Genomic DNA, 287,577 nt, shown 5'->3' with positions numbered 1-287,577 from the left:
CTGGGTTCAGGTAGCCAGCTCAAGGTTGACTCAGCCTTCCATCCTTCCTAGTTTGGTAAAATGAGTACCCAGCTTGCTGGGGGTAAAGTTTAGATGACGGGTAGGCAATAGCAAACCACCCTGTAGAAAGTCTGCCAAGAATATATCATGATGTGACGTCACCCAATGGGTCAGTAATGACTTGGTGCTTACACAGGGGACTACCTTTACCTTTATTTATCTATGCAATTAAAACAGCACCCATGTGCCAAAGGTTTGGATTTAGGAAGGGGGAGTTTGGTTTTAAGCATATAAGTTCTGTGGATGGAATGTAGAAGTTATTCCATTCCACTGTCACTGACGTAGTATTCTGCCATTTCATTGCATTCAAATGTATTAACATGTGATCTGACTGATCATATATTTATCACTTTAATTCCAAGCATTTGAGCATAATAAGTGGAAGCACCAGTTTGCTGCCTCTAAGGGGCTGAATTTGTGCATTAGGGTAGGCTTTCCTAGTCACAGCAGTAGACCTTGAAGCAATATTTGAAGCAAAATACTGCAAGAGTGTTTATGTTTTAAACATGTTTGTACTTTAATAATGGAAAAAAGGTGTATGTGTGGGGGGAGTACTTGTGAATTTCCTGCATTGTGCAGGGGGTTGGACTAGATCATCCTGGAGGAACCCTCCAATTCTGTGACTTTGTGATTCTATAATATATTTAATTGTGTTTGTATCCATAATGTTTATACCTCTGCTACCTGGCAAGGTCTCATTTATGTCAGATCTGGCCCTCATAACAAATGAATTCGACATCTCTGGGTTACAGCATTAGGTCTTCAACTGTAGGTCAGGACACAACAGTGAGTTGCGTTGCTTTACAAGTAGGTCTCAAGGCCATGGAAAAGGAGAAGAAACAAGATAAACTGGGAGAGGAGGCTCAGTGGTAGATTTGGGTTTGCCTCAGCATAATGTATGAATTCTGAAATAAAGCCTAGTTGATCAGGAATGGAATCGGATGATATATATCAAGAACAAAAATTAAATTTTATGCTACTTCAGTGATATGAGATTCCATCCTTTCGTGTTGGGAAAGGGGAACATAGTGTGTCCTTACTTCCTGAAAACTTAAGTTTAAAATTAAGTCACAGTTCAAAAAGTTTGAGAATGATTAGGTTATAGATTTTTTCTTGTGTGTCATTATTTGGTATTTGCTCTGAGTTTGGTGGTGTTAGAGTGCTGGACTAGAATCAAGGAGACCCAAATTCAGATCCCCACTCTGCGATGGAAGCTTGCTGGGTGACCTTGGGCCAGTCACATACTCAACCCGAGGTATCTCACAGGGTTGTTGTGAGGTTAAAATGGAGAACAACGTAAGCTGTTTTGAGTCCCCATTAGAGAGAAAGGCTGGTATAAACAGTGTAAATAATAAAATAATAATTTATTATAAAAATAGAGCAGTGGTCAAGAATCTGTCCTACATCCTGTGGAGTCTGTTTTTATTAACTTCTATCATGCCCTAGTAAGCTTTGTTTTCCTCATGTTTGCTATTAAAACTATGGTGCCATTTGTGCGGTTACTTTGTTTTGGAGAACGTTAATTGTATGAAGCATGACACATTTTGAGTGTTCATTAGGCTAGCTTTTTTGGGTTTTTTGCCTGCTCCTTACATTCAGTTAATGCTTAGGAAATTTTGGGGCAAATCTTGGTATATGGATAGATCCACAAATATCCTGGTATATGGATAAATGAAGCATATGCAAGTTTATAAATTCACTCTAACAGGTTTGGAGCCATGCATATATTAAGCATTAATCTGTAGGTTTTTAGAACAAAATTTATTTCTTGTATACAGACAGAATATGTGTACATTATAATGTCTGCAGGGAGCTTTAGTGTACTGACAAATGTGGAAATCTAATGGTGTTTATCTATAGCAAGAGAAATGACATAGTTCATCCAGGTAGTCTGGGACTGTGGGGCTTTCCCTTTTAAAACAGGAATGTTTGTAGTACAAGGTCTTTGGTGGAAGAGCAGGAAAAGTTTGCAATTTGCACTTCCATGATGAGCATTGGAAAAGATATAATAATCCCAGCAAAATTACATGACTTTCAGAAAAGGAGCTGTACTCACTGGAGTAAATTACAGATTATATTTGTAGAAGGAACTCCTTTACATATTAGGCCACACACCCCTGATGTAGCCAATCTTATTGGAGCTTAAAGGGCTCTTAGTACAGGGCCTACTGTAAGCTCCAGGAGGATTGGCTACATCGGGGTGTGGCCTAATATACAAAGGAGTTCCTGCTACAAAAACCCTGAATTACATAAGTTCACCATGGAGAGTAGCAAACATATTGCAACTGACAGTTTCCAGTAGTAACTCCATCTAAAAGTGCCATAGGATCCTAGTTCTAAACCATGAGGTGGGATGGGGGGCTCCTGCCCTTTAGCAGGTGTTATGTTCCCAAGCTGAAATGATGCCAGCTGGGAAATTTAGTTTTTGTGGGAATACATTTGCTAGTGTTTAAGGAACCAGTTATTTTTGTCATTGTATTTTGTTTCTGCTGTTACAAACTAAATAACATGACTATCCATTTGGAACTGTGATAGACCTCTTCATTTTATTCACAGTCATCATTATATTTATTCCGTAACTTATATATATATGGGTTGCTATTTTGTTTCATTTTTCTTTCTTTAAGGATACTGTATTTTAAACAAAGTACTTTGTCTGGAAGTATTCTTTTCAATTTGAAATGTTTTATATATAGTAAATACTATGTAGATTTTTTTTCTTTGTCATTTTTAAAAAATTCTGTTTGTAGAAAGGTTTTGAGAAAGCTAGAGAAAGTTACTCTTGTATGCATTAACTTAAATTGCTGTTCTAAAGCTTTACAACAGCTTCAGTTTGGGTTTACTATATTCCCTTGGTGTTCTGCTTTGTGAAATATTTAAATGCATTGTAGTATTTTCTAAATGATTTTATTTGCATCTTTATCTGAATATATTTGCATCTTTATCTGAGTATATTGTAGAGTTAATTTTTAGAACAGAAATAGGTAATTATCTCACTTTGCACACTTCTACTGTATTTAATGTGTGATAAAACAAATGTTTGTATTGGTTTTGGTTAAAGCATTTTATATATGTATTCCTCTTTCTTTGTAAAATTTTTAAACTTTTAATGGAAGAAATGCAGTTTTATAAAATGCCTTTTGCTATGCTTTGTCTAAGGTTATTCTCTTTATCAAAACACAAATGGAGAGGGATCAAAAGATAGGTGTGTTTTTTAAGTTAGTGATTCAACAAGGCACTTAGAATGTTTTAATTTGTCCAAGAACAAACTTGTACACTTCATAATACCTTCCATTAGAATAATATTTTTGTTTGTTTTATTGCAATTAAAACTTAAATACTTTTATACCTTCCTTTTCCTCAGCCAGAATCTACTGTACTGAAAGGCCTTTAATAGTGCAGTCCTAAAAAAGTTTCACACTTTTAAATCTGTTGATTTCAATGGACTTAGAAGAGTGTATACTTAGGAAAGCAATCTAAGACATCATGCCACATTATAAAAAATTGCCAACCTGTGACACAGATGCTCCGGCAGTTTCTGCTGAAGGCGGAGGGGGGGCGGGCAACAGCTGCTAGGTCTGGCTCTTTCTTTGTCACATTGTAAATTGTGGAGACACCCTTTTGCACCATCCGGTATAAGCACCATTTCAGCACAGTGAGTTAAAGAGGAAATTTCAATGAACACTGTGCATGTGTTTATGAAAGTTAAGGCTGATAAAAGTGTTTTGGTTCAGCATTAGAACTGTTTCGTTAAGGCTTTTAGAGAGCCCCGTGGCGCAGAGTGGTAAAGCTGCAGTACTGCAGTCGGAGTTCACGACCTGAGTTCAATCCCAGCAGAAGCTGGTTCAGGTAGCCGGCTCCAGGTTGACTCAGCCTTCTATCCTTCCGAGGTTGGTCAAATGAGTACCCAACTTGCTGGGGTGAAAGTGTAGATGACTGGGGAAGGCAATGGCAAACCACCCCGTAAAAAGTCTGCCATGAAAACATTGTGAAAGCAACATCACCCAAGAGTCAAAAACGACTGGTGCTTGCACAGGGGACTACCTTTACCATTATTAAGGCTTTTACCAGTGATGTTAACTAATGTCCTCTTAAGACATCTTATTATCTTAGGATGAAATGGAGGAAACCTTTTCAGTTAACATTTCAGTTCCATGCCTTATTTTAGACTCCATCCCAAATAAAAATATTCCTGCAGAATTTTTTTTTTAATTTAAAAAAAATAGTAACAAACTCAGCAATTTATAATCTGCATTTATCAATTTTTAGTGATCTCTGGGATTATTTGTTTCAAGAAAAGAAGACTGCAGATTTATACCATGCCCTTCTCTCTGAATCAGAGACTCAGAGCGGCTTACGATCTCCTATATCTTCTCTCCCCACAACAGACACCCTGTGAGTTGGGTGGGGCTGAGAGGGCTCTCACAGCAGCTGCCCTTTCAAGGACAACTCCTGCGATAGCTATGGCTAACCCAATGCCATTCCAGCAGCTGCAAGTGGAGGAGTGGGGAATCAAACCCAGTTCTCCCAGATAACAGTCTGCACACGTAACCACTACACCAAACATTTAATGCATGTATGTAGTATTATCATTTAATACATGTATGTAGGGCTCAACAAAGATTTATTTGCCTTAAGATCTGCCTCACAATTCTGTCATTCAGAAAGCTTGAAAAGTAGCCCAGCCAATTTAATATGTTCCAGCTCCTCAAGGATGTGATTGTATGTTACAAAAAATACATAGTTCTTAATGCCTCATCTGTCAACACCCATTCTATTGGATCTCTTGATTAATACTGAAAAAAGCGTATGCTGTTATTGGCTTTGGGATTCCTTGTACCTCCCACAAGTGAGGCCAGCATGGTATAGTGGTTAAGAGTGTCAGATTGGAATCTGGGAGATCCTTAGTATATCTCAACAGTAAGGAAGCTTTGGAGTTCTTTAGGACTCTTCGGCAGGTTGAACATTCATTGCAACCCTGCCTTTTGTTGTAGTGAACATTCAGTCTGCTGAAGAGTTCTAGTACTCCAAAGTTTGCTCACTGTTGTGATGTTATTAGTCCAAACAGAAACATTTTCAAAACCAAAGTTCAAGTTGTAATTTTTATCAACAGACATTGCTCCCTGGGATTTCTGTATATTTGAATTGTGCATATATTAATTTGCAAGGTGACTTTTTTTGCTGGATAAGTGTTTTGAAAATATTTGCAGTAAGTCACTGCAAGTGAGGACAGGTTTGGAAGTGATAGAGTGAAATAAAATTTGGAAGGGGGAGGAGCCATTTCTTTACTTTGAAAAGAAACGTACTTCACTTTCTGTTTTATTGTTTCTGACTCACACAATCAATCGCTATAAACCAACAAAGAGAGTCAAAGTTAAGTCCAATAAACATTCACTAACTTTGGGGAAGTCATTCTTGATTAAGGAGAATTATAGAACTTTCATTTAAGTGGGAAAGAAGGCAGTTAGATCAACAAAGAGTAGCATAACTTGCCTATAGAAATGTATTTTATTTTGTCTATTAATCTTAACTCATTTAATTTCTCATTTATGTAACTGTCCTTTATAGGAAGTATTTTTTACCAGTCAGTAAATGCCCAGGTATTTCTAAAAAGGGTCCCTCCAACTTTTCTTGAAATTGGGTCCCTTTTCACCATCTCAGGATACATACTCAGCTACAAAGCGTATTGACACACTGGAGAAGCTATCCAAGTACACATGCACACACAAAGACTTTCTAAAGTGAAAAAGAGTTCTTCTCCAATTAGTGTCATGAGAGCTGAGTATGCATCTTGCTCTGAGAACACTTGAGGGTCCAAGGTGGAAAAAAAGCCAAAAAAAGTGGGAGGAAGGAAGGTTGACCTTTTGAAACCCCAGTTAATAGGATTTTCAAGAGGGAGGCTTGGACTCGTTTAGCTGTGTGAACACTAGCTTGCATAGCTGAAACTCAGGCCAAATCCTGTTCTGACCAATGGAAATCCATTAGCTCTCATTGTGTGCAGGCTATTCCCCAGTGTAGGTGTTTGCTATGAGATGACAGGTCCCAGGTTTGCAAATACACTAGAACAGCATCTTCCTCATAGGGTCCTTTGTCAAGCAGAGCTATGGATGCTGGACAAAGGGTCGTATGAGGAAGTTGTTCCAGTATCTTTGCTAGCGCAAAGTGGAGGGTCGAGGCCGTTCCTCACCATCAGACAAATTGCTGTGTTTTAACCAGTCATAAGATGGCTGTGTAAGAAACAGAGCTAGTAGACCTTACTGGTAAGAAAGTGTCCACTAGGCCACATCAACCTTTGCAATGCACCCCTAGGCAGTGACAGCCAGTGGAGACACCTGCAATGTGCCTCCATCCAGTGAGTGGCAGCAGTCGGGCTGCATGTATCACATGAGAAGAAGCAGCTAGCTGTTATCGCTAAGCCAATGGCAGCATTTCAGAGGTGGGTGCCAGCCAGGAACCTTCCCGGTTGGGTCTGTGCTTTTTACCACATCTCCCTTTGGAATGCTGTGGTCAGCTGATGGGCCCTCACCTGTCCCCCAGCTGGCCTGATGTGGGAGCCTCAACTGAAGTGGCTGCCACAAAATTTCCTGAATTGGGAGCTCCCCTCCACTCTGTGAGATGAGAAGAGACTGCACTGATTTGACTTGACTAATCCCCCAGCTGCTGATTGTGCTGCTGATCCGATTGTGACAGGGCTGTGCAAGCAGTGCTTGGAAGAAAACAGATTGTGAGGGGAGAAAAACAGTGAAGGAGATTCAGTGCAGCTAGGGAAAGAGTCCCTGTGGACTGGCACTTCCTCTTCTGTAATCACTTAGCGCTAGGTTTGCCCTTGAGTCACAGAAAGGACCACTTTATCACCTAGAAAGGCCGGGTGTGTTTCTGATAGTTTCCCTGCTGCATACAACCTGCTGAGTACAGCGCCCAGAGAAAAACACAGCCTGACACAACTACCATCATCCCACTCCCTTTGTACTTTCTTTCGAAGCTTCCAAAGTGAGAACTTTTTAGAGCCTTAAGACATACAGTTTTCCTCCCACTCCATATTTGTGCAAGAATCCAAATAATCCAGATCCAGTCACAAATTTTAACCTGTCATGGTAAGCACAAAAGAAGCATGAGGGTACCATTGCCCACAAACCCTATTCCCTTGGTCTGCTCTGAGGCCAGGGAGGATGAAGACTTTACCCCAGAGATGAAGAGAAAGGAGGTCATAATAGAGCCTTTTAAAACTGTCCGAAGCTACAGGAAGTATCCAAAAACTGATCAAGAACTCAAGAGCTCCAGGCTACCTGGAACCAATGTTCCCTCTAAGCCATGAAGTCTTGGGAGCAAAAATTCTACTTTGTGAGCTACTGTCATTAAAGTTGTGAGCTACTGCATAAATTAGTTTGTTCAGGGGCTATTTTTCCTGAGCTAAAATAAAATTAGTTTGTTCAGGGGCTATTTTTCCTGAGCTAAAATAAAACTATGTGAACCGGAGGCCAAAAATCTGTGAGCTAGCTCACACTAGCTCAGCTTAGAGGTACTGCCTGGAACTATATACTTTGTTTAACCAGTTTCAAGTCCAGGGGCACCTTTAAGACTAACATAAGTTTATTCAAGGTAGGAGCTTTTGTGTGCACACACTTCTTCAGTCACATAGAAATGGAAGCTATATATCTGTGGAGGTAGATGCCTCTACATAGGTGAACAATAGCAAATAAGCATGCAACTTAATGAAGATGTTTTGACATCTCTCTCTCTCTCTCGGCTTGGCTTCGCGAACGAAGATTTAAGAAGGGTGCAATAGTCCACGTTTGCTGCAGGCTCGCTGGTGGCTGACAAGACCAATGTGGGACAGGCAGGTCCGGCCACAGCGGCTGCAGGGAAAAGTCTGATTTAGGGTTGGTCCTGTAGCAGTGCGATTCTTCCTCAATCTCCTTTTGTCCTCAAGACCAGCTATGCGTGCGTTCTCAAAGGAAGAGACAGCCTGGTGGATGGTGTGCCTCCATGCTTTGCGATCTGAGGCTAGGTCAGACCACTGGTGATGGTTGATGTGACAGGTGCTAAGGGATTTCTTCAAGGAGTCCTTGTACCTCTTCTTTGGTGCCCCTCTATTTCGATGGCCGGTGGAGAGTTCGCCATACAGGGCAATCTTGGGAAGGCGGTGGTTTTCCATCCTAGAAATATGCCCTGCCCAGCGCAGCTGCGTCTTCAACAGCAGTGCCTCGATGCTGGTAACCTCTGCCCGCTTGAGGACTTCAGTGTTGGTCACAAAGTCACTCCAGTGGATGTTGAGGATGGTGCGAAGGCAGCGCTGATGAAAGCGCTCAAGGAGTCGCAGGTGATGACGGTATAAAACCCACGATTCGGAGCCATAGATGAGGGTTGTCATCACAACCGCTTTGTAAACATTGATCTTTGTGCCTTTTTTCAGATGCTTGTTGCTCCACACTCTTTTGTGCAGTCGGCCAAATGCACGGTTTGCCTTTGCCAGCCTGTTGTCAATCTCCTTGTCAATCTTGGCATCTGAGGAGATGATGCACCCCAGGTAGCTGAACTGCTGGACTGTCTTCAGAACTGATTCACCCACAGTGATGCAGGGAGGGTGATAATCTTCCTGGGGTGCAGGCTGGTGGAGAACTTCTGTCTTCTTCAGACTAACTTCTAGGCCGAATAGCTTGGCAGCCTCTGCAAAGCAGGACGTCATATGCTGCAGAGCTGATACCGAGTGGGAGACGAGTGCAGCATCATCAGCAAACAGTAGCTCTCGGATGAGTTTTTCCATTGTCTTGGAGTGTGCCTTTAGTCGCCTCAGGTTGAACAGGCTGCCATCGGTGCGATAGCGGATGTAGACACCATCGTCATCATCTAGATCTACTGCGGCTCTTTGAAGCATCATGCTAAAGAAGATCGTAAAGAGAGTTGGCGCGAGAACGCAGCCTTGCTTTACACCTGTGCCTATTGGGAAGGGCTCCGAGAGGTCGTTGCAGTGTCTGACTTGGCCTCGCTGGTCTTCGTGTAGCTGGATGATCATGCTGAGGAACCTTGGGGGACATCCTAAACGTTCCAAGATTTGCCAAAGGCCTTTCCTGCTAACGGTATCGAAAGCTTTGGTAAGGTCGACAAAAGTCACATACAGAGCCTTGTTCTGTTCCCTGCATTTCTCTTGGAGCTGCCTGAGAACAAATACCATGTCGGTGGTGCTCCTGTTAGCTCTGAAGCCGCACTGGCTCTCTGGGAGGAGTTCTTCTGCAATGGTGGGCACCAGTCTGTTCAGGAGTATTCTGGCAAGGATTTTGCCTGCGATGGAGAGCAGGGTTATCCCCCGGTAGTTGGAGCAGTCTGACTTTTCCCCTTTGTTCTTGTATAGGGTGATGATGATTGCATCGCGAAAGTCCTGTGGTAATTTGCCTTGTTCCCAGCAGGTGACAAGTACTTTGTGAAGTGAGCTATGTAGTACTGTGCCCCCATGCTTCCAGATCTCTGGTGGAATTCCATCAACTCCTGCTGCCTTGCCACTTTTCAGTTGCTTGATGGCTTTAACAGTCTCTTCTAGGGTGGGGATCTCATCCAACTCTGTTTTCACTGGTTGAAGTGGGGTGAGGTGGATTGCTGAATCTTGAACTACGCGGTTGGCACTGAAGAGAACCTGAAAATACTCCGACCACCGGTTCAATATGGATGCCTTGTCTGTGAGGAGCACTTGGCCGTCTGCACTATGCAAGGGACTCTGAGCCTGATATGATGGACCATATACTGCCTTCAGGGCTTCGTAGAACCCTCTTAAATCACCAGTGTCTGCACACAGCTGGGTTCTCTCTGCAAGCTTGGTCCACCACTCGTTCTGAATGTCTCGAAGCTTGCGCTGGAGGTTGCTACATGCAGCGCGAAAGGTTGCTTTTTTCCCAGGACAGGAGGGCTGAGCAAGATGTGCTTGGTAGGCAGATCTCTTTTTTGCCAGTAATTCTTGGATCACCACACCCCCAGATGTTTTGACATATACAAAGGCTAAATAACAATAACAAGCAGCACAAGCAGCAGGTTGTTTCAACCTGTGAACATCAAGAGGAATGTAAATAAACAACTTCCTCTCTTGGGGATCCATGTCATTATCTGGATACTCAGATAGGTGATTGGCAGTTGGTTGCCCTGAGCCTTCTAGTTAATGCCAGAAGTCAGGTTTGAAGCAGGGACTGCGACCTCAGTCTCTTAGTTAACTTAGCAAATATTAATTGTAGTTTTGGCACGCACCACTGATCCAGCTGGAACACCACCACAGTGGGCACAACTGCCTGTATTCCCTTCACAGGCAACCGCCATCACAAACACAGAACAGCATCATCTCCTTCCCCAAATACGCTAGACCAGGGGTGGCCAAACTGTGGCTCAGGAGCCACATGTGGCTCTTCCACACATATTGTGTGGCTCTCGGAAGCCCTACTGCCCTATCAGCTGCCTTGGAAAAGGCATTTGTCTCTTTAAATAACTTCTCCAAGCAAGTCAGCTAGCAGCTTGGAGAACACATTTAAAGTTCCTTTCCTTTCCTTTCCTTTCCTTTCCTTTCCTTTCCTTTCCTTTCCTTTCCTTTCCTTTCCTTTCCTTTCCTTTCCTTCCTTCCTTCCTTCCTTCCTTCCTTCCTTCCTTCCTTCCTTCCTTCCTTCCTTCCTTCCTTCCTTCCTCTGACGTTCATGTCTTGTGGCTCTCAAACGTCTGACATTTATTCCATATGGCTCTTCTGTTAAGCAAGTTTGGCCACCCCTGCGCTAGACAGACTAGAGAGCTGCCCTCCAGTCTGCCCACCCAGAGTTTGGGGTGAGTAGTGCCAGTATGCCACTCGTCCCGAACGTCAGAGCCGCAGCTGGGACGCCTCGGAGGGTTTTGTCCCGCCTCGTCGAGGGAGCCTGGCGGCGCCAGGGTCGCATGCGCAGAGACGTCTTGGCTCCTCGCCGGCAGGCAGTTGGAACCAAGCAGCCCGGCGGCAGCTCTCATGGGGCCGCCTCAGAGCGGGGACGAGGGAGCTGCCCATCCCGCCGCCAATGCCGGGCAAGGCGTATGCAGCGAGGCGAGCCAGGAGCTTTACGCCGGCGAAGAAGATGCCAGGCTGCCCTTCCAGTGCCAGGCGGCACACGACGTGGAAGTGGCGGAGGCTGCCCAGCCGGGCTCCCGCTCGTGGTGCTGCTGCTGCTCCCGCTGTCTCGATGGCAGGGTCCCCAGGAGATGCGGGATGCCCGGTGGGTGAGGAAAGAATGCCGGCAGGCAAGCGCGGGCTGCCCCTTTGGGGTGACAGTGCTTGTCAGGCAGGCTAGCGAACCGGCACTATTCTCTCCTGCCTCGCTCTGTTCTTTCTTTCCCGGAAGGGCACCTTCCTTGGCCTCAGGCTGGGCTCTCCAGGTCATGCAAAGGGCAAGATGAGCGCCCGCCTGCAGGGGGAGCCCGCGAGGTCCAGCTCTCCTCAGTGCCCCCCTGCTGGGCTCTGTCGGGAAACCTTCGAGTGTCGTTCAATGTCCCTTTACCATTTCTCTTTCTCTTCCTGCCTCTCCTGTGCTGAACATACACACATTCTTTATTTGTCTTAAGTTTACAACTTTAAAAAGCACAGGAATGCTCATGTCCGATTAGTCTGCCCCGATTAACCTCCCGTCACTCTCTGCTGCATAAACACAGATTAGAGACCTTTCACCTCTGCGACCTGATGATTGTTTAACATGGCGCATTACTCCTTAATAAATACATAAGTGGCTTTTCAACAGTGGGTCAGGATACAAAAGTGGTTTGTGGCCAGGAGGGAAAGCAGAAGCAGCCTGAGCGAAGTTATTTAGGTACCAACACTGGTTTCTCTCACTCTTTCCCACTGTCTTTTTAAAATGCCCCACTTTTCCCCTGCACTTGAACTTCCTCTGTGTTTCTGTATGTGTTTATGTGAATGGCTCTGCTTTCCATGACAGCCATTTTGTGATTGCACTCACCACTTTGAGTAAAAATTCCAAGGTACCCAGAGGCCCAGAAAGGTTGGGGACCCTCCAGACTAAGGTCTGAGAGACCCAGGTGTTAATCCCCAGCCTGTCATGGAATCTTGCAGTGTGATCTTGGGCCAGTCACACTCTCAGCCTTACCTATTGCAGGGTTGTTAAGGTAAAATGAAGGAGAGGAGAACAATGTAATTTGCTTAGGGTTCCCACTGGGGATAAAGGCCAGAATATAAATGAAGTAAATAAACAATAAACTACTTCAAAAGGAGTGAGAATTGTTGGCTTCTTCCAGAAGGTGGATTAAAAGTGGATTTCTTCCCTTTTCAATTCATGTTTGAGAGTGAATCAGGGATTTGAATCTGGTATGTGCGACACGAGTGTTGTGAAGTAGTAATGAATACATAATTGAACAAAATTGGAGTCCAGTGGCACACCTTTAAGACCAACAAAAGTGCCACTGGACTCAAACTTTGTTCCATTGCTTCAGACCAACACAGCTACCCACATAAATCTAAATACATAACTGCACCATTTATATTGTGGATTTCATGATCTAAAATGATATCAAATGTCTGGTTAGCAAAAATCTTTTGTTCCAGAATAGAACTCTTGGCTTCTCTTTAGATCTATAAATCCGTCCACTTTTTCTAAGGAATGAAGGACATCCTACATGATTCTCCTCATATATTGCCCCTGCAACAGGCCTGTGAGGTAGATGTCAGCCCCAAAATTAGCTGTATAGCTGGCCGTCCTAGGTGTCATCCCATACTCTGTTATGCAATCCTAGTTGTAATCTAATCACACTTGGGAGGGGGGAGCTAATACTCCTTAGTTATATGGTAGTCTGTTATATATGAAATGGCCTTATGAATGTTATCTAATTATTATGTCCTTGGACTTTCATGAGAGTTACACAAACTTAACTTTTTGTTTGCTACCTAGCCTTATGCTGCTAGCAGCAGCGGTGCTTTTAGCAGAAGATATTGTAGTATGTAAACTTAAGATCACAGAGAAATCTCCTTCTGTTACTAGGTTACAGTTGTCTTCTTTAAGGAGTCAGACTAAACTGATAATACTGGTTTGGAAAGCTGATGTCCTGGATATTGCTGACTTTAGATGAGTTTGGATGTTATTAGTGAAGAGTTTGGGGCTAGCTTGCTGATAGAAAAAACAGGTTGGCAAGAGTGTTTTCTTTAACTTTATCGAAAAATTGTCTTCCCTCCTAAGCTGGCTGCATAAATGCATGCTTTTATAACCTCTACACTAGAGGTTATGTAACACACTCCGTGGCAATCCCCTTGGGCATAGCTGAGAAGTTTAATTTAGTACAAAACAATGCAGCCCTTCTGCTGACTTGGACCAGCTCTTGCATTCACACTACATCAATACTAATGTGGCTTACTTGGTTAGCAGTTTGCTTCTGGGCTCAGTTTAAAATGCTGTTGCTCTCTTTTAAAAACCTTCATGGCCAGGGACCCACTTACCTGAAGGGCCACCTCTAACCATGTACCAATTTTCTTAAGTCTAGCAGTTACTCCTTGTAAAGTCTTCACCGCAGGTTTCATTAACTTTTGCTAAGAACACAAGAACGTTCTTCAGTCTGTAGATCAGAGCAGGTTTGGATTTGTTCTATCAGCCAGAGTCCATGTTACATCTTGTTATTTTCCATTTAAAATTAAAAATTCCAATTAGTATGGGTATTGTATAATGTGAATAGAACGACATCGTAACAAGAGACCAAAATCACTATCAGTCTATAACGGGTAGATATGGAGCTCTGATAAAAGCTATACTACAAGTTAGGAGGAGGAATGATTGTTTACTTCCAAGAAACCTTGGATTAAAAATGTTATATGCAAAAAAAAGTTATATGCATACACCCTTCAAGCTTTGAGATTTAACACCTTTTAAATGTGATCAGCTCCCTGGAGAAAATGGCTGCTCTGAAGGGTGGACTCTATGACATTGTACCATGCTGAGGCCCTTCCCATCCCCAAACCCCGCCCTCTCCCAGCTCCAGCCCCAAGGTTTCCAGGTATTTCCAACACAGATCTGGCAACCCTACTAAAACCTCGGGTAATCCATTAACTTCAGCACATTTTTTTGTTGTGGAAAAAACTGATATTTCCTTTCAGCTGTTAATGTATTGATTATGCCCTGAGACAGTACAGTAGAAAAGCAATGCGATGAAGATAGTCTTCAGATATTGCACTGGGACTCTGTGATGGCCTAGCGCTACTGTTTCAAAAATAGCCTGGGTGACAGTACCCAGAATATCCAGTAAATATTTATTATCTAGTAATAAAGAGATTTAAACAGGCAATAATACAGGAAATGCAATCACCTAAAATTAGATTGTAAAAAATACTTAATATAATTTAACTGTATTTGCTGCTGGCCTTATGGATTACATGTATCTTTTAACATCTTTTCAACCAATCAGAAATTGCTATTACTACTTTTAAGCAGCAATCCAAGTATAGTTTTTGTTTCTTTTTCTGCTCAAGGTTAAGTGTTCAAGATATGCATATATATGTTTTATAGTCAAGAAATTAACAGTTTAACTACAGTTGCTAAGTGGAAATTGTAATCGTTTTGTTACAGGAATAAACTCCAAAACTCCCTGTCCAGGACTTGGCCTGTTCTATACAGTGTTGTCTGCCTTCTTCTTCTCAGTGATTTCTTTATTTCTAAAGATGATTGAAGATGTGCATTCAGTAGAAGTCAGTGCCTTTAGATGTGTTTTCCAAATGGCATTTGTTCTTCCAGGTATAATATACTACAAGTGAGTATTGTGCCTTCTCTATGGGGAAAGGGTAAGAAAAAAGACTATAGTGCAATTAGGTTATGTCAGGTAAATAGCCCAGACATGTTAAAGCAATTTGTTTGTTTGTTTAGATTTCTAGCCCAAATTTCCTTACACAACAGGGCTCACGGTGGGTTACAACAATAAATATATGCAACAAATCTAATAGAACAGTTAAAACATAATTACACAATATTTAAAGCTATACAAAACATCAAATGATGCTACTCACAAAATGGTGATCAAGTACAAGTTAACAAGTGCTTCCAAGAAAAACTATCTGTATGTGTGCCCAAAGATGAAACCAGATACTGGGCAAGTGGGCAAAAAGCCACAAACAATAGCACAAAATAAAATGGTGCAAAGCAGGGTGGGGGAGGCTGATGCTGTTGGACCTCTGCTGCCTTAGCAATAGGCCTGAATGAAAACATTTGGCCATTGTCTGTGACATATGCCTTTTGCAGCAGAAATAGTACCATGTCAAACAAGCTGGTATTGGAGAAGGGTATCACTGTTGGAACTTGAGAGCATTTTTGTGCAATTAAGACATTCCCAGATCCCTACAAAGCATGATGGGCCATGCTGCAGTGGTAGAGCATATGCTTGGCATGCAAAAGGTCCCAGGTTCAATCCCCTGCATCTCCAGTTAAAAGGACCAGGTTATAGGTGATCTGAATTTCTGGTCTCCAAGACCCTGGAGAGCCACCGCCAGCCTTTAAACAAAACTGGCCTTGATGAACCAAGGTTATGATTTCCAGATATTTTAAGTTTTGGGGGTTTTATATTTGATTTTGCACACAAAACATGCTTTTTATCATAAATACAACTATTTGGATGCCAGTTCCATTAAAATCGGGAATTTGAAGAAAGTGCATTTAGAACAGGGGAGTAAAAGAGTAGATTGTAAACCATACTCAACATCAGCTGAAACAACATCAAAGCAGTTCTCACTCAAAGGAGGAGGGGCGTTCTTGATTGATGAATGATTCCTCCCATGGGAACAAATGGTAGGGACAAAGCACAGCTTCCGTTCATCTCCATTGGAAGGCATTCTCCTTCTCCTCCAGCAGGTGTTTTTTTTTTGTGCCTCAGCAAGGAGTGCAGGGATAATTGAGGAGCTCTGCTTCACAGTGACCCTAAGCCAGCTTTTACCACAGCTTTCTTCCTCTTGGTACAAACCTGCTTGTTGAATGTGAGGGCAATCTGGCTGCAACATCTGTAGCCACATTGATTGCCAGGGTTGATTCGGCTGATCTGGCTAGCTAAACAGGTATTTCCTACCTGCCTCACTGGTCCATGTGCATTCCTCCCAAAGCTGTGCACTCGGTGGAAGAGGACGACCATCCAAGATAGGAGTGTACCATTCTTCAGTCAAGGGTATAAAGAAGTAAACTGAAACCTGCTTGTCTTTCTCATTTTCCTCACAGTTTTGAGTTAAAGAAAAAAAATCCAATTTGGAGCATTTGTACCATAGCTAAGACTATTGGATGTACTAGAACAAATTTTGAATCCAGTTTTGAACAAATTTTGATTCATGTGGAGTGTCTGGCTTTGGGGAAGTGAGGACCTCAGCAGGGGGTATAATAACCTCATATGGGCCCTTCAATCCACATTCAGACTGGTTTTCCCCCAGTTGCTTACAGTTCAGATAGCAGTCCTGGATGGGTTACATGTCTGATCTAAGGGAAAGTCGGGAAAGTTTGCTCCACCAACTCCTTCTATATGTTTTTTTGCTGGTTCCAATCCAGTGATTCCTTAAACAAGACTGTGCTCCAGCCTAACTCAAAGTTTCTCACTTTTCTCCAAAGTGCTAATTTGTACAGCAGATCACAGCTAACCTACTGCCACACCTTCCTCCCAATAAAGGGAGCTGTCTTGTCAAAATGTCCCTTTTAAAGAGCCAGTTTGGTGTAATGGTTAAGTGCGCGGACTCTTATCTGGGAGGACTGGGTTTGATTCCCCACATCTCCACATGCACTTGCTGATGTGATCTTGAGTCAGCCACAAGTTCTCTCAAGGCTGTTTTGCTCAAGAACAGTTCTTGAAAGAGCTTTCTCAGCCCCACCTACCTCACAGGATGTCTATTGTGGGGAGGGGAAGAGAAAGGATATTAGCCGCTCTGAGACTCCTTTGGATAGTGAAGGGTGGGATATAAATCCAATCTCTTCTTCTCCTCTTTATTTCAAGAGTGATCAAATGAACAAGTTACTCAACCATGGCCATATGTTCAACCATGATCAAGTTAATCAACCATTGTCTTCCCAGTATTTTATCTCCACAAGAATATATTATAAATGAATACATGGAATTCTTCTATTTCCCTGCAGAGAAAAAAAACTAATATCCTTATCTAATAGCCAACATACCCTTGTGTATAAAAAATCTTCATAATGGAGCCAACCATGGCTGCAATTTAGGGCTCGTAGAAAAAAATTAATTGGTTAAAAATGGTGAGTAAAAAGGCTTCAAAATGGTATGAGTGATATCTGAGCACTGGGGGTGAGGGTGGGGAAACTGGAATTTGCATGGCATATTTTGTTGCTGTAGCAACTCAAAATAGGACCTAGCATGGTCACCACAACTAGAAAAAGGAGGTGCAGGAGAAGGGAGGTGGAGCAGAAGTGAAAGGGAATCAGAGGCTTATGCGGGGTACTTCCCTTCTGTGAGTACTTCCAGACCCCCTGTCCTGTAAAATATATATATATATATATATATATATATATATATATATATATATATATATATATATATGTGTGTGTGTGTGTGTGTGTGTGTGTATATATATATATATATATATATATATTATTTCAGCGTTAATCCCCCCCCCAAAAAAAACCCTTTAAGGAATGTAGTAAAGGCTTATGCGAAGTACTTCCCTTCTCCTGTGAGTACTTCCAGACCGCACCCCCCCCCCCGCCCTGTAATATATATAATTTATCCACCCAAAAATATATATGTAATATCCCCAAAAAAAACTTTAGGGAATGTAGTAAAGCGACTAGATGGGGGAAGTTGGTTGACAATCCTTAGATGAATGGTAAGTGGAAAAGGCTTAGCTTCCCTAGGTTTCCTTGCCTTTTTGTTTTTTCTTTTTTGCAGCCAGCAAATAGTGAGTGGGCTCCATATGTAGCAAGGCTTTCCCAAAAGCCAAATAAGCAAGAGAACTTGGGAATGGTATCTAGGAGGCAAGCAGCAGACTGACCGTAGCCCGTAGATACATAACATAGACTAACCAGCAGACTGACCGTAGCCCGTAGATACATAACATAGACTAACCAGGGTTTGTGCAACAGCCTTTGATTTAAACAAGCCATAGTTTATCATGCCATCTAAATGCAGACACTGTCTCTGTCATTTTAGGACAGGATTTCTGGGACCAAAAGGCAAACGAGTCTTTCTTTTCTTCCGAGGATTAATTGGCTCTGGTGCAATGATTCTTCTCTACTATGCTTTCCAAGTAATGCCTCTTGCTGATGCCACGGTCATTACTTTCAGCAGCCCAGTATTCACATCGCTACTGGCCTGGATATTTCTGAAGGAGAAATACAGTCCTTGGGATCTTCTTTTCACCCTGTTCACAATCACTGGAGTGGTGCTGATTGCAAGGCCACCCTTCTTGTTTGGGTCCAACATTGCAGGTGTTGAAGGAAGCTATGCAGACCATCTCAAAGGGGCAATAGCAGCTTTGTCTAGTGCTATGTGCACTGCTTCAGCTTTTGTGATCCTAAGAAAGGTGGGCCTTTCTGTGCACTATTTTTTGTCCATCTGGTATTATGCAGTAATTGGATTAATAGTCTCCGTAATAGCGCTTTTTGTAATGGATGTATGGACTTTACCTCATTGTGGTAAAGACAGAGTTCTCATAATATTAATCGGTGTGTTTGGGTTGGGTGGTCAGATATTTCTTATAAAAGCGTTGCAAATAGAGAAAGCAGGTCCAGTTGCTATAATGAAAACTATGGATGTTGTATTTGCTTTTATCTTTCAAATTCTTTTCCTCAATCACTTACCCACGTGGTGGACAGTAGGGGGAGCCCTTTGTGTAGTAGCTAGTAGCTCTGGCGCTGTAATTCGGAAATGGAGGCAAAGTTCAAAAGAAGCTAAACAAACTGAAATCTAACCAGTTTGGTATTATTCCACTGCACAAACACAACCAAATATTATGAAAATACTGCTTATTTTAAATAATTTGTGTATTTATATTTTTCAAAGAACCAGTGCTATGTTCCCTGTAAATAGAATAGTGCATTGTCTTTCTGGTTTTATACATAGATTGGACCCAGAGAACCATGCAGAGCAGATACCACACACAGTCATATGACAAACTGGATCTAAAATCCAGGGAGGATCAAAAAGATCTTGTGAGTAGTGTATGGGGATCTGTTGTTCAAGTAAAAAAGTATTTTAAAAAAATTTTAGATAATGAGCCTACCTAAAGTTATACTGAAAAGGGGAAAGGAGGACAGGAAACTAGCGAGCCTTTTGACTCTCTGTTGTAATTAAAATTTGACACTTAAACTGTCCTGCCAAAAAAAAAAATCTGTGAATTGTAAAATAGTCTCATCATTGGAGAGATCCGCAAGTCCCACTTAACTCAGTGGAAGTGGGTGGAAAAAAAAAACATTAGTGACTTAAGTGTCATTTTTTACTGCTATGATTTGAAGAGGTCCTTGAACAGTAAATTATTTTGGTATTGATGCAGGACCAATCTGTGCACATAGTGCTCCTGTGCCTGCTATGACAGGTGTTGTTCCATACCTCCCCTGCCAATCAGAGAATGCTCCACTGGCATGTGTAGGGCTGAGTCCTAGCCTGTCCATGTTTTAATCAGTGTTCCCACTTCTATAAAGTAAGTATAATCTTGGTAGCCAGGACACAAGGTGACAGTGTCATGGCAGTTGGCCTTAAAATAAATTATATTGCTATAGAACAAAATAAATGTTTGTAATTTAAAGAGGCACTTTGTATTGTAGAATCATATGTACTTAATAAAGCCAATGGTAACTTTAATAATTTTAAAATACCCAGATTTTTACCTGTTCTTTTCCAGAAATTAATTCATGTTCTCCCCCTCCTTTTCCCCCTTTATTCTTATTTTTAAATAGAACTTTAAAGAATGTATATTTTTAATTTTTTAAAGTTATGTTTGCTAGTTATACTAATGGCATTATTCCATTTCATATTTGTATAAAACAAATTTCACAAAGTATTTGTAGGGACACAAGGTAAAACAATTGGACTTTGTTGGATAAATTGTACTTGAGTAGAGACAGCAAAAGCTTGATACTTGTCAACTCCTACAGTTAACATCAAGGAAAACAGTGGCCTCACACAATACACCCTTTGGGTTGGTAGAGGCCATTATATGCTATCTTGAGTGCTTTGCTGCTCAGTGCCACTTCATGTATCACAGCTCCCTCCAACAAAATGCTGGGGAGTTTTGCCACATTCTTGCAATGCATTTCAGTTGGAATATTTGTAGAGAGCTTCCAACTCTTTTCTAAGACAGTTTTGGGTAAATGTCATTATTAGTCTTGTTCCTTTGAGAGCTTCACAGCGACCTCCTTCATTCAGAGAGCTTGCTAATCACTCAGTGCAAAACAGCACAGAAAATGCTGAAAACAGGGTTGTGCTTACCTGTAACTGTTGTTCATCGAGTGTTCTTCTATGGAGCCACACATCCCTCCCTCCTGCCCTACTGTGAAATCTCTGGAACCTAAGTTTCTTGGGGTCTCCAGCAACAGCATGGAGAGAACTGAAGGAGTGAACAATCGCCTTGCCACTGTCAAGAGATCTATTAGTCAATATTTCGTTTTCTGTCGCATACTTTAGGGAGAATATTTAGGAGAGCTGTCCTTGGATCAGGATACCTTGCAACCTAATATTTTATTTATCACTTTAATAGTACTGCTCCAGAATTTTCTGTGGGCATAATCACCAAATATGTAGGATAGTACCTGTATTTTATTTATACATAGCCAACACTTATTGGAAACTTCTGGCAGCATTTTAGCTATTCCGTCAGACATCAGGTACCATTCTCTTGACATTTTGTGCTCTGGGAACACATTATGTCCTCATCAAGCTGGGCTTTTCTCCCTTTTGATTAATTTTGTGAAGTAATGTTTTTGGCATATCTGGGGAATTCCCCAAGTACGTAGCAACTCCAACCTGGCTCATGGGTGTGATAGTTCTGCTGCTCTCATTATCATAATGGGGAGCAGCACTTTACTTTTAAATACAGCATCTATTTATTTATTGTATTTCAGAGTTACACACAGGAAGTATACAATAATATAAAATATATAGCCAAGTTGATACAATGGGTATGCCAAGTGATTGGGCAATCCTCTTAAATACTAATATCTAAATTTTCAGTCCACTCAGTTGCAGCTGGGGAGAGTTCAAAGAGCTCCATCACATCTTCCTTAAAAGCACAACGCTCACATTCCTGTGACAAATGGCAAACAGTTTGGTGGGTTGCACCACAATTGCATTTGGGTCCTGCAGGGCTTTTTTCTAGACAAAGAGGTGCTGGAACTCTCACAAGGGAAATGGAGAAATGAATTATTTATTTATTCAGAGACTTCCCTAGTGTGCACAAAAATATGACTGTAAATTAACTAAAAGAAAATAACTGAAATAGAGCCTACTAAAGTCTAAACTTGATAAGAAATGAAGTGCTGAGAGCACTTAAGTGACTGAAAGGGAAGCGGGAGCCTGCTGGAGGTGGATGTTAGGGAGAGATTTCTCAGGTTTTTGTTCCTATGTCTGTGATTCCTTGCAGATCTCCATCTGTCACTGTATTTAAGAGGCCCTTTGGATTTGACTTGCCACTTAAAGTATGGGAGACAGCTGTAAGCCGCCCTGAGCCCGCTTCGGTGGGGTAGGGCGGGATATAAATCAAATCAAATAAATAAACAAACAAACAAACAAACAAACAGGCTTTGGCAGTTGTGCAGTCCTGTTGTTTAAATGGGGCAATGGGTAATGCAGTGGAATGGAGTTCCAGAACAGATTAATGGAAACAAAATTATCAAGTAATGTTTAAAAGTTCATGAGGGGCACCTGCGTGTTTCCATCTGAGTGGTCTGTTTTTGCTGCTGTTTTTGCTGCCCTCATTGTCTACATAGGCTGGGTTAATTTATTATGAATTATAGTGATACTTAGCATTTGTATTGCACTTTCAGTCTTCAAAGCATTTCCACATACATTATCACAAATTCTTCCTACAGTTCTGCCAGTTATGTCACTCATGTTTTCTTCACACTGCACCTGAAGGAGGCAGACAAAGAGTGCTTTTACCTAGAACCACATAGTAAGTTTTGAACATATTGACTGATTTTTTTTTAAGCACTGCACAACGCTATAGAACTGCCTTAACAATTCTTCACAATACCTTTGGCTCCTTTAACTGTCATGCGGTAGCATGCGGTAGCACAGTAGCTGGAATTATTTTGATAGGGCTGCACTTTGAGGTTTAAAATCTGGTAGATAGGTTACTGGAAATTGTATTTATTATAATAAAGTTTAAGAAACAGTTATATGAATGTACAGAGAACATTTTATAACTGCCTCTCATAAGAAAACAAATGAAAACACAGAGTGCTTGTTGCTGCATTTTTTTAATTGCTCTCCCAAATAGGGATGCCAGCCTCTAAGTGGCAACTGGGTATCTCCAGGAATTACAACTGGATCAGTTCCCCTGGAGAAAATGGGATACTTAGGAGGGTAGGTTTTTATGGTATTGTACTTCTCTGAGGTTCCTGTCCTCCGCAGAGTTCATCCCCATGTCTCCAGGGGATTTCACAACCCCACTTAGATCTCACAACCCTGCCCCACCGATGGATCTGGCAACCCTACTTCCAAAATATCACCATGGAAAGAAATTGATGTGCATTAGATTTAGGGCGGAGGGGGGAAATAATTATTTCGCAGAGTATGATTTGCCTTACAGGATTCGCTGGAACAGAATATATTTGAATACATTCATAAGGGACAATTTCCTCAGTGACCTGTTGCTGAGGGAATCCGACTTGTCCTTAGAGTGGTCACTTTGGAGAACTCGATGCTGAACTGCATGGATCATTGCTCCAATCGATTCAGCGCAGCTTCATCGCCTTTCCCAAACACGCTGGGCGGAGGGGCGCAAAGACCGCCACGCTGCCCGGGACATGGGCACACCACCTCCCCTCGTGGGAACCGCCCAGAGACGCCTCGCAGGGTTTTCTCTCGACTCGCCCAGAGAACTGGGTGGCGCCAGAGCCGGAGCGCCGCATGCGCAGAGAAGTCTCCGGCTTCTTGCCGGCAGTTGGAAGGCAACAGCCCGGCGGCAGCTCTCATGCGGCCGCCTCAGAGCGGGGACGAGGGAGCTGCCCATCCCGCCGCCAATGCCGAGCAAGGCGTATGCAGCGAGGCGAGCCAGGAGCTTTACTCCAGCGGAGAAGATGCCAGGCTGCCCTTCCAGTGCCAGGCGGCACACGACGTGGAAGTGGCGGAGGCTGCCCAGCCGGGCTCCCGCTCGTGGTGCTGCTGCTGCTCCTGCTGTCTCGATGGCAGGGTCCCCAGGAGATGCGGGATGCCCGGTGGGTGAGAAGGGCAAACGCGGGCTGCTCCCCACAGCTGTCAGTGCCCGTCCAGCGGGCTGGCCAATTGGGCTCTTTCCAGCCTCGCTCTCTTCCTTGGCTTCGGGCTGGGCGCTCCGGGTCATGCAAGGTGCAGGATGAGGGCCCGCCTGCAGGGGGAGCCCGCGAGGTCTGGTTCTCCTCAGCGCCTGCCTGCCTGCCTGCCGGGCTCTATCAGGAAACGCTCCACTCAGTTTCTCTTTCCACCCAGCAGTGTTTGTTCCTTTTATAGGATCCTTTCTATATTTCTAGAAGCCTTCATTTGCCCTAACTTTACACGTGTAAAAAGCTCATAGGAGACAACGCTCACACTTGCCGATTGACCCCCGAATCACTTATCTGCTCTGACTGCTGCATGAGACCCGATTCCCATCTCCACTCCGCACATGACTGTATCGGGAAGCCAAAAACTACCTCTTCGCTGCTTTTTAACCTCTCTGACCTCCTCAAGCTCGCTTCGCGCGTGTTACTTCCTCCGTAAAGGGCTTTCGTCCAACAGAAGGTGGGTTAGATAAAGATTGGATTTTTTTCCCCACCCTTTAGAGTCATGCTGGTGGTGGGCGAAATGCGGGAGTCAGGGTCTCTCTATGCTGACCACGCAAGGCTTGCATGCTCTTTCCTTAACAACTCAATCTGCTTTTGTCTGTCTGTCTTCCAAGGAGTTCAACGTGGCATACACAGTTCTCTCTCCAGTTTGACAGAGAACAGCCCTGCAGAGTAGGTCAGGTATGCATGTGTGTGTGGCCAGGACACCTAGTGAGCTTCATAGCTGTGTTGGAATTTGAAAAAAGGTAAAGCACCCTGTGCAAGCACCCAGTTGTTACCAACTCAAAGGGTGATGTCACATCACATTTTCTTCCCCAGTCATCTACACTTTCCCCCCAGCAAGCTGAGTACCAGGTCATACTGACCTTGGAAGAATGAAAGGCTGAGTCAACCTTGAGCAGGCTAACTGAACCCAGCATCCGCTGGGATCAAACTCAGGTTGTGAGCAGAGCTTGGACTGCAGTACTGCAGCATCACCACTCTGTGCCAACAGAATTGAAAACTGGAAAAGGGGTCTCCTAAGTCGTAGTCAGACACTAACCATTGCACTCGTTCCAGGGCTTTTTTTCTAGGGGAAAATGGAACAAAATTCTCAAAAAATGTTTAAAAGTTCATGAGGAGCACCTTTGTGTTTCTCCATTTCTCTCTTGAGCACTCCGGCACCTCTTTTCCCAGAATAAAAGCCTTGACTATCTCACTGAGGTAGAAAGCAATAGCAAATGGCTTTATGAAAATTATCTAATCATTGATATACTTAAGGGAGCAGCCAAAAAAATACACAAAAGTATTTTTTTTGGGGGGGGGGTTGCCTTTATTTGATAGATAAGCCTTCTTGAGCCAAGAGGAAAACTGGGAGTACAAAAATTTAAATAAGGTAAGACAGTGATGGAGCTGTCAGGAGGCAGTGGGGATGTACGTCAAGTGAGGCCTGGAAGTACAAAAAAACACTGCTCAGGGAATTAGGGGGTTTTTTGGTGGGGGGAGTAGCAAAGATGATGAAGAATTGACTGGTTCAGAGATGAAGAGTTCAGGTCATAGGGAAATGAACAACAAAAAAATTAAATTATGACCTGGTACAAAGCTAACCTTTAAAAAAAATAGGGTTCTCCCCTCATGGTGGGATAGTTTATTATTTCTAACAAAGCACGTTTGTTCATTAATCAAGCCCCTCAGTGTGCCAGAAGAGAGGCAACTCTTTTGAAAAGGAGAGTATCCTGCTTTTTGCTTTCAGGTCTTGGAACTGAGAATACATGCAAGTCTGTCTAAATTTTGCGACATTGCATTCACAACTCAAATGGTACGAAGACATTGATTCCCAGCTTTCTGATTGTGATTCCAAATTACCTGACAGAATTGCCATACCAAACTTCTGCTTTGTTCCACAAAACCCCCACAAAATCTCAGTTTAGTTAGGAATTGTGGTTCTTGTCTTTTTTAGTTAGGAAAAAATAGTGAGCTGACCCCACTTCCGAATGTCTTCAGAAGACTTTTCCCTTCTCTGGGCTGCTGATTTCCTGAGGCAGAGACTTACCTGATCGTGGGCTGAGAGTTCTGAGAAGTCTGCTTGTGCTATATGACATTACCTCACACATCTGTATTTTGGATCCATGTTTTTTTCTGGTGGTTGGGAATCTTTGTCCTCATGTCTGGAGAGATTGGTTCTTTTTATGTGGAAAGAAGAAGTCATTTATAATTCAGGATACATTCCTTGAGTTACAATGCAATCCTGCTGGGCAGATGCATCTGTCATTCTCTTCCTCCAGTGGATAAAGCCTTTTCTGTTTTGTTTGGCATCCCCTTCTTTCCTCTTTATGTATTTTAATCATGTTTTTTAAAGTTGGTTTTAAGGTTTTTAAAAAATTGTTCACCATTTTAACAGCCGTGAGTTGGGTGAAAGGTAGCATAAAATGTTTTAAATAAATTTTAAAATGCAAGTTCCTCTGGTCCAAGCCCATTTATTATGGCTTAGATTCAAGTAACTGCATAGGATTGCACTATTAGTTGGCTCATTGTAAATTAATAAAGGATTCCGCTATACAGTTCATTAGTGTAAAAGAAATCATGTTTGATGGGTTTCAGGTATGCCTTCATTTATTGAAGGTAGATGACATAACTAATAGTGAGCATTTAATTACACTATTCCATTAATAGTGAGCATTTAGTTTATAAAAAAAGAGCCTTGTGGCGCAGAGTGGTAAAGCTGCAGTACTGCAGTCCTATACTCTGTTCATGACCTGAGTTCAATCCCGACGGAAGCTGGGTTCAGGTAGCCAGCTCCAGGTTGACTCAGCCTTCCATCCTTCCAAGGTCAGTAAAATGAGTACCCAGCTTGCTGGGGGGAAAGTGTAGATGACTGGGAAAGGCAATGGCAAACCATCCCATAAAAAAGTTTGCTGTGAAAATGTCATGATGCGACGTCACCCCTGAGTCAGAAACAACTGGTGCTTGCACAGGGGACTACCTTTACCTTTTTTAGTTTATAAAACCTGAGATTTTCCTGATCTGAGGTCCGCTTCACTAACAGCTTTTTCTGACATGGGTGCTAGCACTTGGAAATACAAAATACATTACAGTGACTGGATGAGGCTGTCATTCTCTGTGTTCCTCAGCAAGCCAGTACTTATGTGAGATTTCTCATGTATATACATAGAACAAGAACAATATAGTGGCTTGGATCCTGTCTAAAAGTTCCATGGACAGAAGTGAGGTACAGTTTTTGTTGCTCCCCCTCCAGTACGCCCCCAACTCCTCCCTCCAGTTATTCATGGAGGTCCCATGTGCCATTTGGGGGGCATGCTGGGCTGCAGCAGGAGGGGGAGATAGAGAATTCACACTCCATGGATGGAAATCCTTCCATCTGCAGAAACTTTAGGTAGGATCCAAGCTTTAACTGTGGCAGAATTTTGGAAAGATGTGAAATTCAGGTCTCTGTTGGGAAAGGCAATGGCAAACCATCCCGTAAAAAGTCTGCCAAGAAAACATTGTAACGTGATGTCACCCCATGAGTCAGTAACGACTCGGTGCTTGCACCTTTACCTTTTTAAACAGCTATATGTATTACATATGCCTTATTAAGCAGAACTTTGACTCTCTCCCATTAGCCCTAGTGGCCTAGATGTGAAATTGTGTTTCCAGTATGTGAGTGCCCTGTGTCCTAGCCATTAGTTTACATTCTAGGAGACACCATGTACCCTCCCCAAGACACAATAGTATACCTTACGATAAGCCTGGCCAGGACCTCCTGACCATGATAGATAACTGGGGGGACTGGTGATGCTGTTAAGGGGGTGGAGGTCTGTTTTGTATGTCTTTTTTATTGTTGTATCTTTTGACATCTACCCATGTAGCTGGTAGAGTGAAAAAGGTATAAATATTGCTGATCTTTGATAGTTCGGGGCTGCCGGGTGACTGCTCCCTTAGAGCCTCAGACAACAGCCAAAGAGATCTCTTTTATCCTTGTGCACATTTTGAATTTTTTTTCCCTTTGTGTTATAACAGTATTCTGGCTTTTATTTAGTCATAATAAATGGAGTCTTTTTGGAATAGCTTGTCTCTCTCCTTTTGTCCAGTGGGGTCTTGGCTTCCTGCTGGTCCCTGCACCCCTATGGTTATTTCTGCAACAATAATATTTGTATTTTATTTCACAGGGGCATTAATATATCAATTGGAGGGGGGGAGCGTGAAGCAGTCCCAGATTGTTTTGAGTTGAAGATCCAAGGAAATTTCTGCAGAATGATGGCGCTATCAGCAGCTCTTTCACTATCTGTTCTGTAGTCACTTCAGAACAATATAAAAACTGAAATATTGGGACACTCAAAAGAGACTGAGATTGGAGGGTGGGAAGCTTGCTATCTAAACAAAATTCTGAAGTACCAGAAACTAGCATAGCTTAGTGGAAAGAGTGTTGGATTTGCATGAAGAAGGTCCAGGTTAGAATCACTTGTCATCTGTTAAGGTAATAGTTGGTCAGTTATTTCTCAACTTAGTTTATTTACAGAATCGTGACACAATGGCAAGAGATGATGCCATAGAAGCCACATTCACCAGTTTCTCAGTCCAGAAGCTCCAGAGTGTAAAATGTTCCCTGCAAGAGGGAGATTCCCTGTTCATTTCATTATTGAAGACCATTACAAGCAAATATGTTGTGCAGATCCCTAGATTCACATATCACAGGGAATTGAGCTCATTATTTTCTGTTGTTAGATAAATGACCAAAATATCTCTTGGGCCCTTGCAATGAAATCAGGGGATTCTTCAAATGAGTCTCTGTTCCGTGGACGTAAGGGTGATACTCATACACACCAGTCTGTTTGAGACACCTAGCTATACCTTGTACTTCTGCAATTTTTATAATTAGCCCAGATAGCCTGGTTACCCACACTGCTTTGTCAAAAATTGCTCTTCGTACAGTTAGCTTACTACACTTTTCCAAGTGGTAAAAGGTTCCAGGGGCTAGCACTTGGGTTAGTTCCTTTGGAAAGAGAGAGTACAATAAACTTATGGTATCTTGTACAATTTGTTTTACTTACAAATATACAAAGCACAGATGTAGGCACAAAGATACCCCTACAGGGCAGCAGATCTACCACTCCCATCAGACCCCCAGAGAGAGATCTGACAGCTTCTAAATGCTTCAGTATACTCCAACAACAGTTGACTCCTTTCTCTGCCATGTCCTAAATCTGACCCAAAGCCTCTCAGCTTTTTTCCTTTAGCCTCCCATACTCCAAATGCTGTGCTTTTCTTTTGCTCAAAATATCTTTTCAGTCTCCCTAATAAAGGGCAGAGTTCTTCCTTTTAAGTCTCTCTGACCCTTATCCGATCTTCCTTATGGAATACTGCTAACTGGGCACCAAATGGTAAGGGTGTCGTGGAAGAAAGTTCTTTGGTTCTTCTCATGCCAACATGTGCGTTCATTCCTGCCCCTAGCAACTGACAGGCTTAAGGTTATGTAGGAAATCTTGATCTATAGTCTTACGTCTGTCTAAGAAAGTAGTTTTGGCTTAACCTTTGAGCATTTCAGAATGCAAATTAAACATTAAACAGCAATTAATGTATAATGTGTTTCAAAACTGGGGCATGCATGTAAGTGCATGTAAGGAAAAATACAACACAAGTATTGTTCATTCTAACTGGAATTTACAATCATTCTGTTACAGGAACTGGAAAAAGTACCTGTCCTGGGCTTGGCCTGTTCTATGCACTGTTGTCTGCTTTCCTCCTCTCAGTGGTTTCTTTATTTCTGAAGATAATTGAAGATGTGCATTCAGTGGAAGCCAGTGCTTTTAGATGTATTTTTCAAATAATATTTGTTCTTCCCGGTTTAATATACCACAAGTAAGTATTATCCCTTCTATGTGAGGAAAGGAAACGATAATTACAGTGCAGTGCATTTCAGCTGGAATAGGTCAAAATCACAATGGTTTAACAATTTCATATAACATGGTTGATCCAGGAAAAGTGTAAAGGTTGGGAAATGAGCAACAGATTCACAAAATCTTGAAACTGAATATTAAACTATCACAAAATGTAAGGCTATATTATGTAAGACAACCAGTTCCTAAACTGTAATCAGTAAAATGTTTATTTACGAAAAGCTAACATTGGCATTTTATGGCTGTATTCTTTTCTGGCATGCCATGTATGCTGCCAGTTTACTCAATAAATGAAAATTTTATATATGTATATACACACACACACACATACACTGTATATAAAGGTTGGGAAATGGCAGCCACCATATTCAGTATCCAACTGGGACAAACATAGTTCAGTTCATGCAGGATAACCAGGCAAGATGAGAGAGATGACTCCTTCCCACACTCAAGGGCTTCACCACCGTTGAAAACTTTTACCCCGCCCCTCCTGTTGGGGCACATTGACCAGAAGTAAGCCTTGCTGGGAGGACAAACAGCTCCAGAATATTTCATTGGGAAAATATGCAGCTTCAGATAGAAGGTTCAGGTGCCCCTACCCACCTAAGTTGACGAAGCCCAGATTGGTCCATACTGTTGTCACCTTCTCCACATTGTGTCTTGAAATGCTTCTACTACAGAGGCCTGAAGAATACGTTGTTACATGCTTAACATATGACAAGATAACACTAGCTGGCGGGTCCCGTAGGAAACCTCGGTAGTAAATGAGGTTGCTGACTGATGGGACGTTCGTCTGTATACCAGTTTGGTGTAGCGGTTAAGAGCGTGGACTCTAATCTGGGAGAACTCCACGTGCAGCTGCTGGTGTGACCTTGGATCTCTCTCAGAGCTGTTCTATCAAGAGCAGTTCTCAAAAGGGCTCTCTAAGCTTCACCTACCTCACAGAGTATCTGTTGTAGGAAGGGGAAGGGAAAAGAGATTGTAAATTGCTCTGATACTCCAAGTGAAGGGTGGGGTATAAATCCAATCTCCTCTTCTACCAATACCTTTCAACTGAAATACTTTCTCTTTCATTATTTTAGGACAGGATTTCTGGGACCAAAAGACAAAAGAGTTTTTCTTTTCTTTCGAGGATTCCTTGGCTCTTGTGGAATGATTCTTCTCTATTATGCTTTCCAAGTGATGCCCCTTGCTGATGCTACAGTTATTACTTTCAGCAGTCCAGCTTTTACAACCATATTTGCCTGGATATTTCTAAAAGAGAAATGCAATATTTGGGATCTTTTTTTCATACTACTCACAATCACTGGAGTTGTGCTTGTTGCAAGGCCGACTTTTTTGTTTGGATCCACAGTAATTGTAGGAAACCACGTGGATCATCTTAAAGGGACAATAGTTGCTCTTATAAGTGCAATATGTGCTTCTTCAGCTTTTGTTATATTAAGAAAGGTGGGGAAATCAGTACACTACTTTTTAACCATTTGGTATTATGCAACAATTGGATTAATAATATGCATAATAACCCTTTTTGTGCTAGATGCATGGAGTTTACCTTATTGTGGCAGAGATAGGTTTCTCTTAATATTAATTGGACTGTTTGGGTTGGGTGGTCAAGTATTTATCACAAAAGCTTTACAGATAGAGAAAGCAGGACCTGTTGCTGTAATGAAAACAATGTCTGTTGTGTTTGCTTTTATTTTTCAGATTATCTTCCTCAATGATTTGCCCACTTGGTGGTCATTTGGGGGTGCTCTTTGTGTAGTTGCTAGCAGCTTTGGGACTGTTATTTGGAAATGGAAACAAAGCAAAAAACCACAAACATAAAGAATGAAATCTGACCAGGTGGCTATTGTGCCATTGCTGGAATAGAACAGATATATTATTTATTTTAAATTATTTATCTTTGTCATCAAAGTCTCTTTCAATAACAACAATCTATCAGCAGAATGTCTGGTTCTTCCTATATACATCAGCTTGGATCCAAAGAACTATGAAACTCTTTATATGCAACCAAGGAAGCTTTGAACTTTCTATTTCTTAATTTTTATTCCTTTGATAATAGTCCCCCTGTCAAGTATAGATTTTTCCCAATAATCAGTCTTTTGTTGTTGAATCAAAAGTTGCTTTATTTAAGAAACTCAGAAGCTTTACCAAGGACATATGCCTTGGAAGTAATGACATACACAGAGTTACACAGTTGCTATATAGGATAACTTCAAAGGGTATCGTACAGATGCAGCTTGAGTCACGGGTTCAAAGGTTACTACATACTATCTCTTTTATTACTAAGGAATTTAGGTTATTAAAAACATCTCCCTTTCTCACACTTCTTTCAGCTCAGAAAAGACTGTCTGTGTGAACCTGGGGGAGAGGCAGCATGAAAGTGGTAACAGCGAGGCTGTAGCATAAACATCCTTGGGCCAGATGGATTTATTACTTGCCCAAAGGTTGTAAAGGAAGGGGGAGTAGCAAACTATGGTTGACCTGTTCCCAGTCGAAGGAACCATTATGTTACAGAAATATGCATGCTTGACATACTGCCCCCCCCCCCAAGTCCCTCTCCGGGATTTTGTAGGGTGTTTAGCATAGAATTGTTTAATCAGCTCTGACGCTCTTACATTTGAGCTAACTACCCATTCGTTGTAGGCTACAGAAAAATGTTTCCATCTAATCAGAAAATACAATACACCCTGTTTCAGTTTAGCATCTAATATCTCTTTTACTTCATGGTGATTCTGTTCCCCCACCGGAATAGGCTCTGGAGCTTAGGGTTGGGGGTGCCAAGACGTGACTCCAGGATCCCTCAGAAGTAAACTGCAATGAAAGATGGGATGTATCTTACTAAACAGTTTAGGTAATTCGAGTTCTACAGTCACTTTATGGATTACACGTTTAATACAAACCGGTCCCAAGAATGTGTAATCCAGTTTTTTAGAAGGTTGCGGTAGAGGCAAGTTTTTGGTGGACAGGAACACTGTATCTCCCACCTTAAAATCCCAAGTGGGCGAATGATGCTTATCGTAATGTTTTTTGTAAGTCTCGTTGGCTAATTCCAAATTTTCCTGGATATTAGTCCAAGCCTTTCCCAACTTTCCCAGCTCAAAAGTTGAGGGTACTTCTGGCATCACTACCCCTGGTAGCTGTGGGAAGGGTTTTCCTTCATACCCATTCACTACCAAGAAGGGGGACGATTTGGTGGAGCTATGTATGCTGTTATTGTATCCATAGTTGGCAAATGGGAGTAGATCTACCCAATTTGACTGCTGATAGTTTACAAAGCACCTCAAGTATTGCTCCAATAGGGCGTTCACTCTCTCCGTTTGTCTGTCAGTCTGAGGGTGATACGCAGAACTTAGTCCCTGCTCAATGCCAGTCAATTTGCAAAACTCTCGCCAGAAGTTGGCAACAAACTGTACACTTCTGTCACTAATTAACTTGTCCGGGAACGAGTGTAGTTTCACCATGTAGAAAGAACAACTGAGCCAGTTTTTTAGCCATGGGTATTTGCGAGTAAGGAATGAAGTGGGCTTGCTTTGAGAATGTGTCCACTACTACAAGAATTATGGTCTTTCCTTGCAAAGGGGGAAGCTCGACAATATGGCTACATCCTTTTAATAGGTCATATTGTAGCTGCTTCCTTGTCCAGTGCTGTGCAAAATGTTTTTAATGCTTGCTTATTTAGCTGTATAATTAGAGCATCAACTTGTTGGATGTGGCAGAGTTAATAATAATAATAATAAGTTTTTATTTATACCCCGCCCTCCCCGCCGAAGCAGGCTCAGGGCGGCTTACAAGGCATGATATAAAATATCATGGTATAACAATAAAACAAAGTAATACAATCAATAAACAGAGCAATATAAATTATACAATGTATAAGTTAACATTAAAATCAGAGTTTGGATTTATGTTCAATCAGATTAGTCTTAAAGTTTGTAAGTGCTATGAACAGAGTACACCAAAATGTCTCCATTCTAATAATCAATTCTACATTGATAAAATAATGTTGCCATCATTGCATTCAAATATGCCAGCGTACACTATTGGAGCTAGTGTATTTTATTACTTTAAATCCAAGCATTGGGAATAATTGATGAAGAATCAGTTTATTGCCTTACATTTCATTGGTAGTTCCAGAATTCTTTAGGCTACAGCAGCTAAAGTAGGGAATGGTTTAAATTAGTGACTGGAGCTTTGATTTGCAAGAGCTTACCCATGCACAGTAATACTGAGTATAATTTTGCATCTGTCAATCCACAGTTCTGAGTGGGAAGGTCTGATTCCTGTGTAGATGTCATGCAGGTATTCATCGTGGATGTACATATAATGCAATATAAGAATATCTCCACATATTTGGTCACAAAATATACATGAGGATTAGGCTTCAGATAGATCAGAGATTTTGGCAGTTGAGATTGCTCTGTGTGCATTGATTGTGCATGCATTTATTACTGTTCATTGTTTTACTCAAAATGACACCATATCTCCCTATAGTCCAATTAGCTATACCACGGAGATGGCAGTATAGCTCAGTTGGCATTTTTATCCTGTTGCCTGTTCAATGTGAACCTTTCCTAGGTTGTGTGTGGGAGCTTCTCTGTTGTAGTGATTGGAGATGATATACCCAAATGGAAATCTTCCTGCTATCCTTGGGCCAGCCATGCTCAGCCTAACCTACCTTTTAGGGTGGTTGTGAAGATAAAGTGAGGAATGGTGATGTGGCACTCTGAGCTCCTTGGAGGAATGAGTATAAAAATGTACAAGATAGCATAACCTTCATTAAGTGCTCACCCGTATGTTGCAGGATTTCTTCTTGTTTGGTGTCTTTATTGCCAATTTATTTTTAAAATGGATCACTACTCGTCTGAACTGTCTCTCCGGAAGCCTATTGTTCATTAACTTTTCTCCCCACCCAAGTTTTCCACAAAGACTAGGATGGTACTCTTGTGTTTAATTTAGGTGTCCCTGATTTCATATGAAGTGACAGTGTCAGAATAGAAAAAATAGATGAATGTTGCTTGCTTTGTTTGCGGCATGGCATATGGATAAATAACTATTCAGAAAATCTAGGCCGAGTAGGCTAACACAGAGAAACATGGAGTTGCCATGAGCACTATGATCATGAGCACACGTGCAACTGAACACGAGCCAGTAGGTGTTAATTTTTAATATGTTTTTTGTATATAGATCAAAACACTTGTATGCTGTCATGATTGATGGGGCTCTGTTTTGTCAATGCCAGCACTCATAGTTTGCAGTAAGCCACACATATACATGTAATTTCCCCCTAATTCATAGCTGATAGGGACCAAACATTCTAATTGTTGATGGCTATGTGACCTTTTTCCTGATGATACTCATATGACGCTAAGGTTGTTCATGTGTTCCTCCTGATGGAACAATGCACTGCCTACCCATGAGTTTGAATCCAGGTGCAAAGAGGCGTCGCTGTCAGAATTAGTGCCTCCATGCCCTTGATTGTTGCAGTGGTTCTTTTGTATGCTATGACACTCAAAAATAATGTGGTAATGTATGTGTACCACCACCATGCGGAGGTACCAGTTTATCATCATGGTCTCTGTACTGCATCGAAATTGTACACATATAGGCTGCTCTGGAGGGTTTCAAAGCTCATCAGAAGGCAGCAATCTCTCCTCCCTCACTGGTTTTGTGACCCATAAGTCACATGAGGAAGGAGAGGTATGTCTCTTTCTTTCAGTTCTCCTTGCCTGTTTGAGAATAGGAAAGTTCAGAATTCACTCTTTTAAAAAGAAAATAATGGAGAAAGGAAAAACCTCTCTCTTTTTGTTATGATTCAAAACATAGGGGGTTGTAAAAAAATGTCTGGCTCTGCTTTGGGTGCTCCATTGACCCTACTGCAGACACAACTTGATTTCCCTTCAGTTAGAGCTTGCATGCTTGTTTATTGTCAATATTATCTTCCATAAACTTTAAAATAGTTCTGCAAGCATCGCTTTCATACTATCCCAACAACCATCTTAACCTGTTGTTATATCTGAAAACTTGTTGCTCGATGCCTTTATTGCTGTGGAGTCCAAAAATTAGAAAACCTTCCTCACTACCTGGAGCCTAATTCTAAATTTCTTGCAGTAATCTTAGCCAGGCTTGACCAGATTCAATGGTAGAGAAAACTATTTTTCTTCTAGCTGATGTAGACCCACATGCCACCCACATGGTCTAGTTCGCATTGGTTGCTATGAAAATCTAAGCCAAAGCCATGCTCAAAGGCTAATTCTTTGCAGCTTGGGTTTGGGGTCAGAATATCCTCATTTTGCTCTGTTTTTATGTTGTTTTTATTGCATTTTCCTTTTTTGTTGTTAGAAGTTGCATTCTGTGTATTAAGTTTGTAATGCCTTTGTTTGTATGCAATAAAAAATTTATATGCAGAGGGAAAATGGCTGAAACTGACCATTCCCTCTGCCTTGGTAAGGGCCATGGTGTTGGTAAGTGCCTGCTGTGCAAACAATTTACACCCAAGGAGAAGAATGCTGCCGTTTGTGAAAGGACTTAGCAGCTAGCAGAGCTGGATTCCTGAATAAGCTTAACGGCCATGGGATGAAAGTTCAGCTCTTTCTATAGATTAAAAATTGGTGAAGTGACAGGAAGCAGAGAGTAAATGGACAGCTCTCTCAGTGGAGAAAAGTAAGCAGAGGGGTCTCACAAGGATCACAGTTGGGGTTGATGCTATTTAATTTGTTCATAAATGATCTGGAACTGGGGATGAGCAGTGTAGTGGTCAAGTTTGCAGATGATGTTTAAAATTCTAAAAGAAGAGAACCCAACCATTTCAGCAATAGTCCAAAACAAAACCGAGGATCTCGGTCGTCTTGGAGATCCACTGGAATCTGCATTGCATTTGCATTTATTTAGATCCAGCTACCCCCCGCCCTTGCAACTCATAGTATGTTATTCTCTCCTCATCCATTTTCTCTCAACAATGTGAGGCAGCCCAGGATGAGCATTTGCGATGGGCTTAAGGTCACCAAGCAAACTTCTACAGCAGAAGTGGGGATTCAAGGATGGGTCTCCCAGGCTCCTAGTTGAACACTGTATCCTCTATGCCATGTCAGCTCTCCTGGGAGAACCCCAGGCCCCAGCTGAAGGTTTGCAGTCCTAGTGGGCTATGGGGCAGGGATGAAGAGTTAACTGAGAACTTACCTTTACCTGCCACATCTCTGAAGATATTGGGAGGGGCTATACAGACCATCTAGTCCAACTGCCTGCTGAATACATAGCATTGAGCATCCCAGCAGCTGATTTCAGACTGCCAGTGAGGAGGAAGCTCACCACCTCCCTCGGTAGCTGGTTCCACTGTTGAACAACACTTACTGTAAAAAAGTTTTTCCTAATATCCAGTCAGTACCTTCCCATCCTTAATTTTAAACCCATCGTTGTGAGTCCTGTCCTCTGCTGCCAACCTGCTACAGTCTGAAAGCAATTGATTTAAAGTAGCTTACATGCAAATAGATCAGTGCTTAGACCTACAGGTTGAGCTAGACTAGGCAGCCAAACTGAAAAGTGCTGTGAAAGCAGAAGAAAGATGTTGACAGGTGATGGTGTCGGAGGGAAAGGTATATGTTAACTGAAAATGAGGTTCAAACAGACCAGATTTGTTTTACCCAGTAGATGTCACTGTCAGACAAGTATTCAGCAGCTTTGATCACAGGAGTTCCTGCTGGCATTCCACATCCTATGAGCTGTAATCCCAAATGTGTGGGTTTGGTTGTATTTACTAAATGATGAGACAAATGCGTTCTCATTATTGCTTACATATTCTGGAGCTCTGAAAACTCTGTCAGGATGGGCCCTGGCTCAAGTGATGCGAGTAGAGATTATTTTAGACTGTTTTTAGATTGTTTTAGATTATGTAAAAAGTTAACAGTAAATTGTAATTTTATTGAATTGTGTAACTGTTTTATTGCTCAATGGCTTTGCCATACCTGTAAGCCGCCCTGAGCCTGCCTTGGCGGGGAGGGCGAGGTATAAATAAAATTTTATTATTATTATTAGTAGTAGTATTGCTTGATAAAGGTGTAAATGGACACAAGATTCCTCTCCCAAAACTAAAGGAGAACAAATAAATGTTATGGATCATTCTGTTGCTGTTTTCTTTTAAAGGAGATCAGATAAATTCTGCAAATACAGACCTGTCAGTGAATTTGAGCAATGATGGCTGAAGGGAACCTGCTGAATGCCAATCCCTGGGGACAACCACAGGGAACAGCAATTGCCTCCTTGCCTTGCCTGTGACAGTTCCAGTCACACATGATTGGCCACCGTGGGAAGCAGGATGCTGGATGACTTGGTCTGATGCGGGGGAGGGGTTCTTATGTTCTTGCGATTAAAATTATTTTTAAATGCTTTAAATCAGGTGCATGATATCTAACTAATTCTTTGTTTTGTTGTCACAAATTAAATGACAAGAGCAACCTAAATCTTCCAAGGTAAAACAGTACAAAACCATTTCACCCATAAGCATGTTCTAATCTACAAGATAATACACCTCCTGCTTTCTAACCACAAAGGTAGTTGTTTCACTTGTGTACCAACATGTCAGTAATTCTAGAATTATATCAGGAGGGGCGGGGAAGCTTAGGTACTGTTACTTAGCTTTATAATCTTGAGAATTAATACTGTGTGTGTGTGTTTCTGTTAAGTGCCACTAAGTCATAACCAAAACGTGGTGTCACAAGCAGGGGACCAAGGAGGGCCTCTACAGGCTGCCACCGTTCTGGTTTGGGTCTGTCTGGGAGGCCCCAGAGCACCCCCACCCAACCCCTCTGTCTTCCTTTTCAGCAAATACCTTCCTCCATGTCCAAAGAGGACCCAGGCAGTATAACAATAAATAATTTATTGTAGGTGCTCAAGGACAAACAAGGGGTTTTAATTATCAGTCAACAGTGAAAAAGGGAAAAACAGTAAAGAATCAGAGGGACAAGGGATTTTGCAAAATGTAGGCCTGGTTGCTACTCTAATACAGGCTTCCCTTGAGCCTGTAGGCCACACTAGGCCTAGGATCATGACAGATGGTTTTGCCATTGCCTGCATAGTGACCCATTCAAATATTAAATAGGCCCAACCTTGCTTAGCTTTTGAGATCTGATTAAATTGGGCTAGCCTGGGTCATATATTTCTCTTAAAAGAGGAATCTTGAAATGGAGAATTGGGTTTACATTCAGTCTGATTCACAACATATTCCTGTGGGCAATGCAATTATTTTCAGCATCTTTTAAATAATTAATTCCACTGAACAATAACATCAAAAAACTGCTAGGCACCAAGTATAATACCAGCCATTTGATTGGAAATTTCTTTTAACTGGAAAATAAATCGAGTAATTTTCATGATGGAGGGAACACAGTTTCATAAGTCCTTGTAGTTTAGTTAACTTTCAAGGCCACATTCTTCTTCGTTGTGTGCTGGAGTAATGATTTTTATTAACTCTTATTCAGTTTGAAGAAATGTAGTTATTCTTTTTGGAATTAGGTCCAGCCTGAACCACAAGAAAATTAGTTACCAAATTCAACTCAAAGATGCCTGTTCTTCTGCAGGTGCAGAATGCCATGAACAAGGCTTTCCTATCTCCTGAAACAGGACTAATCAGATGTGGAATCCCAAGATCAATTTTTGTGAAATGAAAAGTTAGTAAATTTGGGGGGGCACCCAAGTGCAGATAAATGGCAAGTTTCATAACTTGCCTTCCCCCCTCTTCCTGTACTCAGGGGACAGATTTCAGCTTAGTGAACAATATGCTGCAGAAGGGCTTTCCTGTTGACAAAGCAAATAACGCCCAATGTACCTAGCATCTTATTTGCCCACCCAGTCGAAATAAGACACAGACACAAAATATTGGGTTTAAACCGGGCCGCTTTATTGAACTCAATTAACTTGTGAACTCGGCAGGGATAAGACCTAACCAGACAAGCCCCTGGGGTCACCCACGGACCCCGCCTTGTCAAAGGGCGAGCAACCCTGCCCCCAGCACAAACCCGCCGTATTCGGGTTGTAACTGAGCGGCCAGGCCTCCAGCCTTTCTCCACCTGGGCTAGCATCGATCCCCCATGGAAAGATCCGCCCCAGGTGAGGCTCCCCGTGATCTGCATTCCCCGCACTGAGCCGTCTAGCCCATCTGCGATTCATACAGACCACACGCACCAAAGGTGCTAGGCCATAGGTGCTCCCCTGAAACACTGTGGCCAACCCATCCCCGGCCAGCGACCAACTACAATCCCCCCAACAACCTAACACTATAAGGCAGTACAAGGTAGGCGAAAAACAACTCCACATGAGCCAATTCTGTGGAGCTGAAAAAATTCCTACCTGGCCCCCAACAAGGCGACCGGTTGAAACCTGTACTGTCAAGGGAGGGTGGGCGGGCAGAGAGCCAAAGAAGACAGCCGCACCGAGTGGGGCGGGGCCAGGGCTTATATATCCCTGTCGCCACGCCCACTTACAATCCCCGGATGGGCTGATTCTGACATAGCCTGTTCTCCTTCTTCCGGGCGGGCAAATGCGGCCCCCAGCCTGAACGCCGGCGATGCGGCTTGGCTGGGAAGGGCCGAGCCTTGCCCACCCAGTCGAAATAAGACACAGACACAAAATATTGGGTTTAAACCGGGCCGCTTTATTGAACTCAATTAACTTGTGAACTCGGCAGGGATAAGACCTAACCAGACAAGCCCCTGGGGTCACCCACGGACCCCGCCTTGTCAAAGGGCGAGCAACCCTGCCCCCAGCACAAACCCGCCGTATTCGGGTTGTAACTGAGCGGCCAGGCCTCCAGCCTTTCTCCACCTGGGCTAGCATCGATCCCCCATGGAAAGATCCGCCCCAGGTGAGGCTCCCCGTGATCTGCATTCCCCGCACTGAGCCGTCTAGCCCATCTGCGGTTCATACAGACCACACGCACCAAAGGTGCTAGGCCATAGGTGCTCCCCTGAAACACTGTGGCCAACCCATCCCCGGCCACCGCCAATGCCAAGCCTCTGCTTAGGCATTAGCGCCCCAACGGGCGGCCCAGAGCCGACCGCACACCCTGCCGAATCTCGTCCAAAAAGGCCCGGTTACCCAACTCTGACAAATGGACCCCATCCGACCGATACAGGTCAGCATCATCGACCCGTATGGCCGGATGAGGAAGGAAAATTCCCAAGCCCTCTTCCATGGCTTTTTGTATTGCCCTATTCGCCTTGCGCCTAGCGCGCTCAATCCCACCAGGAGAAAGGGCATACCTCCACACCCTGCGTGGCAGCATTGCTGACCACACCAAGGTCACCCCAGGCCATCTCCGTTTAATTTCACGGAGATCTGCCAACGCCTGCTGCGAGAGCGCCTTCCCTCGCAGCAACCCCAGGTCGTTACCACCTAAGTGCACAACCAGTATGTGTGGAGGCGGACCAGCCCTTTCCCTGAACAATAAGGGCATAAGACCAGGCCACCGAAGGCCTCGCCTCCCAAGCCATTCCACGACCGCTCATGCACTGAGGCCCAACTGGGTGCCAACTGACGACCGCCGAGCCTGATGGGCGGCCCAGAACACCATGCTGTGGCCGCAGATGAGAATACGCCGCCTCTCACCACGAGCCACAGCACCTGTAAGACAAAAAAGAGTCAGGCCGGTGAACTTAACAAAACCATAACAACCACGCCTGACCCCCAGCCCCCTAAGGCCCCAATGGGCGGACGTACGTCTTAAAGGCCGCCGACCGCCAGCGCCCAATGCGCTGTATAGCGGCTGGTGTATAACCCATTGCAGCAGCAGTGGAAGCAGCTCCAATGCGAAACGAATGGGTACCGAATTTGACTCCCTTTAAGCCGATCGCGGCCAGAGCCCGACTCGTCACCGCCCAGAACTGGTACCTGGTGAGGGGTGAGGCGTCCTCATGCCGGAAGAAGGGACCATCCCCCGAGCCCCTGAACTGAGTATACTGCCTTACGGCCAAAACCGGGCACCACTCATGAACCGCACACTGTCCCAGAGTGATGACAGACCCCTTTCTCCCTTGATCGGTCTTAGACCGCCGTATAGTCAGGACTACCTGCCCCTGAAAAATTTTGACGTCTCCAGCCTGGAGCGCCCGCATTGACACGTCCGTCTTGGACTGCATCACCAGTTCACTAATTCTTAGGGCACCGAAAAAGGCCACCAACGAAGCCGCATGAAACAAAGCGGCCTCGAAGGGGGAAGAACAAATGGCCGGCCAGCTGCCAAACAACCCCTTCAAAACAGATGGGGAGATGGGCAGCCGGTCATCCACGCGCGGGCCGCGCTCCCTGGCCCAACCCTCCAGCATCTTCCTGATCCTAAAATCAGCCGTGCTGTCCTCAAACCCATTGGCTTTGCTAATAAAGGCCAACGCAGCCAGTTGACCTCTAATAATCTTTAACCCCAGACCCCTCTGTTTCTGATACACGCTGAATTGCATAACATGGGCCGTGGGAAGCGGCCAGCAATCCTTCAGCGCGGCAACCCTCCTAAACTCACGAAACTGAGATGCCGCCCTATCATACGCCCTTCTCGTGCTGGGCGCTAAAGCCAACTGAATGGCCCTACCGGCTTCAGCTTCCCAAGCCGCCATAGGTCCAAGGGCATCTGCTCCGGCCGCAAATCCGCTTCTGGGGCGAGCTGCCGAAAACGCTCCATCTGTTGGCGAGATAGAGCGTCCGCCACCTCGTTGCAGACCCCAGGTACATGCCTGGCCGTGAACAAAATGTTCAACCGTAGGCAACGCAACGTAAAACATCTAACCAGGTTCATAACTAGCAGAGACTTGGAACTTAAGGAGTTGATAACATGTACTACTGCCATGTTATCGCACCAAAAGAGTACAGAATGGTTGGCTAGCTGCTCCCCCCAGAGCCAAACCGCAACTAGGATAGGGAAAAATTCCAAAAATGTCAAGTCCCTATTGAGCCCACCAGCCAGCCACTCCGTAGGCCATTGCTCTGCACACCAATGCCCCCTGAAGTACACCCCAAAACCGGTAGATCCAGAGGCATCCGAGGAGATCTGAAGTTCGGCCTCGATCTTCAAATCCTCCCTCCAAAAAGAGACCCCATTGAAAGCCTCCAAAAATAACTCCCATACTTCTAGGTCCGCCCGCATTCCAGCGGTCACGCGGACACGATGGTGGGGGGAACGCAATTGGCTCATAGCGTCACAGAGACGCCGTAAGAAAGCCCTACCGGGTGCCACCACTTTGCACGCAAAGTTAAGGTGACCCACCAACTGTTGTAACTCCAATAACGAAACCTTACGCCGTCCCTTCAAGGTAGCCAACCGTGCTCTGAGATCCTGAACCTTGGCTTCTGGCAGCCGAGAGGACTGTTCGTGGGTATCCAGCTCAATACCCAGAAAGGTGAGTACCGAACTGGGCCCCTCAGTCTTCTCCTGCGCCAGCGGGACCCCGAGTTCCTCGGCCAAGTCTTGGAAGGCCCTCAGTAACTTAGCGCATTGGCCCGTGCCTGGAGGACCAACCAGAAGGTAGTCATCCAGGTAATGAGCCGTGTCATTGCACCCTGTCCTGTCCCGCAGCACCCACTCAATGAAGGAGCTAAAACGCTCAAATGCCGCACAGGATATCGAGCAACCCATAGGGAGGGCACGGTCCATATAGAATTTGCCCTCAAAGCAAAAGCCCAGGAGCTCGAAATCCTGAGGGTGCACCGGCAAGAGGCGAAATGCTGACTTGATGTCACACTTCGCCATCTCTGCCCCAATACCGCATCCCCGCACTACCTTGACCGCCTGGTCAAATGAAGTGTAGCGCACAGAACAAAGTTCATCAGGGATGGCGTCATTGACCGATGCACCCTTAGGGTAAGACAGGTGATGAATGAGACGAAACTCACCTGGAGCCTTCTTAGGCACAACCCCCAATGGGGACACCCTCAACGTTGGGACCGGAGGCGCATCAAATGGCCCGAGGACCCTGCCCTCCTGGCACTCCTTAGCGATCTTCGCTCGAACAATATGTTCGAGACCCACCACTGATTTAAGGTTAGGAGACAAACAAGGGCCCCTGGTAAGGAATCCTAAACCCCACGGAAAACCCTTCCCATAGATACAGCCCGTCGGCCTTGCGGGGGTAATTCCTCAATAAATTATTGAGGACCCTCAGCCGAATGGGGCTGGGCCCCTTTTCCAGGAGGCTGCTGACCGCTGCCTCCCCCCCCGGGGCGTTTTCCCCATGGTTTAGGCTTAGACCTACTGCAGGCGGATTGGGCATGAGGCCCGCTGCACAGCGGGCACTCGTGCTTGAACTTACATTGCTTCCTGGGGCACACCCCCTTGGAAGCAAACTCCCAACATAGCAGCCGGGATTGAACCGGCTGGCCCGCCGACTGGCGGGCACCTGTCGAGAGCTGCTGCTGATGCTTTTGCACCAGATGCCCGCTGTCTGACCTATCTCCAGCATTGGGCTTTGCTGGGGACATCAGCTGCAGCCAAAGCTGCTGGCTGACCTGGTCCCAAGGCAACCCCGGATGAACGGCTGCCCTCATTCGGAATGCTTCGTCGTATTGCAGCCATGCTGCCCCGACGAAGTCCGAATATGCTCTATAAATGATATCGATGTATTGAAAGAGGGCAGCCGCCCGTGCAGGCTGTGCCCTGGCTATGACCCCAGCATAGATCAAGAAGCCTGGCAGCCAATTTGCCCAGGTCCTATCGACCTTCCGGCGCTTCAGCTTCTCCTTGTCCTTCTCATCAAGCTCGTCTTTGTTTTTCCTCTCGAGCTCTCTGTATAGAAGGCCGAAAACATCCACGTACTCCCCGCGTAAAATCTTTTCCCGGGTAGCCGCTGTTAAGTGGTCACCCAAAGGCAACGAGGTGTCCCCATATGGGAACGCGTGGATTGGGATATTCGTATAAGGGTTAGGTGGATAAAACCACCCCCCTCCCAGACCCGTGGGACTCATTCCAAACATTTGAGCAGCTTGCAGTCCCCCCCAAGGCAGCACCCCCTGGGGGGGAGTTGCAGCGGGAACTGCTGCAGTTGGCGCTACCGGAGTTGGCATTACAGCCTGCAAAACAGCAGCCTGCAAACCAGCACTACTTCCAACAGGTCCAGGCGCAACCGGGCTCTGTGTGGCCCAAGGCCAGGGAAGCCCCGTCCCCCACTGAATAGCAGGTACCGCCGGCTGCCCTGTGCCAAAATTCCCGCTCCCCAAACTTGGGGGGTGAACTGGATTCTGGGTGGGTCCCCAAGGCCACCCTGACATTGGCTGACCTAAAGACTTACCCCCAGCATCACCAGAAGCTCCACCCACTTCGGGAGTCTGTAGAGGACCGCCTCCGGTTCCACCTCCGCTCGGCTGTCCACCAGATGGTCCCTCGCCAGGGTCCTCCTCATCCTCCGGATCCGGCTGCTGTTCAGGCGCTGATCCTCCGCCCTGTAATGCAGACAATCGTGCCAGCATCTCCGCCTCAAATGTAAGGCGCGGCGACCGCCCAGAAGCGCGGCGACGCCCCTGCCAAATAGGAGCCCCCACTGCCGTCCTCTGCTGTTCTAATGCCTCAACCTGCCTAAGAAGGGCCAAACGGACCTGTTCCCCCTGACCTGACTCACCACCTGGACGCACGCGAGGTGGCCGCGCAGGCTGTTTGCCCTTGCCTTTGTCCTGACCCTTCCTGGGTGCCATAGTGACCGATTCAAGCCAAAGAAAGCACTTAAAACCCTATGGAGCTGGATGGCTCACTGAGCGAGGGCCTATCCCGGGGCCTGCTGCTAAAGCAGTAGTGCACAAAATGGCCGCTGTGGCAGGAATAGAAAATGGCCGCCACTTGCACAAACCGCTCTGTAAAAGCAGCCCAGAAAACCTTCCTCCCCCAGCCAGTATAGCCGTCAGACTGAAAGAGCAAACGAGGGAGGGGGGGGTTGGTGAGTGTGCGGGGGGAAGGCAGGAGGCGCCCGCCTGTATAATATGCCCCTCACCCGCGCTTTCACTCTGCCGACGCACGCGTCCCTTTTTTTTTTTTTAAATATGGTTTGCCGCCCAAAGCGCTCCCAAAAGATGGCCGCCGCCCGCGCCTTAAAGCCAAACGGGACCTATGCAGCTTCAAAATGGCCGCCGCACGCGCCTCGTGCCCCGCACGGGGGAATCAGGGCCCGATCCCGAGGGGCCGCCCGCCAACGACCGCTACGTGGCTCTCCCCTCTCCCGAGCCAGCCCGACCCCCCAAACGGCCACAAACTGCACCCTCAGGCCGTCAGGAACCCCCCACGGCCGATAGCTTGCCCTTCCAGCCCCCAGCTCCACCAACAAACCGCGCTCCGATCTCCACCGGCCGCCCGCGCTCCAGACCAGAACCGGCTGCTCGCGCTGTCTCAACGCTTGCGCTGCCGATCCAACACCCCGTCGCCTCTGCCGACGCTCCCACGGCCTGGAGGACGCTGCGCACAAGGCTCTCCCTCAGAGAGCCAAAGAAGACAGCCACACCGAGTGGGGCGGGGCCAGGGCTTATATATCCCTGTCGCCACGCCCACTTACAATCCCCGGATGGGCTGATTCTGACATAGCCTGTTCTCCTTCTTCCGGGCGGGCAAATGCGGCCCCCAGCCTGAACGCCGGCGATGCGGCTTGGCTGGGAAGGGCCGAGCCTTACTTCACTTAGAAAGATATAGTTTGTGTGGAGTGAAAAGGGGGGGGGGGGGTGACCCAAAGCCCCAAAGAAAAATGTGAGGTTTCTTTGCTTCAGCTGCAGGAACTGGCAGGAAACTCAGTTATAGAAATGTTACTAAGAAGTGTACACATTCTTATCTGTTTTGAAGAGGGAGTGATCTTTTTAGAAGTCCACTATAACTCCAGGCTGCTTGTTCCGCAATCTGTTTTATATGCATGTTCCCAATCACATTCTTATTCCTATCAGATTTATCCAGCTGTATAAGACAGTTATAAAAGTTACTCTGTAATCTTTATTAACTTTCCCTTAGGCTAGGTGTGTACTACCCTGAGTTATTATTATAAAACAAATTCCAGTTCATCTACATAGAAACCAGTGTACAGAGGCGTACAGGTATTTAAGGTGTGTAGGAACAAAACTACCTACCTTAAATCAAACTGACTACCTTCGAGTAGCCTATTTGAGAAATGAGTAGCCTAAGGTTTTGTGAAATGATGACTTCCTTGCATTACTATTTATTTGTATCCTGATTTTCTCCCCAACACAAAACATCTTGCAACTTGGTTTTCCCATTCTCCATTTTATCCTCAAACAGCCCTGAGGTCACTCATTGCTCTTCCATGGCAGAATAGGGATTCAAATTTGGGTCTCCTAGATCCCAGTCTGAAACCATTACATCATGCTGGCTGTCATTTCATCCATAAGCTTAAGAGATGGCATTAGGCAATGGGTATGCCAGCTTTCCTTACAGATTGGTTGTAAATTTGTTTTGTGATTATATATTTGAAGTACTTTGAACATTTACAGTTCATTCCAAGTCTAAACGGAATTATACCTTTCCAAGTCCTTTGACTTTGAGAAACTTAGTGGATGTAACTGTGCTTAGGACTGTACTATGTTAAGTGCCATGCAAATGATAAATCCAAGTCGGCAGCTGTGGGAGTCTGAAGGAGTTGAACAAAGCAAGAGTGCAGTTGCACCTTTAAGACCAACCAAGTTTTATTCAGAACATAAGCTTTCATGTGCTCTCTAAGCACACTTCATCAGACCAGGGGATCAGGTATTGTGGGCTGAAATACATGCAGTTTGTTGATTAAGAGGGCAAACTGGCTGTGATCACATGGTGAAACAATGTGGCTTGGCCATTTGGTCTGGATAGTCATAAAAGGTAATAAAGTTTCCTGTCAGTTGGTGTTTCTGCAATCTAAGTAAATCACAAAAGGACCAGTTTGGTGTAGTGATTAAGTGCACAGACTCTTATTTGGGAGGACCGTGTTTGATCCACTCCTCCACCTGCAGTTGCTGGAATGACCTTGGGTCAGTCATAACTCTCTCACAGCTGTTCCTTTCAAGAGCAGTTCTTGAAAGAGCTCTCTCAGCCCTACAAACCTCACAGAGTGTCTGTTGTATGAAGGGGAAGAGAAAGGAGATTGTAAACCACTCTGAGACTCCTTCAGGTAGTGAAGGGTGGAGTATAAATCCAATCTCTACTTCTTCTACCAGTGCACCTGTTACTTATTAGAGTTATCTAAATTACAAGAGAGGCAAATTCCTGCCATTGAATGACACATGACTTAGACCTGTTTAGGCTAGCCCTCCATTTCCAATTCTCCAGAAATACCTTCCAGTATAGGTAGTGATGTTTTTGCTTCACTAGACTTTGATCTTCTTTATTGGTTTATAGGAATTGTTTCCTGTGTAAAAAAAAGGGACAAGACAAAGTATAGAATGAATATTATAGAAAACTAGCAGTAAAGCCCTTTGTAGGAAGAAATACAACTGGCCCCAGAAAAATATTGCAGTGGGGTGATGAATATGGTATGAAGGAAGGAAGATAGACAAACAACAAAATAAAAAGAGACAGAGAAAGAACAGTAGGAAAAAGATGGGGAGAAAGGAGTGTGAAAAAGAAAAATGAAAGGAAGGAAGGTAGAATGAAACAAAAAGCAGAGATGCAGAGAAAGAATGAGAGAACAGAAGGGAAAGGTAAAAGGGGGGGGGGAGAAAGGAGTGAGAGAACGAAAAATGAGAAGGAAGATATGATGATAATAATAATATATTTTATTTATATCCCGCCCTCCCTGCCGAAGCAGGCTCAGGGTGGCTCACAACATGTAAAACTTACAATTTACAATATAAAACATTTTCCAAAACAATATATGTAATTTACTAATTAAAACTATATAATTACAATATTAAAGACATAAAATTACAATAAGAATTAACATTTTCAGTGCTATACTCTAGATGTTCTCCTTGGTAGTTTATGACGGCTGAATATAGTGGATCAATCCACACTTAAGTGAAGGCCATTTGAAAAAGGTTAGTCTTGCAGGCCCTGCGGAATTGATCAAGACTCTGCAGGGCCCGCACTTCATCCGGTAGTTGGTTCCACCAGTGTGGAGCTGCGATTGAAAAGGCCCTTTCACGTGTACTCTTCAATTTGGCCTCCTTCAGCCCAGGGATTGTCAACCGATTTTGTATACCTGATCTCAGTAGTCTCTGGGGCACATATGGGAGAGACGGTCCCTAAGGCAGACAGGTCTTTGGCCATATAGGGCTTTAAAGGTAATAGCCAGCACTTTGTAACGAATCTGGTATACAACTGGCAGCCAGTGCAGCTTGCGGAGCCCCAGCTGTATGTGCTCCCACTTTGGGAGCCCTAATAATAGCCTAACCGCCGCATTCGGCACCAGCTGCAGCTTCCGGGTTTGGCACAAGGGCAGCCCCATGTAGAGGGCATTACAGTAATTCAATCTCGAGGTGACCGTTGTGTGGATCACTGTTGCCAAGTCGTGACGCTCTAGGAAAGGGGCCAACTGCCTCGCCCGCCTAAGATGGAAAAAAAAGAATCTGGCAGTGGCTGCTATCTGGGCTTCCATTGACAAGGAAGGCTCCAGTAGAACCCCCAAGCTCTTGACCTTGTGTGCCACTTTCAATGGTGCACCATCAAAACTGGAAGGGGGATTTCCCTTCCTAGACTGCCACGACCCAGGTTAGATTCAACTTCAACCTACTCAGCTTGAGCCAATCTGCCACGGCTTGCAATGCTAGGTCCAGATTTTTTGGGATGCAGTCAGGCCGGCCATCCATTAGTAGATAGAGCTGGGTATCATCCGCATATTGATGACACCCAAGCCCATATCTCCGAGCAATCTGGGCAAGGGGGCGCATGTAGATGTTAAATAACATCGGAGAGAGCACTGCACCTTGTGGCACCCCACAATCTAGTGAGTGCCTCTGAGACAGCTCTCTCCCAATTGCCACCCTTTGTCCCCGTCCATCAAGGAAGGAGGAAAGCCCTGAAAGAATGAAAGAAAAAAGAGAAAGAATGGGAAGGAGGAAGGATGGGAGAGTTATGGAAAGGTTGGGAAGAAAGGAGTGAGAGAAAGGAAAATGAAAGGAAGGAAGGAAAACAGGGAGACAGAAAAAGACAAGAAGACAGGCAGGCAGGAAGAAAGGTAGGCAGCCATTAGAAGCCTCCCTTTCACCCCCTCCCACTTGCAGACAGGGGAGGAGCAAAAGGGAGCCTTCCAATTGCTCCCTGTCTCTTAAAGAAAGCAGCTGACAAGCAAACCCACTCCACTGGTGGCTGTAAGAGGTAGGGAGCCATTGTAGCTTCCCTTTGGCTCCCTCCCATTGGCAGGTGGCAGAAAAGCAAAAGGGAGTCCATTCCACCTCCTGCGGCCATAGGGCAGAGTGGACTTCATTGTATCTTATGGGCCCATAAGCAGGGCCAGCATGTGCGCCCACCCCCGTGCCACGGGGGAAAATTTTGCACACACACAAAGCACGCACATGGCATGATGATGTCACCCAGAGGTGACATCATCACATCAGTCACTGAAGCTCCGTTGTTTCTAGCTGCTGAGGGGCGGGGAGATTCCTCTGACCCTTCAGCACCCAGAAACAATGAGCGGCGCTTTCAGGCTTTGGCGTTCTCCAAGGGAAACACTGAAGCCTGAAAGTGTCCAGTCTGAGGCTCAGGGACAGTGCGAGCGAGGGGTGGGCGCCCGTCCTGCTCCCCTGTTGGGAGCTGCCACCCTAGGCAATTGCCTAGGTCGCCTTCTCCCATGTGTCAGCCCTGCCCATAAGACAGAATGGAGTCCATTCCATCCTATGAGTCCATAGGATACAGTTGAGTCCATTCTGTGCAGTGGGCTCATAGTATAGAATGGACTCTAATCTGTCCAATGGGGCTAATTCTGTCATTTGGGCTGATAGGATAGAATGGAGTCCATTGGGTCCTATGGACCCATGGGACAGAATAGAGTCCATTCTATCATCTCACAAAATTTATACACAAACATGTATAACCACATTTGGGGAGAGTAGAAATGTGGCACAGAAAAGCTTGTACTAAATCATTTTTTAAAAGTCGGTAAGTTCTTGAACAAGGCTTAGAAAGGTCTGTACATGATTAGTTGCTCTTCGTCCACAAAACTGTCCTTTGGGAAAGGATAAGAACTCATAATTTTATCACCTGAATCTTCTGGTGATAAAATTATGAGTTCTTATCCTTTTCCAGTTTTGTGAATTGTCCCCTGCCCTCACTCCCAAATCCTTGATCAATCTGGCCAGGCACCCTGGCTGTCACTTGCAAATTCAAATCAGTCAGTGGAAAATTTAGTTTTGGAGCTGGCACTCCTAGTAGGTGTTAATGGCTGAAAGCAGACAAATCCAGGAATCAGGAATTGACACCTGGCTAGGAGTGAACAAGGCATTTATTTAGCGCCCATTTCTACAGTCTGTCACTTGGGGAAGATGAGGGTGGAGTAAACGACTGGGGTGTGACAAGGATTTCTTTATGACATTTTTGCTGTGTCCCAGAAAGTTATTCAAGGATGAAAGTTATTCAAGGTCATCGTCAAACCAAGTTGAGGTTTGAGCAGTTACATCAAAATCATGGTTGTGGGTTTATCAAAGCATTTTCTGTCACAGTAACATTATGTTTAGGTTTCTGGCCCAAGAACAACCAGATCAACATAAAACCCAGACACATGCAAAAAGACTATAAAGTCTATTGGGCTGACCAGTTCCAAATTTTGGAGGAAGGGAGACTCCCTGTCCCATCTAGCAGGGCCTATAAATTCTCTCTGCAGCCCAGAAACAATTTAGTGTCCAAGTAAGCAGACATTTTTCTGACTGCCATTGCCAAAGTGCCATAAACAAAAAGATTTTCACAAGTTTCTTAGTCTATCCCCTTGCTTCCTCTGTACATCTTAATTCTGCATCTTCTCTTTGAAACCACTGACAGTGGCACTTTCACTCTAAGCTGTTTCTCACTGTAACATGGTGGTGGAAAGTGCCATCAAGTCAGCTGACATGGTGACCCCCCCATAGGGTTTTCATGGCAAGAGACGTTCAGAGATGGTTTGCCATTGTCTCTCTCTGTGTCATGAGCCTGATATTCCTCTGAGGTCTCCCATCCAAATACAAACCAGGGCCCAACCCTGCTTGACTTCCAAGATCTGAAAAGGTCAGGCTAGCCCAGGCCATCCAGCTCAGGGCAATACATTTGCTGGTCCCAGAGTCCCTGATTAGTCAGTGGATCCATAAGAAATCATTGGCCAGGCCCATCGGTCTTTCTTCATTCTCAGGGAGAAGGGAAGGGAAGGAAAAAATTACCAGTCAAGGACTCTCTCAATAGAGAAATCTGATGGCTTCCAAATACCCACTGAGCTCTTTAGTTTAAAGCCTCCATTTTCTCCCCTATTCAGAATCTGGCCTGTACAATAGAATGAATTAGATGATGAAAGTCAACTTCTTGAATAAGTCAGCTATTGAACAGGAGGCTGGAGCTTTTCCTTCTCTCTGAAATATAAACATCCTTGCCCAAAGACAGCCAAACCTTCTTTAGTCCAGTCTGTAATTCTATACACACTTGTTTGAAAGTAGATTGAATTTAGAAGGCTTCCAATTAAACATGCATAGGGTCACACTGTTAGTGGTAAATTAAAGATTTTCTGCATGTGATCTCAATCCTTCTGTTTCCAAAACTTCTGGAAAAAAAACATTGCTTCCTGAAAGCTAAGAACCAGGGCTCATTAATGTCTTTTTTCTGGAACCAGCAACCCTTGATCTGCTTTCAGGTGGCTGCTTTGGAAGGTGGACTATAGCATTGTGGACTGCTGAGGTCCCTGTCCTCCCCAGGCTCCACCCCCAAACCGCTAGGAGTTTCCCAACCTGGAGCTGGAAATCATATCCCCCCCACCTCCCACTGGTGTCTCAGGGGGACCTGGCAACCCTACTTCCTCCATTTTATCCTCACAGCAAGAACTCTGTGAAGTAGGTTAGGCTGAGAATGTGTGACTGGCCCAAGGTCATCCAGCAAAAGTGGGAATTTCTTTCTCAGTTTCCTAGATCCTAATCTAATGCTCTAACCACCAGGGCTTTTTTTTTTAGCAGGAACACACAGGAACACAGTTCTGGCTGGGTTGGCATCAGGGGGTGTGGCCTAATATGCAAAAAAGCCCTGTGTGAAACAATGGTGATGTCAGGAGTGTGGCAAATGATTTCTTGCTGGGCTTTTTCTACAAAAAAAAAAAAAAAGCCCTGCTAACCACTATACTGGACTGGCTCTTTTTTAGCTGAAAAGCATCCTTGGGCACTAGCTGTGTTGCTGCTGGTTTGGCTCCCTGGTGTTTCTGGTCACTTGGTGTGGCTTTGCAACAGGGATTGTTAAGCTTGGTTGTCTGGTTGCACGACACAGCAGTTCCTGACTATTCTTTCCCACTTCCATCTCTGCTTAATAGGTAAAAAATAGAAAGTAAAACAATGCTGGGGGGGGGGGGGTGCTGACTAATATACAGAGGAGAGCATGTATCTTGGTGGCAAAACAGTTTCAAAATTTTCTCCACAACACATTAACTCATTACCTTCCTTTTTTCTCATACACTCAAGCTGTTTCATAATTCTAACCAATATCCTGGGCATCTAGAAAAGCACATTGGCTGTGTTGTTGCCAGTCAAAAGTAAACATTAGAAGATTTTTTTTTATCATAACATTTTGAGAAATCGAAACATTTCCCCTCCTTGGTCAACATATTTATTTTAAAGATTCTAGCATGGAACCTTTGTCCCATAGAAATACATGCAATCTACTCATGCCTCACAATTTGATATCAAGTAATGAGGCATGTATGAGAATTCCTCAAATTACTTCTAATTTCTGTGTTATACTATTGTTGTGTATGTGGACTTTAAGTTTTATGTGTGTGGGTAGTTCCTGCCTGGATCATTGGAGCCTTAAGGACTGAGCTTGAGGACACTAGAACAATGGGAAGCAGGATCCAAATCTCTGCTTCCCTGGACCAATCACTAGCCCCCTGCTGGTTCAATTGACCCAATGGCGTTCTAGTGCGGGAACTTTGCAGTGTATATATTTGGCCCCGTTGGCCCTGTTCAGTAGTCTTAGTCTGCTTGTTACCATGCTGTAATCACAATAAAAAGAGCTTTGATTCACTGCTACCAGTCTCCTCGTGCATCAAACCCACTATTTAACTATGATTACAAACAGATAAAATTTCTTCAGGAAACATCTGGTAGAGCTCTGCTTGCCTACTTCTGCTTTCATCTTATTTCTGAACGTTCCCCCCCCCCATCTGTGATGTCACAGAATTGGTCTTCATAAGTCACATGGTGCAGAGCACATTCCCAGAACCCAGCTTGGATCCTATGTGCATATGGGTGTCGGCATCCTTCAAGCTTTCCTGGAGAAATGTCAGTTATTGCTGTATTAGTCTGCACATCCTAACTGTCTATGAATCATTCTGATTCTGGCTTTTCTCCTAATGTTTACCAGTCTATGAAACAGCCATATGGTTGGGAAATACTGATCATTTCCCCAGTGTAGTGTATTAGTAAATTTTTATAACCATTTTTGGGTTTGGCTTAAATCGCACTGTTGTTCATGGCTAGCTATCTCCCTGAAAAACCTTTCTCTATGACTAACAAGGAGGGGAAAGAGTGGTATCCCTGTATGTGAAGTGTGATCATATTGTTGACTGGGTCCTAGAGACCAGAGTTTGGAGAAATCCTTGGGAACGGCAGGAGGGGCTGTAGATACAAAGGAAATTGACACACATTACAGCTCCTATATAAGTGTACAGAAGTACACCCAATATGTGGAAGGGGTATTTATTTATTTCTGCTTTTTGGCTTCAAACTCCCATCCTGCATGCCACAATTTTCCCGGGAGTTCTGTGACCTACAGGAGCCAGTTTTCAGGGAGTTCATGGAGCTGATGGCAACATGGCAAAAATATATTCCATAGGCATGCTCCATTCACAATTCTATAGGGCCCAACCCATTTTATTACAAAATTATCACATACCTTTCTGACTTGTCATTTTTAAAAGGTAAAGGTAGTTCCCTGTGCAAGCACCAGTTATTTCTGACTCTAGAGTGATATTGCATCACGATGTTTTCACAGCAGACTTTTTATGGGATGGTTTCACAACCTGAGTGCAATCCCAGCGGAAGCTGGGTTCAAGTAGCCTGCTCTAGGTTGACTCAGCCTTCCATCCTTCTGAGGTCAGTAAAATGAGTACCCAGCTTGCTAGGGGTAAAGTATAGATGACAGGGAAGGCAATGGCAAACCACCCCGTAAAAAAGTCTGCCGTGAAAACGTCATGATGCAACATCACCCCATAGTCAGAAACAACTGGTGCTTGCACAGGGGACTACCTTTTTTGCCATTGCCTTCCCCAGTCATTAGGGCTGGCTTGCCTGGAGGGGGGTGCCCAATTGGGCTCCCCCCCCCTCTCGGTGCCCAAGACAAATACCTAATTATTCAAGTAGCACATTTAAGACCAACAAAGTTTTATTCAGAATGTATTTATTCAGAATAATGGGGATAGTCAGCTTGTCAGTGGAAACAGTGTAGAGAAGAAAGAGCCAAACCTTCTCGCCAGTTCATAAATGGCCCTGATCCATGCAAGTTTAAGAGATCAGGTAGTTGTAATCAGGGCTTTTTTGTAAAAAAGCCCAGCAGGAACTCATTTGCATATTAGGCTGCACCCTGGCATCACCATTGTTTCAAGCATGAATTCATCTACATATTAGGTCACACCCCCTGGTGCCAGGCCAGCTAAAACTGTATTCCTGTCAGGCCCGTAGCTATGAGGGGGCCTGTGGGGGCATAGCCCCCTGACTGCTAGGCAGGGCCCCCTGACTTGGGGCCCCTAACCAGCCTCCAGTGCCTTGGCTGCATCCTTCCCCATTCTACCGTCATCATACATCCTTGCTTCTGCTTGCTTAGGAGACGTGATCATACACAGTTGCTTCTGCTTGCTTAGGGGACAGAAGAAATCTCTGACCCCTCAGCAAGCAGAAACAAGGGGGCACGTTCAGCGCCCAGGACTGAAAGTTAAGCTCCACCTTGTTTCTGCTTGCTTAGGGGCTGGAAGAATTCTCTGACCCCTCAGCAAGCAGAAACAACGGAGCAGTTTCAGTGCCCAGGACTGAAAGTTAAGCTCTGTGTTGCTTCTGCTTGCTTAGGGGCTGGAAGAAATCTCTGACCTCTCATCAAGCAGAATCAACGAAGCACTTTCAGTGCCCAGGACTGAAAGTTAAGCTCCGAGTTGCTTCTGCTTGCTTAGGGGCTGGAAGAAATCTCTGACCCCCTCAGCAAGCAGAAACAATGGAGCACTTTCAGTGCCCAGGACTGAAAGTTAAGCTCTGAGTTGCTTCTGCTTGCTTAGGGGCTGGAAGAAATCTCTGACCCCTCAGCAAGCAGAAACAATGGGGCACTTTCAGCACCCAAGACTGAAAGTTAAGCTCCACGTTGGGCTGATGTTGGGCTAGAGGGTGCCTGCAAGAAGAGGTCATTCTGGCCCTCAAGTGGGGTGGCGGGGGTAGGGGACAGATGGCTCCATTGCAGACAGGGCAGGGTAGGGTAGGCTGGCGCACACAAGTAGAGGTCCCAGCTGCAGTTTGGGACTGGGGATCAGTGGAGGGGTGATGTATGCCTGCAGGGGTTTTCTGGCCTGGTCTCGCTGGCCACCCGAGTGAGGGTGGGAGCTGCACTTGGGCAGCCTCGGCTCGCCCTCCGACAGGAAGAAATCCAAATTGGAGGTCTTGTAGCCCCAGAAGTCAGTTGCGACTTGGTGGCGCCTTCCACCCCCCCTTGTTCCACTGGGCTTGCCTAGCTGGGTCATGCTACAGGTAAGGGCAGGAGACTGTGTGGCACGTATCTAAACTTCTGAGTGGCTCCCCACCAGAGCTGCTGGAAGAGGTGTGGAAAGGGATCACCTTGGGGCAGCTATGGGGAGGGGAGAGGATGTATGGCAGCAAGCTGGCAGCTTTCCTCCTCAGCAGTGGTAGGAGAGAAGGCCATGGAGGTTGGGGCCACTATGTGCCCCCTGAAAAAAATCAGGCCCTCCGCAATTCTTCAAATCCTTGCTACAGGGCTGATTCCTGTACATCCCTGCTCAAAAAAAACCCTAGTTGTAATTTGACATAAAAGACTAGTTGAGATCTGTGATCTTCATCCTAACTAGTTTGGCTCAGTGACCTGCCTCTGCAAGTTCACAGCTCATGAAGGATCCACACGTCATTGGCTATTGCACTGAGACTATCCAGGAAGTGAATGTTTCTGTGAATGCAACATCCAATTGGATTTCTGTGGATCCAGTCTCAGAAATGCAGCCCTAAAAGGAAATCTCTTAAGTTAAAAGGTATGTTAAAAGCAAGCTCAAAACAGTTTGCAAGATTTTGTTGCAGATCCCCACTTTTATTTTTTGTTATGTGAGAACACTTCAAGATAATCCATAAATTAATAATGGAATAGATGACTTATTCAAAATATTAAATTTAGATGAATTGTCCAGGGAAACACAACACAGCAAAACTAAGGCAACAATTTTTTTTAATACCTAAATAATAAAATACCTAAATAAAATTATTTTTTAACATACCTAAAATAACTAAACAACATGTACGCTGCTTAAAAATGTATGTCTGTTTTTAATCTGCAACCCCCCTCCAATAAAGCCTCTCTCTTTTTTTGGCATAATGATTGGTTGGAAAGTTTTGTGGAAAGCCAAGTTTTCTTACATTCAAAACACCTAATCAGATAGCCTAAATGTGAGAAAAGCAATAATATATTGGAATCTGAATTAAGTATGTCTTTTTCCTAGTGGAAAAAATCCCTCTACGCTAATGCATGGTTCGGTTTATATATATAAAATTTAGCTGCTCTTCTACACAGATTTTACAAACACATAATGGAGTCTGAGACCAATTTCCTGCTCACCTTACGCCACTCTCACGTTCATCTTCTCAGCAGGGTTGCCTTCTGATTTCACACTGTCTGCCCCGGGGCTGCAGCAAGAGTCAGCGTTTTCATGCAGCAAACAGAAACTGTTTTTTAGTGGTTTCTGTTTGTTGTGCAAAAATGCCAACACTTGCTGCAATCCTGGGGCAGATCGTGTGAAATCAGAAGGAAGCCCCACTGAGAAGATGAACATGAGAGTGACGTAAGGTGAGTGGGAAATTCTTCTGAGTTAATGTCTCAGGATGGAATAATTTGACCAAGCTGATCATTGCTATTTACATGCAAATTTTGGGACATATAAGGTCTGGGGTACCTATCATACCACTGCAATGTTGTTCATGCATGTCTGTCTGTTTTATTCAAGGCTTTTTTTGGAGGGTAGAAAAAGCCCAGTGGGAACTTATTTGCATATTAGGCCACACCCCCTGACACCAAGCCAGCCAGCATTCCTGTGCATTCCTGCTCAAAAAAAGTCCTGGCTTTATTTATGTATTTAGAAAACTGATAATGCTGCTTCTCTAGAGTTATGTTCAAGGTAACTGTAGTATCTGCTCCTCGCCCTGGCTATAATTTTCAGAGCTTCTTAGCACACAGAATGTCATTATATTTAAAGTCCTGGTGCTCTTGCTGAACTTTTGTTGGGAGGGATATCTGCGTCAAGTGTAACATGTAACTACCATGAAAAGCAGACATATGATTATTGGTGGAAGATTTATTATTGGCCTTGCAGAGGGGCAGGAATCCAGGTTTCTCACATCAGAAAGGAATCATTGAAGTTTGCACTTAGCCTTTGGAAGCAATCCTAAGCAAATATATTCAGAACTATGTCCAATTTTATTACATGGGACTTTCTCTCAAGATTGATCTCCTTAGGATTGAGGCCTTATTCTCCCAGACTTGGAAATACCATCTCTGGTCCTAGAAAAGACACTGTCCTATTATCAGGAGAAGAGACCGATTGACCATGCAGGAGAAAGGGGTCCACTTGGTGATGATGATGCATCTGTGCAGCTGATCCTGCAATATAACTTCACCTAGAAATGCACTTACATCTCCCATCCAAATACCAACCCTGCTTAGCTTTCAAGATCTGATGAGATCAGGCCATACCATACCATTCCACAATATATGAGAGGCAATTTAAATATACATTTAACTTCCACATTTTATTTCAATATTAGACAATCTTATGGTTGATAACTTTTGTGAAAACTGTCTATGGCTTGGGTGTCAAATGTCCAGCCCATGCCACAATTGGCCTGCCCAGAGCTTTAATCAGGCCCACGAGACTCTCTCTACCCCTGTCCTCAACCTTTGAAGCTCCAAGGCCGCCAGAAGTTCCCATCTCCTTTTTCCTTGTCTTTGCAGCCTGAAGCAGGAAGCAATTCTGGGCTTCCAAAGCTGCAAAGCAAATGTGGAATGGACTTTCCATTAAGGTCTCTGTGCCCAGATAGACTAGGCTGCACGAGTAGGCAGAAAAAATGTAGAAAAACAGATGCAAGGTGAAATAATATTTATTAAGTTCTTGTGGAACCCTATGTATTTTACAATTTGCTTCTTTAGGGGATCTGGTGTAAAATACAAGGTAAAATTATAGTTCAATTAACTAAAAACAATTATATAGCATTCAAAAACCAAATCTAACATTAATTATGTCAATTTTCATAATTACGGTACAAAACTGAGCATAATACATAAAAGCCAATATAAACATAATATACCTAAGTCTATATGGGAAAAAAACATTATAGAAAATTACAATAAAATTTCAATCCAGAAACATTCAGGTACAGAAATCAGTATAAAATAACGAACAACGAAATTGGTGACATACAGCTTCCAAAGGTATTCTCTTTTATTTGGTTTATGGTTTTATTTGGGATATGGTAGCATTCATACATTTTCCTAATAAAGGCAGCCTACATTTTTATTATTGCTGTGAGGTTAAAAAAAAGCCCTGAGTTTTAATAATTCTGGAAAAACTATATCTATTCAGCTATTTTAATGAGAAAAACAAAGTTCTCAACAATGAGCTACACGATCTTGTATATTTTACCACTATATTGTCTAATTTAAAAATACCTGAAAATTATTTATTTAAAGGTTCCTGATTAGAAACAACAACGTTTTAGCAGTTACACAAATGGTTTCTTGTGTGAGCAGTTTAATAAGTTCTGGAAAACATATTTTTCCAGTTTTATGTAAGCTCATCAAATGCCAGGGTTGGATCCAGAGAGTTTGACTTTATTCAGTTTTTTCCTACTGTGGATGTCTACAAGGCATCTGGTAAACCAAAACCAGGGCTGGATCGTGCTTTAATGATCACTTTGAAATCTTCCCTTATGTCAGTTAATATAAATCACTGCATTCATATGTTTTAATAACACCCCTCTACAAGCTGGAGAAGATACTTTTTTATTCGTTTACTCTGAATACTGGCCTCTAAAGCCCAGCATTGAAACTCAGATGCAGTCATATCACATGGGATATAACCCAAAATTTCAAAATAATTTTTCCTACCTAGCAGCTCAAACACTTGCCTTGGGCATTCTATCAATTTCATCATGGACACAAGATAGGCATTCAGGTCAATGTCACCTCTCAATTGTCTTATCAGTTTCTTGTTTTGCAAAATTAAAATATTACTATCCACTTCAGAGCTGGTGCGCATATATGATCCTTTAAACAAATGGACAAGACATCTTAAAAGTGCTTGGGAGATGGGAACACAGAGGAAGGTTGAAAGGAGATGAACACACAGACAAACAACTAAAGTGTAGATTTCCAGCAATGTAATTGCAGGCCTGAAAAGAGAGATGGTCGTCTTCTTTTATTTCATATATATGAAAGACAAAGCCAGTACCTGAGGAATGTGGTCTCTTCTTTTTCTCTGGTAGCCATTTTCAATCATTAAAATATTGGCACTTGAAGAATTAACAATCTCTGGTGCTACCCATAATCCTCCCAACATGTAGTCGCCATGTTTTAGGAGCAGGGCAACAAACATGTCTTATAAGCTTTGATCTGTGGCCAGGGCTTTTCTTCTGGGGGAACGCAGTGGAACAGAGTTCTGTAATCTCTTTATGGAAACAAAACTATCAGAAAATGTTTAGAAGTTCATGGGGGGCACTGGGGGAGCATGACATCACTTGTGACATCATACAAATATAAAAATTAAAAATAAGGTTTAAATGAGAGGATGCCCAGTAGCGGCTACAGGCAAGTGGGAAAGCAACCTGACAGCATAGGGAACTTGTTGCTTTTGTTAATACAATAGCTATTTCCTCCAGTGAATGTGAATGGCTTCTCAGATGAACCTGATTGTCACTCTAGAATAGAGTTGCCAGGTTCGACTTAAGAAATGTTTGGGGACTTTTGAGGTGGAGCCAGGAGATTATGGGGGTGGAGCTGGGAGCAAGGGTGTGACAAACATGACTGAACTTCAAGGGAGTTCTGGCAATCACATTTAAAGGGACTGCACACCTTTTTTAATGCCTCCCATTTGGAATAATGAAGGATAGGGGCACCTTCTTTGGGGGCTCATAGGGGGAGTGACCTGGTCCAATCTTTTTGAAACTTGGGGAGTGTTTTGAGGAGAGGCCCCCAATACAATGCTGAAAATCTGGCGCCTCTGACTCAAAAAAAATAGCCCCTCTGAGCCCCAGATACCCATGGATCAATTTTCCATTATACCCTATGGGAATCAGTCTCCATAGAGTATAATGGAGTGCCCAGCAGACATTTCCCCCCCCCCTGCTTTTTGATGACCCTGAAGCAGGGGAAGGGCCTCCAAACCAGGGGATCTCCTGCCCCCAACTGGGGATTAGCAACACTACTCCAGAAAGGTCCACCTTGTTGTAACATCTTTATTGTTTTATTGTTGTTTTATTACAAACTGTAAGCTGCCCTGAGCCTGCCTTGGCAGGGAGGGCAGGATATAAATTGAATAAACCTAACCTAATCTTTATAAAAATTGCTGGATCTCCCTTAACAGTCTTTGATTCAACAGGGTACTCTAAAACATGGTGGCTTCAGTGTCATCATTCAGCATTAGGCACCAAAGGAAAGGAAAGGAAAGGTCCCCTGTGCAAGCACCAGTCGTTTCCAACTCTGGGGTGACGTTGCTTTCACAACGTTTTCACGGCAGACTTTTTACGGGGTGGTTTGCCATTGCCTTCCCCAGTCTTTTACACTTTCCGCCCAGCAAGCTGGGTACTCATTTTACTGACCTCGGAAGGATGGAAGGCTGAGTCAACCTTGGGCTGGCTACCTGAATCCAGCTTCCGCTGTAATCAAACTCAGATCGTGAGCAGAGTTCAGACCACAGTACTGCAGTATTGCTGCTTTACCACTCTGCACCACGGGGCCGCTGTGGTATCAAAAGCAAGTCCTAAAAAAGAACTGAGGAAGCTGGTGACATGTCTAAAGTTTGGAAACTTTAAAGCTCTAAAGTAGACATAAGTCTGTAGCACATGAAAATATTATAGTTTCAAAGAATCCTGTGTGTTTCTCTGGTACCTCTTTTTTCCAGAAAAAAAGTCCTGTACATGATAATGCATATCTTCAATAAATATGGGGCTTAAATTACGAGTACCCAAACTGGAAAATATTTGTGTTACTCTATTCACACAAAATAGCAACATTAGCTACTGGATAGTGTAATCTCTTTTTTATTATTATTATTTGTGGGTTGATCTGTTAAAATTGTAATGCTTGAAAAGGCCTTTTCCTATGCTGAATTTGCAGTAACCCCCCCTCCCCATTTGATACAAGCTGATTTGTGTATTTAAAACCAAACACAATCAATGGGGATAGGAGGGCCCTGGGCTGTGTGCAGAGCTCCCCGACTTACTTTTCCACAGGGTTCTATCAGCAAACACTTTTCTTCCAGGCACACTTATTTCTCCTATACCAGGGGTAGGGAACGTTGGCTCTCCAGATGTTTTTTGACTACAACTCCCATCAGCCCAGCCATTGGCCATGCTGGCTGGGGCTGATGGGAGTTGTAGGCAAAAAAATATCTGGAGAGCCAACGTTCCCTACCCCTATTACCTATAGGGACGTTGGCTGAGGTCAAATGTTATGCTTGGACAAGCCTTGGAAAGGTAATGTACTGTAATTTTATTTTTTACAGTCTTAAGGCCAGCATCCAGTTTAATCGGACATAAAGTACAGCAATAAAAATTCAAATTTAAGAACTTTTAATATGCGATTCCCATAATTTAATGCACAGAATTTAGCAACTAGACATGTAATCTTAGCATTTTTATCAGAAAAAAACAGTGAAGCTTTGTTTTGTTTGTGTTTATGTGACCAAGGATCATATCAACTAATGGGATAATAATTCTTTTTTTTTTTTTAATTTTCTTTATATCCCGCCCTCCCCGCCGAAGCAGGCTCAGGACGGCTAACAACATTTCATACAATACATTATACAATGGGTATTAAAACAACATTAATCTTAAAAACATTCTAATTATAATTCTAAGATGAGCCTTCCTGTAAAGGGCAGCTAAAGAACATGTGCTTTATAGACTCAACTTCCCCCAAGAGGCATAAGCGTAATCTTTCTGAGTAGGGAATTTCATTATACCTGCCTTCAGTAACTGTAGATGGGAGAGTGAAACACCTAGCCTCAGCAAATGCCCTTCTAAAATTGTTTGTTTCCACAAAAGCCAGTTTTGCTGCCGACTCAATAGTATTTTTGATATTTAGCAATGCCACAAGTTTTGATGTACTAGAGATGTCAGATCCTTGGAAAAGGTAAGCAATAGATCAGAGAAAACTCCTTACACCCCTTTTCAGAGCTTTTTTTTGTAGAAAAAGTCCAGCAGGAACTCATTTGCATATTAGGCCACACCCCCTAATGCCACCATTGTTTCACGCTGGGCTTTTTGAAGAAAAAGCCCAGCATGATCTCATTTGCATATTAGGCCACACCCCCTGCCACCAAGCAAGCTGGAGCTGTGTTCCTGCTAAACACCCCCCCCCCCCCGGTTAGTCTCATACTCCACAGTACATTTTCTCTGTGATTTAAAATAGCCCTGTGTTGCAGTATTTTTTGAAAATGCAGCAAAAAGTGGATTGAACTTGAAACAAGGATTTAAATGGACTATGTGCAGCATACAGAGATATCATTGTCTCTTACTTTGGTAATACATAAGATCATATTGTGAACATTGTATCTACAAGTGAATGAAATGTCCTGCTCTCGCAGTGGCTGCAGATGGTAGTGGAGCCATTGGGAGTGTGCCCCATCTGCTGAAGGAGAGCTCAGAAGTAGGGGTGTGCATTCAGTTCGGCCAAATGGAATAGACCGCCGAATACCCCCTGATTTGGAAGTATACGGTGTCATATACTTCCGAATCCAATTAGAAGGCATTATATTCGGAAGTATACGGAACTCAATGTAAAAGGCGGGAAAGGAGCTTCTGCAGCCTCAGGGAAGCTGCTTGCCTCCTTTCCCGCCTTTGGAAACCTTTTCCCACCTCTCCCATACCCTCCTTGAAATCAGGGAGGGAGGGGGAGAGGAGTCCCAGCAGCCAATCCAAAGCATGCATTTGCAAAATACATTGCAAATGCATGCTTTGCAGGACTGTTGTGTAGCTGATAGCTGGGCTAATCCCCCAGCCATCAGCAACATTGGTGTTCTTTTGTTTACTCGGGTATCCAAGTAAACACTGTTCTCTGGCCAATTACAGAGCAGTGCTATTTTTTGAAACTTTTCTGTGTAGGGCCAGAGAACATTTTTAAGGAGTCTGCCTGGCTGGACTCCTTTCCATTGCTGCTGTGTTGGTGTGAGAGAGAGATTGTGCTGTGCTGGCCCTTGGCCTCAGCTGCTGCTGCTCTCTTTCAGCCTTGCCTGACCTGCCTGGAGAAGAGAAGACATCTAAGGTAAGACAGTCTTGCAGTTCTTGTTTTTATTTTAGTTAGGATAAAAGTAAAAGGACTTTTTAAGACTCAGAGTCCCTTTACTTATCCAGATTTGGGTGGGTGGGTAGCTTATTTGGGGTTAGGGTTAGGGGGTTCTGCTGGGGATGGGGGTGTTGCTAGTTTGCCTATATCTTACTTTAGTGAGAGGACTTTTAAAAGTGCAGTGTCCTTTTACTTTTCCTGATTTGGGCGGCTTGGATTTCTTGGGGTTAGGGTGAAGGGTTTTGGGGGGGGAGGGGTTGGTTAAGTTCCTGTATTGTTAAAAGTCAAGTTTTTTATTGTTTTAAAAGAATTCTGTGTTTGATTTGTTGCTGCTGTGCCGCTGTTGTTCCTTTTCTCTTCTGATTCTGGTTCTTGGCGGGGGGGGGGGGGGCTGTTTGGCCTAATTCTTATTGTTAAAAAGTTCAGTTTTTAAGAGTTGAGTTGAATTGGCCTTTTCTCGGATTTGTTTGGATCTGTTGTTGTTGGTTTTGCATCCTGTCCTGTTGTCCCTTTTCCTGGTTCTGGTTTTTTTGGAGGGGGGGTTAAAAGTTAAGTTTCTTTCTGTCACGTTTTGGGTTTTTTATATTACCTCTGGTTGGTGTGTGGGCTCTGTGGGGTGGGTCACTTTCATGTTTTTATAGAGCTATTTTTGGAGTCTGAGGGTTCCATGCCATTTTGGGGGCTCTCCCTCAAACCCCCTGTCCCCCAGTAGCTTCTGATTATGCCCTATGTTGCCATTGATTTCAATGGCCCATAAGGTATAATGGTGGGATAGAGTTGGGAACCCCTGGCCCAATCTTTTTGGGACTTGGGGGGTTTGTAGGGGAGAGTCCCCTGCAGGTTCCCTGCAAATTTAAGGGCTATCCCTCAAACCCCCTCCCCTCCAGGTGACTTCCAATATATCCTATTTGGCCATTGATTTCAATGGCCCATAGGGTATAATGGTGGGATAGGGGCACCCAAAGAGGGGCACCGAAAGAATGGGCACCCCTGGCCCAATCTTTTTGGGACTTGGGGGGTTCGTAGGAGAGAGTCCCCTTTAAATTTGGGGGTTCTCCCTCAAACTCCCTCCCCTCCAGGCAGTTTCCAATATACCCTATTTTGGCATTGATTTCCATGGCCCATAGGGTATCATTGGGCCATATATTCGGAGATAGTCATATATCTCCCGTATATATCGCTATTCCGAATACTGGTATTCGGAAATATACAGTATTTCAAATATTTTGGCCCGATATTCAAATATTCCGAATATTCAAATATTCCGAATACTGGTATTCGGAAATATACAGTATTCCAAATATTTTGGCCCGATATTCAAATATTTTGAATCCGATTAATTCTGATTTTTTTTTGCACACCCCTACTAAGAAGGTGAACTGATCAGCTCAGAAGATGCTGATGAGCAATATAGTCATAAATGAAGATTAAGACAGTACTCGCAAAACTGGAATCCTGCTTTGGAGCATCTTATAGATCAATCAAACAAAAATATACAATTCAGACCTAAGCAATCAGTAAATGTGTGTGTTAGTTTTCAAGGTCAATAATGCAGAAAGATAGGTTTGGACTCTGGACTTAAGCGGTTTTTCCCCCTCCTTGGTAAAGCATACTTCAAATACAAAACACAGAATAATCATACAGTCCACGCCTCCACTCCACACATAAACATATAATCAATTCTATGCATGCTTAATCAGAAGTAAGCCCCATAGTGCTCAGGTGGGTTTGCTAGCTACAGCCTACCTTCACTGAGCCTGTGAATTGGGGCACCAAACTTCCACAAAAAGGCTGACCCTGACAGCCCCACTGTTCAAGCTACAGGTCTATTCTTAATGCAGATTGATTAAGATGAAGTAAAGCCAACTTATTCATTGAACAAAAGGGCCATTTGTGCAGAGAGGAAGAAACACATTTGCTGTTTGCTGAGACCTCAGGATTCTTCTCCTGCCCAGCCTTTATCAAAGGTTTACTGGACAGAACTTGAAACAGGGCTTGGAATTCTTGGAATCAGGTCTTTTTTTGTAGCAGAAACTCCTTTGCATATTAGGCTGTATTCCCTCTGATGTAGCCAATCCTCCAAGAGCTTACAGTAGACCCTGTAAGAAGAGCCTTGTAAGCTCTTAGAGGACTGGCAACATCAGGGGAGCATAGCCTAATAAGCAAAGGAGTTCCTGCCACAAAAAAAGCCCTGCTTGGAATATGTTTGTAAAATTGAAAGCTAATCACTTTCTTTTATTGTGCTAGTGCAAGCATCAGGTGTCACAAATTTCTCTCTTTGGGAAAAAATTGGAAGCTTGTTAATTTTCAGTTATACAGAGATGAATGTAAATAGTTTTTGTAACCAAGGACAGAAACATGCTCCCCCAGTGATGAACAAAGAGGATTATTCTTGTCATACAAAATAGACATTCTGTCTGATATGTAGCCATTGGGTCATCCTGAACTTGTAGTCTGACGGTGGAGGAAGGAGGACAGAAATGAGCATTGCCAAGTTGCAACCTGAAGAACATGCCTTTCTCAGCAATGAAATATTCAGCTGAAATGTATCCCTCTCCATTCCTTTGCTTGTCCTCCGGCCCATCCCCCTCTTCTGCCTGCTATAGCAAGAAAGACGCTGGAGCTACTGGTAATTGAAGTTGAGATGTTTATCACTGACATTTGATCATCTCGGTTTATAGAATGTGCTTAGCACTGCGCTCAGTTTTTCCATGTGTGCTTGCTTTGTAAGCTGCCTTGAGCTGGGAGAAGGGCAGAGTATCAATGTTTTGTTTTCTTTTGCCTTTAATTGCCTTCTGAAGATGATTGCTTACAATGTGTGAGAATCAGGTGCATTCATTTGCTAGCTTTGTTATGTCTGACACCTGGATAAGAAACTGGGCACAGACAATTTGGCTGACTTTATTTGTTTTCATGTATTCTAGTCAGAGCTCAAGCAACACTTTTTTGGTGAGTCCGGTGTAAATTCGTAATATATCTCCTTCTACAATCTCATCGCAGGCCTATAATCTCATGGGTTGTGAAAGAAAATTTATATTTCTGAAACAAGCCCTATGGTAGTGATAGGCACAGATGGCCTGGTCTGAACACCCTGGACACCCTAGCCTTGTTAAACTCTATCCACCACTCTCCCTGTGATTGATACTAGTTGAAGAATGCCTGATTCTGAAAGCCATGTTATACATAGTGTGAGCTCAGTGGATCTATTTCACTCTGTATCTGAGAAAGACTGCAACACATTAAGCCAGTGGTGCCCCGTTAGTCTGAATAACTTGTTCTATTGGTTTCAATAGCATCTAGTGATTATGTGTTAGGGATCTCCATCATTTTCAAATTTGGGACTTAATTTTAATCCCAAGATGCAACATAGAAGTCTCTAACATTTTTACTGTATTATTTTCTTTCTTTTTTACTTACTCTCCTCTTTTCCACTTCCACCCTAGCAAGTTGGACAGGAAAAAACTTCTGGGAAAGAAATGCCTTCTTTTTGACCCAGGTTTATTAGCAATAGAATACTTAACAGGCATTCTCACATTCTGAAATGTTACTGTTTTATGGCTTCCCACGCTAATTCAACTCAGATCAAAGGTTTTCTGAATTTGTTAATTTTACTATTCTGCTATTGGTTTTTAGCTTTGTACCACTTGGCATTCCAAACCCCACCAGCTATACGTGGCTCTGCTTACTGTACCTCATTCCTCATCCGAAGAAGTGTGCATGCACATGAAAGCTTATGTACTGAATAAAAACTATGTTGGTCTTAAAGGTGAAATTGACTCCTATTTTGTTCTAAGAACAAAACTGGTGATGGTGTTACTAGTACACGCAATATGAGATCAGTTTGTGGCCTACTGGTACAACTTGACCTGTCAGTAGATGTAAATTATTTGTATACTCTGGAGAGCAACAAAACAATTTATTGGTGGACTGCTTTTAAGCAAATTAATCTAAAACAATTACCCACCGGTATCTGACCTCAATTAAACATACATTCAAATAAAGCTCTTGATTTTGTTAAAGAGGTTATTCACAGGAGGGCAAATTTCCCAGCTGCCTATGGTGGCATTGCCCTATTATTAAACAATTGCAGAAGGCAGTATTGAATAATACTGAACAGCTTAGTTAATAATGTGAGATACAAAACCGATCCTACTAAGCCACTTGGTGGGGTGATAGCAAATATGCTGTCTTACAGCAGGAGTGCTATCCATTTGCAAACAGCTGCCAAATGGACCATTGTACAGAAATGGAAAGCAGCAGCCCTACTAGAAATAGCACAGTGGTATGCAAAGATTTGGGGAGTCAGGATCCTGGACCTGTCAAACCATAACACCCTCTCAAACAAACAAACAAAAACCCTGAACCCAAAAATATGTCATTATAATCCAATTAATGTTGAAAGCACTGGTAGCCAACAACATTAAAGGCAGAAAGCTTTATTGCTCAATACAAAGCATTCCTTGGCACAACAACATAAATTCCCAGAGAAGGAATAAGAGGTTTGTTCCCAAGAAGGTTCGCTTCTGATTCCAGTAGGAGATGTTGTTATATTTCTCTTCTCTAAGTCAACGAAGTCGTTAACTTTGGCTGAGTTGTGTCTTTATGTTTTTTCCACTGAAATGTTATATTAGCTTGTAAATGTTCTTGCCATAGAATACTACTAATCTCTGATTTGTATCCCATCTGTACAACCCATTAGAGTTAATTTAAAAGCACCATAAATGACCAGGCTTCCTAAGACAGAAAAGAATGATCTTCTAATAACAGTATAGAGAGATGCAATATAGTTTCTGAACCATGTCTAGTGTATATATTTCTGTATAGGGGAATTGCATAAAACTAAACTTGATCTTCATATGTTCAGTTTTTCTCCCCTTTTCTTTCTGGTGATGATGTGTTTCTGCAACTGGAAGGGAACGCAGTAGATGAACTGTGAAGTTTTACAACCAAAGACTGGGACATGGTCTCCACATACCATAATTATGAGAATGGCTGTGTTTTATAATATAAAAATTGCCTGCTGCTTTCAGCCAACTCCTGCCTCTCCTTGGCTGGAGAAATTCAAGTTCCAGAAGAGATTTACAAGACCGTTTGGCCCCCTCCTTGTTTTGACTTTGCTCCGAAAGGCTTTTTTGCATGCAAAGATGCCCAGTAGCTTGGTCAAATTGTAGTTTTCGGTAAAGCAGATGGAAACTTCCCAATATTCCCCCCCTCCCTTTTCCCAAGGCTCTTTAGCACACAGCCTCTCTCATAGATAATGGTTGGCAGCAATGCAGAGGTTGTGTGCTGCACTTCTGAACAAAGTCCTGAATTGAGCCATTGTTTCCACTGCCGGGCCTGCATCCCCGCCTCCCCCAGACAGACAAAGCAGGGTGCAAGAAAGGCACCTTGTGTGGAACTGCTGGCAAGGCTTGGAAGTGAATTAAAAGCTCCACAGGGTCTCTGAGCGCCGCAGCTCTGGCGATGGAGCCCTGGAAGCACAGTTAGCTCAGACATTCCAATGTAGTGAGGCAGCAGCAGCAGCACCAGCAGCGGCAGGAGCAGGGCCACCGGCTCGCCTGGGCTCTGCAAGGCGCATGAGAGGAGAGTCCAGCCGCAGAGCAGCGCAGCCCTTGCCCAGCTTTCATTCACAAGCGGCCGGCCATGGCGCTGGACCAAGACAGGAAGGCTGCGCGGTTGGCTGGGCTGGGGCCAGGGGGGAGGATGACTACTTAGGAGCCAGCGGCTCTGCGCCTCGGACGTGAGAGCGGAGGGGGAAATCCGCGGTCGCGCCTGTTCCCTTTGGAACCAGATCCTTTCCGTTCTCCAGGTACAGGGCTGGGTTTTGGGTTTTCAAATGATCAGGGCAGTCAGTCTCGGCCGGAGCTCTTCCAGTCTGCGCTCCCTGAAAGCAAGGGGCGTGACTTTGGAGTAACTCTCTGTCGAGGTTAGGCGAACAGAACAGGCGGCAGCAGCGCTCCCTTCGGGCTGGTTCCCGTGAGTCTCGGGGAGCCGAGCGCCCAGCCTTTGTATGTGCGGGTGCGTAGCCTCCCCCGACCTGCTGATGCTGAATGTCTGCTCCCCGCAGGGAAATCCTAAGCCAGGGGTGGCCAAACTTTGCTTAACGTGAGAGTCACATGGAAGAAACGTCAGATGTCTGAGAGCCGCAAGACATGAATGTCAGACGTTTGAGGAGAGGGAGGAAGAAAGGTAAATAGTTTGGGAGGGAGAGGTGGAAAGAAAGCAACTTTTAAAAAAATCCATTCTCCATGCTGCTGGCTGGCTTGATTTGCAGAAGTGGTTTAAAGAGATAAATGCCTGCTGCAAGCTGGGGCAGTGGGGGCTTTGAGAGCCGCAAAAGATATGTGGAAGAGCCACGTGTGGTTGGCCACCCCGTCCTAAGCGGAGCCCTTGATGAAGTGTTGGAGTTGCGTTGTTCTACCTTTGCCAACCGGAGGGAGGGAGAGGTGCCATGGAGAAGGGACGGGGATGGATCCTGTCAGGGGGCACTCTCGCCCAGCAACTGCTTGGGAAGGGGGGGGGGGGATGCCCGAAGGATCCCAGAGCCAGAAGGCGATATCCGGGGAAGGTCTCGCCCTCTCTGTGCTTGGCCCTGCAGAGGAGCTGGTTGGCCACCGTGCGAGACAGGATGCTGGAGTCCAGGGACCACTGGTCTGATCACCCAGCAGGGCTCTTCTGAGGTTCTTCTCTGAGAGCAGGCACGCTCCCATGGCGTCCCTATTGGGAAGTTAGCCCCAAAATGGTCATTCACGAAGGGGCGCAGCCGCTTTCGGCGACGGCAGCAAAAACCGTCTGCCTTGTGTGGCACAGGCGCCGAAGCTTGCTCCAGCGCTGAAGCTTTCGTGGGCATCGTCGTGACCAGCCGGGTTTACTCCCCAATAAGTACTTGCATAATCGGATTGTGGGCTGACAAACACAGGAGAAAGACACGTGTGTGTGTGTGTGTGTGTGCGTGCGCGCTCAGAAACCTAGGAGCGGACAGAGGAGGACGGATGCTTTGGGAGCAATGCTGCACGGCAGCCGGCCCTTGAGGCGGCAAAAGACATGCAGTGCCCCGTGCCCGTCTTGCAGGTGTTTTGCGTCCTCTTTCGGGTACAAGCGGTAGTAAGTCAGAAGGGGCCGGGGGGCGCTCTGCATGGGGCTATCGCTGGGCATGCAAAGGTCCTGTTGCGGACTCCCAGATCCCCAAATTAGTTCCCCACCTTCCTGCTCCCTATCGTGATTCGAATCTATTTCAAGAGACAAGCAAATCCAGTACACACTGCTTCAGACCTCGGTCATTTCATAGGCATGATGCTAAGGTCAGAATAATGATACACATTTCCCGCTAGACCTAATGAGGAATCTTAATCTTCTCTGTGCAGATTGTGGTTGGAGAGACCTCCAGTCCTCTACCCTTTCATGGATCCGGTCTGTAGAAGCTTGCGCACTTGTCATATTTGGGCTGGTTGTAATAAAAGGTGTTCCATGGCTTATGTTGTTAGATTTTCCAGTGGACTAACATACCTACCCCCTTCTCCAATCCACATCTTGTGATGGTTTCAGGGGATTTTATTAATTTGCGTGTAGAAAACAACCAGTGCTTCTTACTACTGTGGGAAGTGGTATAGTGGAAGAGAAGAGTTCCTTTGGCATTATAAGTCCTGAAACATCTCCCCGCCCCTCCTTTTGGTTATTTTTACTGAACAGCTAGCCTGAAAAAGAGTTCTGAAGAACAGGAAAGCTTGCTCACCCTATCTGCCCGGTGTGATTCCATGCAGAGGAAGTAGGAGACAGAGGGCAGAGAGTTCTTTCATTGGTGGTATTAAAAGGACCTTCTGCAGAATTAGTTGCTTGCACAACATGCTCTTGTTCCTCATGCATGCCATACAGTTTTCCTCACAGCTGCACTTCTGTTACAGGGACATTAGGAAAGGTTTTTTAAAAAAGCATATTGAGGAAAATGAGGCTCTGACCTGGATAGTTCAATTGTGTCAGATCTCGGAAACTAAACTGGGTCTGCCCTGGTTAGTACTTGGGATGGGAGACCACTAAGGAAATCCAGGGTGGCTACACAGTGGCAAAGCAATGGGACCTCTGAATATCTCTTGTTTCGAAAACCATAGAGGGTCACCATACGCTGCTGCATGTTGATGGCAAAAAAGAGGATAATATTACCTTTCCTTCGGATAGTGCAATAATTTGGGACCTGATTTTGACAGACTAACAGACGTCTGTAATGCATTGTGGGGGGGGGGGAATGAAAGATGCAGAATGTTTCGCTTTCTGCTCTCTCATGCCTCTACTATTACATTTTTGATCAAAATCCATGTAGCCATGTTGGTTTGCTATAACACAATTAATATGCTCAGTGGTATAAATTCTTTGCTGTCTGTATAGTATAGGTCTCCCCTAGCATGGGATTATTTTACAAAAAGATTTAAAAATAGGCTAACATCCACAGCAATAACCATATGTAGATGAAGATGTACATGCATGCATGTGCTGGAAATGACTGCTTCTACAGTCTCTCCCTGGCCACAGTTGATGAGTCTACAGGCCCTACAGCATAGAGAGAAATCAAGCAATGAGCGCACTGAATGAAATATGCAAATGAGTTCCTGCTGGGTGTTTTCTACAAAAAAGGTCCTGAAGAGTCCCATTGGGGATACTCAGGTTCAAATCTCCACTTGCCATGCAACTCACTGGATGACTTTGGGCCAGTCATTCTCTCTTAACATGACCAATTCAAAGGATTCTTTTGAGGATAAAAGGGATGGGAGAATAATTGATGTAGCCTGAGCTCCTTAAATGAAAGGTGAGAAAAAAATGCAATAAATAGCTAAATGCATTGAAGTCTGGTGCACGTGTGCTTTTTCCATGCGCATATGAGCCAACAGGCACAATCACAATCTCTTCCTGCACATGTACATCAGGGCAGGGTAAAAGCCTCATTGTTTTGTGAATATTTAATAGAAAAAGTGATTGGTTGGCAAGGTGAAATTTTGGTACCCGAAATGGAAGATACAAACAGCATCCCTTTCCCAGAAAAATAAAACTATATCCAGTAACTGACAAGTTTGGTGCTTCTTTGTGTGCAAAATCTTCTGCCTGATTTTGCCTAATAGCCGGGCTAGTTATGGGAGTGAACAGGTTGAAATGTAGAAGAGGCATTATTGCCGTACCAAGGGCCCACTTTGTCCCAAGAGCAGGTGTAAACTCAGTCAGTACTTCATTTGTACAGTGACAGGCACTCTGCCTCAGGCCTTCCTGGAAGTCAGAATCTCTGCCCTAGAAGCCCTTGGTCATTAATCCTGTCTTTGTGGAACAGATTTCCCCTTTCTGTGATAAGGGAAAGGCACACTGTATTTACTCAAGAATACCTTCCTCTATGATGGCTTAGACTTAGCATAAAACTAGAGTGAGTTTGCAAATATATTATTTATGTATTTGAACGCTGATACCCTGCCTTTTAGAGCCCTGTAGTGCAGAGTGGTAAGCTGCAGAACAGCAGTCCAAGCTCTGCTCACGACCTGAGTTTGATCCTGGAGGAAGCTGGGTTCAGGTGGCCGGCTCAAGGTTGACTCAGCCTTCCATCCTTCCGAAGTCAGTAAAGTGAGTACCCAGTTTGCTGGGGGTAAAATGTAGATGATTGGGGAAGGCAATGGCAAACCACCCCGTAAAAAGGCTGCCAAGAAAACATCATGATGTGATGTCAGCCAATGGGTCAGTAGCGACTCAGTAGTTGCACAGTGGTAACGACTCAGTGGTTGCCTTTACCTTTTTAAACCTTTATCCTGCCTTTTAACAGTTCTTGAGTTGTGGTATCCTGCTTTTAACAAAGTTCTTGGGACAACTCACAACATATCCATAAAACTACACTAAAACCAATAACACATTGGCAATAATTTAAAAAAATAATATTTAAACTGAAACAAAGAATTGACCCCCAAAGCATAGCAGCAATAACTGTAGCAAACATGAAAAGAGCATAACTACTGTCTGTTGTCAAAGGCAAGAAGATAATAAAACCGCCTTCATCTGGTGGTGTTCTAGGCCTACTGGATGGATTGAGGGAGTTCCTTCCATCTACTCACACAGAAACAGGGAGTGGGGGCAGCATAATGATTTCAACAGCTGGGTAGGTTCACATAGCAGGCAGGTGTGATCTGTAAAATTCTTCAATCCCAGACTGTTTAGGGATTTAATCCTGAGCAGAGTTCTTCCAGGCAAAACCCACTGGAATCTTAGACTGGAGTGTTTAGACTGCACAGGATTGCACTGAAAAGGTAAGATTCAAAACGAGCTAACAGCCTGTGAAGTTCCTGAGCTCCCTTGGATCTGTGCCAGACAGCAGTCTTGCATCTCTTTTCCAAACCAACTGAATATTTTTGAAAAGGGACAAATAGCCTACTGCGGTAATCTAATTTGAATGTGATCAATGTATAGATAATTGAAGTCTGGTCTTACTTTCCTGGAATGGGTCACATGGCCAGTCAACCAAAGCTGGTGAAAGGTGCTACATGCCACAGGTGAAACCTGAGCATTTGTCCACAGGCAGGTTTAGATCAGGTCTAACTCACCTGCTGCTCTGGAATTTGTCACTCTGTAGATAGAGAGATAAGGAGAGCCTTTAGAATACAATCCTATGCAGTCCAGAAGCTCCATATAGGACTGTATTGATCATATAGAAAACCCACAAAACTAGGCAGCAGAAATAATTTGCTTCTGCCTTCCTTCAACCAATATTTACCTATGAGGAAAATTTCCCTTAGCCTAAAAAGTTGTCCCATCACAGTTGTGGTTAGGGTTGCCAGGTCTGTGTTGGAAAATACCTGGAGACTTTGGGGGTAGAGCCAGGAGAGGGTGGGTTTGGGGAGGAGAGGGCCTCCACCCTCCAAAGCAGCCATTTTCTCCAGGGGAGCTGATCTCTGCCAGCTGGAGATCAGTTGTAAAAGCGAGAGATCTCCAGGCTCCACGTGGAGGCTGGCAACCATCACCACTTCTCCTATACTCCCAAATCCGGTGCCTCTCTTGAGTTTCTTCCCGCCTCACTGAACGTTGCTCCGAGTCTGGCCAGCCGTCTCTCCTTCAACCAGCCCTGGCGGGCGAGCGAGGCCACATCCCTTCCCCTCCCCTCCCTCTGGGAACCCGACCGCGGAGGAGGGGGGAGAGGGGAGGCGCTCTGATTGCGCCTGGCTGGGAGAAGGCGGGAAGCCTATCAGATTGCCGTGCGAGGCAGGCAGCCGCGGTGGGGAGGCTGGGGAAGGGAGTTTTCGTGCAAGAAGAGGGACGGGACGTGGCTCTGGCAACGATGCAATGGTAAACTTGCAGCCGCCGCGCCAAACTTCAGAAAGAGGAGCTGCTGCTGCCGCCGCCGCTGAGAAGACGACGGCCAGGAGGTGGTTTTCTCCTTGAGCCGGTGGGTGAGGAACGCTTCCCCGGTGCTTGGCTGGTTTGGGACTTGTTCTCTCGGTGGCTTCACGCCGGCGGGGCAGCTATGGCGGTGGGTTTCATGCAGTGACCAAGCCGCAAAAAAGCAGTATATGGGATTGGGAGTGGGAGCTTCATGGTTTATGTTGTCCAAGATCATATGACTCATCAAATTATTTGAAATGAAAGTATTATTCCAAGGTAACAGTGCATTATATTATCCCAAGGTATTTTTATATTTGTGTTTATGTTATTCCAGGGTAGCATTGCACTGTTATGTAGCAGTGCAATATATGTGTGTGTGTTGACCCATCCCATATATATATATAAACACAAACACCCCGCCATATATTGCTTTTATATTTATCATTTTTTTTGCTTGGGGAAGGGAATTTGATTATAAGGTTTTGAGGCAACAGTGGGTTAAAAGTTAAGAATCCACACTTTTGAGCTTCAGAGAACAGGTGGGAATAAGCACCAAATTATTTTTAAACTGTTTAATGCTTTTAATGTAAATGCTTTTATTGGAAGCTATTTATTGTGAGCAGCCCTGAGCCTGCTTTGGTGGGGAGGGCGGGATATAAATTCAAAGAAAGAAAGAACTCTCTCCCTTCTCATCACCTGGGTCACTGGATTAAATAAGGTTGTGACTGTGAGGCAATCTCAGGCATATATTCAAAAGAGACTACTGTGCCTAGCGGCAGTAGCTAATTTAGTTAATTACTATTTGCTTAATGTTAGGTTTGGTTCCTATTTTCTGTGTGTTTTCTTTGAAAGATATAAGAGCCTAGGTCTGGGGTCAGTGATGTAAAACAGCTCTTTTACTGTATGTCAGAAGGGGCTGCTTTGAATCTTGAATGCCTTCCCAAGTTCTAAGTGCCCTCCATCCCCATTTGAAGACCACTCCTGTTAAGAATTATTGCTTTAATGTATAAAAAGTCGAGAAACTGTAGCCATGTTCTCTTGCCCACCAGATCTATGCTGATTTGCCACAGGACTTCACATGCCCTGTTTCCATGCAGGGTGTTTTGCCTTTTTAACTGCTGTGTGCTAAGTTCAACTTGTGTAGCGTAAGTAGAGCTGCCAGTTTATTTACAGGCTTTTTGTTCCTTTGCCTGTAACAGCATCTTGCTTTCCAGATATTAGCAAGTGGTAATCCAGAAACAAAAAGTTACGTAATATTTTCAGTGGCACCAACCACAATGGCACAGAATAGTGTGCAAGCTTTTGAGTTCTTCCTAATGTGGGATGATGAAAAAAAAGTAGAGGGATGAGAATTAGTTGGAAATGTTTCTATTCATAAGGCAACCACCTTCATTCACTGATATACCTAAGTAGGATCCCTCTCACCCCGGTCAGGAGCAACCTTTCCTAGTGTGGTGATGGAGAAAACTGTACCTTTTACTTTCTGTAAGTCACATCTGTTAAAAGCACAGGAGTCCTGTCAGAAAAGTTTCACTGCTACCTTGGAATAATAGTATATTTCAAAAAATCTGATGACTCAGTGGTCATGGACAACATAAATCATTTTAATACCACCCTCTAGTTCCACCCTTGAATTGAAGCCACTGCAGCCAAAATTTTTGCTGTAGCCAATGTTATACCACAATCAGTATTAGTGAACAGAAAAGCTGGGGAAGTGGAAGAAGCAGCAGCAAGTATCTTTTCAAGGGTCTGTCATCATGCAGTTAAAGGTGATGTGAGCTAAAGTTTCTGCTATTCCAGATCAACAAGGACACCATCTGTCCCAGTAAGCTACTCCTTGGAATCATCTACCCCGCAAAACAGAGAGAAAAGCATTTAACCTAAAAAGCCCTCTGATATCTAGGGATGGTCAACCAATTAAAATAAAAATGAATCGGATAAAAGGAGGAACAATGCCAGATAAATAGTATAAAGCATACTCTATGAACCCTAGCAAGGGCCCATGGACAATTTAAGGCCTCCTATGTTCTGCAAATAGAGAGCATTTGAAGGGGAAAGTACTTCATCAGTTCCAACTTCCCTTTCTGTTCCTTAGAGTTTACTTTTCTACTTTCAGATGCTCAGATTGTGGGGGTTGCTTGAGGTATACACACCAAAATGTATAATGTATTTTCTCAATTGAGATTTACATGGGATTCTGTTTGAAAGTCATAGTAGTTTTGGTTTGAAACAGAATGTGAAACAGTTTTGAAAAACTTCCCTTTAGTTGTAATGAGGATAACAACAACAAACTTTTATGGAGTAGTGGGTAGACTGTTGAATTACTATTTGGCCATCTTTGGACAATTATTCTTCCTAATTACTCTACAGGATTGTTGTGAGAATAAAATAGGATCATTGCATTTATACTGCCTTGTCTTGTTAATACAGAATATGATGTGAATAATGTACTTAACAGTGACTCAACATTGCAAATACCCATGTTCTTGTATACTGTGCTAATTAATCTGGAAGAACAACAAATCACTCATCAGTACAATCATTAAAATGGCTTTGTAACTTCCCCTGAACTGTACCTTGCATTGGAAAGGCAGAATAAAGTTACCTTAAGTATGACAAGGTAGTGAAAGGGTGTTAAAGAGTAACTAATCTGTGTTAAAACTTCTTGAGTATGGAGAATTAGTATGGGGTTATGATTCTTAGGATATTTACTCTGGTTATTATTTTTCCTGAGTGGTTTTGGCAGTTATACAAACTAAGGAGTTATTTTACAGGACTGCTACTGTTTCTTCACCCAACCTGTGGTGGTCTTATTATCCTTAAAGCAAAAATAACTACTGTTGTGAAACCATGGTGTGTACTTCAGAATAGCTACTGCTCATAAACATATTGCAAGTGACTGAGCAACTTACTCCTTACACCCCATATTTAACTTTGGATTGTGCTTTTTGTTTCTGTCATAAGAAAGTGATTTCCCCTGCAGTCTTAAGCAGAGTTTAGAGCTTTTTGAGACCTTTGAAGTTTTGATTAGAAAGATAGATTACAAGTGAAGTAAATAAATGGGTTTGCAAGGGTGCAGCTCTGTTTAAGACTTTCCATAAATGTTTTCACCACGACAGAATTCTCCTGGTTCACAATAGAAATATATGTAATTTTTTTTTTAAATCTCTATTTCTTAGTGGCAATGTTTTCTGATCTATGAACATATACAGGTAATTATTCTAATTTATGTCATTTATAATACATATATAGTGTCAGTCTTCCTTTTGTCAGCTACTTCTCCCTTATAACCGCCTTTCCTCTTTTTTTTATATGTATATTTTATTATTATTATTATCCATTTCTCTACACACTTTTTGATATCCATTTTACATGTTTCCCTCAACCCACCCCCCTTAGTCTATACATCGTCGTCTTCTTCCAGCCAGGGACAAAGGACTTGAAGCTTCCACTGAATGTCCACTCTCCTTTCTTCCTTCGCCCATTTCAGGTAGATCCGCCACTTTCCCTTAATTCTTGATCTTCTTTCCTCCCATGATCCTTCTTGAGACATTATAGCAGCTATATCTGACTGAACAAAATCAGAGAGATAATTATGCCAAGTTCTTTCCTTCCATTTACTTTTATCCTTCCATTTTGCCGCTATTACCGCTTTACCCGCTGATATCATTGCTTTTAGTAAATCTTGATTATTTTTCCCTATTGTCTCATTCCCTAATACTCTCTCTCGGCTTGGCTTCGCGAACGAAGATTTAAGAAGGGTGCAATAGTCCACGTCTGCTGCAGGCTCGCTGGTGGCTGACAAGACCAATGCGGGACAGGCAGGTCCGGCCACAGTGGCTGCAGGGAAAAGTCTGATTTAGGGTTGGTGCTGTAGCAGTGCAATTCTTCCTCAATCTCCTTTTGTCCTCAAGACCAGCTATGCATGCGTTCTCAAAAGAAGAAACAGCCTGGTGGATGGTGTGCCTCCATGCTTTGCGATCTGAGGCTAGGTCAGACCACTGGTGATGGTTGATGCGACAGGTGCCAAGGGATTTCTTCAAGGAGTCCTTGTACCTCTTCTTTGGTGCCCCTCTATTTCGATGGCCGGTGGAGAGTTCGCCATACAGGGCAATCTTGGGAAGGCGGTGGTTTTCCATCCTAGAAATATGCCCTGCCCAGCGCAGCTGCGTCTTCAACAGCAGTGCCTCGATGCTGGTAACTTCCGCCCGCTTGAGAACTTCAGTGTTGGTCACAAAGTCACTCCAGTGGATGTTGAGGATGGTGCGAAGGCAGCGCTGATGAAAGCGCTCAACGAGTCGCAGGTGATCTGCATTAATTCACTCATCTGCATTAATTCAAAGTTAATTCTCGGCTCTACCTGAAAGAATTTCTTTATCATTCCCACTACCATTTCCCATAATTTCTTGGCCTCAGGGTACTCCCACCACATGTGGGTGTACCATCCCTTCTCTTTCTTACAGTGCCAACACTTAGGGCTCAACCCAGGAAACATATTGGCTAAAGTAGCTGGAGTTCTATACCATTTAGTAAAAAATTTCATTTCCATTTCTCTAACCTGGTGAATTTTAACTTTTTTTAAACCTTCCATTAACTTCTCCCCTGTTTGTTTCATTATTTGCCCTTCTGAACTCCATGTCCGTTGAAGGTAGCTTATTGCTCCTTCATTGCCTGAATTCATGCTCCTGTATAAGATGCTTCCTTTTCCTTTTTTGTTTTACCCATTAATTTATAAATCCTTTCCATAGGTTCTCTTTGTTTATATTACTTTTCTCCACTTCCTCCTTAACTGTAGTGTACAATCCTGCGGCCTTAAGCCAATATTGTGCTCCTACCGCTTCTTGTAAATCCTGTAATGGTTTTATCTAATATTAACAAGTCTTCTACCCTTCTAAATCCTTTAATCTTAAGTAGTTCGCTCCACCTATGCTCCTTATCTCCCTCCATCAATGTTTCTAATTTATAATGGCAATAGAGCAATTAGCAGAAAGAATTAGGAATTCATGTAGAATAGAAGGCTGTAGAATGGAAAAAGAGGAAATAAAAATTACCGTATTTTTCGCACCATAAGGCGCTCCGGAGGATAGGACGCACCTTCCTCCTGGGGGGCGATCCGCTGCCTCTTCCTCGGATCCGGCGCTTTCCCCGCGCCTGCTTGCCTGCTCCATCTTCTTCAGGCAAGCACTGGGATCGCTCCACGTGGCCCCAGCGCTTTGCAAGCGCCGGCTGCGGAGGGGGCAGCGTGCTTCCTACTTGCCTGTGTCCCTGCCTTCAGCTGTGATGTTTAAAGCAAGCGCTGGGATCGCTCCCTCCCTCCTCCTGCTGAAGGCAGGAACACAGGCAAGTAGGAAGCACCCGCCCCCTCCGCAAACGCAGCGCTTTGCGAGCGCCGGCTGTGGCGATCCCAGTGCTTGCCTGAAGAAGATGGAGCCAGGCAAGCAGGCGCGGGGAAAGCGCCGGATCGGAGGAAGAGGCAGCGGATCGCCCCCCAGGAGGAAGGTGCGTCCTATCCTCCGGAGCGCCTTATGGTGCGAAAAATACGGTAATTTTTATTTCCTCTTTTCCCATTCTACAGCCTTCTAGTCTACATGAATTCCTAATTCTTTCTGCTAATTGCTCTATTGCCATTATAAATAAGGATGGGGAAAGTGGGCATCCCTGCCTTACCCCTCTCCCAATTGAGAACTGATCCGTATGTCCATTATTTACTCTTACCACTGCTGACCCCTCCCTATAGACCTCTTGAATAACCGCCTTTCCTCATTGCTTCTCTACCCATCCAGGATTCTGGATATATATTTGCTGCATTGCAAGAGAAAGCCATGAGGTAGAGGGAAGGACTATGGTCATAACAGTAGGTAAGATAAGAGTTAAGCACCCACTGCTTCTCTGCTGCACATTTCCCTGTTGCTTTGCAGCTGTTTGGCAGAGACCTGGCTTCTTGGCTTGGAGCCCAACACTGAGCTTCAGGCTAGTTCTTGTTTTTGGCCGTATGTAACTTTGTTATTCTACTGTGTTGGTGCAAACCATGAGGGATGCTTTCTTAACTGCGATTAAGAGAACTTTCTTCCCTCTTTCTGGACAAAATTGTCCTCTACTGTGGTAAGTGCAGTTGATGATAGATCAGAATTGATATTAGTTGTGCTAAGGTAACAGTTCTATATGTATTGTCCAGTTGAATATAATATTTACTTCTAAGCAGGGGTTTTTTTTGTAGAAAAAACTCAGCAGGAGCTCATCTGTATATTAGACCCTGTCATCACCATTATTTCACATAGTGCTTTTTTGTAGAAAAAGCCCAGCAGGGACTCATTTGCATATTAGGCCACATTCCCTGATGCCAAGCCAGCCGGAACTGCGTTCCTATGCGTTCCTGCTTTTAAAAAAAGCCCTTTCTAGGTAAACATGCATGTTAGTCTAACAAGCTTTCTTGATTAATCAGAATTCTGAACCTGACTGAGCAAAGACAGGATTTACTGAAGAATATGGATGCCTTCCTTATGCTTGCAATCTTTGACCACTGCTAGTGATGTCAGAATGTCACGCAAGGTGCATTTGGCTGTTCTTTCAATGTGTGTGGGATTATGTATTATTAAGGTGGCTTGTCTGCACTTTTCTGTCTCATCTTTGCATCACACAACATGTAAGGGCTTTCTGCCCAAAGTCAGTTGCAGTTGTGTTATTTTACACAGTGACCTCAACAAGGCAGTGTGGGTAATCATAGCATGGCCATGCTAAAAAATGTCCTTTTCCTCTTAACAGTTTGCTTCTCCCCGTGCCCTGAGACATTTCAGCGACAAATGCATGTTGATGAAAGGTTGAATGAAAACAGTATTTGTGCAACAAATTGTGTGTGTGTGTGTGGTATAATTTTTAACTGCAAACTTTTTGTTACTTGTATGTATTTTACTTATATGTAACTGTGCATTGCACCTGCTTTTGTCAATAGATATTATCTTGCTGGATTTAGTTTTAAGATACAAAATGTAATTATATGAAGTTTCATTTTTCATTATTTTTGCTTAGACCATTTTTGTTGTTGCTGGATTAGTTCTACTTTCACTTGCAGTGTAATTCTGTTCTGTTAAACATGTGTACCTACAGGGTGGAACTGACTGAGTACTCACTGTGTAAAGGCATTAAAGCTGGTGTGGCTCAGTGCTTTGTCACAATTAACCTACGCAAATGAAAGCAGGAATCCCCATTCTGCCAAATATGTCACAGTTTCTTTCTTGAACAGAACTTCTGTTCACTTTGCTAGTGAAAGTAACCGAGGTCTGGCCTACATCCCCAGTAGAATAAGGTGGTAGATTTCTGAAGTGGCCAGAGTGGGCTTCGGGACTCCAGACTGCAGTAAGATTATGATTTTGAATGCTCTCTTAAGCTTGAAAATTGCTTGTTGAAAACTAGCATAGAAACGAAAAGAACAGGCTATACCAGGGGTGTCAAACATGCAGTTTGGGGGTCGAATCAGGCCCCTGGAGGGCTCCTATCAGGCCCCCGAGCAACTGGCTGTCATCTGTTTCCTTCTCCCTATATCTTGTTTCCTTCTGCGTAACAGCTTGCTTTGCACGGCTTGCTCATTTGCAAAGCTTCTATTTTTCTCCATTGGCTGAGGCTCCTCCCTTGGGTTAGGAAGGAAAGAGCCAGAGCTTCCTTTGCCCAGTTCCCTTGATCCCATGGGAGAAATACAAAGAAAGCACCTTTAAGACCAATGTGCTAACATTTTAAGCATGTTTTAAGTTTTTAAAAAAAATAGATTTGTGTTTGTCTGTGTTCTTAATAAAATTTATATCTCTGCTATCTAATCTTAAATAGGTACACACATGGCCTGGCCTGTCATGGCTCGGCCCAACCAGACATGACCCGCCCCAACAATTTCTCTTTTATGTCAGATCTAGCCCTCATAACAAATGGGCTATACTCTTTTATCCCAGTGAGGCATAGGGAATTGTATTTTGGGGGACAATAAAAAAAAGCAGTGCAGTCTATTCATTCTACTGCTTCATTCTATTGCATGTATAGAATAGGCATTGGTTGCATGGTCAGTGTATTTAACATTAGGTCTTTGTGATTTAATTATTTATTTAATTCTTTTGCTTCATTCCTAATCTGCTTCTTTCCCCTAGAGGGGACCCAAAGCATCTTACATCATTCTCTTCTACTCCATTTTATATTCACAAAACTGTGAGGTGGTTAATCTGGGAGTATGTGACTGGCCCAAGGTCACCCAGCAAGCTTCACCTGGCAAACTGTGAATATGAACTTGGGTCTCACAGATCCTAGTACAGCCCTCTAACCACTGCATGACACTGGCTCTTTTTTTAAAAAAATTATGCATTAGTGTATGTGGCAGATCTTATTTATTTATTTATTTATATTTCGACTTATATCCTGCCCTTCCCACCGAAGTGGCTCAGGGCGGCTCACAACATGTAAACTTACATAAGTTTAGCTTAAAAACAATTTCATAGTAACAGTTAGAACAATAAATTAATAAAACATAGAACATAGAACATAAAAACCAGCGGTCTGTCAAATGCATTCTAGCTCCATCCAGAAATTTTCAGTGTCAGTTAGTTGTTGTAGGCCAGCCGGAAGAGGACTGTCTTACAGGCCCTGCAGAACTGCCCTAGGTTCCGCAGGGCCCTCACCTCCTCCGGCAGCTGGTTCCATCAGTAAGGTGCTGTTACCGAGAAGGCCCAATCCCTGGTGGATTTCAGACGGGCCTCCTTTGGCCCGGGGATTACTAGCAGGTTTTGTGAGCCCGATCTTAGTACTCTCTGGGGAACGTGTGGGGAGAGACGGTCCCTAAGGTAGGCAGGTCCTAGGCCATATAGGGCTTTAAAGGTAATGACCAACACCTTGTACCGGACTCGGAATGTTATTGGCAGCCAGTGCAGATCCCGAAGCCCCGGCCGAATGTGCTCCCATCTTGGGAGCCCTAACAACAGCCGGGCAGCGGCATTCTGCACTAACTGCAGTTTCCGGGTTCGGCACAGGGGTAGCCCCATGTAGAGGGCATTACAGTAGTCCAACCTCGAGGTGACCGTGGCATGAATCACCGTTACTAGGTTGTCGTGCTCCAGGAAAGGGGCCAACTGCCTCGCCTGCCTAAGATGAAAAAATGCAGACTTGGCAGTGGCTGCTATCTGAGCCTCCATTGTCATGAAGGCTCCAATAGTACCCCCAGACTTTTGACCTGTGCGCCGCTGTCAATGGCGCCCCGTCAAAGACTGGCAGGGGGATTTCCCTTCCTTGGCCACAACGACCCAAGCAAAGGACCTCTGTCTTCGCCGGATTCAGCTTCAGCCCGCTCAGCCTAAGCCACCTAGCCACCGCCTGTAACGCCTGGTCCAGATTTTCTGGGGCGCAGGCAGGCCGGTCGTCCATAAGTAGATAGAGCTGGGTGTCATCAGCATACTGATGACAGCCCAACCCATACCTTCGGGCAATCTGGGCAAGGGGGCGCATATAGATGTTAAATAACATCGGGGAAAGTACCACCCCTTGAGGCACTCCGCAATCAAGCGTATGTCTCCGGGACAGTTCGTCCCCAATCGCCACCCTTTGTCCCCGACCGTCAAGGAAAGAGGAAAGCCATTGTAAGGCCAGCCCCTGAATCCCCGCGTCGGCAAGGCGGCAAGCCAGCAACCGATGGTCGACCGTATCGAACGCTGCCGATAGGTCTAACAGCATCAGCACCGCCGAGTCGCCTTGATCCAGATGCCGTTGAAGGTCATCCACCAGGGCGACCAGCACTGTCTCCGTCCCATGGCCCGGGCGAAAGCCAGACTGGCAGGAGTCAAGGACAGAAGCGTCCTCCAGGAAACTCTGTAGCTGTAACGCCACTGCCCTCTTGATAAGTTTGCCCAAAAAGGGCAGATTCGAGACCGGCCTTCCTGTCCCTTCCTGTCTTTTCTAGTGGCCACAGGGGCTGGCCGGGCCTTTCCATCAGCAGTGGCAGCAGCACAGCAGAGCTTGGCCAGGGGTCTCCAGCATCAGCTCTGGATTAGCATTAATGTATGTATTCTGATCTCTGCTTTGGCAGTGGTGGTTCTTATGGCAGCTTACGGGTAGATCTACGGCACACAGAGGTAGATGCTGCTAGTAAGAGAGGGGGACTTAGGGAGCTTGGCAGAGGGCTTCATGCAGAGGCAGAAACATACAGGCTGATACTTCAGTGATATACAAATTCAGGTGCTGCACATGGGGAGCAGTGTCCAGGACAGACGAGTGGTGGTATGGATTGTGTATCTAACCCGCTTGATAGTCTGTGCACCTTCATAGTGCAGAAGTAGCAGATCCTGAGCCTTGCATGATGTGACCTCCAGCATCAGAAACTATTAGTTCAGTAGCATCTACATAAGAGACTTGTTTTGAGGGAAAATATCTGAATCTTGCATACCAAGGCGTAGCAGTTTGGATTGACTGCCGTGGTGCTGAAGCAGCTTAACTATGAGCTTTAACTTAATTGGGTTGCTGGTATTCAGCAATGTATTTTGACATTAAAAACATGAACTGTTCCAGCAGCAACGTAGGGTAATGTGGGAATAGTATTTTAAAGCACTTATTTTGATAGAATGCTTTAATTCTACTAGGTGTGTAGCACAAGTGCTGCATAACTTGTATCTAATAATAGCGTGTTTTTTTAAACGGATGATTCTCTAATTACATGTGACCTTGCTTATGTTGTAGGGGCTGAGTAGTTGTTTCAGCCAGTAGCAGTGCTCTGATGTGGAACCTTTGCTCCCACAGTGTTTCTTTTCATCTGTGCTCCTGTGAATAGCAAGAATGTGACTGAAGTGAGTGATAGTAATTGTTAGGGTTGTTTAACAGGGCATAGTTTTGTTGGCTTAGTTGATAGAGTCCTCTTCTATACCAGTACAGGGCATCAGCAGATGGCATTTAAATAATTTTCTGCTTGGCTATCAGTTTACAGTGTAGAGAAACAGTTGATATAGTGTAGAAGGTTCCTTATGTCTTCCAGACTTTACATTCCAATAGGGAACTAGATCTAGATATTCTGTTGGATTGTTTTTGATGGTATACATTCTCATTTCTTAACTTGCACCTGCTTGTAAGTTGGAAAGGAAAAAAAAATTATAGATTTGCTTAATAATGATCTGCTTAATAATGAGGTCAGTCCTGTTGGTTGATTGGAATTCATAGTCACATGTGTGAAAAAAGATGACAACGCTGTCATTAAGTTGCAGAGTGACTCTTTTTGTTGTAACAGAGAATATACAGTATTCATAATTGTGATGAAAAACGAAACTTTCAAGATGTTGATCAATGAATGGTAGCACTTATTTATTCAATGATAAGTTGTATCTTTTCATAATCAGGCTAGAAGTAGAATTGTTAAATCAGGTGACAACCCTGCTGCATTTTGGTTCCATTTCTGTTCAGAATGATAGATGCTGACTTGAGACTAAAAGGATGTTTTAGTTTCTAAAAACATTCAGCTAGCTCACAGATGGGTAGTCATCTGTGGTTCAGCTTGGCTTTCCAGGCTGAGGCTTGGACTGAAGTGCTTACACATGGTGAAAATAACATGGAATAAGTATGATTAAATTATCATTAGTACTATGTAACAAAACAAGATAAGTTGCAGTCATTTGTACTATACTTGAACTAATCTTGGAAAAAGATCAGTAGCATTATGTAAATGATTGTGGAACAGCTTAAGAGAAAGTAATGCGCTCTGTCTGAGTCAGATGACTAAATTTACATTTTCACAGTTTTATTGGCATGCAGTGTGAATTTACTTAAGCTAATAAAGCTTGGATTTAAAAGCGGTTTTATGAATATACAGCTCAAAGGTCCTTTTTCTATTTTCTGGAATTCTTCCCCTCCATCTGCTAAGAAAGGTTTTTGTTTGTTTAAATGTGACAAATGCTGTGGATTTTCTGCAATGCATGCTTTTGACAAGAAATGGAACTATGTATTTATCTTTATTTGTTAGAATCATAGATCAGCAAAAAATTGACACACACAGTCATCAGCATACCTGTGTACAATAAAATTAGCACACACAGAGATGCTAGATACTTGGGCAGAGAAAGAATAACAGAAGAAGCACTTTCCTCTTAGTGGGTTCACACAGAATTATATTCAGGCCTGACTTTCATGTGAAGCTAAGCCTTATATTGAAACACTGCAAACCCGCCTGGCCCTAAAGTTTTAAAATTTGTTTTAAGTGTGTGCTACTTGGTTTTAGGCCATTGAAGAAGGCTCATAGCTGAACTGTGTCTGGCCTAGTGGTTTTTTATGAGATATTTTGATATGTGATTCACTATAGGTTTTAGCATATCTGTGTATCTAGTTTTTAATTGTAAATTGTTATGCTATGTAATAAATACTTTGTTATTTTTAAGGTTGTTATGCTCAGCCTTCTGAGTATCCATACTGTTAAAGTGGCTGGGTTTCTTTCTCCTTTGTTTCTTTTTTCGAATAAAATTTCAAAACCACATAATAGAATTATTTCAATAATGCAGACATAATTAATAATGAGGCTTAACCATTTGGTTCTTCATTACGCATGCCAAGGTGCAAAATTTGGCCACTTTAGAGGTGGTCTCATTAGAACAGTCTGAAAGGGGGAGGGAAATATTCATCAGGTCTGCCTGGAAAATTTGATAAGATTGGAGTTGTGTATGGAGACTCCTTATACAGAGGGCAATGCAACAACACATGGTTGACTGTTTTTTGCACTATGTGCCGCCCACCTTAGTTATTTAATGTTGATGTAATGCTGTTGTTTTAATTATATTTATTGGTTTTATTTAATGTGACTGGTTTTTCTGTATGTGATCCAGCCTGAGCTGTCTGGGAAAGGGCGAAATATAAATGGACCAAAAAAAAAGGTTTTGACCATGTCAGATTGGCAGGGGAAAACACATTGAGAATAAGGGATAGATCTGTATCTCCTTTGCAAAGCCTATAGGAAAGCATTAAGGTGAGCTAAGACGAAGGCTCTTTGGTATTTAGGGAATTCTAAAACATAGATAGTCTGCCAGAGCAGGTTTTTTTTTTTACCATAGTTCTCTACCACAGGATAAGTCTGCGCCAGCGCTTTGTCTACTTGAAGTCCCTGATTCACTGTTTGTTTATATTTTTGGATCCCATAATTACAAGATGTCATTAGGCTGGGGATGTAGAGCTATAGAAATGTACATTCTTTTTAATAACTCTCACACAGTGAGAGAAGAAATTATCTGAAGGAATGAATGAAGTTAATCCAGAAGGATTAACGTTTGAGCCAAAAGGATATTGCTTGATACCAACCTTGTGCTTCAGGTGGAACTATTCCTGACTCTAATCTAAGAAGAGCATTGGGAACACAGCTTGGGACCCAAAATATGGATCTGAGAAATTTAGATTGTATTGCCTCCAGGGAATGGTAATAGTTATATAAACATAGCTGTGACTGATAGATGAGTTGAGGAATCAGCGTGCCCTGGAAGACTTTGATCACGTAAGAAAAATGTGAGCCCCCTTTTGTGAAATTTCAAGATGGCTGATATGGCTCTTTGGGCAGTCACAATAGTGTGGACCATCTAATTGACTGAAAAACTATGCCTAGAACTATGCTATAACAGCACAGTCCCTAATTTTCACCTTTCCTTCAGAATAGGTATTAAAAAGAAGTAGCAATAGAAGAGAACGTTGTGGGGTTAGAAGTTAGATGATAGTAGTTGTATAAAAGCACAGGTTTGGGGGGTGGGGAGAGCACCAGCAAGTTGCAGCTGTTCTATGGTGACCCTGTGGGGTTTTCAAGGAGAGAGACATTCTGAGGTGGTTTGCCATTGCCTGCCTCAGCTGGTGTCTCCCATCAAAGTATTAACTAGGGCCAACCCTGTTTAACTTCTGAGAGCTGTAAAATATGTTATCTTGTTTGGGAATCCAAAGTCCTTTAAAAGAGTTTGTCTGTTGCTTGCCTGATTATCTCTTTATCTGGGATAGTGTATTTGTTTTTACTGAAAACATTAATGTTCCTTACATACATTTCCATTCAGATGATTTCCCAGTGTATGATGAAGGATATTTTAGCAAATATGAGCAGTTAGGTATTGTTCTTCTACAGGAATGTTGGTCTGTGCAAACTGTGGAATGCCGGGTTTATAGAAAGTAACTTAAAAGATAGGGACATGGACATCAAATTCATTAGTCCTGCAGGTATGTTTTTTTGTTCCCTTTACTAAGGCTGTTCTCACAAGTGATACTTAAAATCAGTATTTGCATTTCCAGTATTTGCATTAGAATGGGCAATTATATTGCATAGCATATTATTTCAGTTTAAAAATGGGTCTTTTTATTATGTTAACATTATGTAGGAGTGATTGCATTGATTCTTAATGTCATTTGTAAAAATTCTGTAAGAACTAGGTAAAACTGTGTGAAGGTCAGTAGAATGTTGTCAATACAGTTCCAGAGATAAGCTCATGTTTATTTTTTTAAAATTTAGCACTGTATAATTAAAGACTTGTAGAAGTTTATAATGTTGTTGTCGGTTTTTAAAAAAATGCAAAACGCAATAAATATAAAATAGCTTTAATTCTTCTGTCTAGGGCAGAAAAATTTGAGATGATGTACAAGCTCAAAATTTAGACATATTTAACTCTTTCAAATTCAGGTTTGTCATAAAACATAATGAAGGCTGGGAAATAAATTCTTCCATTTAGTCATCTAGTCTGCTGTACAATTACACACTTTCTTGTTTTTAGTGGTTTGCATACCAAAATCCAGACTGTATCCACAACAGCAGTGATTCTCTAAGTTGCTTTCGTTGAAGCTGCAAACGCAGAGGCATTCACAGTGGGAGTGGATTTTCCACATGATTGGTAAAGCACTGAATTCCTGCTCTGCTCTAGCTGTCTTGCTGCTTCCCCTTCCGGCCAAAAGACTGTCTGTACCTTCCCACTTATATTTCTGCAATGAAAAGGGTTAGATATGTTCTTTAAATAAAAGTTGGAAATTTGGAATAACTAGTAGATCATAACAGTAGATTGGCCATTTTTAAAAGCATGACTGGGAAAATAGCAGCTGTGAGGTGGTGATGAAAGCACAGCAGCCCTGATTTAGGCATTACTTTCAAAAGTGTGCTCCTTCCCTTCCAGGTAGCAAACAAATGCATTTAAAGGCTGGGTTCAGAGTGGCAGTTTAAGTTGACACATGGACGACTTGCAGATGGATTAAAAAACCAAGTTCAAATGTGCGCATCTGTTTCCCATCCGGCTCCTGTACTCACCCCATCCTCTGGTGGCTCTGAGGTGGCTCAGAAAGCTACCATTTAGGAAATGGTAGCAAATTCTTTTGCCGCATGCCATCTGCCTTTTCAGGCATCTGAACGCCAAAGAGCGCAAGCAAGGCAGATTGGCAGTGTGAACCCACCAATCTGCTCTAGGCACTCACCAGTAATATTTTTTTTAAACTGCCCTAGGCACATGGGCACATGAGTTGATGGCCACTAAAAATGTAAGGAACTAAAGAAACTCAAACCACACTAAGGGGGTGTTGCACAACAACTGTCTGCTCTGAAGCACCCCTTGTACAAGATACAGGAGCCTTGTGCAGGAGCATCTGATCACTCTTTGTTTGCTCCAGTTTCGGGCACCTCTGGGATGCCTGAAGCTGCCCATCTGTACTCAGCCAAACTGTGTTTTTTCCCAAAGGATATCATAGCAAAGCAGGAGAAAGCCTATAAAACGGATGATTAGAGGATGGCATTGTATGGCTGCTAAAAATGTGTCCGAGTTTGGAAGCAAAAGTGGAGTACTCAGGCTATGGTCTCAAATTCTCAATTATTTAAAAAGCACTCAAAAGTGTTTCATTTACGTTTTAATAGTGTGTGTGTATTGCTTTTTGAGAATTTGTACAAAAAGAACTTGTTAACCTTTAATTCAGACTATTTGAATTTATAGTTTTTTTCAGTGATCACAGTTCTGAGACTTATTCTATGCTAGAAAAGTTTGGGAGGATGACACATTACTGTTGTGCTCTACAACATCTTAACTAGATATTTCAGAGATTATAGATTTTTCAGAATACATGTTATACTGAAAAAGTTCGGGGGAGTACCACAAGGAACACTGCAGGTACACTGTGGTGCTGAAAGCTTTTGGAGAACATTGGGTAATCAGGCACAGGGACGGTGTGTATTTGCAGCTGAGTATCCTGTTTTAAAACCCTATCAATTTTTTTTCAAAGGTGATTTTTTTCCAATGGCTGTTCTAAATTACATAAATATGCCAATTAATGCAGTTTAAAAAAATGATGCTAAGTTATACAGTATTTTATGTTAGCAAAAACGGTTTAGGTTTGTGATGGAAGTTAATACTGCATATATTTCAATTTCCCCCTAACATTTCTATTCCCTCCCCTCTGAAAAAAAATTGAAGGGATCAGAGTCTGGACCTTTTAAAAATTTTATAGACTCTCCTAATATTTTATACTTGAACACCCTACCACCACCACCCGGGAGTCATTTTGTGCACCGACTACTACCTGTAATTCCAAAACTACCTGCAGATTCTGCAAGTTTAGAACCAGTATTCTTAGTCCTTTTGAGTACATAGCAGCATTAATCTGTTATAACATCTCCTGACAACTTAAAGTTTAATAAGGTTAATATTTATTTATTAACATTATTTATATCACACCTTTTTTCCCAATTGGGAAAGTAGTTTAGACTGAGGAAGTGTGACTGGCCCAAGGTCATCCAGCAAACTTCCACGCAGAGTGGGGGATTCAAAGCCGAGTTTCCTAGACCCTACTCCAACATTTTATATTCTATAAACATATAGTAATCATGTTTTACTGGTTTTTATTGCTGAGCAGACAGGTTAAAACGGGTAAAAGGAAGTACTTCTTCGCCCAAAGGGTGATTAACATGTGGAATTCACTGCCACAGGAGGTGGTGGAGGCCACAAGCATGGCCACCTTCAAGAGGGGGTTAGATAAAAATATGGAGCAGAGGTCCATCAGTGGCTATTAGCCACAGTGTGTGTGTGTGTGTGTGTGTATATATATATATATATATTTGGCCGCTGTGTGACACAGAATGTTGGACTGGATGGGCCATTGGCCTGATCTAACATGGCTTCTCTTATGTTCTCTTATGTTCTTATGTTCTTATTGGTTTTAACTTGTGAATATGAATGTTGTCAGCCGCCCTGAGTCCGCTTACAGAGCGGCCAGGATAGAAATTTAAAGTAATAATAATAATATTTTAACCACAACACTGCATTAGCTCTCAATACATTGGGAGCGTAACTAGTTTATATTGAGTAATCCCTTTCATCTGAACAGTTCAAAAGAAGGCACAATTGATCTAATTCAGATGTTTTATAATAATGTAGATGTGGTATAGTCCTAAAATGTTACTGTGGGTTTCTTTGTCATGCTGGTTTTCCATCTGGGAATCTTGGAATGGTTGGCAATTAACCAGTTGTATTCTTTTCGTAAATATTTAGCTCCGTTGAGTATTCCTAGGTGGTTTGCATGAGAGCTTTCAAAATGATAAACCCAAACATCCATGAGAACTCTGACATAGGAAAACAGAATTCCAAGGTCAGAATTCAATGGTGGATTCATTTGAATGTTTGAAGATAAATAATTGAATTCTCTTCCTTCCATTTTTTCTAACCTACCCCATCCCTAATGCTGTGATGTAGCAACATGAATTTAAAAATGTAAATCCAAACGCCGAATCAAACTCTAAAATAAAATGTACAAAACAAATGGACAAAGTATCTAGCTCACACCCCCATATGTTAGTCATTTGTGGCAATCTGACAGTCTTAAGCAATAAACAACCTCTCATATGAATTATCCATTTACAAAATAAAATAAAATTTAAAAATCCCCTGCCTGTTTTGTGATCCCAAGACAATTCTCATGATGCCAAATGGATGTTTCCATACCTCAGTTAAAGCATCAGACGATCACCAAAAAACCAGTTCCAGCTGGAAGGACATAGAGTGTCAGAAAACAGCGTAGACTTGAATTTTGGGGAATTCCACTATTGTGGGAAAGCTCCACTGTATGTGACTGGAATGTTAAAATTACCTGACAGCAAACTAAGCCAGATGGCCCCTTTGGTGCTGGCAGAGATGAGGGGCCTCTCATCCCAGGCCAGGACAATGATGACAATGAACATAGGCTTAAATTGCTCCTACCCACAACTGGACAGTAGTCCTCCAGGGGCTTTCCTGGTAAGTTAAAGGACCAGTCCACTCCTGAGGCCACAAGACTGTTTTCATGCTCATCCTCAACAGATCTAAGTGTTACTGACCATATTACTTTGATATGTGTATATGTGTATTGCGTTTTGCATTTGTATTGTACAGATGTTCTTGTTGGGGAGCCATGGTCGTTACAGCACGCTAATGAAACTATACTGTGTCAAACCTGGGTTTACTTCTGTTCAAGATTTATGTTCTGCTAAGAGATGCCTTTATGAGAAAACTGTTTTAGGCCCCTGTTTCTGCCTGTTAGGTAAGAACCGAAAGTAAACATTTAATTTAAAAAAGGGAGTCTTGAGCTGGTTCATAAAACTTTCCTTGGCAATTAAAATCTATACAAAATGGAGACTACTGCAATCTATTGACCATTTTCATTTCAGTAATGGGACAGATAATGTACTTTGATGAGCTACAACTGACTTAATCTTTTCACTATTTTAAAGTTTATTTTGTTGACAATGGATTAGATTACTAAATGTTATACAGTTGTCTCCTTATGTGATTTTCTGTGGCAAGTACACAATAACAATTCTGAAAGCATTTAAAGATGAATGACCATAAAACACTAATACTACGAAGTCAAAATGCTTTATTTCCTGTTTTAACACAACTGATTTCCTGGCAGAATGTAATAGATCTCTCAAACAACTTCACAGCCTGCATGAGTCACACGCTCAGGTGGGCTTTGTCCCAGAGACTGACGTAACTTGCAAAGTCAAAGCAAGTACAGTTCTTACTTTACCAAATATTATTTGTGACATTTTCAAATAGCATTACCGTTAATACTACATTATATGAAGTTTTTATTAATTTTGTCTGCATTAAAGCATATGAGTAGTTTTCTTTACTTTTGAGGGGAATTTGAAATCAGCCTTTGTTTACAGCTTAAATATTCACTATCACAAAACAGTATACAAGTTGTTGAGTTCTCTGGAACTCTTCATCTAGCTTTCAACTCAGGAATACAGTGGGAAGAGGAAAAGAGAATAAATCCAGGGTGTAGTGGAAAAGCCCCAGATTTATAGTTTGTAGTCTTAAAATGCAATATAGTATGTGTTGCAGACTTAATTTGATTTGATAGTGCTAGGTAAAAAAATGGTTTTCAGATTGTATTGGAGACTGCCAGGTAGCCCACAACCTGAATCAAAGAAAATTCCTGTTTGCATTCTTAATGTAGGATCAGTGGGCTGTTATTTACCAGCTGTTATTTACCTACTTCCATGGCATAAAAAGCTTCAATCCCATTTCCTCGCATTAAGCTTTTATTAAAGCAGAAAGACATTTTCCCCTCCAGGCTGTTGGTAACTCTGCTGCTGGGAGAAGGAAGGAGAGAAAGACATGTTGGCATTCTACCTTTCTGAATACAAGAAGGCAGGAGTTATCACTAGTACTTATAGTCCTTATTGTGGTGTATATGCAGGGCTTTTTTTGTAGCTGGAACTCCTTTGCATATTAGGCCACATACCCGTGATGTAGCCAATCCTCCAGGAGCTTACAGTAGACCTTGCACTAAGAGCCCTTTAAGCTCTAGGAGGATTGGCTACATCGGGGTGTGTGGCCTAAGATACAAAGAAGTTCTTGCTACAAAAAAATCCCTGAGTGTCAGACTAGGTGCCAGGAAACCCAGGTTTAAATCCTCATTCTGTTGTGGAAGCACGCACACTCTGCCTAGTCTACTTTACAAGATTAAGAATAAAATGGAGAAGAGAATGAGGTATTCTATTTCGGGTCTCCATTGGGGAGCAAGGCAGGATATAAATGCAGTAAATAAAGAAATAGAATTGGGAATCAAAGTTTTTAATATGTAAAGGTATCAATGGAACCCAAATTGGTAGGAGGACATATATAAGCAACCTCTATAAACAACCTCCTGTTTAGAGGCCAGTCTTCTTCCAGTTACACCATCCCTCTTTTTGGCAGTTAAATTAAATATTTCCCCAGATAGACAAAGATTAATAATTTTGTTATAATTAAGTACTGCCACATTTTTCTCTTGCTGTCTGTTTTATAATGGACCTGTGTGTTTCTTTTAGTGTTGGAGAGATGCTTCATTAACAGCTTTTAAAAAATTATTAAGATAGGGATAATGCAAGGTTTTTCTCTCTCCCATCTCTTCATTTTACCACTAGTATCTCTATGACTTAAAACACATTTTGCACCCATCACCATCTAATCTAATAAGGCTGGGTTCCTGAAAACCCTGCTGATCATATGCACCTTGGCTTGACCACAGGTGTTTGTGTCAAGAACGATAGATCTGACACCAGATGACCATTCACTGTAACAGTATGTGGACCAGATGAGGAGGGCATGTTCCTGAGATACCATCTTCCTCTACAAGCATCAGTGATGCTACAGCAGAAGGAACTGTTGGACCAGTGGTTGGCAGCTTGGGAAAAACACCAGGAACATGCTGACACAGAGACTGACGTGGACCAAAAAGAACTAGAGCCTACTGAAAAAGCATGTGTCCATCACCCTCATTGCATGCTTTGGGACAGCCACCTTGCAGAAGACTGTCCATAATCTCTTTAAAACTATGTGAACTAGGATGAAGGAATATAGCGTATTGGGCCTCCTGGCTCACCACACTAGAAAGTGCTTGTATTTAGCCTCTCTTAGCAAGAACAGTTCCGTTTTCCAGTTCATTTAAGGTCCTGCTGTTTGCCAATTTCAGTTCAAGGTTTCCTCCTGGTGTACTACTGTGGCTACAATAATGTTACATGTTGGTTTTATATATTCTGTGTGGCCTCCATGGTACTTAACAAAACCGATGAAAGTTCTGTGAGTTGCCTAAAAGATGAGGTAGATTTAGGTAAGCATTTTCCCCTTTATATCCTGCCCTTCCCAGATCAAAGTGCATAAACAGTTAAAACCAGTATATATAATTAGTTCTTAAAACAGCTAAAAACTATTAAACAGGTAAAAAGACAGTGAAAAAGCACAGCAGTTCAACCCCCCCCAAGCTGGACTGATGGTAAGTATAGTCACACAAGCTCATGTAATACAGGACTTCACATAGGGCAGAATGGCCAGGGCAACTTCTATGCAGGGATGCCAACTAATGGGATGTCTACCACCTTAAGCAAAAGCCTGGTGGAACAGCTCCATTTTACAGGCCCTGTGGAACTGCAATAAGTTTCTAACTGACAACTATATTCACAAAGCATACTGATTTAGAACTGAATATGTTCGTTGTGAAAATTTGGAGGACATACTGTAAATTTCTTAAATATTAATGTGATGAATCCTGTGTATCTGTTCCCCCAGCAGTGATGCTGTCCTTTGGCACCAGAAGCCTTCCCCAAGTGTAAAAAGCCTTCCTTGAGCTGAAGGAAAGTGCCATCAGCTGTGGAACTGGAGCAGGGGTGGCCAAACTTGCTTAATGTAAGAGCCACATAGAATAAATGTTATATGTTTGAGAGCCACAAGACATGAACATCTGAGGGATGAAGGAAGGAAGGAAAATAGATGGGGGAGGTGGAAAGAAGGCAACTTTAAATGCATTCTCCAAGTTGACTGACGGGGTTGTGGGAGCTTCAAGAGCCACACAGCATGTATGAAAGAGCCACATGTGGCTCCCGAACCACAGTTTGACCACCCCTGGTATATCACTTAGCAATTCTGGTCTCTGTTGTATTCCCAGATCAGGGGATTTTGTTCTGCTGTGGTTTGGGAGACAGTTTTATTCGCTGATGCTTTTCTGCATTTCCAGATCCCAGCTTACAATACTGTTCGCTTCTCACTGAATGGTATGATTGTGCTAACAGCAACAGCACTTAACTTGAAATGTTGCTCATGCTTACAGTTGGTAAACAAACCATCCCTATCGCAAGTTGCCTTATCCCAGTAGACAGCACATTAGTGAAAACTGCCCTTTAGCCTTATTGATTGGTGTATCGTCTCTCGTTATCTGAGCCACAGCTTGTTTCAAGTGCCACTGTGAATTTGCAGTGCTTTTTTCCTGGCTGCATGTACGGTAATCCAATTTGGTTTGTCTTGAAATAATTTAATGTAATGTTAAATGTTGTGCTTCTGTATTTCCCTGGCTGCTTGGGGAGAAGTCGTATTCCTGCCAGGGCCACACAAGACCAGTGACAGAGCCCTGCACTTCTGTGTGCGCTATATAGGCACTATGAAACCTTTGTCTAGTATTCTGCTGTTGCTGCTTCCAGGGCAGAGAGAGTATTCTAGCCTAGGGAAAAGGACTCAGACTTGTATGTGACAGATTTTGATCTATGTTTTGTTGTAGTGTCATATGGGCTAGATGTAACTTACTGTAAGTTTGATGGGAGGAAGGTGGGGTAAAAGCATTTAAAAATAAAACAAGTGATGACGTATAGCTTTGACTGTTCATTAATTAGTATTTGCTATTAGGAGAGGCCTTCAATAGCAAGACAGCATGGCTTTTTAATAACAGTGAAATTCACTAAACATAATGAGTTTTGATGCTCATTCATAGCTCTAATTAAGACTAAGTGCTTCACACTGTAATGATCTGCCATGCAAATAATCCTTCAACTCTATCAATAGACCTCTGACATTCAATACCCTAGACTCTCTCTGACCACGCTTTGGTCTAGAGTTTATAGCATATCATTCCACCACAACATGAGCCAGCTGCACGTTCTTTCTTCAATTCTATTTTAGGGATCTGAGTTCTCTTCTGTTCTTCTTTACGTTCTTGCCTGTACTGTAAAAACTGATAAGCAACACTGATATTAATGTCTTAAAACAAGGCCCCCTTTAATGTGTTTAGGAGTAAAAATACCTTAATTAAAATGTACTAAGGAGTAACAAAGTATCAGTCTGTGACTGACCAAATTCGATCTATTATTTAACTTGTCAGCTACTCATTTATTTATGTAAACTTACCCTATCCTTCAAAAATGTGATTTCCAGAGTGGGCAACAATATAATTAAAATAAAATAATAATAAATAATCTTTCATTTAAAATACTAAGCAGTCAAGAATAAAAATTCATACAGCAAGAAACCGTTTAAACCAGCAAAATTGATACCCAACAATGCACCTCTGGAATGTGATATTGCAATGCAACCCTGGAATATGACACAACAATGGCCACCTGAACTGGGATGGTCTTTTTTTCCACAGAAGAGAGGCAAACCCAATCAGATCTCTAGAACCCTAGGCAGGTCAGCTTGACACCAAGTCTGGTTTGGTCAGGCTTGGCAGACATTTTAGCTTTGCTAAAAGGGCTAAGAGGCATCCATTTTCTGATCCTGGGAATGGAGAGACCCAGGCCCAGATAAGGAAATATAGTGGGCAAAGCTGGAATATTCCTTCATCCTTTTGGTAACCTCTTTCAAGTCCTGTTCTCAAACCATAAAAAGCAGGACACAAACACCCCTTGCAACTCCTACACCACTTACAACTGCTGGAATAGCCTTGGGTTATCCATAGCTATCACAGGAGTTGTCTTTGAAAGAGTCCTCTCAGTCCCACCCAGCTCACAGGGTGTCTGTTGTGGGGGGAGAAGATATAGGAGATTGTAAGCCACTCTGAGTCTCTGATTCAGAAAGAAGAGTGGGGTATAAATCTGCAGTCTTCTTTGTCTTCTAAACAAATTGCCTGGATGGTATGGTCTGTTCTCAGGAAAGACAGCAGAGACACTAAGGTGAAAGGCTGATGCCATCTGGCTGTCTGGTGGATGTGTGGTATATCTAATCTGGTCTCACATTTGGGTCAGGGAAACTATTTACTATAGATTCTATATTTTTTTCATTCATTACTGCTGAAAGCCATCAAAGTGGAACCATCTCCTAAACATGTGATGAATGAATGTCCATCCTGACACAAAGAGAGAGATTCATCACCTCTCATGAGCTTCAAGAGTAACTAGCCTCTGCAGTAACAGGGCCATAACACCATTTTCCTAAAGTAATTCAAAATCCTCTTTTGGGGTTTGTGTGTATTTGACACCCTGCTTTTTCACTGGATACCTGGAATCTCTTGATGTAACATAATTTACCCTAGAAAACAGGCCATCCTACCAGTCAAGAGTGCCTTCCCCCATCTCTTCTTGAGAGAGAATTCCCTCTTCCTCTGACTGAGCCTACACTGCAAGAACTAGATATTGTATCACCTGCCCCCCTCCCTCCCTCCCTCTCAGCTACCCTCTGTAATTCCTCTTGTATGCTTGAAGTTATCTGATTGGGATGTAACTATTTAAAATCATTTTTTCAATAATAAAATCCATTAACCAAGGATTTCAGTGGTCTATCTCCATAAACACTGACAGAGATCCTGCTTACCTCACCTCTCGTAGCCTACCATTTTGAGCTAAGAAAAATTAATATTCCCCAATAAAAAGCTGATTGAGGTAAAAAAAAATAGCAGAAGCAGAAACAGCATACTAAAATCAGAATGCTTCCTTTGGTTGTTTTTTCCTCCTAGCATGTTTCTAGGAGACTAGAAATAAGCCTGACTAGGTTAAAAATGACTTGGAGGAATGGTGGCAGGAGGAGGGGGCAAACAGCAGACATGGGAACATTTCTCTACCTCCCCACCTGCTGCTTTTTCCATTTGAAATTGCTCCTGTCCCAAGTGGTTTGAAGTTGTTGATCACCAATGCACTTTAAAACCAAAAGGTCTGTACGATGTATAATATGTGAGGAGGCACTGTGGTGGACTTTGTCAAATCCAAGGCCAGCTACAACAGTTATGTCTTGTATGCATACATGCATCAGGAAGCCATAGCTAATTGCAGTAATTTCCTATGTATGTACACATGGTGAAATAACGCACATTTGAGATGATTGCACGCTATGATCTACACATGAATACCTGCCTTTTCCTACACAAGTTCTTTCTGTGCAGGAAAACCATAACATTCCTTAGAATGTTTACTTAAAGTGAGCAGGGCTGATTCCAGACAGATTTCTTGTTTTGAAAAGGCTTCAATTGAAAGTTGAGGTCCAGCTTTACTTTCAGCAGGTAGCCCATGCATATTGTTTCATACACTGATACATGGAGATAATGAGAACTTTGTGATAAATTCTGTCTCTTGGGCAACACACTAAGCCTGTCTTTCCCAGAGATTTCTCTTGCATAATGCAATATGGGGCATTATTGCATCATGTGCGGACTTTAGTCATAGCAGTTCTAGTCTAGTACCAGCCGTGGCTTTACTCCAGAACTCTTCCTGTTTCCCTTTTTTCCACCTGGCAGTTGCTTGCGATGTGTACTTGCCAAAATGCCTTTGTGCCTAGATATTGTATTCATTGTATTCATACTTATCTGCATGCTGAATCCAAATCTACTAATGACATTTTATTTTAGTAGTAGTATCATGGAATACTTCTATTTTGTTCTCTTTATTGTAAAATGCTACTTAACATTAAAACATTTTTTTTACTGTGAATTGTAACATTTAGTGTTCATGAACATAAACATTTCACTTCTACATTGTCTCTGTCATCTGTTGTCTGACCTCTGGTGTAACTTGATTTATCAGTGCTGAATCTGTTTCCTCTCAGTTTTGTTATGCTATGCCGTTGTGTGGAATACATTACATTTCTTGTGTATAAAAACAATCTATTTCAATAGTTACTCGAGTAGTGGTGGCAGTAATGAAAGCAGCATTTGTATTGCACATTGCCTTTCTCCCCCCCCCCCCACCCCTTTGCTCTGCAGGTTAGTGGTTTTTTCAGACACTTAAGTTTGTTTAATCATTGGCTTATTATAAAGTCACGACTGTCAATCCAATCCACCACATCTCCACTGCTTTATCTCTGTATCATTCCATTTTTAGTATATGTGCTGTGCCAAGCTGTTTTAGGGAACCGGAGGGTTCCCAGATTTATTCCTTGACTAGGTAGAGGGGGCAGGCTTAATGGAAGTATAAGCAGTATGCACAGACCTCACATTCCCTGCAATTGTCATTGTGCTGTCTGTGTACATGAAGATACAGGAAGCAACTGTATTATGATTTTTAGTGGTCGATTGCATTATGCTTATGTTTGTAATATAAAATTGGAATGTGGATGTTTTTATGTAAAGGAGGTTGCATGTGTAGAGGTACATTTATAGTGCAATTCTATACAGAGTTACTCCAGTCAAAACCTGTTGAAATTAGTGGGTTTAGACGTGGGTAATAGAATAGATCTGCACTTAAAAAGTCTTATATGTAAACAGCATTAATGCACATATCTGATATATTTTTACGTCAGACATTTTTGTACTTCTAAAGTTATCATAGTAGTACTTAAAATTTCTATTCATATTTTAAGAAACTTCAGCATTGCAGGAAATGATTTTTTCATATGATATGAACAGAGTTTACACTTCTTAAAGTGTGATCTGTATGAGTGAAGCAAAAATTCTAATATTTCAGTGATTATGACTAATGCTGGGGCACATGTGAGCATGTATGTGTAGCATAATATTCTATTGAATAATGGGCAGAATGCAAACTATGAAAATAAAAATAAAATGAGACCTACCAGTACTTCAGCATAATTTGGTTTACTTTGGCTCATTGTTTTACCTATCTCTAATAAGTTAAAGAGCCTTGTGGCACAGAGTGGTAAAGCTGCAGTACTGCAGTCCAAGCTCTCCTCACGACCTGAGTTGGATCTCAGTGGAAGCTGGGTTCAGCTAGCTGGCTCTAGGTTGACTCAGCCTTCTATCCTTCCGAGGTCGGTAAAATGAGTACTCAGCTTGCTGGGGGGAAAGTGTAGATGACTGGGTAAGGCAATGGCAAATCACCCGTTTAAAAAGTCTGCCGTGAAAACATCATGATGTGACGTCACCCCAGAGTCAAAAACGACTGGTGCTTGCACAGGGGACTACCTTTACCTTTAATAAATACCTTTTCTCATCCTGGAACATCAAAACAAATGGTGCAGTTGAAATTATAAAATGCTGACATCTACTGATAGGCTCAGTCATTGAACCAGAACCTCCCCCTCCTCTACTATCTGATACTGATTCTCTAGTTCTGTTAATAAAACAGGATTTAACTTTCTTTTGCTATAGTGTATAAAGGAACATTAGTATCTCCAAACCACGCCCCATCCCCCAAACCTAGCTTTGGACCAGACTTTTCCTTGAGTTCACTCTAGTTTCCTGTGAGATTACTGATCTTTTAATCGCACATTAAATTTTTTTCCTGCTGACCATAGGAGCCAGTTATATATTCTAGTACTTAACTACTAGATATCTGATCTCTTGGTTCTGTAAGATCCATGGTTAATAGTTTTTTTGAGTAAGTTCATGTTTAATATCCTGAAAGTGAAGCAAATTTGGCACTACATATTGAAATTTGTTTCATATTCCACATACCAATAGGAGCTATAAATCAGTTGAACAGTTTATGCTTCTTTAGTATAATCATATTCTCAGTCTTCAAGGTAAAAAAGGTAAAGGTGGTCAGCTGTGCAAGCAATGAGTTGTTACTGATCCATGGGGTGACATCACATCATGACGTTTTCTTGGCAGGATTTTTATGGGGTGGTTTGCTAATTACGGTATCTTCCCCAATTATCTACACTTTACCCTCAGCAAGCTTCAAAGGAGCTTCTTGTGCAGCTAACTTACTTCTTGTGCAGCTAACTAACTTACAGTTAACTTACTCTGTTTATCGTGTCATAATCCATAATCATGACATCACATCATGACGTTTTCTTGGCAGGATTTTTATGGGGTGGTTTGCCAATTACCTTCCCCAATTATCTACACTTTACCCTCAGCAAGCTTCAAAGGAGCTTCTTGTGCAGCTAACTTACTTCTTGTGCAGCTAACTAACTTACAGTTAACTTACTCTGTTTATCATGTCATAATCCTAGTAGTATGTAGGCACTAATAACCACTATCAGCTTCCATAACTGCAACTGTTTTAATGTAAGCTGCTTCCAGTCCTTGTGAACAAGTGGTCTAAAATATACATATAACTAAATAACAGTTCAGCTAAACAGAATACATGTTATAATATTTATTAAGCCAAAATAATGCACTGTGAAAGGTTTTAAGAAGCAAACCAAAGCGATAAAGAAAAGAATGAAATGCCTCTTGTTTGTTTCCTGTGTAGAATTTTCTTTCGGGATTGTATAGGTGCTGGGGAGATCTGGCGTCAGATTGTGCCTTTGGGCTTTTGAAAAGAAGGGAAGACAGTGGCTACCACCAATTGTAAATATTAAAAAGGGAAGTGACTGCCTTGTTTTTCTATCATTTAAAGGCACAACCTGACACCAGCTCCAGATAGCTATGAGGATGTGCTAGGTTTGTGGCTGAAGAGGTAAAGCATTGAGTTGCTAATGAGTGTCTGTGAGCGAACCTCAGCAGGTCTACTCAGAATCTTACTGTTCAGTGGCTTACTCCTAGGAAATTGTTCTTAATCTTTTAAGAGAGATTTGGACAGAAAACCAGGTAGAAACATCAGCTGTGATATTTCAGGGTGTCCTCTGAAATTGCTCTCATAAACCTGTAAGGAGACTTGCATTGTTTTGTTGCCACTAGACATCTTGTGTATTAAATATGGTTTTCTTCTTTATCTTACAGGCAGCCAATTAACTGGATGCGGCATGACTTTTACAGAATGCTTTCCTAAGATGCAGAGGAAGAGATGCGGCAAGATATAAACTGTGACTCAAGTGTTTACCTAAGGGAAAATATACCTTTTGAACGATGTGCTGTTCTAAGCAAATGCTGTATAAGTCTTGGTTTTTATGATGGTCTGCGGCTGAAAAAGTGTTGGAGACTGTCCACAACAGCTGTGTATCTGCACTGATAATATAGTTGTGTATTTCCCCCCACCAATACCATGCTACAAACTCCTGAAGAAAAACAGGGCAATAACTGAATCCTGTCAAGATGTTTTCTGAAGAAACATCATTATCAGCAGTTGGTCCCTGGCAGGGGTGTCTGCCACCTGAAAATGACAGAGCTATAAAGCACCCTAGATGCTCATAATGAAAAGACAAAGAAATCAGACTACACACAACTCTCTCGGAAAAGCTGGAGGAAACACCTCTAGGGAATACAATTTGGCGTTTTCATTTGACACATGAAGAAGAAATGACTGATAGCAAAAATCCCTGGAATAGAGGTACATGTATCCCTGCTTCTGTGGAGCTTCTAAGCATAAATTATGACATTATACAGAAACGCTACAAGAGCAGTGCTATACACAACCACTTATATAAATCATGTAATTCTTTAGCAAAGAAAGGTAAATGTTTAGAAACTGGAATTCCTTTGCTGGAAAGAGCCATGTATGCTGAAATCCAGTTAAAAATGGATGGATCTCAAGTAGAACGGAATTCACTAAGAAACCAGTCCTCAGTAAATGAAAGTGAACCTGAAAATACTGGTTTAAATAATGTTAAAGACAAAAATGATATTTCAAAAACATTCTGTGCTTTGCATAACTCCTTCATTTGGGATAGCTGCTTACAGGCAGTAAAGGTTTGTAATGATTTCAGCAATGACTCTGCAGCCTGCACATGTAAGTTAAGGGAATTACCAACTACCTGTGGGAATAAAATTGGACAACAGTTGTGTGATACCTGTGTCACTTCGAGGGATAACTGTTTGTGTTTGGAAAGAACAACCCAAAAACTTAACACGGCATGCTCAGGTCGTACTTTCTCAAGTTCCAATTTTACTGGAAGAATGGTTCCAAAGCCCTCACTGAGCCATTGTGAAAACTTCCATGAAAGCTTTGAAGAGGAGATAGAGGAGGATTTTAATCCAAGCAAAAAGGAGCGCTCCACCTTATTAGTCAGAAGATTTTGCAAAAATGATAAGGAGGTTAAGAAATCAGTCTATACTGGAACAAGAGCAATTGTTAGGACCTTACCATCGGGGCACATAGGAACTGTTGCTTGGAATTGGGTTGACCAGAGGAGAGCCAACAGTGATTTAAGACACTGCAGGATTACATCAGAACGTCTAACAAGATTTCAAGTTTTGATAAGCCAAGGGTTAAGCTGCCGCCTTCTACAGTCAATAAGGCATGGGGTAAGATTTTTTTTTTTAAAATAGCAAACTCAAAAAGGCAAGAAATTCATAAGATCTTTGTTATTACTCCAAAGCTGAAGATTAAATTTGTGATGTAAATGTGTTTGTGTCTGGATTTATATACAGCATATTAAAAATAAGAAAATATGTATCACATTTAGCAGAACTTGTAAAACAAAAGCAACAAGTCCCTAATGTTTAAATTTGGGTTTGCCCACATTCATTGTTGCTTGTAAAGTACAGCAAGAAAATATATGCTCCTGGGTAAAGACTAAGCAGCTGCTTTGCGCAGCAGTTAATCTCTGTTTACTCATGGTTAAAATACTCTTATGTAGTGCTTCATATATAATGGTGTGCAGGGGGTTCCCCCCCACCCCTGTATGAACATTGTCAGTGAGAAGACTAGCCTGATTACCTTTCAGAAATTGCATCTTGGATTGACTGCTCCATCTCTAAATAATGCAGGCTAGCCATAAAAGCTTTTCCTGCCCAACTGCTTTGTACACCATTTAATTGCATCCCCTTTGCTGCATTGATGCTGCTTTTAAGACTGCTCCTGACATGTTTGTACATTGGGACTGTCTTAGTGTAGGGGAAAAAATATGCTTCCATTTATGAATTATGACTCGAACACTTTTGTTGTGCCTACGTAGACTGAATAGCTACCGTGTCCTTGTGGCAAAGTAAGCAGTCATTGTGCTTGTCAGCAAGAGCGGTGCATATGTGTTACTCATGTGGAGGTACTCTGTATGCAGGAAAGGCACTCTGTATGAAGCAACACTTTGTGAAGCCAGTTCTGTTCACCCATTCAGTTTCTCTGTTGATTCTGGTCCTTGGATTCTTCACTGTACTCAGCTTCCCCATTTCTAGTTGATTCCTCTAACTTTTTGCCTGCACTATTTGTTATCCTGTAGTGTTAACTTGATGCTTGCTGCAAGAGTGATTCTGTAGTGCACGTTTTTTAACATGTGATTTTTGACTTTGAAGTGAGAACTGATCCTACTGTAGATAGATCCAGATAGAACAAAGCAGGAGTCAAGTAGCACCTTTTAAGACCAACAAAGTTTTATTCAGAATGTAAGGTTTCGTGTGCTCTAAGCACACTGTACCTGATCCCTTGTCTGATGAAGTGTGCTTAGAGCACACGGAAGCTTACATTCTGAATAAAACTTTGGGCTTAAAGGTGCTACTTGACTCCCGCTTTGATCCTGCTGTAGTTCATTTTTGTCAGTCTGTAAAGGCTGTTTGGCCGGTTGTAATGAAGTAGCAGGAAGCAGGTGGAGTATTTGATAAGTAGGCAGGTAGATTCAGGTTTAAAAAGAGATAAAAATTTAAAGAAACAACAGCTTGCCTGCCTGCCCATGCCCTCTTTTTGTTTCCTCTTGCAAGGTCTGCTAGAAAACTTTTTGCATAACTAGGATCACATTAGATATATTCAGTCCAGGAGCAAAAAAGGTGTCCCAAGGAATAAAACTGCATTTTACATTTGATTTATGATTCCTGTTGTTTCATTTCTTGATCCAAACTTTATACCGCCCAAAAGTTACAATTTCAGTGGTCCATGAAGCAATTTAAGTTTGATATTTCTGATTAGAAATTTGTACCCTGCCCTCCTTTCCCCATGAGCTATGGCAGTGGAATAACTGTTATCTCTGTGGCCTGCATGTAAACTGGTTTTTAAGAACAGAGCATAAATAACTAAATTCATCTTCAGGCAGCAAGCACACAGCTGTCTTCCTGCAACAAAGCTCTTTATAAAAACAGTCTAGCCAAAGAAACTATTGAGTTAACCAAGGGATTAACAGAGTAAAGTATTTGAGATATTTTTCTATTCAGACCAGACTGCCTCATGTTTCAGCTTTTGAACTCCATTTCTACATCCTATTACCATGAACATATGAAGCTGCCTTATACTGAATCAGGCCCTTGGTCCATCAAAGTCAGTATTGTCTTCTCAGACCGGCAGCGGCTCTCCAGGGTCTCAAGCTGAGATTTTTCACACCTATTTGCCTGGACTCTTTTTTGAAGATGCCAGGGATTGAACCTGGGACCTTCTGCTTTCCAAGCAGATGCTCTACCACTGAGCCACCATGTCCTTTCCCCAAGCTATTAGTGTTTTACAGCACAGATACAGTACATTTTTTTTTAAAAAAAACTAGTTTGCCAAAAAAATTAGTGATGAGTGAATTTAGCTTTTGCTTGTTTCATAGTTTGATTACAATTAGTATGCAGCATGCATACTCAAAGATTTGAGAAAACACATTTTGTTGAGTTCTCCAAATTGGATTGTAAATACTTTTGCAAATATGTGGATTAGACAATTGTGATTCATGTGTAGGAAGGCACTGTTTTGCTTAGATAATTTTGTGATACTTTGTGTATGTTTGGTTAAGTTTTTAATTGTTTTGTAGATTTTTTCAGGAGAGTAGTTGTGCTTCCCCTTTCTAAATCCACTGAAGTCGGTGGGCTTAGAAAGAGGTAACTGCTTACGATGGCACTGTTAGTCCTCCTGAGCTCATCACATTTCTCTTCCTTTAATGCTTTTAATTCAATTCAAACACCTTTATTGGCATATCTACAGTCAAAAGCAAATAAAGCATTGTAACATAGCAATAAGGTCTAGGGGGGATTAAGTACATTTAAAAGCAGTACTGTTGGAAATTTTAAAAATCCCTAAGAAAATTGGCAGCACATAAAACATTGAGCTGAGGGAATCAGATCTAGGATTCAATACAAATAAGTATAGTAAAGAACATGGCTATCAAAAATTTTGAATTTTAAGAACTTCTATAAGAAATTTGGTGACCGCATTAGTGATCTCAGGGACCAAATCATTTAAAAGAAATTGACATTGTAGTTAAGACTACAAGAACATAGTTGTTCTTGTCTTGGGATCTGATGGTATTTGCCATAGAGCATTCTAGAGGGGAATGCGTTAACCCTTGCCAGAAGAAAGACTCTGCGTTGGAGTCCTTTAATGCTAATGACACTAGCACATAATATTGTTGTCCTTTGCTCTCCCTCAAGTGTATCTCTTTGTGTGTGTGTGTGTGTGGAAATGGACCATGGCTTAGATCCAAATGAAATTATCTGCTACCAGCGGGGGTGGAGTAATTTCTATCAGTTCTTTCATTCTGCTGCATATGCCCAATTTGCCATCATCTTGTCCCCTTTGAGCACCGTTTCAGGGGAGATCGGTGTACTGCAGCAGGAGGTGGGGGCCAGAATGTTCTGTTCCAAAGCCCCTTGTATGAGTGGGCAAGATAGTGTGGGTCCAGTGTAACTGCTTATCATGTGGTCATTCGTCTTCCCACATGGTGATTTATTGCATGTAAAGTTGATAGATTTTCACCATGTGGTATTTAAATTGTTTTGACTGTCTTGCAATCATATAATTTATTTTTTTTTACATTATATTTATATCCCGCCCATTCTAAACAGACTCAAGGTGGCTAACAGCATAAAATAGATAGTAAACAAAACCAATATTAAAACAATAAAACAATCAGATAAATGACAATGGTGCTACTTCAGGCAAATCATGTAATATTTTCTTTCTCATGTGCACAGATCCTGGGCAGTTAGTAATAAAAGCAGTATGGATCCAGATGTGGTGGCAGCCCTCTCCCATTTGATGTTATATGCCATCTGAAACAGTTCAGTCTTGCAGGCCCTGCGGAACTCTGGAAAAATAGAGAGAAGGAAGAGAGGGATAAATCTTGTTCTACTTTGGTATCCATGATCAACTAGTAGACAACCTGCTCTTCACACTATAGTGGTCCTCGTGTGAGAAGTTTATAAGGTATCACTCCCCCTCCGCCTTTTACTGGAAAAATCTGAATTATGTTGGGTCAGTCTGTTACAATAGATACATATATCATTTCACAACAGCTCAGGTTAGGCTGAGAAAACTTACCTGCCATACAATAAATATCAAGTTCAGGTTTATTTGAGTTTAACAGATCATAGGCCATACATTATAAAACAAAATTTAAAAATTAAAAATCACAGTAAAACAAGAGTTTGCCACATCCATAATACAGCTTTTGCAGAAACTTCTCAGAAGTAATCTTAATCTTGAAGTATTAGGAATGGCTGAGTACTTCAGTAGCCATTTTCTAAGAAATTTCTCTCAGGCTGTTGCATACTTTGGACAGTAGAAAAAGGTATGGGACAATGAATCAACCATTGCCAAAGGACAGTCACAAAAGTGCTGGTCTGAAGGTATCTTAAGGAAATGACCCTTCTGAGTTGTTGGCAGTGTATTACAGTGTGTGATCATATATCACCTTCTCAGTTTGGAGCTGTCCCCATATTGAGATAGTGAGGTGGATCGAATTGGTAGAATATTTAATTCCCAGAATAGAGCAGGGAACATTTTTATGTAGTATCTTTTTGGAGGAAATCCCACTCCTGTTTAAGCAGCTTCTTTATAAGTAATGTTCGTCTTCGTTCAGATTTCTTGATTTCCATAAACCTAATCGGTTATACGGTAAATTCATCTCTTGATTCTTCACCATGCTTAGTATTCCTCCAAAGTACCACTTTGGGTATTTCCGCACCACTCCTTCCTTTTATCTGTCTTCTGATCTATTGTGGCAGTTTGAAGAAGTCCCAAATTTTCCAAATCCAATCAAGTTCATGTGGGTATTTTGGATTTCTTCATTGCTGTTTAGTAACAAATGTTAGCTGCTGTTAATGAAGTCTGAATTAATAGTTTTTGAAAATATACTGCATCTTCATCATGTATTTTATTTAAAACATTTCTGTACTGCTTTTCAGTTATACAGTCAAAAGCTGTTTCCAGACCATATATACAAGACAGTACCATGAAACTGACAAAAACAAATTATCAGACAATCAGCACATTAGCAGATCAGTTTGCAAAGGCCCCTTTAAAGAGTTGTCCTGCATTTGTCCTAAAAGTCTCTTGAGGTGATACTTCCCACATTCCATTGCTCTAGGCAGTTCATTCTAAAAGCCTGACTACGAGCTGAAAACCTTCCTCTGTGCTGTAACTGAGAACAGCCCCCATTGTGACAAGTGGTGTTTCCTTGAGGGCTCATAAGGCATGCACGTAAGGTAGCATTGTCAAATCTAGGTACGAGATGCCTGAGAGATTTGGGGTGGTACCTTGGGATGGCAGAGTTTGGGGAGAAGAGAGAGCTTAGTGGGAATGTGATGCCATATCACATCCATCAAAGCTGCCATGTTCTCCAGAGCAACTGATGTCTACAGTCTAAGGCCCAATTGTAATTCTGGAGAATTCCTGGCTCCTCCTGGAGGTTGGCAACCATAATAAAAGTCACGTCTGCTTTTATTCTCTGCCAGATGTCAACTTTTTCTGCTAACCTACCACAGATATACATGCATTTTGTATGTTCAGCTCCAGTTAGGTTCTCTGTTTTGACTGTGACTGAATGAGAATACTGTAATGCTGTCATTATTTGATTTCTTTTAGGTGAATGTATTTCCAAGTAGTGACTGTCCAGATACAACAATTGCTAAGTGTTATCCATCCTTTATGCAAAAAAGGGCTTTGAGTGTTGCTGGTTTAGAGAGTTAATATTGTAGACATTTTGTTGGATTTAATTATTGTCTATGAAAGTTTAATCAAATTATTACCTCTTTCCCAAACAGCTAGATAAAAGTTGAAACCAGCACTGTTTGATGCACAATGCAGGCATGATTGGGACTCATATCCTGAAGAACTTTCCTTTCTGTTTGGTTAGCAATATCCACCTTGAGGGAGATTTCTGGTGAACTTGAAAGCTCACACACTGTAATGTGTTATTTGGATGGTTCTAATATGTGGATTGTGTCCAGACTGTCATGATGAAACTGATATGTTCTGGCTCCCACACCCTTTCTCTTATTTTTTTTAAAGTCAGCCAAACAAAATTCACTGTTGCAGAGATGTTGATGCTGGAAAGGAAACAAACATGAAGTCACTGACAAAATACAGACTACTGTAAGATCTCCTCTCTTCTGCTGGTGTGCATGCATGCTATCAAATATTTCATTCTTCCCGTTTCCTGGGAGGATCTCCTTGGTCCAACCATCAGGGGAAATTCCCACCAGCCATAGCCAGAACTACAGATTATAAAGAGAGAGATCATTGTACTCCAGTGGCTGAATTGCACTATGGCTTTGTAAACAGTCCATAAGTATTTTTCTCTTTTTTTAAAAAAAACCCTTCTAAAATGGCAACCAGTTTGTGCGTGTTTCGACACTCCTATTTTTCTTGCTTAAATTTCTGTTGCGGCAGTGGAGCAGCAGGAAACTTGCTGTTCTTTGGAAAAGCCAGCTGTTCTTGTTTTAAATTCTGGTTGTGCCAGGCATGTAGTTGCAAACTTTGAATTTTTGAGTTTGCAGATAGGAGGATAGCAGTATTACTTCTTCATGCAAAGTGGCTGTAAATGCATGCTAGAAAATAACTGTACAAAGAAACTAAATATGATTTGCATATGAGCTGCAGTGGGATTTAAAATATAGGCTCTGAGGTTTCGCAATGAATCGGTCTCTTTTGAGCTGGTTTAACTCAATGAGTAATACAGATTGCCACTTGGACTGGTTTCCAAAATGCAGACCCACAATTACCTCACTTTATTGTCTTACAGAGCAGGGGAAGGGGGTACAAATGGGATATAACCAAGGAGGGAATACATTTATTCAGGGCTTTTTTTTCTGGGAAAAGAGGTGCCGGAACTCTCAAGGGAAATGAAGGAGAAACACAATGTCCTTCATGAGTTAGGGTTTGTAGAATCTTTCGGGCTCAAGTGCCGTGTTCTACTGGAGAACGTTTTTCTTCCAGACGTTTCGTTCTCAGCTGCGGAGAACATCCTCAGTGGCGTTGCAGGCGGAGCGGGCGCTCTGACCTTCTTGGCTGCTGTGCAATGCACAGCAGCCAAGAAGGTCAGAGCGCCCGCTCCGCCTGCAACGCCACTGAGGATGTTCTCCGCAGCTGAGAACGAAACGTCTGGAAGAAAAACGTTCTTCAGTAGAACACTGCACTTGAGCCCGAAAGATTCTACAAACCCTAATGATGTTACCAGCCGTGAAAACCTGAAATCTTTGATATCCTTCATGAATGTTTAAACATTTTTTTCAGAATTTAGTTTCCACAAAGAGGTTCCAGAATTCCATTCCACTGTGTTCCCCAGAAAAAAAGCCCTACATTTAGTACAGTCCTCCTCTATATTCCTTCATATCAAGGTGTAGCTGGGAGGGGAAACCTCTAAAATTATTGGCTAGGTCTGAAAAGTAGTTTAAGTCAATCTTTGATGTAGCAGTTAAAATAATACACCTTTCTGATTTGTTCTTTAGCTTATTGCATAGCAGAATGCTACACCTATTTTGCAGCATCTTCTAAGCATCTTCTTTTATGCTAGGACTACTGTAAGCTGAAATGCCCTCACAACGAGGTTGGGGAATTAGTCAGGTGGGCACCTGGCTCACTAGGGATCGTTTTCCCAATGTATACAAGATTAACCAACCATAGAGTATTGCTTAAATAATGGGAACTCTAAATTAGTAAAACCAATTATAATTTATTGAGAAAAATATAGTCTTCCATACAAGATAAAAATACACATACAATCATACATACAGTCCTAGGAAATATAGAGAGAGATATAGAGGAACACATGGGTAGACAAACAGGGTGATATTTACCTATTGTAGTCTTCAAGAAGGCTCCAATGGCGACAAAAGAGGACGGGGGAAATGGACCCAAAACTGTGGCCAGAATTGGGGATGGATCTAGACAGCGGAACTGGGGTACTGTTAGATGCACACATGAGTGGAGTTGGGTCAGAGGTTAAATAGACTACCTTAGACCCTCAGGGGCTGGGAGGTATAAGGGAGGAGAAAGGGGAGGCTCTGCAGTGACCATAAGGGCTGGACTACTGCAGTAGCCAATAGAAAGTTCATTGGTGGCACCTAATTGGACCAATGGATCCTGGATACCTGAGAGAACTTTCAGATTGAAACAGACCAGGGGGAGGCTCCAAAGTGACAGTTGGGGAGAAGAATAGAGGTGATTACTGGGTGGGGAATACTTGAGACTAAATGGACTTATCTAAAAGGGTGACAATAGAGAATCAAATGCTGGCCTAAGTAACACCCGGATTTAGACAAAAGACTTGGCTCTGGCAGGAGATGGTCTTCCTCTTCTTTAGTCTTCTTCCTGGCACCAGTCTTTGTCCTGGGTTTCATTAGACAAAGGCTTGAGTGGATAAGCTTGATTGCCTTATGCAGAAGTTGAAGCAGCTGTTGGATATGGAGTCAGGAAAACAAGACAGATTCTGGTGGTGCTAGCCTTTGGTTCATGGAAACAGGCTGGAAACATGGTGCCATGGCTTCTTCCATTGCAGCGGCGGCCAAGACTGGACACACAAGGAGCAGCTGGAAGCTCGTCTGTAGATCTGGCTAACACCCATCCAGAGATATAGAATGCTGAGGCTGAGGCTTATAGTAAAGGCTGAGGCTTATAGTATCCACATAAGCCTTAGAAACTGGGCAAAGTCCACTTCTTAGAGCAGATGTGTGCGAGTCAAAACTCCAGGCACCCTGGCAACCATACTGGTGATCACGATGTCCATATGTATGAAAAGTAGAGGGCTTTTCCTTACACTACAGTATCTTATAATGACTATAGGGACTTATAATGCCATATAGTCCATGGCGTCTTTCCTTGCTGTCATTCCAGTCGCAGACATGCTTCAGAAAATCTCAGAATTGTAGGCATTTGTAGGGTGTCAGTCTGGTCCTTTCCTGTTCTTATGTTGGGAGTGAGATCTTCCATTTTTATTTGTTTAGTACATTGCCAACCCATCAAGGAATTCAGCAGGGTAGTGTCCATAATTCTCTCTTCCTCAAGTTTATTCTTGCATCTTCAATTTATTATTGCAGTGACCCTGTGAGGTGGGTTTAGACTGAAAGAGAGTGGCTGCCCAAGGTCATCCAGCAGATTTCATGGCAGAGTGGGGATCTCTCAGATCCTAGGTCTTGACAACTGGTTTTAGAGCCTCTGTTTCAGCAAGGATAACCTGTTTGGCTAATGCAGATGAGCTACTAGCTTTCTTAATCTTATATTTGGGTTGCACAGGCAACTCCCTCCTCCCTTCAAAAAAAGGAGAAGCTATGACTGTGTGCTCTAATCTTCCAGACTGGCTCTCTCCAGTCCACATTCAAATCCACATTATGCAGTTGAAAAACCTGCAAATGATAAAAGGAGCTCCTGTAGCTTTAAGCAACTGATTCCTTCAGTGGCTGTTGCTAGGCAACAACAATTTTCCGGGCATGGTTTCTATGAATAAAAAGGCCAAGGGAGAGGGCAGGGTCCCTTCCAGGCCTAATTTGGTCTTTGAGGGAGGACTTATTGGGGCCAGGCCTGACTAGGGTTGCCAGTTCCAAGGTGGGCGGTTCTTGGACATTTTGTGGTGGAGTCTGCAAGGGGAAAAATTTGAGGAGGCAAGGAGAGAGACCTCAGTCCAATATAACACTGTAGAGTCCACCTCAAAAGCAGGCATTTATTCCAGGGGTCCTCCCACATATCCTTGTGGACGTCCTTTCCACTTGAGTCATCTGTAAATGCTCCAGAATATTTATAAGCCAAACATTGTAGTAGTTACCACTGTCCATGGCACTCAGTGGGAAGTATATTGGAGGTCAGGACAGGGAAAAATATGCCTCTGAGATGTTTTGTTGGTGTGTTGTGAGGCTGCATGTGCCATAAGGTCCCGCAGCAGACTGAAACGTGCCTCCTGCACCATTCCGACTCATGAAAACAGTGGGGGAAGGGCTGAAGCCCCTTTCCTGGCACTATGGTCCTGATCCAAATTGGACCCTGTGGTGCTTAGGTAACTAAGTTTCCCACAACTGCTGTCGAGGTATGTAGTTTGGCCCTTAGAAGGGTGTAACTCTCTTGGATTGCACTGTAAATCTTAGAGGATGGATTGGATGGGATTAAACAACACTGAGATCCTTCCACTCCCTAAGCCCTGCCCTCCCCAAACTCCATCCCCAGATCTGCAGCAATGTCCCAACCCAGAGTTTACAAATTCAACTGATCAAAATCCAGTGAATAATCAGCTAGCATCAGCTTTGCCAGATTTTTTGTCTATCACTAGATCACTGAAACTGTTGATCATTATTTGAAGAATATTGTTGTAGGACCTAGACCACATGTCAAGCGTTCTTTTAGGCTGACTGAAAGATTTGCTTGAGCCTGATGATCTTTGGTTTCTTTTCTTCGAACAGTTGCCCAGTATGCTACCTTATACCTCCAAAAACGTGTGGCTTAATGAATTGCTGGTTTAAAAAGATATGCTCCCATGTCTAGGCAAGTGGAATTAGTCATTAGACTGTGGTCGTGATGTCCTGTCCATGTGAGTTCTTACACACTTGTAAATACATTATGTTCCCTACATGATAAAACATTTTCTTCAGCCTTCCCACAATCTTTTGTTTATTTGACTGTGCAATCTGATGACCCATATTAAGGAACTTTGATAAAGTTTCTTCAGCTTTATTTTGTACTGAATGTATTCCAGATCAGCAGCTGGAAGTTCCAAAACCAAATCTCTCCACTAGGACAATACCAGGAACCAGCCAGCAGGCAGAGAGACTGAAGCTTATGGCAATAAAACTTGCTAGTGATCTACTTTGTGAGATTTTGGAGGGGGGCCTGCCCCATCAGCTTTCATCTGTCTTCAAAGTGGCCCTAAACTACAGTTTGCCTACTAGGATACATGCTGTTGATTATTAACCCTCAAAATTCACGAGACTGGGTTCTATCGATGAACTAGAGCAACCCAAAAAAGTCAGCTGAGTTTGCAGAAAATAGAACACCAGTATTTGTAAATGGTCCCATGATTACATTTCTCTCTTTTGGGCTGCTGGAATTATCCCAGTACTACTAAAAAAGAGAGAGAAAAAATCATTATCAGTCATTCCCTTTCAGCTCTGTGAGAAGAAAAGGTGTGTGATCCATGTCAGTGGAGATAAAGTGGCCAAATGAACTGTTGAGATTCTTTATTTGTTTGAACATGAGACTTCCCTGACTTTGTGAGAGAGAACCTACTAGAAAGGGTTCCCACAGGCTTGGTGATAGGATGTGTTGAGGTGTGATATCTTAATGCACTTGTGACGGAGTAGGTTAGGGAAGTACTTGGAGATTTTGCGGGCAGAGCCTGAGGAGGGTAGGTTTAGAGAGGGGAAGGATTTATAATGCCATATAGTCCATGGTGTCTTTCCTTCCTGTCATTCCAGTCTCACATAGTACTCTGTTTGGCCCCAGAGACCTTAATGGAAAATTCATTCTGCATTTTCTTTGCAACTCTTCATGTGCTGTAATGTATTTTAATGGGGCCCATGCAAGTCGATTGGCATTCCTGGCTCCCATTATTTCCAATGGGCCTTTAAGTGGGCAAATCTGTCATTCCTTTTAGTACATCCAGAAAGTGGTGGGGTGGTTGTTAAGAGATGCAGGAGGCAAAGCTTCAGGAACAGGGTGGTGGTGGGGGGAAGGGGGTAGATTTGAGATGGAGAAGACTGAGTGGGCCCAAAGCAGTCCCTCTGAAGTAATTCAGGCATGGACAACCCAAAGAGAAGGGGGGGGGGAATGAAAACTAGTAACACCCTTTGCAGCAGAGAAACAAACAGGAAAAAAGGGAACTGCGTGGAAACCCAGGGAAGGCAATTCCCCAGAGCCCCTGACACACTAATGCTGATGAGAAATCTTGTGTGGCTGTGTGTATTGTAGCCAGGGGAGCCAGCAAAATGGATGAGGGAAGAAACGATGTAAAGCTACTTTAGGTCTCCAGTGGAGAGGAAAATGAGGGGTGGAAACAGAGTCAGAGGCTTGCATCTAAAGGATTTATTCCAGGCCTTATACATACCAAAGGAGTTTTTAAGGCAAGTGAAAAGCAGAGGTGGTTTGCCATTGCCATCCTCTGCAGAGCTGCTTTTGTTGGTTTCCCTTCCAACTACTGACCCTGCTTAACTTCGGAGACAGGACAAAAATCAGGCTATTCTGTGCTGCCTTTTCTTCCAGATATTTATTTCACATATTGCTTTTCCACATCACTCATGTGGGAACAGAGTTGACATTGCGCAGTGTCTGGTTATGTAATACTATCCAAGATCTGAGAAAGAAATGCCATTGTCTAGGGTGGGCTGTAGATCACTGGTGTGGTGGGGTAGTTTTATCTGGAAGCTGTAAAATGGTGACAAGAAGTGGTGGCCTGTAGTTATAATGCTTGGAATAAATCCTTTAGGTGCCAGTCACTTTCTGTGTTTGAACTGTAGTAGACTGGGGATCATGCAGTATGCTCTGCATAGTAGCCAGAAACTTGGAGACATGTGGAACTCGTTAGGTTTCTGCTATAAGGTGCTGCTTAGCTGTTCAGTGGTGTCCAGAAAGTTAACCTGCTCCATGCTCACATTTATGTTGGGATGGAGGCTGTTTAACTCCTGATTAAATCTTTCAAGGGCATCCTTCCTTTGGGTCCAGATAATTGAAAAGTCATGCGTGTGTTAGATATAGAAGAGATGTTGGGAAAGGAAATGAGGAAGAGTTGTTGGTAGGGAATATATTGGCATATTGTGGAGCACTTTTATGTTACACTTGATTTCAGTGGGAAATTTAAAAATGTATCTTTCCTAGCAAAATGGCTATGGATTAAAAGTGCTGAACATGAGCCACGTTCTATTTTATAAAACCTTAAATATTTTGGTACTTTTATATCTCACCTTTTTTCTTATGTATTTGCAAGCTATATATTTTGTGGTTGTAGTGGGATGTGATTTTACATTGGGGAGATTACAGCTGGTCACAGATTTCTAACTACTCATTTATTCTGGCCTTTTGTTTGGAAAAGGATTGTCATGTTATGACTACCAAGTTTCTCTATTTCTTTTTCAGGTTCTTCTAAAAAGAAGTTTTCTTACAGAATGCGTAATCAAATTATTTTCTATGACAGCCCAATAATCTGAGTATCTGAAAACATCAGTACTGTTTTACATAGTTCTATAATGATAGAGGAGATTATGCTTCAAACTGAGTTGTGTTTTGTAGCTCACTGTAGTTGCTATGCTTGAAATTCGTATCAGGAGTTAAAAGCAGTGCTCATTTGACATGTTTTTGGCTCTTTCATGGTGCCAAAAACTGTACAAGAGTGCCAACATGAGCATAACTTCAGAGGAAATGTCCACATGATTGTGACTCAGTGCATCCAAGAAAGAGTAAGAAAACCACCCTTTTTTCCAATGAGCAAACTACAATGAATTGCATTTTGTTTTGCAGAGTGGATTTTGATAGTAGTACATAAAAGGAGGCTGCTAACAGAAACAACTGTTCATTTTAAAGAAATATCTTCCCAGAATTAAGTAGAAGGGCTTTTAATTTGAGCTTTTTACATGGGAAATAATTGAAGAAGATGCGGACAGCAATTAGAAAGCCATTCCTGGCAATCACAGCCTGAAAGGCAACTAAAGATGTGGGGAAGTATTGAAATGCCCTTGTTATATTAAGAATGGGGGAATGGTGTCTTTCCTTGCTGGGAACTCTCTTAGACTAAGGGTTCTCTGGAAAACCTAGGGGTAATCTGTCACCACCACTCAGTACCTCCTGTGAACATCTAGACTGACCTGCTGAGAAGGTAGTCTCTTAGCACAGTACTAAAGCAACAACAAAGTGACAGGGTAGAGACCCTTGAAAATATGTTATAACCAACTGTAGTGCCCTTTCAATCTAACATTCAGGGAAGAGATTCAGAGAAATGTCTCAGGGAAATAAATAATGCTAAGCAAAGCCAAAAAAGTATTAAAAAGTTTATTACAAAAAAGAGAAAAAAGTGGAAAAGTTTGTTGGATTCAAAAAGTTGGTGGAAAAGGGGCAGAAAAGAAAATACAGGAAAAGCACACAGCAACAACAGCAGCACAGGGATGTTTGAATAAAAAGCAGTACAGTTGAACTATCTAAGTGAATGATGAAGGATGCTTGCTATCTCTTGAAGCTATGGGCCATCACACACACACACATTTTACTACAAATTTTCCAAGCAGTAAGCCTTTAAGCTTGATTTTGGATTCTGTGCCTGCCTTACGCATCATTCTTTTCCCTCTGGTGTAATTATTTTGCATCTACGATAAAACCACCAAACTTTTCTAAATCAGGCTGGGAATATTACTCGTGATGTGCAGGGGGTAGCACCCAGAAAGTTTTTTTCTTAATTATGCATTTGCCCTATCACAGCTGAGCAGTAGCGTCCAGCAAACACCTTCCATTTAAAGCCTCATGGTTCATGTTTTATGCATGCATTTTAGCATTAGTTTGTTGAATGTAAGGGAACAGAAGGGAATACAAGCAAAAGAGGAAAACAGTGTTGAAACTGACAAGGCTTTTTTTTTTTTGAAACTGACAAGCAATTGCCAAGCCCTGTTTTCCATATTGCCAAGCACAAGGGGATTCTCTGCTGTGTTATTGGTCATTGTGAAAAATGGGAAAGAGTCACACAATCTCATAATATGAGGGAGCATGTTGAGTGTACAGAATATATGGTAGAACCCACTGACAATGTCATTGCAAGCTTTGATCATTGGCAACGAGTGTGTATGTGCGCACCTGTGAAAAGTCAGCTGCAACTCCAGGATGTTCTGCACAGGACTGCAATTTATATGAGAGAGGAAGCCTCTGGCAGAAGCTCTGGGGTTTTTTTTCCCTCTTGTGTCACTAAATTGAAAACTTTGAGAGGGATCTCTAGGCTGATCTTGCATTGAGAGGGAGTTGCATGGCCCCTTCCAACTCTGTGATTCTATGTAATTTCATTGTGTGCTAATGATCCCCCCCCCTATTTTGTTTGCATGCAGCATTGAAATTCTTTCCCTCCCCACTAGAGATTCTGCCATTTGTCTCCTCTCCAGTCTCAAGTCAATATCATCAGGGAACCAAACCTCATGCAGCTCCTTTTAAACTCCCCCCCATCATTTAATTTTTTAAAATTTAGCAATCTGAGACTAGCAACAGTCTCTCATTACTAGACTAATGTTGCTTGTCAGGTTTTTTTAAAATGTAAAACAATGAGGAAAAAAAATCAGTGGAGCTTGTACACCAATGAAGGGAGGAGAGTAGTGGAAGGTGCAGAATGGGAGGAATAACTTCAATGTGAGTGGAAGAGTGACCTTTGAGGGGCAGCAAAAGGGCAGGGGGTAACCTGAGGGAATCTGTACACTTTTGAATTGCCTTCAGCCTGGAAGTGAAACAAGGAAAAATTGGTATAAAAGCATTGAAAACCTGGGGAAATAGTGACCAGAAAACGAACTGAGCACTGAAGGAAGGAAAATCAATACAAAATGACAAAGAAAATCTAATGGACATGCAGGGTGAAAGTGAGGGAAAACACCCATGCGTAATAGGCCTATAATAAAACCACAACAGAGAATCAATTGATAGTATGCTTCCCATTTTGGACAGGCTGCTTTGTTCTTCATTGTAAAATTCCAACTAGCTGCATACTAACATGAGAGTAGTTCTTAATAGAGTAGCAGCAGATGTGTCATGATAGACCACACATTTAACATGTAGATAGTCACAGGTACAATCTTTTCCATAACAAACAGTAAGGCTGAACCCACATTTCATTGAATATTGCTATGCTGTCACAGTATTGGATCCCACCCAAACTCTGTGCATCTAAGTATGACTTCTCTGCCTTCCCTTTCCCATTTCAACCTGAAATGACCCCCCCCCCCAAAAAAAAAAAATGCTGCTGCTAGGTTCAGGAACCCAGGATCTGCACAAAAGGGATAGTTGTAGAGCTGCTGTGGCAGGCAACGAATCGGTGAAAATCATACCCCCAGTTCATTTGCACACAAATCTTTTTGATGGCATCTGACCTATAATAATTCATCTCTGATTATCTCATCTATACAGGAAAATTCAGAAGTTAAGTGGTTATGAGAGTACAACAATAGCACACTATCCAGTTCATTCAGCCCAAATGTTGAGAAAGACAGTTCTCCGCATGAAACTCTGTTAGAGCTACTGTCAAAGTAGACTGTACTAAATGAAATGGAACAGTGGCCTGACTTAGTAGAAGCAGCTTCATGTGTTCATTTATGTGTGGGGTGGTGTAATGGTTAGAGTGTCAGATTAGTATCTGGGAGACCCAAATATGAATCCCCTGCTACTCCATGGAAGCTCACTGAATGACCTTGGGCCCATCTCAGTCTAATCTACCTCATGGGCTTGTTGAGTGGAGAGAACACTGTAAAGCCACTTTGAGTCTCCATCAGCGAAGCAGATAAATACCAAAGATTTCTAGCACATTTCTAAGGCTGTTGTATGAAAGTGAACAAGAGCTCACTTGAGTCAAGGTGTAAAAATGTTTGGTTTTATCTACTACTACTGAAAAAAGATACTATTACTTTGATAGAAATCCATGCTTGTTTGTTACTTACCCATCTTCTAGAAATTATTTTTATCTCTACATGAACTGTCAGCTGAGGGAACACTAAGGTGTGATAACAGGTGTGATCAAGTTGAAAACCCTCTACATACTAATATTCTTTTATTGGTTTAAGTAATATCTTCAATCAGCCTTTGGGTAGTGGTAGGTTACAGAATATGATGAGTGACTTAAATTTGGTTTTTGTTAAGTATGAAAACTGTGCCTGTCTAAGTAGCAAGGAAAATAAAATAAAGGCATGTAGTTTTAGGGGTTTTTTTTAAAAAAAATCCCTCTTTGTAATAAATCATATTGTATTAGTTGCATCAGTTATAACCTATTTATTTAGTCTTATTAGTTAGCCTTTAGGGCCTATAACTGAGGCATGTAAAGTCATGAAATTACTTCACATTTTATTTTGTTGATTGTCCATAGATTAACACCTCATTTGAGAATGCAGTTGTTTAGGGACAGTTATACAAGTAGTCTGTTTCTGAGCTTCCACATATGAATAACTTGGTTTAATTTCCCTTAAAGCAGGGGTGTCGAACTCATGAGGGCTGGATCAGACATAAATGAGACATCAGGTCGGGCCATGTGTGTACCTATTTAAGATTAGGTAACAGAGATAAACTTTATAAAGGACACAGACAAACACAATTAAAGATTTTTTTAAAAAAAAACTTAAAACATGCTTAAAACATTTGCGCTTGTTAGTCTTAAAGGTGCTTTCTTTATATTTCTCCCATGGGATCCAGGGAACTGGGCAAAGGAAGCTCTGGCTCTTTCCTGCCTTCCCCAGGGGGGGAGGAGTCTCAGCCATTGAAGGAGGAGAGGCTTGGCTCAGTAGCTCTGCTGTGCAATTGAGAGAGCCTGGCAAAGCAAGCTCTGCTTCCTCCCCTTCCTTCCCAAGGGAAGAGCATCAGCCAGTGGAGAAAATAGAGACTTTGCTCTATAGCTCCTGTGCAAATGAGCAAGCCTGGCAAAGCAAGCTGTTATGCAGAAGGAAGCAAGAGAGAGGGAGAAGGAAGCGGATTACAGTTAGTTTCTCAGGGGCCTGATAGCCCGTCGGGGGCCTGATTTGGCCCGTGGGCTGCACATTTGACATCCCTTAAAGTGTTGCTTAAAAATAATGGGGACCAACTCTTTCTATTTTGAATGCACATTGGAGTCATATTTATTATTTCTAGCATGAAATCCGATAAGCAAGCCTTGCCAGTAAGTCTACAGAAGTTACTTGCTCGCCTGGCCAAAGGAATCAGTGGATGTTAAGGATTTTTTTAAAAAAATCCTGCATTTCCTTGATACAACAGAAAAAGGCTTGCAAGCATTGTGTTGGATGGGATGGCAGAGAAGTATGGATCATTGGTGTCTAATATTTGTGGCAGTCCTATGACAATGGGTGCCAAAGCAGTGCAAGCCATCATTCTATAAAACATCTTCAGGCATTCTTGTATCTTACTTTCCCTACAACTGGCATCTTGTGTTGCTGCATGCTGCAAACAGTTTTGTCCAGGCAAAGGAATTTTTTGGAATATTACATCACATTTATTCATTTTTTTTCTGAAACAACAAAACATTGGGAAGTGGCATTGCAGCACTGGACACAACTGACCTTCAAAAGCTGTCTCAGACATGTTGGAATCCCCACCTATGTGCTGTCAAATCCATTTTGCTGCAATTGCCACAACTAGTAGATGCATTAGAGGAGCTTTCGCATGGTCCACATCTTGATCCTGATGGGCACATGCATTCAAAGACTATCAGCCATCAGCCATCTTTCTATCCGTTAGGGCTCTAACTGTGGAAAACAGTTAAATAATACAAATCAATTTTAAAAAATAGTACCTATTTATAGGTTTTGGGAGGATTAAATTTATTGTGTCAAAGATGAATTCCTGATTTAAAAACAGTGCTGTATTTCTTAGTATTAAAGAAATACTTTTTATTGTGTTAACCAAGAACACTGAATGTCATCCGTAACTAAATGGAAATTAGCACCCAATTGCTTAAATTGTTTTAATTTAATGTTTAATTTAATTGTTTTATTGTTATTGTGTATTGTGAGCTGCCCTGAGCCTGCTTTGGCAGGGAGGGTGGGATATAAATAAACTAAACTATGTCTCCTGTTGTCCAGTGTTGAGTGATAAAATTATGTTTTCTTTCTTTCTACTAGATGGTTCCAAATGATGGAATTGTTCAGCTACTTAAGTGTTTTGGATGGATGTGGATTGGCTTTGTCGCTTCTGATGATGAGAGTAGAGAAACTTTTATGTAGAGCTGTTGAGACTAACAATATTTGTGTTGTTTTTACCCAAATGATGCCAATTATATTGAATAACACTCCAAATAGCAATCATGCAGGTGATCTTTTTCTTTTCAGTGTTACTCTGTAACGGTAATAGAAGGTAACCAACAAAGAAAAAATTTATATGGTTTTTCCTTACCAGCGTAAGCAGAATGGCATGGAAAAGGGAAGCGTTTAAAAAGAAAGGTGAGGGGACCAAATGGAAGGGGTGTGGTTAGAGGAAAAAGGGGCTGTACCAAAGGGGACCCAGTTATAGTCTGTCACCCAAGGCCCATGGAAAATGGAACCAGTTCTGATTTTACTGTTCCCTTTATATTCCTTTTCTCAGTTGGAAATGACTGCCTGCTTTAAACTGTGGGAGGCGGGGTGGGAGACAGTACTTATATTATATCTGTCTCCCCTTCCCCCATGTTAAAAACAGACAGTATATTAAATATATACAGTAAATAATATTCCTGTCTTTTTCCCTCTAAGGCTTTAAAGTGTGAGTGAGAGTCTCATTTCCCCCCGTGTCATAGATATCTGACCTTGGAGAGCCGCTGCCAGTCTGAGTAGACAGTACTGACTTGATGGACCAAGGGTCTGATTCAGTATAAGGCAGCTTCATATGTTCGTGTGTTCAAACGAAGTTTCTGCTGAGAGGCTTTCATTTTAAACTTGGATAGATACACCCTCTGGTGGAGAAGATTGTTATTGCAGCTTTTGGGGCTGGCTTATTTGCCCAGTAATTTTTTGCTATGCTCTTGGTAGATTTAATTAGATATCTGGTATTCAGAAGTATATTCCATGACATTTCTCAGTCCACAGAGCTTTTGTTCATCCATACAGCTTGAAGGAAATTAATGTAACGATCCCTTTTAATGCTCTGTTTTTACAAACGCCAGTGTGTAAGGTTTCCATTCAATAAACATTTGAGTACTGAGAACTTAAGATCTGTTAAATTTTAATAGGATGATTCATTTACTCCATATGTTGTTCTGATCTTTTACATATTACCACAGTGAGTAAGCTTACAGCCATTAGGTAGAAGGTGACACATCTTATAGAACTGCATTGATTGGTAAAATAGAACACAATGTTTTCTTGAGGCTTGGATGTTTGTACTCTCTGAAAACAAATACATATTAATATTGTTGTTCAACTGTTGAATATGAGTTAATGAGTTAATGGGATAATGAGAAAGCAGACACATGGGTTAATGAGAAAGCTACAGTGTGAGTTATAAGGAGCAGAAAAATGGACGCTCACTTGGGGAGGCAGCCCATTGACGGCATCGTGCTTAGGGTTCCCCTCCCCAAAATCTGGAGCCAGCACTAGTGAGCTCTGTAAGGAAGGAAGGCCTCTAATAGATATTTTAAATAAAATAAATAAATAGTGATGTCATTTTTCAGTTTAGGGAAAAGAAATTGCAGAGTTCATATGAATTTGAGGTAGGCAGTACAAAAATTAAAGGGTGGTTCTAACTTTGATTCCTATATATTTAAACATACAAGTAATTTTTTTAGAGAAAACATTAAATCTGAACCTATAAAATTAAGCTTATGGAAATGATACTTAAGGCATTTAGTGAAACATGAAAACTGTTATGTAGGTATTATTTATATAAGAGCAATATCCTCTTCCTGTGGCTTTCTGAAACATTTTCAGAATGTCAGTGTCTAGTACACAATAACGATGGGAACTGGCTGCCAGTTGAAAAGTGGTTCAATTGAGATTGCATGCTATAAATATTTTAAAATCAAAATGGGAATTCTATTTGTGCATAAATGTAGCTGGTTCTTTTAATTAATAATAAATTGCTATACTTAAATTACTATTCTAACTATTGTATTAAAACCTGTAATTTCGTATTCAGGTTACTTGTTTTCTGCGTAGGTCTGAGTTATTTTCTCTTCGGTTCTGTATCTCAAGTTGCTGAAATCTGGTTTTTTGGCCAGCAGGTGGAGACTGAATAAAACTTTATAAAGTCCTTACTTTGAAACTGAACGTTATCATTGTAAACAATCCCAGAACAATCGGTAATTTGTGTCAGTATGTGTAATAGTGGAAATAAGGTAGGGTTACTACAAATTATGAACATGTTTTAAGACAGCAATTATTTTCTTCTTTTTTTAAAAAAAAATACAATTTAGAACTTCATTTTTGTCAGTGTATTGCTGCTACAGGTTATAGAATCTGTGATGAAGATGTTCTTCAAAGCCCCACAAATGGATAACACAATGATACACAGATCCAAATACTTTTTGAAAATGTTTTACGTGTTAAAAATTCTGCATGAGTGAAAGAAATGCCTGCAGTCTAGGGATCCGCATTCATAGTTGCTGCTGCTTTAAACATCTGCCCTCCCAATGAAAACAAAAATTGCTTTAGCTGCAGATGTCGCTCTGTAAATTCCAAAAGTGAAATCCCCAAAGAAATGAGAGAACATTTATAAACAATGTTTTATAAAATGCAGCTCCATTTTGTTCTAAGCTTTCAGTAATCTTTGAAAAAATGCTCATTAAAGATTAATGCTGCTGTTTAGTCCCACTAATTCCAAGGTGTTAAAGTACGGGTGGGCCTCGGCATTGCATAAACATTGCTTGCAGAATTATGCTATTCCCTGGCCTTATGCGGTTTTGCCTCCCTCCCGGATATGCAGAGACTGCTGGGAGGTTGGAGGTGGGTAAATGTGGCTCCTCAACCAGGAAAGAAGTGGATTGCTTCCTGGTTTCTGTTCTGGCTGTTATAACATTTAAAAAAATCAGAATAAGGGATCTTGTGTAGAGTTATCAGTAAGAGAATGAGAAGCGGGCCAGAAAGTTCCAGGCCCAACGTGAACTTGCCAGTTGGTTGTAGGCAAGTGACTGTCTCCCATTTGCAACAAGAAAAAAGGTTGCAACATATATGGTGCTCACTGAACACTGCAGTGACTACATGAGTACTATTATCTCTTGATAATTCTTATCTCTTAACCTGCCCCCCCCCAAAAAAATTGGCACTGTCATTAAAAGACAATTGCTTGGCTCAAACCACTGTCTAGTCCAGTAATTTAATTTATAATCTAGTCCAACAATTCATCAGGAATGCCAGGTAAATTCCAAGGATCAGGGCAAGCCTTGTTTAAAGCAAATAAATGCATAGAAATTAGGGAGGGAGAAGGCTATATGTACAACAGTTTATATATTTTTGCTTATTCCTGTATATGATAGGGAAACCATGAATGTAGATGGGACTTCAGCTCTTTCCTTGGAGAGCCAGTTGGTGAAGTGGTTAAGAGTGATGGACTCTAATTTGGAGAACCAGGTTTGATTCCCCACTGCTTCATATGTTGCTGCTGGGTGATCTTGGGTCAGTCACAGTCCTCTCAGACCCACCTACCTCACAGCGTGCTTATTGTGGGAAGAGAAAGGGAAGGGGATTGCAAGCCACTCTGAGACTCCGAGGGAAGGGTAAGGTATACATCCAATCTTCTCCTCCTCCTCTGAAAAAACAGGTTCTAAACCCAAAAGTTATATTTGTTAGTTTCTAAGATGCCACAGGATTCATTGCTTTTTTGTGTGTACAAAAGACTGCTACCCCTTCTGGAAATCTCTCCTAGGTCCTTTTTATTCTGGGAACTGATGTATTTTCCATTGGTGACTTTTTTGTGTATCTTGAGGCACTCATGCAGTGACTGTAGGCAGATTCAAACCCTAATTCTATGTTAAGTTTGTGAGAGTCTTGACCAGGTTTCCCAGTTGCCCAAATAAAACACCCAATTCAATGTTTGTCATTAATAGGATGCTGGGTTGCTGTCAGCAATTAGAAATTTTCCCCAAGTAACCAGTGGTGATTCAGAACACTTGGTTTATATCATGTTCCCCACCTCGACTCTGATGGGACTCTTGTCAGTTATTGAGCGCAAGTACTTTTACATCAGGTTTTGTTTTGCAAAGTGCTCTGCTGTTTGCATCCTTTTTGCACTGATAAAGTTCCAGTAAATTATGGATGGTCTGTTGTCTGATTATATTCTGTTGATGAGCTTTCCATAGAATCAAGTGGTATGTCCTTTTTTCTGAATATAACTACTTCTGGATGTTAGCCTTCCAAAGCAGCCATTTTCTCCAGGGAAACTGATCTCTGTAACCTGGAGACCAGTTGTCATTCTGGGAGATCTCCAGCTACCATCTGGAAACTGGCAACCCTGTCCAATGTGAGAGAAGAGTTGTATATTTGGATTCTCCATTAAAAATAAAATATCTGTGCATGGACAAAATAGAATGATTGTTAAAAAGGTTTGTCCTAGCTTTCTGTTTTACATGTTGGGGGGCTGTCATTTTTTTTCCTTGTGGGAACACACAAGTGCCAATGGATATGATATTCTGAAATAGTATGGTCTGGGAAAAGTTTTACTAATTAATTAAATCAAGGCTTTTTTGCAGCAGGAACTTCTTTGCATATTTGGCTACATCCCCCTGATGTAGCCAATCCTCCAAAGAGCTTACAGGGCTCTTAGTACAGGGCCTACTGTAAGCTCTTGGAGGATTGGATACATCGGGGGGGGGGTGGCCTAATATGCAAAAGAGCTCCTTCAAAAAAAGCCCTGAATTAAATGGATAAACCATTTCTTTGGAAGATGTTCCTGTGACCTTCTATTTACATTTTCTTGTCCTGAAGATGCATCTTGAAAGTGTGAAATGAACTGTTACTAGCTCTTTGCATTTGTTTAGTTTGCTATACCTGCTTAAAGAGAAAATAGACTGGAAATTTCTTTTATATTGAATTTGAGGGTATGCAGGATTGCTCATGGGTTGCTTATTGAGTAGAAGAGGCGTTTTACAAGCACTGGGAGACCATTTTCATGGGTTTTCATCCCAGCCCTGGCAGTAACTTCTGAGTTCTAGCAAACATGCCACGTGGGACAAGGGCTGTAAGCAAGAAGGGGAACTTGGCAGATGTTTTTTTGCAGTTGTCTGGATGGAGCTCAGTCTATTTGTGGAAAAGTGAAGAGTGCTGAATCTTCTTCTTTTCTTGCAGCTCTCATGGTACATGGCATATTGTTTTCAAGAGTGCCCTGATACTCAGCAGTGGCTCTTGGGAGTTGGCAAAGGGAACTCTTTGGGGAATAGGAAAACTATAAAAATGGCTCCTGACAACTTGGCTCTATTCATGGAAGCATTGGATCCCACCCAATGGCTCTTTGCAAAAGTTGGGGAGAGAAGGCAGACATAGTATATAGGAATGTTATAATAGTTTGTAATGCATTGACAATACGTTGCTGCTGAATATATTCCTGCAGTAATGTTTTATGTTTTTATATATAGCCTCACAAAAGCATACCTGGTGAAATTTGGTACTTTTTACATTTAAAAAAAATGTCATGTAAACTGAGAAGTACCTCAGTTGTCTCCTCACTGAGCTGCAGCTCAGTTTATGCTTAGCTTCACTTGGAAGCAGACCACAGAGTCGAGTTCCCCTGGAGCAGCTGGCAACTTGGTTGGAATGGACTCTGTGGACTCTGACATTACATTCTTGTGTTGTGGGGCTCCTTCCCCTTCCCAAACTCCTCCCTCATTGGAACATGTGTTTAGGACCAGATGATCCTGAAAGCAAGTTATGAGGCTGCTCCTAGAGCAGATATAGAATTTCATAATATCTAAGTAGTCCGCTACCCTCCTTTTCTGCCCAAGCTGCAAGTTCACAAAGAAGAAAGGGAATGCCATTGTTTATATGCCAGAAAAGCACTTAAAGTGTGTTTGAACAAACCTGATATACTTTTGCTTTTGCAGGGGCTGCCAAGAACAGATTGGCTGTATTGTAATGTGGATCATAGCATATTATAGAAGCTTATAAGACTAAAGCAGTTTTTGTGCTAGATGGTATCAGGGTTCCTTCTACCCGGATAAACTAGGGGCGAGGGTGTCAGAGCCGCATTCAACATGAAATTCTTATTAGCAGTCTCTCAAGACTGCAGTTGTAGTAGGTGGGCCATGTCTTAAGCGATTAAATAATATCGTGGTAATATTTGATCTTACGTTAAACCTGAATTTTGAATTAAAATTTAAAAATAGCCATGTTAATTTATATTGTGTATTTCTTCTTCAAACCTGTATAGGTTTTGTATTTCCTACGTATTACTAGATTTGTAGGAAACCTAAAACCCCTCCTCAGTCACTGAGCTCAAAATCTTTCTTGTAAAGTCTTCAGAAGAACAAACATAGGCCTACAGCCTTTGACAGAGGGATCTACTCTGCCTGCAGCGCTTATGAAAATTCCATTTCCCTTACTGTCAAGTTGGCAGACAGATTCCAGAAGACAGGCAGGCAGCCATAATATGTGCACATGCAGTTGCAAAGAGAGTTGCCAGGCAGAGTCTGAAACAACCAGTGGGGCAGCTCACCAGTGGCAGGGGCTCTCACCAGTAACAAACTGACATTGCTAGCAATGCACTGATATCACTCCCTGTGTGCCTGGAATGGTGTCAGCACATCGCCTGCCAACACACTGATGTCACTTCTGGAAACATAGGGCGTGTCATCAGTATGCTGCAGAGACTCTTCGTCCCCTGTTTCCCACCCCACCCCCACCAGCTGAGTGGCAGTGGGGAAATGCCTGCTGATACACCGTCCCCAGCCCTAGGGGCAGATAACTTTCTCTGGGAGTTATTTTGGCTTGGAAGAAAATGGTGCAGGGAAGAATGGGGAGGGGGGAGAGGTTTGAAGAGGAAGAGTCCCTCCTCTCTCCTCACCATGATCCCACACTGAATCAAGCCTCTGAAATCCTTTAAAAAAGCAATATATCTGCAGAGAAATTAAATCAGATCTGGAGAACCCAGACCTAACAAGGTTTTGTGTTTTTTTGTAGGTAATGTCGTTTAGCTCAGTTCAAGTTTTTGCCTAAGTCTGAACTTGCTTATATTGAGAAGCCAGGCCAGATCTGGGACCTTTACTTTGCTTGTATGGCAAATATTGACATCTCATGTGGGTTGACTCCTGCTAAGCTTGTATCTGTGCAGTGCCACACTGTGAGTGTGACTCAGCCTCTATTCTCCACTGCCACCGATTACCCTTTAAAGGTAAAACACACTTTATGATACCACTCCTCCTACCTGGGATGGTCATCCTTTTCCACCAAGCATGCAGCTTCAGGAGGGATTCACATGGAGTGGTGAGGGAAATAAGGGGACACGCACCTAGCCAGCCAGGTCAGTCAAATCAACCCTGGCAAACAGATGTCACAGCCAGTTCACCTTCACTTAAAAAAACAACAACCAACCTTTATTATACCCTGGTATCTTTGTGTTTATTAAGCATAGGAGAAACAGACACCAAGACCCAGGATAACAAGAACCAAAATGTAAACTGCTCTCAAGTTGCAACTGATCGCTGTCCTTGATTGCTGAAGTTAACTAGAATTTTTAGATTTACAAACCGATATTTGGTTCTAGGCACACACTATGGCATAAAATTTCATATACCCAAGGGCCATAGAATGCATAATAGAAATGTGACCAAGGCAGTGTGCTGCCTTCCCTGTCTAACCATTCCCAAAAGGCACACTGCGCTGGTCCAAGGGCTTTCCATGCCCCAGGCAGGCCGGTCCGAGTGACCCCCCCCCTCCCGTGCTGGTTAGCCTAGATGTGCCCAAAGGGTGATTAACACATGGAATTAACCGCCACAGGAGGTGGCGGCGGCTACAAGCATAGACAGCTTCAAGAGGGGATTGAATGAGCATATGGAGCAGAGGTCCATCAGTGGCTATTAGCCACAGCATATTGATGGAACTCTGTGTCTGGGGCAAGTGATGCTCTGTATTCTTGGTGCTTGGGAGGGACAACAGTGGGAGGGCTTCTAGTGTCCTGGCCCCACTGATGGACCTCCTGATGGTACTTGGTTTTTTTGGCCACTGTGTGACACAGAGAGTTGGACTGGTTGGGCCACTGGCCTGATCCAACATGGCTTCTCTTATGTTCTTATGCCCAGTGCTGCAGGGCAGCTCAGGGTTCACTTGGCCACCAGTGTGGCAGGCTTAAGTGTGGGAAGGATTGTGTCCAAACCCATAAGTAATGCCAATTCTGGCAACACTCTGCAAATCCCCAAATCTCCTTGGTAAAAACCATATAGATTTTGGAGTCATATGGACTAAGGGGGACTGTGTTCCAGTGGTTCATATCCTGTCTAGGAAGTTGGTCTCAGAAGGTGATGCTTGGGGATTCTTGCTCTGCCTGTTGGCCTGTGCTGTTACACAGGCTTCAATCGTATCACCCATGTTATATGAAGCCACTGTGAGAGGTCGTCAGGAGGTTTGAGCTTCAGTGTCACCAATATGTGGCTGACACCCCGCTGTACTTTTCTTTTGTATTGATTCCAAGGGTTCGATGTTTTGAACCAGTGCTTGGAGTCAGTAATGGGTTGGATGAGGGTGATCAAACTGAAATGTAATTCTGACAAGACATAAATTCTCTGAGTTAGTGGAATGGCAGACCAGGGCCTTGAGAGGGGAGGGGCCATGGCTTAGAGGCAGAGTATCTGCTTTGTATGCAGAAAGTCACAGGTTCAATCCCTGGCAGCTCCCAGTTGAAAGGACCAGGTAGTAGATGATGTGAAAGACCTCTTCCTAAGACTCTGGAGAGCCACTGCCAGTGTTTGTACTGACCTTGATGGAACAATAGTCTGATTAAGTATAAGGCAGTCATGAGTTCTCTCCATTCTTGGAGGGGTTACACTCCCATTGAAAAGTTGGGTCAGAACTTGGGAGTGCTGTTCAACACAACAGTCACTTTAGAAAACCTGGCTGCAGTGGTTCAGAGTCCTTTCAGATGTGCCTGTTCCTGGTTTAGTCAGTGATGTAGACTGGATTATTGCAATATGCTCTGTTTGGGGCTACCCTTGGAGAGTGTTTGGAAGCTGCAACTAGTGCAGAATGCTGCAGCTAGTTGATTGGGCAGGGCCAGCTATCTGAGCATGTGACCCCAGTATTATAGCTATTACACTATCTGCTCCTGAACTGAGTTTAAGGTGTTGTTTTTGTCCTTTAAAGCCCTATATTGCTTGGGACCAGGCTAGGTGAATTACTATCTTCTGTTCTTGCCCCGGAATTTGACCCTGGAGGTTCCTTCCAACTCTGTGATTCTAATTAAGATCATAGGGAGAGGCCCTCCTGACTGTCCTGTCAGCCAAAGCAGCTCATTCAGGGGTACATGAAAAAAGGCCTTTTTGGTGGCAGCCCCACTGTTATGGAACAACCTTCCAAGGGAAGTGCACCTGGCCCTCCTCACTTTTGATTTTTAGGAGACAATTTAAGATGATTTTACTTAGGGGAATCTATTTGATTAATTTGATGACAGCTTTAAATGAGTGATTATGATTATTTATATTATAAGCTGCTGAGTTCTGTATGGTGGAAAGGTGGCTAATAAATGTTTTAAATAAAATAAGCAAGTAGTTATCATTCTAGCTAAGTTCCCAATTAAAACTGAAGTTATTCTAAAGTATGTCCCTTCTACTAGCTAGCTCATGGCCTTGAGGAAGGAAATAGCTGAGAGGTTTTTCTTGGAGAACCAGAATGTGCCATGGGAGAGATGAAGGCAAGGAAGCCTTGGACACACAGGGAAGAGTCGCTATAGAGCTGTGGGGTACTACAAGATAGCTGCTGGCAGTAGCACAGACCATTTCCAACAGGGAGAGTGGGTAGGTAGGGTAGGTACAGAATTGTGGAGGGAAGTAAAATAGGAGAAGAGAGCTGCTTGAAGAGGAACATCCGGTGCAATGTGCTTGTGATGCAGGAAGAATGTCCAGGTGCAAAATCACTATAGAAATAGCAGACTTGGGATGCCTTCTTTGTGCACCTCAGAGTGCCTGGTTTCAATGGGGAACCTCACCATTGTCTGAATTCAGTATGGGGTAGGAGCCTGTGCTGGCATTGGGCTGAGGGCAGCAGATAGGGTTGTGAGGATGAGGAGAAGGAAAGATTGGATTTATTCTCTGTCCTTCACTTGTAATCTCAAAGTGGCTTACAATCTCCTTTCCCTTCCTCTCCCCACAACAGACACCTTGTAAGGTAGGTGGAGCTGAAAGAGCTCTTTCAAGAATTGTGGTTGAGAGAACAACTCTGAATTAATTTATGACTGACTCAAGGTCACACCAGCAGGTGCATGTGGAGGAGTGGGTAATCAAACCCGGTTCTCCCAGATAAGAATCCGTGCTTTATATACCACACTACTATACCACACTGGCTCTTGATCGACTGGAATTACATGGAGAATGCCTGCATATGATCCTGCAGAAGAAGAGGGGGATGCTTTTCTAAGTTAGGTCATAGGAATGTTGCAATAGTGTCCAAGAGACAGGCTTATCTGAGGGAGGGATGAGCTTAACGGTTAGACAAAGATATGGCTTAAGGACTTTACTTGGAACTATGATTGGGTCATTGGAGACGTTTGAAAGCCAGTATGGTGTAGTGCAGGGGTGTCAAACTCATTTGTTATGTCATAAATGAGAGCTTGTCGGGCCGGGCCATGTCATACCGGGCCGTGTGTGTACTTATTTAAGATTAGGCAGCAGGAATATAAACTTTATAAAGGACACAGAAGAGAGGCATGGCTCAGTAGCTCTGATGTGCGATTGAGAGAACCTGGCAAAGCAAGCTTTGCCCTCCCCCCTTCCTCATCGAATGGAGAAAATAGAGGTTTTCCTCTGTAGCTCCTGTGTGATTGAGCAAGCCTGGAAAAGCAAGCTGTGATGCAGAAGAAAATGAGAGAGGGAGAAGGAAGTAGATGGCAGCCAGTTGCCTGGGGGCATGATTCGGCCCCTGGGCCACATGTTTGACACTCTCTAGTGTAGTGCTTAAAGTGTTGGATGGTTAAAGTATTGGATCTGGGAAACCCAGGTTCATATCCTTGCTCTGCTTTGGAACCTTGCTGGGTGACCATGGGCCAGTCGCACACTCTCAGTCACACCTACCTCACAGAGTTGTTGTGAGAATAAAATGGAGGAGAGGAGAATAATGTAATCTGCTCTGTCTCCCCACTGGGGAAAAGGGCAGGATATCAATAAAGTACATTAAAAAAACAAAAATTGTACTTTGAGAGCTGTCCCAGAGGTTCTGAGTATTGTCCTGTAATCTTGGGCCACTATTTGTGAGAATGAAAAGCTGTGGAATGTTGCAGAAAAGGCAGCTGATTGCTTTATGAGTTACCAGAACTGAGAAGACAAGCAATTCCCACAGCAGAACCAAGAATCCTGCCTCCCTAAATGGACAATGGGAATCACCCACCAAAATGTCCTCATATTCTCACAGGAGAAGGAACAATGGTCTGTTTTTAAAGCTGCATTTATGTCTATTTATTCTTTTGGTATGGATTGACCTGTTTCTCTGATGTAGAGAGTGGAAGACCATTGCCAACATTTCATAGCATATATAACATTGGAAGGTGAATGATGGTATGGCTGGTGGTGTTAGGTCTGGTTGTTGTGTACCTGTTGCTTGATCTGTTGCTTTTTATTATTATTATTATTATTAATAGTTTATTTATATTCCACCCATTCCCCCTTGGGGGCTCAGGGCGGAGCACAACATACATAAAATCACATTAAAATCATATGTTAATAAAAGCAATTACAATTATTCCATAAACAAATAGCTCGGCAGAACAGTTTTGATGAAATGGTGCAGCTGGACGGTGCAACGAGTCAGCGCAGTAGGATATTCAGTAGGGGAGGCCGACCAATCTAGTGGGCAGATGCCCGTCAGCTCACCTGAAGACCTGGCAGAACAGCTTCATTTTACAGGCCCTACGAAAGGCTAGTAAACCAGATAGGGCCCAGATCTTTATAGGGAGCTGATTCCACCAGGTTGGGGCCAACTGAAAAGGACCTGGTCCTGGTAGGGGCAAGATGGGCATCTTTTGGGCTGGGGACAGTCAACCTATCCTGGGAGGCTGAACGAAGTGACCTCCGGGGCATATACGGGAAGAGACGGTCCCGCAGGTATGCTGGTCCCAGGCTGCGTAAGGCTTTGAAAGTCAGAACTAACACTTTGAAGCAGATCCGGTACTCTATAGGCAGCCAGTGCAGGCCACAGAGCACCGGCCGCATGCTCACCCATATAGGTGAGGCCACGGACATTGTTGTTGGGAGGGACAGTGGCTCAGTGGTAGGACCATCTTGGTAAGCAGAAGGTCCCGGGTTCAATCCCCAGCATCTCCAACTAAAAATGGTCCAGGCATGAAAACCTCAGCTTGAGACCCTGGAGAGTTACTGCCAGTCTGAGCAGACAATACGGACTCTGATGGACTGAGGGTCTGATTCAGTATAAGGCAGCTTCATATGTTCATACCTAGAGAGTTACAGGGTTGGATCCAGTGATTTGCTTGTGGAAGGATTGCAGATCTTCCTTATTCCTTCCTCCCTACCATCAATCCCTTTTGACACTGGGAAAGTTTATTCCTGGGGTCATGGTACCTACATAGAAAAGCCATATGGATCAGTGGGCTTTACTTAGGAAACTGATAAGCCTGTCAACTAGCTGGTTTAGGAACTTGCACTTATAAGAATGATAGAATAAGGTGCAGTTCAACTTTTAATGAATTTTAACCATACCATACCATACCATACCATACCATACCATACCATACCATACCATACCATACCATACCATACCATACCATACCATACCATACCATACCATACCATAGACCTTTATTGGCATTGAGAATTTTAACCATATCAGTGTCTGGTCTCTTTATTTTGGATGTATGGGAACAAGCCATTTAAAGATACTTCTGATTTATATCCTAGATTATTATAATTTCCTTATGGCTTCAGGTTTATGATAATGAGGAAATGTTGCTGGACCTTTCCATTGCACTTTTCCTTTCTTTGAGTCCGAATTTTATGGGAGAAGTCACATTTGAGAGAGATGGTGGTCATTCCACTGAATCCAGCCAAAGTCACTGACTTCAAGGTCAGTTTAAACGAACCAATTTCATATTGCTGAATATTTTGGAACAGGGCTGCATTCCAGATCTTCTTGATGGGATAAAAGTAACATTGGGGGGGGGGGGGGAAGCAAAAGGAAGGGAAAATCATAAAGGTGATCTCTTGTAACTTTCGTATTATATAAATCATGAACTTGCACCTTTGTGTGTTAAGCACAGTTGCTTACCTTCTTGATGTGTTGCTTCATGACATTGTTGATGATCCTGAAAATCTCCTGTGCTAGGATTTTCCCCCTCAGAAAGCTGCAGAAACATCCTTGTATTTCCCCACCTCTATACAGAACTGGAAGAGGAGAGAGAATCCCTTGTTTATTTGTAAACTATGATTCTCCTGAGGGAGCTTAATACTATAGAATTCTTATCAGGGCTGGTAAATAATTACTCACTAAAAAAACGAGCTAACAGTATTTATTAAATCTCTTGCAGAATTCATGCAAAGATTTTTGAAAAAACATTATGCAGTTTAAGTGTCAGCAATGTAGATATGGGCAAATATGCAAAGTTGAGAAGCATTTCAATAAACAATACCTACCTTTTTTTTGTCTGTGTATTTTTTGGATTTTTTTTTTATAAAACATGCATTGTAGGAGAAACAGACTTTTTGCAGGCACTGAAGAGGTGAGGCAGCACCATGTGAAATTCAGCGAAGGGATTAAGATTTGGCACTGTACATTGTTTCGCTCCCAGCTCTTAGGCATAGCCTCTTGAGACGAGAACAGACTTTCATCCTGTATAGCTGACTGCTGTTGGCTTGTTTGGGTTGCTTGGTATGTTGTATTTTTTTTTCCGCATTCCATATCGGAATGTAGTTTTTGCTGCAAGTTGGTGTGACCTCGATAAGCACGCTGTGGACTTTACATTGAAAAGGTATGTCTCATCCATTGTGAAAGAACAAACAAGATGTTATTTTAATGTATCACTGACAGAGCTCTTCTTCAGCCTGCAGAATTTTGAAAGTATGTTTATCCAGAGACATTTTGCAGCTCTAAGCATAACATTCTTACTGAAACATGCTTTGAGTTTGGTACAGTCTTATGCATGGTTGCCTTATGCATGGTTGCCTAATGGTAACCACTGAATATAGTAAGATTTACTTCTGAAAATGAATGCATTGAACTAGGCTGAAAGCCAGGATGTATTATTGAATAGTATTATTTATTATACTGGGTATTAGTTTTGTGTTGTAACTGGTTATTAAAATATATATGCAGAATGCTTTTTAGGAATATAGTTTGTTACTTACTTTAAAATCCATCTTGTTGCTTCAGTTGTAGAAATTTTAAAATAACTTTTGCCAATTTTGAAGGCATTTGCTGTAAGTTAACCACTTTCCATTTGACAGTATAGTCATAGTACAACCATGAGTTCAGCTTCTCCCCATCCCAGAATATATTTAAAGAGGTATGGTCTATAATGCTAGCATTCAACAGCCAACAGATAATCTACTCGTTAAAATGCAGTATTAAGCGAACTAATGCTCTGTGTGGCTCTGAACATAATATTATTTGGGATCTGTTCCAGCATTTGTACTGAAATATTTCTATAAAATCAAGATGAGAACATATTTAAAAGTGTTTATATTTACATCTTCTGACATTTGTATGCTTCATGTAAAATGAAACTACATTCTAGAAATCATAATGATGATGTTTTTGCAGTTACACTAGTGTAATTGATTTTAAAATTATGCCAGTGTACTGGCTGTATTTTACAGAATGTACAGTATTTAAGGCATTTAAGCAACCCAAAGAGCTTTGTTCTGATTAATCAAACTGCTTACTATCTTAAACAATATTTTGACAGCCTTTAAAATACAGCTTATCTGTGGCAGCTTGACTTATCCTTACTTAAGAATTGTTCCATATACTTCCTTCAGTGCATCAGTTTTGAATGACAGCTGCACTAAATATACTTGTTTCAGATCTATGTAACATTTTGTATGTGACAGCAGATTTCCAATTGCTTCAGCAGCGTTCCCTATTATAAAGCATATAGGTGACTGTATAACAAAACAAATTTCATAAGGACCACTTAACTTTTTGACAATATAATATTTTTATTACTGTATTACCAAAGACAGATGTAACTGAAAATTATTAAGCACCAGATCTGCTTCTAATGACTTAAAGATGAACATATGAATGAAGCATAGGTAAAATTAATGATTGGTGGCAAACACAAGTTAAAAAGCACTTTAAAGCTACATTACTACTGCTTTACTACCACTTTTAAGTAGATGCAAAGGAGGAGGAAACTAATAGAAGTTGATCAGGGGATTAAAAACTGGATCTAATATATAGGATCTAATATATAATATAATAGACATCTCTCTTAATTGTGTGTTGTTCCTGAATTAGTATGGTTTTTGCTGGAGCAGGTTGAATGAATTCCAGTCTCTATATTAAGGGTTGGGGACAATGAATCTCTGCCAGCCTTCCTAACATAGGGGACCTGAAGCCTTTCTTTGAAGAGGGAAATGCAGAAGTTTATAGTAGTTTGTGAGTGTGGGGACCAAACTTTGTAAGTGAAGGGGCAAGAGAAATAATGGATGCACACCTGTACCCAATGCAAAGTGTCCAACCCTCCCACCTTCTCTTTGAAGGTTACCATTGTACTTAAGAAGAACATTTGTTCCGTCCAACTATCATCTTAAAAGTCTTGTTTTGTATGAGGTGGTTAACCTATGTCTAGACTGAACTGCTTCAGACTACAGAGGGGCTCACATAATTGAATTATTTAAAACATTCTTATTTTTCTAGGTGCAGGAAATTGTGTTTTGGACGAACATTCAGTTGCTTGAACCCTGAGCCACACTATGAGGTAGCATAGTCCACATGTGGATTTAGCACTTCAGAACTAAGATTTAGTTTTAGAATTCTTGCAGGTTCAGGTAGCAAGCAATGTATGGGTGGAGCTTTGACAATATGCTGAGATCAACCAGAGATGCCTGAAGGGTTGATCTTTATCAGTACTTTCTAGATTGAGATTAAGGAAGTACAATTATTGTCTTGAATGAAAAATAAAAGATTAACAAATTTTGACTAAAAAATTGTTCATCTGTCTAACGACAGGGTTTGTTCAAACATAAGATGCTACCTTACTTACTATCTATCTTGATATTGACTGACTGCTTTGATTTTGGAAGCAGCTCTCCTGGGCTTCAGGCAGAGAAAGGCTTTTCGCAAATCCCTATTACCTGAGATCTTTTGAACTGGAGATGTCACAGATGAAAGCTTTTTGCATGCTCTGCCACTGAGCCATGGCTCATGGCATCACCCATATTTTTATGGGTACAAGGTCCTTCCCTCCACAGGATGGTCCAGGTTCTCAGATTCCAAACAGACAGCCTGATGTGAAATCTGTAATTTGATACTCCCCAATGATTTTTTTTTAAATAGAGCCCTGTGGTGTAGTGGTAAGCTGCAGTACTGCAGTCCAAGCTCTGCTCATTACCTGAGTTTGATCCCAGCAGAAGCTGGGTTCATGGAGCTGGCTCAAGTTTGACTCAGCCTTCCATCCTTCCGAGGTTGGTAAAATGAGTACCCAGCTTGCTGGGGGTAAAGTGTAGATGACTGGGGAAGGCAATGGCAAACCACCCTGTAGAAAGTCTGCCGTGAAAACGTTGTGAAAGCAACGTCATCCCAAAGTCAAAAATGACTGGTGCTTGCACAGGGGACTACCTTTACCTTTAAAATGATTTTTTAAAAAACAATGTGAGACCCAAATTTGGACTGATCTGTGATGCAACTGAAGAAAAGATTACTCCCTGCACAGGTTTGCTAATTGAAACCACAACCTGTGTGTAGGCCTTTCAAAGGCAACTGATGAACAATGACTGTATGCTAGTCTCTTTTCTTTTAAGGGTAAATGACCATTGGGGGTGGGATGTGGAAAGATTGGTTTCAATTAGTAAAGTAATGTAGGGGAAGAAGGGTTAAACACCTCTCCCTATGCTGCAGTTCCAGTCTAAACTGGGATGGTGTATGCCTGCAAGTTGCCCTTAAAATTGCTGGGGAAAATCTCATCATGGATCTTTTAGTATATTTTAGTAAGTATATCTAAGTAGCGGAAAAGGAGAAGGACAACACATTTTCCCTTTTTTAAAAAAAGTTTAGTTTAGGGCACGGGTGGCCAAACTGCGGCTCAGGAGCCACATGAGGCTTCTTCACACATATTGTGTGGCTCTCAAAGCCCCTCTGCACTGTCGCCCAGCTTGGAGAAGGCATTCGTCTCTTTAAATCACTTTTCCAAGCCAAGCCAGAAGGCAGTTTGGAGAAAGTTGCCTTCCTTCCTTCCCTCCCTCCCTCTTCCGATGTTCATGTCCTGCAGCTCTCAAACATCTGAGAAATCCCTTTATCAGGGTTCCCTATGAAATCCCTTTCATAGTATTGCTATTGGCCCTACTTGCCAGTTCTTTGCAGCTCTCAACTCCACCATACAAGCTTTCTTGCCATGTGTTACTGCTTGTCCTTGCGATCTTGTTGATGTCTAATTTGTTGACTTGACCACCATGCTATTTTATATGAAATGGGACAGGCTGATGTTGAAGCATTTGGTAATACCTCTTTGCTTGGCTAAGGGCAGGGGTATCTTTATTACTTAAGTAATTTATGTGACATGTGGCAGGAATGCCACATCGTGAACCTCTGGCGGGGGGAATAGGCATCCCCTCCCAACTTTCATCTTTGAAAGCACAAATATACATTAAACCTGAAGATAGCCAGTCACTTTTTATGGAGATTTTTTTTCTTAAAAAGGTTGTTTAACCATCTGTTTTTCCAGTCTCTCATGGAAGTTCAGCTAGATGACTTCATGTTTGTGTGTGTGTGTGGGGGGGAGTTGTTATAGTAGTGGTGCATATGATTGTTAATATCTTTACACTTTTAATAAATGCAGTGTAAAGGAGCACAAATGTCTATGAATTTTTCCAAGCAAGTTGTAATATATACAGAATTTCAGTTGAAACTAACACATACGAAGCAAAATAAATATCATGGATACTTTAACTGCAGTTCCTGGCTCTGTAATAGTCTCCAGGGGATGCAAGAAGTTAATATAAAGTATTTTTGTTCTCCAGATCCTGAGCCAAATGTTTTACATTCAGGGAGTGATGCCTCATATGACATTGAACTCCAGTGGGAAAAGGCAGAAGCCTTATTCTAGACTTTGAATAAAGCCAGTAGGCTCTAGTACAGTTTAACATACTTTAACTCTCTTTTTGTTAGGCTTTTTGATGATCAATTTAAATCTATTTTATTTGGTGAATAAGATGAAAGGTCTCAAAAATCTGTGCTGACTTAAGATGGAAGATCACAAAAAGTCCGTGCTAACTTGTTTTAACACAAGAGGCCACAATCAAGCCCAGTTGAACATGCTTAAAAAGATTTTAATGTGGTTTAAGTATAATTGGGTTGTATTTGACTATAGGTTGGTTATTAGGCATAAATAACAATAAACTGGTGGGGACATTAACAGTTATCCTAAACATTCGTTAAAGTCAAACGGTTTAGAAGAATATAATCCCAACGCAGGGATTCAGGGGTCAGCCTTACAGTGGCTTTCCTCTTTCCTTGAGGGTCGGGGACAAAGGGTGGCAATTGGAGGAGAGCTGTCCCAGGGACACTCAATTGTGGGGTGCCGCAGGGAGCAGTTCTCTCTCCGATGCTATTCAACATCTTTATGCGCCCCCTTGCCCAGATTGCCCGGAGACATGGACTGGGTTGCCATCAGTACGCTGGTGACACCCAGCTCTATCTATTGATGGGTGACTGGACTGGCAATGCCCTGGAAAATCTGGACCGAGCATTGCAAGCCGTGGCAGACTGGATTAAGCTGAGTGGGCTGAAACTGAATCCAGCGAAGACAGAGGTCGCGGCGGTTTAGGGAATGGGGTTTCTCTCCCAGTTTTTGACGGGGCGCAACTGGTAGCAGTGCGCAGAGTTAAGAGCTTGGGAGTTCTACTGGAGCCTCCCTTGACAATGGAGGCCCAGATAGCAGCTACTGCCAAGTCCGCCTTTTTTCACCTTAGACAGGCGAGGCAGCTGGCCCCCTTCCTGGAGCACGGCGACCTGGCAACAGTGATCCACGCAACGGTCACCTCAAGGTTGGACTACTGTAATGCCCTCTACATGGGGCTGCCCCTGTACCAAACCCGGAAACTGCAGCTAGTGCAAAATGCAGCAGCCAGGCTGCTACTGGGACTGCCTCGGTGGGAACATGTGCAGTCTGGGCTGCAGGAATTGCACTGGCTGCCAATTGTTTACCGGGTTCGTTACAAGGTGCTGGTCATTACCTTTAAAGCCCTATATGGTCGAGGACCTGCCTACCTTAGGGACTGCCTCTCTCCATATGTTCCTCAGAGGGCACTGTGATCAAGCTCAAAAAATCTTCTTGAAATTCCTGGGCCAAAAGAAACTAGATTAAAAGCTACCAGAGAACAGGCGTTCTCTACAAAGGTCCCCCAATGGTGGAATCAATTGCCGGAAGAGGTGCGGGCCCTATGGGATCTTAACCAGTTCCGTAGGGCCTGCAAAACTGCCCTCTTCCAGCTAGCTTTTTAAGACAGAACTCCTGATAAGATCAGTAATACCGAGCCATCTTATACGCCATTCGATTGTATTTTAATGTCATACTGTTTTATTGGTTTTATTGTTTAAATTGTTAATTATATTATCTGTTATTTATCTGTATCATGGTTTACCATGTCCTGTTAGCCGCCCTGAGCCTGCCTAGGCGGGAAGGGCGGGGTATAAATAAAAGTTTATTATTATTATTATCTATTTAGGACAACACTGTAAATCATACTTTGATGGCACCATAAATTATGTTTTTTTTCTCTCTCTCTCTCAGTAGCAACACACTTGTTTCTCTGATAATTAATGTATCTTTATGTTGGCCCGTTGAAGGTGAGTAGATTAGTGGATAGGGAAAGAGTTTACCAACTTGACATAAACTCTAAAATAATTTTCAGAGGTAACTTTGTTTGTCTACAGTAAAACAGGTAGATTCAAATCTAGTAGCATCTTAGAGACCAAAAAGATTTCGAGGGTATAAGCTTTTGAGAGACAAAATGTCTAATGAAGGGAGTGTTGATTCTCCTAAGTTTATAAACTGAAAATCTTGTTGGTCTCTCTAAAGTCCTACTAGACTCTAATCTAGCTGTTCTAAAATAACAAACCTTCCATTTAAGGAGAAACAAAATCTCATTTATGATCCAGAAAACATGGAAATGGTAAGTTCAGGCAGTCACCTTATGAACAGTACAGATGCCATATAAGCCGTATCACCAAGCAGCTACACATTCTTTTATTAAATATTTATATAGTACTTATTTGTTTATTTAGATTTCTATCCTGCCCTTCCCAAAAATGGGCTTAGGACAGGACTCCATGGCCAAGGTTTCACTTGCATAGAAAGAGAGTTAGGAATAAAAGAGGGAGGGAAGATGTAGCTGCAACAGACTACATTCTAAGCTAACATGAAATGACAGACTGCACAAAGTCACTTTGCGGTCTACTCAGTCCTATTTTGTTCATTAGGGCTTACACCCAGGAATGCATTCTTTTTAGGATTACAGCATTAGCAGTCTATCCAATTGTTATCCTACATTACAATTGAGAAGGAGCCTGAAGGTGTATTAGAGGATGATGAGATATAATTATTTAGGGGAAGTTTACACTTCCTTTCCCATGTGGATGAGATATCACCCTACCCCAAACCTTAGCTTTGACCAGTGTTCCCTCTAAACTGAGTTAGCGTGAGCTAGCTCACAGATTTTTAGCCTTCAGCTCACAGATTTTTGTCTTAGCTCAGGAAGGATGACCCCAGAGCACAATAATTTATGCAGTAGCTCACAACTTTAATGCCAGTAGCTCACAAAGTTGAGTTTTTGCTCACAAGACTTAGAGGGAACATTGGCTTTGATTAAGCCTTTCTGATTGTTTGCATCTCCTTTTATACAGACTCATGCCCTGACTGCTTACAGGTGTGTGATCAGCCATGAGGTACTTATTCTGTTACTCCCTTCTGCCAGGACCTCCTCTGTTCCAAGACAAGGGGAAGCCAGGTGGAGGAGCTTTGTGAATGCTATACTGCTTGCAGGTACACAGGTTAAGGTGGCAGACTTAGATTAGTGCTTCCATGTTTTCTGAAGCATGAGTGAGGATTGCCAGGTCCCTCCTGGCTACTGGCAGCTGGCGAGATGGTGGGTTGCCAGCTCCGTTTTTGAAAACTCTTGGAGATTTGGGGGTGGAGCCTGAGAGGACAGCGACAGTGGGATACAATGCCATGGAATCCACTCTCCAAACATCCATTTTTTTCCAGGGGAACTGATCTCTCTAGTCTGAAGATGAGCTATTATTCTGGGGGATCTTTTCCTGCTTGGAGACTGGCAGCCTTGATAACGGAAATTTTTAATACCTTAACTTTAAATTTTAAATACCTTAACCTTAATACCTTGGATTTTGAAATGAACAAATTATTCAGGTTTTCCATTTCAGAGGGGTGGGCACAAAAATATTTTTCTGGAGCATGAGTGGAACTTTAAATACTTTAACTACATCCTTGAGTTTTGAAGAGGACAAGTTATTTCACTTCTCTGTGTCAGTGGGGGTGGATGCAAAAATATTTTTCTTGTCTATTCCTCAGAAATGCACTGCAATAGTACTCTATGCAAAATAAAAACAAGATTTAAAAAACCCTGTTTTGAAGCGTGGTGGAAAAAAAGTTAAACAAATTTTGGCACAGGCTAGATTATTTTGGAAGCTTAAAAAATGATTTATACAGATATAAATTGTTGCACATTATTGCACTGTTGTGAAATTGCATTTTACATAGAATGCAACAATAAGATACTCATTTAAACAAGTAAACAAACATTTTCCATTACTTTCCCCTTATATTTCCCTTCAGTTCATTTTTTAAAATGGGAATTCAAAGCATTATTATACAACAGATTTTAACCAAAGTAGTTAGGGCAAGTCCCCTGGAATATCTATGAATTTTTAAAGACTCTATTGTGAAACTGTTTTGACTAAACAAAAAATTGATTGGAAATATGAATTTTAAAAGGCAAGGCAGATATTCTAAATTTCTGTAACTCAGCCATTTTACACTACATTTATTTACTGGCAGTTGACCATGTTGCACTGGTCTCCAAGACAGAGTGAACTAATTTTATTATGAATATAATTTTAGGCATTATAGTGTTTGATTTGTTGATCAGTTGCACAGTTGAATCCAACTCTTTGCAGCCCCATGGACCAAGTCACGCCAGGCCCTCCTGTCTTCCACCATCCTCCGAAGTCTGCTCAACTTCATGTTAGTTATATCAGTAATGCTGTCCAGCCATCTCATCTTTTGCCGCCCCCTTCTTCTTTTGCCTTCTGTCTTTCCCAGCATTAGGATCTTCTCCAGTGAGTGCTCCCTTCTCATTTGGTGGCCAGCCTATTTGAGCTTCAGTTTGATTGGGGTGGGGGGGCACAAATACTATGTAGCTGTTCCCATGATTGTACTGCTGAGCTTTCTCTTCTGCTTTAGATGGTTAACATTCTTTGGGATCTATCTATCAGGAGATCTTTGAAGTTATTTTTTTCCTTCCATATCATGGATTGCTGTAATTGTTTGTCTCATCTTCTATAAGAGGCATCGGCAGTGGTTTCGCTCTAAGGTTCTTCTAAGTTACTACCCTGCAATTATTTATATTATCCTGCTGGCATATATACTCCCATTTTAGCAATTTATGATATTTTCCCCTACTATGCAAAGGAACGGATCTTCAAGGTTGACATTCTGGCTCCTCCATCCATCTATCTTGCTGTCATTCTGGTTCCACCATCCTAGTGTCTTGTACCTCCATAGCTGTACCTTTCTTGCACTGCAGTGCATTTCCCAGTTTTTAATTTATTAAAATGAAAATGACTTTTTTTAGATGGATAAGCTCAGAACCACATAACACAAGATCATTTCCTCTACTGACTGCAATAGAAAATGCACATGATTTTGCCACTATACATGTACATATACTCCTACATGTAAAGAGGTCTTCCAGAACTTAAATGAGTTTTCATAATCATCATTCTGGTGACTTCAGGACAGACACATAGCATTTTCCTTCTTGGTAACCATTGGTTGTATGGTTAGACTGTGGTATGCAGAAATCATGGCCTGCCCAGTTTGGATGCAGTAGCAAGTGATGGGTTGTTGAAAAAAGGGAAGTGGAGGAGGGGGACATAAGGCGGAAGAGGAAAAAAGGAGCATGCAAACAGATGACATGCCTTTGCTCATACTTTGTAGGACTGGAACAATGATAAAAGGCAAACTAGATGTCTCATGGAAGTCTTATAGTTTAACTCTGAGAAGGAGATGCTTTGTAGGTGGCAGCAGGACCTTTTTGTAGCAGGAACTCATTTGCATGTTAGGCAATGTAGTCAATCCTCCAAGAACTTACAGTAGGTGCTGTAAGAAGAGCCTTGTAAGCTCTTGGAGGATTGGCTACATCAGGGGGGTTTCAGCCTAATATGCAAAGGAGTTCCTGCTACAAAGAAAGTGCTAGGTGGCAGAAAATAGTTCCACAATACTGGTGGTTTCCCCATTAGATAAAGAGATAACATTAGCTTTTAGTAGAAATCAGCCAGTTTGGTGTAGTGGTTAAGTGCATGGACTCTTATCTGGGAGAACCAGGTTTGATTCCCCACTCCACCACTTGCAGCTGTTGGAACAGCCTTGGGTCAGCCATAGCTCTTATGGGAGTTGTCCTTGAAAGGGCAGCTGCTGTAAGAGCTCTCTCAGCCCCACCTATCTCACAGGGTGTCTGTTGTGGGGGGGAGGAAGAAAAAGGAGATCGTGACCATATAGAGTATAGGGTGGGATATAAATCCAATATCTTCTCCTTAAAAAGTTGATGTTTGGGAAAACAATGTGGGAGGAAAAAAATTACTTTCCACCATGCTACTTTGGCCCAGATCTTAATATTAAGGAAAAGGATGGGAGTTCAATCATAGCTCATCCACAGAACATGTAGTTTGTTACTGAGTCAACAGGAAGTTTGTTTTTATTTTATTTTTTAAAGATTTTTTGGTTAGCCTATATCCTGAACTTTCAGTACAGCTATGCTCAAGCAATACCGCTTCATATTGGAGAAACATTTAGATCCCACTACATCAAAAGCTACTGAAAGAACATTGAAATAGCATCCTTCTTTGTCCAGTTTTCTCAGGGTATGTATTTTAAAAACTGAATCAATGTCAGTGATTCTTTTGAACCACTAAGCTGAATAAGTTTAGGCATGTTTTCAAGTACAATCTGAGAAAATAGTTGTCATAGTAAGAAGTTTTTATTGCACAAAGGTTATCAGTTCTTTGGCCTATGAATGTCATAGAAATAGGCTGTTGAGTTTTTCCCTTAAAAAAAATCATTTTCAAGATACCATATTAACAGCTAATCTGTTTTTTGTGTCTATTTAATTGCCAAATATGGATTTGTCGGTGAGGATATATATATTTGTGTGTTGTTTTCCTCTGAATGCTATCTTCCTTTTCCATTATGAATGATTTAGGTTGGTGCTGTGGATTTTTTTCAATGCAACTTGGAAATAAAAGTCTATAAAACTCACAAATGGGTTTCTACATGCTCTTTATCTAATAAAGACTTATTAAAATATTTTACAGAAGGGTTTCTATCATAATGCCCCACTCTAACAGTGCTGAGTGCTTTAAAGGTGCACTTTGGTGACATCTGTATCAGATATCTTTTTTATCTTGGCAAAGCCTGAATTGTGCCAAAGGACAGATTTTCCATGGGACTAATTGCAGAAAAGAAGTGAGAAAGGTGAGGCAAGAATGCCTGGTTTTCTTTGCTTTAAGGAAAACATAATAAAATTCTTTGGAAATATCAGAGAGGTCACAAGGATGCAGTGTAAGTTTTTCAAAAAATAAAAATATTTAAAATAAAAACATAATGTCTAAGACTAAATTGGCATACCTGTAAAAATATCTAGTTCTTCTGTTAGACAGTGATGGTGATTTTGCTTCTAGTGAAAGGAAGTCATCTCAAAAGTGATTATTAAATCTGAAACCATTCAGACTGTTATTATTATAATACAATAATTTAAATACAATTGCCAACTCAGTTGAACATTTTTCTTTTCTCTTTCTCCATCCTGTTCCTTTTTGGCATTACTTCTGTCATTCCTACAGTTCAACTATGTCCTTCCAGTATACACTGTGTCAGTACACTCTAGTGCCAGACACAAAAATTGATGAGAAGCCCCAATTAGAGATAGGCAATGGACCAGTCCATTGGCCAAAATTTGTCAAGGACTGGGGACCAGTTCGTGGTCTCCTTGCCCATCCCATGCATTTGCTGTTTTAACAGACTGCCTACAGACCGCAGTTTTCTTAAGGCAGTCCATTTGAGCAGTCTGTGGGGAGTGAGCTCAGGAGGTACTGAGGCATATAGGAACGCAGTTCTAGCTGGCTTGGCATCAGGGTGTGTGGCCTAACATGCAAATGAGCTCCTGCTGGACTTTTTCTACAAAAAGCCCTATGTGAAACAATGGTGATATCAGGGGGGTTTGGCCTAATATGCAAATGAGTTCCTGCTGGACTTTTTTTTTACAAAAAAAGCCCTGTCAGGAGGCATTTAAATGGCACTGCAGTGAGATCTGGAAGCAGTCTCAGGGGGCATTTAAATGCCTCCTAAGCTCATTGGCATCACACTGCCACAGTGGTGTGACCTGGAAGTGGGTTGAGTCCCCACAAACCCCACTAGTCATGAAATGCTTCATAAACCGGAAAAGATCATGGAAGTTCTGATCTTGTTACTTCATGTGTCCGTATCCAACAAATGGTGTAAGAAGGAATGTCTGCTTCTCTCCATTATGGTGTTCTGCTGGATATACTGGGTTAGGTCATAGAAGTATGAGAAATTCAGAGAGTGGCTGTTCCTGCCTGCCTCCCTTCTCTGCAATTCCTGGTGCTCCCAAAAGGAGCTCCTGAGGGTTGAGAAACACTTGGAAAATAAGGGTTGCAGTGCAGGAGTCTGCCCATTGAGTGGAAGATCCAGGGAAATCATAGGCCTTCTCTTCTCACAAGGCACTGTTGGATCCAGGCCATTAATATCTACATTTCAAAAAACAAGGCTATTTTTGACAACTTATGGAAACATGTATATCTTGTAAATCTGAAATAGGATGTCTTCATCCATTACATTTTTAGGACAGTTCTGTCTCCAGGTACTATAGTTCAGGGGACTTTGACGCCTCTGTAGTCCATTTGTTACATAAGGGCTTTTGTGTTGACTGGTATGTTTTTAAAAAAAGGATAATTTGCAACACCTTCTTGAGTTATGGACTGTTTATATTGAATTACAGACCAGATATATCACCAGCCTTGTTCTTCCATGGGTTACTGATGACTGTTTATCTTTACAACAGAAGTAGTTTGCGGAGCCAAGAATGGCTTATTCATAGCATGATAGCTGCTTGTTGAGAACAGATTGGGTATTCTGATTAAATCATTATTTTTTTTTCAAAAATAAGTTCCCTTTTTTTGTATTATATAATCTGTGCCTTTTCTGTGCAGCTAAAGGTGTGGGCAAAAGCTTTTCTCTTGAAATACCTTATTAAAAATCAAGTGGGGTTTTTGGTGTGGAGACAGTGACCTTTTAAGGTAACATAAATAGAGCGAACATGTGCAACCGAACCCTTGCCTTCCCTTCTCCCAGGAAAAGCTGGTTTAAGGAGGGAAATATTGTAGCGAAGGAATAGCAGAAAATGCAAAATGCTGTCCCTTTTCCTGATTTCTACCAAATTGCTTTTGCTCCTGAATGTGAGGTCTTAAATAGATTTAATGAATGATGTTACCTGCCCTAAGCCCATTTTGGGGTGGGTGGGATATAAATATGAAATAATAAGTGAATGAATAAATGAAGGTCACAGATATTTGTAAATTGCAGATTCATGTGGCCTCAGTTTGCCTTAGGGCCATGTGGGAGGTAAGAAGAGGTTTAACCCTTCAGCCTCTACTCAGTTTTTACTATTGAAACTACTGGGATTTGCAAATGTCATACTTCAGTCATGAAAGAGTTAAACTGTCGTCTGTGTATATCATAATGTTAGCTAATTAGCATAGAACCAATTAGGTGTTAGGCACAGTTTTCTTGCCAGAGAAGGGGAGGTATTATTCATAATGAAATGAGTTTGGAAATTACTATTGGCTAATCAATATATTGAGGATGCTACATGCAGTTTGTCAGGTACACAAGAGGTAAGGCTTTGTTATATTAAGAGGGTCAGCACATACATTTACCATGTTTGTACAGCTTTAGCAAACATGAATTGCTTATTGGACTTCTCAGGGTTTGCATTCATGCTTAACTAGACCACACATATGCAGCAAAAACATGTATTCCTTCTTTAGACGCAATGTGGCAGTTGTGTGTATCAGGAGGATTATGGGTAATGCATGGGTGGGTAGGTGGGGCTTCCTGTTCATTTGATTGTACTGTTTGCAAAAGATTATAGGTAGATCTTCAGAGTCCTGCGTTCTGTTCTGTCTTGTTATTCCCCTTCCCTTGCAAGCTGTATAATGGAACGTATGTGCTAGTGCTTTTTACCTCCTGATGAGAATCGTTTTGTTGTTTTGCAGCTCATTTTGGAATTATAGCATTGGATCTTGATTGATGGCTCTGATTTTTATTCTTGGCATTTACAAAGCACTTCAAATTCCCAGCTCTCAGATGACATTCTTAGCCACCATTTTTAACTAGTTTTTTTTTTAATTAACAGAGACAGAGGACTAGAAAACCCCAAACCACTGAAAAGCTTGATAATCTCTTCTCTTTTATGGCAAATCATTTTGTCAAGTAAAACGGAAACATTTTTACACCCTTTAAACTTGCAGAACTGTACCTGTGCAGCTGCTGTGATACTTCCTTTACAATCCTTTTACAGCCATTCTGGAGCCTAGGGTTGTAAAGTCCGGGTTGGGAAATTCCTGGAGATTTGGGGGTGGAGCCAGGGACATGTGGAGCTTGAGGAAGGGAGAGTCATAGAGTCTACCCTCCAAAATACCCATTATCTCCAGGGAAACTAATCCCTGTATTCTGGAGATCAGTTGTAATTATTGGAGATCTCCAGGCCTCACCTGGATGTTGGCAATCCTAATTTATATGGCAGTCTTTGGTTGCATTTCAGATGCATTACAGTTAGGATTGAATTACTATATTAGAGTGAATGCACAGTATCCTTATTTATTCATCTGTCAGCAGATGAGGCCTGTTTGTATAACATTGCTTTAAAGCATGGGTGTCAAACATATGGCCTGAGGGCCGAATCAGGCTCCCGGAGGGCTCCTATCAGGCCTCTGAGCAACTGGCTCTTGTCTGCTTCCTTCTCCCTCTCACTTGCTTCCTTCTACATCTCAATTGCTTTGCAAAGTTTGCTCAATTGCACAGGAGCTACATTGGTTGAGACACTTCCCCCTCCTGGTCCCCTGGGAGAGAGGAGAGAGCCAGAACTTTCTTTGCTCAGTTCCCTGGATTCCATAGGAGAAATATAAAGAAAGCACCTTTAAAACCAACAAGTGCTAATGTTTTAAGCATGTTTCATTTTAAGTTTTTTTTTTTTAAAAAAATCTTTAATCGTGTTTGTCTCTGTCCTTTAAAAAGTTTATATCTCTGCTACCTAATCTTAAATAGGTACACATGTGGCCCAGCCTGACAAGGTCTAATTTATGTCAGATCTGCCCCCCATAACACATGAGTTCGACACCCCTGAAGGGTATGTAGTCAGAAGGCACCAGAAGGAATTGTGACTCTTGATGGGAGCCTCTTCACATTGCCTGGCCATGATGAATTGTTAAGCTATCCCTCCTGTTTGGCCAGAATTGCCCTTATAATGGGAGGATAAGGGCTTGTCTTTGGAAGTCAGATTTCAAACAGCTGCATGCTTCACTTACTTGTCTCTAACCTTCATCTCTATGTTATTTTTTTTTTTTAAAGTTCCAGTGCAGTGCGGAAAACGAGACAGTATTTGAAAGCAGTAGGTGAAATGCAAACTCTCTGGAGACAACTAAGTTTCCCAGAGTCTACTTTTATGCAATTGTATAATTAACATCATTATTTTAAAGTCATTGTTACAACAAAACAGTGCTGCCTGTTTTTATAAACAAAGGTTTGCTTTCTTAACTACTTAAGACAACTTTAATGTGATTTAAGCAACTGGCAGGAATTTCATTGCAAAGTTTTAATATATTTTGAAAAAGTAACTATAAATGGTAATTGTTTTCGGTAAATATTTTCAGAAAACAATAGGCCAATATGTATGCCTAATGCTTGAGGCATCCTGGGATTAATTAAATCAACTAAAAATGAAGCATTGGATACTTACTGTGAAGGGGCCTTCTCCTCTGAGGAAAGAGAACATGTTGGTGGGTGATTCCCACTGTCCATCCAGGAACAATTTTGCTTTAGGGAATGGAATTCAGGGAATGGAAAACCCTCTCAGCTACACTAGATCTAGGGAATAATTCCTTATTTACTTTGGATCTGCTCTTGTGATCTGAAGGTATGGGAACTAGTTCCTTTCCACAGTAGGTCTCTTGGAGCTCAAGGGCTGCCATAGTTTTAGATAACAGGTATTGATAATTCTCTGGCATAAAGAACCTGACCGCTCAAGAATCTCTTCTCACCATCTTTCTTGTCAAAAGGAAACTCCTTCTCCCTTTCCTCTGGATCACTATCCAAAGAGGTGTGTAGCTTCCATTGTGAACTATCTCTTTTCCTTTTCCTGATATTAGACTCCACCCAAACCACTTTAGTGGGCTAGTGAAGCCCTCCTTTAGAGGCAGGCAGTCTTTCTGAGCCACTTTCTTGGGGTGGGAAGAAGAGAGGGAGGTACTGAATCAGGCTGTGTCTGTTCTAAGGTTTCCCTTGTGGCAGAAACTTTCAGTTTCCTCATGGTTGCCTAATGTGGGCAAGGAAATTGAAGGAAAGAATAGAGGGCGTGGCTTCTTGCACTTTACTCACAAGTAGACCCATGAGCTGTCATCAGAATGGTGCCCTGGTGCCGCATTCTTTGCTATCACCTCCAAATGTCAACTCTAATTGTTCCTGCTGAGCCCCACATTGACTGGACAGCTTATGGATGTGGGGAGACCCACTCTGCACCCTCCATCTGGATGATTAAAATGGCTGCCAGTCAATGCTGACAGGGACAAGGACGCTGTGGGCTCTGGTGGCATTTGTCAGTGGTTCAGCTTTCCCCCCCTTTCTCTTCCCCCCCTTTTTCCCAAATAAATTTTATTAAATATCATAGTGTACATCAAAAAAGAAAAATTGCACAGAAACATTCAAGCCTTAAACAACTGAATATCATAATGTACATCAAATTTAAAAAGACTCTACATAAACATTTGAATTTTAAACAACTTGAAAAATAGGATAAACTATGTTACTAAAGGATATTTAAAAATATAACATCTGTTTATATTGTGAATTAAGTGGAATTATATCATGTTCAGTTAAATATTCTACTATAGGAAACCATAAATTTTGTTTCATAAGAGGCTAAAGGAGATGGCTCATTTTTTTGGTGCGCTTTTACAGTTCCAACCATTTCTGTGGGTTGGGTGGTTCAGGCATGGCAGCAAAAGCAGATGCATGCTGAATCTGGCTGATCTGATAGAGAACCAGTTTGATGTAGTGGTTAAGTGTGTGGACTCTTATCTGGGAAAACCAGGTTTGATTCCCCACTCCACTTGCACCTGCTGGAATGGCCTTGGGTTAGCCATAGCTATCGCAGGAGTTGTCCTTGAAAGGGCAGCTGCTGTGAGAACCCTCTCAGCCCCAGCTACCTCACAGGGTGTCTGTTGGGGGAAAGAAGATATAGGAGATTGTAAACTGCTCTGAGTCTCTGATTCAGAGAGAAGGGGCAGGGTATAAATCTTCAGTCGTCTTCTTCTCATCACTGTTTCTTCTGGGATCGGCAGTGGATTCCCCACCCCCCCATGCCCTCACAATTGTCTAAGATATGAGCAACCAAGGGACACCCTCTTAAAGCCCACTGCACTTGAAAAAATGACTGCAGCCATCAGAAAGTTCTCCTGGTACTTGAGTGTTCTTGCAGTGGAGGCACAAGACAGGAGTTTAGAATAGGAACAGGAGTAGGAGGAAAAAACTGACAGTATATAGATGAAGATTTAGTAGGAATAGGGGTATAAGGAGAAAGAATCAGAATAGATGACGCTTATTCTACACTGTTCTCCCTGATGAGGCAGGAAAATAATTGAAGATGAGGGTAACTCCCACAGAGGAGACAGGAAGTGGAAAGAATTTGTTCCTGCCTCCCTGAATGGATGGTGGGAATCACCCATCAAGCTGTCCACCTCAGAGGGAGAACTATAGTTCAGGACTTGATCCATTATATTTACATATTTAAGATGTCTACATTAGAAATAAGTATCTTCTGCTGCTCAAGATTCATGAATCAATGAATCTAAGGGTACAAAAGGAAAGATAACTACATTAAACACAGGGATTAGCCTTTAGTTAATATCTGTTATATTTCATAGCAGATTCTTAGATACTGTTTTGATAGAGTAGAACCTTGTCTTAAAGAGCATTTTACATTCTCTAAAATAGAAAATATTTAATATAAGTCTTGTATTCAATGTTCCCCAAAATTTCCACTGGAAAATGGACAAAAAAGTCTTTGGAGGGGGATAGGAAAATAAGTCTCAGTTTCTCTAGTTGTTTTGTGGTCCTTCTCATCTTTGCTTGCAAGAAGAGGCTGGAACCTGCTGTGTGAAACAGCAGATGATATATAGAGTAGTTCCCCATCATAAATCATGTGATGAAGAAATGTGTTGGTTCACTTGGGTGGCAGAACAGTTGCTTGGTATTGGGAAGCAGCAGGCTCTTTTAATCTAGTTGCCGTGCAACTCATTGACTTGAGGCAACATTTCCTACAATTTATGTTTATGCATTTCTAGAAATATTACAGTTGAAATTAAGTGAACAGTACACCAACAACACACTTGTGAAAAATTAGGTCTTATTTCCTGATCTGAAACTGTAATCCCCCCCCCTCCATCTTAAATGTTCTCCTCTTCAAAGATGTGTGTCATGAATGAAGGAGGGGGGGAACCATAACAAACAATTCCAAATAAAGTACTATGAAAATACAGCGGTTTAAATTTCAGAACGCTAGTAAGTGTCATGCAGTTGTTCTTCAGCATACTGTTACATAAATGGTTCAAAAATTGCGTCTTTATTGTGGTTAATACTCTCATATCTTCTATCAATGCTGAGTATGATTAATGGTGTTGATTGACCAAGGACCTCACTTGGTGCACTGCAATTGAAGAAGAAAGGCTCTTTAAAGGTCAGGTTGTCTCAACACTATGAATCACAGATGCTGTTATTAAATAATAACTGTTCTAGAGGTGACTTCTTACTAAGGAGTTCTGGATGCTATTCTTTATAAGTTGACGTGCAATCATTGAAATGTTTTTTATAAAGCCGTCAGTTCCAATAGACAAATGAAAGAGGCACTCCTGTGCTGTGGTACTTTCTTTCTGAAGCAATATCGAACTTCTGAATGTTTTTGCTTTTATTTTGGGATTTGTCTGTAGAGAATCAAGGTAGTGTTACCATGTTCCAGCTGGGGTCTGGAGATCTCCCAGAATGACAGCTGATCTCCAGACAAGAGATCAGTTCCCCTGGATAAAATGGCTGCTTTGAAGGGTGGACTGTATGACATTATACCTTGCTGAGTTCCCTCCTCTGCCCAACCCCACCATCTCCAGGCTCCACCCCCAAATATCTAGGAATTTCCTAACCTGGAGTTGGCAACCCAAAGGGGGACAGGGCTCTGAATTTCAGAAAATACATAGTGCTTCCTCTGAGGGACTGGACCTGTAAAAGTGTACAGTGGTGTTAACCATTCAGACAATTAACTTCGTTAAAGTTGACAAAATGATGCTTAATGAAACTGTCCAGAACTCTGTTGGGGGATATCCAGAAATCTAAAGCGGGATATCATAAATAGATCCCTCTTGGAAGCTCCACTACTGTGGAATCAACTCCCTGTGGAGGTGAGGGCCCTACGATGCTTAGATCAATTCCGTAGGACCTGTAAGACTCACCTCTTCAAGATGGCCTTCAACTAGTGATAAAGCTAGGAATACTGCTGAAAATGCTTTTTATTTACTGAATCCCATTGAAGATTTAATGTTTATAACGCCATATTGTTAATGTTAATTTTAATAATTTATAATTTGTTTTAACCATGTTTTTATAAGTATAACTGATGTACTGTGCATTTTATGTTGTGAGTCGCCCTGAGCCTGCTCCGGCGGGGAGGGCGGGATAGAAATAAAAAAATATTATTATTATTATATTATTATTGCCAAAATCATTTATCTCTCAGGCTATATAAGTACCTTCCTCAATTGCCTATGCTTCACAAGCCTTGAACTATCTTACTAAAACTCTTTGTGCTTAGTCTTAAAGCTGTCTTCAGGTTTATCCCTCGATATCTTTCTGCCCTTCTCTTGACGCATTGTTGTTGGGGACCCTCACTCCTTCAGTTCTGTCATCTTCAGGCTCTTTTTTTGGTCTCTCTTTGTACTTTGTGTGTGTGTATGCATGTGAGGCTGGGAGGCAACGATGTTCAGAGAGGTGGCTTCCTGCCTGCTTTTGGGTCCCAGCCCTTGTATTCCTTGGAGGTCTCCCATCCAAGTATTTGCCAGGGTCGGCCCTGCTTAGTTTCTGAGATCTGACTTTTTGCTTGCTTACCTCAGTTATTCAGGTCAGGGTTGTCATCTTCAGGCTCTTGAAATTCATTTACACTCTTAAATGATGATGTCCTTTCTCACACACTGTCTCTAAGGTCTGTCTATGCATGTAGCAAAAGAAGGCAGCAGAATGTGCTTTTTTTGATTGGGGCAATGGTGTATATATCATATTCTAAATGCTTCTCTCATGTAAAAATACTGGCCAAAATGAATTTGATCATTGTAGTGAAAGATTCTGGCCTATCTCTTTGTATGCTTAGTTCTCCACTAACAGAAAATTGTAATGTAGAAGAATTTCCAAACATGTTATACCTCACCCATAGTCTGAAATAGGACAGTCCACAGGATTGCCATCATCCAGGTGGGGCCTAGAAATTAGTTCCCCTGGAAGAAATGGCTGCCTTGGCAGTTGGACTGTATGGCATTATATCCTATTGAGGTCCCTCTCATGCTCCATCCCCAGATCTCCAGAAATTTCCAAATCCAGAGATGACAACCCCAGCAATCCATTTCTTTCTGCTGTATGTGGAGACCAGGCTAAATTCACCACGGAACACCTCCCTTTGTCTTCAGATGCTCTCTTTTGGTGTAATGACCAATATGTTCTCAAGCTGCATTCTTCCAGCAGTGTGTTAGTAGTCTTTAAAATGTTGTTTGAGCTTAATTCAAATCGATTTTGGATTCTAGGACTAGTAGAGTATTTGAGGACAGTAGATTACTTAACTGTTTGAAAATGCAGCATGCAGTAGTTAAATGCAACACACAGTAGTTAAATTTATTTGCTTACAAACTTTTTCTCTTTTTGTTTTTGACAGAGCTTTAGGCTAGCAAAAGGAGCAGAAGATTCTCTGGAATATTTTCCCCACTGTGCAAGGGAACCACTAGCACACCATGCAAACTGCTGTTGCAGAAGCAATGGCTTTTGCATAAAACCATGCATTCAAAGCCCTGCTGAGTATCGCGCCACCTTATTCAGGACTTCACTTTCAGATTTTATCAGTGGTGCTCTACTAGAAGCAGCTACATCATTGGGAGCAAGAAGTGGTACACTAAATATCGTAGGAGGATCAACTGGGAGGACCATGCTAAAAGGTAAATAGGAAAAAGAGAAAAGGGTGCAAGACAGTTCACAATATGTACAATTCAGTAGAGGTTATGATGTCTTTATGAAAGCCAGTTGTTTCCTTGCTTCTTATTGTGACATTCTGCAAACAGCTCACTTATGTGTCTTGTGTGTGCACTGAAAATATGTTTCCTGCCATTTGCTATAGGCTGTGTATTTTGTATCCTTGAGTATTTAGGAGTGTGTAGGTATACCATTTCATGAAGTATCTTGAAATTCTTGCTTTTTAGGAATTGTAAAACACTTTAGATTATAGTGTCAGCAAAACCTATATAAAGAGACTGTGTTTTCATTAGGTAAAGTAGTGTGGTAACGTCCTGTGATAAAGTAAGCCTTAATGAGGTCAGAGTTGAAGAGCAGTACAGGTCGTAACTGTTTTGGATACACTCTCAAAATATATTTCTGTCACTGTATCAAATAACCAAGGTTGTTTATGTTCCTAAAAGTTAACTGGTCTTTTGTCAAAAGATTTATTAAAAAAATAGGATCAAATAAATACATTTTCCATTTTTAGAGCACGGATGGTTAACAGGAGATTATGCTGAATAAATAGTGTTGCATTTTGGCGCCTCAGGTGAATAGTGCTACAACTGTAAACAGATTACTTATCACTACTTATCTTGTATACACTAGATGTGTAAAATACCGTCAGTGTACTATTTCTTCTTACTATGTGTTTTTAGCAAGTTATATGTAGATTACCAAGGCCACAGTGATGTATCACACTGCCAAGTTATATTTCCAAACCTTTACTGCGGCTTTTCTACTGTAGAGCAGAAGCGGAAATGGGAATAATAATAATAATAATAATAATAATAATAATAATAATAATAATAATAATAATAATAATAATAATAATTTTTATTTATATCCCGCCCTCCCCACCGAAGCAGGCTCAGGGCGGCTCAGGGAAGACATGCATAATGCTTAACTCTTATATTCCAATGAAGTTACATTCCAGCAAATTTGTATGCAGCTGTGGAACTTTAATTCTTCAAATAAATAAAGATTCCAAATACACATTGTACTTAGTGTGGAGCTTCTAAAAAACAAACATGTATCACTATTGCATTCCATCAGATATTCAACTTATTAAATGAGCCATTATGTCTTGGATATGAAAAAGTTAATATATTTTGATTATATCTTTTAAAAAGTACTGGCTGTGACCAGTTTAAGACTGTTGATACATGTTATCATTTATGTTTTCACTAGAATGGACCTAATCAAAAGTGTGCTTGTTCTATTGATTTTCATGGGATGCAAGTGTGCTTAACTTTCTTGCTGAACCTAATATTGTGGACTTCTCTGTAAACATGCTTAGGATTATAGTGCACATCAGCTTTAGTCCAGATACTTTCAGATAGCTTGCAGATTGCATTGCTTAGTAAGAATGCTTGCCAGTCCTTAAATGTAAAATTCCTCTTGCTGGAGTCCTAGGGTTTCAGCTTTTATCTGGAAAGTGGGTAACCTGACCTTTCTGCATGTTGTCTTTGTGATTTGCACAAAGCATGCCGGTTGTGCATTTTGACAGTTTGTAGTTTCAGACTGAGCAGCTGTTGCCTGACAGCTAGTGCAAAATGTAGTGTATGATATTTCTCTGCTTTTGAAATTACCTGCACCTTTGGCACTTTAGAAGGAAACTAAGGCTCTGTTTACTGGTAAGCTTAATGTTCCTGTGGCTATAACAAAGGCTGATGATGTTACCTTTAAAAGAAAAAAATGTTTTTAAAAGCCTAAGTAATGTTTCTTCTACTATCATATTTCTTCTACTGTCGTATGTTTTACAAGTTTCTGTTGTCAACCATGAGAAGGCAACAGTTTGTTCATACTTCCATGTGTTGATGATCTTTGCCTGTCCATAGCAGACTGTGGAGATACCCATAATCTCACTGTTTTCTGGTTCACTGGTCATAACATCTTGAATGCACAGACACATCTTTGAATAAGACTCTTCTTACAGTGAATGTAGGTTGACCTTAAAGCGCATTAGTGTAAATTATTTTCTTTTATACTGTGTGAGACAAGAGAATATTCCTTTTAATTTTTATCATCGTGAATAAAGCTATGTAATTGATTGTATTCTGGCATCTATATTATATAGATGAAATTTCCTTATTTGCTGGAGCCTTCATGTTGACAATTTTACAGTAGTGACAGCTTATTGTATAGGACTAGGTTGATAGAGCTACCTTTTCAAGTAAACGTTTTCCACATCCTTATGTAAAACTTGGTCCTGAATTTCATCAAGTCTCCTTTCTTTTGCTACTGTATTTTAATCTTTCTGGAACCCTGAATTCTGTGCTTTCCTGTATTTCTTGATGCTTTTGGTTGATGTGTTTGGATATCCAGTGGGCCTGAATGGCTCTTGCCAACAAAACAATTGTATGGACAATTTGTTTGTAAGACCATCTGTATCATGGCCCCTCTGTCTTTATATCTGCTTCATTGTTTGATGTCAGAGGGCATGGTGAGCTTTATAAACTCTCAGCTTCTCTCCCCCAGGCCAGAATCTGGGGCCACTGTACCCTCCAGCTTCCTTTCTCCGCAAGCTCTGAAGCTGACCTCAATTCATGGGGTGGTGGGGGGGCACCACCTAGAGCACTCTGTCCTGGCTACTGGGAGAGGCCTGGGCCTTTCTCCTCAAATTCTCCTGGGCCAGCCTGTTAAAGGGAGACCAGGGGGCGATTCCACACTCACCCAGTGTTCATCAAGCTGAGGTAGGGCTCATGATGTTAGGGCATCCAGTACCAATGGCCTTCTCTTCTGGGCCTCCTCTTCTGGGCCTCCTCCCTGATTGCTCCACCCTTCTCTGATGCTTCAAAGCATCAGACTGGACCCAAGTAAGGTGAGGTCACTGCTGTCAGTGACCCCCTCTGCCAAGCCCCTCCTAGGTGTGGCACGATGACTGGACTTCCTTGTGCTGCAGAGGGCCTGCCAAGATCTGGGATGGTTGGGCAGTGTCTCTGAGCACTGTTTCTTGTCTAGCCTGTCCTCCAATGCAGTGCCTGGAGGTGTCCAGGGCTTCCCAGATGTTCAGGGGAGCCTGCTTCAGCTGTCTTCCTATCCCCCCCAAGCCACAAGTGTGGGGGCAGGGTCACTATCACCATACACAAACCTTGGCCAAGGACAGGTTCCCACCATAATAAAGTATACATGTTGTATTTGTAAGGTACTAACTTAAACATCTGATATATTTAGCTAAGAAAATTTCTGAAACTGAAACAGATCTCTGCCTCTGGAGGGCTGCTCCCAGAGAAGGCAATGGCTGATTAGCTGGGCCATTGCTCTTATTACATATAAGGCATCTCCTTAAAAATCCTTAAAAGGGGACGGATGGTGGCTCAGTGGTAGAGCATCTGCTTGGTAAACAGAAGGTCCCAGGTTCAAACTCTGGCATCTCCAAAAAGGGGTCCAGGCAAATAGGTGTGAAAAACCTCATCTTGAGACCCTGGAGAGCCGCTGCCAGTCTGAGTAGACAATACTGACTTTGATGGACCAAGGGTCTGATTCAGTATAAGGCAGCTTCATATACCCATATGTCCAAATCCATAATTCTAAACCTTGCCATTTATGGCTCAATTTTGGGTACATGGAACTGTTTTGCTTGCTTATGCCATATGTTTTTGAACAGCACCTTGCTGGTTAGATGGTCACTTTTTCCTGGCAGAAACTGGACATGATCTGCTGTTCAGGCTGGATGGACATATACAATTTTAAGTTCTGAAATACTCAGAGGGTAAAAAAAACACAGGAGTTTGTTGGGAACCTGCTAAATGAAAAATGGACAAAGAAACACCAACAGATACTTGTTTCTTGTCTAGTGGAAAATAATTTAATTTGATGTATTAAATTATTAGATTGAATAGCACATAGATATTATGTCATGAAGCATTTAACATTTGGAAACTTAATCATTTTTCTTATTATTTCCTTCAAATAAAGACTTCCAGGCTTTTCATGGCCACCATTCTTGTACTTTGGCACAAGTGGACCAGATTGGGCTAAAGTTAGGGGTGCAGAATGACAACAATAACCCCAAAATTATACTAAGATTTTTTACTTGTAATTGGTTATAAAAGGGGGGGAAAGTAGAGAATGTAAATATCTAACAACTATAGTGCAAATGATAAATACAATATTTTTCCTTGGGTCTAAAATTTACCCCTCTATAATAATGAATTACGAGGTTGGCAGAATAATCCTAAAACGAATTTCAGTTTCTATTAGTTTGTGCTGTCTAGGTTGCATTCTTGAAGTCATCTTCTCTTTTGGTCTCTGCCAGAATCTCTTCTTGGAGACTTTGAGTAGGCTGTCTTGGCATTCGTATTCAGCTGGAACTCCTTTTATGCAAACCAGACCCCACTCTCTGCCTGGGGGGAAGGCTGTCTTCTCCTGGGTCCAGAAAGTAACAAGGAAATTAATTGATTATGTAATGTCTTGCCTGTCTTAATAAGATCCCTGTTGTCTAGTTGGTTACTCCTATTAATATATCAGTTGTGATCCTCCTCACTTTGGCAGACCTCCCGTTAGTTAGAAAGACAATCTTTTGCCTGCTTGGGAAGGCTGATTTTAACTTAGGAACATTAGCATAGTGCAAATTAAACATTTATCTTCCAACTTTCTAGATTTTTTCACATGCCCATTAGTTGTTTCAAGGACACTAATATAGTTTTTAAAAAAATTCTTTTAGCTACTGCTAGTAAAACCTGGAATCTACTCAAGCTGATGCATTTGAGGCCTGGTGGTCTGCAGTTCTAGTTTTTCAACTTTTTATTTATGGTGTTCAGGAGTGGAATTCTAGCAGGAGCTCCTTTCAATGCTAACATGGAATAATCTCCAACAATGGTTAGCAAGCCCACTTAAAACCATGACCACAAACCTATGGCATATTAGCGATTTTGGAGACCATGAGCATATTTGCATCAAACTACTGTGTAAGCATAGGTTAATGTTATAACTGTTTTCCTTACAAAGTAGCTGGCAGTATCTTTTGGTTTCCAGAACAGTGGCTAATAATAGCTGTCCGTAAATAATAGTTGAATGGCATGATATAATACTTACATAATATCAAACAGGTGCCACTAAAAAAGGAACCTGATTTTTTACTAGAGCTGTTCTCATTTGTTCTCATGAAGTAATCATAAATGTGAAAGCTAACTTGTTTTTCATTTTGATTCGTGTATTATAGACAAATAACAACCAACTGCCATTCAAAATATCATATCCTCTTCTCATAGTAAAGTAGATGGTCCCCATACTGATCGCTAGGTTAGTAAAATAGGGCTACCAGCAACCAGAGGTAGAATATATTTTTACTTTATTATACAGCAAAGAATGAGAAAGAAAAGGTTTTTTTAAAAAAAAAACAAAAAAAACCTTTTGCTCATTTTGAAGATTCCCATCCCCAAGCAAAACAAGAAGACTCTTCTAGGCTCTGTTCAGATGCACAGTATAATCAGATGTCGCTGCTGTTTCCATCCGGATTTAAAGTGGCTGATCAGACAGCAACATCTGCCTCCTGGTATTAACTCGTGGTAGCGCCCCCCCCCCCAATCCTTCTCAGAACAGGATTATTTTGTTATCTGCTCCTTTGCGGTATTTTTTGAGTTCTCCGGTTTCACCTCGTAGTTTTCTCCGTATGGATTGTTCTGCTACGATATTAACCAACTTCCGGATGTCTGAAGGCTGTCCCAGAGCAAAAGGAGCCTCAGACATCCAGTTTACGGTCGCCATTTTTAAAAACTACTTAGCGATATGCGCATGACCACATAATGTTTCAATCTATGCACATGTGTGCATATGTGCATAATGTGCACATGCGCATAATGCACGCATGTGCATAATAGTGGAGAAAAAGAACTGCATGGTGCCATCGTGTGGACGGCAGAAGACGGTTTCACTGCGGAGTGATTAGAATTGCAGTATGGCAGTCTGATCAATAATATCCGAAACAAAGATATTCGGAACAGAACCAGGTCAGTTTAACATGGACTCCGCATGCTGTGTGAACAGGGCCAAAGTCTCGCTGAATGGAACCCTCAGGTGTTTGAACCGATTGAATATTGCTCAGGAACACTGATTTACAGCTGCATTTCAGCTTTACTGGGCTTTATACTGAATGCATGATTTTTGTTTAAGCAATCTAGTTTTTCATATCAATTGTGGTGTCACTCTAGTTCTCCCCTTTACCACATTAGAGGTAAATATCTTGTTAACATGCTAAGCCATGTAATGTTACCCCAAAACAAAAGGCAGCCTGGGTTCTTCAGTATGAAAATGTGGATTCAGATAAATAAACTGGTTTCTTTGCAATTCCTTTTGTAGGACTGTTAGGAAAAAAGAGGGGTAAGAAATGCAGTAGTACTTTGAGTAGCTTTCTTAGTTTGGCTCTAAAATTAGCCTTCTAATTAGGCTTTTGGAGCTAACACAAAATCAATAAAACAGTGACAAAAAAGCTTCCATTTCTGGTTTCTCTATAAAACAGCCATTATAGCACACTGTGTGTGCACCTGAATATGTGTGCATGAATAGTTAAATATACATTTTGGTAGTTCAAAAATCAAGATAAAGGCCTGGGCACTGACTATGATAACCAAAAGGAATAGTGATGACAACAGCTCATGGAGGGAATTTGAATTCATAAACTGGATCCAAAATTATATCTGGGGATTTGAAAATTCTCAATTGAGCGTCAGCTTCTTAGCCTGTTTTAGTGCTTACCTAAAGCAGTGAACATCATCAACTGGCTGTAGAGCCAAATCTTGAATCCTAGGCTTTGCTTACCAGTGAATGAAGTACCCCCTTCTTTGGGGTGGTATTGTTATAAAGGCAACAAAAGTATCTTCTGTGGATGAATTTAGTGGGGGAGGGGTTTGGTTGCGGTCCTATGCTTTCAATAACGTTATAGGAACAATCACACTAGGAATAAGGCCTGTTGTGATGGAAAATACAATGGGCTCTAGAAAGAGGCTGTGTGCTGTCTTTCCTCCTCACTGAAGTGGAGGCATTCACTCCCCGTAACTTTGGTGTCTTCCCACCCACCCAAGGTGGCTGTTTTCTGTAGGGGAATTTATCTGACTTCAGCTTTCCATCTCCTCCCCCCTCTCTGCAGCCTCTACCTAGAAAAATACATTTTTTCACCACATTGTGAGCCAAAGCAGCTCACATCATTCTCCTGCCCCCTTTTGATATGCACAGTGACCCTGTGAGGTAGGTTAGGCTGAAAGTCTGTCAGTGGTCCAAAATCACAGCATGGACCAAAGTAGGAGGGAAGTGACCTCAGCAGGGTATAATGATACAGAATCCACCCTGCAAAGCAGCTGTTTTTTCCAGGAGAGTTGATCTCTGCCATCTGGGGAGCAGTTGTAATTCAGAGTGATCTCCAGCCCTCACCTGGAAATTGGCAGCAATGGTTCCAGAAGGAAATGGCTGATTTGGAGGGTGGAATCTATGGCATTGTAGCTGTTTCCCGCCCCACCCTCTCCAGGCTCCACCCCTCAGATCTGCAGGAATTTCCCAACCTGGAGTTGGCAACCCTATCTCATTCTCTTTATCTGCCTCTCTAACTTCAGCTTTCCATCTCCTCCCCCCTCTCTGCAGCCTCTACCTAGGAAAAGCACAGTCTTTCTCCATGGGGCAGCAAAGCAGCTTGCATCATTCTCTTCTCCTGCCTTGGATCTACACAATGACCCTGTTAGGCTGAAAATCTGAGACTTCCACATCACCCAGTCAGCTTCCACAGCAAGAACCAAGGTCTGGCAGACCTTGCTCTGAAGCCCTAACTCCTATGCCACAATGACTGTCATAGGGGAATGGCTGCTGAACAGTAGCAAGCAGCCAGGCCTAGGGTAGCCAATCTCCAGATGGAACCTGTAGATCTCCTGGTATCACAACTGAACTACAGAGAACAAATCTCTCACCCCCTGGATAAAATAACTGCTTTGGAGGGTGGATTCAATGGCATTATATTCAGTTGAGGCCTCTCCCTTTGCTGACAGAAGCAACTTTGGTTGCCTAGCAACAGCATCTGGCTAGCAGCTTTCCCAGTGGGCCAATCCTTGTCTGTCCTAGGGGTGAGGCTGAGAGGAGGAGGAAGGGAGGGAGTGACAGGATAGAGGTGGCTGCCATGGGCTCTGAGGAAATGCTTTCGGCAGGGCCGGGTCTTTCTGCCTGGTCATTTTACCACCTTCGTTCCCTGTCTCGTTGCTGTCTCTCTGCTGCCTGCTGTCTCTTCCAAATGTCACGGAGAACTGATAGGCGACAGTGGGTGGGAGAGAGGAGTGAACTCAGCCAATGGAACACAACAGAACTTGAGTATCAATTCCCAGGCCATCACTGAGGCACACACCACAGCCAATGGGAGAGCCAGATTTGGCCACTCCACAGGGATGTTATTATAGAGAGAATTGCTATTAGTGCCATAAATTGCTGCAGTATTAGGAAAAGCTGGTTCTTGATAATCATTGCCTGGCACTTTAATCACAGCTGCTGCTCCTTTGTTCAGAAGATGTTAGTCTTTTGTCATGATTTTAAAATTTTATACTGTATGACTTTGATTTTATCAGCTGTAATGTGGACTTACTTGATAAAGAATGGAAGTAAATATTATAAATAAATAGTAGCAAGTCAATACCAAAGCAGTGTTCAGAGTCATGGACAAAACCCTAGGTGTGAGGTAGATAAGCCTCAGATCTTCATGCTTGTCTGCATCCTTCCCTGCCTTGGAAGACTTCTTAGTACATAAGTATTGTGACTTGTTTTTTCCCAGCTGAACCACAGTGTCATCTTGGTTAATCCCAAGGATATGAAGCTTGCTGGCTTTACAATGAATTCTGTCTTGTTCATGATGTCTGAAAAGAGCTCAGTAGTGTTTCCATGTTGGATATTTACTGTGAGTTCAATACTGTTAGGAAGCGAGATTTCCCCCCCAGCTTCCATACAATATTGTGGTGTATTTGCACACCCTTCAGTGATTACCCCAGGTTTTCTGTCTTTCCCAGCCCAGTTGTGCTCCCAAGGTTTTGGAAAGATTGCAGCAGAGCCTGGATGGGTACTCTGTGGGTGGGAACTTTGGTCTTCTCAGTACTACCTTTGCAAAAGCTGTTTCCCCTACAACAGCCAATTCCTCTCCCTGTCCGTGGGCCTTCCCCCCCTTTTAAAAAAATGATGAGTGAACAGCATGCTAACAACATGTTGCTATGCCAGTATGTGTAATGGTTCCTGAATTATTAGCTTTCAGATTTGTTAAAAATGTAAGTCACTAGTCCCGTTTGTGAGGAAGACATGGTGGGGTGGGGTGGACATATCTCTGCATGTCTCTATAAGAGACCATATATTTTAAAAGCTGGTAATTCAAGGAACCTGGTACATATATTGTTATAGCAGTATACAGGTGTAATGCTATTCAAACTCCAGTTTTTTAAAAAAAACACTGGGGAAACCTGTTGCTGCTGTACATTATTTGCATTCTCAGCAGCAATGGGGAAACTGCACATTCTGAGCCCCACTGGAAAATACCCAAGTGTCCTTCAGTGAAAATACCAGAGTCTTTTGCCTTTCCAACTTTGTGTTACATTGCTTCATTTTCTAAAACCTGTTGATCACATATAACACTTATTGAGGGATGACTTTTATAAATTAAGGTGATAAAATATTTTTCCAAAGCAATTTTCAACTCTGCATGAGCAGTTTGAATTTTATTACTAATTATTTTTGAGAAAGCAGAGGAAATTGCAACACCACAGCGCCTCATTATCTTTGAATTTTATACAAAGCTTCCTTCTGATATTTAGCTTAAACATTTTTTAATCTTGATCACAGTTCTACAAACCATATACTACATTGGTATATTGTATTCTAGTGTTCTTCAGCTTGTGAGTTGGGAATCTTAGGGGTGTTGAACAGCTGCACCTTTTGGGCTGTGACGCCTATAGAGCTTTCAGTTTTTGCTACTTTTGGGAAGGACTTGTTAGCATGTCTGTGCAAGAGTTTAGGTTGCCAGTCTCTAGGTGGTGGATGGAGATCTCCCAGAATTACGGCTGGTCTCCAGGTTATAGAGGTTTATATATTGAGAAAATGGGTGCTTTGAAAGGTGGATTCTGTGTAGGGTTGCCATCCCCCAGGCCAGGGTGGGGGTTCTCCCATTTTTATGGACTCCTGTCCACCCCAGGCTGGCTGGCCAGCAGGGGAAAAGCCCCACTCCAACAGCATTGACAGTGGCCGCCTCTCTCCCTCCTCTTCTGCAAGATTTAAAGGGCCCTCCAGATTATTGGTGGAAGCATGTGGCCTGCTGATCATCTGGAGGGCACTTTAAATCTCTCAGAAGGAGACAGAGAGGGGCAGCTGCCAATCCCATAAAGTTGACCTCACGTGTCTGAGCTCCAAAGCAGTGAATTAGTCACATGGTGTTCATACATGGGGAGCCCCTATTTGCAAATAAATAAATAAAATTAACTTTTTTTAAAAAATAAAGGGAACCTTCCTTTTAAATAGTTTTTTGTAAGTGAGGGCTCCCTGCGCAAGTGGCAAATTCCCTTTAAATTGTTTTTTTGCAAGCGGAATCTTCAGGTGCCTGAACTGCAAGTGGTGAATTCGCTGCTTCGGAGTTGAGGCGTGTGGCACCCACTTGCAAAATAAATAAATAAAGGGAAACATTTAAAGTGGGGGCTGCCTGTGCATAAACTCCAAGCGCTTCCTGCTTGGGAAAAAATATTTAAAGGGAAAGAGAATTTTTTTTCAAGTGGGGGCTGCCTGTGTCTGAAGTGCAAGTGGTGAATTCGCTGATTTGAAGTTCAGGCATGTGATGCCCGCTTGCAAAAAAAGACAATTTAAAGGGAATCTTCCCTTTAAATGGCTTTTTGCAAGCAAGGGCTACCTGTGCCTGAACTCCAAGTGGCAAATTCACTGCACACAGATCCATTTTCCCTGACATGATGACATCACTTCTATGTGACATCATCATGTTGAGTAATCCCCTCCCCCTTCTGGAATGCTTTCCACATCCCCCACTAGGGAGATTTGACCTGGCAACACTGACTTTATGGCATCACACCCTACTGAGGTTCCTTCCCTTCCCAAACGGCCCTCCCCAAGCTACACCTCTGAAATCTCCAGGTACTTCCCAATCCAGAGCTGGCAACCTACTAGGAGTGCTCGTCTTGCATGTATGCACATGTTGAGGGAAACAGCACAATGAAGTGCATTTGTTATGCAGCTGAGAGGATACTTTTTAGCAGAGGTGTTCATAGACACCCTTCTCTACAACACGATGTCTTTTTTTTATATCACTTGCCATCCTCACACCCCTGTTTATTCCTCCAGCTCTACATGTGCTTGCAACGCGGAACACTTCTTCATAATTATGGCCTCTCTACTTCCTGTCACATGACCACAACACCCCTTGCTTTCAGTTTGGTGGGCCTTATGGTTCTTGCTAGGTGTTAAATGTGGGCCATGGATCTGTTGCATCCTGTTGATAGTTTATTCAGTTACTCAAAGAACGTCTAGACTCAAGTTATTATCAGAACAGACTTAACACTGCTAAAACCAAAGTTGGACTAAGTTTTTATCTCATTGCTTTCTGAAAACATATATACTTTCTAGAAATATTGTCAGGCCTCGGATTCAGTGGGAGTTCACAGGAGCGCAGCTCCTGAACCTTTCTGAGAGTTCCACCTCCTTGTCCACTGAATAGTATGTGCAGCTGCATAACAATCCCTGGATGAGCCCCACCACCTATTTTTCTACAAAACGACCCCTAAATATTGTAATCACATATTCTTTATAAGTCAGCAATGTAATTAATATTCTTAGTTCTGAGCATTTTTAAAAATATGACTGTAACGAATATTTTCCTCTATATTGATGTAGGAATAGGAGTTACCTATGATTTTTAGACCCTGACCCAGATAGCCCAGGCTAGCTCAATCTCATCAGATCTCAGAAGCTAAGAAGACGAAGACGAAGATGATGATACTGAACATATGAACACATGAAGCTGCCTTCTACTGAATCAGACCTTTGGTCCATCAAAGTCAGTATTGTCTTCTCAGACTGGCAGCGGCTCGCCAGGGTCTCAAGCTGAGGTTTTTCACACCTATTTGCCTGGACCCTTTTTGGAGATGCCAGGGATTGAACCTGGGACCTTCTGCTTACCAAGCAGATGCTCTACCACTGAGCCACCGTCCCAATCTCCTTTACCTCCCCCACCTCAACAGACACCCTGTGAGGTAGGTGGGGCTGAGAGAGCTCTTACAGCAGCTGCCCTTTCAAGGACAACTCCTACGAGAGTTGTGGTTGACCCAAGGCCATCCCAGCAGCTGCAAGTGGAGGATTGGGGAATCAAACCAGGTTCTCCCAGATAAGAGTCTGAGCACTTAACCGCAACACCAAACTAGCTCTGGCAGGATTGGCCCTGGCTAGTAATTGGATGGGAGACTTTCAAGGGAGCCCAGGGCTGCTATGCAGAGGCTGGCAATGGCAAACCACCCCAGAATGTCTCTTGCCTTGAAAACTCTGAAGGGTCACCATAAGTCAGCTGGCACTTTCCACCACCACCATCATTCTCAGAGTGCGCAAATATAATGTGGGAATGCAGTTGCAAACAAATAGATAACATGGAAAAACTTGCTTTTGTCTTTATTGACAATAATGAAAAATATTTTGGTGCTTGCAGTCTTTGCAAAAATCTTTCCAGACTTTGATTGTGAGTAAAACATATATAAGTTACATACATATTCTGGCCACAATAATGAGTGATAGCTGAAGAAGAGAATGAGGCCCACCAAACAAAGGGTATTAAATCTCTCCTACATTATACAACTGTAAATATGAGATGCATGAGATTTCTTAGATAATGCTGTAATGCATGAAATATATAGCAACTTCAAAAAGGCAAGGTTATATTTTATTGGTGAGTTTTAAGAAATGTGTGGAGTAAATGCAACTTTATCAAAGATTTCAGGTTTTCACAGCTGGTAACATCATTAGGGTTCGGGATCAAGTGCCGTGTTCTACTGGAGAAAGTTTTCCTTCCAGACGTTTCGTTCTCAGCTGCGGAGAACATCTTCAGTGGTGTTGCAGCCGGAGCAGGCGCTCAGACCTTCTTGGCTGCTGTGCATTGAGGATGTTCTCCGCAGCTGAGAACGAAACGTCTGGAAGGAAAACTTTCTCCAGTAGAACACGGCACTTGATCCCGAAAGACTCTACAAACCCTAATAAATGCAACTTTGCTAAATTTATTTAAAACCGGGGGCAGCATATCTCAGGTAATTTTTTTCTTTGTTAAAACCAGGGCTTTTTTTTTTTAGCAGGAGCACACAGGAACGTAGTTCTGGTAGGCTTGGCATCAGGGGATGTGGCCTAATATGCAAAGGAATTCCTGCTGGGCTTTTTCTACAAAAAAAGCCCTGTGTGAAATAATGGTGATATCAAAGGGTATGGCCTAATATGGAAATGAATTCCTGCTCAGCTTTTTCCACCAAAAAAGCCCTGGGGTGCGGTCACACTCACCATTAAATCCATCTGCAACGCGCCTGTATTATAATCCGCACAACCAATTTTCCGATCAGACAACAGCCAGGCTCCCGTTCTATCCCATGTGGGTCCCATCGCTGGTCGATCAGATTGCTCTACCGGACCTCGTTTCATGAGACATCAATCTGCATTAGTGCAGGTGCAGTGATGCCCGCTATCTGCAGTGCGTCGCTTTTAAATGGGTCAGATCACTAACGTTTTGCTAGTCCATTGGCACTACTTTTCCAGCACGAGCACTACGCATGCAGAAAAGAACCCAGGAATTCAAATCAGTTCACATCTACTTTCAAAAGTGATTTTTGTTTCCGGACATAAGGGCGGGTAAACAATTTATCGAGCCAACATTCGCTCGCTCATTCACTGGCGCAGTGATATCACTTGCAGGGGCTTTGGGAGGGAAGCGGTGGTGCGCTTCCTACGAGTCGCCAACGATAAAGCGTTCAAACAGAGAAACTCCGCTCAGGAACCGTCAGGAGGATTTTGTTCCTGATTTAAAGCCGTATCAAATTAGTCCATGCCCCAGTCGTCTCAACGCGGGACTCGAACGAGCTAACCACCATTCGCAGATGCTGACGTTTGGACAACCGCTTAAAATCCGACATGCTTCCGGACTCCACTCATGCTCGTAGCGGGATTTTATGAACATCTGACCTCACCCCTGGTTAAAACTAATATAATTTAGAACCTTATGGTTAAAAGAGCACAGCCTATTGAGAATGTCTTTGTAGCAGATTAAAAGAGTTTGCTGCAGAACTTGGCTGTTTCCAAGTTTTTACAAGGAACCTTTCTCCATCTTTCCTTCCCCACCAGCAACTACCTTTACCCCCAACAACACAGGAACCTCTGAAAACAAAATGTAGCAGGAAGAAGTCAGCTATATTTAGGACAGGGGTCGGGCAAAACATCCTGAGCTGCAAGTCATAGTGCATTTTGTTTAGGAGGATCTCCCCTGACTCTCAACAGATGGATTTCAGGTGGCATAGGTGTGTCATCTAGAGTTGCCAACTTCCAGGTGGCACCTTGAGATCTTGCAGAATCACAACTTATCTCCAGAGCATAGAGAGCAGTTCCCTTGGGGAAAAATGGCTGCTTTAGAGATGGGCCCATTGAGGCCCCTCCCTTCTCAGGCTCCACCCCTTCCCCAAATGTCCAGTAACCCCCAATCTAGATTTAGCAACCCTAGGTGTGTTTGGGGAAAGGGAAAGCTGAGATAAAAATTTTTCTACTTGTACTAGTTTGGATCCAACCCAATGTCTACTAGCGCTGATTTGACTAATTAGGAAGCCTACCTAATATAGCCCAACAGGCTTTTCTGACAGAGATTATTGTCTTGTGCATTTAATTCAGAATTAGACACTTTCTCACCATTATGCATACAGAAAAGCAGAAGCAGAAATTAGTTTAACTTTTTATGTAGTAGTGTCTTGTAACTTGGCTCCAAAACTTAAAAGCAGATGATGTACCCTCACAGATATAAGAATTCCAGAAGAAAAGCCTGCCTCTCATACTCATAGCAGACTAATATAGCATCTTATGTAATCTTAAGGGTTGCGTATTGTGAGAAGTATGAAAAGAAGATAAAGCTCCTACTTGGAAAGATTTAGATAGACTGATGAAGCAAATGTAGCACAGGACATTTCAGGCAAGGACAGGTTTCAACATATTTATAACTATTTAAGTTTGCAAGAAGTTGTATAGAAAAATAGTTTTTGACTAAAAGGCAACATCATCTTATCATTTTTTAGCCGTAGTAGTTCAAACTGATGTACTGCAGTGGGAAGGGAAAGAAAGATATGTTTTACCGGGGACTGGCCAGGCTGTGAGTCTATTACCACAATATGGTCTCTGTAATCAGAAATACAAGACAATTTTCTTTTATGACTCATGGTTCTAGGTGTGTGTGTGTGTGTATGTGTTGTCAGGGCACTCCATTACTAGATTGCCCCTGATGTTTTGCACAAGTGATGTTTTGCACAATCGGCACATCCCTTTCCAGTAAGAACCTAAAATTAATGATTACAATATTGTGCCAGATTTTGCTCTTATTTAGAAGATTTTTTTCTACTGCTAGAATACCACTTGCATCTCTGCTTCCTCCCTGTCTTTATGACCTTGCCTATGGAGGAATAGTGCTTATATACAACACTACTACATTAGAAGTAGGGGACAGTATTTCACACATAAGTACTGATGGTACCAGAAGAGAAGATTGGATTTATACTCCGCCCTTCACTCAGAGTCTCAGAGTGGTTTACAGTCTCTTTTCCCCTCCCCTCCCCACAACTGACACCTTGTGAAGTAGGGGGGCTGAAAGAGCTCTCTCTAGAACTGCTCTTGAGAAAACACTCTTTCAATAATTGTGGCTGACCTAAGGTCACTCAGATCCAAGTGAGCAGCCCTGTTGGTCTGAAACAATAGAACAAAGCAGTAGACAAGTCCACCTTTAAGACAAACTAAGTTGGTCTTAAATTAAATTACAATTAAAATGCATACGAAAGCTTACATTCTGAATAAAACGTCGTTGGTCTTAAAGGTGCAACTCTACTGCTTTGTTCTAAGGTCACTCAGCAGCTGCAAGTGGAGGAGTGGGAAATCAAACCCAGTTCTCCCATCTTAGAGTTCGTGCGCTTAACTAAACTAGTTCTCCAGTTTGCAGAGTATCAGATTTGTGTCAATATATAGCAGTGTATTAAACTTCCATTTATGACAGGGGTGCCAAACATGTCAAACGTGAATCAGGCCCGTGGAGGGCTCCTATCAGGCCCCCAAGCAACTGGCTGTCTTCTGCTTCCTTCCCTCTCTCTTAGTCTTGCTTCCTTCTGCATAACAGCTTGCTTTGTCAGGCTTGCTCAATCACACAATCTTTAATTGTGTTTGTCTGTGTCCTTTATGAAGTTTATATCTCTGCTACCTGGCATTGCATTTTATGACACACATGTCCCACCCCAACAAGGTCTCATTTTTGTCAGATCTGGCCCTCATAACAAATGAGTTCGAGACCCCTGAAGATCTTCTGAGCTCAACATGGTTTAATGTGCAAAGAGAAATTTTTTGATGGGTATATTAGCCACAGTTTATTGTTGGAACTCTCTGTCTGGGGCAGTGATGCTCTGTATTCTTGTTCTTGTGGGGGGGGGCATAGTGAAAGGGCTTCTAGCCCCACTGGTGGACCTCTTGAGGGCACTTGGTTTTATTGGCCACTGTGTGACACAGAGTGTTGGACTGGATGGGCCATTGGCCGGATCCAACATGGCTTCTTTTATGTTATGTTCTTAAATGCATGTAACTCCTTCCAAGTATTATGGTTTTAATTTTCAGCACAGGATTGACTTAAAGGTGCTGTTCTATGAGAACATTTTGGTGACCAAGTCAATTGTTTTTAAGGAGCTTCAGGTCTCTTGATTTAAACTCGCATAACAATAATGTCTTCTTTAAAGTTTAAGTCAATAGTGTGATCAGTGGAAAACTGAGTTTTAAAAAATTCATTCATGTTTTTTTTTCTAGAACGACACTTAAGTTCTTCTATGGCTGGATCAAATACCCTTCCTTCCACTGTGGCTGGTATCAGTAAAGAGCTTGTAGAACTTCAGCATCTCATTCAGTTCCCCGAGGAGGTTGCTAGTATTCTGACTGAGCAAGAGCAGGATCTCTACAGGAAAGTATTGCCCATTGACTACTTATGCTTCTTAACCAGAGATTTGGGCAATACCGAATGCCAGAGCAACCTTTCAACTATTAAAGCTTCTGTTTCTGCTACTCTTCTTTCTGCTCCAAATGGGGAACACAATGCAATTGAAGATCTGGTGACAAGATTCAATGAGGTAGGTCAAAGGTTTTCGATTAAATTACATGATTTGTTTCCTTTTATTTGTCTACTGAATTTATGAACAAATGAAGCCACTTTATACTGGATCAGCCCATTGGTCCATTAAGGGCAGTATTGTCTACTCAGACTAACAGTGGTTCTCCAGGGTCTCAGGTAGAGATCTTTTGTATCATCTTCTACCTGATCATTATGACTGGAGAGCTGAGGATTGAGCCTGTGACCTTTTGCATGCCAAGCAAATGCTCTTCCACTTAGCCCCCTTCCAACCAATGTTGGAAAAGTATAACTTTTAAAAATCAAAGGTGTTCCATACTACTTACTGTATACTCTTAAGCAAAGTGAGCACCTTGTATGTTTCTCTTCACCATAGTATTAGTGGTCTGCATGGTCTGTTATGAAACAAATGTTCCTGGGTTTTATGATTTCAGCTCACAGATATTTTTATCCATAATCCAGAGAATACTAATTAAGAACTTTCATATGCTATGATTGTTCTGAAAGAAGCTGGCCTGTTTACTTTTCCTCTGAAGTAAATCTTAGTCCAGTTTCTTTTTCCTGTTATTTTTTCCAGTAGGTGTCTGATTACTCTGTAGAGTGACAGGGTAGGCCTCTTGTGTTGTTACAGTGGTATATCCTGCTGGGATGTGTAGGCACCCTGATCTGAGCCCCAGGTGATGATCTGGTGCCACAGAGTGGCTTGGTGTTGCTAGGCAGTGGCATTTATATTCTCCCAAGCCTTTTTTTTTGTAGAAAAAGCTCAGCAGGAACTCATTTGCATATTGTGGTTTTACAGTATTCTGATTTCCTGATGCCTTAGTTTAAAAAATAATTTATTATTTATGCCACATAACGAACTGCATTTTGGGTAAATCTAAGTTACAATACCTATTTTTGGAAGAAGTGGGATGTTATTTCTTTGCATTGTTTAGAATATAAACTGCATGTTCAATATATCTGTCGTACTCTATTAGCAAGAATGGTTTTCTATCCATCTTTGTTTATACATTTTAAAGAAAATTCCTGCAGAAGGAGTCATGCTTTGGTTGGCAAAAAAAAGTCACTGCTTGCTGACTTTCTGGCGTTCCCTGCAAAAATAATTCACTGTATTTATAATTGTGGGAGCCAGAATGAATTTTTAAATGACAGGCTCTTAGTACTTAATGGGAGACAAGTATTTTATATCATTGTCCTGTCTTCCTCCCACAAGGCATTTATTGCATCCAAACAACATAGCATGTAAAAGTGTTATATTTTAGAATTTTTTGATGGGTATAAATAGTAATTAATATTTCTCAGTAGTGTTTTTTTTCAGGTGTATTTTTGGCTTATGGTAGTTATCCATTCATTTAACAGGCTGTTACTTGAGACAGAATCATGAAAATGTCTTGACCGTTCTGTACTCTCACAAAAATCCATCCATTATAGCTGGTTACAGAGCCCTGTGATCAATGGGCTCTTAGTTGTAATTTTTATTCCCCTGTTTCCTGTTATAGAGCACTTTTAGTTGCAGTTAAAGCAGATGTGACAAAATAGTGCAGAAACAGCCAATTTTGCTTCATTTGCCTTCAGGCTCTTATATGGTTCAGAATTTAGGGGGAGGTGTTTGTGAGTTTCCTGCATTGTGCAGGAGGTTGGACTAGATGACCCTAGAGGTCCCTTCCAACTCTATGATTCTATGAGAAACAGCAATGTAGCCAGGTGGGACCTCATTAATGATAAAATCTGGCTGGTAAAGGTGGGTTCTCATTTGAGATCAAGGGCTGATTTTTCAAGGCTTAAGTTAGACTTTAGGCACAAAATTTCCCACAAAATTTGCTGGGACTACAGTCAGGGTGAATGTATGAAATGCAAATTTGAGCACAATTAAAATGCATGTTTCAGTCCTCCCCCTAGGCTGGTGTACTCTTGCAGTGGGGCTCAGCCCTTTCAAGGATCCCTGTCCTCCTCCAGTGGGAAAAAAAGAAGCAGGATCGGATAATTCCAAGGCTTCCAACAGTTCAAAGTAATATTCGTAGCTCAGATAGGTCTGTTTTTCTTTAGCAAGCACACCAATTTGCACCCAGGCTCTGGAGTTTTTACTTACACCTTTTCCAAATAGTAAAATGGCAGTATTTTTGTGGGAAGGTTTTGTGTCCATTTAGAATACCATGTTACGGACCACATAGTTGGCTCCCACTAAGTACCAAGAGTCTGCACTACAGGGAGATGGCCTTGCTCACTTTCCTAGAACATCGGACAGGTGCCACATTGGAGAACGGTGCCCAAAAGAGCCAGCATGTTAAAGAGCCAGGTGTTGCTCCTAAACTACTGCATGTCAGTTGTTTCATATAGTCTCCAATAGGAACAGCCATCTGTCTCAAAAAACTCTCGGGTGTTTTGGGTTAATTTGAGGTGTTGGGCTCAGTTAGTCCACAGTTAAAGGAAATTGTGTGGGAGTGAGCAAGAACATACTGAAACAATGCTAGTGGAAATGCTTGAAAGGTTCATTCACCTAATGGTGGTGCTTTTTGCAGGCATGTGGAGCCTTCCATCAGAAAAAGTGCTAGTTTCACTTGAGTAAGGTGCCTTACATCGGCAGAAAATTCCCTGCATCTGCAGGGGGCTGCACTCTTAGTGGAGGGAATCCTTTGAATCCACATCTTGTATGTTGATACAGCATGGTAGAGATGTACCCCAAAATGCTATTTAGCAAACACCATAAATAGTCTAGGTCGGTCCAGTATCTAATATAGCATGCTTCTTCCAATATGAGTCCAGCCTTAACTAAGATAATGGTTTCTTTTCATTTTTGTACTACTGTAGTAGCTTAAGTTGCTTTGGCTTCCCTAGTGTATTGTTGTTGTTGTTATTATACTGCAGGGCAGTATATAAATGTTCAAGACTTATAAAAATGGAACAGACTACATTCTGGTACACAATTTTTATCTGAAAATGTTTGTTTTCTTATTGTTTTTAATGGACTGCATGACATAAATGGCTGCAGTAAGGAGGCAGTGGGATAAAAACACCCCTTGTAGGTAACTGAATTCAACACATTATTTTTTTCATGTTTAAGTTATGCATAGGACAATAGCTATAAATAAAGAATGCAGAATATAACATTTCTTTTTTTTTTTTTTTTTGCACAGTCTGATTCTTTACTGCAGGGGTGGGGAACTTTTTTTCTGCCAAGGGCCATATGGATATTTATAACATCATTCACAGGCCATACAAAATTATCAACTTAAAAAACAGTGTCTTGCCGAGGGAGAATGATTCAGGCCAGCAATATTAATGCAAATAATTGTTCTTCTATTTGAAGTCATGTAGGGAGAGCCTAATCTGGAACGTCCACACACACACACACACACACACAGAGTGCACCGCCCTAGGCAAATTTCTTTTTTTGTAGAAAAAGCCCAGTAGGAACTCAGTAGAATATTAGACTACATCCCCTAATATTAGCATATTAGGCCACACACTCTTTAGCATATTAGGCCACACCATCTGGGATAATCACATGCAAACTGAACTGTGACAGTAACTTTTCCAGGCCCCGCAGCAATTCTGGCCAGCCAGCCAGGCCCCAGGGAGGCTGCCGCACAGTACATCTGGGCCTTGTGATCCCTTCCTGGCCCTGGGGAGGCTGCTGCACAGCATGGCTGGGCCCCACAATCCTTGCTGGCCAGCCAGACCCCAGGGAGGCTGCCACATGACTCGGTTTGGCCCAGCATTCCCCGAGGGCCACACCAAGCAACCTCAAGGGCCGTATATGGGACAGAGGTTCCCTACACCTGCTTTATTGGGTTTTCCTTGTTATCCAGAAATCTTTCCTTTATAGCACATTATACTGAATATTCTTGTTTTGCAAGGATATATAATTTATTCATGCCTCTGTTTGCAATATGTAGACCCTATGGAAAATCGCCATGATTTTTTTCATTTTAAGAGATCATTAATTATGTGCTAGCTGTATTGCATATAAGGTTCTATTATGACCACAATTAGCTGTCTATTTAGGTTCAGTTATTGCCACAATTAGTTGTCCATTTAAACAACTATAGCTTCTTTCTGTTCCTGTTTAAAAGAAATTTAAGGGTTTTTTGTATTTTCATTCTTAGCACAAATGAAATTTTTTGTCATCAAAACAGAGAGTATGTCCTAACACTATCATTTTGCTTTAGCTGTGGAATGTAAATAAATATGTCCCACTGCCAGTTCAGAATTTTTAGAACGCCTAAATGGGTTTGTAGAAGCCTTTTAAAAAGATTGTTTGTACAAATTTCAAGCTGTTTCCAGTCCTTGTTTGGAGCAGTGTGTTTGAGGAAATAGATTAAAATGGTGAATGTTCTTGTCTGGGTATTCTTTTCCTTCCAAGCTAGTCAACTGGTCCATCTTGTCATAGTAACAAGATTATTACATTTTTTTGGGGGGGGGATGCATTCATAAAAATAATGTTGGTGTATAGTCTTTATATTGGACATTATGTCCTAGATAATCTTGGTAAAATTTTCTATATTCTTCTTCAGCTATGAAGAAATAAAAAAACCACAGGAGAGCCACAACCTGAAGCCTTGCTGGGTGGAAGATCGTGTGTCATACCCATAGATCTATCCAAATATCACAAAAACAGCAGTTTAATTAAACTAACTAGTAACAGTGATTGTTTGAATTAAGATCACACCTCTGATTATACTTAGGCAGGGTCTGTGAAACCAGGATCTGTAGCAGGTTTATTCACCAAGTAGTCTATTGTTTCATGTGATGTCTGAATGCAGACCTCCTGGTTTGTTCTTTGGTGATATCTTCTCAGGAAGAGAGAAGGAAATGGTATCAGGATTGCTCAACACAAATTAGGATTTGAGTGATTGAGAGCTGATTCCTGATTTCACGAACTAAGCATAGACTATTTTTTGGTGTTGCTTGAACCAAGCCACAGAATCCATAGGTGTTAGGAGCAATGTTCCCTCTAAATTGTAGAATCTTGTGAGCAAAAATTTTACTTTGTGAGCTACTGGTAGGCATCGGATTCAGCAGGGGCTCACAGGAGCACAGTTCCTGAGCCTTTCTGAGGGTTCCCCCTCCTCCTCCTCACCTTGTCCATTGAATAGTAGGTGCAGCTGCATAACAATCCCTGAATGAGCTCCACCACCTATTTTTCTACAAAGCGACCCTTGGCAACTGACATTACAGTTGTGAACTACTGGCATTAAAGTTGTGAGCTACTGCATAAATTATTGTGCTCTGGGGTCATCCTTCCTGAGCTAAGACAAAAATGTGTGAGCTGGAGGCTAAAAATCTGAGTTAGCTCATGCTAACTCAGCTTAGAGGCAACACCGGTTAGGAATAGTCCTCCAACCTCTGGCTTCCTGCTACTGCCCAGGGAGAACCAAGGGAAGTGCAAGAGACAAGTGCAATGTCACTTTCAGCTGCATAACTGCATATCAGATACTGATGTGATGCTCTAGTAAATAAAATATGTGTTAGTCAAAGGGATTATGTGATGCTTAGCCGCACCCCCAAAGCTCCTAGTGTTAGGAACCAGTTGGCAGGAAGAACAACCCATGCCTTTTCAACGGATAGTTGAAGAATGGAAAAAAACCAGAAAGCGGGTCAAATAGGGGGTTGACAACAATACTGTTGTACACATCATCAGTGTCGAGTCAGCTTAAAACTAAAAGCATCATTTTGTGCCCATCACTGTAAGCACTGTAAACTTCCAATGATGCTCAGCTCATGTAGCTACTTACTTTTTTTCTCTTGGTACTGATGTGTATTATTTATGGTGGCAATGCTATGGGAGCTGTTCAGACAATATTATATTTATTGGGAGATGAAGATTATCCTGAATGTAAGATAATCCCCCCCAATAAAAGGTTGTACACTGAGTGAATTTTTATCACTGTACATAAATGTAACATATATGCCAATTTAAGAGTAATATTCCCCTTTTCTTGACAGCATACAGTGTGTGTGGGGGGGAACCAGGGGTAGAATTCTAGTAGGAGCTCATTTGCATATTAGGCCACACACCCCTGAGACAGCCAATCCTCCAAGAGCTTAAAAAAGAGCCTTTTAAGCTCTTGGAGGATTGGCTACATCAGGGTGTGTGGCCAAATATGCAAAGGAGCTCCTGCTAGAATTCCACCCCTGGGGGGAACCCTAGTTTGTCTTTCATATTTCAAAGCTTCTTCCTGCACCTAATTCAATTTGAATGCAATGCAAGAGTCTTCAGTCATAGAGAAAGTACATTTTGACACTCTTTGCAGCGCAAGTGAGATCAATGGGGATCAGGAGCCCTCAAATCATCACACCGAGACAGTTGTCTGCTTTACATTTAGGCTTATATTCACACTTTTGTGCATCATCCATTACAAGTAAATCAGTGAAAATTGTGAGGACGTGAAAGATTCAAAGGAGGGGGTGAACAGCAAGGGACATCCACCCCAGAAGTTAAAGTGGATTGTTGTATGTTAATTCATTTCTCTCTGTCCCATGGCTGCTTTGAATGGAATGGGAAAGTTCAAACTTCAATGAAAGGCCCAAAAGAAAAGGTTCAAATATAATTTGTCTGAATGGTTGCTTTTGTGGCAAAGCAAATATCTGCAGGGATTGTGATTCTTTTCACTTCCCTTGATTCAAGTCTCTGCTTCTATGTCCATGGGAAATCCACTTCACTATTATAACTTTGTGAGAAGCCCAACTGTGAGTGTCCTCAACTTGTCAGGTACGGGGCACGGCTACTAAGAAAAGAGCTGTCTTTGTGATGTTTTGGTGCAATTAGGAAGTGGATTTTTCTGGTTTACTCTCAGCACTGTGGTGCAGACGTACACTTCACAGGATTTCTCTAGCTCTTTGCCAGTCTTTCTCAAACCTGCTCAGATAGATCCAGGTGGGCAGCCATGTTGATCTGAAGCAATAGAACAAAGTTGGAATCCAGTGGCACCCTTAAGACCAACAAAGTTTTATTCAGAATGTTAGCTTTCATATTCATGCACACTTCATCAGAAAGTGAAATAGGGTACAGTGAGCAGAGTTACACTGGTGGGCAGTGACTGAGCATGCAAAATAGTACCAAGTCAGACTTGGTACTTTTGTTGATCTTAAAGGTACTACTGGACCCCAACTTTGTTCAAACCTACTCAGTTAAATTTTGGGAAAGATCACTGCAAAGCCTGGATGGCTGCTATGTGGGTGGGAAAGTTTGGCTGCCCACATGACACTCATTTTTATTGTCCCCACAGTGGCCATTTCCTCTCTCACTACTGAGGCTTTTTCAGGAAATCTCAGGAAAACTGTAACCTGCCATGTGGAAATAATGTTGCTGTATTGACAGCTCTAGCAGCAACAGGGAACTGACACACGCATGTCCCTGAATGGCAAACACCTGAATCAGTGATCCAGATTTAATTCTTAAAGAAACCTTTACTAAAAATGAATCTGCCATTGGTTAAACAAGCGTGTTGGACAATTGCAATTCTTTAAAAGAGCCTAGATGTGCAGAAGTTGGAAACTATTTATAAAACTCTCTGTTTGGGTGAAGTTTCCCTTGGCAGTATTTTGTTGGGTAACCTTAGGTTAAACTTCTGGCTAGTCTTGACATGCCTCTGTATTAACTTTCAGGCCCTTCATATGAAAAGAAAATCTCTTCAGACCTGTAAATCATTCACCAAATTCTCACCCACATACCACCAAAAAGAAAGCAGAAGAGAATCTATACCTACAGTTTTTTACTGTAATCCACAACTCCTCTACCAAATGTGTAGTTTTATCATCAAATGCCCACCAAGCTACAAGTAAAAGCAGTGCTTCAGGCCAAGTGACTTCATATTTATAATATTTGATGCATAGATTTCAAACATATATTTAATGAAACCTGATGGCTGTCAGCCAAGAGGTTAATGTTAAGTTTAATTTCTATTTGCTGTGTGCTACTGGGTGAGACATCTGGATTTTGTGCTCCACAGAGGATTTTATACTGTCATCCACTCTTTTGAAAGTCATTGTGAGTGGGGGGGCTGCCTAAAATCATGACTGCCTCCAAAGAATTATAGATGTCCCCTTAGGGGATGAGGCTGTATATTCCTTCTTAAGACACATAGTATTAGAGGGGAAATGATCTGTAGTATTATGTGTGCAAAAAGTATGTTTAGAAATAAGAACTAAAGCCATCCCCACAAAAAAAAAATCAATAAAACTACCAAAAGAATCCATGGCTGCGATCATACACACGAAATAATGCACTTTCAATACACTTTCAGTGCACTTTCAAACTGGATTTTGCTAGTTCACACAGTAGAATCCAGCTGGGAAGTGCACTGAAAGTAGATTGAAAGTGCATTATTTAGTGTGTGTGATCACAGCCCATGTTTCCCGTTCCTTAGAACCAAAAAGCTCTGCAATTGCCAACTGGACAATATTGTAAGGCATACAAGAATCATGTACACTTGGAGCAAGAGATCTCACACATAACTCCATGATTATTTGGCAACCTGCAAACAACTGAGCTGTGTGTAACTGATTATAGAAAGATATAAGGAATTACTGCTATCTTCATTCCACAACTGAATGCATTTGCAAGTACTTTCAAATCGGCAGTTTCATATTTCCTTTCCTGCCCCCAATCTTGTTTTCTTCCTATACACTCTTGGTCTTACTTTTCCAAATTTACTTCTGTAACTGGACAAGGAACAAAGTTAATTCATTGATATTATCAAGATGGTAGCTGTGTTAGACTGTCTGTAGCAGTAGAAAAGAGCAAGAGTTCAGTAGCATCTTAAAAGTCTAACAAAATTTGTGGCAGGGTCACTGAAGAAGTGGCTGGTATCTGAAGAAGTGAGCAGTGACTAACAAAAGTTCATACCCTGCCACAAATTTTGTTAGACTTTTAAGATGCTACTGAACTTTTTCATACTCTTTTCTACTGCTACAGACAGTCTAACATAGCTACCATCTTGATAATATCAATGAATTAACTTTGTTCCTTGTCCAGGTATCTTCAGGTATCTGAAGTGAGCTGTGACTCACAAAAGGTCTTTAAAGTGCTGTTGGACTCTTTTCTATCCCATTAATATATTAGCAATTGGGATCAATGCTCCCTTTTAACTGTGGAGGCTTGTGAGCAAAAATACTATTTCATGAGCTACTGGCATTAAAGCTGTGAGTGAGTGATTTGGCTGCTGCATAAATTAGTTTGCTCTGGGGCCTTTTTCCCTGTGAGCTGGAGGCTAAAAAATGTGAGCTAGCTCACACTAACTCAGCTTATAGCAGGGGTGTCGAACTCATCTGTTATGAAGGCCAGATCTGACACAAATAAGACCTCGTTGGGTCGATCCATGTTGGCCCGGGCCATGTGTGTACCTATTTAAGATTAGGTAGCAGAGATATAAACTTTATAAAGGACACAGACAAAAACAAAGATTTCTTTTTTTAAAAAAAACTTAAAATAAAACATGCTTAAAACATTAGCACTGGTTGGTCTTAAAGGTGATTTCTTTGTATCTCTCCCATGGGATCCAGGGAACAGGGCAAAGTAAGCTCTGGTTCTTTCCATCCTTTTTCAGGGGGCCAGGAAGGGGAGGAGCCTCAGCCAATAGAAGGAAGAGAGGCTTGGCTCAGTAGCTCTGCTGTACAATTGAGAGAGCCTGGCAAAACAAGCTCTCCCTCCCCCCCTTCCTCCCCAAGTGAGGAGCCTCAGTCAATTGAGAAAATAGAGACTTTGCTCTGTAGTTCCTGTGCAACTGAACAAGCCTTGCAAAGCAAGTTGTTATGCAGAAGGAAGTAGATGACAGCAAGTTGCTCGGGGGCCTGATAGGAGCCCTCAGGGCCTGATTTGGCCCCCAGGCTGCATGTTTGACACCCTGGCTTAGAGGGAACATTGATTGGGACCCTTAGGCATTATTTCCTGTACCACAGTCCTGTTATATCTTGTATGAATGACTTGAGCTCAGTTCAGTCATTGTGAATTTGGTAATCCAATTGTGCGTAAGGGAAGATCTTGCTGTCAGTAATTTTTAAAAGATGTGCTGTCACCAGGGTTTGAAAATACCTGGGGATTTTGGAGGCACAGCATGAGGAGGGCAGAGTTTGGGGAAGGGAGGGACTTCAATGGAGTATAATGTCATAGTGTCCATCTTCCAAAATGGCCATTTTCTCCAAGTGAGTTGATCTTTGTAACCTGGAGATCAGTTGTAATCCCAGGAGAACTCCAGGCACCACTTGGAGGTTGGCAAACCTAGAGTCTGCCACTGTTTTGAATGAATAGGACAGTTTGTGTATTTTTGAGCTTCATAACCTTTTAGTGGAAACCCAGATTTTTGAGAGTATTAATTTGTGTGAAGCGAAGCTGGGAAATCGATGCATTGCCTTTTTTGCACAAAACTGATAGTTCATGTATGGGGAGGATTGTGGGTAGTTTGCTTTTGCATTATAAGAGTTTGGAGCACCAAAATAATGATCACTGAACAGGGCTGTTCTGTCTGGAACATATTGTTCTCCAAGACTTTACATACATTCCAATCAAGATTTACATTTGGCTGTTTACATAGTAAGGGCTTGAGATATATGCTCCCCCCCCCATTAGTCTCTGTGGGTCACTGATCTCATTCACTGTTTGGAACATTTAAAGTTGTAGTTCTCTGTTCATGGCTCTGTGAAGAATTTTTCCTCCTGCAAGTGCCAGATTTTTTCTTAGATAAGAGTTTTCTTTTGTTGATGCCTGCACTCAATTCTCTAACAGCTGCTTTTAAATCCTTCCCAGTAATTTTTAAAATCAAAGTGCATTAAAGTAATTTCTTGTTCCAACATGTTCATAATTAATTAGAAACAAATATATAATTATTGGCTCTTAATTTTTTCAGAGTTAAAGTCATTTCACTATTATCTTTCAGATATTTTACTTAAAGTATAATGATGAATATGTCATCAGTTGATTCTGCAGATGGATGCTGCCGACCCATGAATCCAGTACTCTGGGAGTTCAATAAGACTTATGTAGCAGTTATAGTTAAAACATGGAAGTTGTGTTCAGTATTTGATCTTGCTTCATAACAGCTTCAACTTGATTATGTTTATTCACTTACTGTTATTGTTATGTGCAAAGTGGGCATAAGAAAGAGAAAACAGCAATGCCATCTTAAGCAGATGGCCATCTTTCTAAGTCTACTGAAGTCAATGGACTTGGAAGGGTGCAAATTGTCTTAGGATAGCACTGCAAGGCTGAAATCTTGTTCATACTTAGAACAAATTCCACTGAACAAAGTAGGATTAGCTTCAAGTATACCATGTAGAACAGGGGTGTCAAACATGTGGCCCAGGGGCTGAATTAGGCCCTCAGAGGGCTCCTATCAGCCCTCCAAACAACTGGCTGTTGTCTGCTTCCTTCTCCCTCTCTCTTACTTCCTTTTGCATCACAGCTCGCTTTGCCAGGCTTGTTCATTCACACAGGAGCGACAGAGGAAAGCCTCTATTGACTGACGCTTTTCCCTTGGGGAGGAAGGGGCGGATGGATAGGAAGTTCTGGGTCTTTCCTTCCATTCCCAGGGGACCAGGAGGGGGAGGACCCTCAGCCAATAGAAGGAAGAGAGGCTTGGTTTAGTAGCTGTACTGTGCAACTGAGAGTGCCTGGATTGTACAGGAGGGATTCAAAGAAAGCACCTTTAAGACCAACAAGTACTAATGTTTTAAGTTTCTAAAAAATCTTTGTTTGTATGAGTCCTTTATTAAGTTTATATTTCTGCTACCTGGCATTACATTTTATGACACACATGGCCCAGCCCAGCAAGGTCTAATTTATGTCAGATCTGGCCCTCATAACAAATGAGTTCAACACCCCTGAATTACATTGTTAACACAGAGCAGGAATGATACAAGTAAGTTGGCCAACATCTTGCAAAGTATATAGACTCCAGGGATCAGGTGTGGTTGTGTAAAATCCACTATTCTCCAGATTATCAGGAGAGTATAATAGGAAGAGAATTCTGTGTGTGGGGGGGGGGGGGGAGAGAGAAAGAGAGAGAGAGTGTTGTGGGTCCTGAAATCATCATTAGGCTGAATTGTTTGGTTCTTCATTTATTTATATATGCTTGAGTCCAACAGACATTCCCTTTCAGGTCTGTCACACTTGGTTCCCTCCATATATTTGCATGTGGTTGGTGGAGAAGGTGAGAACTCCTGGCCTCAGCAGCTACTATACTGACAATGTATGGTCCAGCAGTGTAGATATGTTAGTTTATCTCTGCATCCTTACTACTTCTGGGTACAAATATGTTTCTGCAGAATGACAGAACTAAGTGAAAGGTTTAATTTACGTGTGTGCATGTGTGGGTGTGTGTGCACATGTGTATGCAAATTATTCAATAGTAGACCCAGCTCATAGTACAGTGGTACATATGGAGTGCGGCATTTGTATTACTATCAACCGAAAGAGCCACATTTACTTCCATACTTGGTAGCATTGCCAGTTGTCTCCTGGCAACCCCCAGAAACTCGGGGGGGGGCAGGGCATTGCGATGTCATTGTGCGTGGTGTGCAACACTACTTCTGGTTCCATACCCAGAAGTAATGTCATGGTGTTATGATGACACTCTAGGAATTTTCCAGGTCTCTGTGGTAAAAACATTGCAGTATTGCAGCTGTGCTGCTTTTTGCCTCATTTTGTTTCTGCTGCTCCAGCAAGCAGGCACCATGGAGCAGGGAAGGGAGACCTGCCCTTCTTAATTCCTGGCATGAGGCCTGCACCTCAGAGAGGCTCAAAGTGTACCCATTTATTTGGCAGCTCAGGGAGGCTAAAAGCATACCCATTTCTCTGTTTGCAAGCTCTGTAAGGGAGTGGGGAGTGGACAGGCATCGTGTTGTGTTGGGAATGGCAGAGGGTGGTGACTCTTTTCCATTAATCACAGTGGCTGATAATACAATGGAGAATCCACTAGAGCTTGGCAATAAGAAAAGGGAGCTAGTCAGTTTCAAAAATAGTTTGGTCACTTTCAGGAAGTTTAAAAAAAACTTTGCTTGAGTTCCTTTGTGTCCCCTTTCATTCAAAAAACTGAACCATGAGGACTTAAATGGAAGGTGATGTTTCCTTAACACTGCTGTGCTGCTGCAATAGGGCAATTGCTTACATTAGGGGGGGAAATTTGGACACCACCATCCACACATCAGAAGTGACATTCCCACCCCAATTAAGAAAAGCTGCAGTTTTTGGTTGTAGCTGCAGAATAAATAGACAGAATACACCAGAAATATACCAGAAAAAAAAAGAACAGTGCCTATCACACAAATCTGAAGTCAAGCTTAAAAGCTTGACCACTTGAATTCTCTTGCAGTAAGCTGCCCGTGCATAAGGGTCAATATTGTGTATGGTTGCCTACCCGATCAAAACAGGGTAGCTGAAATTCCATGAAGTACATATGAACATATGAAGCTGCCTTATACTGAATCAGACTTTTGGTCCATCAAAGTCAGTATTGTCTTCTCAGACTGGCAGCGGCTCTCCAGGGTCTCAAGCTGAGGTTTTTCACACCTATTTGCCTGGACCCTTTTTTGGAGATGCCAGGGATTGAACCTGGGACTTTCTGCTTCCGATCTTGGTATTTCTAAAATCATTTTTGTTTAATTTCCTGCTTTTAAAAAATAAATAAAGATTTATTTGCAAAACTTGGGGTTGCCTTGCTGTACATGGCCCCATTGTGCTGACTTAAAAAATATCTATATGTTAGGCCAAGTTCAGAATTAGATAAATGATTGAAGTAGTACTGCCAGCTACATTGGGGATTTCTTATTATGGCCGATAAAGACTGCCATGTGTTACATTTGAAACTCCAGCCTTAAAATAAGATCAAGTTTAGACCAAGTTTAAAGGCAATACTGAATTTGTACCGTCAATTTTTTCAACACCTGCTTAAAGACATATAAGGGCCAATCTAGATGATCCCTTTTTAAAGAAATGGGTCCAGGTCCTCTGGGAGGGGGAATGTATTTCCCTCTTTTTGCTGTTTTGTATGCACAGAAGACTCCAGATAGAACAACAAAAATGGGAGGAATAACTCCCCCAATGCTGTTTTGGCTCAGTAAACAACTGAGAGGGAGGCAGGAGCATTCCCTCCCTCCATGGCATTGTTTCAAGTCTATTTGGGTTCTTCTTTATTTTTAATAGCCATTTTCTGCCCCTGCCAGGAGCTACGGAGGACAGGGGGGGAGCGAACATCTAATTTGGCTCTAAGGTGTATGGGGTAATGTATCATCAGAATTTTTGTGTTTGTAATATATTAGCCTAAGGTATTTCTGTGAGTTGTTTTCAGAACTTGTTTCCTGTTGTAAATGTTAATTTTAAACTGAAGTCGTAAGTAAAAATGAACAGCTCAGTAATTCTCTACAGCTCTATATTTCACTGCAGAACTGGGTTAGTTTACATAAAGGAATTCTAGGTCTAATATTTAGTTCTAGAAAAAATACCTTTTGGTGGTTACAGTAGTATTTATTAAAAGCAAAGTTTTGCATTCAGTTCAAGGAATACAGATGTTTATCATGTTCACCTCTCCTAGCAGTTGTTTCTGATCTTGGGAAAACTGAATCCTGGGGCCATGGAGTCTACATGGATTCAGGGCTTTTTTTGTAGCAGGAACTCCTTTGCATATTAGACCACACACCCCTGATGCAGCCAATCCTCCAAGAGCTCAGAGGGCTTTTAGTTCAGGGCCTACTGTAAGCTCCAGGAGGATTGGCTATGTCATGGGTGTGTGGCCTAATATGCAAAGGAATTCCTGCTACAAAAAACAACAAAACGCTGCATAGATTTATAACTGGGTACCCCAGAGTCGGAAATGACTAGTGCTTTCACAGGGGACTACCTTTTTACATCAGGGTGCTGCAGTGAGAAGGGAGCAGAAGAGCCCCTTTTTTCTCATTGTCGCCAACCCACCAGGCTACTAAATGATACAACTCTAGGGTACAAATGGACCATTGTGGGGAGGGATGCAGCAAATGATTATGCTCCTTGCACTGACACATCACTGGATCCAACCTAAATGCTCTGCCAATACTGAGCACAAAAATATGTAGAATAAAAAGTCATATTCAAACTTTTGTATAACCAAAATTCAGTTTATTATGTAGGTTATTAAAAACAAGTTTGTTTATAGTAATTCATGTGCCCAAAATGTTTTGAGGAAGAGGCTCTGTGTGTGTGTGTTTTTTTACTTCTTCCAGACAAAGATCCTCACTTGAAGATCAGCTCAGTACTAATTGTTTTTTTCCTTTTGATACAAAGTATGAAAAGCATCCCTTTGTCTTACAGATCCTTGTCATGCAGTTTACCTATTAAATAGTTGAGAGCTGGCACTTCCAAAGTATTTTTAAATACTTCCATGTCCTCTGAGCGCCTTTTGCCTTGAAAGCCCTGCAGGATCACCATAAGTCAGCTGTGACTTGACAGCACTTTCTACCACCTCACATCCTCTTTTGCTCTGTAGGTTTTTCTGTCTTCTGTTTATATTACCAGGACAACTAGCAAAAGCAGTGCTGCGTGTCTTCTTTTGTTTTTTGCTTTGTGTAGAGTTTAAAACAGACTCTTTGGATAATTCCAACAGAGGCTCTTTATTCTTTCTCCTGTGAGTGAAATATAGTACAAGGCAATCAGTGCTTCTCTCCTGAACAAGTTAGATTTTGAGTCCAGTAGCACCTTGAAGACCAACAAAAGTTTATTCAAGATGTGAGTTTTGGTGTGTATGCACCCTTCAGATACATAGAAATGGAAACTAACATTTCATATATTTATATATATTTATGAAATGTTAGGTTCCATTTCTATGTATCTGAAAAAGCACATGAAAGCTCATACCTTGAATAAAAGGTTGGTCTTAAAGGTGCCACTGTACTCAAAATCTGTTCTATTGCTTCAGATCAACACAGCTGCCAACCCTATGTTAGTTTTATGTTATACTATTATAACATAATAAGTTTTATGTTATACCACAGTCAGTAGTGGCCAGGGACATCCCGGCAATCCTATATTTTGTTTAGGCAATCTTGTGGGAAAGCTGCATAAGTCTTTTAATTTAATTTGTGTGTCTTGCAATTAGAAGTGTTTAAGAAATTTCTCCTGCATCCTCAGTGTATCTTGTTGACTCAGTTCATTAATTTATTATGGTCCATGACCAGATCCAACTGATAAAAAACATTATCAGGTATACAGGTATTCAAGTTAAGCTGCAGTTAAAATAAAAATAGAAAATTTAACCAAAAAATTTAGATAAAATTGCATCATAGAGAGAGAATAAGATATAAAATACATAAAGCAACGTCCTAGATAACCATATTTAAAACTGGAACCTAGGAATCTAAAACAGGAACTATACAGTAGACCTCGTGATAAAATCTAAGTCAAGGCTCAAAAGGGCAGGACTGAAATTTATTGCCTGTGCACAGAATCTAGCAGTTAGCTTGGTAATAACTAAGATTTCATCTGTTAATAATTTATCTAACCATACCTGGTCTGCCCCTACCACTGGACTGTCTACAAGGGAAAGAATTGTCTTATCTTGAATTTATTTATAGAGGGGGCAATGGACATGTCCCATTGTTTCCACCTCTGCTAGAGGGAAGGGGCTGCTGACTCAGTGCCGCAAAACTGCTGAAAAAAATGTAGCACAAAACACTGCACTCAAGTACCAGAATCTGTCAGTCTAAAAAGATTTCCTGTACTTTAGCTTTGTTTGGGAGAAGGGTGGATATGGGGAAGAATAAAATGGTTGCCAAAGGGCCTGAAAGCAGTGGAAAACGGGTCATTTCATATTAATCTCCTCCAGGTATGGAAAAGAAAGGGGAAATTGGTAGTTTCTAGAATTACCTAGTATAAAGCCAGTTTAGGGAGCAATACTAAGTGGGTATACAGAGAAGTAAGTTCCATATTGTTCAGTGGGGCTTTCCCCCAGGAAAATGCATTAAGATTGTTTCCTTAATATGGAGATAAAAATATGTGGAGTTAGAGTTGAGAGTTGACTTTTTATATCTCAATGAAGCTGGGGTATAATATGTGGAGATGTAAAAGGAACTCTACTTCATTGATGACCATAGGCATCTAGAAGAGAAAGCTAGTTGTCTGGGTGTAGGGTTGCCAATCCCCTGGTGGACAACCAAAAAGAGAGTCGCACAGGATGTGGAACTAGAGAACAAGCAAAAAGCACCATGTGCAACAGACTCCTGAAGCAAAATGAGCACTTAAAGATGTACAGCTCAATAAATGTTTCAATAGAAAAATGTCCCAAACCACTTCGCTTATTCAATCCATGTGACTTGCATCAGCAAATAGGTGTGAGAATTCCATCTATTTAATATATCATAAGTACATAAGGGATGACTGTAAGTGAGTAGCTTGACCACCTCACAGCACCCACAAAAACACAAAGCTGACAGGCAAAACCAGTCTATTTCCCTGTTTCGCTGTAAGTTTTATTTAAGCCGTAGCTTGCTCAGTCATTACAGTTTATCTTCCACTCTCATACAACGTTTCACTTTAATGCTTTCAAGAATCAGTTTTGATTCTTGAAAGTGTAAGAGTGAAACACTGTACGAGAGTGGAAGATAAACTGTAATGATTGAGCAAGCTAGTGATCTCTGATGTGTTAACGCTGTATGTAACCTAGTCTTGATGTGCTGCCAAGATTGTGGAACACCACACACAGGTGTCTTCGAAGTGGTTGCCAATATTCCATTTACATCAGGTTTGAAGTATTGGGAAGAAAGGCTAGTTCCTTTCTCACTGATATGTGTTTCATTTTATGCAGGTGCATTCAGTTATGCAAACCATTGTATGCTGTCAGGTGTTGTGCAGTCTAGAAGCAGCATTTTCAGTCTGTTAATTTTCTTTCTTTCTGAGTAATTTACAAATTTTTATATCTGGGGAGTCCCCTGAGTATGTAGAGAATACTCCACTGTCTGTTGGTGTCTTGGCTTTGTCATGGCTTTGCTGCTTTTTTCATCCACACGGGATGTGGCCTAATATGCAAATGAGTTTCTGCTGGGCTTTTTCTACAAAAAAAGGCCCTTACTATTAGGCAATGGAGGCTGACCTGCACAGCCACTCCTCTGTCTATGAGGCCTGCATTAAGAGCACAGGGAGTTGCAGCCTTAGAGATTATAAATTAAATTGAAACTCTGGGTGAAAACAGATGCATAATTACCTGCTTCTTGTACCTTGTCCTACTGGGTTTTCTGTTCTAATAGTCAGCCATTAGAAACCTAGGAGGTTGATATCTAAATCATTTTAAAATAATATAGTGGTATATGTAATACATCTGACTTTTCCTAGATAGTGTTCAGTTAGTTCTACACATTTCATCATTTACTTCACAAGCTTAGTTTGTGTCTAAAACTAGATATAAGTGAAACACAAAATACAGGGTTTTTTTTAAAAAAAGGCAAATGTATTTTTATCTATTGTACAGAACTCTCAACACTACAGAAATGTCTGTAAACATGCAGATCCTTCAGGACCTAAGAAAGAGAAAACTACCCATGTATGAAAGCAAAGATCACATTTATTATCTCATGTTGATGAGTGTTTATACAATGGGGAAAAACCAAGCCCCTGGGAATTGCACTGTAAAATGGAACAGTTGGTTTGAATTAGATGTCCATGTGAAATATAGCTTTTCCTTTCTCTTTCCTCTAATAAATGTTGTGGGAAAGTAAACTGAGCATTTTCTGGCTGTTAGTAGACATCTATATGTGATCAGGTTTAGAACACAAGCAAAACCGTATATTGAGATGTGAGTTCTCATTAACCCTAGATATGAAACAGGACTAGCAAATACAGTAATATGGGGAATATAGGATTTTCGAACATGTTGAATCTAATGTGTTTTGCATGATAGCTAAAATGTATACAGTTCTGTGTTTAATGTTAACATATCGCACTTTGAAATCTGTTTATTTTAAAACTCCTGGCACTGAACAAAATTTACTTTTTATTAAAATTACTCTGTTAGTACATCCTTATGGGTAGAAAGGGTGGGGAGATCGACTTTCAAACATTTTTAATATTTTCATTCAGAAAGAAAGCTGACCTCATTTGATCTTTTTGTTTTCTTGCTGTCAAATCGCAACAAACTTATGGTGACCTCATAGGGTTTTCAAGGCAAGAGGCGTTCAGAGGTTGTTTGCCATTGCCTGCTCTGCATTGTAACTCCAGTATCCTTTGCTTGTCTCCAATCTAAATACTAACCAGAGCCAATTCTGCTTAGCTTCTGAGATCTGATGAGATCAGACTATCCTGGGCTATCCAGGTCAGGGTATTCCGTCATAGCAATAGATTTTTGGTTGTCCCCCCCCCCCCCATTTTAGGCATTGTGTGCCAGGGCAATTACATTTATTTCAGTGGAACTTACTTCCAAATATGTATACTTTATATCTTCATACATTTTATTAAAATTTTATAAAAGAAGACAAGGAAGAAAAAGCAGAAGTCAACCTGCATCATACCAACAATGAAGGATATATAAAAAACATAACAGGTAGCATCATGTATACTTAACAGAGTAGCAGGGTGTTTGCATCAGATCCAGAGTTTGTCCCAGCATGATCCTCATAAGATTTATGGCATTTTTCTTGCAGTCAGCAGTGCCAGTTGTTTGCCCTGTTGTGCATAAAACCTCTTTCAGATTTATGTATTGTTGTGCATCTTGTTTGTAAACTGAATAATACACTGAAGGTGGATTAACGTATAGGTTCATAATCTGATTGTTGCTAATATCCACATAATGAAAGGACTACAGAGGATACCACTGTGTGCATACTATTTTCTGCATTGTTTAGTGTACAGTGTCTAGTACTTTTACTTGTTTCAGATTTCTGCAGTCTTAGTCCAATTTATAGTGATTAGTAGATGTCTCATTCTGTTGCTTGCATTGGTTTACACTGTATAATCTGCCTTGAATCTCAGTGAGAAATGCAACTGCAAAATAAAATCAAGCATTACGTTAGAAGATCTGACTAGTCTTCATGGTTCTTGTAGTTGTATATGCAATATTTTTAGATGTACTGTTTTACACATTACTAGTTACATGGATGTGTTTTGGTACACATGCATATTTGCTACTTGTGTATAAGCATGAGCAAATTATAGAGTATACAGTATGCTAATAAGGAGGGGGAGCAACCACAACTTATTTGCATATACTAAATTTTCTGAGTTGCCTTGGGTGTGAAAGAATAGTAAAGCTGATTCAACCTCGCCAAAAGGCAGTCTGCATTGCGGTTGCACATGACTAATGGTATGTATTCACCCCCCCTCCAGCATTTGAGTTCCTGCTTGGAATAAAATAATGCAAAAATCTATTGATCTAATTTTTGGTTGATTCAATTAGTTGTAAGAAATGTTAGTGCAAATAAAATACTGCAAATATAGCTGATTTTTAAAAATATTATATGTTTTATAAGGTGAGCTCTTGGGTGACGTGGCTGATTCTGACTGCAGGTTCTATGGAAGAAAAACGAGAAGTCTTCTCATATGTGGTACATGTGGCAAAATGCTGCTGGAACATGGGCAACTACAATGCTGTCATGGAGTTCTTGGCAGGGCTCAGGTACTTGCTGTTCATTCTTTGAATAAGGGATACTTGGACATGGATTCAGTTTCAGCTTCTGTTACATACAGCTGTTCGCTTAAAAATAAACAGTGAACTGTATTCTGTCATTCACTGTGCTAAACAGTGTAGTTGTGTTGCTCATCATTGTCTAATGAACTTATGATGGCTGCTCTGGGAAAATAAAATAAGATGTCCATCAGAAATGTTATGTTTTGCTGAAAGGTTTTTCCTAAAGTGCTGCAGAGAATTTATCTTTCTATATGATAAATAAATTGAACTAAAAACATTAGCATAATGGTACTTAGAAAACAAAAAATACATGAGGTATCAAATAGAACACCCTAAAATGCCTTAATTTAAAAACTTCAGTTTAAAAGGCTGTGCAACTTTAGATAATAAATTGTCTAAAATGTTTTTAAAACTTTTCTCTATTTTTCCATTAATATACTTATTAATAATTTTGAATAGCATTTATATGTTTGTTGTTTGCTATGTGCGTTTCTCACAACTCAGGTAACCTGAATCCTTGTAATAACTGGGGAAAACATTAGAAAAAGTATGTGTCCTTGTGTGAGAAAGAGAAGATAAAAGTGGGCAAGATCTAAAAGTATATCAGTTGCTTTAGATGTTTGCAGTTTTTCTCTCTCATGTAGTCTTGGGCCTGCTCTCTATACTTGGATGGATTTTTTTTCTTCCAGGTTTGTATTATTGGACATGTTGCCATCAGTGAATCATATGAAGAGAATCTGCAACAGGAAGTGTTGGCCAAAATTCAGCTCTCTAATCTGATTCTGATTTGCATGTGCATGCCAGCCATTAAAAATACTGTGTTTTGTGGTTTATTAATAATACTCCTTTTGCTGTTTTTTTTTTAATTAAGCAGATTTTTTAACATGCTGGGTAAATCAGTCAGCATGCTAAACATATAGATGTTGTAGGCTATGTAGTTCCTGGAACAGTTAATGGCTGTATATTTCAGTTTGCGTATCTGAAGAATTCTGTTGGAATGAGGAAAAAGCTTTAGGCTGCAGCCAGAAAAAACTCTTTATGTGTCTTCAGTTCATTTAAAATGTTTTCAGTCTACTCTTATAACCTCATGACTCAAATAAAAATAATAAAGACACTATTCCAAGAGGCACAGCATAAAAGAGCAAGTAAAAAAACTAAAGCAGGCCATTAGCAGGCAACCTGCAAGCTCCAGGTTGGGAAAGACCTGGAGATTTTGGAGGGGGGTGTGGAGCCTGAAGAGGGGAGGGACTTTAGTATAATACCCACTGAAGTACAACTTCCAAAGGGTATAAGTACACTTTCCAAAGTGGCCATTTTCTCCAGGGGAACTGATCTATCTCTGAGATCCATTGTAATAGTGGGGGATCTCCAGCCATCACCTAGAGATTGGCAACCATAGTTGCCATGTAAATTAAAAATCAAAAGACAATCAACAAACATTGAATGGCATTAAAAGCTTCTTAAAATCAAAAATATTTCACCTTGCGTTTAAGAATAGATGCATGGAAAGAGTTCTGTGATCAAGGCACCAGTGGTAAAGACCTTTCTTTCTGGTAGTCCCCACCTTACTTTGAAAGGCAGGTGACACACACAAAGCATGGCTTCTGATGGGCTTAATAACCAAGCTGGTTGCTGTAGGGGTAGATGGTATTTGAGATACCCAAATCCCAGACAATTTAGGGTACTCTAGATGAAAACTAGCACCTTAAATTTGTCCTGTGAAACAGATTGTTTGCCAGAATGTTCAGAACTTGCAAAATGGACTACTAATTAATAACTTATGTTTTTGCACTTTGAGCTGACTGAAGTTTCTGGACTGTTTTCAAAGGCAATCCCACATAGGATACATTACAATAGTCTAACTCTGGCAACTCAGGTGTAAGGAATCCATTTTCACAGCCTTGTTCATTGGGAGTTCCAAGTGTAACTTCAATTGCTGCAGCCAACAAGGCAAAACCGCAACTCTATTTTAAAAGCAGCTTATCTATTTGGTAAATTTTAAAACAATAACACAAAATCACATTTTCATCATTAACTGTGCAACCTGCAATAGCATAGTAACTTATTTAGACTATTAAACTTCAGTGTAGTTTGGTTTCACCCCCCCCCCCTCAAACAGGTCAAGAAAAGTTTTAAAAATGTGGCAATTTATGGACCAGTCTGATATTGAGACAATGCGAAGCTTGAAAGATGCTATGGCACAGCATGAGTCATCATCAGAATATAGAAAAGTCATCAACAGGGCTCTGAATATCCCAGGCTGTAAAGTTGTTCCTTTCTGTGGTGTATTTTTAAAAGAACTCTGTGAACTTCTGGATGGTGCAGCAAGCCTCATCAGGCTCTGTCCACAGTACAACTCTCAGGATGAAACACTAGAGGTAAGCTAATGAGAGTGAACACTGATATTTTAAAGAGCTATGATGATTCCTGCCTTTATTAATAATTGCGTAAACATAGAACAAAAATGTAAGAAAACAATATATATATACAATTGTTTATAAGATGCAGGGCCACAACTTTCCAACCACCTTCTCTAGTTACATACTGTGTGAATTGCCCAGTGTTGAAGACTAGGCTGAAATCCAGATAACTGCTTAAGCTTCACATAGGCTTATATTAGCCCAATGAATTTTGTTTTTGCTTTGAACAGCTGCTTCCATGCTACATTATAAACTGCTTTTCAAACTCCCCTCTGTTTCTAAAGTAGCCTCCCCCGCCCCCCAAGGTCAAAGCTCATTTGTTTTCATAGATTTTACCTTGTAGAGTTAGGAAAAGGGCAGTTAATGACTATGTTCTTTTGGTGATTTTATTTATTACTTTAGATTTATATCCCTCCCTTCCTGTAGATTTTGTAGTCCCTAGCAAATAAATGGTGCTTCTTCAGATTAGTTTTGTCAGGAACAGAGACAACTGCTGATAGTTAAGCTAAGGTGAAAGTTAAAGCCAAAGTGGTGTTGGTCTCCATAAGCCTAATGAGTTCATTTCAGTCATAATTAAGACACACATGTTTAATTTCCTCTCTAAAATAGTATACAAATTGTATCTTAAATAAGAAAGTAGAGTAGTTCAGACGCATCACATCCCTAAAGCATAGTGGTTGAAGGTTATTATTTGAAAACAGAAGAAGCTCTACATTTCCAGGACCCAACTGAAATACAAGTTTTGCACCACAGGATCTTATTAGTAGTTAGGTTTTTTTTAACCACAGAGGTAATAAAGCTTTGGTTACAGTTGCCTTATGAATTAAGGGTTGTCCTGTGCTCATTTGGTTGAATATTGGTGTGGTTGCAGAGCTATTTGAAAACCCTTTAATCTGAAATGGTATATGATCATGTTTATGGATATGCTTACTCAAAGAGGTCTTGATTATTTCCTCTCAAGAAGGGACTGGCTGAGGTCAGAGAATGCTTCTGGACACTTAGGCCAATTAAACAGGATGCCACAGCAACAGTTTCTGAGAGCCTGCTACTTAATATCCTCCAAGATGGGATCTGGGTTTACAGTGAACTTGGGAGATTCACAGAGCTGCCCAATCTAGATATCCCAGACAAGCCTGATCTTGTCAGATCTCGGAAACTAAGCAGGGTCAGCCCTGGTCAGTATTTGGATGGGATGTCTCCAAGGAATACCAAGGTCATGATGCAGAGCAGGCAATGGCAAACTACCTCTGAATGTCTCATGCCTTGAAAAAAATCCTGAGATCGCCAAAAGTCAATTGTGACTTAATAGCAAAAAAAAAAAAAAAGAGCTCTGTGCTACGTAAATCTAATGCTATAGTTTAATCCTTTTGAGATCAATGGACTTAAATTGGAGTAACTCTTCAGAGGATTGCTGTTTTGGATTAATGTATCATCAGCCACAAGTTATCAAATTCCTTACTCACAAGCCAAGTAGAGTTCCTCCTCACCCTAAAAAATGTGCTTTGGATTGTGAAATAAGAGAGTTTCAAGAACTGAGGAGCCTCCCTTTTTATAAAAGATCTTGAGGTCCCCTCTGGTATTGTACTTTAACAGATAATATATATGCAATTGCATGTGATCAGTTCAAGTAATCCCAGTCCATACTCACATCCTAGTTGATATTTGGTCATATACAGTAAGATGTATTCCCAAAATATGGTAGTAACTGACTGGTTTCACTTGGCAAACAACAAGTGACCTTCTCTACTTCCTTGTACAGGATGCTAGTTTAGCTTCACCAGCACATTTTCTATACATGAGCACATCCAACCTGTGCTGAAAGCGCTGCACTGGCTGCTTGTAGCATACCAGATCCAATTCAACCTTTAAAACCCTATATGGCTTTGGACCTGCCTACTTGTGGGATCGCCTTTCCTTGCATAAACCCCAGAGAGTACTGCATTCAGGGGGCCTAAATCTTTTGTCAATCCCTGGGCCAAAGGAGGCTACACTAAGTTCGACTGGGGCCAGAGCCTTCTCAGTGGCAGCACCAGCGTTATGGAATACCCTCCCAAATGACATCAGGGCCTTACAAGATCTCATCCAGTTCCATAAGGCCTGTAAAACAGCATTGTTTCAACATACTTTCAAGAATTAAGGGGAGAGTGCTGCCAACCGCCTAGAAGCCGGGTATATTTATATTACTATCATTGCACTTTTGTGAGACAACAACCTAGGCTATTAGCATATCTGGAAACTATGAGAAACTATGAAGAACTATGGGACGCTGTCCATTTATCTATTTATCTTATACATTACATACCAGCAGATATAGCATCTAAGAAGTTAATTTTATATATTATGGTTTTAATAATTGCTTAATGTTTTATTCTAATACTGTTTTATAATAGATTATTGTATTTTATGATGTTAGTTTGCTGTTAGCTGCCCTGAGCCTGTTTGCAGGAAGGGCAGAATACTAATAGAAATAAATAAATAAATATTCAAATTCCCAGTTGTATAGGTCTGGCGTGCTCATCTAAAATGTATTTATGGTTAGGGATGGGCACAGACTTGAACCCAGACCTAAGTTTGGATTGAACTTTGGTTGGTTCGCAAACCCTGGATAGAGGTTTGGGGAAGGAGCTTCTGCTCAGTTTGGTTTGGGTGTTTGGCCTCCCGACATGTGCATGTCACTTCCTGGTGGGATCAGGCACTGCCACCAATGTTCCTGCATCATCCAGAATTGACGTAAGCATGTCACCCAACATGCTCACAACACTTTTGGGTAATGCAAGCACATCAGGAGCAGCACCCAACGCCACCTAGAAATGACATGCATGAGTCTCCTGGAGACAAAAAACCCAGTTCAGTTCAGGCAGGTTTTGCTTGGGTGCTCAATTTGGGGCTGCTGTGTTCATGAGACCTAAACTGAACCAGGCTTTCCCAGTCTGTGCCCATCCCTATTTATTATGTAATTGTGTTATTTGTTTCATTCATATTCCACTTTTTTCCCCAATGGAAACCTCATTTCCCAATACTCAGTGCTACATATTTTTTTTTAAGTTTGTAGCAGAATACAGTGGCCAAGATAACTATTTACAACGGGTAGGTCAAGATGGCTTACATAATGCAGAAAAAGAATCAACAGCTAACTACATCTTCCAAACCATTCGGAGTTGTAACCGCAGCTTGGAATCTGAAGATGGAGAAGACAGCTTTATTGAATATGATGATGGAAATTCCAGAAGAAATTCCTTGAAGGACAGAAACCGCTATCAGTAAGTTTCTAAAAATACTATTGAATTACAAAATAAAAATGAAAAAAAAATATAATACAGGTATGATGATGCATTGGCTAAAACATTGTCAAGGGAACATTCTAATTTTAATCGTTTGTTCCATAAAATACATATTTCAGCTAGCCACATATTTCTGCCTATTAAGCTTCTCTCTCTTTGTGAAAACTTATTAAAGACGAGTGTCTCTAGATAAATTGTCTACCTTAGCCAATCTGGAAACAGTATTTCTCTGCTTCTGGCTACCTAAATTGTTTGCTACTATCAGGTTAAAGGTACATCACCTTTGGGTGCTGGCAGCTACAAGCAGAGCAGAACTTTGCTGCTTTTTTCCCCTTGCTGCATCCTCCGGCTTCTTCTAAAAGTTGTTTCAGAGAATTACGGGATACTTTCGGATATTGTGGGATATAGTGTAGTTTCAAGGTGTAGTGTTGTTCTCCGGTCTAGATGCAACTCTTTCCCTCACTGTTCTTTTAAAGTCCCTAATCTTTTATGTATCTGAACAAAAGCCTTCCTGGTGACACAGGTATTATGATATTATTTGTCTAATAACTTGTGCTTCTACCTTTCATCTTATCCTTCATTTCTTTTACACATTCTCATCATGTATGTATGTCATCAGAGTTTGGTTTTGTGAATATCTTATTCTCTGTGGAATATTCTCTGTGGAATTTGGCATGCCAGAATTAATTTTATCAACAACTATAGCATTCTGTTAACATAATCGTATTCGCTGCCACCAAAACAACATTATACAGCAGAGACATTTAAAAATTTTCAGGAAGAAAAGGTTAAAAAGCAAGAAAAACAAATAGTTCCCTAAATATAGTCAAAGATCTGCTATCATACAGTACAAAATGGATTTTCCCAATTTCAGTAGTTAATGAAAGGTAACCTAATTTCTACAAATTTCAGCACTGGCCATAATTTCCATGTCTGCATATATTCATACATTGTAATCTTATTCATTATTATTATAAAATCTTATTCAGCGATTGCCTCAGTACTAGAAACATTTGCTGCTTACACATTTCAGCCGAAGTCATTCCAGCTGCGGTAGGCTAGTAAATATAGAATAATTTATTTCCTTAGTAAAAATAGTTGTCCGTATGTTATCTAATATCTTCTCTTTGCAGCCGTTGCACCATTTAATAAGGTTTTAAAACTGAACTTACAATGTTATAGGTTTGTATTTCAATATGATACTGTATACAAATGATTAAACTAAAGCAGGTGTCTACTTTGTTGTACTTCTTCCAGTTCCAGACTTTTTCTCAGAGTCATGTATGGAATTATGGCACTCAGATTCTTGGAATCCTTCTTGTTAAGTTTTATGTTCCCCCATGATGTAATTACTTCCAGTCAAAGCCTTTTCATCTTGTGTGTGAAGTTTTAGAAACCCACAGATACAACTAGGACTTGGACAGAGATGCCAGGAATAGTACCATGGCATCTCTGTTGATCTTAGCCCAGAACATTATATCCTGTTGGAACAGCATTCTGACCCAGTCAAAATAAAGGTTATTTATTATTGTTCCTAATCCCAATACATTTAAGGGCATGTTATCTGAGGTTCATAAATTATCTTGGTGAATGCTTATCAGAGCTAATAAACTCTTTGAATATTCACAGTAGATTACAGTCGTTCAGCACAGGTGTCATTTTAATTATGACACATGAGAAAGCTTGTGTTTTGTGACCTCAGGTCCCCTGTTTCTCTCTATCTAGTGCAAATCCTAGTGAAAAAAAAGCTAGACTGCATTGTATATATGTTATATAAGAGCAATGCAAAATTTAAGGCCTTTTACAGAATTTATTGTTTTTTTAAAGGAACAGAAAGAGTGTTTTATGACTTGAAAGCAAACAGAACATTTATGTAATGTTATAAGTATATGCGGACATCAGTGGACAGTGCTAGAACGGTATTCAGAAGGAGAAGTATATCCTCTATTTGTGGCTCTTTGTGGAGTCTGCTTGAGGACTAACAACTGTGATAGAGCAGATAGCATTTTGGCCCTGTTGTTGGGTGCCCTGCTTCTCTGAAGTTCTTTAGATAATCAGTGTTTTTCATCCTAAACTACCAACATGTTTATTGTGGAACTGTAATTCAGTGTGGGTCATATAACTTCTATAGGAAGCAACTGGCTTTTCTTTTGTACCAAACTGGTAAGCAAATATGCTTTGAATAAAATAGAACAGGGCTTTTTTTGAGCAGGAATGCAGTTCCAGCTGGCTTGCTGTCACAAGGTGTGGCCTAATGTGCAAATGAGTTCCTGCTGGGCCTTTTCTATAAAAACGGCCCTGTGTGTAACAATGGTGCCATCAGGGGAGGGGTCTAATATGCAAATGAGTTCCTGCTGAGCTTTTTCTGCCCAAAAAGCCCTTGAATAGAACCATTTTTTTATAAAGACTGTTTGGGTTACAGTATATGTTGTACTGTAGTGTAGTTGTATATATATATATCAGTGGCCTTTTCTCTATTGTAAGTGTCCTTAGGAAGGGTTCAATGCATGAAATTTCCTTTGCCTTATACTGAGTCAGACTATTGGACTTTCAAGGTTAGTATTGTTTATAGGGTTGCCAGGTCCAACTCAGGAAATATCTGGGGACTTTGGTGGTGGAGCCAGGAGCAAGAGTGTGACAAGCACTACTGAACTCCGGGGACGTTCCGGCCATCACATTTTAAAAGACTACACTCCTTTTCAGGACTTTTTTGGTAGAAAAGGGCCAGCAGGAACTCATTTGCATATTAGGCCACACCCCCTAGTGTAACCACTGTTTCACACAGGGCTTTTTTTGTAGAAAAGGCCCAGCAGGAACTCATTTGTATATTGAGCCGCAACCCCTGACACCAAGCCAGCCGGAACTGCGTTCCTGTGTGTTCCTTCTCAAAAAGACCCCTGCTCCTTTTAAATGTCTTCCCTCCATTGGAATTAATGAAGGAAGGGCCCCTTCTCTTGGGGTTCATAGAATTGGACCCCCAGGTCCAATCTTTTTGAAATTTGTGGAGGTTTTTTTTTTTTTTAAGGTGAGGCACCAGATGCTAAGCTAAAAATTTGGTGCCTCTACCTCAAAAAACAGCCTCCTCAGAGCTCCAGATACCTATGGATCAATTCTCCATTATAACCTCCAATATACCTTATGGTGACCAGTCTCCATAGGGTATAATGGTGCCCGGCAGATATTCAACCCACCCTGAAGCGGGGGGGAGGGCTTCCAAACCAGGGGATCTTCTGCTCCCAAATGGGGATTGGCAACCCTAATTTACTTCGACTGGCAGCAGTTCTCCAGGTTCTCTGGTGCTTGGCCAAATCCAATTTCCTCCCACAATTGAATTTTAAATTCTGATGTGGTTTAGCCTCCTGGTTTGTGAGGAGAAAACAAATTTGCCCAAAATACCTATACTCGACCACCATGGCAAACTGCATATCATTGAAGGGTTTGCAAACCAGGGAACTTTCAGTCATGCTCTGGTCATGTGAAAGGGAAAGGGAGCATGAGAATAACCTATGTTCATGCCTGACACCAGTAAACAGTCTTGCTAAATCTATTATACTAATATTTGATGCTGTTTCTGCTCCCCTTTTCAGCTGGTACTTTTCCATTTCAGATTGTAGGGAAAAAATAGCTTATTTGATCTGCTTTACTGAAATCTGGCTAGATGAATCAGTGGATTCAATATTAGCTCAGCATGTACTGACCTGATAATCCACTTTGCACACGCATAAAGCAATGAATGGGTGTGTAGGGGTGGGAGAGTCTGTTGCTGCTGTCTGGAAAATATCTGTTTTGTTATTCCAGGTATCCTAGGTCAAACTCAGGGTAGTGACAGCTCATGGTTGTTGAGAATCAAGGAAGCATATTCTTATATTCTGTATTATTATATGCATCCTGTGTGTAACTCTGCCATACAATAAATAAATAATGAAGGAAGCCTAGGAACTTCGTTTGCATACCATTCACCCCACTACTCATTGAACTTCTTGACTAAGTTTGTGCAGTTACTCTGGGGCTGATGTTGTATTTATCCAAAATGTGGAAGTCTTGAAAAGCTTTGATATCTATGTTGAGGTCCTCATATCTGGTGAAGTGAAAATATTGTCTACTAGGACAATTGTGGACATGGCCAGTTTGTAAATGGCCCTGCCTCATGTTGATTGTCAGACCATGTGGTTTGGGGATAGAGGTGATTCCAGTACTGGACGAGGCAAGAATCAGATTCATAGGCTGGGCTGTGCTTCTGTATCCAGCTTTGCTACTTGATGCTTATGTGATGGCTCCGTGGCTGTGGCTAAAAATGCATTTTATCAATCATGGCTCATTTATTGAATATACTCTTTTCTCTCAGCTGTAGCTCTTGCTGGCTCATATATTGGATGTACTCTTTTTTTCTCAGCTGTAGATCTTGCTGCCATAATCTGTATTTTGACACATATGCTCTTGGGGGGGATTATTACAGTCCATTCAGTGGGGAGTTGTCATATAACCAGGACCAGATCTACATGTTTTTTGAGGGGGGGAATTAAAAATGCTACCCCCTTATGGGCCCATTCTATCTTATGGACCCATAGAATACAATGGACTCCATACCCAATTTGGCACCCCCCCCCCATGACGGCACCCAGGGCAAGCACTGCCCTCCCTAGATCTGGCCCTGCATATAACTCCCCACTGAATGGTGAGCTAGTTTGGTGTAGTGATTAAGTGTGCAAACTCTTATCTGGGAGGACTGGGTTTGATTCCTCACTCCTCCACTTGCACCTGCTGGAATGGCCTTGGATCAGCCATAGCTCTGGCAGAGGTTGTCCTTGAAAGGGTAGCTGCTGTGAGAGTCCTCTCAGCCCCACCCACCTCACAGGGTGTCTGTTGTGGGGAAGGAAGATAAAGGAGATTGTGAGCCACTCTGAGACTCTGAGATTCGGAGTGGAGGGCGGGATATAAATCCAATATCATCATCATAAATGGTTAGGTGTCACGTTCTCAGGGTGCAGGCAGGCAGGAGTCAAAGATCGAAGTCCAGGAAGTCAAGCAGGAGCCAAGTCACCAATGCAGAATCACAAACCGGAATCAGAAGTCAATGTCCAAAAGCCAAGGAAATCAAGCAGGTCGGGATCAGGAAGGAGTGTGGATGCAAGCCAGAAAATAGACTTGTTGCTTCCACAAAGTTACCAGGTCCTGGGTGGGAGCTATATGGGAGTCTCAATCAGCCTGCTCCCTGACTCAGCGTGCCTCATGTCTTCGCTCTGAAAGTTCTTTCCAGAGCCTGCTTCGAACTCTTGAGAGCTCAGAGGAGATTAATCATCAACAGCTGACATTGGTGCCTGGAGAGTGATTGTTCAGCTGAGGAACTGGCTGGCAACTCTTCCAGGTCTGTTAACCCTTCCAGCTCCTCCTCGTCAGGGCTCATGGCATTAGGAAGCTTTAGCTAGTGCTAAACTCTGTGTGATCTGCCTTTCAGTGGAGACAGGGAACAGGGAACAAATAACTCCTATTATATTGGGGAGGGACGGTGGCTCAGTGGTAGAGCATCTGCTTGGGAAGCAGAAGGTCCCAGGTTCAATCCCTGGCATCTCCAAAAAAGGGTCCAGGCAAATAGGTGTTAAAAACCTCAGCTTGAGACCCTGGAGAGCCGCTGCCAGTCTGAGAAGACAATACTGACTTTGATGGACCAAAGGTCTGATTCAGTATAAGGCAGATTCATATGTTCATATTGCTTTGTACCGGGGGCTGATTAGGTCCTGATTTCATACTTTAAAGCCTTATGTGGTGTGGGTGCTATATACATGGTACAGCATCTTTTCCCCATTTTCTTCCCTGACCCCTGTGGCTGTGAAGACTTTTCTTTGAATCCTGTCCAAAGGGAGAATTGATTCCGTGAGGCCTCAGGCTGCCAGTGTTGTAGGATCCTTGTCCAGAGTTCTTTTCTGCTCCCAATGAAGACCTGGCTATTTTAGTGGGCTTTTAATATCTTTGGCTGAAACAGAAAACTCTAAATGGATGATAATTCTGGTAGGAACTATTTTATCAGGAAACAAAGATGATTTCATCTACGTATGCAGGAATAAACACACTTAGAACATGAAATTGTTACTAGTCTTCATCCTGTGGGGTTTTCTTTTAGCTCTGTCAATATTTTTATATTTATTTTTTGCGATTGTTTTATGACTTTAAAAAGATTGTTAGTTATGGTTACTATGCTGCTATGATAGCATTTTGTTGAATAAATACCAGTAAATGCCTATTTGAGGATGAAGTACCGATTTCGTGTTTTAAATGTGTTTATTCTAGCATATGTGGATGAAATCATCTTTGCTTCCTGACAAAATAGTTCCTGATAGAATTATTATCATCTGGCATTTGTTCTCTCTGGGCTGTTAAGCAGCTTCTTGTGCCAAGAAAGTCTGTGACCTCCTTTGTTGTCCTTTCATATCACCTCTTGACATCTGAAAACTGTTTAGGAAGCCTTACTCATGATTTAATAGGCATTTATTCTCACTCTGAATTTGTATACTGTTTCTTTATTCAGAGAGAGGTTTCAAAAGTTTTGCTTAAAATGAGAACTGTGGAAATCTTTCATTTGCTAGAATGGTATGTAGCTGCGTTTGAAAAGGAAAATTTAAAGAAATATACCTCTAAGTGCTATGTACCTGAAGAAACACTTGTGCTCCACTCAGAACAGCCATTTCTTCTCTTAGTGTCTTTATGGTAGTCTGTAAAGACAACCAACACCTCTTCAGTTGCTTTTTCTGTTATTTCCCATGCCTTCAAATCAGACTCATAGAGAAAGCTCCATCCTTACTCCATCTCAGGTTCATTCACTTGTTCATCTTCCAGTGTTACATATACCATCAAAAGTCAGCAGTGCCCTTCCAGTCTCAACACCAGACAAACAAACCCTATGCAAAAGAATAAGAATAATTTAAAAACACAGAACAAAGTTTGAGTCGAGTAGTACCTTTAAGACCAACGAAGTTTAATTCTGGGCATAAGCTTTCATGTGTATTCACACTTCTTCAGATATGAGGTGCCACTGGATTCAAACTTCGTTCTGTTGCTTCAGACTAACATGGCTACCCACCTGAATTAGAAACCACAACACTCAAAAAGCAATGGGAAAGCATTTTAATCTTCCAGGACATTCCATTACTGACCTGAGAGCGGCAAACAGAGAAGCTTTGAGGGAAGATTACATCATGAGATTGATGAATTTGAGATCCAACTTGGTGTAGTGGTCAAGAGTGGCAGACTTGAATCTGGAAAACAGAGTTTGATTCACCACTTCTCCATATGAAGCCAGATGAGTGAACTTGCGTCAATCACAGATCTCTCAGAACTTTCTCAGCCCCACCTACCTCACAGGGTGTCTATTGTGGGGAGAGGAAGAGAAGGCAATTGTAAGCCACTCAGAGACTTCTTCAGATAGCAAGTGTGCAAGAGGGTTCAATGTGTATTAAGCAGATATGTGTACAAATTATGGGGAAAGGTTGTATGACAGTGTGTGAACAAAGTATGGAAAAAAGTTCCATGACAATGTGTGGTAATGGAAACCTTATTGTATCTTGGTTTGCAGGTTTATCACTGGAGATCTGTCCGATTCTGAAAGTGACATATTTGAACAATCCAAAGAATGGACCACACAGGCTGCTGAAGAGCAGCAACGAGCCTTTAGTCACGGAATAGAGCTTATTCCCTGGTACGTGCTGTCAATCAGAGCAGATGTCCACCAGTTCCTGTTACAAGGGGCAACAGTGATACATTATGACCAGGAAACGCATTTTTCAGCCCGCTGTTTTCTTCAGCTCCAGCCTGACAACAGCACATTAACATGGATGAAATCCAACGCTGCTTGTTCTGCAAATTCTAAAGTGAAACTGAACGTGCTGGGAAGCACTTCTGAACTTGGTAAATTTCAATTTCTTGGCAATACTGGATTAAATGGACTGGTGGAAAGTTGCTTAGACCTGTTTTCAGCAAAAGCTGTGTATATGGGCCACTCTGGAGTTGATATACATGCTGTTTGCGTCCAAAATAAACTGTGCAATATGTCCCTTGAAGAGAATGGTGTAACACTCTTATATGGGCTTCAAACTACTGAAAATAAGTTGTTACACTTTGTGGCTCCAAAATATACTGCCAGAATGCTTTTTGAGGGGTTGCTGGAATTAATGGAAGCTATAAGAAAAATGAAGAAATTTCCTGACCAGAGAATGCAGTGGCTGCGGAAGCAATATGTCAGCCTGTACCAGGTAAAGTAAATGGGGATAGAATATGTGCCCTAGAAGACTCTACTTAGTGATCCATTTTCCTTTCCCACCACTGTTGCTTCTGTGATTTTCTGTGATAGCTGCTGAGGCCCTAATCCTATATTAATGGAAAACACCCCAGAGCATACTTTCACTCTATTACACAGTCATCAATAATCGATAGCTCTGTTTTATATATAGAATAAAACAGTAAGTATATATAACGATGACGAATAGATCAATGTCCATACATCAAATTATCCATATATCAAAAATCCAAGTGTTAATTAATCCTGGCTGCCCCATCTCCTTATGGTAGTGTGCATGCACAAAATGAAAAGAAGTACAAGTATTTCTCTTTAAATTCTGATCCATTTTGATAATGCTGGGGACTTTCATTAGGAGGATTGCAGATATGAAGGCCCAGCTTTGGCTCAAGCTGTTGAGTTGTTTGGAGGGAGACGCTGGAGCTCAAGAAATACAAACCCAGGAAACCTGACCAAAGGCGTAGAGAAACCAAATGTGCAAAGAAACAATACTCTAGGGATAAGCACAGCCAAGAAAAAGAAAAAAGTGCTCTTGAGGGTAAGGTTTTCACTTACTTAATGGTATTGCATTGCTGATTTAAGCTGTTTGTTTTGTACATTTCTTGCATAGTTAACTTCAGCTGCAGAGATAAAGATGCATTATAAACAGAAATTATGCACTGTTACTTGTTTGCATTCATTTATTTAGAATAAGTATAGGGGTTTTTTTGTGTACACGTGATAGAATAAAAGGCAGAAATAGAGAATTCTGGGTGGTATTTTTGACTTATGAATTAGACCTTTGTCTGTATTATGGAAACTGAAGGCAAGGGAAGGGTCATGTATCTGAAGCATGTGCAGTATTTTTGCCTAGCCTGGAAATGTTACTTCTCCCTGCCAAGCAAATGAACAAAATGGGAAGACAGATCATCTAAAGTCAAGTTTCTGGACCTACTAATGAACATTCACTGCTAGAGATGCTGGAAAAGAAAATGATTAAAAAATAATGGAACACAGACCCTCCTCTCCCCCCCCCCCCCCAAATAAGCTCAAGCAAGCATCTTTAATAGATACGTCAACTAGGGTGCTTTCCAAGGGTTACATTTAGTGTTCAAAAAGTCAACCTAAGTTTTTATATTTATATAAAAATTATAAGGATAGAAGAATACAAAAACAACTTTTAAAAATACAGGATAAGTGCATAATTTCCAACAGTGAACCTGTTTAAAGAGAGTGTGTGTGTGTGTGTGTGTGTGTGTTTATATATATATAAAAGTCTACAGAATGTTGCAAGTGAAATGTGTGAAACAGCTGAGAAGGTTTGATCTGTTAAATATATGCCAGTTAGTCTAGGCTATTGTGTAAGGAAGTTGACAATTCAAACATCTGAGCAGTTGGTTTAGTAAGCATTACAAATACAGAAGTCCTCCCCCCCTCCCTGGTAATGATGGCCAAGGAATGGAATCTAGATCCAGCATAGCAAACACTCAAAAGATTTCGTTATTCAAACGGTCAAAACTTTTCAGCTGCTTTAAGGAAAATAAAGCCAACCCAATGGTGAAATTTGCCGTCTCTTTTGTGTACTCTAAATTGAAAACATATTAATAATGTACTTCCACATGCCACTTACAGCATTCCTACCTTAGATAAATGTGGTTTTTTTTCTTAAAATGTGTTTCCAAGATTGTTTTTATAACTTTGAAAATAGATGGCAGTTGATACCTAAGCCTGGCTGTGCAAGAAATGCAGGTTAGAAAACTGCTAACTAAATAAATACACTTTTTATTATTATGTGATGTGTTTTTAAGGGTGAAAGTGGAGATGGCACTGATGACGAGATGGCAACTCGAAAAGCCAGACCATACAAAGAAAATCGGAGCAGAAGTGGCTCAGACCCTCAGGATATTGATGAACAAGAAGAAACAGGTAATTGCCATTTGTTTTTGCAAAGGATCCAATACACCCACGGAGTGTGTTGCAAGCACTGACTTCCGCCTCACCTTTAGAGCTGTTCCCAGCATTTAGGAATAGGCTGTTGAACAACATGTGGTGCTATGGTGTAAGAAGGCCTTGAAGGCACTGCTTTGCATTCGCGACTCTCTAAGAGATTTGTGAGTATTCCCTACAGTAATAGGGGTTTTGTTGTTGTTGTTCAGTCGCACAGTTGAGTCTGCTCTTTGCAACCCCATGGACAAAGTCACGCCGGACCCTCCTGTCTTCTGCCATCCTCTGAAGTCTGCTCAAATTCATGTTCGTTACATCAGTAACGCTGCCCAGCCGTCTCATCTTTTGCCATCCCCTTCTTCTTTTGCTTTCTGTCTTTCCCAGCATCAGGGTCTTCTCCAGTGAGTGCTCCCTTCTCATTTGGTGGCCAAAGTATTTGAGCTTCAGCTTCAGCATCTGACCTTCCAGTGAACAGTCTGGGTTGATTTTCCTTAGGACTGACTGATTTGATCTTCTAGCAGTCCAAGGGTGCAGCCAGACATACCATTAGTGGCGACACAGCTCCGTCTCGCTGATGGATTAAATGTGTTCGTTCAAACATCCACATCTGGCAATCGAGCGTCATCCAGGGTCATTCCGACTTGCTGCGGATCAGTGCCGCATTAATTTGACAGTGCAGAAAGTCCGGCCCTTTTTCAAAACAGCGGCACAAAATCGGCTTTTTCCTGTTTGGGCAGCTCACGTGCGATACTGCCCCTTGGAATGTTTACCGCCCCTCCCACCCTTTTTTTTTTTAAAAAAGCCCCAGCAGACATGCGCATTGCCAGATCATCCGGGAATCTGAGGTGATGCTTCTGCTTCTCCAATCAACACAGGATCGGAGTGGGGGGAAACATTATCCCACTCTTCAGAACAGGAAAAAAATCTTTTTTTTTCAATGTGGAGGATTTCCAGATATCATTGTCACTTCCAATTTCTAGGAAATTAATTCCTGGCAGTTCCCTGGTTTGAATCCGCAATGTTAATTCCGGAAATTTTCCCCCTTCCCCCCTGCCTCTGAAGCATTGTTTGATTTCCCACCTCCAAACAGTTGGGCGCATGTTCAATGGACCCCCCCCCCTCCCAGAAATCAACATCTGATCACGCATGCTCCAAGAAAAGAGAGTGATAGTTTTGGATGTGTGATCACTCAACAACAGAATGAGTTGCATTCTTGGATGCTCGTCTGAACAGCAGTTCAAATTTGAGCGCTACACACCCACTTTTAATGTGAGGTGTGGCTGCACCCCAAGGGATTCTCAAGATTCTTCTCCAGCCTACATTTTAAAAAAACAACTGTTTTAGAAATTTTAAATTATAATTGAGGGAGCTTTTATCCCTCTACTTCTAAATGCAAGCTCCACTGGAAGATGCTTTGAATAAAGGAGGGGTCCATTTGAAATCACTTTTCTGTCGCCCTTATCAGTTGTATATGTCATATAAGCAATATCCCTAAGGAGCTGATCTTGCTGAATGAAATACTAGATATAGGTAAAAAGATTTTTGTAGGGAATTGTGGTCTGTCACCATTTTGACTAGTAGTGGCAAACTAGATTAGCCATTGGCATACTAGTGCATCTGGAAAAGGGTTATTGGCAATGTTCTCTCTAGGCTGAGTTAATGTGAGCTAGCTTGCAGTTTTTTAGCCTCTGGCTCACACATTTTTGTCTTAGCTCAGGATAAAAAGGCCCCAGAGCAAACTAATTTATGCAGTAGCTCACAACTTTAATGCCAGTAGCTCACAAGTAGAATTTTTGCTTAGAAGACTCCACAGGGAGTATTGGTTATTGGTAAATGAAAGTAATAGTTTTGTCCCATTATAGTTTCTTTGTTTGGATGTAAGTCATGTGGCTGGACACAAAATGCCCTTCTGCTTGTGATTAGATCATACTTTCTCACAAACAAAACATGTATGTTCTTTAATATTTTCAATAAAATTGAAGTTATACCTATGTTTATATTTTACTGGGTTCCAAATTTGACTTGTAATTTTGTTAGGGTAGTGTGCTCTTTAAATAATATGCATGCTTCCAGACTAAATTTTAAAACATGCCTTCCTGTTAAATGTTCAAGGTGTGCTACATAATTGCAACTTTTTATATTGCCAAAGTTAACATTAACAGGAACTACTTTTTCTGACTTGGAAATGATTGATACTCTTTTTGTGGGCCCTGTTGGTTTTATAAGAGAGCCAGTTCTAAAATGATACAACTTGTGGCAGTTGCCTTGTGGCAGATTTTGCATCTATCTCATCCTCCGCTGTAATCTGCCTGCCTTCTACTCCCATCACCCCCCATGTGGGAGCTGGAGGAAATTATACTCCTTATACCTTCTCGCTTTCCTAGGATTCTTTGGAAGCAGTGTGGTAAGCCATGTATACAGGTGCCTGAAGCCTCAAGATAGATCCAAGCGGGCAGCTGTGTTGGTCTGAAGCAGCTGAACAAAGCAGGAGTCAAGTTGCACCTTTAAGACCAACCAATTCTTATTTAGAACGTAAGCTTTCGTGTGCTCTTAAGCACACTTCATCAGACGAGGAATCCAGCACAATGAGCTAAGCCATACATAGCTGGTAGACAGTGGCCCAGAATGCAACATGGTACAGATTTAAGAACCAATGACAGTGAAGTAAAATTATCCGGTAGGCAGTGGTTTAGAAGGTAAAATGGTACAATGATAGAATAGTAAAATTAACAAATTGAGCAAACCTTTGATCTGAGTAGCATGAGCATGCGAAAGCAACAAAACAGTAGTATGTCAAAATGTGAGATTGTCTGTCAATGACAATGGGAGATGGGTTCAATATATGTAATGGGATAAGCAACCAAGTCCCTGTTTGAGTGCGTCAATACAGCTAAAACAGAAATACATTGAATAATGATGTTCTTGTCCACCTAATTTACTTTTTAACATGTAAACATCATTCTAGTTTGCCATAGGAAAAAGGAATACAATAAAATATAGTGAAAATGGGTAAAGTATATGTAATGAGATATACAGCCAATATCCCTATTTTGAGTATGTCAATACAAATAATTATACTGATACACAATTCTAAGAGAGAAACACATTGTTTCCAATGTGTTTCTTTAGAATTGTGTATCAGTATAATTATTTGTATTGACAAATTGTATATCAATTTGCATCACTAATAGCTATGTATGGCTGCTCACTGTGTATGTCTTTGCTCACTGTGCTGGATTCCTCGTCTGATGAAGTGCACACGAAAGCTTACGTTCTAAATAAAAATTGGTTGGTCTTAAAGGTGCAACTTGAAGCCTCAAGAGATTGCCTTCTTCTTGTGAGAGTTCTGCCATCATTTCTGGTTGCCTGTTGCATGGGCAACTGCAATGGTGGCCAGACCATCATGACAGAAGCAGACTTGTAAGAGGTCAGGTCAGGAAGCCTTCCAGGGCTTATGTAGCTTGCCATGCTATTTGTAAAGATAGTTGGAGCAGTGGAATGGTAAGGAAGGTTTTCTTTTCTAGCTCTTGGAGTTGATGAGGCTCTGCTGTTTGTTAGGACATAACAATACAAGTTTAGGGTATAACAGAACCTTTAAAAAGCCATTTAATTAGTTCTTTGTGATGTCTTTTAGCAGAACAAATTATATTATGATTGTCATTGAAAATGGTTATTCTAGTAATTCCCATGTTGCTGATCCAGCTATTTTCCTTGTTCCACTCCTTTCTATTTTAAGTTAAGCCTTAGGGTTCTCATCCTCGTTTAAAGGCTTGTTGCCTGGAAGGTTTTAATTAGTATGGGGAAATTACTGCATGTATCTGGGGGAAATACCTAATGAGACATTAAAATGGAAGTAACACTTTATTTTTTATTTAATAGAGAATTGACCTCATGCTCAGCGTGAGACATGCAATTAAGGTGTTTATTGAACTGTTTTTTGTACATTTTGTGCAGTGTAACAAGATGGAAGATTTTGAGTACATTTACTTTGCTTGGCAGTACTATGTAGCATGAAAAGTTGTGTGTTTTTTCATCAACAGCCCCCTATAAAATACTTCTAACTGGTTTATATTTTGGGGGGCATAACACTGATAGCTCATATAGGACTTTTATTTTAAGGAGAGGGGTATTTCCAACCTTTTAGTGATGCAAATTTGTTTTCCTTAGAAACAAATCTTACTGGCACCAACATTCTGCCTTCCAAAAGGACACAATCTTTGTCTACCTCAGTTTCGTCTAATGTAGCATCTGGGTTATCTTCACCTGTCAGGCCAGTATCTTCTCCTGTGATGACATCTTCAACAAAAAGTCAGTCCAGGTAAAGAGAAAATATGACTTTGGATTTTAAAAACTAACTAAGAAAAATGCTTAGCCTTATGTATGTATGGATGCTTTGGAAGCAACACGGGAGTGTAGTTAATCTACAGATACACCTGGGGGAGTTCTTTATAGCCTCCCTCACCAGCAGCCCAAATTGACTCCCTGTTGTTAGCTGACCAGCAACAGGCTTAATTTCAGTTATATGCATTTGTATGTGTAAGTAAAAATTAGATTAGCCTTAAATGCCCTGTGGAAAACTTAGGCCCACGATCTTGGGAGTCGTGGCCATTATTATAGAGTATATTTTTAGAGAAAATTGTAGAGGGAACTAATATTTGCCAAAAGAAACATTACAATTTTTCCCTTTTCAATAAACATGCGCTGCAGCTGGGCCAACCAGTTCCATGGTTCTGTTCAGCTTGTCTAGAACAGGATGGTATTTTTAGTTGCAGCAAGACAATCCTAGCAACTGACAGTTTGGTCTGATTGTGAGCAATTCAGGTTTAAATCTACACTCAGGCAAGAATCCCACTGGGTGGCCTTGAGCCATCTCTCTATCTAAATCTAGAGATATAATCATTATCTAGATTATCATGATAGCCTAAGAGAGACTTCTCTAGAAGTCTGTCTCTGATCTGTCTCTCAGCAAAGCTTATCTTTTAGATAAAGGAAAGTGTGAACTTCACATATGTCTCGTGGAGCTCTTTGTAGAAAGGGCAGAATAAAAATGTTATAAATAAACCTATGTTTTCCCCACTGCATTTAAAAGAGGCCACTAAGGGCTCAAGCAGATGAGACATAAACTAGACATCTTGGCCTGTCTATAAAATGTGAATTTCAGGCTTGTGGAGCTTCATTTTTGTCTCAGAGTTATACAGGAAGAGGATTTCGACTTCCATTTAGTTTCTCTTTCTGAAACCAGCTCTTTGCTCTGCTGTCAGTATTTTAAAGGTAAATATGTCATCACATCAGAATCAGCACCAAACTACATGAGACATTTTTTTTTTTATCAAGTCAGGCCTGGGTTCTGGTTTTCTAATGAGTCAGGTACACATAGAGCAGCAACGAGAGGCAAATAACTACTACTGAACTGTTTTGGCTTTGAAAAATAGCAGAGGAGGGAGGCAAGAGCCTCTTATCCCCTTGCGCCATGATTCTGAGCTGAATCCCCCCCCCCCACAAGTTTTAAATGGACATTCTCTGCAGCTGCTGTGAAGCTGCAGAGAAAGTGAGTCAGGCCTTGGGAACCTGGACCAGCCTCATTAAATAAAGTCTTGTGTATTGTGGTACATTGTATGTATGTATTTATGTATGTAATAGAACAGTCTGCTCCTTGACTAATATCTGTGTGATTTAGTTTGGTCCTATTGGGTGGAGCTCTTGTTAGCTGAAGTTGCTGGTTGTTGGAGTTGTCTCCTTGCAAATAAATGGCTGATGTTTTGAGCCAGCTTGTCTCTGCTGAATGGACTTGAGAATGGTTACTTGAGTGAGTACTCTAACCTGGGAACCAACAGCCGAAGGGAGACATTACATATAGTTTAGCTCTTGATAGAATAGTGGTTTATTGTACCGCTGTAAACCACTAAGAAATTGTCTTAAGTATCTGACAAAGGGAGCTTTGACTCTCAAAACCTTACATTCTGGATAGTTGGTCTTTAAGGAACTACTTGATTCGAATCTTGCTTCTTCTACTGCAGACCATCACAGCTGCAAATCTGAAACCATTTTAAGCTACTTAAACAATACTACCTGCTGGTTGTTATCTGAAAAATGGCTCTGGTCTGCTATACTAAGGATCTCTTAAATGCAGTTATGAGTTTGAGAGTGGATTATGGGACTGTACCTTTCCTCTGACAAGCATGTTAACCATGGTTAATACTAGCTAGGATTTCCTAATGATCTTAAACTTTGGTTTCCATTTCTGATTGAGGAGAAAGCCTGGTTAGCAGTGACTGTATTTAATTTTGTTTAGAACCAATGTTACATTTAACTGGTCTAGAATAGTGGGGAAAAGGAGTGAGTTTTTTGGAAAGAGGAATGGATAGGATGAAAGAGAATGCATATTCATGGTCCTAAATATGTGTCATTATTACTATGTTACAAAGAGGTTTTATGTTACTATGTTACAAAGAGGGAATTTGTGAAGGGACATTAAGTAAAAGTTAACTATTCTTTCAGTTACAACAATTGCTTCATTATGGATTCTTTTGCTAATGCTTTAGCAAAAACACTCCGGTCTTTTTACTAAAACTAGTGGAATTGCATAAGTAAACTAACAGGAGTATAAGTTTTCTTTGTTTAAAATAGCCTTCTTATAAGTGTGGAAAAGTTTGGAATAGAGTATCTACTTAAGAAACCCTAAAGGGACCGTTTTACAGCCCTCTTAATCAAATGGCAAAGTTTTTGTTGGTATAAACAATCTGAATAACCCCAAAGGCCCATTCCCTGTAGAAAACTGGGGAAGCTGGGGAGTTGAAGTTGAACTCTGCCTCCATGACATGTTGCATTTCTGTCTGCATGGAACTTTTTCTTGGTCATGTATTCAAACATGCAGCTAGCACCTTGAAGGTAAGGAAAAGCATTACCATTTGATTTTCCTTAGGTAGACTATATTTGAAAAAGAATAAATGCAGATTTAAAATAGTGTTAATATATAGAGTCAAGCCAATTTCAGCCAACACAAATTACAGTTTTTATGTATACCTGCTATACAGACACAAAGAAATTTATAGTGGCCTCCTTTTTCTTTTAGTGCATGGAGCAGCAGCAGTTGGCATGGAAGGGTTAAAGGAGGGTTGAAAGGCTTCCAAAACTTTATGGTTTCTGACAGCAGCATGACTTTTGTTGAATTTGTAGAGCTCTTCAAGTCTTTCAGGTAAAATCTATTATATTGATTACTAGCATGAGTTTCTACAAGGCTTTTTTAAAAAAGGGAATAGATAATAATACATAATTTGTACATTACAGTGTTCGAAGTCGCAAGGATCTGAAAGATCTCTTTGATATGTACGCTGTACCCTGCAGTCGACTGGGTTCTGATTCTGCTCCAGTATATACATCCTTAAAGATTGATGAAAAATCTAATGGCCTCCAGCCTGATTTAGGTGAGAGATACTATTTTAACTGTATGTTTAAAGCTTGTTAGTTTGAATAGTGTAATGTTGCTATGGCTCTGTTCAGAAATAACTCAAAACCACAGTTCATTTTAACAATGGTTAAGGTTGTTATGCTAGGATTCAGCTCACGGTTGCTCAGTAATTAAACTGAGACATTGGAGTTATGCTCCATCTGTCTTCTCTCAAGCATGGAGGTTACCTTAGCACTCCATAATTAAGAAGGATACATTTACACATCTATTTCCAGTTTTGACATATTTATTAGCCTCACTGTTCTCCCCCCCCTTTAAATCCAAACAGTGGTGACCTTATCAATTTAGCTTGTTATTCCTGTTTGTATCTGTTAAAACATCTTCATAATGTTGTATGCTGTTCAACCTCTGCCTTATATGTATGAACTGGTAAATTCTATTTCATTGTATCTAAGGAAGTGTGCTGAACACGAATGCTTGTACCTAGAATGAAACTTTGTTGGTTTTAAAGGTGCCACTGGACTCCTTTGTCCTACTGCTTCAGACCAACATAGGCTACCACCTGACTCCAACTTTTTGTTAGTTTAATTAAGTCAAGGTTTTATACAAAGCTGCACTGAGCCTCTCTCTCTCAAATGTAGCTGTAAAATAAGAACTACAATGACTTATTTGCTGCTGTTGAGCAGGAGGGGAAAATGCAAGCTCAATAATAATAATAATGCTTATTAACACAAGAGTGCACTGAAACAAATGAGATTTAATTATATGTGACTGAGAATGGTAATGCAGTCCAAAAAACATAGTTGTTAGGAGCAATTAAAATATGTGTAGTTGGCATAGGAAGAGTTCTTAGGGAACTGTGCTTTCAAAAACTTTGAATTATTTTAAGCAATAAGATATTTCAACCCAAAACTACCAGTAAACATTCAGAACCAGGCACTGGCTCACATAAAGTTATGACAGAACTTTTCAATAGAGAGATCCACTGTGATTTACACCTTCCATGATTTTATTTAAACCTTACCAAATGCATTATTCACTGTGCTTTAGATACCTTTAATATTGGTTAGCTTTGCATTTTTGTAAATCACATTATTGAAATAAATACATTTTAAAGTTCTGAATATATATGCCATGTTCAAATATTTCTGACCCAGGCCATTAGAACATTAAAGGTTGATGAGACATTTCAAAGTCATTAATTCATAGGCTCGCCTGATGGCAGAACAGACTTGATGTCAAAATATACATATCTACACTTTATAAAGTATTATGCTTTCTACATTTGAAGTTTTTGTGATTGTTTTAGATTTACTGACAAGAAACATTTCAGATTTGGGATTGTTCATTAAGAGTAGACAGCAGCTATCTGACAACCAACGACAAATATCTGATGCTGTTGCTGCAGCAAGCATTGTTACTAATGGCACTGGAGTAGAAAGCACCTCTCTAGGAATATTTGGAATGGGCATCCAGCAACTCAATGACTTCCTAGTAAATTGCCAAGGAGAACACTACACATATGATGAAATCCTCAGTATAATCCAGGTTAGTAAGGCAAAGACATAGAAATGTATCTATTCACATTGCTTGACCATTTTTTGCAGGCACTTCCCTGTACCTCTGGAGTTTTCCAAAGTTGTGGGCTGACCCAAGATTTTACAGTGGTGCAGCACTGTGTGCTGTTACTGTATATGGAAAGGTACCAAATTCATATGTAGCATCACTAAACAAAGAACAGGAAACAGTCCAGTCACAATTCAGTGCTGTTGAATTAGTGTGAACAAGAAGATGATACTGGTTTTATATCCCGTCCTATGCTTTGAATCTCAGAGTGGTCATAATCTCCTTTTACCTCCCTTTCCCACAACAGACACCCTGTGAGGTAGGTGGGGCTGAGAGAGCTCTTACAGCAGCTGCCCTTTCAAGGACAACTCCTATGAGAGCTGTGGCTGACCCAAGGCCATTCCAGCAGCTGCAAGTGGAGGAGTGGGGAATCAAACCCAGTTCTCCCAGATAAGAGTCTGCACAATTAACCAGGACACCAAACTAGCTCAATGAGAAAGAGTTAAAGATATAATCAGTCTTTAATATGCATGATGGAAGCTGAGCTTCCCAGTGGCACTGGCCAAGTCTCTTGGGTCTCAGTCTTCCCACGAGTGAACCAGGCTCACACATTGAACACATTTGGCTTTCTCCTTGGATTGTGTGTTGCAGAAGATCAGTCATGGTGTGCAAACTGTATTTCAGGTTTGCCTTTAGTGATCTTCTTGAGCCAACCCCCTGAAAGGATTTTAAAGAACCCCAAGAAATCTACTGTAACCAGAGCTTTTTTTGTAGCAGGAACTCCTTTGCATATTAGACCACACCCCCTGATGTAGCCAATCCCCCAAGAGCTTACTGTAGGCCCTGTACTAAGAGCCCTGTAAGCTCTTGGAAGATTGGTTACATCAGGGGTGTGTGGCCTAATATGCAAAGGAGTTCCTGCTACAAAAAAAGGCCCTGACTGAAACTATGGTTCACCTCCCTCTCCCACCACCAGGATGCCTAGTATTTGCATGGGATAGAGGTACATGAATTCTCTGCATTTCCAGCTGGCTTGGAAGAGTGGGGTAGCTCTCTCGCTTTGTCATAAAAGGTCAACACATCTTCACATTCTTTCCACATTGCAAAAGACTTACAGGTCTATCACTTCCTGTTGGACATTAGAGAAGTTTGAAATCAGCATGGTGTCTTATGTTGTGTCATGGGTCAGAGGTGCTGGAAGGAGCATGAGAGCCTGTTGGTGCTCCTGCCCTTCACTGAATCCCAGTAGGGTTTCTGCCTCCCTAGTTTTTTGCATATGTAGAGGAGAAAGGCACAGAATGAGACTTTCCCCTTCTTTAAGCAACAAAGAGAGAATTTGAGCGTGCTGAGTGTTTGATGCTACTTTTTAAAAAAGAACTTGTCTCTTTTTCAAGTCATCTGCTGCGTTCAGAGAACTTGGGTAACAAGTAGATCTTGTTCTTGGCCTGGAATGCCTGAGACAGCACAACTTTGTTTCTTGCTCACAGTGGACATCAAGCACACAGTTCCAACAATGTAACTATATGCTGATCAGTGTTTCCTCTAAGCTGAGTTAGTGTGAGCTCACAGTTTTTTTAGTCTCTTGCTCACACTTTTTTGTCTTTGCTCAGACAAACTTAGCCCCAGAGCAAACTAATTTATGAAGCAGCCAAATTGTTGGCTCACAACTTTAATGCTAGCAGCTTACAAAGTAGAATTTTTGCTTACACAGCTTAGAGGGAGCACTGATACATATATTTTGGCACAACACCTTCTTAGGTCAGCTTGATATTCCTTCAGGTTTAAAGTCCTTGAGCTCACTTCAGTCATTTTATAATTTCATCTGTCATACACTTGTTTTTCATAACCAAAACACCTCTCGGTAAATTCAGGTTACTTCACAGGGCTGAGTAAGATGTGCTAGTGGCAGACATGCTTCTTTTAACACTTGGTTGTGCTGCATATCTGTAAAGTGAGGTGGGCAAGCAGTTCCCAGTGAAGACAAGTGATGAGCAGGAGGGAGATTCTGAATTCTCCTTCTAGCTCTTGTTTCCTTCTTGAAACTATTCCAACACCATCACCATCCCATTTTTTTCCCTAAATAGGTTTCAAGACCAAAAATGGCTATGGAAAAATAGTCGGGGAGGGGAGCGTTGTGTGTGAGAGTAGCCAGGGTACTGCTTCCTTATAGCCAGCCTCAATCTGTTTCATGAGTGTTTCTCTAAAAGTCCTTCAGGGTAATACGCCATGCAACATGGGTGGTGGTGGTAGGCATAAGGAACGGCTAATTCCCCCCTCTTTCCTGGGTTTTGCAAGAGCAGAGCTTTGGAAAGAACAGGGGTCGTTGTATTGGGGGTCATTTTCTGCTCTCTCTCTTCAGGAGCTCCTCTGGAACTTAGTAGCAACTTTAGGAATGGGGTTGCTGAGAGGAAAAGAAAGCATTAAAAATCTCTTCTACAAACTAGTTCCATTTTCAAAAACCCTGGTTGTAACCAAATTATAGTGTAACCCCAGTCATAACTCCCCTCCCCCCAAAAAACCCTACCTAAAAGTGTTTCTTTTAAATTAAGCTGTTGACATTTTTCTTATTGCAGAAGTTTGAACCAAGTATCAATATGTACCAGCAAGGATTAATGTCGTTTGAAGGATTTGCACGGTAACTACCTGTGGATCACTTTAATTGTTTTACTTGCTTTGCATGTCTTTCATGAAGCATTCACTTTAATTTCCTGTGTCTCTAGATTTTTGATGGATAAAGATAACTTTGCATCTCTGAACAATGAGTCTCAAGAAAATTTAGAAGACATGGTATATCCCCTCTCATATTATTTCATTGAGTCTTCACATAATACATACCTCACAGGACATCAGCTTAAAGGAGAATCTTCTGTGGAGCTTTACAGCCAGGTATACCAAATCAGCCTGCTCCCTCCTTCCCCTCTAAGGGTTTGTTTGTTTATCTGGAACGTCACAGAAGCATGACCTTTTCTGCTCTCTAAACCTTAAATGTTCCAAATACTTGGTTGTAAAACATAGAAAAACATGATCGTGTGGGAAAACTGCTTGTGTGCACAGTTGTGCTCAGATGCTTTTTTTAAAAAAACTTATATATTATAGCTTTGTTCTAATGCAAGAAAAATGGGTTTCATTTGAGAGTTGTAGCATTTAGACACTAGCCAGTCTGACCTAACCTGCTAAAATTAGACTTTCCCACAGGAAAGACTGAGCTAATATGTTAGTTCATTTAAATGTCAAAGCACCATTCAAAATAATGTAAGTTGTGCTGAAAAGATGAGCTTGTAGTGAAATAGTTACTCATGAGATTGTTTCTTCTAGGAATATTATATAATATTTTTGACATTCTTTCCAAGCAATGCGATCCGCACAAAACCAAGCGTTGCTCTCCAGTGGTCTTGGAGTTATATTTTGTGTATGTTGGAGAGAGATTAAGTTTCAAAGAATTTGCAGAAGCATCAAACTTCCTGTGAGTGGGAATTTAATTCTCACTTCATTAACAGTGAAAAATTTGTTTTTCACTTTATAAGCTCATTTCATATATTATGCAGGGAGGGTCACACCACAGTGGAACATTCTGTCAACAAGGAGCTGCAACTAGTCAGTTCCCTGACCATAGGTACCTGTATAAAATACTTGTCTTGTTCATGATGATATATTTACATGTACATATACCACATTTATGTACACTTACTTACTGATTGATTTACAAAACTTATTTTCCACATTTCTGCTCAAATGAGTGAAATTTGACCCCTATAGAATGGTGTTCACAAATTGTCTTATTTGTCAGATCTGTTTTGTGCTCACATTTGCATGTGTAAATGTATGGAGAGGACAAGAAAACATTGCAGTTGTGGGAATAGTGATTGGCTTGGAAGGATGTTGCAAAGACAAACTGTGCAGCATACAACAAAATAAAGAAACATAAAAACAGTACAGAATCCATCCTAGTGCTGTTGCAGAATTTATATGCAGAAGGGTTGGGATAAGGCTCAGTAGAGTTCCCTGTTGTCCTCCCTCCATCTCAGCAAATATGAGCCACTCGCAGGAAAGGAAGGTCTATGCACAGTGTCCTGTCTTCAGTCAATCTTCCTCCGTGCCCAAGTGTAAGTTGCTCAAGTTTGATACTCAATAATGGACCAGATATACCAGAAGGAGGAGGAGAAAGTAGCAAGTCTATGCTTGAGAAAGTTCAGAAAGAAAGCTGTTGTGTTCATAACAGCTGTGTACCTTATATGAATATCTAAAACATTGTGTCTGTGTGGAAGAATTCTCTATAGACAGGTAATGCAGAATATTATAGGACTGAAATTATGACTCATATAATACAGAATTTGTCTGCTTCTTTACAATTTTGAAAGTTATCAATAATAATTGCAATAAGCGCGTAATGAGTAGAGAGGCTGAATTGTCTGCATCGTAGTAGTAAACAGAAAGCCATTTATTGCCAAAAGTTCATAAGAAACTCTGTTAGTATTCTGTGAAATTTTGTCAAATGGCTAGTGTGTTTGTCTAGGATTGCAGAACCCCAGGGCTTTTTTTAAAATCAGGAACTCCTTTGCATATTAGGCTACACACCCCTGATGTAGCCAATCCTCCAAGAGTTTACAGGGCTGTAAGCTCTAGGAGGATTGGCTCCATCAGGGGTGTGTGGCCTAATATGCAAAGGAGTTCCTGATACAAAAAAAAGCCCTGCAGAATCCTATGTTCAAATCTCTACTTAGCCTCGAAGCTTGCAGGGTTCAGTCACGCATGCTCAGCCTCAAGGTGGTTGTTAGGATAAGACCATAAAGATGAATGCTGCATAAAACCATGACCATGTATGCTGTCTTTAGCTCCTTGGAGGAATGGCAGAAGAAAAATGAATAGGTAAATATTTTTAAAGGTATTGTTTCCTTTTGTGGGCCAGTAGCATTGTGCAGACTTCAATATTTAGCTCTGCAGTCCTGGAACATGATACTGCTTGGTTCTATACAAGAAATACACTATGATGACCATCTTTATTTCAGGTTCTCTTACAAGGGTGTCGGAGCGTGGAACTAGATTGCTGGGATGGTGATGATGGAATGCCTGTAATTTATCATGGTCATACACTCACCAGTAAGATTCCTTTTAAGGTAAAGGTTGTAATTCCTTTTGTAGCGGTATTTACTTTTATAGAATCATATAAGATCCTGAAAGACATAGAGTTAGATCACCTTTCCTCCCCACCCACTCATGAATGGGGGGGCAGGGTGTGCAAAATTACAGTTTGCCTCCCCACCTATCTGGTATTCCTGCTGTGCTGCCCACCTGTTAAAAAGGGTATTTCCTGGGCAGATTGTTACTGGCAGGAGCAGTTTCTTGGGTCTGAAGGGGAAACAGCACAATCACAAGACTGCTAATCAGTAAGTCTTTTCATTTGTTGATTCAGAAACTAGCTTTCCTTCATCATGAATGGGACAGAATGTCGTGCTGTAATGACCATGGAAGAAATATATAATTATGGCTAATATTGATTTTTACAGGAAGTAGTTGAAGCTATTGATCGTAATGCCTTTATCACCACTGACATGCCAATCATCATATCTATTGAGAACCACTGTTCCTTGCCCCAGCAACGAAAAATGGCTGACATTTTCAAGGCAAGTTATGAGGGACACTGATACCATTCAACAATGGCTCTGAATTTAAATCATGTTTTTCATAATACTGTACATCTCTTTGATATTTCAGAATACATTTGGAGATAAGCTGGTAGCTAGATTTTTATTTGAGAGTGACTTTTCTGATGATCCAATGTTACCATCTCCCCTTCAACTGAAAAGAAAGATTCTGCTTAAAAACAAAAAGCTCAAAGCACATCAAACACCAGTGGATATACTAAAACAAAAGGTAAGATCTTTCCATGTCAAAACGTTTGAAAGTCGAGATGTTTTCTGTCAGTACAGCAAAGCAAATTATGTTTTACAATACCAGGGTGGCAAAATATGCACTTACTGAGAGGAACATTGCAGTTTGTAAACCAGAAAGCAACATAATAGCACAGGCTAGAATTCTGGGTTGATGCAATAATGCTTAGGTGTGCTTTGCAGGGAACATACCAGATAGACAAATCTTGCTTGAGCTCTTACGTGTGACCAAGTTCCTGATCAGATTGCCTTGATAGTCTCTGGTGAAGTTCCATACCATGCAGTATTGCATCTTTTAAGTATCTGCTTGTGTTTTCTTTGGACACATCCTAGAAATAAATAATCTCAGCTATCAAAGAAGATGCGCATAGACCCACGGTCATGGTCAGGTCATTAAAGTGACTGACTTGTATAAAGCTGAAGTATGGAGTTCCTTGCTGTTTACCCCTTTTTAACTGATATTTATTAGGGGAAAAGGATTGTAAACAAATGTTTGGATTTTTTTTGTCCTGATCTGGTTTCCCCAGTTTGCATGCTTACTTGTTATGGCAAATCATTTTATAAATGAAGAGCACCTCTGCAGCTTCCCTCCACTGGGGACATAATATAATGTATGATAAAAGTGCCCAGCACAGAAAATGGTACACGAGACACCCAGCTTCATGCAATCTTCTTTATTCAACCATGTTTTTCCCCGGGGGGGGGGGGGGGTAGATTGGACCTCCATTTGAAGATGCTTGTGACAATATACAGACACCTATATCTTGTGTACAGGAAAATTAGGGCCAAATGCACAACTTGCACAGGCCATAGCTGTACAATTCAATAGATTTTGCCTTTTAGTTATTAATGTATACATAGCCCCTCAAGATAATAGACTACTGAAATTTGGAGTATTTTAGGCCATAAGACTGTATGAATTGACTCCGTTCATTTCATTAGAGGTAGCTGATCAGAACACACACACACACACACACAAATAGTATGTGCAGATCAATTTTTTTTATTTATTTAATCTCAGAATTGGAAGGAACCACCAGGGTCTTCTAGTCCAACCCGCTGCCAGCTCAGGAACTACAACTATAATATCCCAACAAGTAGGTATCTAATTGATACTTTAGAAAGATCAGCTCTCCCCAATGAAATGAAGTCATTCTGAGTGCTGGAGCTCTGTTAATGGCTGGTTAATCAGGGCAAAGAGCAGTTCAGTGAGAAAGAAAGAAAACGGGTTGGAAACCTGACAAACTTTCTTCTGGTAGGAAACATCTATATTTTGTGAAGGAGGTACATTGCTCACTGGTGGAGCACATGCTTTGCATGCAGAAGGTCCCAGGTTCAATCTTTAATTGCTGATTCCACTATGCCTTATGTCTCTAATGTGCCCTTGTCCAGAGAAAATAAACCTGAAGTGCTACCCCTGGGAATTCCCTCTGTTTGGAGATGAAGGGAGAATGTGATACTCTACCTATAAGTGCTTGTCACATCCAGTGTGGTTTGCTAAAATTAGAGTGTTTTTTTTAAATATTAAAGCTATTTTTCTCCTTAAAGAGAGTCTGTCAAGTACATATTTAGTGTGGATATATCAGTGATAAAAATACAAATAGCCTTGGGGTTTTTCTAAGATTATTTATTTATTTGATTTCTAACCCTCCCTCCGCTGCACAGCAGACTCAGAGTGGGTTACTTAAAACATCTGTATCTTACTGTTAGGGTTGCCAGATTCAAGTTGGAAAACTCCTGGAAATTTGAGGATAGAGCCTGGGGAAGACAGAGACCACAGTGGGGTAGAATGCCATAGAGTCCACCCTCCAAAGCATCCATTTTCTCCAGGGGAACCTATCAGTAGTCTGCAGATGAGCTGTAATTCTGGGGATCCCTAGATCCTACCTGGAGGTTGGCATCCCTACTCACTATGCCTGTTTTTAACATTTTTTTCCATGCTGTAGGCTCACCAGCTGGCATACATGCACGCTCTGGCAAGCAACGGTGGGAATGCAGGAAATCTGTCCACAACGAATGAAGAGGAGGAGGATGAAGAAGATGAATATGATTATGATTATGAGTCTCTGTCTGATGGTAAATGAATACTCTTATCATGTTGCACTTTTGAGATTCATGGCTCTGGCACATTTGCCATGTAGCTTGAGCGAAGGACACATTTTTTTTATTTCTACCTTGCATTATACAATTCATTTAAATGTGTTTAATTTCAGGCACTCTTCAGTGTGTGTTCTGAATAACAGAATGAAAGTACTGTTTATGTAAACGAATGGAAAAAGAACTATATTATAAGGTGGTATATGACTTTGTGTTCTAACATCTCAAGAACTTAGTGCATTCCTTATGTATAAATTCCTTAATACTAATTTTCCCAATTTTTTTCTTTATGCAGTTGCAGGCATTCCAGCAATTAACAGTAAAGGACTTGACAGGGCCACTTAATAGTTATTTTTGTTTTAATTTTTATTTAACTTCATTTATACTCTGCCTTTCTCCCCAGTGGAGACCCGCAACAACCTACATTATTTTCCTCTCCCCCGTTTTGTCCTTATTACAATGCTGTGCAAAAAGCCAGGCTGAGATTGTATGGCTGGGCCAGGGTCACCCCACAAGCATCAGTGGCAACATGGGGATTTGAACCTGGGTTCCCCAGACCCTTGTCCAAATCCTTAACCACTACACCATGCTGACGGGTAGTACTTTTTAAAAAATCAAGGAAACCTATGATTAGGAACAGGGGTCATTTAGTAGAAAAAGAGGTGCCTGAGCTCATTAGCACAACTTATTTGCATATGCCACACACCCCTGATGTCACTGGAAGGTGTACTAAAATATATCAGCTCAGCATCTACCTTTAAATGCTTCTGGAATTAGAATTGTCCTAATAAAACCTTACTCCCATCATACTTTTTAAATTACTTTCTCCTATGTGGCCACAGTGGCATGATGAAGATTTCCATCTGTCTGCTTTATATGTTTTGTTTATTTTCCCATTTTTTTGTGTGTGGGGAAAAATATTAGAAAGTTTGTCAGTTCTTAGAATTCAGCAAAATTCTCACAGGGTTTGAACAGTGGACCACAAAAGCAAGTGTTTGGGGTTGGGCAAGAAAGAAAGAGCACACTAAAATGTAGACGTTCCAGAGCTCCGCTCCTGTGAGCTTCTGCCCAACATGAAGCCTGATTAGGAAAAATATCCCTTTCTAATTTCCATTACTGGGGGAGGCAGGGTTGCCATCAAGTCACAGCAGACTTACGGTGACTCTCTAGGGTTTTCAAGGCAAGAGACATTTAGAGGTAGTTTGCCTTTGCCTGCCTCTGCAGGATTGCCTTGGTGGTATCCCATTCCAATATTGATCAGGGGCAGGGGTGGAATTCTAGCAGAAGCTTATTTGCATATTAGGCCACACACCTCTGATGTAGCCAACCCTCCAAGACCTTACAAAAAAGAGACTTGTAAGCTCTTGGAGGATTGGTTACATCAGGGGTGTGTGGCCTAATATGCAAAGGAGCTTCTGCTAGAATTCCACCCCTGATCAGGGCCAACCCTTCTTAGTTTGGGCTATCCAGGTCAGGATATTATTGTGTATTATTTTGATTTCCCCCCCCCCTTACTGAAGTAAGCTTTAGATTTTTAAAAACTGGATTCCTGTGCCTGCTGCTTCCAATTTTAGGTTATGCTCCAGTAATACAAAGCAGCTTCTGTCCTTCGTAAGGACTCAGATACTCAGAAGGTTAATTGGTGGCATATAGTTGAAAACGTTCTGTCCAGGAAGCAGTGTTTTTATGTTGTGCGGGAAAGCAAGGCACATCTTGTACCTAACAGATCTATCTGATTAGGTGGGATATGAATCAACTCTAAAAATTTAAGACTCACAGTGCAAAACAAAAGAGTAACAGGAGTGATTTAATGTTTTACTTTACCTTCTTGCATCACAATAAGTTCTCACTATAATGGAGGACTTCTTGAGGTAGTTTCTTGCTATGTGCGTTAAGTCTGTGCTTATAAATATGGTGACATTCTTTGCCAGATCTAGGGCAAACCACACCCCCTGCCTGATTGCTGTCTTTCTGTGAGTTAACATAATATTCATGCTGTGAAATGAGCTCTGTTCTGGGCTAATCTGGGGGCAGTTGTGTAAAATTACACCATCTGACTCATCTTTACACTCTTATTTCCTAATAATCACTTCCAGTGATTTCCCTATGGCAATTGTGCATTTTTTATGTCAAGGTCATAGTTCTACATTGTCTCAGTGTAATATTCGTTTCTCTAGCTTTATTTCTGAATTTCCTTTACTCTTATTCCCTTTCTGACTCTGTTTTCCTGTAGCTGATGTCCTTAATGCTTCTCCTGCTCCTAACAGCCAGGAAGGTAAAAGGTCAAGCATCTTAACTGCATGAATTTCACCATTGCACTGTCAATTAAAATGCATAGTTTGAATTTCACATACCAGTAAATCATAGTGTTGAGTTTCTGTCATTCTTCATTAACTTGCTATTCAGATATCTGCATGTGCCTCACTGCCTTTTTACTTAGGCACACTGGTTGCATTTGAATAGTTTATTGGGTCACTTAATATTTATTCTGTTGGCTGATTTAAGAATGTACAAAGCAATTTCCTCTTTTGATTATAAGTTTGAGATAAACGTCATAGCTTTTGCTGCCTGAATATAACTGACAGATTTCCACCATTTTAACATAAAGTATAATTTTACAAAAATTTAAGTGGAAAGTCAATAATGCTTTGCTTCTGGCTAAAAGGAAATCTGCAGGCATTTCAATTTTGTGAAAGAGGCATGAAGTAATTTTAGAGCATTAATATCTGCTGAGCCCAAAGAGATTGGAGTAGAAGCTGATTCACACTGAAAATAATACTACCACTGAAGTTTTGGCTAGTGTATATCTTCTGATTAATCCGAAGAATGCCTAATGCTTTACCAGAATATCATAAATGTCTCTTTAAAAGAAAAGTGTTCTTTACAATTCTTCAGCTGAACAATGATTGCTTTCCAGATAACATTCTGGAAGACCGACCTGAAAACAAATTAACCACTGATAAACTTCAGTTTGAATACAGCGAAGAAACTGCCAAGAGAATAAAGAAGACGGACAGTAATACACTCGGCAACAAAGGAAAGGTAGTATTTACTTTACTTCAAACTGAAGGTGTCTTGACCAGTGAAAGGGGAATTGTTAAGAGATTTGTGGCATTTTAAAGACTAGTTCATTTACAATAGCTTGAACTTTTTATAAGCAAAACCCTGTTTTGTCAAATGCATGATGAGGTCAGTGAAAGTGTTGGATATTTGTGTTTAAGTGTGTGTTTATTTAAATAATTATAGGATATAAATGTACAGCTGAGAGATGCAAGTCCTATGGAAAGCAAACGGAGGTGTGCTTTATTTGTGGCAACTCTCCTACCTCCTTCTTTAGCCTTCTGTATCTCCTAGAATGATGCTGCTGTGCATCAGTATACCCCCAGGAGCATCATGGGGCTCCTCAGTGAAAAGGGAAAATTGGCAAACAAAATCTCTCTTTTTCTCTCTCCCCACCGACCCCCAGTACTTTCTCACACACACTAGGGCTTAGCCAGGAATTTTTGGTCAGGTGGCTTTTAAAAATTTGAAGACAGTATAATTTTTAAAAAGGTGGGGCTAACAGACTGGGTCTGCTATGAGAAGCATGGAGACCCACCACCACTTGCTCTCCTGTCCTGCTCAGCCAAGCAGGAGAGGAGAAAGAGGTGGGGCCAACAGGCTGGGTCTTCCTGCTTCTCACAGCTGGCTAGCTCTCCTGTCCTGCTTGGCCATGCAGCAGGGAAGAGAGAGGTGGGGCTGGCAGGTTGAATATTCCTGGGTTGGGAGCCCTGAGTTGGGGGGGGGGGGGCGCTGCACGGAAAGTCAAGGGGCAGGGCCTCCAAAGGCTCCCTATAGCTACGGGCCTGGCATACACCTTTTTCTAGGAGTGGAAATGGCTACCATGAACAACAAGAGTCTCGAATCCAAACCATACATTCCAATTTATTTTTCAACAGAAAACTCAAGATAGGTAACAATATGTGGTTCAATGGTAGAGCATTTGCTTGGCATGAATGGGTCAAAGACAACCAATGAAAGGACCCTTAGGTTCAAACTAGGCAACCCTGTTTACACAACTTTGCCACAGAGGCTGGCAGCCATATTGTAGTACGGCTACAAGTCCTGGTGGCTACTTCTGTGTAAAATGCTCAGATGGGCCTGATTCTGGTTGGCATTGCAGCATTGGGGGTGGGGGGTGGGAGAGTAGCTTCCCAAACAGGCAAGTAACACCTACCCCAAACCCCCTGGGTCATTTTTGCTGCTAAAAAGAGTGTGGAGAAAGAAAAGAGGCCCTCCTCTCCCCACACCACAGTTCCAAACAGAATGGGTTATATCTGTGCTTTTTGCACAGGAGCTGCCACTGGGAATTTTCCCTGCAGTAAGGCTGCAAGTCTCAGTGGCGAATTCGTGTTAAAGGTAATGCCTAGTTTGGCAGTTTCTTTCTCTTTCTCTCCAGTAGAGAGACTGACCACTGATGAAGTCCAAAATGAGAGGGCATTTATATAAGACAAGCCAGGTCACACTCTCCCTTTTCCTTTCTGTACCTTAGTTCATTGGGATGAGAATAAATCTGTTTTTCAAGGTAAGATTGAAATGAAAAGACAAGGATGCTTGCCTTGAAAAAGAGATGTATGAGTTAGAAAGAGACTCAAGACACTAATCTATGCAGTGAAAGAAATGAGAAACCTCAATAGTGTATAAGTTAGGGGTGTCAAATGTCTGGCCCACGGGCCTGATCCAATCCCCAGAGGGCTTCTGTGCGGCTTACTATGATCTGCTTCCTTCTCCCTCTTTTGGTGTTGCCATTTTTGTTTTGTCTCCAAAACCATATAGTTTTCAGAAGCATGTATCTACAGTTTTCAGGGCTTCTTTCATGCTGTGACAAACTGAACTTTAAAAAGCTTAGAAGTGCTGTACAAACAGGTGAATGACTTTGAAGGGTTAATTCTTCACAAAAACAGAGAGCCTTGTGTGATTGGCTGTTCCAAGATATCTAATAGGTTAGTATCAGCTGAACAGAGAAAGACTCCTGTATGCTGAGGAGAATTGATTTTGTTTTCAGCCCTAGCTCAGAAGAGTTGAATACTGACAATATTGGAATTCAGCTCTAATTGAGAGCAGTTTAACACAGATAAGATAACTGGGGAAAGTTGGCAAGAAAGTTTGGGAAGTAGGCAAAGACTCCCATTCAGGCCAAAGAAGGAGGATAGATCTTATAGTGAGAAGAAAATTTCCCTTCCAATCAAACAGGGAGTTAGTTCTGTAGAGTGATCCCTGGTCTGGTGTGGTTATAAATTGCCTTTAGAGACCTTAAGAGTCAGTTGCAAACTCAGACAAATATTCGTGTTTCAAGAGAAGGGGTTTGGTACGAGAAAGGGTGTACCAGCCTTCTGAAAACCAAAAGAGTTAGAGAATACTCAAAGAAAGTGTATTGTGTTTGGGAAAAACATTGGAACAAAAGCCTCTCCATGAAGATTTAAGTCACCGTGAAAAGCTTAAGAAACTTTCATTAGCCTGAAACCTAGGAACTAAAGTATGTGCATGCACAGATTTTGCCTCAGAGTTATCTATATTGAGTTGCGTCAGAAATTTTACCCCGACTTCACCTGACCTTTCCTCTCTATGTTGAATCTAAATATTCTGTTAATTTGGAATATCAATTTCTTGAGTGCCATTTAAGTCGTATATGTTAAAGGGGGCTCCCATTCCTTCCCCAAGTTCCTTGGCTGAGCAAACAGCCAAAATATTATACTGTGACAGGGTGGGCCAGCCAGAATTCTTCAGGAAAGAAGAAAACAGACAACTAGGGTGCTTGGTCACAGAAAGGAAAGAAAAGTGAAGGGAAAATCTTGCTTCTGTGGGAGAGAAATGGACGGGGCTGTCATACATGCCTTTCATAAAGCCTACAGAATTTTCTGGATTTTCTGTTAGAATATTTGCAAACCATCTTAGTAGATATTATTGAACTCTATCCCAAGAGCTGTTTTACACAAGCATATAAAATGTTCGACTAGTTGAACCTCTTCCAGAGGAAGATTAGGGTAGTTTTGTGAGATTTCTGGCAGAGTAAATCCACCGTTTAAGTCAGTAGAATTAGTGTATGCTGAGAGGAGCTGCCTCCCATAAATGCATTGCACTATTCTGAGTTTGTATTGAACTGGTGCATAGCAGTTAAATATAAATGATTTATCTTAATATATTCTGAGTGAGCTTTGCTTTACTGTTTGTGTCTAGCCCTTGGTCACTGTGTGACCAAATAGCAAGTAGTAATATTTAGACTGTACCATATAATTCATGTACTTCCCTAAGAAAAGGGAGGTAGGCCATTTGCAGAGGGGTGAGGAAATACATTAGCCTTAAAACCGATTGTCATGGTTCTGTCCTAGGCAATAATGCTCCTGATCTCTTAGGTTTGGTCTGTGGAAACTGTGAAGTTCAGGGTGGGGGCTGGCGATGGAGAAAAAAAAAAAGTACTAAAATTATTGTATTTGTGCCTGTGAATTCAATTCAGTGTATTGTATTATGCACAAAGTCTCCACTGCTGGAAGGGTTTCTACCAGTGGAGCAGGATTTCTCTGCCACAGCTCAAAATCACCTTTCTCAATGCTTCTGGAGGACAAGAAATCAGCTGTGGGAGTGGAGAATTATTAGAAATTACCCCCTTCTGTCATTCAGAATTTCCACTGGATCCAGCGCAGTCATACTGCATACTTTTTATGGAAGAGGAGCACAATGAAAAATGGAGTAGAGGAGAAAGATATAAGCTGCTTTGGGGGCTCTATGGGGAAGAAAAGTTGGGTATTAAATAAATAAACAATGTTTGTTTGCATTAACTGTGGTTAAAATGCAGTGAGGATATACATTGCACATAAATACTTTGAATTTTTATTATAGGTTTATGACATGGAATTAGGTGAAGAATTTTATCTTTCTCAAGATAAGAAAGAAAGTAGACAAATCGCACCAGAACTGTCAGATCTTGTCATTTATTGTCAAGCTGTGAAATTTCCAGGTAAGTATATTGATCTGATTGCTTATGTTTATTGGTTGCTTTGAAGGCTGTAAAAGAAAAAGGAAGGAAGGATGCCCCGCTTTCCCTTGCATGGCAGCTGAGACCACGCTTTATTTTTTAGAGGTTTTCCACTAGAGATGTCATTAAGAATAAGGACAAGTTTCCAGCTTAGGGAAATGAAGCAGATTCCTTTCTCGAAAGCCACCTCCCATTTATTCTGTAGTCTCTCTTGCCAAAAACATTCTTTCCAAGCAGAAATTTTTTGATGTTTCCTTCCCAACTCTATCCCAATGCTTGTGTGTGTGCACACATGCAAACAGACTAGTCCTTTCAGTAGAAATTGGGCTGCAGTCCAACAGGGTAGCCAACGGAGTGAGGTTACATTGGGATAGGAGCACAAGCAGGAAATTGGAATGGAGTAAGAATAGACAACGTGTTAAGAACGGGCGCTCAGCCATGGTACATTGGGTGTGTATTGCAGAAGGAAAATGGCCCATGGCAAAAATGAAGCGCTGATTTTTAGGAGAGCCAATGAACAAGATGGAGGGGGGATGTCTTTTTTTTTAAAACACTTCTGGGGTGTAGTGAAACACTGCATTGCTACAACTGCTCTAGCCTAATGCATTTTTAAATATGTCCATTTGCTTTTCTTTTATCGTTGTTTTTATTACATTTATATCCCATTCTTTTGCCATTAGAGAACTCAGAATGGCTTACAAAATTTGTACACAACTAAAATGAAAAACACAAAACTGAGTAGCGGATCCATTTCAAGGTGATGGCATTAACCTTTAAAGCCCTGTGTGGCCTGGGACTGACATATCTAAGGGACTGTCTTTCCCCATATGTCCCCCAGAGAGCCCTGCACTCAGCTGATCAACGTCTGTTGGCTGTCCCCAGCCTGAAGGACATCTGCTTAGCCTCAACCTGGGTCAGGCCCTTTCCTGCCCTGGCCTCTGCCTGGTGGAACATGCTCCTGCTTGAGATCAGGGCCCTGCAGGACCCCTTATAGTTCCATAGGGCCTGTAACACAGAACTGTTCTACCAGGCTTTTGGTTGAGGTGGCAGGCACTCAATTATTTGTCCTCCCTTACTGCAGCACTTGCTATGTAAGCGAGATAGTGTTGTTGCCTCACTGGTACACTTGCTGTAATCTATTCAGTACTGCTGGAACCTTGCCATCTTTTGACAATGGTTTCAAGTGTACTACTGACCAGGCATTTAAAAGCAGTATGGTAAGACTTAGTGGGATCCCACCACAGCAATGGGAGCAATCATGGGTTGGGAAGGGAACAAGCAGGGAGAGAAGCAGGGAGCTCCCTTGTGTTTCTTGCCCTGCGTTGGTTGTTTTGAATCATACCTTGTCTGTGGTGTTTCCAGTTAGGCTTCCCCCTCCCTCAGCTATGGCTTCCCATTCTCCTTCACTTGACGTGGCTAGGCACACAATTTAAAAAAAAATTACAAAAACTAAAACCAAAAGAACTAGGCCAATATTTCAAACCACACACACCAGTAATTCAATTACCTCTACAGCCAAGCATCCTTTAAAAAACATCTTGCAGACTTGTAATTTCTCACTACTCCTTTGAAAAACATAATCAAATATAGCTGATGTTCACATTTCTTTGACTTAGGTTGCTTCTGTATGGAGGTTAATTCCCCATTTTGATGTCATTGCCCCTTATTGAAAATATGTTCACAGCTGCAGTGGAGCCTCCACATGGCCTCGCTTTCTTTCCTTGTGTACGTCATCCACATCACCCTGGCTCTGGAAGGCTTTTTGCTGAGCTTTTTTATGGGTACTTTGCATACCTGGAACAAGTAATTTTTAATCTGGCAAGAAGCCCACCTGCAATGAGGGGGGGTGTTTTGCACAAGGCAATAATGTAATTAAATATATTAAAGATTCAAAATAGTGACAAAAAGTATACCCACTTGCTCATGTTTTTTGGTTCATTTATTTTATTTTTATGGAAATAGGCTTGTCAACTCTGAATACATCTGGCTCTAGCAGAGGGAAGGAAAGAAAGAGCAGGAAGTCCATTTTTGGCAACAATCCTGGGAGACTGAGCCCAGGGGAGCCAGCGATGCTTGCCAAAACATCTGGAAAAGGTAAAGTCAGCATCTTCTTTTACCGATCACATGGAATGACTCTGTAATCCGACACATATACTAGACCTGCTAGTTAAAGATCAAACACAGTGTTCTACATATGCTGTGTTCAGAGTTTGGAATAATTTTCCATTAGCCGTGCAGCCATTACAATGACTTCATTATAAATAAAGGATCTACTGTAAAGTAATGAGCTGTTGGAACAGTGTTTGATTGCTAGAAATATAAATGTAATCATTTTAAAATTTACTAATTGGAAAGTTGCATTTCAAGCCAAGAAGTTTTATTCCTTATGATATATGTTTTATACATTTAAAGACCTGCGCTTTAAAAAATAAAATGAAAAAGAAACCTGTACCTTGGGAAGTAATATTTTGCATTCCATCTGTGCCGTTCTCTGCAGATGTTGGTGGAAATGTGTGCAAATTTAGATATGGTTTTTGCTCTACAATTAAAAAAAATGTTTTAAGCTCTTACATCAAGGGAATGATAAAGACTTGCTGTTTTTTAGAAATTTAGAGGGATGTTTGTAGTGCTGTTATAATTGTTTTAATTGCTGTGATAGGAGCCAGGATTTATCTGAAAGTCCAGAGCAGATGTAACACTGTCAGCCTCTTCACCATGGTAAAGAAGGTGACAGCCTTGCCTGCTCCCCCCTTTCTTCCTTCTCTCCTCTCTCTTCAGCATGATTTACTCTTTATTTACTTTATTTTCTCTTGCATTACTTTAATGGACATCTGTTGATCAACATAATTATTTTCTGTTGTTCCTTATAATGATTTGTACTATGGAGGAGTGAAATCCATGCGTTCATTTTGAAGGACCTCAATAAAATAAAAGTCAGTCACATGCAAGATAGTGGATGTAGCTAGAATTTCTAACAATATTTCTTTTAGGGTTTCCCACTTCTGGAGAGGCAGGCCTATTTTAAGCTTATTTTACTTTGAGGAGAGAAGAAGCTGCTGCAATGAAGTATTTTATGCTGCATAAATTATTTCCTAGGATTGTGGTCATGGCTTTCTGTGACTATGCATTTGTTTCCTCTTAATGTGTTAGCATTGTAGGGTTGCCAGCCTCCAGGTGGTGGCTAGAGATCTCCTGGAACTACAACTGATCTTCAGGTGACTGAGATCAGATCACCTGGAGAAAATGGTTGCTTTGGAAAGTGGATTCTATGGCATTCTACCCCATTGAGGTCCCTAACCCCAAACTCCACCCTCCTCAGGCACCACCCCCAAAATCTCCAGGTATTTTCTAACTTGGAGCAGGCAACCCTACTTTAGAGTGAAGAGACAAAGATGCAGAGAGATTTCAAGGTTGCGTTGTCTATAGCTTGACAATATCCTTCATTTTCTAGGTGCCTTTGATAGTACGCGGCACACCTGGGAAGAGTCTTCTGCACCTGCTTTCAGCCCCACGACCTCCCTCAGCTCTATTATAAGGACACCCAAATGCTACCATATCTCCTCTCTAAACGAAAATGCTGCCAAGCGCCTGTGCAGGCGATATTCTCAGAAACTGATTCAGCATACCACCTGCCAGCTCCTGAGAACGTATCCGGCAGCAACACGAATTGACTCCTCCAACCCTCATCCTCTTCTGTTCTGGCTGCATGGGATACAGTTGGTAGCCCTGAACTACCAAACTGACGGTATGGACACAGCAATTAGTCCTGTGTGTTTTAGATACGCACACAATCACGTGCATTTCGGACATCAGAAAATAAGTGATTCATTTTTAGTTTTGTCATGTGTGCCTCTCCTTAGTATAGCTGTGGGTTCTCAGATGGCACAAAATTAAATTTGATAAATCGTACAGATATGGTGTTCTGTTTCACTCTCCACTCAGAATCAATAAGATCCAAGTCATCCAGGCATGGGCACCTGCATAAATGCATACAGCAGTGTGCGACAGCCAACAAATAGTTCTGTATTTGGAAAGATAGGAGCAAAGAAATTTCTGTGTGGAATACTGAGCGGAATTACACCCTTCCAAACAAGTTGAGTCCAATGGATTTAGAAGGGTATAACTCTGCTTGGAGTTACACTGTTAGAGTGGCCATCGTAGCTATTACCACTTCCATGTCACTCACTGATACAGGGAAGAGATTTATTTTTAGCAATGTTTGAACCAGTTGCATAGCAAACTCTTCTGCTAGTCTGGATTAGTTTCAGAGATTAGAAAATGTATATGACCCCCATCTTTAAAAAGGGTTCCAGAGGAGATCCGGGAAATTACAGGCCAGTCAGTCTGATTTCAGTACCGGGAAAGTTGGTAGAAACCATTATCAAGGACAGAATGAGTAGGCACATTGATGAACACGGGTTATTGAGGAAGACTCAGCATGGGTTCTGTAAGGGAAGATCTTGCCTCACTAACCTGTTGCTTTTCTTTGAGGGGGTGAACAAACATGTGGACAAAGGAGACCCAATAGATGTTGTTTACCTTGACTTCCAGAAAGCTTTTGATAAAGTTCCTCATCAAAGGCTCCTTAGTAAGCTCGAGAGTCATGGAGTAAAAGGACAGGTCCTCTTGTGGATCAAAAACTGTCTAATTAATAGGAAGCATAGAGTGAGTATAAATGGGCAGTCTTCGCAGTGGAGGACAGTAAGCAGTAGAGTGCCGCAGGGTCTCACTGGGTCCCACGCTCTTTAACTTGTTCATAAATGATTTGGAGTGAGCAGTGAAGTGGCCAAGTTTGCAGATGTCACTAAATTGTTCAGGGTGGTGAGAACCAGAGAGGATTGTGAGGAACTCCAAAGGGATCTGTTGAGGCTGGGTGAGTGGGCGTCAACGTGGCAGATGCAGTTCAGTGTGGCCAAGTGCAAAGTAATGCACATTGGGGCCAAGAATCCCAGTTACAAATACAAGTTGATGGGGTGTGAACTGGCAGAGACTGACCAAGAGAGAGATCTTGGGGTCATGGTAGATAACTCATTGAAAATGTCAAGACAGTGTGCGATTGCAATAAAAAAGGCCAACGCCATGCTGGGAATTATTAAGAAGGGAAATGAAAACAAATCAGCCAGTATCATAATGCCCCTGAATAAATTGATGGTGCAGTCTCATTTGGAATACTGTGTGCAATTTTGTTCACCGCACCTCAAAAAGATTATTATAGCATTGGAAAAAGTGCAGAAAATGGCAACGAGAATGATTAAAGGGTTGGGACGCTTTCCCTATGAAGAAAGGTTAAAATGCTTGGGGCTCTTTAGCTTGGAGAAACGTCGACTGCGGGGTAACATGATAGAGGTTTATAAGATAATACATGGGATGGAGAAAGTAGAGAAAGTACTTTTCTCCCTTTCTCACAATACAAGAACATGTGGAATTCACTGCCACAGGAGGTGGTGGCAGCTACAAGCATAGACAGCTTCAAGAGGGGGTTAGATAAAAATATGGAGCAGAGGTCCATCAGTGGCTGTTAGCCACAGTGTGTATATATACATGTGTGTGTGTATATATAAAAAAAAATTGGCCACTGTGTGACAGAGTGTTGGTCTGGATGGGCCATTGGCCTGATCCAACATGGCTTGTCTTTTGTTCTTATGTTCTTACAAGACTGAAATTAAAGAGTGCGTTTCAAAATCAGAATTGTACTCTGTTTTGAATGTGCCTTTCAGCAAGTCTAAACAATTCTTAATTTTGAAATTTTGTACTCCTGTAGATCTTTCTCTGCACCTGAATGCAGCTATGTTTGAAGCAAATGGTGGCTGTGGTTATGTTCTGAAACCGCCTGTTTTATGGGATAAGAACTGTCCAATGTATCAATACTTTTGTCCCTTAGAACGAGACTTGGACAATATGGAGCCAGCTATTTACTCACTGTTAGTAAGTATAATCTATTATTTATTTATATCCCGCCCTCCCCGCCAAGGCAGGCTCAGGGCGGCTAACAACACGAGGGTCAGCAATAGCATGCCCAACCGTTTAACAGTAAATATAAACAATAGTAAATATAAAAACGTTAAAACATTAAAAGGTTTAAAACATCTGGTGCTAATTCGATGTATCTAAACAACAAGATGGTAGTAGTAGTAATCAGACTGGTCGATTTTTAAACTTCTGGAGGTCCCAGACAAGCCACTGGTGATGTTTCTGGGCCCAGTCCATTGTTGTAGATGTCATTATAAAAAAGCATGGTGGAAGAGTGCCATTTTGCAGGCCCTGTGGAACTGTATGAGCTCTCGCAGGACCCTCACCTCCTCCGGCAACTCATTCCACCAGCTAGGAGCAGCGATGGAAAAGGCCCTGGCTCTTGTTGACACAAGCCTAGCTTCTTTGATGCTGGGGACCATCAACTGGTTTTGGGTTCCGGACCGAAGTGCTGACTGGGGCATATATGGGGAAAGGCGGTCCCTAAGGTATGCAGGATCTTTTCTATGACAAGTGTAACAGATTAATGCTCCATTGTGGTGTGTCTTTATATTTGTGTTGCTAATAAGTTTAGTATAATTAAATATGGGAGGAGAGAAGGAAGCAGGTAATTTTCAAATTTTAAACTTCCTTGATGCAACAGGAATAGTTTATGTACAGAAATGATTTTCATGCACACATACTTTGGATCTGATGTTGGGATGGCACCTAGACCACCAAGCAGGCAATTGCAGTCCCAGGGATAAGGGAGCCAGCAGGGGCCCAAAGGGAAATAACAAAGCTGACCACATAAGAGAAGAGAGGCCACAGCTTTTATAGGAAGCAGTCACAGGAGCATTGGCACAGCATAGGGCATGGATCCAGCATTGGGTGACCTGCCTGTAGATCAGTGGCATCAGCTACCCATTCATCCAGCCTGTCTGCTGGCTGGGTGATCCCACATAGACGTAAGCCACTATTTGGCTCCCTTGCCCCTGAGGGTGAGAGCTGGACATCTTGCTGATCAGCTGCATCCCCCAAGACTCTTTATGAGGATCCCCAAACCAGAGGAGAAAGGTACATAGGCTCAGCCTTTCCCCAAAATTGGATCTGGCCTGCTGTCCAAACTGTCTATGAAAAGCTGTGATGAGAATATGCGGGAAGATGATGATATTTATACCTTGCCCTTCACTCTGAATCTCAGCGTCTGAGAGCAGTTTACAATCTCCATTTACCTTACTCCCCCACAACAGAGACCCTGTGAGGTAGGTGGGGCTGAGAGAGCTCTCACAGAAGCTGCCCATTCAAGGACAACTCTGTGAGGTCTTATGGCTGACCCAAGGCCATTCCAGCAGCTGCAAGTGGAAGAGTGGGAATCAAACCCAGTTCTCCCAGATAAGAATATGTGCACTTAACCACTACATCAGACCACTACAACACAACTGCGAAGCACCAAGACCAAGGGAAGGGTGGGTGAGGAAGCTGAAGCTAACAGACAATGAGGCTTCAATGGCAGCCAGTTAAGTACTGGGTTGAGGGCAGAATGAAAACTCTGGTCAGGTCTGCCTAGGAGTTCTGCCCCCTGACAGCCAACCCAATCGGGTACCCAGTAGAGCTGAGGGGAGGGGATCCTTCTCCTTTTTCCCATTTCTGGGCCCTTGGCCACAAAAACAGCCCCAGGTCAGGTGACTACAGAAGAAGTTTGCCATTTAGGTGATCACTCGGGAAAATGCCTAAGAGCAGAATAAGCAATTGATAAATTTTAAAGTATTGTTATTATTCCTTTGATGTAAACATATATTAATACGTGTTGGTATGACATTTCTGAAACCAGCTTTTAATTTAGTTCCGTTGTTCTTGTATTTGTCGCTTTGAGAAAGAGAGCTTATAAAAATCACTGTTAACATCACGCTGTGCACTTATGTTGCGTTTCAGATTGTGTCTGGACAGAATGTTTGTCCTGGTAATAGCACAGGAAGCCCGTGTATTGAAGTGGATGTGCTTGGAATGCCTCTGGATAGCTGCCATTTCCGTACTAAGCCCATTCATCGCAATACTCTCAACCCCATGTGGAATGAACAGTTTCTTTTCCGGATTCATTTTGAGGATCTAGTCTTCCTACGTTTTGCAGTTGTTGAAAACAGTAGCTCAGCTGTGATGGCGCAAAGAATCATTCCACTCAAGGCTCTAAAAAGAGGTAAAACATTTTCTATGCTGAGAGCAGGCCTCAGATTCTGTGGGAGCTCACAGGAGCACAGCTCCTGAACCTTTCTGAGAGTTCCACCTCCTTGTCTATTGAATAGTGTTGCAGCTGCATAACAATCCCTGGATGAGCTCCACCACCTATTTTTGTACAAAACGACCCATGGCTGAGAGTAAACACTTTGCTGCTGAATATGAGACCTAGGTATATTCTTTGGAGAAAGCAGCTGCCACCGTGATATTCTTTCCCCTGTGCATCTTCTCTGTAACATTTTTCAAAAAATGCAAGATGCACTTGTTTCCTAGGTGCTACAGGAGTTCACTGGCTGCTGCTTGCAGGAGGCAGGGAAAGTTTGAGCACAATGACATCACAGTGCTCCCCCTTCCCCCAAATTACCAGGGAAAAGGGTTGCAAGTGTTTGGAATTAGTGGCAGCCATTAGAGCCCTTTAACACCGCAAGCAGTTTTATATATTGCATTCTCTATTGTGTTAAAATTGCTAGTTAAGCATAGAGGAGGAGGACAGTAGTTGATACTGAAGTCTAAGGGTGCATTCGTACTACACTAAATAATGTATTTTGCAGCTGGATTTTTACTGTGTAAGAATATCAAAAATTAAGAATGTCAAAAAATAATGCAAAAAGCATTATTTAGTGTAGTGTGAACATACCCTAAGTAGCTACAAATAACACATTGTGTGCTTGCTAAAACTATGATGTTTGGCATGCATCTGGAAGTGTCTGCTGGAAAACAAGAACACCTTCATGTTTCTGAAAGGAGCATTTCAGTAGTTTTCATAATGTAACAGTGAAGTTCAAGTGGTTTAAACATAAGGGTTTTACCAGGTTCACAATATCAGTTTTCTTGGAAATTCTGCTGATTTAAGGAATTCTCAGACTCCAGAGCAAAGGAATAGTTTCTGGAGAGTTTCCTTTTTTATTGCATTACACCTGTTACTTTATGTGTGTATTTTTGTACATGATGAACTTTAGCAAATGTATGTTGCAATCTCAGCTAGCAGGCAGTTAATTCCAAAATATCCCAGCAGCTGCTGTTAGTTGTCTCTCTCTGGGAAAGGAAAGGTCCCCTGTGCAAGCACCAGTCGTTTCCGACTCTGGGGTGACGTTGCTTTCACGTTTTCACAGCAGACTTTTTACGGGGTGGTTTGCCATTGCCTTCCCCAGTCTTTTTACACTTTTCCCCCAGCAAACTGGGTACTCATTTTACCGACATTGGAAGAATGGAAGGCTGAGTCAACCTTGGGCAGGCTACCTGAATCCATCTTTTGCCAGAATCAAACTCAGGTTGTGAGCAGAGTTCAGACCACAGTACTGCAGCTTTACCACTCTGTGCCACAGGGCCGCTTGTCTGTCTCTAGACCTTTGTTCAAAAGGAAGCTCCCCAGCATAGCTGGATGTTTATCATGCATACAAATCAATGTACAAGTTCTCATTTGCTCATGAAGGGCTTCTTTGGATTGTTTATCTTATATCACAGAAGACATAGAATGTTTTAACATCTTAAAATAGGAAATCCTAGGCATTGGGTTGTCATGGCACCTAGACTGTTCATTGTGGTAAAAATCAGTGTTGGCAGTGTGGTTTGTTTGTATTTTGGTAGTATGTCCCATCAATTTTCAGTGGAAGTACATAGTTTTTCCACTGGTGAAAAACAGAGCAAGGGGTTCGTTCCCCTTTGACCACCCAGGCTATATTTGGGATCATGGGATCTGCATGGATAAAGGCCATGTGGAAGAAGCTGTAATGAGAGAAATTGGCAAGGACTAAATGCAAAAGCTGTCTGAATCCAACCAACCCAAAGCTTATCATTCTGCACTACATTTTGTTGTATAAGAAATAAATGTGCATGAAGTTCTTGTCATTGCTCATTAATATGTAAACTTAGTCTTCTGTATTTGCTTTCTATGCTGACTCCAATACTAAATTGAGCTTTTAAAAGCCATCATGGAATTATGATAAACTAGGGATAAGTTAGCTTTTTTGTGGCTGTATTGACAACCGAAGTTACTTACAAAACTCATCATAGTTTTAATAAAACTGGAAGCAACTGTGGAAAGACTAGGATTAGGTTTTGTGGTAAAAATAATCTGAAAATTAAAGAAACCCTGAAGGCTGAAAAATCAGTCTGCCTCCTACACTTTCGAGCTGGCTGCTAGAACCAAAACAAAAATGATCTAGACCTGTTGTAAAACACAGCAAATGACCATTGTTATATTTTACTATGCAAAGTATTTAGCCTGTGATCTGATTGGCTTGCTCTCCCATCTTTAAGGGTACAGGCATCTTCAGCTGCGAAGCCTGCATAATGAAGTACTAGAAATCTCAAGTTTGTTTATTAACAGTCGGAGAATGGAAGAAAATCCCTCTGGGAATGTTGTACCTGCTTCTTTGGTAACTTAATTCAAGTCAAAATATATTTGTCAGCATGTTCCTGTATATTTAAAATCTTAGTGTGCTTAACAAATAATTTAAATGTTACTGCCATGTTGTAAAGAACTTTCTGTTGTTGTCAGGTACAGTTTTCTATTTCTCTTTGCTGATATTGGACTGGATCCCATGATAAATCTCTGTTGATGGGACATGACTTCCATTAGTGGTCTCCTCACCACCCTAATTCTGTTGGTGCCCCAAAAGCCCCCTGAAGTACTGCTTCTGAAGGATAGAGAACTCTCTGAAACAACATGAGAAGTGAATCAGAGATCTGCAGGAGGAGGGGCGAACTGGCAAAAGTCATCCCATCCCAACCTTTCCATTAGCAGAAACTTAACTTTGAAATGATCACCACTAAGAAATGTGGTCACCCCTTTCTGACTTCTGGATAGGAGGACACATAACTGAGGGAGTAACTTCGTTAGGCAAACAAAAATGTCTTATGGCATCCTGGAAAGTAAGACTGTGGAACAAGCTTTCATGCTGACATGAAATAACTAGCCTTAAATCGCCCAGTAGCTTTCATGGCTGATTGAGATTTAGAAACTGGATGTGCCTCATCCTATTCTGGCAGCCTAACAACCATGCCACACTGGCTTTCATACCTTCAGTCCTTTCTTCATTCTCCTTTTTATTTTTGTTAGTGCTGTTGACTTGTACCTTATTTGCTGAAGTACAATTAAAGATGCTGCTGATGGTCCATCCTCCCCTTTCATGGTACAGGGTCCAGCACCTGAAGACTTGGCTGGCTTCTTATTTGGCATCTGCTCAGTGAACCTAGATTATCGCTTCAGCAGATATCCAGAATTAAAATTGGTTGATGACAATCTGTTACTCCACTCCATAGGCGATTCCAGCGGCTAATTTGTTTCTCTGATAACCATTTCTTAGTCATATCCTGTTTGGAATTGTGCATATTTGTTTATTATTTCATTATATTCCCCCCTCACTAGCTGGGTCTCATCTCCCTGTGCTTTGTTTTGCTCTTCAAGATGTACTTATTAAATATGCATATATTGGTTAAATAATAAAAGTGCTGAATAAATAACGCAGGTGTGTGTTTGTTTGAGCAGCGGTTCAGCACGGCTGAGAAGAGAGCTGCTGCAGTATCAAAGGTCACAATACATGGAGTTCCAGGCCCAGAACCTTTCACTGTTTTTACTATAAGGGAAGGCATGTCAGCAGCACGGCTTTTGCATCAAGTAAGTGAATGTTTGAGCCTGCATAAATTTATTTTATTTCATTTCATTTATCCCCATTGGAGACCCAAAGTGGCTTATATCATTCAGTCCCTCATTTTATCCTCACAACAACCCTTTGAGTTAGATTAGGCTGAGAGCATGTGACTGGCCCAAGGTCAACCAATGGCAGAATGGGGATTTGAACCTGAGTCTCTCAGATTCTAGTCCGACACTCTAATGCTGTAGCTCTCGCCATGACTTGGGTAGCCCAAGCTAGCCTGAGTCTGTCAGATCTCGGAAAGCAAGCAGGGTTGTGACACAGAGGCAGGCAATGGCAAACCATCTCTGAAATGTCTTGTGTCTTAAAAACAAGTCTAGCTTGCCACATGGTGCACAACACTAAAAGTGCTAGAACTGGCTGCCAATTTTAGGAATATATATATATATATATATGAGGTAAGACAGGGCTCATCAAATCCAGTGTTTCTTCCAGGAACACTAATTAGCATTCCGAAGATTGGCTATTTTTGCCAAATTTCTTCTGTGAGAGGAAACTGTGTTGTTCTTACGTGAGGCTTCCTTGTTAATGTTAACACAGCTGTCTTTATTCAGTACATGAAATCCATTTGTCATTCAGGGCAAGACTAAGAAAGACAATAAACGATATCTTAAAATCCTTCCATGCTGATTCTGTAAAGCAGAGCCATGGTAGGGGGAGCAAAGGTGGACTAGGGGAACTGAGCAGTCCTGGAAAAGGTCTCACCTTCTCCCCTGTCATATCCCTGGTGGCAATCACCAAAGACTCACTGCCCACACAACTTGGCTGGGCCTGACAGTGGCAACAGCAATGAACTTGACTAAGCCTGGCAGCAGCTGCTATCATGCAGTTCTGCCAGCATTTCCTCAAGGGAAGGCTGACAAGGAGAGGGAAGGGGGGCAGATAAAGGTGGGTTGGCTGACGAATGGGATGGAGAAAAAGTAGGAAAACAGGAGAGGCCATGGGGAATGCCAGGGAATGGAAAGTAGAACATTGTAGGAGAGGGCGATAAAAGGAAAAATGAGATTTCCTTCCCCATGAAAGTTTTTGTGGATCCTCCACTTGTTAGAATTGTGGATTGGGGGGGGGGGTCTGCTTTCTGAATGATGGCCAGGCTAGTTGCTCTTGACAGCAAAGGAAAGCTTTTGTGAATGGGGTGTTGGTATTTTGCTCAAACATCACTAGAAATGCAAAATAAAAGTTAAAAGGGCTAAGTTCATGAGTGGAAAAACTTCATATTGAATATCTCAACAGAGGCTTTTATTCCAGCAGTGAGAAAATGCTCTTCTGTCCTAGGATTATGAATAAATGGTTTGGCAAGCCAAACTGGAGAGAAATAAGATTTAACAGCATTCGCCTACTGAAATAGTAAAATACTCAGCTTGCCTACTCCCCACCCCCCCACAAAAAATGTATGTAGCCCAAGGAAAGGCACTCTAAATTGCTAGCAATATAGCAATACAGCAAAAAGAATGTTTTACTACATGCAAGATATATCAATAAAGGGCTTTTGTTATCAGCACAATCAGTTTACTGAACATGCAAGAGTTTGCTGCTCTAATTATGAATATGATTCTTTCCCTTAGATTTTGGCTACTGCAGAGGGTATTGGAAACTATCCCACAGACTATTTTTTGATGGAGGAGAAATGTTTCATATCTAAAGAAAGAAATGAGTACAGGAAGCCACCATTCCAAAGAATTCTCAGTCCGGAGGAGGATCTTGTCCAGCTCTTGAACAGCTGGTTTCCAGAAGAAGGCTATGTTGGAAGAATTATCTTTAAAACCCGTGAGGAAGTGAGTCTATTTTGCTTGCTGATATTATCACAAGAGTGACAAAAAGAGTGTGTTCCTTGTTTGGGTTACTGGAACTTGTTCTTGTAGATGTAGAGAACTGAAAAGGAAGCAACACAGAACAGCTGAGCCGCTGCTCACTATTAATGGCCTGGAGTTTTGTGCACCACTGAAAAGAAATCTTGATTTCTCACTGGAATTGAATTCATCAGTTTATCCTCAGGGCAGTTTTATTTTTACATTTTTAAGTCCTTTGTTTCCAAAAATGTTCATTATATGGTTCATTGTTAATTATAATAACAAGCCTTCTTTCTTTACTCTTTGCTGAGTATTCTCATAGTTGGAAATGTATCCTGTGTTTCATACACAGTGGTCACAATCCAGCACAGATATCAAGAAGTTTAAGCATGCCCTAATCATGTGTCAATGTGCTGTATTGTGGCTGCTATGTTATTCTGTCTTAATTGGTATTTCTAGATTTGTTTGCTTTTCCCTGCCATATTTTAACATTTCTGACAAACATTGTTATAATTAATTCTTGTTATGTAGTAATCAACAAACTTTGGGTTGGACCTAGACAAAATTTTCCACTAATACAAGGGGTGGAGTTTTTCCACCAGTCCTCGTTTCCTGCTGTAGACCCTTGTTCTGAGAATCTCCTGTCGTCCAAGAGCAGCATTTTGCAGGAGGGGTGGAGGCACAAACATTCTCTTCCAATAAACAGAAGTGGGTTGCATGAGCAGAAAATTTAGTTGGATTGTTTTTAAGGGGGGCATGATCTTTCCATAATTAAGCACTCATAAGGATTGCATGTAACAGTAAAAAACATGGTTGGTCACTGCTTATCCCGAAAAGGCCAGGTAGGTGGCTGCCTAGGGCGCTTCCTGGCCTCGGGGGGGCTGGTGGGTGCCCTCTCCCTGTGTGTGCCCCGATGCCCTCAGTGCCCCTTCTCCCCCAGAAGCACAGACCCATGAAGGTTGAGTAGGGGTGGTACGGCAGCAGGTGTGCTCAGAGCTGCACTACCTGCTGCCAACGTGCTCACCCTTATTGCCACAGGTGCGGGGCCGGGGGCCTAGGGTGTCAGAAACTCTGGTGCCACCCCCAGTGCTACTTCCAAGCCACAAACTGTGGTTTGTTCTGTTCTCCTCAAACTGTGATTTCAAACCAGAATTAGAATCCTACTTTTCAGAGGGGAGGAGGACAAATAATACCTTGTGATTCAGACACAATCACAAATACAGGTTTAAATTCCACCATTATATTTTTCAGTGTATGCCTAAGTCATTTAAAATGTATGTTATACTGTGGACATGATGAATATAGATTTGCATACACTCGCATTATAAAATAGAATAATCAAGAAATCAGTATTGGCTATGTGTGCACTTGCTGGCAGACTTGTTTGTTATGAAATGTGTGAACAGGCCACACTCTGCCCTATTGATTTAAGGGGGAAATGTTGTTGAAATCAGCTGAACTTATAGTTACTAAACATAGCTTGGATTGTACTTAAATTGTACTTTATTCATCACCTGGACAATTGAAGATTATTCAGTGACTTCATTTTTATAGTACATTTTTATCCCATTATCCTATGAGCTTTTCAGCGCAAGGGATATGGAAAGAGTATTTATTTGGGTGGGAAGCCTTGACAGATTAGATACAACTCAGGGGTTTACACTGTTTGCCCCGATTCGGTGGATGGTATGAAAAAATAGAGCCCTTTTCCAATCAGGAAAACAAGAGTGGAGAGGTTATGAGATCTAGCCATAGGCTGTGTGCATGTTTCTGTCTGTACAAAATTCAGTAGTACTTGATTTGTACTATTGAGCTATTGGCTCAATTGTCTTAAATTTTAAAATGTCTTGACTGTTAAATTGTTTTATTTATCTGTGGATGTATTATCAGTTTTAATTGTGTGATATGTTGGAATCCGCCCTGAGCCCTTATGGGAAAGGACAGAATAGAAATCCACCAAAATAAATAAGCTGAAAGAAGGAGATTGTCCAGTTCACCAATGACTCCTACATGCAGATAAGGTAAACCATAAAAGTATGTTGTTGGCACCAAAACTTGGCAACAGTGTACAATAAGCATAGCCCAGATGTGAGACTTCCTTGTATTTTGGAGAAAATGTGGCTGGCTGATTTTTATTTCTGAGGAATGAAAAGATTCAATAACTTAGATACCATTTCTGATGCAACTGAAGTGTAGGGTTTTGGTTTTTTGCAGGCATTTTTTGTGATGACAGCTGTGCTTACAAATATGCTTTAAATAAAGTTCATTCCCTCCTTCCCACTAAAGATGGTCTTGAAGACAACTTGCCATTTAATTTAAAAACAATAAAAAACAAGACATCAAAAAAACCCTTAAAATACACTCCAGGGCCATTAAAAACTCAATAATAAGCACTGTTTACAAATAGTAAATTTGTTGGTACTATATGCCATCAAATGACAGTTTTTAACCTGCTGCTGGAAGTTAATGGTACTGACAGGCCTTAGGTAAATATGCTTGGAGGGAATTCCTCAACTGAAATGTTACCACAGCAAAAATACACACCAGATTTCAAAAGCAGTGCCTCAGATATTTCTGAGAGCAGGCCAGTGAATAAGTGCAATCCTTTAGTCACTCCATGGGTGAACTGTTCCCGTAGAAGTTTTTCTGCAAGTTTTCTGCCACTGCTAACCTGTTTGTGGAATCTTTCTGTCGGTGTGCTAAATGTGTACTGGGCAGCTAAGAAGTCATGAAATCATTTGATCGCAGCCTGCACTGCAGTGAGGATTACACTGAGCTACATGCATCAGTTTGTCCCTCTAGCCAAAAGGACTCTCTTCTTTCTACTATTTACAATAGGCGTTGGGAAAGACAGAACCTCCCCTGACCTTTAGCACCTCAAGCAAGACTGTGACCTAGAATTTTCCTAAATCCATAGACATTTATATAATATGTGCAAGTGAAAGCATTCTCTGGCCACTGGCTCATCCTGTTTTTTTCATACCACATTAAGCACAGAAACAGTTCATTGACAACTTATGCATCCCAGTAGGTGACATTGGCCTCCTTTTCAAAACCAACCGTCTACTTTTCATGTTTTGATGTTTTTCTATAGAGCTTGAATAGGAGAAATCTCTTTCAGGAGGAGAAAGATGAAGTGATCAGTAGCTCTGAGGATGACAGCTTCTTTGTCCAAGTTCACGATGTTTCCCCTGAACAGCCTCGGACAGTCATCAAAGCTCCTCGCTTCAGCACAGCCCAGGATGTCATCCAGCAGGTACCTCATCTTCCTTGCTTTTTCTTTCATTACCATTCCTAAAGCCAGGGCTTTTTTTGTAGCAGGAACTCCTTTGCATATTAGGCCACACACCCGATGTAGCCCAATCCTCTGAGCTTACAGGGCTCATCTTACAGGGCCTATTGTAAGCTCCAGGAGGATTGGCTACATCAGGGGTATGTGGCTTAATATGCAAAGGAGTTCCTGCTACAAGGAAAGCCCTACCTAAAGCATTGCAGTAATCTCTTGTGGGGCTGAAAGACCTATCAGATATACCACATGGAAGGACTGTTTGGAATGTCCCTCACTTATCATGATAGGTTGCTGAACTAATGCCCAGTTCTGAGCATTACAAGCAATAAGATTGGGTTGTAGATGTGTATAGGCATTTGGGAATAAATTCTTCAACTATAAATTAGGCAGAATTTTAATTCACCAAATGAACAGTTCCATGTTTTGTTAACTTGCACTAGTTAAAATCTTGCCCTGCAGATCAACGTAAGGTAACCAGCTTTTGATCCTGTTTCCTTTTTGTTTAGACTTTATGTAAAGCCAAATATTCCTACAGCATTCTGAACAATCCCAACCCCAGTGATTATGTTCTCTTGGAGGAAGTGACAAAAGAGTCTGCAAATAAGAAGACATCAACCCCCAAAACCTTTCAGAGGATGCTTTCTGACCAAGAATGTGTGTTCCAGGCTCAAAACAAGTGGAAAGGAGCTGGGAAATTTATCCTTAAACTGAAGGAACAGGTTCAAGTAAGCTTTAATACTGAAGGTTTTTTTTTTAAGGTTAACCGTTTATTTAAATTCATGATGTAGGAAACAAAACATACCAGGAAAATGTTTGCTACTTTGGGGTCAGACAGCAATTTTTCCCCAGGCCAGTTTGGGCAGGGACCCCGGAGGGGGGTTTTGCCATCTTCTGGGTATGGAGCAGGAGTCACTGGGGGTGTGTTTGGGGAGGTATTTGTGAGGGGGTTGGACTAGATGATCCCAGAGGTCTAGGGCTGCCAAGTCCAATTCAAGCCGCCCTGAGACACTTCGGTGAGAAGGGCGGGATATAAGTCCACTAAATAAATAAATAAATAAATAAATAAGAAATATCTGGGGACTTTGGGGGTGGAGCCAGAAGACATTGGGGCGGAGACAGGAACAAGAGTGTGACAAGCATAATTGAACTCCAAGAGAGTTCTGGCCATCACATTTAAAGGGACAGCACACCTTTTTAAATGTCTTCCTTCCATAGGAAATAATGAAGGATAAGGGCACCTTCTTTTGGGGCTCATAGAATTGGACCCCCTGGTCCAATCGTTTTGAAATTTGGGGGATACTTTGGGGAGGGGCACTAGATACTATATTGAAAATTTGGTGCCTCTACCTCAAAAAACAGCTCCCCCAGAGCCCCCGAAACCTCCAAATCAATTCCCCATTATACCCTATGAGAATCGATCTTCACATAGGGAATGAAGATGTTTCCCTCTTCACCCCCCTTCCCCCTCCACCCCCCCCCCCCCGTTTCTGGCAAATCTGATGCAGGGGACTGGCCTCTCTACTCACGAGTTGCTGCCAACTTCTCACAGCAACACAGGCACACCAGCTGGGCACTTTATGGCATGGAATAGGAAGCCGGCAGAACTCACTCACCTCCGGAGGTGCAAAGGCACATGGTCCTTTGGGGGCGGGGCTGGGCTCGGCTCCCCTCCCTTCACCGGCCAGCTGACTGGGGGCAGGAAGCAGCCTGAGAAAACGGAAGAACTCTGGCTGCTGCAATCGGGGCTGGGTGGGAAGGGCTGCCATTCTCCCCCCCTCCCGCTTTCCCTTTTTTGCCACGCGGGGGGAGGAGGCTCCAAATCGGGGGTCTCCAGGCCAAGCGGGGGATTTGGGAAGCCTACAGAGGTCCCATCTACTCTATGATTCTATGAAAAAATCATGTTCATTATAAAAGTGCCCGATTTCATTTAATGGATACATATTCTAAATAATGTCCTAATAATTTAGAGCCCTTAAAGGAAATCTTACTTCGCTTTTAAAAATGATTTCTTCAAGACAGAAGTAAGTATCTTAATTTTTAAGGGTTCACCTGTGGAAAAACTTGGGAAAACATCAGGGGAAGAGTTACCACAGGATATTTTCCCCACTATAAATTATCTAGCAGGTTAAAAAAAAGAAAGAATAAAGTGTGAAACTTTTTGAAAGCTTGTTTTATGAAGCTTTGCTGTAGTAACCACACTACATAAACAATAAACAGTAAATATTCCTGCCATCTGACCGTTTCTTTTGTCTGACCTCTATTCCAGACCAGTCGTGAAGATAAAAGAAAAGGCCTCTCATTTGCTAACGAATTTAAAAAACTAACCAAATCAAAGCAGTACAGGGGCTTTATAACCCCACCTCTGCTAACTTCTCCAGAGGGTCCCCAAGGTAAAGATGAAAAGACTGCCTGCAGTTTGACCTTCAGTGACATTATGGAATAACCTTCAGCATTTTGTATTCAGGTATTATTTGTTGCCCATGTTCTTAAATAAAATGCAACTCATACTTTACAAATGGCAGGGCTTTTTTTGAGCAGGAACACATAGGAACTCAGTTCCAGCTGGCTTGGAATCAGGGTTAGGGTATGTGACTTAATATGCAAATGAGTTCCTGCTGAACTTTTTCTACAAAAAGTCTTGTGTAAAACAATGGTGATGTCAAGGGGTGTGGCTTAATATGCAAATGAGTTCCTGTTGGGATTCCCTCTCCCCGTTTTAAAAGCCGTGTGAAACAGGGGTCTGGCCATGCAAATGAGTTCCTGCTGGCTTTTTCTTTAAAAAATTCCTGACAAATGGCATGATACATAATTGATGTAGGTGTACCTTACCCGGACAAACACACTGAGTTCCAGTGGTGTTTCATTCAGGTCCTAACCAGTCAGAGATCTCTGAAAAATTATACTGAAAAAACCTTTCCGAAATAATAGTCTTTCCCAAAATAATAAATGAGGCTTAGCTAAAAAGTAGTGTACTGAAACATGTTTTCATGTACATTTGTCATAAGCTGCCCTTTAATTTTTCAGATTCAGCACTTTGCTGCATTATGAAACAGGGTTGTAAAATATCCCTTCTATTGCACTAAATTTACGATTGCATTCACGTGGCAACTTTTCATGCTCCGGTTAAGCCCTATTCTGCTTAACAAGAGCTTTTACAGATAATCAGATTCCAGAGCAACATACTTGGCGCAAATTTGTTTCATGAGATCCAGAAGCCTTTCCTTAATGGCTTGTTGTTTCACCTAGTAGTGGGTGGTTGCACGTCACAAGAATCCACTGGTTTGTTCCTACAATGTCATGGATGACAAATGCCCTCTTGCCTTCATCACTGTATCATTTTGTGACCCCCAGACTTCATTTGCAAGGAGATGATTTCAGAAAATCATCTGTTGTCAGTTAAGAGCCTGTTGTCAGTTTCACTTCCTGCAGTATTTAGGTGGACTTGAGAAGGGGGAGAGATCATAAACTGACAGGGGGCTTCTCCATCCTTTTTTATTGAGTGAACGGCTTCAGTTTTCCTGAGAGGGAGACTTTAAAAGAGGCCATACAGGACTAATGTAGAGTCCAAGTTGGTACTGATGCAAGAGATATTGGAGGAAAGGCAGACCAGGAAATATTCACAATCCCAGTGTCCACAGATCATCACATCCCTTGGTCACAACGATCAGTCTCAAAGAGTTCAGAGATACTTCCCCAGTTTTATATAGAATGTGTAGGCTCACAGAACTTGCTGTGGGGAATTCCTCCTCCACTTTCTGGCTGGCTCCAACACCACTCCCAGCCAAGTGGCCCTGCATGGCTGCTAAACTCGCCCTGGCGAACCTAACTCCCCCAAAGTTGCCACTGTGTGTGCCAGCCTCCTCTCCAGTGAGCCTTTCTTCCATCCCAAGACTGCTTATCTACTGCTGCCATGGCTGCCGGCCACCTTGCTGGTGAAACACGCCCCCCCATCACTACGCTGTCACCACTGCAGCTTCCAGCCTCTTCACCAGCAAGCCTGCCTTCCTTACAAAGATTGCTGAGCTACTGCCACTGTGAGTCTTCTGTCCAGCAAGTCAGCCCGCCTCCCTCCAAACATTGCTGCAATCCTCGCTGCTTTTTACCAGACTCTACAAGGACATGTTTTTTCTGAACTCACAACCTCTTTCTCTACAAATGTTGTAGCACCTCCATTCCTGAAATGCATATACAGGAATGCAATTCTGCATTAAAGGGGGGGGGGGTTTGCTGTCAAGTCACAGCTGACTTATGGTGACCCTGTGGGGTTTTCAAGGGGATATGTTCAGAAGCGGTTTGTCATTGCCTGCCTCCACCTCCTGACCCTGGTATTCCTTGGAGGTCTCCCTTCCAAATACTGATTGGGGCTGATTCTGCTTAGCTTCCAAGATCTGACGAGATTGGCCTATCCAGGTCAGGGCTTGCATAAAAAGTACCTTTAAGCCAGTCAATCACAATAGGAGAATTAAGCAGTGCTTTAACATACATCTAACGTATATTTACTTTATATCACATCAGCAATGTTTGAGAGACTGTGTTTTTTATAAACCTACTCCAAAACAGTTTTTAAAAAACCTTGAAGAACTTAGCATTCCTTGAAACCTCACTTTGTTTCTTTCGGATTCTAGGGAACTGATAACTGCAGAGATGACGACAAAATGAAGCCAAGAAAAGCAAGAATATGATTGATCCCATCCTTCTGTTGGAGCAGTCACTCTCAAGGATTAGGTAACTGGAATGTGTGCCAGAAATGCCTAAAGAAGGCACACAGATATGTGGAGAAAAATCCCTGCTTTGGAACTGATTGGCCCAGCAATGGCTTGGCCTGTCCTGCAGGTACGATCTAAATGCTGCTTTTGGTGGCAGTCTGTGAGTGGTTGTGAGGCGTTCAAGGGATGCCCTGGCAGCACTCAGGGAGAAGATTACTTCCTTCTTCATACCCAAATCAGGAGGCTGAACCAGGCACCTTGAGCTCTCCATCTATATGGAGACCTTACAGTGTAAGGTTATGGCGTAAGCAGAATAAAATGTTTTAATTAAGCATCTTAAGGGAAAATGAAGGCTAAGGATGTGCTATGGTGTTATATAAAAATAACGCACTTTTAATTTTTTAAAAAATCCTCCTCTACACACATTTAGGTGATTGCAGGCAGTTTTAGGTAAATTGTAACTCAGATTTCAGTATAGTGAATATAGGCATCTATTTATGGTTTGTCTACTTAATGTCAATGTACAGCCAGTATACATACTTTGTTTAGGAGCAACATTTCTTCATGCAGCATATCTTGGTTTTCCTGTTTATTATTTATTTTAAAAGTCCAAGGTATGTGCCACTGTATAATGTATTTATCACACCTTGTTTTATAGAAATCTACATAGCTTTGCAGAAAATCCTTCATATCTCTTAGTTTAGGAGAAATGTTTGATTTTAGTGAAAAGTACTTTCAGGAAAGAAATATCTTTTTCCCCCCCAAAACCTTTACAATATTAGTCAGCAGAGATATTAAACCTAACCACTTGAAGATTTACTTCTGAATTCTTAATAGAAATGGCAATGTAGTACTGAAGTTTTAAAAATCTATTTTCAAAATCTGTTTGGTACTTCTGTAGCTGACAGAATTATTTAAAGAGCTTTTCATCTTTAACATAGGAGAACATTATTCTGTTGTGTTTTCAATATATATCTTGTCATTTCTGTTTACATAGAATTACTTGTAAAGGATGTGTATATGTTTGCAAAATCATGAGCTTTGACATTTTTATAAGTCTGTTAGTGCTGGCTGTAACTTTCCTTCTTTTGTTAATGTACTAAATGCTATTAAAAGCTATTTAATATTACCTGCACAAAGCAATGCATAACTCAGGTTGCTTTACTCTCGATAATTCTGGTACAAATTAAACTGTTCAAAATGTTTTTTTTTTTAAACTACCAGCTATGGCAATACACGTGCTGTCCACTAGGGTCTTACTATATGAATAAATCAAAGAGCATGTCAGTTCAAAGCAAGTAAAATGCTGAAAAACAGATTGAACCTGAATGGAATGTAAAACCTTAATCTGATTGGACAGTCTACAAAGTTTAATTTTCACTGCCTGCAAAATGCACTGTTCACCTCCAACACAAGAGGAACAAAATAGACTCTGATGAGGCAAAGAAACCAAGTTTATATTAATTTGAGGCAAGATTATCACTATTTAAACCTAGAAAAGAATGTTGTTTGTTTACATTTAGTCTTTAAATTAGACAGAAGAATAGTGTTACCAGAACAGAGTGCCAGACCACAAGAAAGGTGTCCATGTGCAGACGGCACTCCCTTGAGCACTGACTGTAGATAAGAATCTTGAGCTGTAATCCTTAAAAACAAATAGACTTGTTCAAAGTTCTCATGGGCCCTTCTAGCTAAGACAAGACAAGTCTGAGGTCTTTTTAGAATCAAGTGATTAGCTAAATCTGTGGGGGTATAAAGATGATTATCTTTTGTGAACACAAAAAGTTTTTTCATGTTCATTTTTTTATAAAACTCATGCCACAAGAAACTATACTTTTCTTGGAACTACTATGTAATTTTTGCTCATTCTCAAAATGCAGTTGATCAAAGGCCAGATCAGAAATATTAGTCCACACTAAAGCAAACTATATATTTTACAAGTAAAACAATTTTCCAATAACCAATTCCTGTTAAAATTTGATAATACTGTACAATATTATACATACCTAAATAATACAGAATCAGCTAATCCTGGTTTCTGAACACAGAGTCAATTTATTCATTTTGTGTGTTCTGGGAACAGCACAATACAATTGCCATGACACCATGTTTCCTCCTTGCCCCAAGTCCTAGCATCCATAGTTTAAAAATAAAACTGGAATCTTGTTTGGAGCCAGTCACTGGGAATTTTGTATGTATTTTTTCTTTTAAATAGCCTACACAAGTACATAACAGACTTATGAAACAGATGCCTTTAAGTGTCTAGCAAAATCCGGAGTTTCTTGGACAGCAGCCTTTCCAAGTTCAGTCTGAAACAGTTCTCTCAAGTCTTCATTCAGAAAAGACTCTCCTCGTAAAGTTTCTCCCTGAAATTAGCAAGTATAAACCTTAAGGTTTTCATTGCACAGAAAGTATCTCCCACAACTGTTCAGAACTGGTGAGAAGAAACCTCTTCCACATTTCATAGAAAACCACGATGCAAGAAACCTGTCCTTTGAATGAAACTTTTTCCCTTGAGAGATCCTGTCCATCTCCCACCCCCATTCACTGGGAAGAAAAGAAGAATCAGCCCCTCACCTCATGCTGGATTGAAAGGTGCTAAGAAGGGATGCTTACAAGCACCCCCAAATCCAGGGAGGAGGTGTAAGGCTTGTTCTTTCCCTGAAACAGCAGGGCTCACTTTACTAGTGTCAGGTTAGGATACCTTTAGAAACAGCGACGCTCTCTCTGCCGTCTCAGCCTAGCACAAGATCCTTCTCTCAGGAAAAGGATCACTTGACCCTGTTCTTTGAAGGGACACAGGAGCTACAGGACTCACGTGTTGCCATTTCTAAGCTTGCCACAGTCTGGAGAGCAAGCTTCTCTGCCATTTTTATGGACTGGGTGGGGGAATGCACCAACCTCTCACTAGGCTGGGTGCCAGTGTGTCTTTTAACCATTTACCAGCTCAGCCAGCGGAAGACAGAAAGAATTAGTTGTGGGTGCTGGTGAAATAACAGATGCAAAGTTCAGTCAAATCTTGTAGTTCGCTAATTACAGAAATTAACAATACTGGAAAATAGGTACCTTTTTTCTTGATGTAACTGAAGCGATTTGTGGGTTGAAAGTCATTCCTTTAGTACTGTAGGTCTCAAAAAGTTCTGTAGGCAACCTATGGTATATGATATAGGAAAATTCATCTTAACAGACTATTTGAAGAGAATAAATTTGCAATTTACACACATTGCATTGAAAAAGAATGGAAAGTTGAACATTAAAAAAAAAAGCGGGGGAACATTTTAATCTTCCAGGGCATTCAGTTACTGACCTAAAAGAAGCAGTTCTCTTACAAAAGAATTTCAAAGGAAGATTAGAAACCTGAATTACAGCTGATTATGAAGCTGAAAACAATGCATCCTCCTGGACTGAATTGAGACAATAACCGTTTTCGCACACTGCTCACCTCGGAGTCACGTCCTCTTCACTGCGCAGCGTCTGCTCGGATTTCCCACCATCTGCGCCGGAGGAGCAGGAAGAGCCGCGGCTTCTGCGTCACAAATGGAAATCGCTAAAACCCAGTTTCCATTTGCGATGCAGAAGCCACAGCTCTTCCTGCTTCTCCGGCGCAGATGGTGGGAAATCCGAGCACACGCTGCGCAGTGAAGAGGGACGTGACTCCAAGGTGAGCAGTGTGCGAAAACGGTTTTAGATTTCTTCTCTCACTACCAATATTGATTTCTCCATGCCCACTACCCCTCTGCATATCACACCTAGTCCAATCACGCCTCCTATTGCCATATGCCAACTGAAATCCCTCCACTCTCCAAGATATAAGGGCAGTTGGACTTGCATTCTAGCTGTATCTGCAGAAGTGAGCAGTGACTCACGAGAGCTCATCCCCTGCCACAAATTTTGTTAGTCTTTAAGATGTTACTGGACTCCTCTTTTCTAGTGCTACAGACAGACTAACATAGCTATGTATCTCGGAAAAAAATGTGGAAAGATATGCAAATTTTATCCGTTCTCACTGATGGATACTACTTCACACTCAGGGTAATAACAAAAAAGTATGCTACAAAAGGAGGTTGGTCAGCCTTGTGGCCAAGAAACACAGCTGGGCTTTTGTTCTTGACATCTACACCCTTTAAAAACACACTCCACACAACTCAGCACTCCTACCTCCGGCTCAGTTCAGGCCCCAGAGCTCCTGATCCTTCGGACGGGGCACCTGCAACCAGATGGTCTGCAAATTTCCGGACAACTGGATGATAGTGTCTCTGAAAACATATTGGACAAAAGGAAATGGAGATATGCGTGTCTTTTAAGGGCACTACGTTTAGCCATTTGCATTCTCTCAGCTTTCAGTATCCTACTCACATGCAAGGCAAGTGTGATTGAGCAGTCTTGTACCTTTTCCAAGATGAAACTAAAAATGTCCCCATTTTATCTTTCAACAAATCTTCTGATCAGCAGTAATAAGACAAGCAGAACTTTGACAAACAACAAGCATTGCTAAAAAGCTTCGGTCTACAGATCAACAGTACTGAAGCAATCCAACCAATGCAAATTCACAAAAAACCCTCTTCAACTCCACCAAGAAAAGTTAATTTGTTTATTAACGTATGTATACTCCATCTTTCCTTTTGGATCGAGCTTGAAGTCTTCTTCCAGTCCAAGACACCTTCCTCCAACTTACATGCCTCTTCCATTGGCAGAAGAGTCAGCTGAATTGGAGGAAGGCTATTTAGACAACAGCTGGGTCCATTTAATTGAATCCAAATGCAACAGCAGTACACATACTTCTTGAAGTACCCTTAAACTGCGTTTATAAGCTTAGCCCCTAGGTAGGCTCTAGCTTCTTATTTTGGAGCCTGAAGCTCTTAAGGCTGGAAGAAAGATGGCAAGTTGCCATTAAGGCTGTCCAAGTTATAATGGCAGTAGAAGCTATGGCAGGGCTCAAAGGACATATGGCCACCCCAGGGAAATGTCATGTGCAGAACTTTAAAAATCCTTGGAACTCAGCTGACAAACCTCCCAGCGTCTTGCTGCTTTGGGTCTCAGAAACAGAGTGTGCCTGAAAAACTGCATCAGGAAGGTGTGCGTGGTCTGAAGGTTCAGATCAAAGCTGTTGCACAGTAAGTGGAGAAAATGGGCAGAACCAATTTGTAGGTCCAAATGTGCAATTGTATATTACTTTGTGAATAATCTAAGCACTGGGAAAGAGAACAAACATGGAAGTGTGCAAAACTGGAACACTGAGTTAAAAAAACAGCAGCCTCCAAATAAAAGTGAAAAAAATCTACATGATAGGAAATCTGAAGGTAGTACTCAATGTGCACTGAAAAACATCATGTGATAACAGCAAAAACAGAACTGAAAACTCATTAAACTCTTTACCCAGTGCTACTATTTGCCTTGCAGGAAAAATACACCTTATAGGCACCCTGCCAGTTGTAAATAAAAGCCTCAGGAGAGAAGAGGAAGAGGAGGAGATTGGATTTATATCCCACCCTTCACTAAGAGTGGTTTATAATCTCCTTTCCCTTCCCTTCCCCTCCCCTCAACAGGCACTCTTTGAGGTAGGTGGGGCTAAAAGTGCTCTTTCAAGAACTGCTCTTAAACAGAACAGCTCTGAGAGAGCTATGACTAACCCAAGGTCACACCAGCAGATGCATGTGGAGGAGTGGGTAATCAAACCCAGTTCTCCCAGATAAGAGTCCATGCACTTAACCACTACACCAAACCAGCTCTCCAGTTTGGAGAGGGAACACTATTCAGGTTATAAAATAGAATGAGAATCTTGATGTTTAATTTGTGCTAAAAATGGTTTTATGAAAACAAGATTTCCTTGGAGAACACCACAAAATAAAGCACAATGGTGTCAACCAGTGCGAGACTCACCCGTAGAACATGCAACTCCCACAGACCTGTATTCTGAGCATTGCAATATTCTGGCTCTTCCAGTTCTGGAAGGTAAAGTCCGCTTCCTTGAGACTCATTGTCTAGCAGCAGGTCTGTCTTTGGGAAAGTCTTTAATGCCACCATACAAAGGGAGAAAGGAGAAGAAAAAACATGTTCAATACACAGTTATTGTGATATTTGTCTGATATAACTTAAAAATCATGCAGAAAGCTTGGAGCATATTAAGTATATACATGTTGCCTGTTGAAATTCATAGGCACTCTCAATATAGAACAAACCCAAATAAACCATACCTTTGTAGTCCATATGAACTGTAATAGTTTGATAAAGGGCATGGCTACCCTTAATGTAATGTGACACTAGGACCAGTTTTCCCTATCCCATCACAAAGATATTTTAATTCTTTTATTTTGAGTCCCCACAGATGCCTAAACAGTCTAGCATATAAATATTTTTTAAAAAATTCCAGATGCACACAAGCTATCATTTTAAATCATAACACAGATTTTATTTTTAAGCCACCATTTTGAAACACCAGTCAAAACAGTGTTCTAAAAACTAAAAATTAACTTCAAATGCTTCTTGAAATTAAAATTTTACTTTAATTCCAGGAAGGTGAAAGCAGAGCTGGCCAGGCAGGCTGCTCATGAAAGAGAAGTCTGAAACAGGCACCTTGTGGTTGAAAATGCCCAGCTCCTTGCTCTTGCTGACCTTACTAAATAAAGAAGGGGTGTGCAGCAGGGCATCTGAGAAGGAGAATGAGAGGGCATGCCTTGACTCCTTGTTATAGATGAGACCACAAACAGCTTTAGACATTGGGATTTTCAGTTGTCCCCATATTAGTACCAGTGAATATTCCCCTCCAGCTCCTTCTATCACTAATGGAGTGTATTTTGAGCTAAATGAAACTTCTGAACAATTAAGACGATGACTGCAGATTTGTACCCCACCCTTCTCCCTGAATCAGAGACTCAGAGTGCCTTACAATCTCGTATATCTTCTCCCCTCACAACAGACACCCTGTGAGGTGGGTGGGGCTGTGAGGATACTCACACAGCAGCTGTCCTTTCAAGGAGAACTCCTGTGATAGCTGTGGCTAACCCAAGGCCATTCCAGCAGCTGTAAGTAGAGGAGTGGGGAATCAAACCTGGTTCTCCCAGATAAGAGTCCACATACTTAACCACTACATCAAAGTGGCTTCATGCTTACAGCACGTCACATTAGGTCCAGCCTGGAATAAACTGAAGCAAGCATCACAAAGGCCAGGCTGGGATTTTTTAGGAAAAAATTCTCCATTACGTGTTCTGTAAGACTTTGGTCGGTCCAAACCAAAAGAACTACTGAATCCTAGAGAACATGTCTGCTATAAGCAATCCAGAACATTTATTATCGAGCCAATCGTGTAGCCATAGAACAGAAAATATAGAATCATTCCCACATCTGCAAATCAGAAGGAAGATACAACACTTGGAGGGAAAAAAACCCTGATCATTCAAGGAGTTTTAAAAAATTCATTAGCAGTATTAGCATCCAGTTTTTTAGGTTTATATTTGTTATTTCAAATTCATAGTGAGTGTATAGCTACTAGGAAGGGCTGGGGTTATAAAAATACCACTGTTATGAGCAAATATAAAGTGTTTAAAAATCAATAGTAAAACTACACAAAGGTAGGTGTTGTCATGCCTACCTTATGCACACGTGGTAGTACTGCAACCAAAAGGAACATTGTGGACAACAGTAAGGATACTGCTGATTATATTACACCATTAAGGCCATTAATAACAATCGTGACCTTACAGAACTTGTTAAAGAACATCATGACACCCTAGTGGATAATTACTAACAGCAGCCCAAATCCTTTTGGCAATGCACTGAGAAAAGAATGAACTGCCAACAAGAACGGAACTTATGCAGGATATGGCAAAGCACAATGTGCCTAAATCTTTTTCTTCCAAATGATGCTGAAAGGGCACAAACCATTCAGCAGCTTTGCTGCCTCTCCAATGACACATGGGGGCACTGAAACAATATACAACAAGCAGTTTGAGCTTAAGGCTTGTTTAAGTCATGCTTGTTGACCATCGCTTGTGTAATATAAGTACAGAGACAACAAAGTACTCATAATGAATAAAGAGCCTAGGGTGAACCTCACAGGCCTACAGCACTTCCCGAGTTCCAATTTCTGGGATCCAAGCTAAGAACAAAGTGATGATAAAACAATGCCACCAACTCTGCCAGGTGATTCCGGATACCCACAATAACTGCATCAACAACAGCAGAATCTGCAGGCACTACCCTGCCCCTGCCCTGGTTGCCCACCGAAGAGAAAACTGAAGGAAATGGGTGGGAAGGGTATGCTACAACAATCCCACTTTTTTCTGCTCCTGACATGAATGAAAAAGGGTCAGCCCCAGAATGACTGAAAGCCAGTTTGGTGTAGTGGTTAAGTATGCGGACTCTTATCTAGGAGAACCGGGTTTGATTCCCCACTCCTCCACTTGCACCTGCTGAAATGGCCTTGGGTCAGCCATAGCTCTGGCAGAGGTTGTCCTTGAAAGGGCAGCTGCTGTGAGAGCCCTCTCCAGCCCCACCCACCTCACAGGGTGTCTGTTGTGGGGGAGGGAGATAAAGGAGATTGTGAGCCGCTCTGAGACTCTTCGGAGTGGAGGGCGGGATATAAATCCAATATCATCATCTTCTTCTTCTTCTAAACATCAAGCCAACAGAAACAAACCAGAACTTGGGAGGTGTGGGGTTTTTTTGGGGGAAGGGGGAGAATAACACTTAAAATTGTATAACAAGGTATGAATTTCAATTGTATTCATTCATTTCAGTTCCCTGTACAGCAATGCCCACAAAGGTGCAAACTGGCCAGAAGATTGCACATATTATTGAGAACTTACATGCATTAATGTTCTGTTGGCTGCCAAGATGCTAATGCTGGAGTTTGGAAGGACATGGAGAGCTAGTGTGGAGAGGCGCTTTATGAAAGCAAGCGCCCTCTGTTGGGATATTTGTTTCCTGCGCCTCATGAACATCACATCCAGGCACTGTAGAACTATTGCTACATCATCATTGGTTGCTCCTGAAACACAGGATGCTAAAAAATTAAAACCCATGCTGCAAACATAAGAAATCTCCCAGAAAGACTGAAGGCACCCCCTAATTCTCCTGTGTTTCCTTTATAGATACTAGGTAGTTCTGGTTTCAATAAATAACACTTTTTCCACAAATAGGAAATACTGCAGAGTTCCTTGAAAGAGCTGCAAGGAAGGTTAAGTTCTTCTCTCTGCTAAAAAGCCAGAACAGTACACTCTACACAAGTCTACTGATACCATGCAGTTTCAACCCAACCTTCCACTTATGTATACAAAGCTAGTCCTGAGATTTTTGCCAAACAAGAACCAACTATGAAGAAAACAGCTGGATGCAACTACAGCACCTCAGTTTCTTTGCATCCTGTGCAAAAATATCCTTGGTACATGGATAAAATCACACATTTTCCATATTCAATAAATCCAAAATAAGGAATTACCTGCATGCAGCTTAAATAGTGTCTTGTATATGTGCGTGTAGAACTTCAGAGGGTCAATATTAAGAACATCACCTATTCAAAATGGAGCACCAATTAAAATTAGTTCCATAGCTGACAATATTTGTTAAGCATTTCACATTTCCTCCAAGCGGTGAGAAGTCCAGACCAGGACCAATGCTACAGGGGCTGACCTCCAATGGATAACAGCATGCTGAAGAAATGTGGTGTCCTAATAAATTTTTGTTTTAATTACAGATATACAGCAAAATTTATTGGATTGTAAGCAGAATACGAGCAGCAGCAAAGCTATGATCCTGCCAATCCGTACACTGCCCAACAGACAACAGCGGCATGCGCAACTATCCATGGGGGTTTTTTTGTTCAGTAAACTCCAGCAACAGACATTCAGCCTGTCACAAGTGTGTCCTAATTCAAATTAGAAAACTTTGTTTGTAGCTTTATAACAGTAATACTTCCTTCAAGCCACATGGTGGTCATAGGTCCTTGCTTCTCAGGATGCAAGGGACTCATCTGCACACACAAAAGCAAAACAAAACCCAAACGACAAAAGAAAACGATGCTCTAATCAGGACATTATTTTTGCTAAGCTCACCATAGACGAGCCCTAAAAACTGTTTGTGTTACAAGGACTGAGTCCTAGAATATGTGAAGCAGAAAACTTGCTTGCTGTTTTATAACCATCCCGTGCCCCCACAATCTGACGGGTGTCACATTCCCAAGGCTGTAGTGAGATTCCAAGCTATTAAAAACTCTCATTACATTTCTGATGACCCAGGAAGTTTAATGAGGACTATAGTGAACTATAGTGATAGGCCCATACGGGCTAAGCAAGGGTGCCAAACTCATGAAAATCAAGTCTAATTTTATAAAGAGGCCTACCTTGACCAGACAAAATGTGAAAGGCGGAAAGAACACAGTGCAAGCTCTCTCTGTGACTTAGCACCTGGAAATACAAAACATTTCAATCAATCACTAACACAGATCAAGGATTATTTACCTTATTAGGCAGGAAATGAACTTACCTCAGACATGATAAGAGAATGCAGGACAACCAAAAGGTCATCGAAAAACTCCAGATTTATTAGGTGAGCGAATCTAAAATTGAGAGAGTAATGTTTGTGACTCTACCGAATACCTACCGGTCTTATTTGAATCATTCAATTTTAAGAACATTCTTAAGTGTAACATTCTCAAAGGTCATGTTTCTGCAGATTTCTGCGCTCTGGTCAGATGCCACAACTGCAAAGAATAGCATTCCATGTCACTAGTCAAGGTCTGACTGGAGACTCACAGTAGCACTGAGTAATTATCCATCCGCACTCTAACACATACAGATGTGATTTTACAAAAGCATTTGTTCATGTTTATTAATAGGCTTTCAATTTTTAAGGGAAAACACTGGTATAAGCACAAGAGAGATGAAAATGAGTTGAGAGGTATAACTTCAAGCTGAACAGTCAGAAATGAACACTGTAACAGAAAAAAACACCACCTACAAATGGACAGGTGTCACTTTTAGGAAATTGGGTTAGATCCAAACAACTGTGAATGTCATTCTGGCTACAGAATGGATTTTTTTTTCACCTTCTCCTTCATACTGCACCTCCAAAAAAAAGGTACCTTGGGGTACAAGAAAGCCTTGGAGACAGACAGGTGGGCTGTAGTGGGAAAGGTATTCACACATGTGCGCACATGATCTATGGAGAGAGTATGTTTCTCAGACTGCAGAGTAACTCATGGTCTCTTGTAATATGTTAATGTTGGAGATACAACAGTAATCAAATCTTCCCGATTCAGTTGGAGTGAGTGGAATTTCTGGGCCCCGCTCTCCAGTGTGACTGAATGCAGATTTAACAGCAGGTCATGTTCTAAGTAACTTGTCACACAGATCTTGCAAATATCTCAACAAGGTTTGTTTTAAGATAGGTGATAGCAGGTAGTCATTTCCTTAAAAGTAGTATTTGTTTTTAAAGTTTTCTGTTCAGACAAACACACACACACTTAAAAAAAAAAACATTGGTTTCAGGATTTTACATTAAAAGGGCTTAAATGTTCTATAAATAATAACAACAACAATAATAATAATAACAACAATAACAATAATAACAATAATAATAATAATAGTTGGTTTTATACCCCACCATTCACTACCAAAAGAAATCTCAGAGCAGCTTTCAATCACCTTCCCTTCCTCTCCCCACAACAGACACCCTGTGAGGCAGGTGGGGCTGAAAGAGCTTTGGGAGAATGTATGTATAATTTTCCTATTAGCGTGATGTGTCCAGTTAGTAAGATAATTAGAACTCAAAATTCTTACTTTGCAAGACCTTCCAGCACAGCAGGCAAGAGGGGAGACTTCTGAGCTTTTTTCAGGATTCGGAAGTAAGTTAAAAAAACAATATTCAAGATCTCTGTATGCTGCAGTGGAAAGTACAAACAAATGAAAACATAGGATACTCAGGCTTCACTTTAAAGAAACTGAACTTACAGGCATGACAGGTTCCTGTGGATTCCCTTTAGGTGTTAATAACACTTAAAGAGAAACCACAGAAATTTTAACCCACAGAAAAATTTAGCCCAAAGACCTTTTTGCAACATCCTAGTGGCTCAATATTTTTAATTAGCAGCTCACAGCATTATGAATAACAATGACTCGGTGACTAGAGTTTAGTCTGCTGCTGCTCACATTACACATTCGAGCATTCAACGACAGAACAAGATATTAATTTTAAAGAAGTTATAATCATGCAATGCTAAAAGAAGAACTTTTGCTCCCAGCACATGCCCCTTTCGCCTATTCTATGCTCAGAAATACTTAATTCCTGACCAGCCTTGATCAAGGAAACAATCTGGAGTTCAGCCTTATGTTTGGCAGATTCTATCCACAGTCTTCTCATACAACTCCAAATTTACATCCCGCCCTTCTCTCTGAATCAGAGTCTCAGAGCGGCTTACAATCTCCTATATCTTCTTCCCCTACAACAGACACCCTGTGAGGTTGGGTGGGGCTGAGAGAGCTCTCCCAGAAGCTGCCCTTTCAAGGACAACTCTTGCGAAGGTCATGGTTGACCCAAGGCCATTTCAGCAGCTGCAAGTGGAGGCGTGGGGAATCAAACCCGGTTCTCCCAGATAAGAGATATGATATTCAGTATAATACCCACAGAAAGAGGGAAAGAAAAATTACCAGTTTCAGTTTTTTCTCAGTACTCTCAGAGGCTTCCACTTCTAGGAGTTCTCGCTCCAGTTTCTCTTCTGCTTTCTTCCACTGAAAATGCACAGACCCTTTAAATAAGGTGACAAATACTCTGACAAGACTGAGATTTTTAATTATGGATGATAGGAGAGGCACTTTTTTCTAATATTCTACAAACCTTTTGATAAAAGGATGGCTGGTTCAATTAAACATTCAGCACCCAACCCACAAAGATGAAACTGAATTGGGAGGGAGGGGGAAACAGCTCAAAGCTGAGGCTGTATTCAGATGTGACAACGGACTAAAGCTAGGAGCCTGGCTTGCAGGTGGAAACAAACTCCAGTCTGCAAAGGCACCTGTGTTTGACCATCACAGCCAAACAAAGCTTGTGCTGCCAATATCTGCACATCAGAAGGAGAAGGAGCGAATACAGGCACAGTAAACAAGCTATATATTTATGTACAGCATTGACAGATCTTTCATCACCCTACTTTAAAGTATTCACCTGCTTACAGACCTACTTCAAGCACATCCACAATGATTAACAGCTGAGACAAATAATGGGCAGGACCTAAAGAATTTGTATTAAGTACACCAAAAACTCAATTGGGTCACTTTTTCTTCAAACAGTGGACTCCAATTCTCAAAGTCCCAAGTTTCAAGGGGGATTGGCCATGTGACATGGGGAAGTGTTTAAGTAACAACCTCAAACTCCCTGTGGGAACAGAACACAGTTTGATGGAACCCCTGAATTTTCTAAGGAAACCCCTGTTCACACAGCATAACACGACTGTACCTTTCTTTGCATCCTTGACAAGTTTTTCCTTTTTTCTTTATAAGACATGAATCTCTTTTTTGGTGCAATGTCTTCTGCATCTTTTTTAACTTCTACTTCCTTAATTCTCAGATGAAGAAGTGTCATTAACACCTAAAGAGAATCCACAAGCATTTATTCCCAAAACTTTATTAACAGTACAAACCTACCAAAATGCAAGCAAGAGGCACCAACTTGAGCTAATGTATCTCTCACACATGAGCATAGCTGCCACATTATGGATAAGCAATAAGGAAACAGAACAGTTAACACTCTTGGCATAAATAAAACTTTTACTTGCAAACATATGTTCTTCAAAAGAAAACAGCAAATATTTAAGGTTCAATACTGGAAGACGTGCCCCCCCCCCCAATCTTTGCACTACCCTAGCCCTTTTATGAAAGTTACCTCAGGCCTAACATCATAATTCCGGCTTTTCACGAGGCCAGACATTACTTTCACAACACCAATGGAGGCAACGCCGAGCTTATCTTGCTTGAAGAGGTTCTTTACTGCCTCACAACACATTTCAGAAATCTGAGAAGTCAACAGTTTTAAGTTTAGGGTTTCTGACTACATGAAAAAATTTATTTCCATCATAAAAATGTCTTAAGTTTTCAGCACACATTTTTATTCCACTAATGGCTACTTCAGAGTGAGATGCAACTACTTTCAGCATCAAAAGGGCAGCCAGTACTGTCAAAGCCAATATGGGGGACCTACCTGTTTTGAAGCATCATTCATGAGTGGTACAATAAGGACAATAATGTTATTGTGGAAGTTGAAGTGAGGCAGGGACACCAGCAGCTCACACAGGCACTTCACAGCCACCTCTGCAAGGCCTTTGTATGCCTTCAGGGAAATCACATTGCTTTTCTTCAGCTTCCTTTGCTTCCAATCTAGGCAAAAAAGGGCAACATTATAGCTCTTCCCCCCCATCAGCCTCCCTAATTACTAATAATCTGATCAGTAAAAGCAACTGCATGTTTCTTTGCACATCTCAAAAGAGGCTGACAATTAACACATAAAATTATATCTTTTTTCACTCATTGGCTCACTGCAGCCTTTTTCCTTCTGTCTGCTTTTTGATCTGAAAGATGACTTAACTTGGAAATACTGACAAAATACTGGTTTTCTATTCATCCATCTACCAAGATGGGGCTTCACAAAATTATTTCCTGGAGCACATAAGACAATAATTAAGCTGCACCTAGAAGATAATCTGTCTATCTGAAAGGCAGCAATAAAGTGACAATAAAAAATAGAGAACTATAAAAGGATATTGCAGCTTGAGTTAGGCTTTTGGCCAATATATCCTCACGGGGCATTTAGGTCAAACTCAGCACTAATTATGCTATTAATGTAAAAGAGATGGTAAGAGATAGTACTTTTTAAGTTCAGCACGCACACTGTATTTTTGTTTCACTTATAAAGTCTCCCAAATTACAAGAATTTGATTAATCCTCGCTTGTAAAAATGGCTTTAAACTTTTTTATAATTTCACAGTGCTCTGGAGTAAGACAGTAAGAATGGTACCCCAATCCCCAAATAAGGACATGTTTCCATGGTTGCTGGCTCCATTCTCAGGATAGGATGGCAAGGGTGATTTCAGATATCTCAAACTAGAAAACTGGGTTTTCTTTTCACTGATAGCCTACGAGTTTTTAAAAAGGTACATTTAGCCCCCTAGTGGCCAAGGGAAAAATATGGAACTGCCATTCTGATACAGATTATTTATTAGTCTAACAACTATAATGGGTAATAGCTAAAACCAATCTCAAACTGGAGGTTAGGGCCTGAGGGCCTTTTGTATGCTTTCAATTAGGACCACTCTCCACACACAATTATTTCCTGCATGGAGATTATTATAACACAAGAAATTTGTATGTAGATCACATGTACTCTGCTGGTTTCAGCTTTCCTTCAGTTACATACATTCAGTGTACTCCTGCAGAGTAGATGAGTGACCTAAGGAATCACAAAAACAGAGCAGAAAAAAACACAACAAGCACAGCTGCCTCTAAGTGTAATCAGCAGCTATACTGAAAATCTATGAACAATCCATTTTAGTTTGCCTGTTCTTTTAAGGAACAAGACCATGCCATACGTCCCCCACCCTCCAACCAAGTGACCTACCTTTCACTGTTTGCTCCAGATTTTCTAAATAAAATCTGTATTGGCTCACAAGGCCTTCTTCAAATTCTCTTAATTTCTGAGTTTCTTTTCTAACCTGTGAACAAAGAGTTTGGGGAAATATTTTACCATAAATTTATCATTTCCTAACAAATACAAAGCATTTATAATTTCAAACACTATCTGAACTTCAGACATTAAAACCTACTTAATAAATAAATAAGCAAGATGTCCAAGTGGCACCTTCTCTTTTCCATGAAACCACTGAACAATTCCCCAAGGAAAAATATTTCCTAAAAAGTCTCTGATGCAGACACTGAAAACCGTCAGTAAACCATACAAGTAAGAAGCAGAAACTGTTCATTACCTCTAAGGTAGGGGTATCAAACCTACAGCCTGAGGGCTGGAATCAGTCTGCCCAGGCCTTTAATCTGGCCCTGCAAGTGGGGCTCTCTTCTCTCCCCCTCTTCATTGTTCTGAGCTTGAGCTGCCTCCGGCTATAGAGAACAGAGGGCAGGGCTGCCATCTGAGAGTAAGAAGCAGAGGGCTGGGCTGCCAAACTTCCTGGCCTCCGTAATCCTCCTAACAAGCAGGGGCTGATGGGGGACCCCTTCTGCTGTGATCCTTGTGCTTCTTTTTTATTTTAAAAATTGCTTTGCAAAATCCCACTATTCCCCCTTTCCAATTTAGAATAATAGAGTTGGAAGGGACCTCCAGGGTCATCTCGTGCAGGAAATTCACAAATACCTCTCCCCACACACACCCTAGTGACACCTGCTCCACACCCAGAAGATGCCCCCCTGCCCCCCCCCCCCAAAACCTCCAGGATCCCTGGCCAAACTGACCTGGAGGAAAATTGCAGCCAGTATTGCAAACTGTATTGCCAAAGTGGCAATACAGTATTTCCCTGGACATGTAAGAAAGGGCCACGAGAACTAAGCAGAGATGCAATACTCCCTGCTCACCTTCTCATGATTTGCCTAAATTCACAGACTCTGTCAGGAAGTTCTTCCTAATATTTAGTCAAAAACTCTTTTGATTTAATTTCGACCCGTTGGTTCTGGTTCAACCTTCTGGGGCCACAGAAAACAACTCCACACGATATGACAGCTATTCAAGTACTTGAAGCTGGTTATCATATCACCTCTCAATCCTGTCCTTTCCAGGCTAAACATACCCAGCTCCTTCAGCCTTTCCTTGGAGGACTTGGTCTCCAACTTAGGGCAGGCACTTTTTAAGGGGGGTGGGGGTGGGTGGGACCAGCCTAAGTTAAAATATAGAGTTCAGCAAACTCTACTCCAGTTTTGCAGAGAAATATTAGTTTTAACAACCATCCCTCCTAATGTGGGGCTCCAATGCAATAACTGGTATAATATCTTAATTTTGTTTGTTTGTTTCCTTTATAAAGTTTCTATCTCCGGTACGTGGCATTACATTTTATGACACACATGGCCTGGCTGACCAAAGTCCCATTTAAGTCAGATCCATCCTTCCTGAGTCTGACACCTCTGGCTAAGGTTGTACAGTATAGATGCCCCACAAATTTGTGCTTCCTGAGTTTGCAATGCATGCTGCAGCTTCTTGCAATGCTGACCTTCAATACAAAAGTGAGCATTACAGATCCTATTTCTTATCTGATTTGAGCTGTGCATTTGACCTAGAGACATCATTTTCTGTCTTCACCTTGTGGTACCCGCAGCTGACTGATGTTCCCAGCAGGCAAGTGAGTTTCCCACTCCACCTGTCTCCCTAGTACTCTGAGTGTAGTTCTGACAGCACTTACAGGAACTCAACACTAAATGAGAGGCTAGGAAGGAGAGACTCTTTTCTGCTCACCATGTGGAGGCTAGCTGCAGCCAGCTATAGCCAACAACAACAACAACAAAAAATCAGGAAAAGAATGAGAATGACATCCAAGTCTTTCCAAGTTTGGAAATGGGCTTGGCAACAGTTTATGAATTTGCTGAGGTTTCTGCACATAATTCATCTTCCCTGAAACGAAATATAAATTGGGCACAAGGGAGTGAGTTTCAGGGGCCTCCTGTGACAAAAAATCATGTGCTGTGAAAAAAGGCCTCTAAATACATGCAGAGAAATAGTTTCACTGACATATAGTGATTCATTTTTCTCTCTATTCAAAAAGTAAGTAGACCCACCCTCCCAATGTTACACTGAACCATAGTTAAAAATACTATTTACATTTCTGTAACCTCACCTTTGTGCTTTTTTCAGTCACAGTTAAAGGCCTGATTTTGTAAGATGGAGTAATATCTCTGAATATCTCCATCAGCGAAATCATCACTAGCTTCCGTACAATCACAGCCACATTGGGATCCTGCTCCATCAACATTGAACGCAGCTCCTTCAGCTTCTTTATCTGCTCAAGGACAACATATATACTCATGAAATATAGGTAATCGCATACGTGGCAGATATAGGTAATCATAAAAAATATCCTTGTTACCATAGGTAAGGACTGCCAACAACCACTGCCAAGACTAACTATGGAAGAACACTCAGAACCCAAAGAGACAACCAGCTTTTGGATACTGATATATTCTTTTAAAGCAGGACTTTTTTTGAGCAGGAATGCACAGGAATGCAGTTCCGGCTGGCTTAGCATCAGGGAGTGTGGCCTAATATGCAAATGAATCTCTGCTGGGCTTTTTCTAACAAAAAAAGAGCCCTGTTTTGAAGTATTTAGATACCACCTCTGTACAAATTTGTAACTGAGGCTCTTTACACTATGCATGCAACAACTGAAATATCATCCAACAGTAAAATGAAATCTAAGAAAAGAGAATCCCACTTCCAATCCACAAACAAATTCTGGCAATTACGCTAAACATGTGGGATACAAGGCATAACAGGTATCAGGCAGAATCATGACAAGTACATCTTATAATCCAATGATTTTAACTTCCCACCATAATTGTGAGATATACACTAGACTGGGTTCCGGCTGCGGAGAAAGCATTCCAAAAACGAAGTTTTATTTGAGATTTTTAGTTAGCAGATTTCAGAGCAGATCTAGCATCACCTACATTATTTTCTGGATCAGTCAAGATGGCAGATGCCAATGCAGCTATGTGTATCTTCTTCTCCTGTAGCTTGTTTCTCCTATGAACTAACAGTTCTTCAGTTGTGAGAACAGGCAAAGGTTCTTCAACAGCTGGTGACAAAGAAAGACAAAAGTTTCCTGCTAGTCAGTTTTTTAATACTTATACATATATGTACACTTGTAAAAATTTTGTTCATGTGCTTGTGGCATTTCCATTAGGAGCTCGCAAGAGCAGATATTTGGAAGAGAGTTAAAGATGTTGGTATCCCCACCAAACTTTTTCTAAGTCCTTAATTGTAACATCTGGAAATAATTTAGGAGTAATTCATTCCTTGATAGAATCCTATCTACTTTGCTTACTGGGTTCAGTAATTCAGCAAGCAAGCAACTTCAAGATATTTCTAGATAAATTAAGTACTTATATTGAACTATTCTGAGAAAAAGTAACATTATCTGGATGAAAAAAATCCAACAACTGACTTTAAAAATAAAAGGCATTTACCTTGTGTCACTACTGTGGGTTCGTCTAGTTCGCTCTCATCCTCTTCCTCTTCCTCAACTACTGTAAGGGGGGGAAAGCATTATTTAAAATTCACCTCTACCAGCACTCCAAGTCTTTAAAAACTGACTGCTTGCTTGGCAATCCCAATTGTGCCTCACCTGGCTTTTCCATGGTCTGTGGAATAATTCCATGTTTGTCTTTGATGGGAAGCAGATGAATAAGTTCTTTCTCAGGCTTGGTTTGCATGTGCCTGGGCATCTTCTCATATTTCTCAATCACACTCTCATGCTTCCGTTTCTTGGCATGAACAGGTTCACTGCACAGGGTAAGATTCAGGAATTTATTACATATTATACACAATTCCTTAAGAGCTCTATACAGACCCACTTATATTGAAAACATTCTTCTCCAATTTATCATTACTTAAAAATGCCTCCATTCAACTTTTTTTAAAAAAATAAAAATTGGTGACTCACCAGCCACTGAAAACCTTTCAGGACACCATGGTTTGCACTGGGGACTATGCAGATAACATTTCCTTACAAAGCGTTACCATTACAAGGATTATTTTTAAACAACATTTATACCTCACCTTTCTCCCCAATGGAACCCAAGATGGCTCACATAATTCTTCTCTCCTCCATTTTATCCTCAGAACAACTCTGTGGAGTAGGCTGAGATGAGGGTGTGTGACTGGCAGACATTTCTAATCATTTTTAAACAAACTTACTATATGACAGCGAGGTCAGCTCCACTCCCTCCAGCCATACAGAAATACTGATTGATACATCTAAGGATAAGAGCTAGATTCCACTCCAGCAGCACTTTAGAGACCAACAATATTTTCGGGGTATAAGCTTTCGAGAAACAAAGCTCCATTCATCTGATATGAGATGTCTGCACAAATATGTTATGGTATAAATACATAATTGAAGCCTAAAACTGTCTAAGAAACCTACTCATTGCCATATATTTCCATGCCTCCAGTCACCATCCTAAACACACCCAATGATCCATTATCTACAGCCAGTCAAGCCCTACGCTACAGCTGCATCTGTTCCAATCCCTCAGACCAGGGCTTCTTTTTGTAGAAAAAGCCCAGCAGGAACTCATTTGCATATTAGGCCACACACAACACCATTATTTGTATACTAGGCCACACCCTGATACCATTATTTGCATATTAGGCCACACACCCCTGACACCAAGCCAGCCAGAACTATGTTCCTGTGCATTCCTGCTAAAAAACTCCCCGCATCAGACAGAAATTCTCACCTGCAGGATCTACAACAGACTTTTTTGGAACTACAATACCCACATGATGTAGTAAGGAAACAAATTAAGACAGACGGATAGACTCATATCCAAAAAAAGGAAACTTTGACTCAACAGCTTATACCCTGAAAAATCTTGTTGGCCTCTAAGATGCTATCTAGCTGTTCTATTGCAGATCAACAGAGCTACCCTTGGAAATTAGGGATAGTAAAGTACTAAGAGAAAACAGTGCTAGCCCCAGAAGAAAGAACTTTTATCTATAAAATCATCTTAAATCTGACAAGAAATCTCAAGACACGTGACTTTTGGAACACTGAATAGCTTTATAAATTCTTTGCAGCAATGCACACTAAATTAATTCTCAACAAACTAGGAAATTGTAGTGTTGAAACACTTGCAAAAGTCCCTCTAACGTGATACAGCTGACTCTTACCTGGAAGACAAATCTCTTGTTACAAAAGATGCCTTCTGAGCCAGTTCCTCCATTAGTTTCAGATCATCTTCATCCATCATATCAAGAGGAAGTGCTCCTTCTTCTTCCTCTCTTTCTGCAGAGGCAAATGTAAAGAATAACTATAAAGACACTGCAATTAAGGTAGACTGAAATATGCCATTTTGTTTAATCACTGGGCTCCATGGATGGGAGTGGGCAAAGAATTCAACTGTGGCACAGTTGGTAAGATTAATGTTTATAATCGTACACTACCTTTATATTCTTACATTGCATTAATAGTAACATAGCCAACTCTTTCAGTCTACCTCAGAAATCAATTCTCCATCCACAAACAGAGGACTTAAAATATTAAAGCCACTAACTGGTGCTGGTCTCTCAGGCCAATTATACCAACCAGGATTCAATTCTCATTTTCAAAAGGATAAGCATTTTTAACTTTTTAGATTAAATTTGTGAATCACCCAATCCCCACCTAAGCATGGTTTTGGGTGATGTACAGCAAAGATAATATAAATACATAATTAAAATATAATAACTACAGAACTAACACACACATAAAAAAATACCTAAAGGACTTGAAATAGCTTAATTCGGTTTTCAGCTTCCCAGTCTGGACTATACCATGACCTCATAGATGGGAGTGGGGGAGGAGAAACACAGAAGGGAACAGGAACTCAGCTAGCTAAAGGGACTTTTGTCCTTCATCATTAATAACAGTGGAGGCATCTCTGGCTGTTGACCCTTGTACAATCACATTCTAAGTTGCACTGAAGATCATGATAGCCCCCACCTTGCCAAAGACACTTGCTGCATGACTCTAGGCCAGTCACACACTCAGCCTCACAGGGCTGTTGTGAGAACAGCAGAGAGGAGAACCATGTAAGTTGCTTTGGGTTCCCATTGGAGAGCAAGGAGAGGTATAAATGAAGTCAATAAATACATTAAAAAACTGAAGATCCTGTTGCTTGCACATCATACCTGTAAACTTTCCAGGAGCACCTGGCAGGCAGGATACAACATTTTTGATGAAATGGATTTTTGGCCCAATCCAACAAGATTAAGGAAGTTTATACATGCCAAGTCCCTGATCATGAATATTAATATTCAAGGAAAGTAACTTGATTAAATTTATGCAACTTTTCACTAACTTGTATGGACAAACTCTACACTTTTGAGGTTCAAATTACCATTTGCCATGCCATTAGTGCAGTTTTCTGGTGGTAATATAGTTATTTATAGCGGTAATTAGAGGCGCCCCGATGCCCCATGGCACCCTAGGCAGACTCCCTGTCTGGCACCCCCCCCCCAAGCACCCCCGCTCCTCCTTCCCGGGAGGAGTCAGTAGCAGCGGGGGTCATCCTTTCAGCACGCTCTTCCTGAGGGCCAGTGAGTGCGCCCCGCCCCCGCGGCATGGTTTTAGCTGCGTTTTGAGTGTTCGGCCGGGGGGGGGGGTTTAAAGAGCCGGAATCAGTGCTAGAGCTGGTTCCAGCGTTGAAAATGACACCGGGGGGGGGGAAGGGTCCAAACTCCAAAGGGAAGAGGAGGCGTGGCAGGGGGAGGGGGTCGCAGAGCCACGGCAGGGATGGGGGACACGCGGAGCCATGAGCGGAGGGGTGAAGGGAATGGAGGGGTGGGTGGCGGCAGCAATGGTGGCAGGCTGTGGTAGCAGCGGGGGAGGCAGGCAGGCAAACTAGGTGCTTGCCTGGGGCACCAGGAGGGGGGATGGGGGAGCCCAATTTGCTACCCCCACCCTACCGGCGCCCTAGGCACCCATCTAGTTTGCCCAGCAGGAGGGCCGGCCCTGATGGTAATATAATTATTTATCCTTTAAAACGTAAATGCTGCCTTGTCAGAGACCTACTTACTTCCAGGAGAGTGATGGCAATTTTCACATTACTTGTATTACTTTCTTTAGCTGCAGAGGATTGTTATCAGCTTCAAAACTTCTTACAAATTCAAGTATTTATTAATTTGTTTCCTCATATTTATATTCTGCTCTCCCTGCAAGCAGGCTCAGTACTATCAAGCCATAATCAAAACAGTGAAAAGAAGGTTCAAATGGGAGGAGTAAATCACTGATAATCCTGGATGTGACCTATGGAACTTATACTACCTATCAAGCAAAATTTCAAGGCACCACAAACGTCTTCATTTGCAGATGTATTTATGGTCTACCCTGTATTCAAGACTTTAGATGCAGTATATTATTTCACAATGTGAAAAACAAAATTGTGTGAATATTGTATTCTTGAGTAAGTATTTGTAAAAGAAAAGGAAACTGTCAAGCGCCGATATTTCTTAATAACCAGTCCTTTGTTTTAAATCAAAAGGAGGTTTATTGTTAGAAACTCAGGAACTGTACCAAGAACACAAGCCTTGGGAGTAATGACGTACAAACAGTTACATAGTTGCTATATAGGATATCATCAAAGGTTACCATACAGATGCATATTTGAGTCACGGGTTCAAAGGTTACTAAACAACTATCTATTTTACTACTAAGGAATTTTAGACTATTGGAAACATCAAACATTCTCACACTACTCTGGGAAGAGATAAGGGTTGTCTGTGTGAAACTGTGGGAGAGGCAACTTGAAGGTAACATCAGACAGGCTATAGCATAAACATCCTAGGGCCAGATGGATTTATTACTTGCCCACTAGCTGTAAATAAGGGGGGGGGGGGAGAAATGGAGAGCTGGTGACCTGCTCTGTCTAGAAAAATGCAGTACAGAAATGAGCGCGCTTGACAGAAATACTAAATCCCATACCCTGTTTTCTCACCTGGTTGCCTTTTCTTATAAACCTCCAAAGGTACTGGTGTCTTTGCTGCAGCATCTCTGACAGCCTGCCTGAGCTTCCTTTGTTCTTTTCGGTACTTCTTAGCAGTGCTCTGCTGCTTATATTGTTTGTTTTTAAATTTGTTTTCAAGTTTTACTTTACTTGTTTTCAACAACTTGCGGAAGCTTGGGACCCGTTTGGTATTTTTTCTCTAGAAACAAAGAAAGTTAGTTGACCTTTTATATCCATTTGTGAGACTTCTTATTTATATCTTACTTCAAGGCTTTTAAAACCAATGAAAACAAAGCAATAGGAACAACAAGAGGAAGAGTTGTTTGTCAAACTGAAGAATTCACTGCTTCGGCAGCACTACTGAACAAACATCACACATGGATGCAGAATTAGGATTGATAGCCCAAATCTGGATCACACCACAAGTTTTACCTTCTAACAACCAGTATTGTTAACAGGTGTGAATGAGAACAGGGAAGAGTTGTGAGTAGAGCTCGTATTTTGGAAAACACTATGCAAGCAAGATAATTAATGTACGAAGCAAAAAAAACAACACAATTGCATGATGCTGAAACAACAAATACTCTGTGTGAAGTGTCCATATTTATTCTGGCTAGCTCTCATATAACAACATAACTTTTCCCATTACAATCTTCCCTTCCAACAGATCCTGACAGATCTCTTCGGAGAGTGAAAGCTGAAGTCTACACAAGCTCTTCCCCAGTAATTATACAGCCATTTAAGCCTATGGAGAGGTGGCGGCAGCATTTAACTTGCTTACCGCCCGTTCCTGATGCTTTATTCTCGACAGTTCAGATATTTAACTGTATTGTCCCGAGTCGCTTTCAAGTGCTGGGCAATGCAGAAAAGCAAGACCCATTATGCTTTCTGTTCCCGCTCCTTCCTAAGAAAATACGTCCCTCAGACTTCTCCCCTTCACAGAGTCGCAAAAAACCCATTCACCTAAAAAAACAATTCACCTAATTTCATACTCCTCCCGCCTCAGTTCTGTAATATAAACCTTCATTCCCTCTCTCCTTTATTTTAGCCTTCCTGTAACACTCCTTTCCGCATCGCACCGGCGTGTCTCGTCGAAACACGTGTCATGCTCTCCAAAACTGCCCCCAACTACTCTCCCCGGTGCTCACGAGAGGAATTCCTGCCCAAACACACCGGCGCTCGGACCTCCCTCCCCCGGGTCCCCCATCCTCACCGGCTTCATGGTGACGGAAGAGCCAAAGAAAGGAGACGGTCCACCAACTTGCAAACACCCCTCAAACGCGCGAGGCAGCCGAACTCGCCGCCTCCACCCAATGAAGACCGGAAAAGCGGTGCATACAAAGCGGTCCCCTCTACTTACCCACAGCGGCCTCTACTGGAACGGAGGGGAAAGGGAAATCGCCGGGGATAGCATTTGGGAGCGGCCGGCCGTCAGTCGCCTGTGGCTCCTCACACGAACCGGCCTGATAAAACCGGGCACGCCTCAATTCCCCTTCACGTACAGAGGAATTAAATCAGAGAGAGTCGTTGTGGGGCCTGAAAGGTCAACGTCTTTTTATTGTGACAGAAGAGTCCAGCACTTTATCAGATGCGTGAAGGATTGTGTTGAGTTAGACAAGCATGTTTACAAAACTACAAAAAGTAGAATTGGGTGGGCGCAGTTTCCCAGGGCCAAGAGTTTAACATTACAGAGTCCTGATGGGGAAAAGCCAAGGGCAACAGCAAATGGTTCGTTTACTCTTTATACCCGATTTTTACCCAATGAGGATGCCAAAAACTTAGGACTGTCTCCCCTCTTCCATTTTCTCCTAAGGGTAAAAGGTACAAGCTGAATTGACAGAGAATCCACTTCAACATTACAGAGTTCTGATGGAAAAAAAGCCAAGGGCAACAGCAAATGGTTCATTTACTCTTTATACCCGATTTTACTCCCCAGTGAGGATGCCAAAAACTTACGACTGTCTCCCCTCTTCCATTTTCTCCTAAGGGAAAAAAATTACAATCTGAATTGACAGAGGTCCTCATGGATCCCACCAAACTCCTCCAAATCCAGGATCAAATCTCATGTCAAAGCCAGGCCCCAGACTGAACCGTAAGAAACAGATCCAATATTTTGTGGCACAACTATGGCACTAAAAGCATGGATCCAAGGCATGCATCGTGTAGTCATGATTTTTTTTTAGCTGCATGTATGACCCAGTTTGTAATTTCATTGTTTGCTGCTGATGTAATACCATATTTCTACGTTGGATCTATACTTATGTCTAACTTGCTATGCTTATTTAAATTTCTGTAAAATATATCTCTTCATATTGATCTTATCAATTTATGCTGTGTATTCCAATGTGCGTTTCAGTGACAAAGGCAGACCCAAGTTGCTTGTTGGCTTTCCTTCAGAAGCCAACAAGCAACGGAGGGACTCCTGTGGAACTTTATTATTGAGTCTTAGTACTCTATTTGGAAAGTTAAGAGACTGTGAGGGGTCCTCCCTGAAACACTGTATTTGAGACTCTTGTTTGGCTTTAATTTCTGATTGTATGAATGTATGCCTGCTTTTGTAGGCTGTTCATTATATGACACAATACAATTTACTGAATTTTGTATAAACTATTCAAGAGTGTGTGTCTTGCACAATATTGTTGATATTTTTGTATTCCATATATTGTGCTGCCATTGTTCTTTTGCATTGCTACTCTTCTCTATAGCTTCATATGTTTTCAAGTGAAGAGGCTTGACCTATCCCAAGTTTACAGTAAAAACCTAAGAGCCTTTATGGATCAGGCCAAAGGACGAACTTGTTCACCTTCTGAGAAGCACGCAACCGTAAACAAAGCACAGTTCTGTCAGTGGCTTCTGGCTGTGGTGACTAAAAGGAACCTCCCCATTCAGAAGCACTAATCCTCTGAATCTCAGAGCTGTGAAGCAACATCAGGGGAAGGCATCAGCCTCTGTGCCCTGTTGTTGGACCCTAAAGGAACTGGTTGGCCATTGTGTAAGATAGGATACTGGACTGAATGAGCCACTGGTCTGATTCAGCAGATCTCTTCCTAGGTTCTTGAAGTGAAAAAATAAAATAAGTCAGGCATGCAGGCAGTTGCTATGGCACCCCACACCCTACAACTGGCATTCAGCAATACACAGCCTATTCATTTACTAACAGTGTGCCTTTCTCCTTGAGACTCAGGGTGGATTACAAAATGGGGGGGGGGGTCAATAAAGCAGACTTAAGACATACTATAAATGATGCAACAACTGGAGTACAAAAATTAGAAAACACAATACAAAATAGACAATGCACCCTATAAGTGCAGTAAATTACAATTCTATTCCCTTTATGAAAGCACCCTCTTGACCAATTCAATTTGCTAATCCTATTTCCTTTACTTAAAATGCCCCCTTGTGAGCACACAAGATTAATTTAGCCATCATGGCAAATAGCTGTTGATAGAAGACAAGAAGAGCAGCTCTTGCACATGAGATTTAATTGATAAAGAATGCAAATCAACCTGCTCAGTTTCTCTTTTGTATCCTGTTGTACATTAGCACACCTCCGGTGCAAACAGTGCAAGAGAGGATCAGATATGCGTTTTCAGCATCACATGCTAAAATAGTCCATATCTCCTGGGGGTGCTCTACACCTGTTGAGAAGGACATGCATACTTAAGTCTTCATGCAGTGCTTTCACTAGGCTCTTAAAGCTGACTGTGATTACTACTTTGGCAGCAGTAATTGTTGTGAATTTGTCAAAATGGTGTATAAAAGTGTAGCCAAGATGGACATCCAGGTAAGGCCTTATGATCTACCACCAGCAATAAATAGATATACTCAATCTGCTTGGCTGATTTGGGGCTGATAGATTACACTGGTGACAAAAATAGGATTGGCCAGTATTCACACTCCGTAAGTAACAGTGCAGCTGCTTTGAGACACAGAATGGCTTTTTATGGATCATTAAGGAGTTGGATTCAGAAGCATGGATCCTCATTATTTTTGTGTTGTGTCACCCCAAACTCACCATCAAACCACATATCATGCCCAAAGCCATCATGGTACCGCTAAACTCATGGATTCAGTGAAACATATAAATATCAGATTAGGTAACACCTCATTGGGTGATAGCATGACCGTATGATTGCTAATTGAGGATGAGATATCTGATTAACTGTTCTTATACCAAAATACCAATGTGTGTTGAATCTTTAACATATGGCAAGGCTCCCCTTTTGTTTGCTGCAGCCAGCTTACACCTGCTCCTCTGGAATCAGGTACTAAGGGCATTTGGGTAGGAGCACAGACCATAATCTGAACCCTGGTCTCAACACACAAAACAAGGCAGATGTCCTTTTAAACCTTCATTTATAGCCTGCTTCTCTTACTGAAACTCAAAGCAGATTACAAACCACACTTACATATATAATTGTTTCTCATCACTGTACAGCTCCCCATTTACCCTGCACACTACTGCCAATGAAAACACCGTCAGGTGACATAGAAGCCTTGCTTTGGCAATATTCAGCATGAATCAGCTTGATGTCACAGTCATCCAGTGAAGTCCATATACATAAACTCATCCTTACTGAACCATTCTAAGTGAAGCTAAGGGCTTCCATGCACATTCATGGTCAAAAATGCTGATGTTGTATTCTCCTCCCCTTCCCACAAGTACCCAGTGTTAGTCAAAACAAATTTTGGGTATTTATTTTGAATTTGTACAAATACAGCACTTGTATTTTGTCAATTCTGATTTGGTTAAAAACTAGATCTCAAACTCTTCTATGTTAGAGCAAATTTGGATGCTAAAGGACTTCATTGATAAAGGAAGTGGTGGGCTGACAAACTCTATGGGACATAAAGTTCCAGATGCTGAAGTGTACACCCATTCACAGGTGTTGCATGAACCCTATACCATTGTAATTGTACCCACCTGCTGTTTCTGCCCCCTCCCCAAACTATAAGTATGCGTTGTCTGATAACTGCATATAACAATGTTAATGCTCATGCAATAACAGAAATTTCAATTAAATCTCTATCAGCAGCTGTTTGATACACTCTGGAAGC

The 287,577-nt window shown here is 41.5% G+C and overlaps 4 protein-coding genes and 1 non-coding gene across 5 annotated transcripts; 3 read left to right on the top strand and 2 right to left on the bottom strand.

The window, feature by feature from the left end:
* Nucleotides 1-11,026: 11,026 nt before the first annotated feature.
* Nucleotides 11,027-19,829, top strand: LOC132573317 (solute carrier family 35 member G1-like). The gene is made up of 3 exons (XM_060240824.1): nt 11,027-11,270; nt 14,613-14,793; nt 18,175-19,829. Exons 1-3 carry the CDS (start codon nt 11,027-11,029, stop codon nt 18,932-18,934), a joined length of 1,185 nt encoding a protein of 394 aa, XP_060096807.1. The 3' UTR covers nt 18,935-19,829.
* An 8,391-nt stretch (nt 19,830-28,220) lies between these two features.
* LOC132574295 (solute carrier family 35 member G1-like) lies at nt 28,221-31,306 on the top strand. Its single transcript, XM_060242657.1, has 3 exons — nt 28,221-28,263; nt 29,144-29,321; nt 30,442-31,306. The coding sequence occupies exons 1-3, from the start codon at nt 28,221-28,223 to the stop codon at nt 31,181-31,183; spliced, it is 963 nt and encodes a 320-aa protein (XP_060098640.1). The 3' UTR covers nt 31,184-31,306.
* A 44,142-nt stretch (nt 31,307-75,448) lies between these two features.
* On the top strand, nt 75,449-256,645 carry PLCE1 (phospholipase C epsilon 1). Its single transcript, XM_060241319.1, has 33 exons — nt 75,449-75,597; nt 104,304-105,764; nt 159,092-159,368; nt 176,440-176,756; nt 197,174-197,319; nt 199,451-199,709; nt 202,797-203,011; nt 210,600-211,275; nt 211,675-211,857; nt 213,107-213,224; nt 217,410-217,560; nt 220,315-220,437; nt 220,530-220,666; nt 221,960-222,198; nt 224,790-224,851; nt 224,937-225,102; nt 227,223-227,330; nt 227,721-227,837; nt 227,929-228,087; nt 230,051-230,180; nt 232,435-232,476; nt 233,119-233,243; nt 237,078-237,195; nt 239,176-239,307; nt 240,665-240,958; nt 242,975-243,138; nt 245,098-245,359; nt 247,657-247,775; nt 248,888-249,016; nt 250,619-250,828; nt 253,938-254,099; nt 254,639-254,857; nt 256,399-256,645. Exons 2-33 carry the CDS (start codon nt 104,820-104,822, stop codon nt 256,573-256,575), a joined length of 6,681 nt encoding a protein of 2,226 aa, XP_060097302.1. The 5' UTR covers nt 75,449-75,597; nt 104,304-104,819; the 3' UTR covers nt 256,576-256,645.
* TRNAS-GGA (transfer RNA serine (anticodon GGA)) lies at nt 107,788-107,860 on the bottom strand. The gene has a single exon. It is a non-coding gene; the product is annotated as a tRNA-Ser (tRNA).
* Nucleotides 256,646-260,741: 4,096 nt separating the features above from the next.
* Nucleotides 260,742-283,901, bottom strand: NOC3L (NOC3 like DNA replication regulator). The gene is made up of 21 exons (XM_060241328.1): nt 283,733-283,901; nt 282,511-282,718; nt 279,707-279,821; nt 278,157-278,314; nt 277,999-278,058; nt 277,480-277,607; nt 276,651-276,812; nt 274,439-274,532; nt 273,026-273,201; nt 272,711-272,839; nt 272,285-272,416; nt 271,480-271,560; nt 270,613-270,713; nt 269,318-269,390; nt 269,175-269,238; nt 268,275-268,346; nt 267,643-267,824; nt 264,719-264,847; nt 262,997-263,094; nt 261,905-261,989; nt 260,742-261,204 (listed from the first exon to the last, which is right to left on the bottom strand). The coding sequence occupies exons 1-21, from the start codon at nt 283,739-283,741 to the stop codon at nt 261,076-261,078; spliced, it is 2,385 nt and encodes a 794-aa protein (XP_060097311.1). The 5' UTR covers nt 283,742-283,901; the 3' UTR covers nt 260,742-261,075.
* Between the last annotated feature and the right edge of the window lie 3,676 nt (nt 283,902-287,577).

The sequence above is a fragment of the Heteronotia binoei genome, chromosome 6 (assembly GCF_032191835.1).
Source record: "Heteronotia binoei isolate CCM8104 ecotype False Entrance Well chromosome 6, APGP_CSIRO_Hbin_v1, whole genome shotgun sequence".
NCBI classification, from domain to species: Eukaryota; Metazoa; Chordata; class Lepidosauria; order Squamata; family Gekkonidae; genus Heteronotia; species Heteronotia binoei.
Note: the sequence above shows the minus strand (reverse complement) of the source record. Positions and strands in the feature narration are given on the sequence as shown.

What these genes read in the sequence shown, in the direction of transcription:
- LOC132573317 (XM_060240824.1), top strand. Translation starts at nt 11,027, where the DNA reads ATGGGGCCGCCTCAGAGCGGGGACGAGGGAGCTGCCCATCCCGCCGCC. An exon ending in CAGGAGATGCGGGATGCCCG is followed by an intron (nt 11,271 to 14,612) that starts GTGGGTGAGGAA and finishes GTTTTGTTACAG; the next exon opens with GAATAAACTCCAAAACTCCC. An exon ending in CCAGGTATAATATACTACAA is followed by an intron (nt 14,794 to 18,174) that starts GTGAGTATTGTG and finishes CTGTCATTTTAG; the next exon opens with GACAGGATTTCTGGGACCAA.
- NOC3L (XM_060241328.1), bottom strand. An exon ending in TGACTGAAAAAAGCACAAAG is followed by an intron (nt 274,533 to 276,650) that starts GTGAGGTTACAG and finishes CTTTGTTCACAG; the next exon opens with GTTAGAAAAGAAACTCAGAA. An exon ending in GGGCCTGAACTGAGCCGGAG is followed by an intron (nt 261,990 to 262,996) that starts GTAGGAGTGCTG and finishes CATATACCATAG; the next exon opens with GTTGCCTACAGAACTTTTTG.
- LOC132574295 (XM_060242657.1), top strand. Translation starts at nt 28,221, where the DNA reads ATGAAATCAGGGGATTCTTCAAATGAGTCTCTGTTCCGTGGAC. An exon ending in TGAGTCTCTGTTCCGTGGAC is followed by an intron (nt 28,264 to 29,143) that starts GTAAGGGTGATA and finishes ATTCTGTTACAG; the next exon opens with GAACTGGAAAAAGTACCTGT. An exon ending in CCCGGTTTAATATACCACAA is followed by an intron (nt 29,322 to 30,441) that starts GTAAGTATTATC and finishes TCATTATTTTAG; the next exon opens with GACAGGATTTCTGGGACCAA.
- PLCE1 (XM_060241319.1), top strand. Translation starts at nt 104,820, where the DNA reads ATGACTGATAGCAAAAATCCCTGGAATAGAGGTACATGTATCCCTGCT. An exon ending in TCAACAAAAAGTCAGTCCAG is followed by an intron (nt 217,561 to 220,314) that starts GTAAAGAGAAAA and finishes TTTTTCTTTTAG; the next exon opens with TGCATGGAGCAGCAGCAGTT. An exon ending in AAATGGCTGACATTTTCAAG is followed by an intron (nt 227,838 to 227,928) that starts GCAAGTTATGAG and finishes TTGATATTTCAG; the next exon opens with AATACATTTGGAGATAAGCT.